This window comes from Polyodon spathula, chromosome 14 (genome assembly GCF_017654505.1).
Source record: "Polyodon spathula isolate WHYD16114869_AA chromosome 14, ASM1765450v1, whole genome shotgun sequence".
NCBI classification, from domain to species: domain Eukaryota; kingdom Metazoa; phylum Chordata; class Actinopteri; order Acipenseriformes; family Polyodontidae; genus Polyodon; species Polyodon spathula.
This window is the reverse complement of record NC_054547.1, coordinates 27094120-27379845: the sequence shown is the minus strand read 5'-3', so window position 1 is coordinate 27379845 and position 285726 is coordinate 27094120. Positions and strand designations below refer to the sequence as shown.

At 37.7% G+C, this 285726-nt stretch overlaps 6 protein-coding genes and 2 long non-coding RNA genes across 19 annotated transcripts in view; 2 read left to right on the top strand and 6 right to left on the bottom strand.

Annotated features, from left to right (window-relative positions):
• Window positions 1–8573: 8573 nt before the first annotated feature.
• LOC121326832 lies at window positions 8574–11518 on the bottom strand. 2 transcript variants are annotated; one of them, XR_005951506.1, is made up of 3 exons: window positions 11496–11518; window positions 9235–9306; window positions 8574–8609 (listed from the first exon to the last, which is right to left on the bottom strand). It is a non-coding gene; the product is annotated as an uncharacterized LOC121326832 (long non-coding RNA). The 2 variants fall into 2 exon arrangements; XR_005951507.1 differs by lacking the exon at window positions 11496–11518 and adding an exon at window positions 9407–9444.
• A 30632-nt stretch (window positions 11519–42150) lies between these two features.
• On the bottom strand, window positions 42151–151447 carry LOC121326797 (activated CDC42 kinase 1-like). 10 transcript variants are annotated; one of them, XM_041270310.1, is made up of 17 exons: window positions 151244–151447; window positions 121752–121966; window positions 72136–72313; window positions 65381–65451; window positions 61483–61710; window positions 60769–60921; window positions 59767–60044; window positions 59203–59338; window positions 58400–58546; window positions 56585–56679; window positions 55953–56147; window positions 52294–52385; window positions 51470–51589; window positions 47726–49173; window positions 46668–46763; window positions 43162–43289; window positions 42151–42449 (listed from the first exon to the last, which is right to left on the bottom strand). In XM_041270310.1, the coding sequence occupies exons 3-17, from the start codon at window positions 72296–72298 to the stop codon at window positions 42443–42445; spliced, it is 3357 nt and encodes a 1118-aa protein (XP_041126244.1). In that variant the 5' UTR covers window positions 72299–72313; window positions 121752–121966; window positions 151244–151447; the 3' UTR covers window positions 42151–42442. The 10 variants fall into 10 exon arrangements, with proteins under 10 accessions (XP_041126244.1, XP_041126240.1, XP_041126246.1 ...); XM_041270306.1 differs by lacking the exons at window positions 121752–121966; window positions 151244–151447 and adding an exon at window positions 98921–100452; XM_041270312.1 differs by lacking the exons at window positions 121752–121966; window positions 151244–151447 and adding an exon at window positions 98921–100452 and having other exon boundaries at window positions 51545–51589.
• Window positions 151448–159442: 7995 nt separating this feature from the next.
• LOC121326661 (transferrin receptor protein 1-like) lies at window positions 159443–182536 on the bottom strand. 2 transcript variants are annotated; one of them, XM_041270009.1, is made up of 20 exons: window positions 182440–182528; window positions 179080–179218; window positions 178585–178653; window positions 177332–177548; window positions 176603–176816; window positions 175621–175758; window positions 175219–175315; window positions 174390–174512; window positions 173928–174026; window positions 172749–172888; window positions 169744–169910; window positions 168188–168307; window positions 168011–168096; window positions 167613–167676; window positions 167381–167448; window positions 164428–164498; window positions 163805–163886; window positions 163481–163708; window positions 162914–163054; window positions 159443–162424 (listed from the first exon to the last, which is right to left on the bottom strand). In XM_041270009.1, the coding sequence occupies exons 3-20, from the start codon at window positions 178615–178617 to the stop codon at window positions 162182–162184; spliced, it is 2331 nt and encodes a 776-aa protein (XP_041125943.1). In that variant the 5' UTR covers window positions 178618–178653; window positions 179080–179218; window positions 182440–182528; the 3' UTR covers window positions 159443–162181. The 2 variants fall into 2 exon arrangements, with proteins under 2 accessions (XP_041125943.1, XP_041125942.1); XM_041270008.1 differs by lacking the exon at window positions 179080–179218 and having other exon boundaries at window positions 182440–182536.
• Window positions 182537–210140: 27604 nt separating this feature from the next.
• LOC121327256 (C-C motif chemokine 20-like) lies at window positions 210141–211896 on the bottom strand. Its single transcript, XM_041271177.1, has 4 exons — window positions 211655–211896; window positions 211172–211271; window positions 210900–210977; window positions 210141–210678 (listed from the first exon to the last, which is right to left on the bottom strand). The coding sequence occupies exons 1-4, from the start codon at window positions 211731–211733 to the stop codon at window positions 210639–210641; spliced, it is 297 nt and encodes a 98-aa protein (XP_041127111.1). The 5' UTR covers window positions 211734–211896; the 3' UTR covers window positions 210141–210638.
• Window positions 211897–222175: 10279 nt separating this feature from the next.
• LOC121327354 (C-C motif chemokine 20-like) lies at window positions 222176–224189 on the bottom strand. The gene is made up of 4 exons (XM_041271327.1): window positions 224063–224189; window positions 223747–223855; window positions 223246–223323; window positions 222176–223036 (listed from the first exon to the last, which is right to left on the bottom strand). The coding sequence occupies exons 1-4, from the start codon at window positions 224139–224141 to the stop codon at window positions 223012–223014; spliced, it is 291 nt and encodes a 96-aa protein (XP_041127261.1). The 5' UTR covers window positions 224142–224189; the 3' UTR covers window positions 222176–223011.
• A 6699-nt stretch (window positions 224190–230888) lies between these two features.
• Window positions 230889–233000, top strand: LOC121326409 (C-C motif chemokine 20-like). The gene is made up of 4 exons (XM_041269660.1): window positions 230889–231254; window positions 231956–232064; window positions 232165–232242; window positions 232764–233000. The coding sequence occupies exons 1-4, from the start codon at window positions 231182–231184 to the stop codon at window positions 232792–232794; spliced, it is 291 nt and encodes a 96-aa protein (XP_041125594.1). The 5' UTR covers window positions 230889–231181; the 3' UTR covers window positions 232795–233000.
• An 8356-nt stretch (window positions 233001–241356) lies between these two features.
• On the top strand, window positions 241357–245468 carry LOC121327037 (C-C motif chemokine 20-like). Its single transcript, XM_041270811.1, has 4 exons — window positions 241357–241461; window positions 242306–242423; window positions 244424–244501; window positions 244915–245468. The coding sequence occupies exons 1-4, from the start codon at window positions 241383–241385 to the stop codon at window positions 245012–245014; spliced, it is 375 nt and encodes a 124-aa protein (XP_041126745.1). The 5' UTR covers window positions 241357–241382; the 3' UTR covers window positions 245015–245468.
• Window positions 245469–284556: 39088 nt separating this feature from the next.
• Window positions 284557–285726, bottom strand: part of LOC121327401 — a 3028-nt gene continuing 1858 nt past the window's right edge. Inside the window, exon 4 of the long non-coding RNA XR_005951552.1 lies at window positions 284557–285045. This is a non-coding gene — a long non-coding RNA (uncharacterized LOC121327401). The remainder of the gene's footprint in view (window positions 285046–285726) is intronic.

Here is a 285726-nt window from a genome sequence, read left to right as displayed (position 1 = left end):
TTGAACTTTACCTGTTGTTGATTCTGCTGTTGATGGCTCTGTGGCGAGTGTTGATTTATCTTCTGGAGTGTTTGTCTCAGCTGCAATAAAACAGAAAGACTAAATATGAATCCAAATTCAGATTTATGAATTCACGTTTTCAACTTTCCATCGTTTCACCTCTTTTTGTCATGTCATGACTAATACCTGTTGTGGAAGCTGCTGTTGTTGATTCTATGACGATAGCTTGCGTTGTTCCTTCTGTAGTGGTTGTCTCAGCTGCAAGAAAAAAGACCAAATATTAGTTTAAAATGTAATTTGCAAACTTCATCACAGAGTTGTGTCTATAGCTGAAATATATTCCTCATGTCAGGTATTTTACCTGTTGTGAATGCCAATGTTGGGGGTTCTGTTGTTTGTGGTGTTGTTAATTTTTCAGTGGTGGTTTTCTCCTCTGTAGCAAAAAACATCAGATATCAATTCACAGTTAGACTGACAAGATTCTATGAAGTCATTTCTTGTTGGTCTTGTGTATCTCATGCCTTGAACTTTACCTGTTGTAGATGCTGCTGTTGATGGCTCTGTGGCGAGTGTTGTTGTATCTTCTGGAGTGGTTGTCTCAGCTGCAATAAAACAGAAAGACCAAATATGAATCCAAATACAGATTTATGAATTCACGTTTTCATCTTTCCATCGTTTCACCTCTTTATGTCATATCATGACTAATACCTGTTGTGGAAGCTGCTGTTGTTGATTCTATGACGATAGCTTGCGTTGTTCCTTCTGTAGTGGTTGTCTCAGCTGCAAGAAAAAAGACCAAATATTAGTTTAAAATGTAATTTGCAAACTTCACCACAGAGTTGTGTCTTTAGCTGAAATATATTCCTTATGTCAGGTATTTTACCTGTTGTGAATGCCACTGTTGGGTGTTCTGTGGTTTGTGGTGTTGTTAATTTTTCAGTGGTGGTTTTCTCCTCTGTAGCAAAAAACATCAGATATCAATTCACAGTTAGACTGACAAGATTCTATGAAGTCATTTCGTGTTGGTCTTTTGTATCTCATGCCTTGAACTTTACCTGTTGTTGATGCTGCTGTTGATGGCTCTGTGGCGAGTGTTGTTGTATCTTCCGGAGTGGTTGTCTCAGCTGCAATAAAACAGAAAGACTAAATATGAATCCAAATTCAGATTAATGAATTCACATTTTCAACTTTCCATCATTTCACCTCTTTATGTCATGTCATGACTAATACCTGTTGTGGAAGCTGCTGTTGTTGATTCTATGACGATAGCTTGCGTTGTTCCTTCTGTAGTGGTTGTCTCAGCTGCAAGAAAAAAGACCAAATATTAGTTTAAAATGTAATTTGCAAACTTCACCACAGAGTTGTGTCTTTAGCTGAAATATATTCCTCATGTAAGGTATTTTACCTGTTGTGAATGCCACTGTTGGGGTTTCTGTGGTTTGTGGTGTTGTTAATTTTTCAGTGGTGGTTTTCTCCTCTGTAGCAAAAAACATCAGATATCAATTCACAGTTAGACTGACAAGATTCTATGAAGTCATTTCTTGTTGGTCTTGTGTATCTCATGCCTTGAACTTTACCTGTTGTAGATGCTGCTGTTGATGGCTCTGTGGCGAGTGTTGTTGTATCTTCCGGAGTGGTTGTCTCAGCTGCAATAAAACAGAAAGACCAAATATGAATCCAAATACAGATTTATGAATTCACGTTTTCATCTTTCCATCGTTTCACCTCTTTATGTCATGTCATGACTAATACCTGTTGTGGAAGCTGCTGTTGTTGATTCTATGACGATAGCTTGCGTTGTTCCTTCTGTAGTGGTTGTCTCAGCTGCAAGAAAAAAGACCAAATATTAGTTTAAAATGTAATTTGCAAACTTCATCACAGAGTTGTGTCTATAGCTGAAAAATATTCCTCATATCAGGTATTTTACCTGTTGTGAATGCCACTGTTGGGGGTTCTGTGGTTTGTGGTGTTGTTAATTTTTCAGTGGTGGTTTTCTCCTCTGTAGGAAGAAACATCAGATATCAATTCACAGTTAGACTGACAAGATTCTATGAAGTCATTTCTTGTTGGTCTTTTGTATCTCATGCCTTGAACTTTACCTGTTGTAGATGCTGCTGTTGATGGCTCTGTGGCGAGTGTTGTTGTATCTTCTGGAGTGGTTGTCTCAGCTGCAATAAAACAGAAAGACCAAATATGAATCCAAATTCAGATTTATGAATTCACATTTTCAACTTTCCATCGTTTCACCTCTTTATGTCATATCATGACTAATACCTGTTGTGGAAGCTGCTGTTGTTGATTCTATGACGATAGCTTGCGTTGTTCCTTCTGTATTGGTTGTCTCAGCTGCAAGAAAAAAGACCAAATATTAGTTTAAAATGTAATTTGCAAACTTCATCACAGATTTGTGTCTATAGCTGAAATATATTCCTCATGTCAGGTATTTTACCTGTTGTGAATGCCACTGTTGGGGGTTCTGTGGTTTGTGGTGTTGTTAATTTTTCAGTGGTGGTTTTCTCCTCTGTAGCAAAAAACATCAGATATCAATTCACAGTTAGACTGACAAGATTCTATGAAGTCATTTCTTGTTGGTCTTGTGTATCTCATGCCTTGAACTTTACCTGTTGTAGATGCTGCTGTTGATGGCTCTGTGGCGAGTGTTGTTGTATCTTCCGGAGTGGTTGTCTCAGCTGCAATAAAACAGAAAGACCAAAAATGAATCCAAATACAGATTTATGAATTCACATTTTCAACTTTCCATCGTTTCACCTCTTTATGTCATATCATGACTAATACCTGTTGTGGAAGCTGCAGTTGTTGATTCTATGACGATAGCTTGCGTTGTTCCTTCTGTAGTGGTTGTCTCAGCTGCAAGAAAAAAGACCAAATATTAGTTTAAAATGTAATTTGCAAACTTCATCACAGAGTTGTGTCTATAGCTGAAATATATTCCTCATGTCAGGTATTTTACCTGTTGTGAATGCCACTGTTGGGGGTTCTGTGGTTTGTGGTGTTGTTAATTTTTCAGTGGTGGTTTTCTCCTCTGTAGCAAAAAACATCAGATATCAATTCACAGTTATACTGACAAGATTCTATGAAGTCATTTCTTGTTGGTCTTGTGTATCTCATGCCTTGAACTTTACCTGTTGTTGATGCTGCTGTTGATGGCTCTGTGGCTAGTGTTCTTGTATCTTCTGGAGTGGTTGTCTCAGCTGCAATAAAACAGAAAGACCAAAAATGAATCCAAATACAGATTTATGAATTCACATTTTCAACTTTCCATCGTTTCACCTCTTTATGTCATATCATGACTAATACCTGTTGTGGAAGCTGCTGTTGTTGATTCTATGACGATAGCTTGCGTTGTTCCTTCTGTATTGGTTGTCTCAGCTGCAAGATAAAAGACCAAATATTAGTTTAAAATGTAATGTGCAAACTTCATCACAGAGTTGTGTCTTTAGCTGAAATATATTCCTCATGTAAGGTATTTTACCTGTTGTGAATGCCACTGTTGGGGGTTCTGTGGTTTGTGGTGTTGTTAATTTTTCAGTGGTGGTTTTCTCCTCTGTAGCAAAAAACATCAGATATCAATTCACAGTTATACTGACAAGATTCTATGAAGTCATTTCTTGTTGGTCTTGTGTATCTCATGCCTTGAACTTTACCTGTTGTAGATGCTGCTGTTGATGGCTCTGTGGCGAGTGTTGTTGTATCTTCTGGAGTGGTTGTCTCAGCTAAAATAAAACAGAAAGACCAAATATGAATCCAAATTCAGATTTATGAATTCACATTTTCATCTTTCCATCGTTTCACCTCTTTATGTCATGTCATGAGTAATACCTGTTGTGGAAGCTGCTGTTGTGGATTCTATGACGATAGCTTGCGTTGTTCCTTCTGTAGTGGTTGTCTCAGCTGCAAGAAAAAAGACCAAATATTAGTTTAAAATGTAATTTGCAAACTTCATCACAGAGTTGTGTCTATAGCTGAAAAATATTCCTCATATCAGGTATTTTACCTGTTGTGAATGCCACTGTTGGGGGTTCTGTGGTTTGTGGTGTTGTTAATTTTTCAGTGGTGATTTTCTCCTCTGTAGCAAAAAACATCAGATATCAATTCACAGTTAGACTGACAAGATTCTATGAAGTCATTTCTTGTTGGTCTTGTGTATCTCATGCCTTGAACTTTACCTGTTGTTGATGCTGCTGTTGATGGCTCTGTGGCGAGTGTTGTTGTATCTTCTGGAGTGGTTGTCTCAGCTGCAATAAAACAGAAAGACCAAATATGAATCCAAATTCAGATTTATGAATTCACATTTTCAACTTTCCATCATTTCACCTCTTTTTGTCATGTCATGACTAATACCTGTTGTGGAAGCTGCAGTTGTTGATTCTATGACGATAGCTTGCGTTGTTCCTTCTGTATTGGTTGTCTCAGCTGCAAGAAAAAAGACCAAATATTAGTTTAAAATGTAATTTGCAAACTTCATCACAGAGTTGTGTCTTTAGCTGAAATATATTCCTCATGTAAGGTATTTTACCTGTTGTGAATGCCACTGTTGGGGTTTCTGTGGTTTCTGGTGTTGTTAATTTTTCAGTGGTGGTTTTCTCCTCTGTAGCAAAAAACATCAGATATCAATTCACAGTTATACTGACAAGATTCTATGAAGTCATTTCTTGTTGGTCTTGTGTATCTCATGCCTTGAACTTTACCTGTTGTAGATGCTGCTGTTGATGGCTCTGTGGCGAGTGTTGTTGTATCTTCTGGAGTGTTTGTCTCAGCTGCAATAAAACAGAAAGACCAAAAATGAATCCAAATACAGATTTATGAATTCACATTTTCAACTTTCCATCGTTTCACCTCTTTATGTCATATCATGACTAATACCTGTTGTGGAAGCTGCTGTTGTTGATTCTATGACGATAGCTTGCGTTGTTCCTTCTGTAGTGGTTGTCTCAGCTGCAAGAAAAAAGACCAAATATTAGTTTAAAATGTAATTTGCAAACTTCACCACAGAGTTGTGTCTATAGCTGAAATATATTCCTTTTGTCAGGTATTTTACCTGTTGTGAATGCCACTGTTGGGGGTTCTGTGGTTTGTGGTGTTGTTAATTTTTCAGTGGTGGTTTTCTCCTCTGTAGCAAAAAACATCAGATATCAATTCACAGTTAGACTGACAAGATTCTATGAAGTCATTTCTTGTTGGTCTTGTGTATCTCATGCCTTGAACTTTACCTGTTGTAGATGCTGCTGTTGATGGCTCTGTGGCGAGTGTTGTTGTATCTTCTGGAGTGGTTGTCTCAGCTAAAATAAAACAGAAAGACCAAATATGAATCCAAATACAGATTTATGAATTCACGTTTTCATCTTTCCATCGTTTCACCTCTTTATGTCATGCCATGACTAATACCTGTTGTGGAAGCTGCTGTTGTTGATTCTATGACGATAGCTTGCGTTGTTCCTTCTGTTGTGGTTGTCTCAGCTGCAAGAAATAAGACCAAATATTAGTTTTAAAAGTAATTTGCAAACTTCATCACAGAGTTGTGTCTACAGCTGAAATATATTCCTTATGTCAGGTATTTTACCTGTTGTGAATGCCACTGTTGGGGGTTCTGTGGTTTGTGGTGTTGTTAATTTTTCAGTGGTGGTTTTCTCCTCTGTAGCAAAAAACATCAGATATAAATTCACAGTTAGACTGACAAGATTCTATGAAGTCATTTCTTGTTGGTCTTGTGTATCTCATGCCTTGAACTTTACCTGTTGTTGATGCTGCTGTTGATGGCTCTGTGGCTAGTGTTCTTGTTTCTTCTGGAGTGTTTGTCTCAGCTGCAATAAAACAGAAAGACCAAATATGAATCCAAATACAGATTTATGAATTCACATTTTCAACTTTCCATCGTTTCACCTCTTTTTGTCATGTCATGACTAATACCTGTTGTGGAAGCTGCTGTTGTTGATTCTATGACGATAGCTTGCGTTGTTCCTTCTGTATTGGTTGTCTCAGCTGCAAGAAAAAAGACCAAATATTAGTTTAAAATGTAATGTGCAAACTTCATCACAGAGTTGTGTCTTTAGCTGAAATATATTCCTCATGTAAGGTATTTTACCTGTTGTGAATGCCACTGTTGGGGGTTCTGTGGTTTGTGGTGTTGTTAATTTTTCAGTGGTGGTTTTCTCCTCTGTAGCAAAAAACATCAGATATCAATTCACAGTTAGACTGACAAGATTCTATGAAGTCATTTCTTGTTGGTCTTGTGTATCTCATGCCTTGAACTTTACCTGTTGTAGATGCTGCTGTTGATGGCTCTGTGGCGAGTGTTGTTGTATCTTCTGGAGTGGTTGTCTCAGCTGCAATAAAACAGAAAGACCAAATATGAATCCAAATTCAGATTTATGAATTCACATTTTCAACTTTCCATCGTTTCACCTCTTTATGTCATGTCATGACTAATACCTGTTGTGGAAGCTGCTGTTGTTGATTCTATGACGATAGCTTGCGTTGTTCCTTCTGTAGTGGTTGTCTCAGCTGCAAGAAAAAAGACCAAATATTAGTTTAAAATGTAATTTGCAAACTTCATCACAGAGTTGTGTCTATAGCTGAAAAATATTCCTCATATCAGGTATTTTACCTGTTGTGAATGCCACTGTTGGGGGTTCTGTGGTTTGTGGTGTTGTTAATTTTTCAGTGGTGGTTTTCTCCTCTGTAGCAAAAAACATCAGATATCAATTCACAGTTAGACTGACAAGATTCTATGAAGTCATTTCTTGTTGGTCTTGTGTATCTCATGCCTTGAACTTTACCTGTTGTTGATGCTGCTGTTGATGGCTCTGTGGCGAGTGTTGTTGTATCTTCTGGAGTGGTTGTCTCAGCTGCAATAAAACAGAAAGACCAAATATGAATCCAAATTCAGATTTATGAATTCACATTTTCAACTTTCCATCGTTTCACCTCTTTTTGTCATGTCATGACTAATACCTGTTGTGGAAGCTGCAGTTGTTGATTCTATGACGATAGCTTGCGTTGTTCCTTCTGTATTGGTTGTCTCAGCTGCAAGAAAAAAGACCAAATATTAGTTTAAAATGTAATTTGCAAACTTCATCACAGAGTTGTGTCTATAGCTGAAATATATTCCTCATGTCAGGTATTTTACCTGTTGTGAATGCCCTGTTGGGGGTTCTGTGGTTTGTGGTGTTGTTAATTTTTCAGTGGTGGTTTTCTCCTCTGTAGCAAAAAACATCAGATATCAATTCACAGTTAGACTGACAAGATTCTATGAAGTCATTTCTTGTTGGTCTTGTGTATCTCATGCCTTGAACTTTACCTGTTGTAGATGCTGCTGTTGATGGCTCTGTGGCGAGTGTTGTTGTATCTTCCGGAGTGGTTGTCTCAGCTGCAATAAAACAGAAAGACCAAATATGAATCCAAATACAGATTTATGAATTCACATTTTCAACTTTCCATCGTTTCACCTCTTTATGTCATGTCATGACTAATACCTGTTGTGGAAGCTGCTGTTGTTGATTCTATGACGATAGCTTGCGTTGTTCCTTCTGTAGTGGTTGTCTCAGCTGCAAGAAAAAAGACCAAATATTAGTTTAAAATGTAATTTGCAAACTTCATCACAGAGTTGTGTCTATAGCTGAAATATATTCCTCATGTCAGGTATTTTACCTGTTGTGAATGCCACTGTTGGGGGTTCTGTGGTTTGTGGTGTTGTTAATTTTTCAGTGGTGGTTTTCTCCTCTGTAGCAAAAAACATCAGATATCAATTCACAGTTAGACTGACAAGATTCTATGAAGTCATTTCTTGTTGGTCTTGTGTATCTCATGCCTTGAACTTTACCTGTTGTTGATGCTGCTGTTGATGGCTCTGTGGCGAGTGTTGATTTATCTTCTGGAGTGTTTGTCTCAGCTGCAATAAAACAGAAAGACCAAATATGAATCCAAATTCAGATTTATGAATTCACATTTTCAACTTTCCATCGTTTCACCTCTTTATGTCATATCATGACTAATACCTGTTGTGGAAGCTGCTGTTGTTGATTCTATGACGATAGCTTGCGTTGTTCCTTCTGTAGTGGTTGTCTCAGCTGCAAGAAAAAAGACCAAATATTAGTTTAAAATGTAATTTGCAAACTTCACCACAGAGTTGTGTCTTTAGCTGAAATATATTCCTTTTGTCAGGTATTTTACCTGTTGTGAATGCCACTGTTGGGGGTTCTGTGGTTTGTGGTGTTGTTAATTTTTCAGTGGTGGTTTTCTCCTCTGTAGCAAAAAACATCAGATATCAATTCACAGTTAGACTGACAAGATTCTATGAAGTCATTTCTTGTTGGTCTTGTGTATCTCATGCCTTGAACTTTACCTGTTGTAGATGCTGCTGTTGTTGGCTCTGTGGCGAGTGTTGTTGTATCTTCTGGAGTGGTTGTCTCAGCTAAAATAAAACAGAAAGACCAAATATGAATCCAAATTCAGATTTATGAATTCACATTTTCATCTTTCCATCGTTTCACCTCTTTATGTCATGTCATGACTAATACCTGTTGTGGAAGCTGCTGTTGTTGATTCTATGACGATAGCTTGCGTTGTTCCTTCTGTAGTGGTTGTCTCAGCTGCAAGAAAAAAGACCAAATATTAGTTTAAAATGTAATTTGCAAACTTCACCACAGAGTTGTGTCTATAGCTGAAAAATATTCCTTATGTCAGGTATTTTACCTGTTGTGAATGCCAATGTTGGGGGTTCTGTTGTTTGTGGTGTTGTTAATTTTTCAGTGGTGGTTTTCTCCTCTGTAGCAAAAAACATCAGATATCAATTCACAGTTAGACTGACAAGATTCTATGAAGTCATTTCTTGTTGGTCTTGTGTATCTCATGCCTTGAACTTTACCTGTTGTTGATGCTGCTGTTGATGGCTCTGTGGCGAGTGTTGTTGTATCTTCTGGAGTGGTTGTCTCAGCTGCAATAAAACAGAAATACTAAATATGAATCCAAATTCAGATTAATGAATTCACATTTTCAACTTTCCATCATTTCACCTCTTTTTGTCATGTCATGACTAATACCTGTTGTGGAAGCTGCAGTTGTTGATTCTATGACGATAGCTTGCGTTGTTCCTTCTGTATTGGTTGTCTCAGCTGCAAGAAAAAAGACCAAATATTAGTTTAAAATGTAATTTGCAAACTTCACCACAGAGTTGTGTCTTTAGCTGAAATATATTCCTTTTGTCAGGTATTTTACCTGTTGTAAAGGCCACTGTTGGGGGTTCTGTATTTTGTGGTGTTGTGAATTCTTCAGTGGTGGTTTTCTCCTCTGAAGCAAAAAACATCAGATATCAATTCACAGTTAGACTGACAAGATTCTATGAAGTCATTTCTTGTTGGTCTTGTGTATCTCATGCCTTGAACTTTACCTGTTGTTGATGCTGCTGTTGATGGCTCTGTGGCGAGTGTTGTTGTATCTTCTGGAGTGGTTGTCTCAGCTGCAATAAAACAGAAAGACCAAATATGAATCCAAATTCAGATTTATGAATTCACATTTTCATCTTTCCATCGTTTCACCTCTTTATGTCATGTCATGACTAATACCTGTTGTGGAAGCTGCTGTTGTTGATTCTATGACGATAGCTTGCGTTGTTCCTTCTGTATTGGTTGTCTCAGCTGCAAGAAAAAAGACCAAATATTAGTTTAAAATGTAATGTGCAAACTTCATCACAGAGTTGTGTCTTTAGCTGAAATATATTCCTCATGTAAGGTATTTTACCTGTTGTGAATGCCACTGTTGTGGTTTCTGTGGTTTCTGGTGTTGTTAATTTTTCAGTGGTGGTTTTCTCCTCTGTAGCAAAAAACATCAGATATCAATTCACAGTTATACTGACAAGATTCTATGAAGTCATTTCTTGTTGGTCTTGTGTATCTCATGCCTTGAACTTTACCTGTTGTAGATGCTGCTGTTGATGGCTCTGTGGCGAGTGTTGTTGTATCTTCCGGAGTGGTTGTCTCAGCTGCAATAAAACAGAAAGACCAAATATGAATCCAAATACAGATTTATGAATTCACGTTTTCATCTTTCCATCGTTTCACCTCTTTATGTCATGTCATGACGTAATACCTGTTGTGGAAGCAGCTGTTGTTGATTCTATGACGATAGCTTGCGTTGTTCCCTCTGTAGTGGTTGTCTCAGCTGCAAGAAAAAAGACCAAATATTAGTTTAAAATGTAATTTGCAAACTTCATCACAGAGTTGTGTCTATAGCTGAAATATATTCCTCATGTCAGGTATTTTACCTGTTGTGAATGCCACTGTTGGGGGTTCTGTGGTTTGTGGTGTTGTTAATTTTTCAGTGGTGGTTTTCTCCTCTGTAGCAAAAAACATCAGATATCAATTCACAGTTAGACTGACAAGATTCTATGAAGTCATTTCTTGTTGGTCTTGTGTATCTCATGCCTTGAACTTTACCTGTTGTAGATGCTGCTGTTGATGGCTCTGTGGCGAGTGTTGTTGTATCTTCTGGAGTGGTTGTCTCAGCTGCAATAAAACAGAAAGACCAAATATGAATCCAAATTCAGATTTATGAATTCACATTTTCAACTTTCCATCGTTTCACCTCTTTATGTCATGTCATGACTAATACCTGTTGTGGAAGCTGCTGTTGTTGATTCTATGACGATAGCTTGCGTTGTTCCTTCTGTAGTGGTTGTCTCAGCTGCAAGAAAAAAGACCAAATATTAGTTTAAAATGTAATTTGCAAACTTCACCACAGAGTTGTGTCTTTAGCTGAAATATATTCCTCTTGTCAGGTATTTTACCTGTTGTGAATGCCACTGTTGGGGGTTCTGTTGTTTGTGGTGTTGTTAATTTTTCAGTGGTGGTTTTCTCCTCTGTAGCAAAAAACATCAGATATCAATTCACAGTTAGACTGACAAGATTCTATGAAGTCATTTCTTGTTGGTCTTGTGTATCTCATGCCTTGAACTTTACCTGTTGTAGATGCTGCTGTTGATGGCTCTGTGGCGAGTGTTGTTGTATCTTCTGGAGTGTTTGTCTCAGCTGCAATAAAACAGAAAGACCAAATATGAATCCAAATACAGATTTATGAATTCACATTTTCAACTTTCCATCGTTTCACCTCTTTATGTCATATCATGACTAATACCTGTTGTGGAAGCTGCTGTTGTTGATTCTATGACGATAGCTTGCGTTGTTCCTTCTGTATTGGTTGTCTCAGCTGCAAGATAAAAGACCAAATATTAGTTTAAAATGTAATTTGCAAACTTCATCACAGAGTTGTGTCTATAGCTGAAATATATTCCTTTTGTCAGGTATTTTACCTGTTGTGAATGCCACTGTTGGGGGTTCTGTGGTTTGTGGTGTTGTTAATTTTTCAGTGGTGGTTTTCTCCTCTGTAGCAAAAAACATCAGATATCAATTCACAGTTAGACTGACAAGATTCTATGAAGTCATTTCTTGTTGGTCTTGTGTATCTCATGCCTTGAACTTTACCTGTTGTAGATGCTGCTGTTGATGGCTCTGTGGCGAGTGTTGTTGTATCTTCCGGAGTGGTTGTCTCAGCTGCAATAAAACAGAAAGACCAAATATGAATCCAAATTCAGATTTATGAATTCACATTTTCAACTTTCCATCGTTTCACCTCTTTATGTCATGTCATGACTAATACCTGTTGTGGAAGCTGCTGTTGTTGATTCTATGACGATAGCTTGCGTTGTTCCTTCTGTAGTGGTTGTCTCAGCTGCAAGAAAAAAGACCAAATATTAGTTTAAAATGTAATTTGCAAACTTCATCACAGAGTTGTGTCTTTAGCTGAAATATATTCCTTTTGTCAGGTATTTTACCTGTTGTGAATGCCACTGTTGGGGGTTCTGTGGTTTGTGGTGTTGTTAATTTTTCAGTGGTGGTTTTCTCCTCTGTAGCAAAAAACATCAGATATCAATTCACAGTTAGACTGACAAGATTCTATGAAGTCATTTCTTGTTGGTCTTGTGTATCTCATGCCTTGAACTTTACCTGTTGTAGATGCTGCTGTTGATGGCTCTGTGGCGAGTGTTGTTGTATCTTCTGGAGTGGTTGTCTCAGCTGCAATAAAACAGAAAGACCAAATATGAATCCAAATTCAGATTTATGAATTCACATTTTCATCTTTCCATCGTTTCACCTCTTTATGTCATGTCATGACTAATACCTGTTGTGGAAGCTGCTGTTGTTGATTCTATGACGATAGCTTGCGTTGTTCCTTCTGTAGTGGTTGTCTCAGCTGCAAGAAAAAAGACCAAATATTAGTTTAAAATGTAATTTGCAAACTTCATCACAGAGTTGTGTCTATAGCTGAAATATATTCCTCATGTCAGGTATTTTACCTGTTGTGAATGCCACTGTTGGGGGTTCTGTGGTTTGTGGTGTTGTTAATTTTTCAGTGGTGGTTTTCTCCTCTGTAGCAAAAAACATCAGATATCAATTCACAGTTAGACTGACAAGATTCTATGAAGTCATTTCTTGTTGGTCTTGTGTATCTCATGCCTTGAACTTTACCTGTTGTAGATGCTGCTGTTGATGGCTCTGTGGCGAGTGTTGTTGTATCTTCTGGAGTGGTTGTCTCAGCTGCAATAAAACAGAAAGACCAAATATGAATCCAAATTCAGATTTATGAATTCACATTTTCAACTTTCCATCGTTTCACCTCTTTATGTCATGTCATGACTAATACCTGTTGTGGAAGCTGCTGTTGTTGATTCTATGACGATAGCTTGCGTTGTTCCTTCTGTAGTGGTTGTCTCAGCTGCAAGAAAAAAGACCAAATATTAGTTTAAAATGTAATTTGCAAACTTCATCACAGAGTTGTGTCTATAGCTGAAATATATTCCTCATGTCAGGTATTTTACCTGTTGTGAATGCCACTGTTGGGGGTTCTGTGGTTTGTGGTGTTGTTAATTTTTCAGTGGTGGTTTTCTCCTCTGTAGCAAAAAACATCAGATATCAATTCACAGTTAGACTGACAAGATTCTATGAAGTCATTTCTTGTTGGTCTTGTGTATCTCATGCCTTGAACTTTACCTGTTGTTGATGCTGCTGTTGATGGCTCTGTGGCGAGTGTTGTTGTATCTTCTGGAGTGGTTGTCTCAGCTGCAATAAAACAGAAAGACCAAATATGAATCCAAATTCAGATTTATGAATTCACATTTTCAACTTTCCATCGTTTCACCTCTTTATGTCATGTCATGACTAATACCTGTTGTGGAAGCTGCTGTTGTTGATTCTATGACGATAGCTTGCGTTGTTCCTTCTGTAGTGGTTGTCTCAGCTGCAAGAAAAAAGACCAAATATTAGTTTAAAATGTAATTTGCAAACTTCATCTCAGATTTGTGTCTATAGCTGAAAAATATTCCTCATATCAGGTATTTTACCTGTTGTGAATGCCACTGTTGGGGGTTCTGTGGTTTGTGGTGTTGTTAATTTTTCAGTGGTGGTTTTCTCCTCTGTAGCAAAAAACATCAGATATCAATTCACAGTTAGACTGACAAGATTCTATGAAGTCATTTCTTGTTGGTCTTGTGTATCTCATGCCTTGAACTTTACCTGTTGTTGATGCTGCTGTTGATGGCTCTGTGGCGAGTGTTGTTGTATCTTCTGGAGTGGTTGTCTCAGCTAAAATAAAACAGAAAGACCAAATATGAATCCAAATTCAGATTTATGAATTCACATTTTCATCTTTCCATCGTTTCACCTCTTTATGTCATGTCATGACTAATACCTGTTGTGGAAGCTGCTGTTGTTGATTCTATGACGATAGCTTGCGTTGTTCCTTCTGTATTGGTTGTCTCAGCTGCAAGAAAAAAGACCAAATATTAGCTTAAAATGTAATTCGCAAACTTCATCACAGAGTTGTGTCTATAGCTGAAATATATTCCTTATGTCACGTATTTTACCTGTTGTGAATGCCACTGTTGGGTGTTCTGTGGTTTGTGGTGTTGTTAATTTTTCAGTGGTGGTTTTCTCCTCTGTAGCAAAAAACATCAGATATCAATTCACAGTTATACTGACAAGATTCTATGAAGTCATTTCTTGTTGGTCTTGTGTATCTCATTCCTTGAACTTTACCTGTTGTAGATGCTGCTGTTGATGGCTCTTTGGCGAGTGTTGTTGTATCTTCTGGAGTGTTCGTCTCAGCTGCAATAAAACAGAAAGACCAAATATGAATCCAAATACAGATTTATGAATTCACATTTTCATCTTTCCATCGTTTCACCTCTTTATGTCATGTCATGACTAATACCTGTTGTGGAAGCTGCTGTTGTTGATTCTATGACGATAGCTTGCGTTGTTCCTTCTGTAGTGGTTGTCTCAGCTGTAAGAAAAAAGACCAAATATTAGTTTAAAATGGAATTTGCAAACTTCTTCACAGAGTTTTGTCTATAGCTGAAATATATATCTTATGTCAGGTGTTTTACCTGTTGTGAATGCCACTGTTGGGGGTTCTGTGGTTTGTGGTGTTGTTAATTTTTCAGTGGTGCTTTTCTCCTCTGTAGGAAAAAACATCAGATTTCAATTCACAGTTAGACTGAAAAGATTCTGTGAAGTAATTTCTTGTTGGTCTTGTGTATCCCATGCCTTGAACTTTACCTGTTGTAGATGCTGATGATGATGGCTCTGTGTCGAGTGTTTTTGTATCTTCTGGAGTGGTTGTCTCATCTGAAATAAAACAGAAGGACCAAATATATATCCAAATTCAGATCTATGAATTCACAGTATAATCTTTTCAGCTATTTCTGTCATTCCAATACCTGTTGTGGAAGCTGCCGTTGTTGATTCTGTGACAATAGCTTGTGTTTTTCCTTCTGTAGAGGTTGTCTCAGCTGCAAGAAAAAAGACCAAATATTAGTTAAAAATTCAATTTACTAACATCATCACAGAGTTGTGTCTATAGCTGAAATTATATTCCTCATGTCAGGTATTTTACCTGTTGTACATGCAACTGTTGGGATTTTTGTGGTTTGTGGTGATGTTATTCTTTCAGTGGTGGTTTTCTCCGCTGCAGCAATAAAGATGAGATATTTATTCATACAAAATTCTACGAAGACATCTTCTTGTGTCTAATGTCTTGAACTTTACCTGTTGTAGATGCAGCTGTTGATGGCTCTGTGGCAAGTGTTTTTGTATCTTCTGGAGTGGTTGTCTCAGCTGAAATAAAACAGAAGGACCAAATATATATCCAAATTCAGATCTATGAATTCACAATATAATCTTTTCAGCTATTTCTGTTATGCCAATACCTGTTGTGGAAGCTGCCGTTGTTGATTCTGTGACAATAGCTTGTGTTTTTCCTTCTGTAGAGGTTGTCTCAGCTGCAAGAAAAAAGACCAAATATTAGTTAAAAATTCAATTTACTAACATCTTCAGAAAGTTGTTTTTATAGCCAAATTATTTTCCTCATGTCAATCATTTTACCTGTTGTACATGCAACTGTTGGGATTTTTGTGGTTTGTGGTGATGTTATTCTTTCAGTGGTGGTTTTCTCCGCTGCAGCAATAAAGATCAGATATTTATTCATACAAAATTCTACGAAGACATCTTCTTGTGTCTAATGTCTTGAACTTTACCTGTTGTAGATGCTGCTGTTGATGGCTCTGTGACGAGTGTTGCTGTATAGTCTGGAGTGGTTGTCTCAGCTGCATTAAAACAGAAAGACCAAATATAAATCCAAATTCAGATTTATGAATTCACATTTTCATTGTTTCACTTCTTTTGGCCAAAATCTAATTTAGAAACATCTTCAGTGAGGTCTGTCTATATACACACCGAGCATCAGAATAAACTTGTCACTATTTTAAAAATATTTATTTTTCTATATAAAAAATAAGGTATATAAATAATGGACATTGATGAAATGTTTTTGGTTTCTTTTTATTCTCTTGACCATGACACACATGTGTGACTATGACTGAAGCACATGCACTTAATCACCTAATTAGTGAGTCAGTTGATTGGAGATGGAGTGATTTCAGATTTTTAATTACAGCTTGAAGAAATAAAGAAAATCACAGAAAAACACCAATTTGTCACGTCTGTAAAGAGAGCAGCACCTTTGTGCAGTTGGCATGTTGGAAGCTGGACTAGGACAGAATATTGTGACTCGCAGTCTTGAGTGCTTATAGCCAGCAATTGCAAACCTCGCATGACGGTATAACCAGACACACTCTGTCAATGACAGGTCATGAACTGTGACACCCAAAGTCACAACACCTGCCCAAGATTGACAGATCATTTTACAGCATCTTCGTGATGCCAATTGTTAATCAGTACAATAAAAATTCACTGCACCTACTCTTTAAACAGAGTTTGTCCTTTTTCGACCACATCTAGTGAATTATATCCAAATGTAAGTGGTAGGTTTCTTTTGATAATCAAATATAAGCTGCCTGGAAAAAGCATTACTCCAACATCACCCCCTCTACTTCTCCCATGGAGGGTGAAGGGACTGGAGGGAAGGGGTAGCCAGGTCTATGGACAGAGTGTGGTGGTGGGAGCTCCCAGCTCGAGATCCAGGGCAGGGTGGGGTCACCCACGGGCTGCTGCGGTGTTGGACCAGGGTCTCACTTGGCTACTCTACCGTCGAGCCCCTTTGACGTTTCCTGTGTTTCAACCTCCTGCTGAAGAAACCAGTTCACCCATGCGTGGAACAAGCGGAGAGGTGAGCCACATAGACCTCATCCAACCAGGTAAGACTGTTCCATTCCATCAGTCACTCCAGCAAACGAGTTTTGTTATTCCTGTGTCAATGGATGATACACAACTCTCACGGTGTGGTCAATCCCTAATATAATAGAGCTTAATCTCACCGGGGCATAAGCAAATAACGGGACAGGTTAAATGTATTCATGGGGATGTGCACACTTATCCCATGATGTTTGTGAATTAAAAAATTGGCCAGCAGGTGACGCGAGCGCAACTGGGTTGCAGTAGCTGTCGTTCTGGGGTGGGACTGTAAACAGTTCAAAGATTGGTTGGCTGCTGTGATGGCCCCTTCCTCCCTTTTGGCTAAGAAGGAAGAAGTAAATGGAGAGATCTAGCCCTTTAGCAACCCCTGAAAAACTAAACGGAAATGCCGGGCCGCTAAGAATGAGGGCTGGCAGTGGAGGGGAATCCGAGTAGTTTCAGGTGTGGACAATTGGTGAAGAGTCTGACCTAATCCTTAGCTCGTTCCCGTGACTTCCGACTCGAACAAGGGCGTGACGACGTGCTGGACAGGCTCTTTGACCAAGCAGCTGTGGTTAATTGTTAGGTGGTCGAGCCCAGTTGCACCGTCGAGTACCCTCACTTTGAAATTAATCGAGACCTCTTGTACCGTGTTGAGAAATTACCACAGTCCGGAGAAGTGTGTCACCAGTTGTTCATTTCTCAGCCCTTTAAGGATGATTTGCTGCAGCTGGCTCACACTGTTCCCCTGTCTGATCATTTGGGAAGGGACAAGACCAAAGCTAGGCTTGTGACACGATTTTATTGGCTGGAGCTGGATGGTGACGTCAGGAATTTACGCGAACGCTGTGGGGAGTAGTCAAAGGCTAGCCCTAGAGTCGTCCCACGAGCTACATTGGTGCCATTGTCCCTAGTGGAAGCTCAGTTTGAACGTACTGGAATGGATTTAGTTGCACCGCTGGAGCAGAGTGCTGCAGGATACAGACACCTATTGGTCATATTGGATTACGCTAAGCTTTATCCAGAGACCACTCCCCTTTGCTCTGCGTCTGCTAAATCAGTTGCCAATGAGCTACTGAAGGTTTTGAAACGTGTTCTGGCGGAGGCGAGGGAGTAACTCATCCTCTGCCAGGATTGATTAACCTCATGCATGGTCATCTGTATAAATACCTGCAGCTCTCTCCTCTCAAGGTGGTGTGTTCAGAAGTGGAGAACGGGAGAGCGAGAGGAGAAAGAAATTTAAAAAAAAATAATTAAATAATTACTTGATTTTTTTGTTATTGAAAATAAACGGTGCCCAGCACATCTTTTTGAACAGCAGTACCTGCCTGTTTGTGTTTTCAGTTCATCCTTCTGGTCTGACATCGCCACTCAGCCATTTCCTACCACATGTGGTGTAGGGGTGAGATTATCAGCACCTCCTGGACTCAGCCCAGAAGAGATACTTCAGATAATGGTTTTTTCGTTTTTTTTATTTTTTTATTATTATGTGTGGAGTAAGAGAGGATGGGAGGAAAGAGGAGGATGGGAAGGAGACAGCAGCAGCTGCAAACAACAGGCACAGGAGGAGATAAGCTGGGAAGCCCTCCTCCACAACACAGGCAAGACCTACTGTTGCTGCATCTGTGGGGAGTAGGGGCATTTCCCAGTTAATTGCCCCCTCCCTGAAGAAGAGTGGTCTTACAGCTGCTGGAGAGGGGACACAGACCTGGAGTGGGAAAAGTCTGTGTGTCCACAGCCCAAGAGGGAGAAGCCCGAATGTCCTGCGTCTGAGTGGGAGAAGCCCGAACGTCCACAGCCCAAGAGGGGAGTTGGTGTGTCAACAGCCCAGGAACCCAATAGCAGAGGGATGTGTCTGCTGGTTCAGCCTCCACCGCTGTGGGAGGACTGTGTGCAGATCCTACCTCCACCAGCAGAGGGACAATACCTGCTGGTTTCCCCACTGCAGCCAGAGGGGGAGGAGCCCCTGCCGCCTTCACCGTAAGAAGGGGAGGAGACCCTGTCGCCTTCACCGCAAGAAGGGGAGGAGCAGCAGGAGTTGCCTCTGTCTCCACCACCATCACCACCTGGAGAAGAGGAGCAGGAGCTGCCTCTGTCTCCACCACCACCAGGAGCAGAGCAGCAGGAGCTGCCTCTGTCTCCTCCCCACTAGAGGGAGAGAAGCAGGAGCTGCCTCTCCCTTCATCATTGGCCTGCCTCGCACCGCCCAGGGATGCCACGTCTGCATTGCCTGGGGCTGCTTGTTGCTCCCCATCGCCTAGGGCTGCCTGTTGCTGAGCATCACCTGGGGCTGCCTGTTGCTGAGCATCGCCTGGGGCTGCCTGTTGCTCCGCATCGCCTGGGGCTGGCTGTTCCTGTTATGAGTCAGAGTATTTGGGGTATCGACCGCTGATTGCTAAGGTGAAAGCCATGGCTGACTGGTCAGTCCCTACGACCAAAACCCAGGTGCGCTCTTTCTTGGGACTAGCGGGCTATTATCGGCAGTTCATCCCGAGCTTTGCCACACTCGCTACTCCCTTGACAGACCTCACCTGGAATGCTGCCCCAAATATGGTTCAGTGGACGGAGCCATGCCAGAGAGCCTGTCTTGCTCTGAAGCGAAGGCTGTGTAGCAAACCAGTGCTATGCAGTCTTGATTTCAGTAGGAGGTTCACCCTACAGACGGATGCATCAGAGACAGGTCTCGGCAGTATTGTCTCAGGAGGTGCGGGGAAGCGAGCACCAGGTCCTGTATATCAGCAGAAAGCTCCTTCCATGTGAGAAAAAATATAGTACTATCGAGAAAGAGTGTCTCACAGTAAAATGGGCAGTCAAGTCACTCCGGTACTACCTCCTGGGGCAACACTTCACCCTGGTTAAAGATCATGCCCCCTTAGCATGGCTTCACCAGATGAAGGATAACAATGCATGGGGGTGTAGGATTTTCAAATGGACCAGTGGTGCCATTCTGAGGGGGAGGGTATGTAACAGGGGGGAGATCTGTGCTGACTCTTCTGGTGCATTCATATTGCTGCAGGAAGAGAGCAGCAGCCTTATAATATCCGCCTGTCGGTCAAGGCAGTGACACATAGAGGTGGGAAAGAGGGTGTGTTGGCTTTCATAAGAACATAAGAACGTAAGAAAGTTTACAAATGAGAGGAGGCCATTCGGCCCATCTTGCTCGTTTGGTTGTTAGTAGCTTATTGATCCCAAAATCTCATCAAGCAGCTTCTTGAAGGATCCCAGGGTGTCAGCTTCAACAACATTACTGGAGAATTGATTCCAGACCCTCACAATTCTCTATGTAAAAAAGTGCCTCCTATTTTCTGTTCTGAATGCCCCTTTGTCTAATCTTCATTTGTAACCCCTGGTCCTTGTTTCTTTTTTCAGGCTGAAAAAGTCCCTTGGGTCAACACTGTCGATACCTTTTAGAATTTTGAATGCTTGAATTAGGTCGCCACGTAGTCTTCTTTGTTCAAGACTGAACAGATTCAATTCTTTTAGCCTGTCTGCATATGACATGCCTTTTAAGCCTGGAATAATTCTGGTCGCTCTTCTTTGCACTCTTTCTAGAGCAGCAATATCTTTTTTATAGCGAGGTGACCAGAACTACACACAATATTCAAGATGAGGTCTTACAAGTGCATTGTACAGTTTTAACATTACTTCCCTTGATTTAAATTCAACACTTTTCACAATGTATCCGAGCATCCTGTTAGCCTTTTTTATAGCTTCCCCACATTGTCTAGATGAAGACATTTCTGAGTCAACAAAAACTCCTAGGTCTTTTTCATAGATTCCTTCTCCAATTTCAGTATCTCCCATATGATATTTATAATGTACATTTTTATTTCCTCTGTGCAGTACCTTACACTTTTCTGTATTAAATGTCATTTGCCATGTGTCTGCCCAGTTCTGAATCTTGTCTAGATCATTTTGAATGACCTTTGCTGCTGCAACAGTGTTTGCCACTCCTCCTACTTTTGTGTCATCTGCAAATTTAACAAGTTTGCTTACTATACCAGAATCTAAATCATTAATGTAGATTAGGAATGGCAGAGGACCTAATACTGATCCCTGTGGTACACCACTGGTTACCACACTCCATTCTGAGGTTTTTCCTCTAATCAGTACTTTCTGTTTTCTACATGTTAACCACTCCCTAATCCATGTACATGTGTTTCCTTGAATCCCAACTGCGTTCAGTTTGAGAATTAATCTTTTGTGCGGGACTTTGTCAAAAGCTTTCTGGAAATCTAAATAAACCATGTCATATGCTTTGCAATTATCCATTATCGATGTTGCATCCTCAAAAAAATCAAGCAAGTTAGTTAGACACGATCTCCCTTTCCTAAAACCATGTTGACTGTCTCCCAGGACCCTGTTACCATATAGGTAATTTTCCATTTTGGATCTTATTATAGTTTCCATAAGTTTGCATATAATAGAAGTCAGGCTTACTGGTCTGTAGTTACCTGGTTCAGTTTTGTTTCCCTTTTTGTGGATCGGTATTACGTTTGCAATTTTCCAGTCTGTCGGTACCACCCCTGTGTCAAGAGACTGCTGTATGATCTTGGTTAGCGGTTTGTAAATTACTTCTTTCATTTCTTTGAGTACTACTGGGAGGATCTCATCCGGCCCAGGGGATTTGTTTATTTTAAGAGCTCCTAGTCCCTTTAACACTTCTGCCTCAGTTATGCTAAAGTTATTTAAAACTGGATAGGAACTGGATGACATGTGGGGCATGTTGTCAGTATCTTCCTTTGTAAAAACTTGTGAAAAGTAATCATTTAATATATTTGCTATTTTTTTTTCTTCATCTACGATTTTGCCATTTGTATCTCTTAAACATTTAATCTCCTCTTTGAATGTTCTCTTGCTGTTGTAATATTGGAAAAACATTTTGGAATTGGTTTTAGCTTCCTTAGCAATGTTCATTTCTATTTCTCTCTTGGCCTTTCTAACTTCCTTTTTGACTTGCGTTTGCAGTTCTGTGTACTCTTTCTGTGTACTTCCTTTTTGGTCCTTTTTTGATGCTCTGTAAAGTGCCTTTTTTCGCTGAATATTTTTTTAATTGATCTATTAAACCATTTTGGCAATTTAGTTTTACATTTAGATTTGTCTACTTTAGGGATGTAATTGTTTTGCGCCTCTAGTACTACATTTTTGAAGAACCACCATCCTTCTTCTGTGGGTGTTTTCTCTATTTTACTCCAATCTACTTCTGTTAGTTTCTGTTTCATACCTTCATAGTTTGCTTTTCTAAAATTGTAAACCTTAGCTTTAGTCATTACTTTTGGGGTTTTAAAAAACACTTCAAATGAGACCATGTTGTGGTCTGAGTTTGCCAGTGGTTCTCTGACCTCTGTTTTAGTTATTCTATCTCGTTATTTGAAAAGACTAAATCAAGACATGCCTCCCCTCTAGTCGGTGCCTTGACAAATTGTGTTAGGAAGCAGTCATTTGTCATTTCCACCATTTCTATTTCATCCTTCGTGCTACCGACCGGGTTTTCCCATTTTTATTTGGGGGAAGTTGAAATCCCCCATTAGTATGGCTTCTCCTTTGCTACACGCATTTCTAATGTCATTGTATAACAGACTTCCCTCTCTCTGAGTAGCTGAGAGGCAGGGATATTGCTGACCCAATAAAATAACACTCTGGTGTTCCCTCAGCCTGCCCCTCTGAGACGAAACAAGCCAGCTGGCAGAAGCTCGGCTGCAGGACCAAGCACGGCTGGAGAAGAACGAGCTAAATAAATGAATAAATAAATAAAAAAAGAAAAAAAAGAATTTTTAGGAGCAGGGAACAATTTGGACAGAACCCCGAATAGTACGTGCAGATTGAGGGAACGGTGAGTGTAGGACGAGACCCGGGCTGTGTGGATAACGACGGTCGGGGTAACGCTGCCGAGTGCAGCACCTATTCTTTTGAGCACCTGTGAGTGCGTCCGCATCTGAACTGTTACCGAAAGTCATATTCCTGTGGCCCTGTCTATCAGCACTGGCAGTCAAGCCATGGACAACAGCTCCCTCTGCGGGCTAAAAGAAAAGAAATTAAATACAACTGGGGACCTGTGCAGTGTTTTCCAAATACACTTTCCTGTGTCCTGTGTTATTGAATAACCACACTCTTGCACAGTGTGTTTGCAAACAAAGTGTATAAACACGTGTCATTCGGGACTGTTTGTCACATTTTATGTATTTATTTATTTATTTATTTTGTAATCTATTAAATAGTTTGCTGCGTATCGATCTTGTAAAATTAATGGTAAAACAATACTTAAATGTGTGATACTATGTATATTGCAGTAGCAAAAATCAACAAATTAGCTGACTGCACTTGCCTGCAGGACTCACCCTGCACACTACAACCCTTACCAGCTGGACCACTTGGGAACCCAAAGAACTTTATTTTATTTCTCAATTGCAATGTAACTTTTTGTAAGACTCAGGAACAGGAACAAACATTCTTTTTTATACAGTTTACTATAGGTTAGCACTATTGCGCAATTTAAATTTACATCTCCAATTCCTGTTTTAATAATATGAACATGCAACAAAAGGGGGTAAACTGGACACAAATGCATTAATTAATTTGGTTCAGGTGCACAAACAAAATGTCATAGGGGTGCTTATGCAAAAAAATGTTTAGGATTAATAAATACTGAAGACAGGGGCGCTGGACCTAGGGGTGCTGTGGGTGGTTTGAATGGCTTCCATCAGACACAGGGGTTACAGTTTTGTTCAATGGCTTTCAGCACCCACATTTTAAAATGGTTCCAGTGCCGCTGACTGAAGAACACACCCTGCTAGTTTGAGCAACAACAGAGAACACTCATAATTTGCAGCTACCAGTTTCAGATAACTGTAATGTTCACAATAGGGAATTAACTGTAGTGATGTGTAACCTAAATAGCCACTCAAGCAGCAGAACCAGTTTTGAAACCAGGCAAGCACGCACAACCAGCTCTGCTTTTTTTTTTTTTTTTTTTTTTTTGGAATTAATATATTTCTAACATATTCACCAAGTTCACAAAACATTACTATTCTTTCTAAGTGTGCACTATTTAAAAAAAGAAAAGAAAAACTATGTTACATATTTAACAGGAAATCACTATGGTACACAAAGTAGCTCCTATAATACATTCCTGGGGTATTTATTTGAAGCTTTGTAACAGCAACAGGCATTCATTTAGATGGACATATATACTATATTTATATTTAGGTACTCAGGCAATCACAACTTGCTTTTTAAATGCATATAGTTAAGGACATTAAGCTGTTTTTTTTTTTTGTTTTGTTTTTTTTTTGGAAGGTAATGTTGTTGTTTCAACAAACATAATTGTCTTGTATTACACAAATATGCTATTACAACCAGAAACGATAAAAGGTTGGTTTTAATAATAATAATAATAATAATAATAATAATAATAATAATAATAATAATAATAATAAAAAAAAAAATAGCTTTCAGTATGAAAAACAAAGCCCTAGTAATATACATATTATAAAAAGCATAGAAAATTTGATTTTAAAATTTATTTATAGAGCATAACATCAATATACTGTAACTCAAGCAGATGGCAGGCTTTGCATTGTAATGTCAAACTGAGAAACTGAGTCCACTAAATAGATCACTAGCTGACTTTTTTTTAGACTTACACTGTAGTTTTAAACTAAGTCTGATTGAGCGCTATGTATTATAATGCCTTTGATCATTAATAATACTGCATTTAGAAATATTAAAAGAATCAAATTCAAGTTTTGACTAGAATTCTTTTTCAATGTTTTCCATGTTCACCTACTCTACATTGAAAAAGGCTAGTCAAAACAGTTATCAATACATGTATCTAATTTATTAAGTTTAATATAATGAACATTAAGTTGTTTTTAGTGTTTCTAGAATAATGTTGATATCTGATGCAGACATAATAATACAAAAAAGCTATCAGATTTTTTCCTTCAGTGCCAAATCAGAATTACAGTGTAAAGTAATTCCTGCCATTTGTTATATATTTTATTCTTATGTAATAAAAAAAAAAAAAAACTATTGATTAAGCTATATAATGGAGACAGTACAGTTTATATAGTGGTAATGCTTCGGTACATAATTATGAGACAGGTAGCAAAACTTTAAACAGAACAATTTGAAAATAAGATCATTCTTACCTTGCATGGCTAATAACATGTAGATCCATAAAATAATTTTCTGTTTATTCATTTTCCAATGGTTTTATTTAACACATTTGTTCAATGACTTTCAAACTTAATAATGAGAGAGTTTTCTGCTTTGTGCTTTCATCTGAGAGACAGGTGCATCTGATTCTTCTGCAGTTTTTTATAAGAGTTAAATGAGAAGGCGGGGTCTTGATCCCTAAAACAAGACTGTCCAGTTTAGTGTGCGGCTCTTTTACCTTTTTCATTCCTAAAAGATACCTGTAATAGAATGCATTCTCATCATAGATTATGGGTTTCAAAAAGGGAGTCAAGCCTTGTTATGAACCACACATATTTAAAGTTTATTATAGTTTTATGTATAGTTAATAGACACAAGGCTTTACTACTGAGCAAAATAAGCAAACTGATTTAGTAAATACAGTGAATATACAGCATAGTATAACTTAAAATAAAAGTGCAATACAGTGCAGTCTGTTCATAAGAATCACTGATATGAATCAACCACATACAGTGATCAAAACCACTAGGACCAAATCATTCCTATACCAACCAAAGTAAAATAATCCACTTGTAAGAATCAAGCAATCTGATTATTAGAATAATTTTGGGGCAAATTGACTACATGTAATACGTTCCCTGACCAAGTGCAATGACGTGTACAGCCAATAAAAGCTTTTTTTGAATTTGATCACATCTTGCATGATTAGGCATGTACGCAGCGTGTATAGTGCAATGATGCTAGAAACACTGCACGGTTTGTGAAAAACGGTGACTGCGCCACTGCATTGTGCAGGTATGTTTTTTGTGTTCTCTGTTGGTGAAAATGTGTTTCAATAAAGTGAATACACGTTAATTGACTTTATACTGAGTACAGCAGTGTTATTGTGTGAGGTGCGCGGTGCAGGGAGGAGGAGGGGAGGGGATTGCAGCGCTTTGCATCTCTGTTTAATGAAAAACTGAGATTTGCCTCACAACAGAAAATAAGTAAGCCATAGATGTTTAAATGCAGTGGTAGTTCTGACAGTAAAATATTGTACTATGATGTCATTTTAATTCAAACGCCATTACACCTAACACTACATTGCAGTTAAACTAGGCACCCTCACGAGATGATCACTTCTCAAGTATACTGTAGTAAAACAGGATTCTGCAGCCTTGAGTAAACATAATAGTGATCATATAACAAGCTGATTACCCACGAGGACTTGTTTTGACGTATTGTCCTCAGTTATTGAACACCATTGTATACTGTATTTAAACTGCTGATGGCACGCTTTTGCTAACTGTAATGTGACAGAGTGGTGGAGGACAGTGTAAATAATCAGGCTGAAATCTTGATTTACAGTTTTACACCGGTGTTGGTTTTATTTTTTACACACTGTGGTGCTGAAACAACCGCTAATAAAACCAAAAAAAATAAACCTAGCTCTCAGCTGGCGCACTAACTAACAATACTTTGTGTGGAACACATACTAGATCTCTTACTCGAATTCTGGTTTCTTTTTGTTACTTCTGCTTCCTTACGCCTCTATATCCTCATCACAAAGCTATCGGCTAAGTCATTTCTATCGAGGTGTCATTAACTTTAACAAGCGGTTAATCAATTGACTATTATCCATAATTCATTAAATAAAGCAGCTGTGGATATTTCATGGGCGTGCATACATACGGGAACTTGTGACATCTTGTGGTCAACCCATTATACTGCAGCCAGTGAACAAGCTCTTATCATTCTCATATTAAGTTTGATTTTGCATCACAGTGACATTCTCATGATTCATGACAGTCCGCTTTTAAGAATCATCCGCTTATAAGAATCAAAACACCCGGGATGGATGTTGTTGGAAAACATGGATCGAGAATTGATTAGGAGTTTGCTACGCATGTGGACTGGCAGAGCTATACTGGTGTTCTTTTCTGAAAAGAGACTAATATTGCAGATAGCAGACTGTGTGTTTGGTTCAAATTGCATGTACTGCTAACCACTGATAGAGATGTTGCATCTACAAGCTCTTGCCCAACATTGACTGCAAGCTAACGAGATAACAGTGCTGTGGACTAGAAGGGGACAGGCTCTAAAGGCTTCAGAGAGATCGAAAGAAATAATGCCACTAGGATCAAAGGGGGTCGCAAGAAGATAACAAAAGGCAGATGTATGGACCTTTTGTCTCCAGGAGTGTGAAGAATGCACTGAGTTCAGAGGTTGTCACACTAGACTACACAGACACACACACACACACTCACACAATAAATTAAATTACCTTGACCATTGGTTAAGTGTCAGAGAAAGAGAAGGTGGACCATCTATACAGAAGGGTATTTAATGTCATGCAAACATTGTAATGATGAGTATTCTGTTTGTCCTGTACCTGGGACCAGACTCCCTGCATATTTCAATAAACCTGGCAACTGATTGAAGAAAAGGACTCTGTGCATTTTCTTGAATCTACTTAATCACTATCATTTTTTGTAAGTTACTTCAGATGTGATTCTTATAAACAGACTGCACTGTACAACTTTTTTGTAGCACAAGCCACGGTGTAAATAATATCCATTATATACAGTACTGTGCAAAAGTTTTAGGCAGGTGTGAAAAAATGCTGTTAAGTAAGAATGCTTTCAAAAACAGACATGTTAATAGATTATATTTATCAATTAACAAAATGCAAAGTGAGTGAACAGAAGAAAAATCTACATCAAATCAATATTTGGTGTGACCACCCTTTGCCTTCAAAACAGCATCAATTCTTCTAGGTACACTTGCACAAAGCCAGGGATTCTGTAGGCACATAGTCAGGTGTAGGATTAAACAATTATACCAAACAGGTGCTAATGATCATCAATTCAATATGTAGGTTGAAACACAATTATTAACTGAAACAGAAACAGCTGTGTAAAGGAATAAAATTGGGTGAGGAACAGCCAAACTCAGTTTACTGTCAAAAGTCATACACCATGACAAGACTGAGCACAGCAACAAGACACAAGGTAGTTATACTGCATCAGCAAGGTCTCTCCCAGGCAGAAATTTCAAGGCAGACAGTGGTTTCCAGATGTGCTGTCCAAGCTCTTTTGAAGAAGCACAAAGAAACGAGCAACGTTGAGGACCGTAGACGCAGTGGTCGGCCAAGGAAACTTACTGTAGCAGATGAAAAACACATCATGCTTACTTCCCTTTGCAATCGGAAGATGTCCAGCAGTGCCATCAGCTCAGAAGTGTCAGAAAACAGTTGGATCCTGGTACAACCATCTACTGTCTGGAGAAGTCCGGTCAGAAGTGGCCTTCATGGAAGACTTGAGGCCAAAAAGCCATACCTCCGATGTGGAAACAAGGCCAAGCGACTCAACTATGCACGAAAACACAGGAACCAGGGTGCCGAAAAATGGCAGCAGGTGCTATGGACTGATAAGTCAAAATTTGAAATATTTGGCTGTAGCAGAAGGCAGTTTGTTCGCCAAAGGGCTGGAGAGCGGTACACGAATGAGTGTCTGCAGGCAACAGTGAAGCATGGTGGAGGCTCCTTGCAAGTTTAGGGCTGCATTTCTGCAAATGGAGTTGGGGATTTGGTCAGAATTAATGGTCTCCTCAATGCTGAGAAGTACAGGCAGATACTTATCCATCATGTAATACCATCAGTGAGGCATCTAATTGGCCCCAAATTTATTCTGCAGCATGACAACGACCCCAAACATACAGCAAAAGTGATTAAGAACTATCTTCAGCGTAAAGAAGAACAAGGAGTCCTGGAAGTGATGGTATGGCCCCCACAGAGCCCTTATCTCAACATCATCGAGTCTGCCTAGGATTACATGAAGATATAGAAGCAACTGAGGCTGCCTAAATCCACAGAAGAGCTGTGGTTAGTTCTTCAAGATGTTTGGGTCAACCTACCTGCCGAGTTCCTTCAAAAATTGTGTGCAAGTGTACCTAGAAGAATTGATGCTGTTTTGAAGGCAAAGGGTGGTCACACCAAATATTGATTTGATGTAGGTTTTTCTTCTTTTCACTCACTTTGCAAACTATTAACATGTCTATTTTTGAAAGCATTCTTACTTTTCAACATTTTTTCACACCTGCCTAAAACTTTTGCACAGTACTGTATGTATGTGTATATATATATATATATATATATATATATATATATATATATATATATATATATATATATATATATATATATATAGTAAGCAATGGATGGATATCATGTAAATGTATTAAAGCCCGGGCAGGCAAGGGAGGCCTTATTTATAGATCCAAGCAACATATAGGATGATTTAGGCCCCTGTCCAGAGACCCCCAGCACTAAAATCATTTTGATGGGGGAACAATTGGATCCAGATCAGCAGAGGGAGCTGTGTACGCTTATTGAGGAGTTCAGCAATGTTTTTTTTTCTGACTTGCCCAGCAGAACTAACTTGGTTGAATATGACATTATCTCTCCACCAGGGGTCACGTATGAAAGAGACCTTACTGGATCCCAGAAAGTCGACGAAGTGACGTTCAGAAAGAGGTATGGGACGTGCTCAAGCTTGGGGTGATTGAACCTTCCAGGAGCGAGTGATGCAGTCTAATTTTCATAGTGGCCAAGAAAGACGGCACCAATCGCTTCTGTATAGACTTCCGAAAGGTAAACGCTATTGCCAAGTTCGATGCGTACCCTATGCCTCGGGTCAACAAACTTTTAGACCGACTGGGAACCCCTTAACCCACAGTTCTAGACAGAAAGCTCCATTTTCAAAACCATGCCATTTGGGCTACATGGTGCGTCCGCTGCTTTTCAGAGTCTGATTGACCAGGTTTTACGCCCACATCATGAATATGATGCAGCATATATTGATCATGTGGTGATTTACAGCGCCACCTGGCGAGAGCATTTGGCTAGGATTACAGCTGTCCTTCAGTTTCTAAGGGCAGTCCGGCTAACAGCCAACTTAAAAAAATGTGCGTCTGCCAAAACAGAGACTCGATATTTTGGATTTTTTATTTTAGTCGAACTCACCAAAACGAGTGCCCAAATTTGATTGAATGGTCAGCTGAGTGTGAGGGGGCATTTGATACTATTAAGCGTAAACTTTACCTGGCCCCTACTCTTATCACACCGGATTTCTCTAAGAGATTCATCCTCCACACCGATGCACTGGACGTGGATTTGGGTGCAGTCTTGTCCCAAAAGATAGATGGAGTAGAACACCCGATACTGTATCTCAGCAAAAAGATGCTACCTCGGGAGTGCAACTACTCCTTAATCGAAAAGGAGTGTTTGGCCATCAAATGGGCTACTCGCTCTTTATGATACTACCTGCTGGGGCATTCATTTGATCTTGTCACAGACCACGTCCCACTCAAGTGGTTAAACACAATGGACAGCAATGCCCGGATAACTTGATGGTATCTGGCATTGCAACCCTTCATGTACCACATGGTACATCGTGTTGGGAAAGACCACCAAAATAAAATTATTTTTCCTGGGAGGGGGAAGTAAAGGGAAAGATAGATTCAGCTGAGTGTTCCTTCAGCTCCACTCTGAGTGGTGGGATATGTGACAGAAATACAATTAACCTTGGTTGTAAATCTCCCTCCCGACCTGTGAGGGTACTAAGCGAGGACAGAGTTGTTTTGACCGTCTGGCCTGACAGTTCTTTCCCCGGGTTGGGGAGTCAGTCAGTCTGGAAAGAAGCGAGACTTTGTTGCAAGAACGTATCGACCTGGAAGGGAAACAATGTAGCAGCTTCAGATTGTAAAGGCAGCTGCATTCGTTTACCAGGGGGTCATGTGTGACAGCATATAAGGGGGGGCGGAGAGTTTCAAGTTCATTTGGTTTGTGAACTTGAACCTGAAGGACCATAAGAGACGCTGTAAGCACTGTGTTTTAAGAATATTCATGAGTGTTTTATTTGTTTATGTCTGTTAGAAATTGTCTGTGTTTATAACTCACCAGACGGCTAACACATATCCGGAGCTGTCGTCTTGGGCCAACACAAAGCCGGATCAGCACTTTCACTTGTATCACTGTAAACTATATTGTACCGCAATCACTAATTCACGCACTAAACTGACTTGTGTATGTGTTTTGTGTTTAATGTGGGGATACAATAACAGGACTATTATTTCAGGACCAGCCCTAGGGTTATAAATATAAATAATAAACGCTGCTGTATTTCTTACCAACATCATTATTTACTGTTTGTTTCGCTGTCAGGAACTGGACATAAGGAATAAAATAAAACAAAACCTTTGCACCTGGATTACATTTGTCTGGCTGTTCTTTGATCACCTGCACTCTATTAACCACTTTGCCACACATGCATAAAATAAAAGATAACATGCAAAAAACTAATTTCATACTTTGACAAAATAAACATATTTCGTATGAAACCCATTTTTTGCCAATTATTTTCAATTATCATGTTTGAAAATCAACACCTGATGATAATTATAGAATAAATAAATGCGAGAAACTAGTAGACAAATAGCAGTTGACGGGACAAACCTGAAAAGGAACAGGTACTGTGTACTACTTGTATGTTGTCGGTAAACGAATTATGTGTCCTATATTTAGCTAGAACTTGATAAAGTTTAATTAAGGGTTCGAAAGTGAAACTTCATTTTGTTTTGCTTATTTTCTTTTGTAAATAAATAAATATACAGCACTAGCCTGCTTTACACCCTCTGTTTTGATTGCTGTACCCTTTACAAGAAGACAGTGTGAAAGGTCCTGAAGGGGTAAAGAACACCCCACTTTCCCACAATATATATTCAGGGGGTAAAGATTATGATGATGTCATAATCTTCAGCAATGAATCATCAATGTTGTTAAAGCTATTCACGTGTTCAAACCACTATACTGCAGGCATCTGACTAGTTGTGCCACTGGTCTCTCATCACACACACAAAATGCTATTGAGGAGCAGGAGAAATCAGGAAAGCTGCATAGGAAAGCCTATGCCTATGCCTGTCTACACAATCCCTGCATTTAACCAATGTTTTATAAATGTGTGCAGCTTGTAAAAGAGCAAGCAGCTTCAAATGTAATTTTACTTGTTTTAACACTTAACCATAATTATTTTGTGATGCTTGCATTCTGAGTGGTTCTAGTTCCATTGCTCTAATATTGTACATCTGCCTTTACATGTCATTGATTCTCCAGACAACCAAGACAAATTACATTGTAATCTACTTATTATAAATCACACTGTTTTAAAAGTCAGCAGGATGTTAAATAAAACCTAATCTATTTACAGTATAATCGTAAATCTTGAAAAACTACTCACTTCTAAATCTTTTGTAGTCATTTTTGTATTACTTTAGTATAAGTACATGTTAATTTGGATACATATGTTGTTTTTTTCTGACTTTATGTGAACAAAAAGACACACATTTGCCCGTTTTCCCATTGGAAATAGTGATATTTTGAAATATCACTGTCCTGGTCACAAAGGCAAAGTTTGTGGGGAATAATAGCCATTTTCTATACTTTCGAGGCATAAGCAATTAAGAAATAACACTTACTACCCAGGAACAAAAAATAAATAAATAAAATAAAATAAATAAAATTGTTACACGGTATAATCTACCACCCCTGAATACAAAGGAATTTCAGCTTCACCTTCATTTCCTTAATTTGTCTCACCTGGCTGCCCCAACACAAAGGAAGGCTCTACCACATTCAACATACACAATACAAAAGTACACTTCAACATATTTGTATCATTTCCTTGTGCCACAGCATAATGGAAAAAAATAATAATGTCAATGTTGAAAAAAAAAAAGTCAACGCAGTAGTTTAAAAAGAAGGTCCACTGTGGTGAACCAGTTGCTCCAGAGACAATATCGCATTGCCTCGAATTTCCTGATGGTACAAATTTTCTACAAGGTCCTGGCCCCAAAAGCGATGGGGGCCGTGCCTGAATTGCAGAGAACAGACCGTCTGAACAGGAGTAAGCACCTAGAGGTGTGTGGGGAAATGACGCGAATACACCTGGTGACTCATGAAAAGGGGCCATGGGCCTGTGGCAGCAAGCTCCTAGGGCTGGCGGCGTAACTAGTTAAAGATCCAGCGGCACGCAGCTGTGGGCTGGTTATGAAAACCACCTCTGGCCGTAGTTGCAGCCATCTCTCCTGGTCTATGAGGCTGCTGGGGCCTCGGGCACCAGTTTGCTGCTGGTTTGTGCACTGGGGTGGTCGCTTAGGAAGCAGACACATATGGCAAGCCAAATGATCATTTAGAGATATCTCAAATTAATTTATAGATATCTCAAAATATTTGAAGATATCTCGAAATCATTTTAGGATATCTCGAATACATTTAGATATCTCAAAATGATTTCCAGACATCTTTAAATGGAGCTTGACATGATATATCTAAAATGCATTTTCAGGTACCTTTAAATCATTTTAAGATATCTCAAAATGTTTTTCAGATATCTTTAAGTACTTTTCAGATATCTCTAAATAACTTCTTGTTCGTTTAAAGATATATCTAAATCATTTAAAAATATCTCAACATAACTTCCTGTTCATTTAAAGATATCGCTAAACCATAAATGATTTAGAGATATCTCTAAATGAACAGGAAGTTATTTCAAGATATCTTCAAATGATTTAGATATATCTTAAATTTTAAGATTTTAAGATTACATTTTAAGATTTTAATCTCTAAATTACAGTTTGGTGTACCATGCAAGTAAAATCCACATGGTTTCCATAGTATTTAAAGATATCTGTAAATCAATTTGAGATGTATTTATTTAATTTTTAGGTATCTCCAATTAATTTACAGATTTCTTAAAATAAATTTGAGATATCTTAAAAACTGCACAATTAAAGATACCTGGAATTCAACTTGAGAACAGAGCGGGTTGATGACCTTGGTTCACGTTATCTCGGGAAGCAGTTTACAGGGCTACCCACCTGTATAAGCTTCTGGCAAAATCACACAGTCAGTAAGAGTACGAGACTGAGGGAAGTCTGCTTGTTACAGCCCTAACAGCAAGCAATCAACAAGACGGCAATGAGATACTGTGGGAGAGACTGCAAGCAATCTGAGATGAATTGTGTATCTCGGTCAATACAGAACTGTTGAGACCAGCAGCTGTGCTCATGTTTGTGTAAAAATAAAAAAAAATAAAACGACAGAAAAGCACATGAGAAATACATTTTCTCACAGAAAACAGTAATTAAAAAAATTACAGTTCAGATAATAATAATAATAAATTAATAATAATAATAATAATAATAATAATAATAATAATAATAATAATAATAATAATAATGTTTTACAATATTTCTTCTAACAATGTTAGGTATTGTAAACACACATTTGTGTTGGTACAACATGTTTGTATACACACATTATATATATCATTATATATTGATATATATATATATATATATAATATATATATATATATATATCCATAATAGTTGTTGTAGTTTGTGTACAGTTTGGACGAACCGTTTGGATGGAATAATTTTCATGCAAGTTTAATGGTAATAACCTACAATAGATTAAAGGTCTACTATTTCTTGGATTACGATTATATAGCACCCCTTGATAGCCTTTGAAGTTTATTGTTCGAAAAACTTCTAAGGGGGCTGAATAACTTGACCCAAAGTCAATATGGGTTACAGGTCAAAAGGGCCATTATATTTCCATAACACTGAAAATATGAAAATGCAAACACTAATGGTTTATGCATGAGACAGTTGTAATAGATGTGGTGGTGGATTTGAAAAGTTATACAAGTTATACAAGCTCCTAAGTTTACTTACTATGCGTTGACAAAACCCCTATCTATGTCATAGCCCTGCACTCATTTCAGACACAAAATCCATTTCACAGATTGAATTACAACAAAGCCGATGACAAACAACATTGCGGTGACAAGCCAACACCAGGAACAACCTACAGTTTATGTTTACTTTGTCTTAATTGCAACCTACAATACCAGTTTTGAAATAACTTGTAATATTTATTCACCCTCATTTTTTTTTCCTGGAACACAGATTTCTCCAGAATGTGAAACCATTTGCTTGTGATGGTAGACTCTTAGACAGGAAGGTTGCTAATATGTACAGTTTTCGCAAGAGGGAAATAATCAAATATAAAATGCAAAAAGTACAATTTTTGAGAATTTAAATTGTTTAAATATTATAAAACTAATTTTAAATTGCTACATTCATTTGCCTTTCAAAATTAACCATACAGTTCAAGAAATAGTTAAGGCATTATCTGTTACTCTCGGTTTATGATTTTTATTGAAAAATTCTAGAGATTTACAAAAGCTATATTTTAGGTCGTTTTTTTTTAAACTTCTGTTATGTATGTGAATCCATTTTAGTTCAATATGAACATTTTAACATACAGCAAAGCTGATGCAGGTTAACTTCACCATCTTTACACAACCACTCAGATATTTTTCAGCAGTCACAGCTGGTGATCTGCTTTCCCATCCTTCCCCTTAATAAAACATTCAATATTTACCAGGAAAACGAATTATATGCATCAATTTTCACCCTGATAAATTCACATCAAATCAGTAACAAATTAAGATATAAGAGGTTTCCTTACAATACAGAGCCTCGTAGCCTTTCGTAACCTTTCTACTGTGTTTGTAAACTGTGGGGTTTGCATGTGGGAATCACGTTAGATCAAGTTAAAATACAAAAGTAAAGCAGATACTTTTGAAAATAATAATGAATAAAAATTCACTAACCAAGTTTTAATTTTACTTTCAGTACAAACAATAGTAGTGTTCAGGTATAACCTGTAATTCTTGGTTTGTCTAACCTTTAATCTACTTTCTCCATTACGTAAGCAAGGGTTTTACTGTAGACATATCATACCTGGTTATGGATTGAGAGGGTACCACATCAATTTTAACAGTGATTCACTATATATATATATATTATATATATATATATATATATATATATATATATATATTATATATAATAATGTGTGTGTGTGTGTGTGTGTGTGAATTTTCATTGAAACAAACTCTAATTAGACGAATTTCCTGAAGGTACGAATTTTCTACAAGGTCCTGAGAAATTTTTGCAGTCGCTTATTGTAAATTACTTCTAAAAACACGAATTCACTTCACACAGATTTCCTGTTGTTGCAAATTCTTTTGTAGCTTTAATAAATAACAAGATAATGTGCAGATTGTTTTGCCCAGTGTAGGGCTAAAATACAGTCTTGTGAGAACACTGTTAAGCTAATGAGGGGTAACAAAATGTTTTCGTCTGTTTTTATGCTACACCCCAATACATTCTGCTGTAAAACTAATTTTCTACTGTACATAACACACAACCAATATGGAAAGAAAATATATTTTTTATGAATGAGAAACATGTTAAATTCATGAGTAATACATTTACAAACTTACCATATATTTTCAACATATTAAATAAATATATGGCTCACAGATTAAATTATACTTAAAATATATTCCAAATGCACCAGTTACATATTTTATACATTACTAATTAATTTTATTTAACTGACAACAAATATATAAACTTCTGATACATTTAAAATATATTATGTTTTCACCTTACATTTGTCATACATTTTAAAAACATTATTTATGGATGCTGTTATGTGCAACAGATTGGTGTAAATATTTTGTAACTGAATTAAAATGACATTAAGAAAATATACATAAGTTTCCCTGAAATGTATAATGATGCTAATATGTGATGTTGACTTAGACATTAGACATTGATTAAACATTAACTATATATATATATATATATATATATATATATATATATATACCATACAGTACATAAATTATATATTTAATTGTACTGAAACATGTATTTACCTTTTGAAATTGAATATTAATCAATATATTTATTATACAAAGCATTAGAACATAAGAACATAAGGTTACAAACGAGAGGCAGCCATTTAGCCCATCTTGCTCATTTTATATATGTATTTGTCAAAATGGATATTGCCGGAGCAGACTCATGTAAATTAGTTACTCGGAAAGGATGCTGGGGATTGGGATTTTTGTGTGAAAACTGATTATGTTTATATGGTTAATTTGGGAGTATTTCTGTGATTTGTTATTAATCGGCCAATGGGGAGATATGTGTTTGCGTTAGTGAGCCATGAGTCACTGCTGTTGACAATCTGCCAAATAACTTTGTCTACAACATTGTTTGTTTTTGTTTATATGCCATACACAATTACATACTGTATACTGAATGTCAAATTTGAAATGTATGCATAACGCATTTTTCTCATATGAATTTTATATTTCTCAATATATTTACTTTATATTTTAAAATTAACGATATATTTAACAATTATACACATTTATATATTTTAAATACATAAAATATACAGGTAGTGGACAACAAAATGGAAACACCTGGGTATATGAGGGACACCAAGTATATTGAAAGCAAGGGCTTCCACACAGGTGTGGCTCGTGTTAATTAAGTAAATAACATCCCAGTATGCTTAGGGTCATGTATAACAATGCTGGCCAGGCCTGGTTGCCTATAATTATGGCTAGTATGGTTGCAAGAGGAGACCTCAGTGACCTTGAAAGAGGGGTGATTGTTGGGGCACGTTTGGCAGGAGCTTTAATGACCAAGACAGCTCAACTTGCTGATGTTTCACGAGCAACAGTGTCTAAGGCATGGAACACCGAGGGAGAGACATCATCAGCCAGGGCAACAGTGGGCAGAAGCACATACTCCAAGATTGTGAAATTCATGCATTAATTCAAAGTGCAAGGCAAAACAAACGAGCAGCTGCAGATCAATTGACTGCAAATTTCAACCTGGGGCGCGAGCAGCCAGTTTCATCACAAATGGTCTGCCAGGAACTCCACAGAGAGGGATACGCATAGTCGCATAAACCGCTCATCACACTGGCAATGCACATTTGCGAGTCCGGTGGTGCAAAGAGCACAGGCAATGGACTACCGAGCAGTGGAGAAATGTAATATGGTCAGATGAACCATCCTTCACCGTGTTCTCAACAAATGGACGACTGCATGTGTGGCGTCAACCTAAAGAACTCTACAGGCCAGAGTGCTTGGTTTCAACAGGGTAGGGCTCTGGTGGTTCCGTAATGTTGTGGGGTGCACTTTCCTGGCAAGGTTTGGGTGCACTCATTGCCTTAGAAGGCAAGGTCAATGTTAATCACTACTTAATCATCTTCACCCCATGTTGCATTTCTTTCCTGCCGGGAGGGGATGTGTCTTCCAGGATGACAATGCCCCCATCCATAGAGCATGTGTCATCGCCCAGTGGTTTGATGAGCATGACACTGATGTTATCCATATGTCATGGCCTTCTCAGTCACCAGATCTGAATCAAATCGAGCATTCTTATTCATGGATGATGACTGAGACAGTGTTTTCCACCTCCATCAACCAGGTATGAATTGATTGACTTTCCCGTGGAAGAATGGTGCCACATCCCTTCTGCAGAATTCCAGAGGCTGGTAGACTCTATGTCGTGGCGGATACATACAATTAAGTGACTTTACATTGGTGTTTCCATTTTTTTCCCCCACTACCTGTACATTTACCATATATATCATATATTTTTCAAATCTAGTAAATGGGCCAATTTTGGTGTATTCAAAATATGTAAGTAGCATACATCTGTTATTATATATTAAAAATATATTTGTGTTCCGTATGGGTATGAAACTGTGGTTTAAATCTGAAATGGTTGCAGCTGACAAAACATTTTCGTAAATTGTACCTGTCATGTAGTTTCACTCAGTATGTAGGTAACGGCTATGCAGTTTTGAAAGATGCACATATTATAACAAACCTGTTTTATTTTTTTTATTTTAAAACACAATATCTGTATCTAGTACTACACTAGGTTAAATAAATGTTTGCTATCCTTATGTTTAAGTATGTTTGCACTGCTGTGGTGGAATAACCAAGTGAAACAATAACAGGCTTAGCAAACTGAGAACATCTGTAACACAAATTCCCCCTTGAAGCTTGCAGTGACCAAGCACGAGTTAGCTCTGATCATTTGATCAAAACTTGGCCAAGCCAAGCAATGCGGACATAACAGACATGCATTTACAAAACAGATACAGAACAGTTCAAATTTAATTACAAAATGCATTATATATTTTCAGGTCTGCAGCATTCTCTGTTTTGTACATTTCCTATACAACATAATGAACCCTTTTACACCTTATACATATGATACAACAATGCTCTTAACAAATAAATCACAAATATTTCCTTGAATAAATAAAACGGGTCAGTTCAGGTACCTGTACAGCGCTGAAATAACTACCTGGGTTAACAAATAAAAAATGAACTAATTATAAAACAACAGCAGCAAGAAAATAGAAGAAAATACATGTAATGTACAACCCACAGCCAATATGGGTAGGTCTTCATTGAAAGAGCCCACCTTATAGACACCCTTTAAGCAATTTGCACAAATGTACAATATGAAATCTCAAAGTATACAAGAAATATTGCTGCATTTGAATGAAATCAGCTACAAGCTACGTTGTTCCTTTTGAAAATTGGCATTGGATTCAGGCCAAATAGTTACAGGTCAACGAAAATTTACACTGCATAAAATAACCTTTTCTGCTATGTGCCTTCCTTTGGCTGTCGTACAGATTTAAAACAAGTTTGAAAACATGTCAAGTAATGATTTTAACCCTCTGAGGCATACCTATTCATAGAATGTGCGAATGTGCGAATCCATCAAATAGGGTTTGGTATTTCTGAGGCTTTTTTAGATTTGTGCTACAGAAGCCAAACGAAAACATAAACAAATATTAATCCAAACTTTAAATAAGTAACTCACAAGTCAAAACTTGTGTATGTTTAATATTATCTTTCTATAATAAAAGACAGAGAATATGAGATACTGTATTTAGAGATGAATTACACACTTGACTTTTTTCCTTGCCTAGGTGACTTACTAACGAGTGCCTTTCACAGATATCCTTTAAACATTGCTTGGGCATGGAGACATCACTCTGTGATATTCTTTAAATGTAATTTGATTCCGCATCTGACTGTATTGTAAATATCCATTACCGGGAATAATATATATATATATATATATATATATATATATATATATATATATATATATATATATATATATATATATATATATATAAAAGACAGAATGCAGTTCTGATTCTTAATAAAGCCAGATTTCTACCCCTCAAAAGGATGTTCAATTCCATGTCTCCTTGGGTCTAGTCTGAAAATAATACAATAATACTTTAATTTGTAGTCATGGATGCCATAAAGGGTTACAAATAAATCAGGGCTAAATTACATATGCAGTGCCCTTGCAATTGAAACTTTTCAAAAACCTGCAAATATCACAAATCTTCAATGTGAAGCAATCCCACTTTAACTGTACTGGTGATATACTGAAAGCATACAGAGTTGTTGGAATTTTTAATAAGTTGCAGCTACAGTACTAAAATGTCACACTGTCCACCTCAACCATGTGATTAATAAGAGGAATAACAATGCAAACAGTCAAAGTAAACACACGCACCACCTCAGGTGATGTTGGAGCATTGTGAGCTATTACCTGGAGACTGAACATGTCATGACAGGTGGGAAAACAATCCCATTGTTGGGGAAGGTGGTGATCAATTTGAGGATTAGGACAGCAGTTCTGCTCCACAGGGTGGGGAGTTTGATCACTTTGGGACTGCCATTTATCCAAGATTTGTCTGGGGCCTAGGGGTACTCTGATTGCTGCATAAGTAGGTTACAAAATACTTTTTAAAAACCCAATAGGTCACACACTCACTTGGGGTAGAGGGGGGTATTTTCAAAACAGGATTTACTTAAATGTAAGTTCTGGTTTGCTCACAATGTTGTTTAATCACCAAAATGTGATTTGATTTTTTTTAGTTCCAGGACTGTCATAGCAGAGATTTAGTCAATATACATTTCCAGTCTTTGGAAACACCCACCTGTATGTGTATATTAAAATTGGTCAGTAGTCTAACAAGTGGCCCACTGTCAGTTGTCTTAATCATTTAGAGACTTTTCTACCCTGCTGCTTGCTGTACAGCATGTGTATTTGTCAATGAGAATTAAACAGGTCTACAGGCTACAGATTCAAACTCCATGCCCCCTCCTTGCAGCCAGCATACAATTAACCATGGAGAACACTGAAACATGTATATAAAAAAATAAAGAAATAGTATATATTTATAGCAATATTAAATGTAAGTATTGTCTTAAATAACTCAGATTATTAAAATAATGTATTCTGGTAGATAGTACATAGATACTGAATTATGTGCTTTAAACAAGAGGCTCCTGTAATAAGACAGGGAATGGTGTTTGAAGTCTTAACTCTAGGTCAGAGTAAAAGGTGTAATTTGTCAGACTACCATTAATACTGCTTAAAGGGGCAAGAAACTTCAGTTATAAGTCTGTCTTTTTGCAAGACGAGATACTTGCACGGGTGGCATTAATTATAAAGGATTTGATGCCTGTGTTAAACTTGCTTTCTCTAGCAAGTTATTGATTTGGTCGGTTAAAAGTCAATAACTGAATTTGTAAAGTAAGTTTACACCAAACTGACCGGAACACTCCCTGCACAGTCTTTAAGCAGAGATGGACATTGTGCTATATGATGCCAAATTGTTAGGTGGTTTTGTGATGTGGACTCATGTCCACTGGGGGACTGATTTGAATCTGGATGTCAAAGCCAAAGTAATATCTTCCTATAGCAGAATTCATGGCTAAAAATAAGACTCCCATGCATAACCAGTCAGCTGCTTCCCCTATTGATTGACATGCTTTTAGCCAGTAATATGCTTTGACCCAAGAGACTAGGGTAAAATAAAGACGGAAGTAAAGCAGTAAGGCAAGGCAATCCAACTTGGAACTGTTGTTAACCTAGTGTAGTACCAGATGTCTGTTTTAAAATTAAAATATATGTTTGCTGTAGTCTTTTAAAAACTGTGAGACCTCTGTAGCTAATGGAGGTGAAAAATGGGTCAGGTTTATGGAATTATTTTGTTAGCTACAATTAATGATTATTCTGTGAGGTTGCCTAGTGCATTATTAGGTATCATTACCAGCTAAATTTGAAAGCAGTTGATAGAGTTGCAAGCAAACCTGTCAAAAAACAATTAATTAAAACACGAACACAACATCTAAACAACAGCAGCCAAATTAAATTATGCAAATATATATATATATATATATATATATATATATATATATATATATATATATATATATATATATATAATATATATATATATATATATATATTATATATATAAACTCTGTATAAAACAATAATGAGCCTCCCAGATAAAGCACACTGTTTAGAAGCAAACACACACACACACACACACACAAGCTGAACTTTTTTCAGAAGAAATACTGGATTGGTTGGCAATGACCTTTAGCCTGAATATACAGCATTACAATGGGAACAGCAGTATGTAGGTAGGAACTGTATTCAATAATCCTGTTGAGATTTTGTTCCTAGTCAAGCAGCAGTTTCTCTGTTCACACATTCCATGGACAAAACCAGTGGCGCCAAAATAACTGAAGGATTTCAGTTCTTCATCGCCTATAAATAAAAACAAAAGACAATATATATGATTTAATTTGGTATTGGTGCTAAAAGAGGAAGTTCACGGAAATAAAAAGGAAAAACAAACACCGACAACGTAGTTATGTTAAAAGGTGTTGGTAACGTAGAAGATTTTTGCACAGAGCTTTGCTGCTTCAGGCTTGTGAGTATCAGGATGGACAAAACCCTGCTTAGTCATGAGAAAACTAGTTCTGTATTTAACTTCCTGTAGTTGATGTGTGTAATTATTCCTTCAGGACAGGTTATTTATGACTTGATGTACTTGAATAAAAAAATCTAAACAATCAACTAAATTTTCTAATAAACAATACTGAAACAATGTGTTCTGTAAAACTTTAAGCTACCAGATAACAGATAAGCATTAAAAGGACAACAATTACACCAGCAGCCAAGACAGGTGGTTAAACCTTTGAGTTCCTTCTCCTGTATCTATGACTACCATTGCTAGCGAGTCCACTAGTTTTGTCAGTGCTTTACAACAATGAACTGAAAACAGATTATTAATTCTAACTTCCTCCTCATTGTTTGTTCATTTCAGCATGAAACTAAACTTCTTTGTTTGAGAAGTGTTCAGATACTTCCCAGATTTATAGAATGTAGCATATTGTATTCACATCATTTAGGTTGCATATTTTAAATGTGCATGCGAAAGGGCAGATTTAAAATGCCCTCTAATGAGACCCCCTACCTTTGCCTCAGTGTGCTATAGGAGTCCAGTAGTTGTGAGCTAGCCAGTTCCAGATTCCAGTCATATGTTTCTAAGATTTTAAGACATTCCGTTCTTGTCTTCAGCCCCAGACAGAACAACTGCTCAACCTGGATGAGGGTATTGGGAAATATTTAATTTTATTTTTGCAGTTTCTGAATTAAATGTTGATGGGAGGGGATATATTAAATTGGGGTGTGCTAGTTTACAGAAATGTGACACTAAGCTACTACCTGTTGCACAATTTCTGTTTCTCACGTTGTATTCCCACACAGTACCAGCGTTTTTGTGTTTTAAACTCTTGGTAATTGGGATCTCTTCACTCGGTGTCACAACAAAACGATCTCGAATTGGCCACGGACTAGGTGACAAAATCTGGTTTTAGACCAGGCCATCTTTGTGATGGGAGGTGGGGGACTCTCTTGTGTTGACATCAGACATTCAATTGTACATTCCACTACAGGGGACTTGTATATCAAAACATGGGGCCCGATATTCGAAAGGTTTGTGCACCGTGCAGTGCACAAATGGTCATTGTGCCGAAATTGTGCCAAGTTGCCAATTTCGAAACGGCTGTGTCACAATCCATTCTGCGCTGTGCAACAATAAAATGTATGGATCGCACAATATGGGGGGAGTGGCCGACAATATGCGTGATCCTGGTATATTCGAAGGTATGCGCCAAGCACAAAACCAGGTTTGTGACGCGCAGAATAAGGATTGTAAAAGGACTGCGTTAACTCCGCGCACACTACCATTTCAGCACAGACTACAAACAGGCAACAATGGGAAATGTGGGTAGCATGCAGCGTGTTCGTCGATGTGTGGATATAAATGATGCAAGGCACACCCAGCAACAGCAACCCCGACATAGGCGAAGATATGCTGAATTGGTACACCGGCCTCGGCACACATATAAGGAGCTCAGCAAGGTATCGTCTCGACTCATCTATACCACATGCTGCATGAAGACCTGACCAGAACAAACGTGCGCAGTCATGCCTTTTCTGAGCAAATGGTAGTGTCTGTCTGTATGTGTACCCTGGCTACCGGGACCTTCCAGAAGGTAGCACGTGATACGGTGGGGATCACCCAGTCAGCAGTGTCCCGCAACCTCAACCGGTTCATAACTGCGTTGCTGTGACGTGTTGAGGAACATATTAAATTCCCCAGTACCAGAGCAAACGGAGGAGATAATGCAGGGTTTTTATGAGGTATACTATCTGGGTACCTGTTCCAGTTGTATTCGGAATAGTGAGAAATTTGAATAGCTATTTGAAATGTAAACAGGGTATTCCGAATGAATCCATCCGCATTCTGGATACCAGTATTCCAAAAACGTGATATCGAATACTCACTTAGGATACTATCAGAATACTAGCCCTTCTAGACATCTTATTCAGAAAACCAGTTTTTTTTTTTTCTAGACACATGAGTCGTCATTTTATAATCTTTAATATATAAGACGATGGCTTGTGTGCCCAACAAAGCCTTTGCAAAAACTGAGCACAAATATAATATCTTCCTTTTTTTAAACGTTTTTTAGTAGATCAACAGGCAATACCTATATATATATATATATATATATATATATATATATATATATATATATATATATTTATTTATTATCTTTGTAGTCACATTGAGATTAAAACTTCTTTCACGAGTGAGACCTAGCTAAGCAGGTAGCAGCAAGTCAGTCAGACAACAAGAACAAGTACACAATAAAATACTATTAAGACACAGGCAAATCACATTTAAAACAATAATCAAAATACACAGAAGTAGTCAACTATTTAAAACAATTACAACTCTCACTCACAAAATCATGCAGTTTACTCTTAAATTGCAATAAAGATATCTGGGTCTGCAGCTTTAGTTTAGACTGGAACTCATTCCAGGACCATGGGGCATAATAAGCAAAGGATCCTTTACCAGCCTCAGTACGCACATTTGGGATTTTTCAATGCAAAAAAGAATGAGATCTGAGGCTACGGTTACTATGGGAAGTCATAAGGTATTCATTTAAATAAGTATATTCATATAATTTACATTGAATAGCCTTATATACCAGAATATACCAGTGCTTTAGCCTGCATAAAGCCAAAGAAGTCCAGCCTACCAAATTGTATAATATACAATGATGAGTACTAAATCTTGTATTTGTAATGTACCTCAATGCTGCATGATATAGCGAGTCCAGTTTACCTAAAGTTGATGGTGATGCAAACCTATATAATGCATTACCAGTCAATTTGTGGCAAAAACATACAAGCAGTAAGCCTCTTTTTGACGTCATAGTGACGTTTATAGAGGGGGGTCCTGCCTGTTATCTTTGCTGTGTGTTGCCACACATCTGTAAATTAATTGTATAAATATGTCATACACCCATCTTGTGACCCATTGCTTTATCTGGACATTCCATAGGTTGCTGTGCATTACGGGTGAGGGGTGGGCAGCTGCAGTTAACGTTTTCCTCAAGTCAGACCGGTGATATGATCAACCAATCAAAGACCTGTATTTTCTCTGCAGCAGTCCAATCATAAGTTAGCTGAAGCGGGACAAACAGTTCTGTTAACTTTAATTTCTGGCTGTTTTTATGCAGCTGACCAGGCTGCTGAATGTCGGTGTTGCTAAATGTACAGAGACTGTTCATTTATTGAGAAATCATAGTAGGCTACAATTAACATTTTAGGAGCATATTTAGAATTAATTATTATTCTTACAAAAAAATGGCATAATGAAAAAAAATCTATTCCGGCGACACTCAAAACCTTACAAACTGGGCTTAATCATGATGTTCAAATGGGTGAGTAGAATGAATAACATAATGCATTTCTGTGCATTGTGTATATAAAAATGCTTGACTGATGTTTACTTTGCAGGTGAATGACCTTGTTACATTTACAAATCAGAGAGTGTGCTACCACAGTTAGACTTTGTTAGTCACAGCACGACTTAAATTTAGAAAAAAAAAATCATTCAGAAAAAAAAGAGAGTATCCAAAGCCTTTTTATAAATTTTACTTCAAAAATGATGTAAATGAATGTAAGCTGATTTCAGGAGCTTTGTCTAATCAGTTGATCTTTCTCAACGTATACCTTGCATTTGACTTGTTTTAGAGCATTTAACAGTAACAGGAAATCCATATGGATTGCATCAACCATTTATTGTAAGGGTATGGCACTTTAAAATACTCTGACAAAATCCAGCACTGGCTTATCCTGGCAGAGTACAGATTGATCAAATCAGGCGCTAAGCATTTGATCACCCCTCCCCATCCACCTCCCCACATTAAAAATAAATAATTAAGTTAAATATTAAATGGTTTAATGGCTGTACTGAAGTGTAACAAGAGATACAGGATTTATCAAGTGCCAACAGCTTTAATTGTTTTATCCTTGTTGCAAAATATTTCCTGCAAACAACTGGATATAGTGCTACATATGTCATTCAGTTTTTTATCTATTTTCATCATAGGAAGGCACCTTGAGGTACTGCACAGCTTTCTGGACATTCCAGCAGTGGTTCTGCAGCGCTGTCTGGCACTCTGCCATTGTCACCCCATGAACAGCTTCCTGCACCTGAACACAAAACAAGAAGGTACGAGAGGAAAAGGTTTGACCTGGGACTAAAAGCAATAGCCACTGCTCAGAAGAGGTACTGTAGGTGAAATTAACACATATGCACCCGTGGCAGTGTCTTAGGAAAATGAGTTGCAATAATTAGCCTCCTTGGGCTTCGCCTCCTTGATATAGTTACTGTTTACGAATAGTTTTAATTTCCACATCTTAAAAAAAGCTTTCATTATTTGGTCAGCCAGCTGGTCTGCAGGAATTTTGAAATTATACGGATTGTAGCTTAAGGATTTTATAAGAAGATAATGAGGTACATATGGGAAAGGTAGCCCCTAAATGTATTACATTTCTCAAGCAGGGAAGCTAGAAATTTATTTTAAACACCCCTTTTATTGTGAACCACATTAGAAAACAGTTATGATAACCAAGCATCAATGTACATTCTCCTCCACTCTAAACTCTGCCTAGGGGCACATACTGTATGTTAAACAAAGAATTTAAAATCAATTTCCAAGCACTAGTTCCTTTTTTCTTGTAATTAAAATCATTTGGTCTTTTCTTATTTTTCTACTTTAAATTAGGGATATTCAGATATTTAAAACACAACTATAGAATTCCATGTTGCTGTTGCTTTCTGTTACCTAATGAAATCCTGTTCAATTATTAAATTTTATCCCAATGTTATACACTGCTTTGTGTTCACAGTCTCCCTATTATTGCCTCAAAGTGTGTGGTAGCTTCAGTCAAATCAGGCTCAGCAATGTACTGCGATCTCAGTCTTGGTTGTTACCACCGGACTCCCATCGTATTTTGTTTTGTTCTTTTGTACATAGTTTGTTTAAGATATGTACAGCACTAATATTTCTGACAGCCATATATATTTAACAGTATTCCTGAAAGAGCCTTTCAGATGCTTTATTATAAATCCCAGATTCACAAGCACTCTTATCACAGCTCTTAATACTTACCAATCTGATTTTGTCAGTAGGCCTGGCTCCCTCTGCCTTCCCGACAGACCCGTCAAAGATGAGCTTTTGCAGGCTGTATGTTGTCTTCATTGTGGTTTTGGCCCCCAAGTTGCTGTTGTTGGAGGAGAAGTTAGCTTTGAAGTCAGACACCTGGACCATTGGTCGTACTGTTGCTGTGGTAGCGCTGTGTTTGGTGGAACCGTCTTCCGGGTTTTCAGTCTCCTTAAAAAACTTCTCGTACTTGTCCAGGTAGGACGGCCTTTCTGGGAGGAGGTAGTAGTGCGTGTTGCTGACTTTTTTCCCATCTTTGACAATTGGCAGAATGCATGGGCCCTTAGTGCAGTCCTTGCCCTGTGCTTGAATGACTTTGGGCGAGGCATATTTGGGGTCCGATGCAAAGCTCTGGGTGGTTGGCATTAGCTTGCCTGGGGAGGTGGAAAGGTATGAGCCAAAGGATACTGTCGAGCAAAGGCTTGACCTTTGCTGGGGGGAGCCCACGTGGAGGCTCATGGGGCTTGGAGTTCTGGAATTGGGCTGCGATAAAGGGTCTCGAGGTGGGATCTGAGGGGGTTTAACCTCCTCGCCTCCCGAAGCCGGAGACAGATCCCCGGACCAGCGGCCGTAATCGTTCCGTTTGATGGGCCGAGGTGGGATGGGTATCCGTGGCGGGATCTGTGGCTTCCCTTCAGAGAAAGACAAGACGATTTGCTTGTGGAGCTCCAGGTTTGTGGGGCTGGGGGAGGAGGGTTGAGGTGAGACCACAGGAACGTTCAGTCTCTTCATGCACTCATGCTGGAGCTCCTCGAAGATCTCTGCAGACACTGAGAAGTTGGTCTGTTGGCTCTGCTTGCAGGGCAGAAAGAGGTTGTCCTCCAGTTTGGGCTTTCCCCCTGAATCAGTCTCTTGGACATAGCCAAAGCTGGTCTCTCCCTTCTCCTTAAGTTTTTGGAGATTCACTGTTGCATATTTGGACTTCCTGTCCAACAGCTCAGAACTGTTTATGGAAGAGACCTCTATGTCCTCCTCATCCTGGGCTACATCGTCATAAGCGGGAGGGGGAGGCAGGGGTTTGGAGTCCCAGTCAACCAGAGGTGTAGGGTGCAGGGGTCGAGGAAGGACCCCAGTAGGACTCTGGGGTGGGGTTTTGTCAAGTATTGAGTCTGCCTTCAAAGCTAATTTAGCCAGCATCGGAATCTGTATTTCCCCCACTGGTGAGGGGTCGGTTGGAGGAATCTCCTCTCCAAAGTCAATCAGAGACACCTCGTTGGTTTGGGGCCCTGCTGGCTTGCCCCCAAAACACTGCTGGTCAATTATCTTTGTGCCAGTGACCCACGCAGCTGGTTTCACCACTTTGAGACCCTTGGCTGGTCCTTGTTTTTTCAGGGAGAGTTTCTTTAAGCCTGTGGGTGTGAAATCCTCCTCCTCAGTAACAGGGTCATAGCAGGGCTCTGTTTTGTCAGACATATGAAAAGGTAGAAGTTAGTCCTTTTAGGTGAAAGCCATTTGGAAGAGACATATGCAACTTGATAAGGTTTGTGCATTTAATCCGTTTAGAGAACAGGCCAGGTGTTAACCTACGGATTACACAGAACAAGGTTTACACCTCAATCTTCTTGAATGAAAAAAAAACAGTGGTAACAAGAACCTTTTGCAAGTACTACAGAGCTAACTAAATAACTCCAGTGAATCTTACCTCAACTGTGTAGCCATAATTTGTAAGATCTCACACATTCCTATATTCAAACATCTGATAAAGTTTATTTTGATTTTTAATTTCTCTGCTGTACTTCCTGTTCATTTAAAGAAATAGTAAAAAAATAAAGTAGATAATTTACTGTTAACATGTGCTTTACACATCTAGTATATTAAAACACTGGGTAACTGAATAACATTGGTGCCACTGTACTATGCGTAGAAAAGCTTGGGTTTTGCTCTCTGATGCAGCCTCTAAATGATTAATTATTGATCTTTAACACTTTGAAAAGATAGATTAAGTACCTGCCTTAATAACATCTTAATAACAGTCATCACCATAGAAACACTGGCACAGGTTGTATTCAAATTCAAGATTAAAAAAAAGACGGAGTGAAAAGATGAGATTACTGACTTAAAATTCCCCTCAAAAAAAGTAATCTATTGAAACTGTGGAACAGAGGAGTGTAAGGTGGGTTCAATTTGTTCTTAAAAATAATTAATTAGTCTTCTTAAAATCAATCAAGAGTTTATTTAAAAATCACATTAAAAACAGGAACAAGAACAAAGAACACATGCAGCTGGTGTAATTTCTGAGCTCTGAAGACCTGTCAAAATCAGCGTTATTCAAGTCATAGCTATCATTTATCATCTGGGCAGAAAATTAAACTGCAGGTTATGAAAATAATCATCTCAAAAGTAGAACTCATGATGTATCAATAGCCAACCAATGGCTTTTAACATAACGTACGTCATTTACAGCTAGGCAATAAAATAACTGTGAGGTTTCAGAAGAGTAGAGTTGAATATAAGATAAATCAAATGCAGTTTGACATTTAATCAAACAATTTGGCTGATTTGAGGTTAAATACAATGCTTCCTCCTTCTCTGTGGTTTGCAAGCTCTTGCAAAAGGAATTCCTATTTTTGGGGACTAGCAAACACAAAAGCCAGTTTTTATCCAAATTAATAATAATAATAATAATAATAATAATAATAATAATAATAATAATAATAACACATTTTATTTATAAGTGCTTTTCAAGAATCTCAAAGTGCTGTACAAGGATATACACAAAAACACATGACAATACATAAAAACCACACAACTACAAAAATGATACTTTAAAAGCCATAATAATAATAAAAAAGTCTTTAAAACAATATTTTAAAAAGTCCACTGTCAGAGAGTCATTCTGGGCAAAGAATTCTACAGTCATGGTGCTGCACAACAAAAGGCTCTATTACCCATAGTGTGTAGCCTGGTTTTAGGTAAGATGAGTCCTGCATCAATAGATCTTAAATTGTATGTCAGAGTAAATTGAACAAAGTGCTCCTTGCAACACAACAGAACAAAGTTATAGAAAGGCAGTTTTCATTCTATGGAACTGCGAGAAGGTTTTGTATCTGCAAAACTACATGACTAAAAGGTCAGACTGTGTGATAACCAGTAAGGCCTTTAAAACCTTACAGGTGGTGGCAGTTGCTTGTATTGTTCAAATACACTGGTTCTCAAAACTGAGTCACAATTAATAGAATGAGTGAGAGCTATTTCTTTTTTACACAGTGATCCACTTGCTGTACCTAGGTATCGACAAGTATTTTTTAGTGCCAATCTGATACTTTCATGCAAATCAAATTGTGTTGTTCTAAACACCTTTTTTTAAAATGAGTTTAATAACAAACAATTCATACAGTGAAATGAGAACTAAACTCTCATCAGCTATTGAAGCCCACAAAAAAGATTTTCATTACAAGCAAATGATATAGGCACCTTACAGAAGTAACAACTATCTTAACTAGCCACTCACTATTTGTAACTGAGCACACACACTATGTTCCTCTGACAGATAAAATACTGGGAATGTTGTACAAGTGTGGTTATTTAATTAGAAAGTCAATGTTTCAATACCCCCAAAATAAAAATTTTTGTGAAATGCTGGCAGTCTGGCTTTGGGGTCAGGAGATATGTTAACAAAGATAAGGTTTGTGTTCACAGCAAACCAGGCATATCACACAGCAAGGCAATCAGGAAAGAAGGTGCACGATATACCTTTGAAGAGTGGGGCTAGAATAGAACAGAGAGGGCAGGAACAGTGCCTAAACCAGAGAGAATGGCCAGACTTACTCTTGACTAGGATCGCTGGCTGAGGGGGGCGTGGAGGGGGCTCCTCTGAAGCATGGCAGTAAGCAAAGAGACAAAATAGAAAGAACAAAGAATGAATGTGAAGAGAAGATGATGACAGTTAAACAGGTTATTGTTTTGTGCACTCCAATGGCCTAGAACAGAACATCAGTAGATAATATTTAACAGAAGAAAAAGGACCGCTGACAATGTGACTAATGGTCATTGGCGGTGAGAAAATAAAACTTTGGTAGCACTTTTTTTTAAACAATAAATACTAAATCTAGCATTAAAGGAACAATGCTAGTGTTAGACATTGAGTAGACGTTTCACTTTAGTTAGGATGGAAGGATTCAGAACTTTCATAATTACACAATTATATTCCGAATGTTAGTCACACAGCTGAAATGCTACATAACAATCATGGCCAATGTCGGTAAAGCTAGAAACAAGTAGTGTTGGTATTGTGACATAATTGCACAGGTTAGAAGACTCATTAGCCAATGAGATTGATCCCTCTTTCTTTGCCATTTTATAACTATAGTTTTGTTTCTATAGCACATCAACATAAGTAAAACTATATAATGCAGATTTTTTTATCTTCACATCAAAGCACACATCCTTTGTATAATAAGAATTAAACATGCTTATTTTAATATAGAATTTTTGCGTGTTTTGGGCAGTTCAAGATGTCACATTTTAAACTAAACTACACATAAAAAGCCATAACAAGTTGACCAGCTGTTGCTTACTTTTTGACCTTCCTGGAAGTTGAGTTGGTCTGGCAGCATTCACACCCATTCCCAGCACATCAGGTGGGTCCATAGGATTACCCAAGTACAGGCTAAAAGCAAAATGAAATAGCAATTTAAATGATTTCAATGAAATTAGTGGCCATGATATCTGCAGGCTTGCTCATCAAACTTGCGGCCTGGAGGTGAGGCCCACACTGACTAATCTCTGGCTGGCCTTGTTGAGCACCTGACCAGTACGGGGTTGCTGGAGTTGGATGAAGTGAATTATCCACAGTCAAAGATCCTCTCTAACCCAAGGGAATGCAAAGGTCAATGAAACACTCCATGTGGGTCACAAACCAGCATCAGCTACCTGGCGCAAACCAGCTTGCATTACTCACCCTGCACTTCATGTTGCAGTGCTTTTCAAAAGGGAGGCCACTGGGAAACCTACCTTCATTGATTTCACAGATACCGCATTTTTATATAGATGATCCTTTTTTTCTAAACTTGTGTCAGATTTCAAATCTTTTTTGAGGTTTTAGTCAGATTATTTAGAGCTAGAGCGATTACGGACAGGCAGGAAAGGTGTTATGCAGATGAGAGGTAAGTTAATTGTTTTACTCTAGTGACTAATGACTCTAGTGCTTGGACAGCCTTTAAATCACAGTTTTGGGGTCAGGTAGTTCAACAGAAGGGCTGCTTTGTGCAATATTTCTGTACTGTAAATGGACACCTGAGATTGTTTTCACAGAGGGAATTGTTTTATTTGTGTGCGTAACCCTCATCCCCTTTCTTTAACAATGTGAAAGCAGTCGAAAATATATATATTATATATATATATATATATATATATATCATCTGTTTTACTTTTTCCATTGACTGTCTTTCAATTACCAGGAGATCTACTAGAATAGGAAATTGTGGCTTTACAATTACTTTATGTCCAGGTAAGAATCTTCTCCCAAGTCCAGGAAAGTTCCCACACTGTCAACACACATACACTCATTTGTAACCCATAAATTGGAACCCATAAGGAACCCATGAACTCCTCCTCTAAACATACACTTCACTCCAACAAGTATTGAAACAGATAAATAAATGTATTGAACAGATAAATAAATTTATGCTATAAAAGTCTGTGTGATACACTTTTACATGCTGCGTTTTCAATGGTTTATTTGATACAATTTTTTAATTTGTGTAGGATCTTTATCTTTACAAGGTATAGCTCTGCTACCAAACGTTATTTCAATTGGAATGTTGATAACCATGGTTTTGTTCAGTGTTAAATATAATAAAGTGGTTTCGCTAAATGAGATGTTTTTCAACGGAATAACATTTGTTTATGTATTTTTTAAAGCATAAAGGTCGATTTCACCAATTCTCTGCTTGAAATGAAAAATAAAGATAAAAAAAACGGTAAACTCTTTCGAAAATAAACGTTGATAATAATCGATTTGGCAAAAAATTTAAATTGAATAGTTGCCAGCCTATATATAATGTATTGCCTCCTTCTAGTGGTGCTGGTAAATGTCATTTGTATTACAGGACAGCTTGCAACTGGATTTGGGACGGAGTCTACTTGAACATCTGTAGTAATGCAGTAGATTCTAATGCAGGACTTTAAATGAGAAAGTAGCTTCAAATTAAAATTTTCAATTACAGTCTTTTGGTTTTTACTGTAAACATTCAAGAGCTGCTCTTCAGTTCTAGTTGACCATTATAGACATATGTACAGTGGCTAGCCAAAGTATTCTTCCCCCCTTGGACTTTTCCACATTTTATTGTGTTACAACATGGAATCAAAATGCATTTAATTAGGAGTCTTTGCCACTGATTGACACAATAAAAGTCCACAATGTCAAAGTGAAAAATAAAATCTACAAATTGTTCTAAATTAATTACAAATATAAAACAGAAAATAACTGATTGCATAAGTATTCACCCCCTTTGCTATGACACACCTAAATAAGCTCTGGTACAACCAGTTGTCTTTAGAAGTCACATAATTAGTTGAATGGAGTCCACCTGTGTGCAATTAAGGTGTTTCACATGATTTCAGGTTAAATACACCTGTCTCTGGGAGGTCCCACAGTTGGTTAGTACATTTCCTAACAAAAACTACATCATGAAGACGAAGGAACATTCAAAGCAAATCCGGAATAAGGTTTTTCAAAAGCACCAATCAGGGGTAGGATATAAGAACATTTCCAAGGCATTGAATATCCCTGGAGCACAGTAAAGTCCATTATTAAGAAATGGAGAGAATATGGCACAACTGTGAATATGTCTAAAACAGGCTGTCCTCAAAAACTGAGTATCCGGGCAAGAAGGGCACTAGTCATGGAGGCCACCAATAGGCCTATGGCAACTCTAAAGGAGTTATAGTTTTCTACGGCTGAGCTGGGAGACACTGTGCATACGGCAACAATAGCCCGGGTGCTTCACAAAACTGGCCTTCATGGGAGAGTGGCAAAAAGAAAGCCATTGTTGAAAAAGACTTGCATCAAATTTTGTATAGAGGTTGCCAGAAGGCATGTGGGAGACTCTGAGACCAAGTGGAAAAAAATGTTATGGTCTGAGACCAAAATAGAGCTTTTTGTCCATAGCTAAGCGCTCTTTGGCGCAAGCCTAACACCGCACATCATTCTGAGAACACCACCCCTACCGTGAAGCATGGTGGTGGCAGCATCATGCTATGGGGGTGCTTCTCTGCTTCAGGGCCTGGAAAGCTTGTGAAGATAGAGGGCAAAATGGATGCAGCAAAGTACAGAGAAATCCTGGAGGAAAACCTGCTGAAGTCTGCAAGATACCTGGGACTTGGGAGAAGAGTCATCTTACAGCAGGACAATGACCCTAAACATACAGCCAAAGCCACACTGGAATGGCTTAAAAACAAAAAGGTCAATGTCCTGGAGTGGCCCAGTCAAAGCCTGGACCTCAGTCCAATTGAGAATATGTGGAAAGAGTTGAAAATTGCCGTTCACCAAAGGTCCCCATCGAACTTGACAGAGCTCGAGCAATTTTGCAAAGAATGGGGAAAAGTTGCAGTGTTCACATGTGCAAAGCTGGTAGAGACTTATCCAAATAGACTCATGGCTGTAATTGCTGCCAAAGGTGCCTCTACCAAATATTGACTCAAGGGGGTGAATACTTATACAATCAATTATTTTCTATTTTCTATTTAATTAATTTAGAACAATTTGTAGATTTTATTTTTCACTTTGACATTATGGACTTTTTTTGGGTTGATCAGTGGCAAAAACTCCTAATTAAATCTATTTTGATTCCATGTTGTAACACAATAAAATGTGGAAGTCCAAGGGGGTGAATACTTTTGAGAGCCACTGTAATGTATGCTAGACCATCAAGTGTCTTTATATTAATAAGTAGCAACACTGCCAGCAAAACACAATGAAACTTGATCCAAAGTGGTTAATCTAGAGGGCATGGGCTCTTACTTTCTTTAAAGACACTTTAAAGATTTCTGTTAAATATGTCTACGATGGGCAACTGGAACTGAAGAGCAGCTCCTGAGCTCAGGTGAAATAATTTTAACATAGACTTTTAACACCATTTGCGAAATTGCAATACAAATGAAATGTGAATGCAATTACTCTTAAAGCAGCCCTACACATTCAAACGTGTACAGTATATACAGAGCAGTTTCATACTCATCGATCTTGTCTGGAAACCCCCAGCAGCGCTGAGGGTTCGTGTCACCATGCCCTGTGTGGATGAAGCTGTTTTTAAGGGGTCGGCTGATGTCTTGGGCTGACAGTCCTGCCACGGAAGTCACAGTGTTTCGGGGGAACTGGCCCACCTTCAGGGTGCGCTTATTCTGACCCCTCCACCAGTAATTTTCAGCCCTGGTTACAACGGTAAAAAAAAGTAGCTTTGGCCACCGCGATCACAAATGACAGAACATGTCATCTACATAGAAAATGAATGTCAACGTCAAATATGCAACTCTCATTATGGAAATTAACCACCACTTCATTTACCGTAACTCACTTATACATGTTTAGTAAAGATGGCTGCATTGGTTAGGAATTTACTGTATAGCACATTCCCACCTGCATAATAAAACCAGTCAGTACATCTCAGCTCGTTTCAATAATTCACAATAGGTCTGTCTACCTCTGGTTCCATCTGCAGTCTACAACCCAATCAAGTGGCTTTTATGAAACGATAAGGACCAATATTGTACTGGGAGTGGCAGAAGGGGACACATTTCAAAATGGCTTTGTCTCAGATGTATTGCTGTAACTTACTGGAAAGGTTGGTTTCAAACCCCTTGACCTACCTGCCTTCAATGATTGTAATGACATCGTTCATCTGAATAACCAGTTTGTCCGGTTCCTCAAAATCCTGCAGCGCCCGCACGTCTGTTGGCATAGTCTGTAGAGAATAAACAAACAGGCTTTGGTAGGAATTGAAACAAATTCCTTCACCTCAGCTGTAGCAAGAAGTCATTTTAAAAGCAGACAAAACATACAAAAAGGATAAATGTGGTGAGCCTGGGGGGGTATTTAAAGATTGCAAACTTTCTAGAAACATTTTCAATGTAAACTGAGTCAAGTAAGGCTATTTTTTACATACTGTAAAACTGCACTACCAGGTACATGTGTGTGGCGTGTGCATATACACAAGGACATGTGCATGTGCTTGTATGTGGGAGAAAATAGTTGAAGAGAAATAAATACAAGCAACAACATACTGAAATTCAATTTACAAGGGTTCATTATTGTTATCACCACAAGAGACCATGCTGTTGTATTAAAAGCTCATTTATAAGTGACAGTCCCTATGTCTTTAATTTTCACATACTGGATCTTTAGCTAGGGGGTGTTTAAACACAGGCACAAGAGGCAATATAAAACCAAAAGAAGTAACTGCATTATCACAGAGTATAGAATATACCCAAGCCTCAGAAAATCAGAGATTATTCAATGATGGCAATACATATTAAGTGAGATTGACTAGACATATTTAGTTTGGTCAATGTCCTTAAAGGAGAAATTGCAGGATTTAGAAATCTACCACCTGCTTACAATGTGTCCTGACTTGTTGCTTTTGGTGCTTTACCAATGGTGGTTTAATGTTTTGATCTGAAAAGGTCAGAATTACAATGGTTATTTGTTACAAAGATGGTGGTAGTGGGTCACTTCAGACCAGAACCAGTAGCCAACACAGAATAAACAGAGAAGTGAAGTTTGGTGAAGCTAAGCACTTGGTTGCGCTCAGCATTTAATAAGTAAACAGACAGCGAATAAAAAGGTAACAAAACACTGACACCAAAACAGGAAACTGCACTTGCGGCCAAAATAAACAGACAAACAAAACGAGCAGACACTAACAAAACAGGGTGGACTAACGCTACACAAAACAAGTACGGTGCTGGTCCTTCCAGCACTCGTAGCAACTGATATCGGTTACTTTACGTTTCTCCTCTCTTTCCACTCCCGAACACACAACTCTGAGTGAGTGAAAACATGCTGCTTTTATGCAGCTGTACCAAGACCAGATTGCTAATCAATGATTCAATTGGAGGCTCGGTACAACTGCATGTGAATTAATAAAGTGCAATTCCCTGTGCTCGCACATTATTACATTTTACCTGCATGTGAAGTGCTGGGCAATCCTCATGCCTAAATACAAATATACATTTTAAGCCACTCGTGTTACACAGACCCATTTATATCCTGTGTACCAGTGTCTATACACCAACATTAACACACTACATGTAACACACATAAACAAATAAATAGTCCAGGGGCAGGGCACTTTGCCACAGTATTACACATACTTATTTTGTAATAATGAAACAGTGCCAAGTATAGATGTACTCCTCTAATAAATTGTTCCAAACAGTAGTGTAATGTTATCATTGTTTCTTAATCCAGTAATTTGACCTGATTCCATAACGGCTATAGTTTGAATTAACAGTGTTGCTAAACCCACTGCACTGGGCCTTTGGTGTCATATTTGCTAATCTCCACAGGTTACCTGTTATCTACAAGCTGCTGGAAACCCAGACAATTATTATAAGAACTACTGTATATTTTTTAAATAAATAAAATACCTATTCCCTCTATTCTTTTTGACCCTTGACCCTCACCTCCACTAAAAACTCTCGGAGTGCTACAAAGGTAGGCCGGTCATCAGGTTTCTGTGCCCAACATTGCAGCATCACGTTGTAGATATCCTGGGGGCAGTCCTCGGGTTTGGAGAGCCTCTCTCCCTCCTTGTCAATCTTATGGAGAATCTGTAAAGGGTCAAAACAGTGTCAGTGCTTTATTTCATTTATGATATCAGGATCACAGAAGAAGGTTGCCTGTAGTTTTAACACCACCTGGCTTGACTATTTCTAGTTTGGTTTGTAACATGCATATCCCTTGTCAAGGATATTATCACATTACTGTTGTCATTAATGTAAAAAAGTAGATGACCTCCAGTCAAAACATGTGCAATAACTATCCTTCATAAACTTGACCCATGAGAGGCCAAAACTCAAAAACAGGTGCTCTTATTCTAGACACATACCAACAACAACTTGGAAACACCCACATCATAATTAATCACAAGCTACAGCTATAACAATGTGGCATGTTCACCACATGAAATAGGGAAAAGCTTGGCAGTTTCAAACATCAGCTTGCTACAGCCAGCTGACATTTCTTTCTACCACATAGTTTGTATCAGATGGAAATTGTCACATTAAGATTAGTGTAACTGTTCATTTGTTCTTAGGTAGCTATAATTATTAAACAAATATATGATGGTGTATGGCAATAAACGGACTTCAAAGCATGCATTGTACTGAGACATAAAGGTTAGTGCTATTGAGCAGGTTGACAGTAAGTTTAATAATGTACTGAGGATGTGTAGAACTTGTATATACTGTATATTTATTTATTATACACTGGTAACCTGGCTGCCATTGAGTCCTAGCCAGGGCTCCTGTCCATATGTACACATCTCCCAGAGTGTCACACCAAACATCCAGGTGTCACTCGCATGTGAAAAAGTGCGGGTCTTTAGGCTCTCCGGGGCACACCTGCAAAACAAACCATGAAAGATGTGCTAACTAGGCTTTACATTGAACTATTTTTATTAGCTTTAGCATTATTACAGTCCACATATAAATGTTGGTAAATTCCACACACTCAACCATTGTACAAGATGAGCCTATTTTTCATTTGAACTCTCTCTCATATAATATATCAAATAGAAAAATCCAAGGAAGCGTGGAAAAAAAATCAATATCAAGCCTCTCACCTAAAAGAATTGGGAGTGGTTTATCTGATTGCTTCAGCTGACATGAACTGTTAAACATAAATCTGATATGGTGGGTTACACTGACTCTTTTGTATCCGGTGCTGCCATCTTCTTCTGGTTGTTCCTAATATATATTATTTGTATTTAAAAGTAGACATAAACAGGCTGTATTCACTCTGGGTTCAGCAGGTTTACCACGGAGCTTACCATGCAAAGGGGACCTTGCGGTGTTCCTGCATGACGTAGTGATCATCATTCTTGGGCAGTGCCCTCATAAGTCCGAAGTCACCTATCTTTACCAGTTCATTAGAGGCTAGTAGGATATTCCTGGCAGCCAAGTCTCGGTGGATGAATCTCTTTGACTCCAGGTAGGCCATGCCATTGGCGATCTGGATGGCATACTGGCACAGGGTTGATATTAAGAAATGTCCCTGGTTCTTTCTCAAACGGTCCAGCATTGAGCCCAAAGGTGCCAGTTCAGTTACCTGGTAAACAAGCACGATACAGTAAAATACGATGTTAGTAACAGCCAGCTGTTAATACAAAATTTAAACTAACAGAATCAGGAAATCGTAGATCTCCATAACCAGCATCCCCGTATGTCCAATTACAAAATCTGATTCCTCATTTTATCCCCAGATTCTGGTAAGTGTAACATATATAAGCAGGAGATAATAACTACATATTGCACAAGAAAATACCTAAAAGCATGTCATTAAAACCGACAGCACTACTGTATTTCTTCATGTATTTCTCTTGACCACTAGAATAACACACAACTAATTCTTTCAATACTAAATAAATCTACAGAAGACTGACTGTCGACTACCTGTAGATGTGCAGCAATCAAACTTGTACAAGACATTCCAAGCATACAAAATTCCAAGTGGTTTAAAAATATAGTGCACAAACAGCAAATAATTATTAGCAAGTATGTTCACAAATCAGCAACAGGCATTAACTTATTAATTTTTTTCAAGTGGCAACTAGACTTTCTGTTTGCATTCTGTTCTGTGGGAATTGTATTAGGACAGTGTTGTGAAAAGGTGAACAGGGTTAATAAAGTCTGGAAAGCTAAACTATTGTGATAATATAAAAGGTAAGACAATATTTGTTTGTTTTTTATTTAATTTGGTTGTTACCCTGGCCTCACATATGAGTATAACAGTGCAGTTAGCATGTGTATTGTTTTAATATGTTTCCTCTTACCATTTTCATGGGGTGTGTGAGAACCACACCATACAGGCGGATCAGGTTCTGGTGGTCAAGGGAGTGCATGGCATTCACTTCCCGGATGAAGTCATCCAAGGTGTCTGGCTGGTTGAGGACATCAGTTTTCAAGCATTTCACAGCAACATTCATCTAATAATACAGCAGTGAACAACACAGCCAAATAACATCAAGGGAAATGGGAACTGGTTTTAACTTTGAAATATTTACATGTATTTAAACAATGCACTTTGTACAGTTTATTTATGCATTTCTGCTAATATGGAACAATCTTTTGCAAAAGAAAAGTAATATATTAATTCTAGTAAAAGCCTATTAAAAAATATTAAGGACACTACATGATCTTTTCTCCTTGTCATCTCTTATAAATTTTTGCCACAATTTTGAACTTCTCCCATGATTTCTACCATAGTTTGTCTCATTTTCTAATAAGCTTTACAGTACCTCTCTGGGCTTCACAGTGATTATCTATGCTTTACCATGCCTAGTTACAATTTGCTATGGTGTTACTATGATTAACTTTTGTAAGGCATACTACAGTAAAACGATGGATTTTGTGAAAAACAATATTAAGTAAAAGTCTTTTTGATGCTTTCTAAACCAAATGGAAATCCTGAACTACTGCTTTTAAAGGAGATGGTTGCCACTGTTTCAGTATTCTGTTTTCTCTTGGTTAAAGGCAGAGCCACTTACCACGTTCCCCGTGGGCGCGAACCACTCTCCGCGCTTGACAACCCCGAAAGAGCCATCTCCCAGCTTCTCGAAGAGCGCCAAGTCCTTCTCGCTGATCAGGCAGGTGAGAGCCTGCTGACTCTCCTGGGGGGGTGGGGTGCACACCTTGCGGAAGGTGGAGGCTGGCTGAGGCTGGAACTCTGAGTCAGGCCGCTTCCCGCTGAACACCTGAGGAGTGCGAGACAGAGGCTGCAGCTGAGAGTAATTCCATGTGCCTCGCCAAAACCAGGTGCTTGCCATAGCTGTGGTTGGGGAGCCTACTATCTTTACTTGTTTTGCTTTGTAATCAAATATGCTTTCTTACACCCCCCAATGACACTGTCTTAAGTGTGATAAACAAGGGATTGACTAAAGATTGTGGTGTGACCGCTGGTAGTCCACAATATATTCTGCATGTGGGTTGAGCACTGTGACAGAACAGGCATATTAATTAAACCAATCAACACTCTAGTTGCCTTCCACTGCAGCAACGTTCTCTAATAGCTGGAATGAAGGGAACCAGGGATTGAGGAAATGCTCCCATGCGACCGAGCACACCTCACCTCATTGATATTGTGAACATTTAGTGTTATTTAATGGGCTACACCAACCTTTTGTATGTAAAATGATTAATTTAAGAATGTCATGGTTTACTAAATTGTAATTGGTGAGGCCACTCCCTGAAGTGGTTTGCTGCATTGATAAGTTGTCAATATCAATGAAAGCCCAAATTGTGATGATATACCATAACTTAAAATACACACACCTGACCATCAATAATTCTTGGGTGATGTGACTAGTGTAATGTAATTTTTCATGGAACGGCCCTTGTGTATTTTTTTTTTTTCTATAAACAGGTCCGTTATTCCTTTTGCAATATATTTTATCAATGTAGTTTCTCTGAAAATAAAACAATATTACAAAGACAGGCAGAATGCACAATATTCTGTATCAATGTAAGTGCTTTGCTTGAACAACACGAAAGGCTCTGAACTCTAAAACCTAATAAATCAGATCTCAGAGAGCTGGCCTTCATGTTAAAACAAGTACTGATAAGATGAATCACTGTTACAAAGTGAATAGTATCTGTATTTCAAATGTTTCTTTGTAACGGGTACCCTGTCTGTAAGAAAGCGTAAGGATCCATGTACTGAACAGTCTGCAGGGTGAGCCGATGCAGTCCCAACAGATGGAAGTGTTGAGGTGCCGGCTGACTGAAAACAGAAGCAAATACACAAACCACTAGGTGACACTGCCATTGACCCACTTGGCTTGCTTAAAAAGGGGGTCCCCCCTCTAAGCATTATCTGAACAGCACTTAACGTGTTGCTATTTCAAATTATGTCTAATGGCTTGTGACAAAGTGCCCCGCCCCTGGGCTATTTATTTGTGTTGTATGTTACGTGTAGTGAGTTAATGTTGGTGTACAGTCATTGGTACATGGGATATAAACGGGTCTGTGTAACACAAGTGTTTAAAATGCATGTTTGTATTTAGGCACGAGGATTGCACAGCACTTCACGTGCAAGTAAAATGTAATAATATGTGAGCATGGGGATTTTCACTTTATTCATTCACGAGCAGTTGTGCCGAGACTCCAACTGAATGACTGATTAGCAATCTAGTCTTGATACAGCTGCAAAAAAGCAGCATATTTTCACTCACCCGGGGTTGTGTGTTTGGGAGTGGAGAGCGGGTGTGGACAGCAGAAAGTAAAAACGAAAGTAAATAATTGTTTTGACCGTGTTTGTTTGTCTGTTAGTCCACTGTTTGTTTAAGTGTTAGTCTGTTTTGTTTCATCTCTTTATTTTGGCTAAAGTGCTGTGTCCTGTGTTTTGTATGTCTTGCAACCTTTTATTTTGTGCTTGTTTAATTATTAAATGCTGAGCGGTAACGATCGCTCAGCTTCACAAAACTCCACCTGTTTATTTTGTGTTGGTTCCTGTTTCTGGTATTGCATCACCCACTGCAGCCATCTTTGTGACATGGCTATACTAGTCTTTTGTGTGACAGTCTGTCTTCAGATACTACTGCTTCAGTAGAGAGAGTTCTTCAATTTAAGACTAAAAACATTCCAGAAATATTCGAAACTGGTTATATATTGATAAGATCATTTTGAAAGAAGCTTGTTGTCCCAGCAGCTAAAACAGCTTATGTGGAATGTCCTGTAAACATACTGGATTGTGAGTATTGTGCAGCACTTTCCAAGAAAAGGTCACTGTGGCAGGAAGCAAGCAGTCCCTGAACTATTCAGTAGGTCCCACAGTATAGAGCACTGAAAGCACATCTATTTTTAAAGCAGAGGCACTGAAGGATGCAGTGGTGATAACATAAGGCCGGCTTCTTGCTAGGTGTGAGAAACAAAATACGTGCAGTGCATTTTGATAAAGGTGCAGTGTGGCTCCCCCAGCTGCAGGCTGCAGTCTGCTGGTTCAGTTTGAAGCTGTCCTAGACCCTTGCCAGCAACTTAAACAAACATGTGTAATTTTAGAAACCTATCAAATCGCCTCACTTCCTGATTGTCTGTACCGCTGCCAGTCATGGGGGACGCTGCAATTAGAAGCCTTTCACACAGTTCATCTTCGGCCAAAAATAATAAAGCCTGAGAGTGCAAAGGGTTATATTACTACAAACCAGAGGAGTGAAAAAGAGCGTACAGGGAGCAGAACAAAATGTTAAGCCAAAAGGCAGATTCTTTGGTAGTTCTCTTGCCTTCTATTTTTTTATTCTACCCAAATCATCTTTAGAGATTCCAGAGAAGCAGATTTAACCAAAATTGTTTAATGACTGCTGCTGGTGAAACATTCCTAAGCTAAAGAAAGGCTGCCATTCATCAGAGATATCCCTCTAAAATTACACCCTTTACTGCATATAGCTGCTGCTATTCTAGACATGTACTCTATGTCAGTAATATGCATCCTCCACCCCGGCTGTAAATTTAAAATTATAGCTATCAATTTGATGACCGTGACATATAGGAACAGTATAACAGAACATTATAGAATAAGAATATTTTTCTCTTTCAACGCAGTGATTCTCCACACAGCTCAGGGACCCAAGGCTCAATCAGCATCTTTTTTAAAATAGAGAACCTGAGAGAAGATGTCTGCAGGATACTGGCCTCTGGAGGACAAAGCCAGCCCTGCAAATCTCCACCCCCAAGCTCACTTGGCGTCTGGCCTGTAGGGGACGCTGCAGTGCGGTGAGGAGAAATTTCACAAGTTTCATGACAAGTCAATAAGCAGTTCTCCAAATATAAGCAATAATGTACATACAGCATGTACTGTAGCATGTTTCACAGAGGATTCCACCTCTGGAGGGGCATAATAACAACCCACACAGTACACTTGCTACACTGTTCAGATTTGTGATTTGAATACTGATTGCAATCTGCCTTGTCAAATGCCTTTATTTTATGTTTTATAAAATGACAGACCATTGTAAATGATTTATACACATCATAAAATGGTGATATTGAAATGTATGCATAACTTTAAAGCTAGTGGGTAAACTGCTCCTCTCTTGTAAAATGCTGTGAATTCATGAATGGTACCTCAACAATGGAGCCATTCTTTGAGACAAATGGAGAACATTTTAAGCAATAATACAATGACATTTACAGCGTTCTGCCATTTGGTAATGTGCAGCACCTCTGGTGCCTTCACCCAAGTTGCACTGCTCTGAGGCAAATGGTTAAAATGAGGTGAAAAAACAGTTTTTTGGTATATGTGTGTTCTCTAATGATGTATATATTTCCAGGTTAGGAATTAGACAGTGTGGTGACTCCAGAGTCCAAAACTGTTGGTAACTAAAGTTACATGGGTGTTAAGGTTAGGGTATGTTATGTTTTTTTCCAGAAAGATTATAAACTAGTAAGTACCTTGCTCATCCAGGACTTGCGTTTGCACAGAGCTCTCCTTCTTTTGACTGCCTCCCACAGCCGCCTCTGCCCTAAAGTTAGATACATAAACACATGTATAAATAAATCCTGTACATACATAAATACATACACACAAGCATACTTTCAAATCTGTCAACTTCTGCATGCACTAACCTCATTAAAACTGGGAATTTTTTTAGAAATCATGAAGTTGGACAAGTTTGTAAGTAAAGAATACTAAAAATATACTAAATATTGCCAACCTTTAACTCTTTCTATTAAAGCTTCTGCAGTAGAATGAGTTTACAGCCGTTTTAAGTGATTTCAAGGTTCTCTCTTCAGTTCTCCCTAGCTGTGCTGTAAAGCTGAAAAGGTTAACCCCTCCCTAAGGTACAATGGTTCTTTAACAAGAGATAATGGTAGCACAGGGCAGCTTCTGTACAATGGTGTTTTGCTTCCCTGCACTTTATAATACTTTCCATATGTTTTATTTTACTGTTATATGTGTTTCCATTTTAAACACCTCCCAACTCCAAAGACCAATGATGTTGAGATACTGAAATAAAGTTAAGTTAATTAAGTAAGAAGATAGGTGACCTTCTGGCAGAAGAAACCAAAAAGGTCCATGTGACGGAGAGCGAATGAATCCGAATCAAAAATCTCCCTCTCGACCAGTGAGGGCACTGTACAAAAGGAGCTGCGGGCTTCCTACTGAATGGTTGGGCAGTTCATCCTGGGGACAGTCGGGAGCCGGCCATTCAGGAAGAGGGCGGCGTTACGGTACCTGGAGTCATCGCCCTAGTACGGTGAGCGAAGTTTCAGTCATGAATTGGAGGAGACGTGATTGAACTAGCTATCGGAGGGGGCGGGGCTTAGGGTACTTTAGGGGGACGTGACGCCGTAATCGGCTCCTTTGTTGTGGTTAATGGGAGGAGACAAGGACGGAATCTTGAATGAAGTGTGGGTTCATTGAGGAGTATTGTGTTTGTTTTGCCAGACGGCTGATACGAAGCTGGAGCTGCAGCAAGAAGCCCGGATCTGAACGCGCACGAGCACCAGCACTCAGAGCACCGCACCTGCACCAGAGCACCCAGTTTGGAGACGTGTTTTTGTGTTTATTATTTCGGGACTTCAACCCCTTTGTTTTGTAGCTGGTAATATCCATTGCTGGGTAGAACCAGCTTTATTATTTTGGGTCCAGTTTTCACTGGCAATACCCATTGCTGGGTAGAGCCAGCTTTATTATTTGAAACCCGGTTTAAAAAGGGCATTAAAAGAAACCTGACCGGTAGACTTTGTGTTTGTCCTTTGTTGGAGCACCTCAACTCACCTATACACCGGAGCACTACAAACCACTTTGCCACAATTGGTGTCAGAAACGGGAGCCATGGACATGGCTGCGCTAACCACGCTGCTACAGGCACTGGAGCACAGACGGGAGATGGAGGATAGACAGAGGGAGGAGAGAAACACGGCGATGATCGAGAGGGTCGGTCCTGGAAATGCACCCCGAACTCCAGCAGTACCCGTGATGGCGCCTCTCAATACACGGGCGCAAAAGATGACTGCGGAGGATGACCTGGAGGTGTACTTGGTTGCCTTCGAGCGGTTGGCCACCACTGCGTCATGGCCGAAGGAGTACTGGGCCAGCCAACTGGGTCCCTGTCTGATCAGGGAGGCTCAGGCAGCATATCAGGCCATGACCAACGAGGAAGCTAGTCAGTAAGACCTGGTCAAACAGGCCATCCTCCGACGCCTCAATATCACGGGGGAGACACATCGGCTGCGGTTACGGGAGTATCGGAGGCCTCGGGAGACCAGCCCCAGGGTGGTCGCACAAAAACTTTGTGACCACATGGTGCACTGGCTCAACCCGGCAGAAAAAATGGGTCAGCAAATGGGGGAAGCCATCGTCCTGGAGCAGTTCTGCCATGTGGTCGGCGCCGAGACCCAGGGATGGATACGGCGCCACAATCCGACCACCTTGGAGGCCGCCGTCAGACTTGCGGAGGATTATGAGGACTCCCTGGTCTCCGTAAAGACCGGACTACTGACCCCTCTCGTCGCGCCCATCACCCGCGGATCAGTGCCCTCGTCTCTCCAGTTGGGAACCAGACCTCCCAGATCACCAGCCTCAATGGGCCGGCCCACCTCCCTACCATGGAGACAGCGGTTGGCCCCCAGCTGGGGTAGATTTACTGCCCCCGACCCGCTGCAGTATCAGCAGCGGGACAGACAGCTAACCCCAGTGCCTTCTGCCCCGATCGTCTGTTTCAGGTGCCATGAGCCTGGACACATCGCCCGCTTGTGCCCCGCGGCAATGGAGTGCAACGTGGCGACCTGTTATCTGGCATCTGAGGCAGATAAGGTACGGGGAAAGGGTCGGGAGGGGTATTATTGATGTAGTGGTTGGTAATGTGAGTACCCATGCTTTAGTGGACTCAGGGTGTGCACAAACCTTAATTCAAACGTCTCTCTTAGGCGGTATGTCGTGGCAGCCACAAGGCAAGGTGGCGAGCTCCTGTATCCATGGAGACACGGCGACATATCCCACCCTAAAAGCATACGTGTCGATAGGTTTGACACAACGCCACCTCATAGTGGGGGTGGTGGAAAGGCTGCTGCACCCCGTAATCCTGGGTCGACCACACACGTAACCGTGGCAGACAGAGCAGGGGAAACGATTGGTGATATTTTTCCCCTGCAAGCCGACCTGTTTAATTCTCTTTTTCGTCCTAGGAAAACAAAGAAAGAGAGACGGATCGAAAAATGGGAAGGTGCATCTCTCAAACGAGGCTGGGGACTGGTGGGAGAGAGCGCAGATGGTATCAAACGCCACTGAAAGGGAGTCGGTACGCAGTGTGACCGAGGGGGCAAGGTTACTGGGCCATCCAGGGCAGATGCTACTCCAGCCCCTCTCAATGTACCGGACATGTGGGGCTCAAGCGCGGACCTAGTGTGGGACCAGAAAAACGACCCCACACTAGTGCACGCTAGGGAACAGGTCCGGTCTATTGAAGGTAAGGACGTTGAAGGCGCTGGGGCGCTGGTATATCCGCACTTCATTATCAAGGGGCAATTACTGTATAGGGTAAACCCTGCCACGGGCACAGGACAGCCTGTAACGCAATTGATGGTTCCCCCGTCATGTCGGAGGTCATGAGGCTGGCGCATGACATCCCCTTTGCAGGACACTTGGGAGCCGACAAGACGAGGGAACGCATATTGGCTCGATTTTATTGGGTAGGACTTCATAATGAAGTGTCGAAATATGTAGCCACATGCCCAGACTGCCAGCGAATAGCACCAGGTCAAGTGCGCCCCGCTCCTTTGGTCCCACTGCCAATTATTTCCACTCCCTTTGAGCGCATTGCAATGGACATAGTTGGCCCTTTGCTACCTTCTGACTCTGGGTAAACACATATATTAGTAGTGGTGGATTATGCAATGCGATACCCAGAGGCAGTTCCATTGAGGTCCACTAGTGCCGCTGCAATAGCCAAAGAACTAGTACAGATTATGTCGAGAGTAGGGATCCCCAAAGAAATACTGACTGACCATGGGACTAACTTTCTGTCTCAAATGCTACAGCAGGTGTATAAAATATTAAAAATACGTCCCATCAGGACGTCCGTTTATCATCCACAATCGGACGGTTTGGTGGAACATTTTAATCAAACATTAAAACAGATGCTGAGATGATTTGTGAATCAAGAGCAAAAACATTGGGCATCGCTTCTCCCCTACCTCCTTTTTGCAGTGAGAGAGGTGCCGCAGAGTTCAACAGGGTTCTCCCCCTTTGAGCTCCTGTACGTCCGACAATCTCGCGGTATCCTTGATCTGTTGAGAGAGGGGTGGGAGGAGCACAAAGGCGTGTCCAAAAACGTAGTGCAGCATGTGCTCCTACTCCATGATCGCCTGGATTTGGTCGGTCGTTTGGCCCAGGACAATCTAAAATCGGCACAGCACCGACAACAGCAGCATTACAACAAAAATGCACGGATTCTGACCTTTCGGCCAGGAGACAAGGTAATGCTGCTTCTTCCCTCGTCAGAATCGAAGCTATATGCTAAATGGCAGGGGCCATATGAGGTGATTCGGGCTATAGGGAAAGTTAATTATGAAATTCGGCAGCCCAATCGCCGTAATGAACGGGAAATTTACCATGGCAATTTATTAAAGCCCTGGCAGGCAAGGGATGCCTTATTTATAGCCCCAGGTGAGGTAGAGGATGATTTTGGACCCTGTATAGAGACTCCTAGCATACAGAACATTCTGACGGGGGAACAGTTACTCCCAGATCAGCAGAGAGATCTGCGTAGGTTAATTGAGGAGTTCAGGGATGTTTTTTCTGATGTGCCCGGCAGAACTAATCTCGTTGAATATGACATTATCTCTCCCCCAGGTGTCACAGTTCGAGAGAGACCTTACCGGATCCCAGAAAGTCGACGAAGTGGCGTTCGCAAAGAGATGCGGGCGATGCTCGAGCTTGGGGTGAGTGAGCCTTCCAGGAGCGAGTGGTGCAGTCCGATTGTGATAGTCGCCAAAAAGGACAGCACCAACCGTTTCTGCGTTGATTTCCGCAAGGTGAACGCTATTGCCAAGTTCGATGCATATCCCATGCCTCGGGTCGACGAGCTTCTAGACAGACTAGGAGCGGCGAGGTTCATCTCGACTTTGGACCTGACGAAGGAATACTGGCAGATCCCATTAACCCGCAGATCACGTGAGAAAACGGCATTTTCTACCCCTGATGGTTTGTTTTATTTCACAACCATGCCGTTTGGGCTACATGGTGCGCCTGCTGCCTTTCAGAGACTAATGGACCAGGTTTTACGCCCACATCATGAATATGCAGCAGCGTATATTGATGATGTGGTGATTTACAGCTCCACCTGGCGGGAGCATTTGGCTAGGGTCGCAGCCGTCTTGCAGTCTCTGAGGTAGCCCGGCTGACAGCTAACTTGGGTAAATGTGCCTTTGCCAAAGAAGAAACACAATATTTGGGATTTATTATGGGACATGGGCAGGTGAAACCCGTCGCCACCAAAGTCCAGGCTTTGATGGACGCGGTAATCCCGAAAACCAAGTCCCAGGTGAGGTCTCTCTTGGGGTTGGCCGGTTATTACCGTCGATTCATTCCCGAGTACGCCACAGTGGTAAACCCTCTAGTGAACCTCACTAAAAAGAGCGCACCAAATTTAATTAAATGGACAGGGGAATGTCAGGGGGCCTTCGATACCATTAAGCAACGACTCTGCCGAGCCCCCGCCCTGATCACACCAGATTTTGATAAGGAATTCCTCCTCCACACCGACGCTTCTGATGTTGGTCTGGGGGCGGTCTTGTCCCAGCAGGTCGACGGAGTAGAACACCCCATCCTCTACATAAGCAAGAAAATGCTCCCTCGGGAGCGCAACTACTCCGTCATAGAAAAGGAATGTCTGGCCATTAAATGGGCCACTCAGACCTTACGCTATTACCTCTTGGGTCATTCATTCAATCTCGTCACTGACCACGCCCCACTCAGATGGTTAAGCACGATGAAGGATAGCAACGCCCGGATAACTCGGTGGTATCTGGCGCTGCAACCCTTCATGTATTTCATGACACATCGTGCAGGGAAAGATCATCAAAATGCGGATTACTTTTCCCAGGAGGGTGGTGTAATGGGTAAGGTAGATTCAGCAGAGTGTTCCTTCGGCTCAACTCTGAGCGGTGGGATATGTGACGGAGAGCGAATGAATCCGAATCAAAAATCTCCCTCTCGACCAGTGAGGGCACTGTACAACAGGAGCTGCGGGCTTCCTACTGAATGGTTGGGCAGTTCATCCTGGGGACAGTCGGGAGCCGGCCATTCAGGAAGAGGGCGGCGTTACGGTACCTGGAGTCATCGCCCTAGTACGGTGAGCGAAGTTTCAGTCATGAATTGGAGGAGACGTGACTGAACTAGCTATCGGAGGGGGCGGGGCTTAGGGTACTTTAGGGGGACGTGACGCCATAATCGGCTCCTTTGTTGTGGTTAATGGGAGGAGACAAGGACGGAATCTTGAATGAAGTGTGGGTTCATTGAGGAGTATTGTGTTTGTTTTGCCAGACGGCTGATACGAAGCTGGAGCTGCAGCAAGAAGCCCGGACCTGAACGCAAACGAGCACCAGCACTCAGAGCACCGCACCTGCACCAGAGCACCCAGTTTGGAGACGTGTTTTTGTGTTTATTATTTCGGGACTGCAACCCCTTTGTTTTGTAGCTGGTAATATCCATTGCTGGGTAGAACCAGCTTTATTATTTTGGGTCCAGTTTTCACTGGCAATACCCATTGCTGGGTAGAGCCACCTTTATTATTTGAAACCCAGTTTAAAAAGGGCATTAAAAGAAACCTGACCGGTAGACTTTGTGTTTGTCCTTTGTTGGAGCACCTCAACTCACCTATACACCGGAGCACTACAAACCACTTTGCCACAGTCCATCAAACTTAAAAAAAACAAATTAAGAATTAAACAACTTGCTGCTAGAAGCTTGTAAGTGATAATATTCTAGACGATTCTTTACTAGGTTTATAATGTTTAAATGGCCTTATTCATTTCTGAAAATCTGCCTTTACACTACAAAAACAATAAGGGCTGCTGATACAGTAACATGCACACATTAGTAGATTAGACTGCAAATAAATCCATGCCAGGGCTCTTACTGTACTGTAGCTGTTATAGTGTCAATCCAGGACCATGACAGACAAGTCCTTTACAATACTTACCAGGTCTGCCCATGCCGATTTTTTCCATGTCCTCATTCTTGACGTAGTCGAAGTGAGAGAGGCGGGTGACGTTGAGGTCGTCGCGGATACGAAGGAAGTACTGCTGAAGCTGCACCTCTGCCAGGAGTTCCAGGAGCCAGTCTGTACCCTCATCTGACTGCATGCTACTGCCCAGCTTCTGCAGAGACATGCACAACAACGAGAAAACTTTAAATAATTACTATTGTATGTAAAGGTTAGCAGCAGAAATCCCTCCTTTCTATAACTGCTGTATTAGGGGTGTGGTGACACTCATATTTTCCGTCTTAAACATGTACTTGTCGACAGAAATTAAATAAATCAAAATACGCCTATTTATTAATGCGTTGATTTCAAAACAAGAAAATCCGCCCTTCCTTTGGTTTACAACTGAGTATCAACAATGGCAATTAACTTCTGAATTTAGAGTTTTGAAAGCCGATTGGAAGCGAATTTTCTTCTCATCCGGGGGCCTGACATTTTTATTACCATACTGCTAAACCGAGGCCGCAAACTGACAATGAAAATATGTAAACAAAATTAGCAAATGCAACTGATTTGTCACATAAACGTGACCTTTCCTTTCCTGAAACTCGAGCTACCTCTGTGGAGACTGGGATCTGCATGTCTTTGTCGAGTTCAGAGATAACACCAGGACTACAATCACACAATTCATTGCAGTGATGACGCATTTCTAAGGAAACTAAGGAAAGTGAAAAAAAAAAAAAACTATTTGCATATCAAAAAGATACAAGAGAGGCAAGACAAATAATCACTTAAAATATAAATTACTTTTAGTTTGTTTCAATACAACAGGTTCTACTGTAAATTAAATAACACTGATTGTTATAGATTGTTTTTCATTGAATGGTTTAAATTGTTTTTGTGTGTGTGAAGCACTTTGGGACCCTTGGGATATAAAGGTGCAATAGAAATTCAACTTTTGTTTAAAAGGTGTACAGATGTGTTTAAATAACACGTTTTTACAGATTGTATATGTTTTATTAGGTCTTTTGAGAGAAACAAAGGTTATTTTAGGGTGTTTCCTGATCTATAAAATATATTTAAGTAGTAAACTGCTACTAATGCCAGTAGTAATGTAACAGAATGACTTTCAGATATGACTGAAGAGAGGTGAAAACTATCTAAGAATCACTACTTTTTTTGTAATTACGTTTTTAACTTCAAATCAAATTTAAGTTTTCTACTTTTGTCAGCCAAGTGACAAAATGTGTGACAAGAAGCAACACCTACTGTAGTAATGAATTTAAATGAACAACAAGAAGATAAAACAAAACAGAAATCACAATAGAAGCATGAAAGCAACGAGAATAGAAACAGAAATAGAAATCAAAGACGACATTAAAAAAAAAAATGCAGCTGTAAAAAAAAAAAAAAAAAAAAAAAAAAAAAAAAATCAGACTTACATGTACCAGCAACACTTCAAATCTTAAGGATTATTTTAACGTCCAGTAACTCGTTGAAAAACTTTCTGGTTTGGGTTACTCTGCTTGTATCCTGGAGTTGCTGGGAAAATGTATTCTATTTTTTTTTGTTTGTTTCAATTAGCACTACGTGTAGGACATCAGCTGCTTCTGATTACTACTTCCTCACTGGATGCTCCAGGATTTATAAAGCTGCAAAGGCTGCACAGATTTGTGCCATTTATTAAACACAGCGCTACACAGCTGCATCCCCTATGGAAACTGCAGACACTGTAACAAAGCCTAATGCTTTTTAATGGGGTGAAGCTAAAGTCAAGTAGGCAGGGGTTGTTTTTGTGTGTTAATGTTTTTAAATCAGTTGTATAAACTACAAATCAGTTCTGTGTTGAGCTGCCTTATTGGCTACACCAAAATCTGTTGAATCTACATTAAAGCTGGATGACATATCAGTTTTGAATTAGCGATTACCTGCTAAGACTATCATGATGATTTTAAATCAAGTTGAACTCCCATTAAGTGTGACCTTCTCACAGTTTTTGCTTCCTCTTTCTCAATCTGCTTTTTGCTTGCTGGCTTTTCTAAATAATGCCATACAGAGGGTGGACTGAATTCTAGCAATTTTCTGAAACCCAGCTAAGGAAGGCAGGAAGAAAACATCTCTGTAGCAGTGGTCCATGTTATACCATGTGACTGACCATAAAACAACCATACCTTACCAAATGTCAGTTATGGTTAACAAGTCAGTCCTTGCTTCAGATACTGCAGGGAGGGTCACTGAAAAACATCCCTCCCATCCCCAGCTGTTTCAGCACCATGAGACCATGAATAGAGGCTATAAAAACAGACCAGATTTTTTTTACTAAAAAAGACAGACCTTACACCTATGGGATATTATATAGCCAGATGGTCATTTGAAAATGTTTTTTGACAATGCTCAAGTGCAACAGATGTGAAAACCCTAATATCCTTGCAAAAAAGGCCCACCCCCCTACAGACTAAGGAAGGACCGAGTAATTTTGAGAAAGGCCTTAAAACTGTTTGGTGCTCCCTGAGGCAAAATTAGGTTGTTTAATATCCAACTCAAATGTTCTATTCATTTGCTACACCACTGGGAATATGGTACTGTACTCCCTTATGGAAAAAAAAAAAAAAAAAAAACATTTTTAATATATGGCAGAAAAGTATGATCCTTATAAATATATCTGTGTGTAATCCATATATATATATATATTATATATATATATATATATATATATATATATATATATATATATTTTATATATTAGTCTGTAATCATATAAAATAAATATATGGATTACAGACTAAAATATATTTTAAATATATCCCATATATTTTAAATATATAAAAAGGGGCCAATTTCTATAGATGAAAAGTATAAGGATCATACTTTTCTACCATATATTAAAAATATATGTTTGTTCCATATGGGCTGTTATTTAGAAATGCTTACATACTGCTCAGTCTTGTCCTGCAGTTGATGTTGCATTTCCATGTACCACGGAAGCAATGGACAAACCATAGAGAAGACAATATAAAACATACTTAAACAAAAATACACAGTTGTACATGGAAATGCAAGACTAAACAAGGGACTAAATCAGGTGTAAACATGTCTGATATACTTAATTAGAAATGCATATTTTAAAAGTGAGTTTCTTATCCTTTTTCTCTTAAAGTCAGCACTGGAGAGCACTGTACAACTCTACAGAATCCTCATTCCCTCCACCTGGTGGTTACCTATACTGAAAACTACCCAAAAACAACTGGTGCAACTTTTATTGAGGTATGGATGCTTGACATGGTATTGTCCTATAGCAAGGACTAAGAGCCAAGCTACAGTAGGGTCAAGGGCCACCTTAGTCTCTGTGTAACCAAGTTCACGTGACCTTGTGACTCTGTCCCATCCAATTGTATTGTACAGTTAGCATACAGTAACAGGTAAGCAATTTTCCCAGGCCTACAGTTGCTGTTACCATGCACCTTGTGTGTTGTTCTTTCCATAGAAACACTGTTAAATGGTACAAGGCATCAACCATTGTCAAATTGTGTCTCTGTCCTATTTTATATTTGTTTATTATTATTATGATTTATGTATTTTATTATATGACGGCGAAAAGCCCTTATTATTGTTTAAATGTAGGATGGGCGGAAATTCCATCCGTCATTATGTTACTGTTTTGTATGAATAAAAACCTCTTGTGAGAATGCGTGACTGTCGGCTAGTAATTATTGAATTAGCTGACAGTCACGCATACTTAGAAACTCGTACAAAGTATGGCCGTAGTCAGTGTCAGTTAATCCCTCGGCCATAGTATAAAGGACCTGCAGCTACGGTGGCACAAGAAGAGTGTGTACAGGCGGAACGAAACGTGAGTTGTGAAAACTATTTTTTGCAAACTGCATACTACCTGTTACTATTTGTGTTCCGTGTTTATTTATTTTGGCCCATGTGCCGTTTATTTTGCTTAAAAGTCTTCATTATTTTGTTAAGTAAAAGCTGAGCGCCATTGCGTCTCAGTTTCGCCCTGCAATTGCTTGTGTTGTGGTTTCATTTCCTGGTCTGACGTCACCCCTACAGCCATCCTTGTCTCACACACACCACACACACACACACACACACACACACACACACACACCCCTCAAAACCTCACACATGGAGACTGTATTACCCACTTTTATTCTACTTTCTAAATTAATGAAGCTCAGCCATTCATACATCTCTACGACCAAGAATATACCAGTATGGTACTGAAAAGACCTGTGCCCAATAGTTGTCCCCAACAATGCTGCTAATTTAATAGAAGCTTTACTTTCTTCATATGTCATTTCCTCAAGGAGAAGGTTTACATACACACACAAAGCCACAGACATCTCAAATACTGAGATGTATTTATTGTACAGTAGTTAAAACATGTTACTGTACCGGCAAAACAATGGTTTCATTTCCTGTGAGGACTCTGGCCAGCAAAAGTAAATAAACCAATATTTTAATGAACAGAAAATGTAGCCTAAAGTACATCCCTGGGCATGGATTTAAATACACAATTAGAGCTTTCAGTACAGCTACCACTAAAAACCACGAGCTACAGGAAAAAGTTAAAACCTCGAAAAAGACAAGTATGAACAGCCAAAAGTTTTGGCAAAACCCAGGGGTCACACAAAATCAAATCAATAAAGTGTAGGTGCAAGGGCCACTTGACAGCCACAACATACAAGAATTGGAGAAATAGTTCTCTAGATACAAGTACAACTCTGAAGAACATATAGAACACCTCCACTATGTTCCATTGTGTGGGATATAATAAAGATGAAATATCATCATTATCCTCATCATTCTACACAGCTGAACTTACCAATGTGTTAAAGCCAACAAAAAAGCCAAGTACAACCTTCTGTAAGAAAATTGTTTCTTTTACCAGCTGGGTAAATTATCAATGTTCTAGCACTCTTGTAGTGACAACCAGACACTGTAGCGATACTAAAAGAAACTTAATACAATTCTTTGGCAAACAATGCAACCTCAGTCTCTTCAATAGCAAAATTATTACCACAGGTTTCAGTGTAGAGGACAGGCAGATTCTGTTGAAGATAGACAGTCCATATTTTATTTAGTTTTTCATACTGCCCTCATTCAACAGATCATTCAGTCAGATAAATCATTATTTTCTTCTTATCCTGTGATGCTCCAAAGAGGTTAGTATTTCTACCACAGTTGTTGCATGCTGATGTCTGCCTAAGTGAAATATCACTAGTTCTGGATTTTTTTTTTCCCCCCAACCTGAAGCCACCGTTCTCTCCAAAAAGGAAAACAACTTACAAACAGTGACGAATTCCATCAAAATAGACAAAACTGACCTGGACTTTAGTATTCCGGAATCATCTCTGTAAAACGTTTCTGAGTTAACTCTTATTGCTTTTTACTTTGTGGCAGACCAACCCTTTCCACCAAGGAAAAGGCAACTCCCAAGCCAGTGTTCCAGGAAGCATGCCGCAATCTTGTAATGAATATCAGAACTCATGGTAGGAAAGGAAGGAAGGTCAATAAACTAAGACAGGGGGTTTTGAAGAATTGAGACACTGTGTCAGCATGCCAGACCCTTACTCAGTGTTAATTAATTTCACTCAAAAGGACATAACTAAACACTTTTTCCAAGTTCTGGTGATACAACCCCACTCTGTGGCGCACCACCTTCTTTCCCCACTGGAATACAAAGAGCACACTGTGGCCGTTCCCCCGTCTAATGGTTCCTGTGGGCAACAAGTGGGTCGGCAAGGTCAAAATGAATTTGACCCCCCCCCCCCCCCCCAGTGTAGGCTGACCTCATGAATCGCAACTGTTGCTGAGTGTACAGCAGTCATGTGCGACACAGTAATCTTGTCTCAAGGAGAGTTTTCAGGTTTTTTTTTTTTTCATTGTCATTGTTTACATTACCTGCACTACAGTAATGGACTGTCTAGTGCTAGTGAAAACAGATGGTTTCCATGGTACACACTGAATAAATAAAATATAATTGGGAAGCAGTTGAAAAAATGTCACGTCTTTCATTGTGTCAACCTGTAGGAATCTTGAGACAACTGTGTGAAGACGTCACTTAAATGCCTAGCCTGAGTTAAAAGGTTGAAAATTGTGATTTATAGGTGCTTCATGGACACGAAAACACTTTACTGTGGAATTAATTTAGTTAACTGTATGCAATAGCTTTATTTAAATCAAGAGCTGCCGCAAAACAGAAATCCAGGGTCAAATTGTTATGATTCTGTCCCTTGTTGACTGACATGCACTGTACCAGAGTAGAGCAACACAGTAAGGCAGCAATCACATAACATTAAATGAAAAAAAGCAAAATGGACAGTTCAGCTGCTGTCTATTTAATTTAATTTATATCACAATACAGTAAATGTCATGGCCTTTTTTCTCTGGGAAAAAATAAAAAATTGGTATCAAAAACACATTCACCAAATACTCTTCACTTTTAATCTAGATGTATATTATTTTTTTCTTTTTCAAATGGAGCTCTACAAGTCATGTCACTGGGGAAATAATGTCAGTTTGGCTGCCTCTGATACTGGACATAAGAAGAGGTAATAATTCACCTTTGCAGCTGTCAAACACATTCTGTGAATGTCGTATGATGCATGGCACTAATTGTACTGCGTATTGCATGCATTTGTATTCAGAATACAACAGGCTTATGAAAATTATGATATCAGAAGAATTCATATTTCAGGTGTTTCCAACAAGTTTATCTAGTTTTTTTTTTTATCCTAATAAAATTATTTAGAACTACTGTACATATCCAAGAAATGTTCTTCAATTGTACATGGACATTTATAGAGTAAGTATTACAGCATTTCTTTAAAACCCTTTACCTAGCTTTTGACTGAACAGCCTTCCTCATTCCATTACAATTGTTTGACCATATGACCTTACAACTCTTGTTGCTCTACATTATTTGAATGAAGTGATGAAGGCTTTTCAATCCCGACATTCAAACCAAGCCATGAACAGGCAGATTTCAAGAATTTTTAATAACTGGAGCAACAGAACCATTCAGAGTGATTGCATACATCATAAAACAGCACTTGAAGCTATTAAACACCAGACAAAATGAGGTTGTCGTAGCCATTTGTAAATATTTAATCAGGAATACAATCTTTTAGGTTTGTGGTCACTTCTTTATGGTGTAGGAAAGACAGCATTTGCCTGGCAGTACCACAGCAAACTCATTTACAGTTTCTTCACAGACAGCGGATTAGTTTATAGGGCACTTCCTTGCTGTAGATGATTAGTTTAGTAGGGCACTTCCTCATTATAGCTGTTCCTAACCAAAGTGCCTCCCAGCTTTGCATTGCTGTGCTTCTTTTATCTTGGGAAAAACAGTTGGAACAATGAGACAAATGTATCAAGTACTAAACACAAACATGCCATTTGAAATCTGCTTAGCCGCCTTAAATTAACCTGCTGAGTTGTTTGTTACTAGTCTTGTATCAAAAGTTTGATTTTTGTGTTATAAAATGACAACTTGGCATAAAGACGAGTCAATTCTAAAGAACACGTGCTGTCAATCTGAAAAGATGTTCTGCACATAGTCATTTGCTTTATTCAAAAGAAATGTTGGCAGTGTTTATTGTGAACTGTCATTTAAGAAAAAAAAGACTTTGTACAATGTGTGCCTTTGAAACTGTACACATTATTTAGCTTGTGTTACTTTTAACACTGACTTGGGGAATGCAAGGTTGGCAGCGCCTGACTCTGATGCACCAACTTACTGGGGATCTCTGTCCATTTGGGAGGCAATGAAGAGACACAAGCATCTGGGGTATGTCTGACACCTGAGGTCATTTTTTTTCTATCCAGTAATGAACAAGCCCACGCATAGGGAAAATCATTTCATCACTATGGATTGTAACTTGTCAACTGATTTCTACTTGGCCTTCACTGTCATTTCAATCACAAGACAGAAATAAAGCCTACTATTTATTATGTTCGTCTGATTCCAATGAACAATTCTAGAGAGCTAAAAAGGAAGTATGATAAATGTACAGACAGTAAGCTTTAATAGGTAAAGAAACCACAAGCCCAAACCACCGCACAGTACTGTCAGTCACCATTTCCAGACATAATCGTGCAAGTTCCAACAAGCCTAGTTCTCGAGACATGTAAAAAAAAAATGCAAGTGTGACAAGCTCTTCAGTATCTCATCATGGGGGGGGTTAACAATTATCTCAAAGTCTTTCAAATTAACAGAAACAGCAGATCTATTGAAAATGCCATTGAAACACTACTGGTAATTTGAGGCTGTAACTTAACACACTCATTACAGTAGCTGGAACAATTATAGAATGTGTCTATTGCGCAAGTGTAGATGCAATTTTCTTGTAAAAGCTTTTATTGTAATTACGTGGGCCAAGTACATATGAACTGCAATTAACTACAGTTAAAATGTCTGCATTCTTTAGATGGTACAGCCTCACTGACCTAAGTACTGCACTGCTCAATGTATAAAACATATATCCCAGCTTTTCATAAACACAATGAACAAATATTAACTTCTATTTCATTTACGTGTAATTAGAAGTACTGTGAATCCAGTACTTTGCAATAAAATTATTTTACAGTTGCCAGTAACTAGATTAAGTTAATATTTATTAGAAGTGCAAAATGAATACTTTTTTTAAGTCAATCAAATTTTACCAGCCTAAAATACTGCTATAAACAATAATGTATACAACATAAGCTAGATTTCTGTTAAAGCTTGGATTACTGTTTATGATTAATGTTTTAAAAAGTACATGGGAACATGTGGAGTGTCCAAACGGTTAGAATTTTTCTTAAATGCTTAACCATTATCAAAAACATGCCGGTCTAATATAGATGTCAGCTTCAGCGATTATACAGTAGGATGTGTGCAGTGTAATTCCATTACCTGTTTAATAATTATTCAAAATCTTGTCTGTTTGCAATTAAATGTGGTGTGCATGCAGTCTCACACATTAATAGTGCAGTGTACTAGAAAAAATCCCATTGTGTTAGGAAATTAAACAGAATAAAACTGCTTATTATTCCATTTTACACCCTTGTTTAGAGCAGCATATGATGTAAGTGTGACATGCAGTCAAGCCAGTCAGATGGAGAGTCTTCATACACACCGAGATTACTACATGATGTACTCAGTAAGTTATGGTCCTTAGCAAATTTTAGTAACCGGGTCACACGATATATACACACCCCCTGCGGTGAATAACAATCTTTGACCATTAGGGTAGCAGCCACACACGTCATGCACTATAGTATCAGCAGCAAATGAAAGTGTACATGCAGGCTGTGGAAATGAAACTCTCAGTCAAGTAGACAGTTATGACACTCTTGACATTGAAAGGGACACCTCTGTCTGTCTAAAACAAAAGAAATGAATTCTAGTACTCAGATTTCATGATTACGTCCCTTAATTTTTATACACCAAATGTTTATTTACTTAGATAGTAGAAAGAATGAATACATAGTTGAAATAACGTGAAAGGCAAAAATACACTGCTGTGATGAACAAGTGCAATCCCTTGGAGAATTAAGAGATGTAGCCCTCAATATACCAGACCTTAATGGTGAGTATTTGGAAGTAATCATGTTCTAGTCCTGTTTATTAATATTATAATTTATTTTAAATGTGTACTTTCCTTATACAGTTTCAAAAACACAGTTAAGGCTTTATTATAGGCTCCCTAAAATAGAACATAATCTGTCATGTATAACCTCCTACAACAGCAAGTACTGCAGCACAGTGGCATACACTTAGATTAAATTGTAATTATGGCATCACTTTCCTTATAGCTTTTAAAAGATCCCAAATAACAAAAATCATGATACAAACTGTTACCCAAAAAACGTTTTCTTCACCATACTTGTTCGTATATTGTAAAGGCTGCTATAAGGATAGTGACCAAGCCTATTTCAAGAGGGAAGAAGCCTGTGATCTGATCACGACAACTCCTTGTAAATAAACTTAAGTTACTCAAGTTCTTTTTTCTAATGACGACCTTCTATTTTATTGCATGTCAAAATAAATATGAATTCTGGACCCCATAACCTTAAAGACTAATGCATTTTCTGTGCAATATATTGCAATATGGAGACTGTATTCTCTTAAAAGATATATACCATGCATCGGAGAACTTACTCTGTACACATGGAAGTGTGCTAAAAAAGGAATTGATTTCTTGAGTTTATCGAAGCGACGCATCCTTGCTGGGCAGTGTAGTCTTGCGAGTAGTTTAAAAAAAATAAAAAATAAAAATAAATTATATATATATATATTTATTTATTTATTTGATGTTTCAGCTCTTGCTATGCGAACTGAAAGAGCTCCAGCCTGAGAATCCCTACTGATGATAGTGAACTCTCTGATGGTTCAAACGAAAAAGTCGGCTCCGGACACATGAAGCGTACTTCCATAAAATTGATCCTTCCTTCCACAAACGTTGGTAAAATTCCTCTGTCAACCATTGCATTTACGCTTCTAGAATTAAAATCCTGTCCGCTTTGAAAGTTGCATTCCCATGCAGCAGAAAAGAGCCAAAGACGACCTATTTTCTGTTAAACAAATCCAGACTCCTTACATATTCTTCTAGTTCTCAGTCTGCAGTCGCAACACCCACTTTAAACAGTCACAGACCTCTGTCTGGCTCTCAATGTAGTTTTTTTCCTCAAGTTTAAAAGGGAGCCTGGAGAGTTTGTTGTTCCTACAATTCAACTATCCAGTCCACAATGCACTATAAATAGAACCACAGCCGATTCCTTTTCCCTTTTGAGATGAGATCTAGCTTTTGATCTAGAGGGGGAAAAAAAAGATATCATGCCCGTTACGGAGGAGCTTAAGTGTTACTTCTTTTATAGATCATCTGTCTGGTGCTGGGTGGTTTTGTATTCTCTGCATCCAGCAGTCTGCAAATTTACTGTAAGTGTCCCGTCCTGCAGCCAGCCCAGCTTTGCTTGCTGGTTAAACAGAGACGCTATGGTATTCAGATGGAATAGTATTTGATCAGGAGCCAAGAGGTCAGATTTAACTGCAGAATGAGGAGTTCGTTTCCTGTGGGGCCCCTGATGCTGGGATCCTTACAAGTTGTCTCCCCCCCCCACACCCCCAACCCAACCCAACCCAACCCAACCCAACCCTACACAACACTTTGTTATTTCTTGTTTTGTGTTCTTCATGCATTTTCAAATGTGGTCTTTATACCAAATAATGTAGCCTTGGTTTTATTAAAACAAGGGTACTGGTCTTGAAACAGCTATTTGTAGAGTTCATTTGTTGTTTTTTTTTTTTTTTTTTTTTTTTTGGGGGGGGGGGGGGGGGGGGGGGGCTTTTCTTTATCTTCTGTTCAATTAGTTTGTAATCTGGATTACTGAATAAACAGTTAATGTAAATTCCTACAATATGCTACTCAACTACAATAGGGTCGTAAAAAAAAAAAAAAAAAAAAAAGTGGAGGTTATTGTATGACTGTGGCATAGCTACTGTACAGTCTTTCTTCAAAGTGCAAGTCAGCCCTTACACTAAAACTGGATTTTGAGTAAATCCATGTGTTCTTCAAACACGTTAATTTACTTTGCTTTTGTATTTTAAATGTATTCAATTTGGCTACACTGCCTGACCACTTTATTAAGACCTGTACCCAATTTCAGGTTGGGTCTAGGGATGAGAATTTTAAACGTTTAAAACATATACACTCTAAAGAAGTCGTTAAACGTTTAATAATATGCTAGACGTATAATCGGTCACTTGACAAATTTCACCAAATGCATATTTTGTTATGTATTAATTTTAGTAATTTATCATTATACATAGTCAGTCAGTCACGTATCCATCTGCTCTGTTGCCACAGTAAGGGTGGATATTATAAAAAGGAAGGAGTTTGGCAATTGCCTCCAAGTAGTTTTTCTAACTGGTGCAACAGAAAGATTGACACTGGGGCGGGTTTTATTCTCTGTTGATCTGGCGCTTCATTGGTGCACTCTAATTTTCATGCTGTAGTAGGCGTGGTATTAATGACAAGTGTTTCTGACATTTGTTATAAATTATTATTTATTTATTTTTAATTTAGTCATCTCCAATTTTTTTCCCCAGTTTTCTCCCCAGTTTAGTGTGCCCAATTATTATCTGTATCCTTGGCTCACCGCTCGCAACCCCACCGCCGTCTTGGGGAACAGAGGCTGGAGCATGTGACCAGATCCACAGTGCCAGAGGACAACACAGATCTGGCGGCTCCACTGCAAAACCACAGGCGCCCTATTGGCCACAGGGGTTGCTGATGCGCGGCGAGCCGTGGATTCCCCTGCCGACCTAGGCCCTCCCTACCCAGGCAGCGTTTGGCCAATTGTGTGCCGCCCCCTGGGAACTCCCGGTCATGGTCGGCTGTTGCCTGGACTCGAACCTGCAATCCCCAGGCTATAGGGCACATTCATGTGGAGCGCTTTTTGCTGGATGTGCCACTCAAGAGCCCCTTTGTTACATATTTTTAATAAAATTGCATCTCTAAAAAGGAACGAGGTGAAATCAGGTTTGGAAGTATGTTGAAGAATATTTATGGTGTGTAAATAACTATGCCAAACAAAATTGCCGTACCACAAAAAAACATTCAACGTTCACCATTTATTATGAAAACATTCAGAAATTACTGTGGATGGAGTTAATGATAGCAGTAAAAAGCAAACATCCATATCAGAATGCCCCAGATGGTGACTGACGTTTATTTAGCCCCTATATCCCTGTGAAGATGTATAACACGGTTTTAAAAAGGTCTTTTTTTTCAATATTAACTCAAAGAACGTGCAAGTGTAAATAAATTATGCATAGGCTTTAAATTTACCAGTACACTTTTACACAAATTGTTTAAAAAAAAAAAAAAAAAAAAAAATCCTTCATATCTATGTAGTTTGTCAACAGAAGGGGATATTTAAAAAAAAAAAAAAAAAAAAAAAGAAATATTTCTGGCACTGAACAGTAGCATTAATATAACAATGTACTGATAGACATGTAAGCTGTGTGGTTTTTATTATTATTATTACTATTATTGGTTTTGTTTTGTTCTTTGAATATAATAGAATGTAAAACAAAAACAACAAAATACAAAGAGAGACATTTACTAAAATAATAACATAAATTCTTTTAAAAAAGACCAAATTTCCATTGGTCTTTTTAAAAAAAAAATTTGTCACAAAGATGGTCGGAATGGGGGACGTCAGACCAGAAACAGGAACCAGGAAATAAACAGAGAGAGAGGTGGAGTTTGGTGGAGCTGAGCGAATGGTCTCGCTCAGCATTTAATAAATGAATGGACAGTAAGACAAACAAAAACACAGGACACGGCACTGGTAGCCAAAATAAACACACAGACAAAACGGACTAACTCTAAATAAAACACGGTAAGCTTCTATTTAACTTAATTACGATTACAATTACCTCCGTCTCCAATCCCGTTCTCCACTCACCGAACACACAACCCTGAGTATGTGAAAACATGCTGCTTTTATGCAGCTGTACCGAGACTCGATTGCTACTCCATCATTCAATTTTAGTCGCGGTACAACTGCACGTGAATTAATAAAGTGCAACTCCCCGTGCACACATATTATTACTTTTTACTTGCACGTGAAGTGCTGTGCAATCCTCGTGCCTAAATACAAATATACATTTTAAACACTCGTGTTACACAGACCCGTTTACATCCCGTGTACCAATGACTATACACCAACATTAACACCCAACATATAACACAAAATACACACAGGGGCAGGCACTTTGCCACAGATTCTATTGATTTTTTTGTATTACATGCAGGACAGCCGCAATAAGATCGTTACCTTTATTAAAAATGTGAATCTACTGATGAATCTACCGGTTAATCAACTAATGCCCATAAATTAGACTAAATCAATCAAAAAATTTGAATCGAGTGAAATCCCTAATTTCAATATATACTTTGGTGTGTACGTGATTTTCTTTCTTTTTTTTTCCCTTGTACTCAGGGGATTGTGGTGTCCAGTGAAGATGCTGAAGTCTACGTCATGCTTCTCAAACCATTTGTGCACAATTCTCACACAGTGAATGTACAGGTACATAAATATGCAATACTATTAGAACGTAAGAAAATGTACAAACTAGAGGAGGCCATTCAGCCCTTCTGTGCTTGTTTGGTAAATCTCAAAGCTTTAATATCACAGATTTTACACTGAACATCGGGCCCTAAGTATGAATACAGGGATAATATGTACAGTACTACATACTGTAACAAACACTTCATATGTTTTCCATTGGTTTACTGCTTATTGTGCCAGCAATCATAAACTTGGAGTACTAAACTAAAACTTTTTTTGAGACATTCATGACAAGTAGGTTCTTGATTCATACATTATTACTCAGAGGGAAGGATGGCGTTGTCAGCACTAAATAACATGATGTTTTGTTTTTACTTTATTTAGACACAGATGTCGATGGTTCCACTCAGCTCAAACTCAAACTTGCTCATGAAAAACAATCTGCAACCAACTGTAACTTCCTGCGATAGTAATTAAAATGGAAATTCCATTTACTCTAGATGAATAGTTGTTTAAAATACATATTTATAAGTCACTGTGACAGGGTAGCTTTGTGGGCCCAGGCAGGCACGGAGACTCAGAGACAAGGAAGCTGCCTTTTAAGCCCGGCTGCCCAGTTTAATAAACAAAAACAAATCAAAAAGTTGAAAAAAACACTGCTCACAGAGCAAAATAAAACAAAAATAAGTCACCAACACAAAAACAGAAACAAAAATATCCAGCTCAAGGGCCAAAAACAAAAGGTTTAAACAAACTGTACAGGCTGGGTTGAGCCTTCACTGAACACAAACCCCCCCCATGACTATTGTTACTGACGTAGCTATAATGCCCGAAGCCTATTTTTTTTTTAAAGGCTTAACAATCTTTAAACAAGCTTTGTTAAGCTTGTTAAGCTTTGTGAATGGCTCTCAGCCATATTCTCAATGTACCTTGGCACATTTAAGTGAGCAAGTCTACTCAAGTATTGTTTATGAATATGGCAGTCTGTTTCTTATTATGAAAAGAAAAACAAAAAAAAAAAAAACAGTTGTTTGATTCCCCTTGTCCACAAGAGAGCCATGAGTGATGCTGCTATATTTTCAGAGTTAAAAGAAGTTTATGTCCCATCTTCGAGCAGACTGAGAAAGAAAAAAAAAAAACACCACTTGAGCATAACACTAACAGCTATCAATGGTCTGGGCTAGATTATTAGAAAAAGGCAAAAATAGGGTTTTGACACAAAATACAAACAGAGAAACACTGAATTTTGTGTAGGTATGACTTTTTAAAGTCTTTTGCAGAACAAATTCAAGATGAGGAGACAGTCAATCTAAAAAAGTGTATCGACAATTTGGTTCCATTATTATTTTACAACCCTGTTTTTCTGCATTAGATTTCACTGTTGCTCCATACAGAACATTCAAAGAGTGCTGTGGCAAAGTGCCCTGTCCTTGGTATTTATTTTTGTATGTCTTCATTATTATTATTATTATTATTATTATTATTATTATTATTATTATTATTGTATTCTATTTTTATGCAGGTGGATGAAGCCGTCTGTCTTATTTGCTGTTTGAGACCGGTCTTATAATGTGTAGTCGGTGGGGATGGGATTAAAACCCCTTCCCTAGTACCCTTGTGGGAATGTGGCTGGAGCCTTGAAGTAATTACTGTATTAAATTAGGTAATTAAGGCTCCAGCCACAGACTATAAAAAGACACACTCCAGGCTTATTAGGAGGAGAGTGTCAGAGGCGAGATATGAGTCTAAGTCTGGGAACCAGAAATAACAATTGCTAGACATAATGGTGTATTAACCAGCACGACGCTTGTTATGATTTATTTGTTTAGCCAACGTGCCCTTTTGTTTATGTTTTGTTTTCTTTAAATCCTTTGTTTTATTGATTAATAAATGTGCTGAGCGCTGTTTGCGCTTCAGTTTTGCCCAGCCCTTCTTTGTTTTTGTGTTGCTTCTTCCTGGTCTGTGATGTCACTGCAACCACTCTGCCACAAGTCCCTAAACAGAACCTGCTTGTTCTCTTGATTTTTGTTAATGAGTTACATCTGCTGGTTGAGGCTCTTTGTGAAGATTCTTGCTCCAGAAGCACTTTGGTGCAAACATCTTTCCATAGCTCATGCACTTACAGGCAAAAACTTGGCTTCCTCATTTGTCTCACAAATACCTTCTACCACGATTAAGAAACTTAACAATATTTCCGTTTGAAACAGGAAATATTGCAGTAATCTAGTTTGACTGCTACCCATTTAAAAATCAATGGCCCAATATGTATTTATTTAATTGTTTTCACAGGCAAATTCAGAAATCATTAATTAACAAACAGGGTTTATAACCCTAAGTCAACAGGCATCTTTCTGTAGAATTAAATATGTACTGTAATTGGTGTTTAAAACATGTTTCAGATGCATGTACTGTAGTTCATACAAACATACATACATACATACTTTCTAATGGAGACCTTCATTAAAGCCTGCAACTGTGAACTGTGGCTCCTTCGAATGTGGTGTTTGTTGCCAAGTGGGGGGGAGCAGGAAGCACTCTCTCCCCAAGGCCACACCTAACCAATGACATCCAAGCCTGAGGTTATACTACTACTGTAGTTCCTCTCTACTGTATCAAATTACATTGTGTGACCTCATGTAATCTGTCAATTCCAAACTGTAGCTCAACAAGCTACCACTGACCTGAACACTCTACTATTGAGTCTAATTCACTATGTACCTCAAAAGTCACATAAATCAGGGATTCTCAAACTTTCTTTGCTGTGCCCCTGTGGCAGGGTGACCCACCATTGTGTGTAGTTTGTGTTATATGTTGTATATAGTGTGTTATTGTTGGTGTAAATATATATATATATATATATTGGTGCACGGGATATAATGGGGCTGTGGAGCACAAGTGATTTTAAATATATAGTTGTATTTAGTCACGAGGATTGCACAATCACTTCACATGCAGATAAAATGTGTATTAATATGTGAGCACGGGGAGTGCACAAATTAGTACACGTGCTGGGATTCAAGTGAATAATTAATCAGTAATTGAATCCCGGAACAGCTGTATATACAGTGCCGAGAAAAAGTCTGTGAACCCCTTAGGATTTTACCATATTTCACATATTTCAAACATAAAATGTTACTAGATCGTAATAGAAGTCCTAATAATAGATAACCTGATTAAACACAACACAAAAACATGAAACTTTTTTAACATTTATTTATCCACAAATGATTCAACATTCAATACCCATGTGTGAAAAAGTATGTGAACCTTTTGATTCCGTAACTGGTGGCACCCCCTTAAGCACCAATAACTTCAACTAAGTGTTTCCTGTAACTGTTGGTCAGTCTCTCTCATCGGTTTTGAGGAATTTTGGCCCATTCCTCCTTACAGATCTGCTTCAACTCTGTGATATTTGAGGGCTTCCTTGCACAGACTGCTCGCTTCAGGTCCTGTCACAACATTTCGATGGGGTTTAGGTCCGTTCTTTGACTAGGCCATTCTAAAACATGGACTTTCTTCTTCTGCAGCCATTGTTTTGTAGATCTGCTTGTATGTTTAGGATCATTATCTTGCTGCATGACCCACTTTCGGTTCAGCTTCAGCTCACGGACAGATGGCCTAACATTCTCCTCTAGAATCTTCTGATACAATGCAGAATTCATGGTTTTGGCAATGATGGCAAGCCGTCCAGGAACTGGCAGCAAAGCTGCCCCAAACTATCACACTCCCACCACTATGCTTTTCGGGTGGGATGAGGTAATTCTGTTCGAACGCAGGGTTTGGTTTTCTCCAAACATAACGTTTTCATTGAGGCCAAAAAGTTCTACCTTTTACTAGTCTGTCCAGAGAACATTGTTCCAGAAGTCTTGTGGATCATCTATGTGCTCTTTGGCGAACTTCAGATGGGCAGCAATGTTCTTTTATGAGAGTCATTCTTGTTTCGTCTTTTTCTGATAGTTGAGTCATGAACACTTACATTAGCCAAGGCGAGAGTGGCCTGCAGATCCTTGGATGTTACTCTGGGGTTCTTTGTGACTTCCTTAATGATTTTCCAGTTTGTTCTTGGAGAGGTTTTGGTAGGACGACTGCTCCTGGGTACAGTGACTGTGGTCTTGAACCTTCTCCCTTTTGTCTGACAAAGGATTCGTGGAGCCTCAAGTCCTTAGACATTGTTTTATAACCCTTTGTAGACTGATGAGCATCACTAACTGTTTTTCTGAGGTCCTCAGAGATTTCTTTTGATCTTGGCATGATGTGTTTCCACACACCTGTATAGTGAAGACCAAACTCACAAAGTTTCTGATCTTTAATTGGGGTGGGGCCTCCCAAACTCACCTCTGAAGATCTACCTAATTATTTAAACACCTAATTCTAATTATCCCCTTAGGTGAGTTGTTAAAACCAGGGGTTCATTTACTTTTTCACATACCGTGAATCTTAATTACTCATTGTTTGTCTAATTCATACATCATTTTGTTTCAAAAGACATGGAATTGGTTAATATAAAGCCTTTTAGATATTTAATTATTTGATTCAAGTAGGCTATCATGGTAAAACTATGTAAATTCCATAATTATCAGTGGGGTTCACAAACTTTTTCTCGGCACAGTATAGATGCATGAAGCACTCACTCGTGCTGTTTTTACACCAGCGCTATACTTGATTTATTTAGTGTATCTCCAGTGTTACAAACTGCAAACTGCTACTACTTCTTGGTCTGGTGTCACCACAACAGTCATCTGATCACACTAATATAGCTTTAAATTCTATGAACAAGCCTTCTCCTGTAATTGCAATCTCATTTTAAATCTTGCAAGCAGAGTCTCCAACAGAAATGGAGAAGTTGCTGCCACTTAATGGTTGGGTGAGTTTAAAGTATTCAGAGCAAGTCATGAAGGAGACACACTGCCCAGTTGCACTGGGAAAGGTGGTTTTACAGAAGAACATAACAAAGTTTACAAACGAGGGGAGGCCATTCAGCCCACCTTGCTCGTTTGGTTGTTAGTAGCTTATTGATCCCAGAATCTCATTAAGCAGCTTCTTGAATGATCCCAGGGTGTCAGCTTGTACCACTAGCTCCATGAATGCAGCATAAGTAATTTGCTGCCTGCTGCTCTTAATTGAGTATCAAAATACCTGGCCAGGTTAATTTAATTATCTGTTCAATTGCTAAATAAGTAAATTTGTTCTCATTTTTTAAAGTGGGTCTTTCAGATTCCATAAGGTAAAATTAGGTGAAGCTATTTCAATTTACTGTTAACTTTTGGTAGGGGTTTATCTCTGCACTGGACTTTCTCTCTTGTTTTAACTGAGGATCTTTTTTTTAATTGCCTCATAGACACTCTATTTAGATTCAGGTGTTTTCCTTAATTGCCTTTGCAAAGGTCTTATTGGGCTTGATGTATCATTAAGTCTAAGTATCTTAATTGGTAGCTCCTTAAATAGGACTATTACTGCCTGGTGGAGAGGTTGGTTCTTTTTTTTTTGCTGAGGTAAGTCTTTTTTTTTTTGGGTGTGGGGTGAGTCTTTTTTTTTTGGGTGTGGGGTGAGTCTTTTTTTTTGGGGGTGTGGGGTTTTTGTGGATGCAGAGTGTTTGAAGAAGGAGTTTGCTGGTCTGTAAAGGAGTAATCAGGAAGGAATAATCTTTTGGTTGTTAGAAACAGTATTTTCTCTAATCTGCCATTTTTCCAGTTTAAATTAACCAGTTATCTAGTCTCCTGCCAAACTGAAACTATCCACATCATTCAAATTGTTTATATGGATCCTAAGAGCAACAACAGTCACTAATCCAGTTATCATAATCACGTTTTGTCTTCTTACCTGGTTGGAAAATCCAAGCTCTACAGAACCAAGGAAGTACTGGGTGAGACCCCCTAATGGGGAGGAATCTTGTTTTCTTTTCTATGGATTATCTGGGATGTTCCGACTGTTTTATTATTAGTATTAAGTATTATTATTTTTATTTATTGGGGATTAATGAGCACCCAGCACAGAAGTTTCATTTGTTTTGTGTTTAAACTTTTCTGTTTCAACTACATTCGCAATACGGATTGAATAATATTTTGGGACTTTTAAAGTATTGGTGGTTGTTTCATGGACTTTTTTTTTTACTTCTTTTTATAAGGACTGCCTGATGGACTGTGGTAAACATTTTGAAGTGTTCAAATGCTGTCTATTTAAAACTCATGTACACCAAATGTTTGTTCTATCTGTCTCAAGTATAATCCATGCATATCCAATAACATTTGCTATCTGAATCCTGTTGTCTTCTGGTTTAATTGTCTTCCTATGTTCTATTTGTTGTAAACAATCCTGACTTACCCTGCAATTTTTCTTGGTTCTGTCACGCAATCCTACTGCTTTGGCGATTTATATTGTTCAGGGTTGTTTATTTTTATTTCCATCAAAAAATACTAGTTATTGGACATTGCTTAAGGATTGGGTTTGTTACAAGCTTCAACATCTCCCAAGATACTGTTTACTATATAGGTTATTTTCCATTTGGGATATTATTATAGTTTCCATACAATAGAAGTCAGGCTTATTGGTCTGTAGTTACCCGGTTCAGAGTTGTCTCCTGTTTTGTGGATCTGTATTAAGTTTGCAATTTTCCAGTCTGTCTGTACAACCCCTGTGTCAAGACTGTTGCATGATCATGGTTAGCTGTTTGTAAATAGATTTTCATTTCTTTGAGTACTCCCCTGGCCCAGGGGATTTTGTTTATTTTAAGGGCTCCTAGTCCCTTTAACACTTCTGTCTCTTATGCTAAAGGTATTTAAAACCGGACAGGAACAGGTTGGCGTGTGGGGCATGTTGCCTGTATCCTCCTTTGTAAAAACTTATGAAAAGTAATTTTATTTGCTATTTTTTTCTTTGTCTGACTTTGCCATTTGTATTTCTAGACATATGACCCCCTCCTTGAATGTTCTCTTGCTGTTATTGGAAAAACTTTTTGGAATTGGTTTTAGCCCCCTTAGCAATGCTCATTTCTATCTCCCTCTTGGCCTTTCTAACTTCCTTTTTGACTTGTGCATTCAGTTCCAAGTACTCTTTCTGTGTACTTTTGTTCTTGGTCCCTTCTAAATGCTCTGTAAAGTGCCTTTTTTTCTCAGAATATGTTTTCTAAATTTGATCTATTAAACCATTTTGGCAATTGTTTTAGATTTGTCTACTTTTGGGATGTAATTGTTTTGCGCCTCTAGTACTAAATTTTTGAAGAACAGCCATCCTTTTTCTGTGGATGCTTTCTCTATTTTACTCTAATTTATTTCTGTTAGTCTGTTTCATACCTTCATAATTTGCCTTTCTAAAATTGTAAACCTTAGCTTTTAAATCATTTACTTTTTGGGTTTTAAAATGCACTTCAAATCAGACCATGTGGTCTGAGTTTGCCAATGGCGCTCTGACGTCTGTTTTAGTTATTCTGCCTTCGTTACTTAGACTAAATCAAGGCATGTCTCCCCTCGAATCTGTTTGACGTTTTGATTGCTGGTGGCCGTGTTTTTAAGTTTCTCTTTTCCCCTTGTCTCTGCCTACCTGAACCCATCCGTTTTGACCCTCTTCTAGCTCCCTGGTAGCTTTCAGTCTGTTTGGGGTGTAAACTTCCATGAATTGTGGGTGTGCCAGCTCCTCAAGATCCTGTTGCTGTCTCACTTCCTGCAGCTCCATTTCTAGCATACTTACTCATTTAAGCAAGTCCTGGATCATGCGGCACTTTGCACACACTGGGTTCAGCTCTGCTGGGTTTTCTCAGATTTCCCACATCATGCAGGTGTCACAGACTTGAAGGCCATGTTATTGTTGATGATATTATTATTATTTATTATTGTAGTTAAGTTTAGTTTCTGCCTTCAAACTGCTTCTAACTGCTCTTCACTTTTAAACTATGCACTTCTCAAACAATGTCGCTCACACGCTGTTACTGTAAGAAGTACTGTAGTAGTTCATTTTTTTTACGGGAAAAGGGTGAAATTCTTGTGAATTGATTAACCATTTTCAGTGTTTGTATTTGAGGTAACTAAACCCTTAATTGAACTAATAATTTACTTAATTTGACCTTTTTAATTATCAGTGCCTAAAAAGTTGCAGAGTTTAAGCTACATACAAAATGTTACAGGTAACTTGCTTAATAGCTGAAAACAATTAAAAGGGTCTAGTTAAGTAATTGAACTCTGCTGGAATAAAACGCATAAGACACATGGGGTCCCCAGGACCAGGGTTGGGAAGCCTTGGTCTATGGTCTTACTGTTTTTTTTTTGTTTTTTGTTTTTTTTTTTTTTTTTTTTTTTTTTTTTTTTTTTTTAAAAGAGTACTTACCCAGTCCTGCCCCTAGATGGAAGCAAACCTCTTCATAAAACCAGAAAACAATGACCAAATAATACTGGAATCCAGCCAAAAGAATAACCTGCTAAAATCAAAATCTCTTGTTTTAAGACCATCTAGCCACCATATGACAAAGCACAATATACCATATACCAAACAGAATTCTAGACATTTACTGTAGTACCTGGCAAACATCAAAACCTAAACACTCCACATCATAAAAAAATAATAATCATTTAAAAACAAATTTATTAAAAAAAATGGACTATTTGCTGCTTAAACTTACAATTTTATACAGTGTCGCTTATAAAATATAAGTTGATAAAATATACAACAGTTCATATATATTCCCTAATGGGGACAAAATGACATTAAAATGACCAAGGCATCATACAGCTGCAGCACACTGTATAGCACGAGTACATAGAGAACAGGTTACAGTACCTTGGTCAAATTGATGAAAATGAATATCTATGTTTCATTCCCACTTGCCTGTCTGTGTGTTTGTTACTGATATTTAAGGAGGGTGCTAAACTCCCCTTTCGTTGCTGCTTTTACAATCCTCTTTAAATCCACCACGCTCCCCACTGTGGAGGGAGCCAGGCAGGCGGCTGTACTGGTTCCATGCAGAGAAGCTGCTCACTGCAGTGCTGTACGAGCAGGGAGGGCCATACAAAAACAAACAGATCTCCGCAGTGCCGCAGTGAGGGCCGGAGCGAACCCCCTCCACACAAACAACACTGAGCACAAGACACCGTCAGGACAGCAGCTAACCCGTTCAGCATGCATGCGGATGAGGTACTAAATCAAAAGCCACCTACCTGCATACAGCTGCCTTTAAAACATACCCTGAAGAGAACCTCTGGATTAACTGGTATAAATGCCAACAGATATTATCACAAAAACAATTGCATTGTGTACTTTTACATAAAATAAAGCATAAGCCTACATAAATAAACATAGGATTTCTACAGCATTTCATTAACATTCTACCGTGATTGCTTTCCAAATAGCTGTACAATTGTAAATGTTTCAATAAATACCCAGCAGGCTACACAGAACATAAACCTGGCAGTATTTTGTTGTTTCCAGTCCAGAAGTACAGTTTGGTTTATGCTAAAACAGAACAGTTATTGTACAAATGATGTGGGTAGTAATAATAGAACCTGTACTGTATTTGGTAAACTAGGCTAATACATCCTGAATAATAAACCTTTGTCTCCCTCACAACAAAACTGAAAAGCAATATTACAACAATATGCCAGGCATCAGTGCTGTAAAAAAAATCCAGCAATATTTTGGGTGCTACACTAGACAGAAGTTTGTTTTCTAAGCCATGGAAATGTTTAAAAGAGAAATTGGTATTGGACTGCAGGACAATATTTATAGTGCTTTTTTACACGCATTAGCATCAAAATGTACTACACGTGTGACAATCACTTTTGTAAAGGCAGTGGAAATGTACTCTGGCTTCTGTGCTGCACCAGACCAGCCCGGCCTGTTTGTGGAAACCAGCTATTATTTTTCTGGGTTGACCCATCGTAGCTGTTATGGGAGCTATGGTTGCTTGGGTAAACCTGTGATGCTAAGCCAGTCGATGCAAAACCGTATTGGAGCAGAGATTGATACAGTAAAGAATGTTTACTCCCTACCACATTTAATCACAGCAGAGACGAGTTTTCATAAACAGACCAGCTCACCCCCAGCAAAGTGGTACTGTAATACTCTTTTTAATAGCCGGATTAAACCGTTTTAACAGCAAGTCCACAAAGGATAGCTTAAGACCAGCTGCAGAGCAGTACAACTGCACATAACACTAGTTGGTTTTTACATGAAATTCAACAGCAGGGGGTTTTATGAAGCAATACTCCGCTTTTATTATTACCACCAATAAAATTAAAATAAACCGAGTCCACTCCTGAGATGCAAGTGCTGAAATAAAACCACAATGCACAAAGGGGTTTTATTAGTTCACCGCTGAACAGAGCCAGGTGGTCTGAGTCACGGTTGAGTCTGCTGTCTGGAGAATGCTGTCAATGTTCTTCAGCTAATGTGATGTGTAGCCTCTGCACTTTACAGTATAGGCTTTGGTTGAATGCGGTATGCTTTAGAAACGTGCTGATGGAACGAGAACAACCCCTCTTGGCACCCTTAAACACATAAATCTGGTCTGGTGCGACTTCCTTTATAGTAAGTTTCAGTTAAGACTACCAAAAAAAACACAGCCACCCAGGTTCTGGAGGGGCGAGAGAAACTGTGGTTTAATGCTGGAATGCAGGGCCCAGCCCTGGCTCAGGCAAAGAACAGCATCCTGCACCCACCCAACACAGCACTGGTTCTGACTCTGTAGGAACCTAGAAAAACTATCTTAAAATCTTCCTAGTTGTATTTAATTTTACTATTCCTTAACCTTTTTCTGATATTTGTAATTGTTATGAGTCAATTTCACAAATCTTGTGGCCTTGTTTTAGTCTGTTAGGTGCTTTTGACTAGGAGTTCAGGAGCTTCTATTCAGTTCTAGTCTGCCTTAGCAATGTAGGTAAAGGGACAGTAACAAAAAAAGACAATTACACACTCACAGCAAACCTCCCACATTAAACCAAAAAAAACATAACTATTTTAAAGCCTGTACCGTGCACTAAATAAGATTTGGTATTTATGAAGGCTTGGAGTTTACTTGTGTCATGTGTTGAAGGCTTCAAGGCAAAAAGCTTGTCTTCTTGACAAAAAGCCTTACTTTGAATAAAACTGTATAGTATAAAGTACAGTAGCAAAAAAAACCCCAGCTTACTTAAGTAATGTTTCTTTTTTTTTCCTACCTCAGAAAAAGGGACAAGTGTTTTAATATTATAAAATTTTTGCATGTCAGCACTGGAGTGCTCAAAATTCATAACAATTGGAATGCTTGAATGAAAAAGTATCCATGCACAAGGAAATGCTTTAAATTCATTTGATCCCAGGGGGGTGCCTGTGGTCACATGACGGTTGGAGGACTGTGTCTTATTATACAGCTGTCCCTTATACAGCATTCACATTGTAAATTTATTCCCAGGCGAAGTCATCCATGATGTTTCACTTGCTTACAGTATACCCATATTGCAAAACAGTCTGAACTGTATACTGTAAATACTATTAATAAAATCAATTTGCTTCAACTGTATTTAAAGCCTTTATTGGTCAATACTGCAGATGTGGCTTTGTACACAAGTTTAATTGTTCACTAATTAAGGATAAGGGTTTTAAAGTCACAGAAAGGTTCATATAACAATATTTCTCTCAAGTATAGGATAATCTACAGTAAACTAAACTACAGTACCTCTAACTTGTATTCTTATTATTCAATAATGCACTATTGTGGTCTCCCGCATTATTTTGCAGACATGTTAACCAATAATGTCTATTTTTCCTGCTTTACCTAATGCAGCACCCAAACCATACTGATACCTAACAGCACCCTGCCATCAGTGCCCAAATTTAAAACAAAGGAAGAGTCATAGCGAATGATTTAAGCACAAAAATACAGCATTATCAATAACTACAGAACCACGACTATGAACTTAAAGTAAAGCCACTACTGTAGCAAACACATTTAAAGCAATTAAGCTTGGGGTTTTCTCCATTGTAGAAGAGTATTTCACAAACTAAGTATGTATGTTTTGGCTACGAACCACCATTTCAAAACACAGGATACCAGTCTCACCACAGAATGTTTGGCACCTTGCATGAACAGCAACCTGCTCCACCTGTTTTAAAATACTGTACCGGTTCAAAATCCATTGGAATAGAAAAAAAATTACACAAATTAAGTCTGCAGTGCTAATCAGATTTCCAGTAACGAGAGAACTGCAATTGTCTATCTAAAACTACCTCAGATTAAGTAAACAATCCCATAAGCAAACAGTGCCTTGGTTATATGGAGTGCAAAGAAGGCCAAAACTAAAAATGTACCACCAACCAGATTTTACTGTCATTTTAACAATACTGTGGGAAAATGAAGCTTTAACAAATCAAAGCGAATCAATAGATAGGCAGAATTAAACACAAATGCATTTAAGAGTGATTTTTAAAAACATGAACCTATACCCAATTTATCTACATTAGCATGTCCAAATATATTAAATGGTTTGAAAAAAATTCAAGACTGTGGTAAGGACTTTCAAAAGCTAGGAGCATAATAAGAAAATGCACAATTGCAGAACACATTTTAAACACTGGGGAGCTGCTTCCCCACACATACAGTAAGAGTACAGATAGACCCTTCATCCTTGTACGAAATCGTTCTTTCAGAGCCTTGCTTAGTTAAAGCAAGACCTTAAAATCAACTCTAAAACCTACTGGGAACTGAGAACAGAAATGTTTAGGATAATTGAGATAATAATATTTGTACCTCCTCTTCTTCATTTGGTAGCCGCTGGTACTCTGAACAGTCCCCCATGTCTGCTGCAAAACCTTTTCACATTGACAATGTTTGAACAATGCTCAATTCACAAAACAATACAACACAATCATTCTTGTTGCAAAGTGTAGGCTGTCCTCTCTCTGTCACCCTTGGCGGATTTGTTTTCTTTCAAGTTTTTTCTGCTTCCTTGATAATTTCCTGAAGATACTGAAGGATTTATTTCACCACTTTGGCTATGATGCTCTGCTCCCTCTTCCTCAAGTACACTTGACTTTGACTGCTCAGTTTTTAATCTTCAATGTCTCGTTGTACCATCATAACGGTCAAGACTAGAAAATGTTCATGCCCAATTCCAGCAGCAGCTTTTTTTTTTTTTTTAATTGTTTTGGCTAACAGCTCCTGGGGCTTTTTTTTTTTTTTTTTTTTACATGTTCTAATACAATGTACCCATAATCTTCTGCCGCCTCATGCAAATTCCAAAATATCCACCTTAGTCACTTTCAGCCATAAAAAGATGAGTGTTGGGAAAGTGGCTATTCAGTTAAATTGCATTAGTCTGAAGAGAAAAAAACACCTCTGTATTCAGACAGCAATTCATCTGTGAATATATGCTGCAGACATCTGAACCAAGTAGAGTTTTTATCTACATGATTTCTGCTCTGCTTTCATGTCTCCTCTCAATGTTGACTGTTTTGACAGCAACTTGCCTGCTTAACCGTGAAGCTGGCTTCAATTGTTGCTAGAAAATACATACAAAGGCCTAAAACTATCGTTGCGCATTACCGTAATTAAAAGAACCTGACGCTGTAATAAAAGCTTCTCTTTGACAGACGGCCACACATTTAGCTTCAGAGTCATGTCCAAAATAGTTTTTTTGTACATTCATGCACAGCCACGTAATTTCAAGCCGAGCTGTTGTTTTATCTTCCTGCACAATGTTTTATTTGAAGCTTCAGAAACATAAGAGTCCACTCTTTATCAGCATGCAGTTTCCTGGAAAAATTACCTTAATTGTCATCAGAAAACGTGGAGTAAACTTAATTCCCCGACATCAATAAAAGCTCGGTAAGCACTTGGCCTATTCGGATTGTGCAAATCAGTTGTTTGTTTGTGCTCTTCCAGCTTACATCACCAACAACAGAGTCCGTCCCTGAAAACACAGCTGCAGTAAACACCAGTTCAAGCTTCACATCAGTACTACACTAAATCTATTGTTGAAATGCTATTGTTTCCCTTCCACATCCTCATTCTCTCCTCACTACAAGCAGTTCAAATCACAGAGAGAAGCAGAGAGAGAGAGCGTATCAATGCAGTATTGCCTGGAGATGGCTACCGCAGTACCACTCACTTTATCTGCATAATTTGTATCCTCTTACATGGAATTGCTTTCAGCAATAGCATCCCTGCTGATTCCCAGCCTCCTGTAGTCTCCTGTGTTTTTCCAGTTCATGACGACAGCATCACTCCTAATTTTGTCTGTTCTACTAAACATGCCTTTGTATAGGATTTTTATTTCTTTATGACTCTTGTGCTACCATTACCCACCCACCCCCTCCCCCGACATGGTTATCCAGATGGCTGTGGAGTGTATCGCAATGTCATTATACTGGTTTCTCCCCTGATATGAGATTCCCTGCCAAGGATGGAAACAAGCTCACAGACCGGCACAGAACAAATCACACACACACACAAAAGAACATGGAGGTAATGTTTGTGCTACCCACTGTTTGCTTGATTAAATTAGCATGCTCCATTAGCCAGGACATTGGGGGTGGACACTCTGCTCCACAAAAACCTTCCAGCTAAAAAAAATAATCTGTTTGCTTAACCGTTTCAAGGCTGGCAATAGTGGAGCTTTTGAGCAGACACCAACACGACTAGCCTACCAGCATTGTATTTACTATTGGAATTATAAACCAAAAAACGAAAGAAGCTAAAATGTTTAAAACAAGTTTTAATTTTTGTACCCAAACCCAATCGGGGAGAAACTGTGCAACGCCGTATACTCTTCACAGTATACTTTATATTTTAATATCTGGCTTCAATTATTTTAAAACATACCTGTATGCAAAAAAAAATGACTTAACCTTTATTTTTTTAAAGTAATATTGGTGAATAAAATATCCTTGATTTCTAATAACTACACTATTAATAAAAGGATAGATCAGTACTGGTCTAATGGTTAAGCGTATTGTGGGAGGGGGGTCAGGCTCGTTGCAGCTGTCGGATAACATTTAGAACACAGTCTTTCAGTTCCCTGTGGAGCTGTCACCACTGGCAGCACACTTCCCAATTAACACTGTTTACATTTAAAACAGCAAGATTAAGGACTAAATGATTTTTGCATCCACTGACAATAATTGAAGCTAAACTGGGACATGTAAAGGATTAAAGCAGAAAATCTAAGTGGGGAAAAGGAAAAATATGTAGGTGTAATATGTTATACTACAATATGTCGGTTTACTTGACTTTCCAGTTTGTTCACATTCTCAATGTAAACTTCCCCGTTCCATCCTCACTGAAGCCGCCTTATTACTCTGTCACTGCCCTGTCACAGTCTACAGCAGGAAGATTCCAAATAGACCTTTTACACAGCTGCCCATAATATGCCATTTGTGACAGAAATCATCTCTTGGGAGGCTGCAATCTAAATGAAGTGGAGATTATGGTCATGCCCCCTAAATGACCTATCCATCCCTCCCCAGTTTGTTTTATTAGAGCAATAGTATTCGGCTATTTTCCAGTCAGATAACTTCCCTACAATGCAGTTGCTGTAACTGTTTATTCACACCAGAACCCTGCTGCATGCAAGGGATTATGAACAACGGCAAAATACAAGCTCTGAAATAAAATACATGATCTCCCACAAACAGTATTGCTTATACTGATGTAATTTTACAGGAAACAGAATGGCAACTAAGTAAACTGACACAAAATATAACATGTATCCTTAAAAAAAAAAAAAAAAAAAAAAACTTGGTTCAATCAAAGGTGTTTTTAGAAGCGTACAATACCATCTTTTTCAACGGCTAAAAACTGTACTGACTAAAGGCAAAATGTTGAACAAATGGTTTGACTTACTTGACCACAAAATGAAACAGCCATAATATACTGCAGTAAGTGTTTGTAAACCAATACAGTAAGAGTTTGACCCAAATAGATAATGTACACCACGACAGCCTGGTGTACATTTTGTCAATTCGGGTCAAACTGTTAATAGGAGTTTCATATTGTTGACACAGACGAAAGCAGCTAAAATGAAATTGATTTTTCAGCAGTCTGTGAGACCCTGTACACATGACCCCCCTCCTACTACCAGAGCGAACGATAATGTTTCAATAACATTTCACTGTCTGATCAATACTCGGTACTACCATATTAATGGGGATCTACAGTATTCATAAATCGCATATCTAGTTTACTGTTCTGCTTATTTTATTTGGTTGGCTAAAGATGCTACATGGTTACCAACACAGACAATAAATAGGTAAGAAATTAAAGTGTCAGAAAAGCTGATAGTATAAATGCATGTATTCAAGCGACAAATGTTTGATTTCTTGGGATAAAGAAACAAAAAGCAACAAAAACATGTAAATGATTCTTTAAGGTTTGAGATATACAGGGTACAGTACATGTGGACCACAACAACTTCAGTTACATGCTACAGTACAGGGAAAAAAGGTATCTAGCCAGTACAGTAGTGAGCCTTGTAATATTTATGGTTTTATTTCCCAAAGGTTCACAAAATATGGAACATAGATTTCAGAGCCTGGAAGTCAATAGATTTCCAATCTGGAAGTGTGTTTCAGAGTTTGCTTTTTTTATGGAGCGCTCAAAGCTTGGTAGGGTTTATATACAGGGAAGAAATTTTGTGCAAAAGATTCAAAGAAAGTGTAATTCAAACAACCTTCAAAAAATATAGATAAAATCAATAACACTGCTTGGAAAAATAACAACCTATGAGTGGTTAAACAGTATCACATGACTGTGTATATGTGTAGCACGGCTTGCATACTAATGAGCCCCGCTTCACACTGAATAAATCGCTACGCACCACTACATTCTAAATTCCATGACAAACTGCCATTTTATTTGTTATTAGTTACAAAACTACTGCCAAAAATGAGTGGCATTTGACCAATTTCCTTTATTTGGGGATGAAACATAACTGGTACACACCAACTTTGAGTGAAGACAGCTGTCTATCTGGGGGGAAAAAAGAAAAAAAGGGCACCAGCAAGAGTAGACACAACAGTAGATAAGGAACACCTAAAAGAAATAGTAGAAAAAGATTTAAAAAAAAAAAAAAACACAATCCGCATGGCATGTACTTAAAAGGAAAAAAATATGGACATTCATTCCAGTATTCAGTCTCCAGGTTTATAACGCTGAGCTGGACTAAATTTATTAACAGTAGAAGTTAACATATCTGCTGACAGTGAGTTCAAAACCACCAATAATGTATTACTGTCAGTCAGGAAAACTCTTAGAAAAGCAGGTAAAGACAAGGCCAGACACCACCCCCCCGAATTACCAACCTGGATTTGAAGTGTCTGCGGGAAGCTGAGGCACTCTACCCTGACACCGCGTGCGGATCGGTGCGTAAAGTTTGTCAACTCAATCTGGCATGACATGGACGTGAGGGTGTCCGACAACTAACAAACATATTTGGAGATCCAAAAGGATGAAAACCTATTAGAACACGTGTGCCTCGCAGACAACGAGTTCACAAACTTGCCTCAAGATCCGGCTTCAGATTAGAGTGACCGGCAAAGCTGCAAGTTCCTGAGTTTATGTTTTCACCATCCCGGCTGAGGATTGGTAAACAGATTGCTCATATTTTATCCCCTGCTGTGTTGGCTGACATTAAGGACTGCTGTGCTGTAAGTAGTTAATCAGGGTTGTCTGTCGGGACTGTACTATAAAATAACATTAGCTTACTAAGGTGTGTGTCCATTAGTTTGTATTACATGCAGGATTGAGACTGTAGTCTCTTTGGGGGTGTCGCATGTACATAGCCAGAGTTGTGCCTTTCTTTGTTTTATTTTTTGAGCAGTGGTAGAAAACACATTTACGTTTCTTTATTGACAGCGGTATTTATTCGAGGGTGGCGTCTATTTAGGCAGGTGTGAAAAAATGCTGTAAAGTAAGAATGTTTTCAAAAATAGTGAACAGCGAAAGTCATTAAGAACTATCTTCAGCGTAAAGAAGAACAAGGAGTCCTGGAAGTGATGGTATGGCCCCCACAGAGCCTTGATCGCAATATAGTCTGTCTGGAATTACATGGAGAGAGAAGCATGAGGCTGCCTAAATCCACAGAAGAACTGCGGTTAGTTCTCAAATACGTTTGGGTCAACCTACATGCCGAGTTCCTTCAAAAACTGTGTCCAAGTGTACCTAGAAGAATTGATACTGTTTTGAAGGCAAGGGGTGGTCACACCAAATATGGATGTAGATTTTTCTTCTGTTCACTCACTTTGCATTTAGTTAACGGATAAATCTAATCTATTAACATGTCTATTTTTGAAAGCATTCTTACTTTACAGCATTTTTCACACTTGCCTAAAACTTTTGCACAGTACTGTGTATGTGTGTGTGTGTGTATATATATATATATATATATATATATATATATATATATATATATATACATACACACACACACACAGTGCCTATAGAAAGTCTGCACCACCTTTCAAAATTTGCACCTTTTGTTGCCTTAGTCTGGAATTAAAATGCATTGTTTTTTTATTTATCTATACATACCTACCCCACAACTTCCAAGTGAAAAAAATATTCTAGAAATTTGTAGAAAATTAATTAAATAAACTGAAATAGCTTGGTTGGATAAGTGTCCACTCCCCTTGTAATAGCAATCCTAAATTAGCTCAAGTGTAACCTACCAATAGACTTCAAAATCACACAGTTAAGTGGCCTCCACCAGTGTTAAATTGTAGTGTTTCACATGATTTCAGGATAAATTCAGCAGTTCCTGTATGTTCCTTCTGCTGGGTAGTGCATTTCAAAGCAAAGACTCAACCACGAGCACCAAGGCGCTTTCAAAAGAACTCCGGGACAAAGTTGTTGAAAGACACAGATCAGGGGATTGGTATAAAAAAAAAATATCAAATGCCTTGAATATCCCTTGGAGCACGGACATGATGATTATGAAGACGTGGAAAGTGTATGGCACCACCAAGACCCTGCCTAGATCAGGCCGTCCTTCCAAACTGGATGACCGAGCAAGAATGTGACTGATCAGAGAGGCTACCAAGAGGCCAATGGCAACTTTGCAAGAGCTACAGGCTATTATGGCCAAGACTGGTTGAAATGTGCATGTGACAACAACATCCCAAGCACTCTACAAATCTGGCCTGTATGGTAGGGTGGCAAGAAGGATGCCATTACAAGAAAGCCCACCTTGAATCCTGTTTGAAGAATGCAAAGCAAAAAAACAACTCTGGAGATTCTGCAGGCATATGGCAAAAAGGTTTGTGGTCTGATGAAACTAAAGTGGAACTTTTTGGCCTAAATGCAAAGCGTCATGTTTGGCGCAAACCCTGCTGCCCTTTGCATGAAAGCTGAAACTGGGACGGAAGTTCACCTTTCAGCATGACAACGACCCAAAGCACACAGCCAAAGCTACACTTGAGTGGCTAAGGAATGAAAAGATAAATGTCCTTGAGTGGCCCAGTCAGACTCCTGACCTAAATCCAATTGAAAATTTGTGGCATGACTTAAATTGCTCTCCATCAACGCTCCCCGAGGAAATTGACAGAGCCTGAACAGTTTTGTAAAGAATGGTCAAATACTGCCAAATCTAGGTGTGCAAAGTTGGTAGAGACCTATTCCAACAGACTCACAGATGTAATTGCTGCCAAAGGTGCTTCCACCAAGTATTAACTCAGGGGGGTGGAGACTTATCCAATTATGATCTTTCAGTTTTGTATTTTTACTATATAATTTTTTTCCCTTCCAAGTTTGGAGTACAATGTGTGGGGGGGGAAAAAACACATAAATCATTTTATGTTTTATCATTTAAATGCATAAAACAAATATATTACACTTGCAGTCAAATGTTATACCCCAATGAAAATGTATAATTTCTAGAAATTTCTCAAACAAATACTTTTAGGAAAAATCTTTTGTTACAAAAGTTTTGCTTTTGTGGATGAGGAAAATTACAAGAAATAGAAAACCTGTTTCTATTTTTTTTTCATCACGCAACTGGAATGAAATCAATCAGAAGCAAGGTTAAGACCCCTGCTGCACGTCACGCCTGAATAAAAGTTAATCATTTTATGTAGTAGCAGTAGTCGTGGCTTGCAGGTGGTGCACTTAGCAGCAGAGACATTTTCCTTCGATTTATGCAAGTTGCATAAAAATAAGTATTAAGCAAAAATAAACTGGACCATACATGCAGTCTACATACCCCGCATTTAAACGAAAAATGTGCACTTTTGCTGGCTTTGAAAAATCACACAAAGGACCCACATTCACATACTTGAACATGCGACCTACCTTTAAGCTATGTCTTTTTTTTTTTTTTTTTTGGTTTATTTGTTTTTATGATCAATAATGTTTTGTTCACTAAATTGTTTTGTGCCACAAATCTGTGACAGGAAGAATGAATGTCTTTACATACACAAAGTAAAGTTTTGTGGAGATTCACCAAACAAATATTAGAGGTCCTGCTATTCTATACGTTGTAAAACAAAGCCAGCAACACATTTGTATTCTATGTGACACATCCCAGCATTACCAAGCTCATAGTTTAATTATAAGCCATATCTGTTCACCTGATTTTTTTTAAAATGAAAAACTAAATAAGTCTTGCATCTTGCTATAGCACCCAACTTTGTTCTGTGTATAATTATTCATAAGTGAATTAAGTCAGACAGCTCAAACACTCACCCATGATCTGATGCATCAGTCTTCAATACTGTTTACAATAAAGTAGAAACATAGATTTGCAGGATGGCATCAGCAGTAATACAAGGTAAGTGGTGACTTGCACATTAATAACATGGACAATCAGACGACTACTACTACTGCTGCCACAAAAAAATACAAGTACAACTGTAAAATTACTACTCATATATGATAACAATAAAACTGTTGGGTATATAGGGATGTTTTATAACTCTGATCTAAAATTTTTGTATTTATTTCCAGTCTTTTGGATTGTTTCCAAGTCGTGTCTGGTGTGGACTGACATTCAGCAACTTTGCTTGTGTCGCTCATGTCCAGTGTGGATGTAGCTTGAGTGGCTTTTTCCTTGGTTTCCGACCACGGAGACCTTCACCATGCAATACTCTACCTATTTGAATGGAAACTCCAGTTCCACTTGCAGACAATTCACTTTGAATATCTCTGGCAGTCAATCTCTGATTGTTATTAACCTTCCTCACAATTATTCTACTTCCTTGGAGAAAGAACCTTCTTTCTTCCAGACAGAGGGAGCATTGTGACAGTACCATAAGTCTTGTACTTCATGGTATAGTTGAAATTGGGATACTCAAATGCTTGAAAATCTTCTTGTATCCTTCTCTAGTTTTATAACAATAAATCATTTTCTGCCTAAGGTCTTCTGATAGCTCTTTACTTTTTCCCATATTATTGGTAATGACAGCAATCCTCCTATGCCTAACCTTTTATACTCTCTAAGAATGTTATTCCTAAAACAAGATAACAGGGCTCTACAGTGCAACTAATTTGTTTGCATGTGTGACTAAAAATGTGCTTGTGCAAACATACATTAAGAAATTCCTAAAGGTTGACTATAAAATAAAATTAAATATGATTAATTTTTTGTTTTTAGCTGATGGCAAAAAACATTAAATTTTAAAGTAAAAAAAATCTAAAATCTCATAGCTCAGTTGTAATGCACTCTGGGAACGTAGTTTATTGGTGTGCACTTACCCAGGTATTTTTCTTGGCTGGTAGCTGGTTCCGGATTTTCTACCCGTGCAGACCTCTAATTTGTATTCAGTACAAAATACAGTACCAAATTATCTCTACTACAGTACCTGTGGATTTGCCAGCTTGAATGATAAAAGCATACAATTAACTACATTATACTGTCAATGGGTTCATAGCCTTTAATCTCGCAGGAGCTCTGTGTACAGGAAATGGGCTCTCTTTTTATAATCTAAATAGGCCAACTAACTATATAAACCCCATTTATGATTTCCACTAGCCTCTTGGTTAAAATTCTTAAATAAAAAACTTAAGTGACTAAGGATGGTGGTATTTCAACTGGCCACTGCTTACGTCATTAAAATACAGGCCATAAAAGTCAGTATTACAGGTTGTTTTCCATATTAAATAACGTTTATTATCTTGCTACCTCTAAAGCTTACAAACCAAATAGGCTACGATTAGCAGACACAATGTAGTCTGACTTAATTATGGTCAATACTAGCATTCAATGTTGTTTTTCATAAAAAATACATTAAATCACACAAAGCTTACATTTTTTCAAACACATTTAAAAGTTACATTTGAAAATAATAAAATAACCAATGCTACACGTTTATTCCATCACTGTGCACAGACATCCAACAGAAATAACAAATAAAAAATAAAACATTTACTCATTTCCCCTTAAATTGATTCTAATGCCAAAAAGAAGAAATGCATAAAGATGCCTAAGAAAAAGCCTACAGTACTGTACAACCAACATTTGATCTCTTACTTCAATTGCATTCCAACTGTAAAACTGCACTAATTTTAGATTTTTTTTTAAATGTTTTTATCCTAATTACAATTATAACATTGAGCTGGCTGGCACACCCTGTTTCTTTCTATGTGCCTACAATATCCAATGTAATCTCCTTTCATTTTCTAATCCCCTCCACATGCTAAGAAGAAAGGGGTCTCACAGCCATGTTCCTCTCCTCAAGAGGCACACTTTCTTGGAATTCCAATCAAAACTGCAGTGGTTTCAGTTTCTATACAGTAGCTGCTTTATGACCTTGCCTTACTGCAGCTCTCGAGCCTCATTTTCCAGAGGGGTGGGATGTGTTAAGGATTACTGAATGCTTCTTAGTTGAGCATTTTCACCAAAACAGATTTGTTTGGGTTTGTTTTTTTTGAAGCGTTAAGTAATCTCAAAACACACTGAACTCTGTTACTATAGTAAAATAATGTAATTTGTTTTTCTCAATTCAGATATTATTAAAGCAGAGATTTGTTTCCAAGAACAGAAGGAAATATTAACTGAATGTACAGACATTAACTAATACATGCTAACAGTACTTACTCCAGTATGCAATGCCCCCTTTGTGCTCTAGTGCACTTGTCATTCAGACTATGTCTACAACACATATCCAGAGTACAAAAAAAATAAGAAACATCCCATTTTATCCTTTTCCATGGAAGGCTTTTCTGTTTTCTTTTTACTAGAAAGTTTATCTGCTAGACAACACTGTTGGTAACAAAATCTCCACACCTTAATCTTTACACAGCTCACCTTCTAGGAAAAGACTGGATTATAAATAGAAATACAATATGATATCCCTGTGCTCTGTGACTATGATTATGTAACTGTGATTATGAGCAAATTACCCTTTCCTGGCTGGGTTGTAGATTGAGAATTGATTAATAGTACTTGAAACACATCTCATTATGGAGTGATATTGAGGATGATGTTAAGACTGCTTCTGTACAGACAGCCAGGTAGGTCTTTGACGGAAAGATGAGTTCTGGTGACGAATCTTCCTCCCGACCTGTGAGGGCGCTCAAGAACGAGAGGAGAAGTATCTGGAAGGGCTGGCCTGACAGTTTGTTTCCGGGTCAGGAAAGTGGGTCAGCCTGGAAAGAAGAGAGACTCTGTTGTAAGACCGTATTGATTTGAAAGGTAAACGAGAGGCAGCTGCAAGCAATAAGGCAGCTGCAACAGTTTACCTAGATATGATGTGGTATTACATATAGGGGCCAGGGTAACGCTGATCTTTTCCTTTATTTGGGTAGAACGTTTGGAGGAAGAAGGAGCGAGAGTGGAACTCGCAGTGTTTTTGTAATAATACGTGTTGTTTGTTTATTAACTGTCTGTGTTTGTTTCACTGTAGACAGTTAGAGCACTACTCCGGAGCTGTCTCAAAGGGTCAGCACTGTCCGGAGCACCCCTGCACACCACCGTATCTGTGTATTCACCACACACCCTCATGTCTGCACTCACCCCAGGACTGGTGACCGTGGGCTCATTTTTGTTCCGGACTGTGCCCTGTTTTGTTATCTCCGCGCTTTACACATTGTTGTGTATCGCCAGGGGTTTATTATTTTACGGTCATCAGACCAGGATTATAAATAAAGGCACCTTTTCACTGGAAACTGTTGTCTGCCTGTCACTCCTGCATCGCATCACCACTACATCTGTTCCCTTCCACTAGACACTTTGCCACACGTGGTGTCAGAACACGGGACTATGGACCGCAACGCACTGGCGGAGCTGCTGCAGGTGCTGGAGAGCAGATGCAAAGCAGAGGAGAGGAGGGAGGAGCGCTACACGGCGCTCATTTAACTGGTAGGGCTGGCCGTTGCTGCAGCGACAACCCCGACCACAACACCGGTGATGTCGCCCCCGAAGGCCCGGGCGATGAAGATGTCGGCGGAGGATGACCCGGAGGCGTATTTGGTGGCGTTCGAGCGGTTGGCTACCGTGGCGGCATGGCCGCGGGAGTTCTGGGCCAGCCAGTTGGGACCCTGCCTGATCGGGGAGGCTCAGGCAGCCTACCAAGCCCTGATTTGACCATCACGCCACCGATTCCGACCTGGTCAAGCAGGCTATCCTCCGCCGCCTAAACATCACTACTGAGACCCACCAGGCGCGGTTTAAGGAGTACCAGACAGCCCCGGAGACACGCCCCAGGGTGGTTGCAGAGCGGTTGTGCGACCACATGGTGCATTGGCTGACCCCCGGGAAGAAGACCGCCCAGCAGATGGGGGAAGCCATTGTGATAGAGCAGTTCTGCCATGTGGATACGGCACCACAACCCCAACACCCTGGAGGAGGCTGTCAAACTGGTGGAAGACTTTGAAGACTCCCTGACTTCTGCCCGGGTCGGAATCCTGTCCGCCCCTGCACTTTGGAGCAGCCGACCTCTCCCTCCCTCTCCTCCAACACCACCACCCCCCTCGTTCCTGGGACCCAGACCTCCTAGAGCACTGACCCCATTGGGCCCCCTTGCCTCCCCCCCATGGAGACCAAGGTTGGCCCCCAGCTGGGGTAGAGGTGCTGCCCCTGCCCCGTTGCCATACCAGCAGCGGGACAGATTTCTGACCTATGCCCCCTCTGTCCCTCCTATCTGTTTCAGGTGCAACTAGCCGGGACATCAGGCCAGGTCATGCCCCTCTGCCATGGGGTGTGATGTGGTTACGTGCAATTGGGCACCTGAAGCAGGTAAGCGTGGGGAAAATGGTCGGGAGGGGCCTTGTCTGATTGACGACGTTTTGGGAAATGTGAAAACCCACACGTTAGTGGACACAAAGTGCGAGCAAACCTTGATTAGGACAGCTCTCCTGGGCGGTGTGTCGTGGCGGCCACAAGGTCAGGTGGCCCTCTCCTGTATCCATGGAGACACGGCGGCATACCCCACACAAAGTATATTTATCGGTAGGACCGATAAAACGTCACCTTGTAGTCGGGGTGGCGGAAAGGTTGCCACACCCAGTTATTCTGGGCAGAGACTGGCCAAAATTCAAAGAATTAGTGCAAACAATGGCAGTCTCAGCCACACACGTAAACGTGGCAGAAAAAAAAGGAATGGATTGGTGATGTTTCCTTTTCACCCTGAAATGTTTTCCCCTCTTCCGTCCTAGAAAAACAAATAAGGAGAGACAGACCGCGAAATGTGAGAGAGCGTCTTTGAGACAAGGCTGGGGTCTGGTGGGAGAGTGCTGTAATGGTAACAAACGCCAGTCGAAGGGAGTAGGAACGCAGTGCGACCGAGAGAGCGAGGTTACTGGACCGACTAGGGCAGAAGTTATTCCAGCCCCTCTCAATGTACCGGACCCGTGGTACTCAAGCGTGGACCTAGTGTGGGGCCAACAGAACGACCCGTCACTTGTGCACGCTTGGGGGCAGGTCCGGTCCATTGAAGGTAAGGATGTTGATGGTGCTGGGGCGCTAGTATATCCACATTTCAGTATAAAGGGGCAATTACTGTATAGAGTAAACCTAGCCGCGGGCACAGGACAGCCTGTAACAATTGTTGGTTCCCCCGTCTTGTCGGACATGAGGCTGGTGCATGATATCCCTTTTGTGGGGCACCTCGGAGCCGAGAAGACGAGGGAACGAATATTGGCTAGATTTCTATTGACTCTGTCTTCATACTGATGTGTCAATATGTAGCCACATGCCCAGACTGCCAGCGAGTAGCGCCGGGTCGAGTGTGCCCCGCCCCTTTGGTCCCACTGCCCATTATTTCCACTCCTTTCGAGCGCATTGCAATGGACATAATGGGCCCTTTGCTACCTTCTGACTTTGGGTATACGCATATATTAGTAGTGGTGGATTATGCAATGCGATACCATCAGGACGTCAGTTTATCATCCACAATCGGATGGTTTGGTTGAACGCTTTAATCAGACCTTAAAGTCGATGTTGAGGCGATTCATAACACAGGAGCAGAAACATTGGGCATCGCTTCTTCCCTACCTCCTTTTTGCGGCGAGAGAAGTGCCGCAGAGTTCAACAGGGTTCTCCCCCTTTGAGCTCCTGTACGGCCGGCAGCCTCGCGGCATCCTCGACCTGCTGAGGGAGGGGTGGGAGGAGCACAAAGGCTCGTCTAAAAATGTAGTGAAGTATGTGCTCCTACTACGAGATCGCCTGGATTTGGTCTGTCGTTTGGCCCAAGACAACCTCAGATCGGCTCAGCACCGACAACAGCAGCATTACAACAAAAATGTACGAATTTGAACCTTTCCACCAGGGGACAAGGTAATGCTGCTACTTCCCTCATCTGAATCGAAGCTGTGTGCTAAATGGCAGGGGCCATATGAGGTGATTCAGGCTATAGGGAAAGTAAATTATGAAATTAGACAGCCCGATCGCCGAAATGAAAGTGAAATTTATCATGTCAATTTGTTAAAGCCCTGGCAGGCAAGGGAGGTCTTATTTATAGCCCCAGGCAATATGGAGGATGATTTAGGTCCCTGTCCAGAGACCCCAGAGCACAAGAGCGATTTCTATGGGGGAATAATTGGTTCCGGATCAGCAAAGAGAGCTGCGTAAGCTTATTGAGGCGTTCAGAGATGTTTTTTCTGACGTGCCCGGCAGAACAAACTTAGTTGAATATGACACTATCTCTCCACCAGGTGTCACAGTGCGAGAGAGACCGTACCGGATTCCGGAAAGTCGACGAAGTGGCGTTCGCAAAGAGGTATGGGATATGCTCGAGCTTGGGGTGATTGAACCTTCCAGGAGCGAGTGGTGCAGTCCGATCGTCATAGTGGCTAAGAAAGACAGCACCAACCGCTTCTGTGTGGATTTCAGAAAGGTGAATGCTATTGCTAAGTTCGATGCATATTCCATGCCTCGGGTCGACTAACTTTTAGACAGACTGGGAAAAGTGAGGTTTATTTCCACTCTGGACCTGACGAAGGGATACTGGCAAATCCCTTTAACCCGCAGCTCCAGAGAGAAAACCGCATTTTCATCACCAGAAGGGCTATTCCACTTTAAAACCATGCCGTTTGGGCTACATGGTGAGCCCGCTGCCTTTCAGAGACTGATGGACCAGGTTTTAAGCCCACATCATGAATATACAGCAGTGTATATTGATGACGTGGTGATTTACAGCTCCACCTGGCGAGAGCATTTGGCTAGGGTTACAGCCGTTCTTCAGTCTCTAAGGGCAGCCCGGCTGACAGCTAACTTGAGGAAATGTGCGTTTGCCAAAACAGAGACTCAATATTTGGGATTTTTAATGGGGAATGGAAGGGTGAGACCTGTAGTCGCCAAAATCCAGGCTTTGGTTGATGCAGCGATCCCCAAAACCTCGACTCAGGTGAGGTCACTACTGGGCTTAGCCGGTTATTACCGCTGCTTCATCCCCGAGTACGCCACAGTGGTTAACCCGTTAGTCGACCTCACCAAAAAGAGTGCTCCAAATTTAATTAAATGGTCAGCTGAGTGTCAGGGAGCGTTTGATACTATTAAGCGTACACTTTGCCAGGCCCCCACTCTTATCACACCGGATTTCACCAAGAGATTCATCCTCCACACAGACACATCGGATGTAGGTTTGGGTGCAGTCTTGTCCCAAAAAGTAGCTGGAGTAGAGCACCCGATATTGTACCTGAGTAAAAAACCGTTACCTCTGGAACGCAACTACTCCGTAGTTGAAAAAGAGTGTTTAGCCATTAAATGGGCTACTCACTCTTTATGATACTACGTTCTGGGACACTCATTTGATCTGATCACAGGCCACGCCCCACTCAAGTGGTTAAGCACAATGGACAGCAATGCCCAGATAATTCTGTGGTATCTGGCATTGCAGCCCTTCATGTACACCGTGCGGGGAAAGACCACCAAAATGCGGATCATTTTTCCCGGGAGGGGGGAGTAATGGGGAACGTAGATTTAGCAGAGTGTTCCTTCGGCTCGACTCTGAGCGGTGGGATATGTGATGGAAAGTGTCCTGTTTTGTTATCTCCGCGCTTTACATATTGTTGTGTATCGCCGGGGATTTATTATTTTACGGTCACCAGACCAGGATTATAAATAAAGGCACCTTTTCACTGGAAACTGTTGTCTGCCTGTCACTCCTGCATCGCATCACCGCTACACCTGTTCCCTTTCACTAGCCACTTTGCCACAGTCTTCTGTAGAATTCATGCAAAATAAGTACCACCTCTTTAGTACTGTCCAATTCCTCCTGAGTGATTTTTAAGTGCATGATCCTTCTAAAGTATTAGAGATATCACTTTCAAATTGCTTAGGTGTGCTCAGAATTAAACTGACTTTCTGTATGCAGATCTTCCACTATACAATATAAGCAAAATCTAAATCTTGGGATGGGAAGCTCTGTTTGAGTTGACAAGGAATAACCCTGTGGATTTTCATTCTATACAACAGATTTACTCTGTCATTTTATGTCTGTGACAAGGGAACAACTTTACAAAGAAACATTAACTATTTAAAAAGTGGCCTGAAAAGTTTTTTTTTTACTTTATTATGATGATGAAAGTCCATATGAAAAGCTGCACCAAGATTGTGTAGTAAAGCCCCCTCTTCTGTTAATTTGTTACAATACAGTACAGAGAAATCACAGCAAAATCCTTTCTGCTATGACATACCTAAAGCCACCAGGTGGCAGCCCATAATTACAATTTTCAACAGATTAATATAGTTTAAACTCTATACAAATCACACCACCAAACATTATGTTAACAGTATGGCATTCATTTAAGAACAGGCTAATAACATAGATATGTTTATTTTTGTATTTGTTTCTATACAGTACACCATAACACTGCAAACTTGCAACTGGCTTGAACTGTATAATAATGATTGACCAAATTACCACAACACAGAAGAAATTGGAACGATTTCCACCTCTGCAAATGACTTCATGGAATTCTGATCACAGGATGCAGATAATCAGGATTACTGCTGCCTGTCCTAATCTGACCGCTACAGTAGTACTTGATCAACACGGAGGAGCCTTGTCTTGTTAGATCTAGACCTGCTGTTTAAGTAATAGCAGTGGGAATACATTAGAAATACCTGCATGTATGTAGGAAACCCTCTCACAATTTTCACACAGCATTGTTCCAGTGTTAAATGTGAATCGATATGTCCTTACTTTATCTGCCTCTGGCACTGACGTCCCTGGCAAGCTGTTTCTACCAGGAAGGAGACTCAGACACAAGGAAGCTGCAGGTTTAAACATGCGTTTGTGCACCTTAATTATAAATAATAAAACAAACAAACAAAACACAGGAACAAACAGTAAAACAGTGACCAAAACACTAATATGTATGTTTTTATCTCTGTGGTTGTAGTCCAAGCCGCCGCTTTCAAAACATAAATACAGCTACATAAACTCTGTCCTCTTCCTCCCCACTACCACCCGTGAACACAGTATCCCCGTGCCTGGAGCTTTAATTAATCATTTTAACATGCATTCAACAGACTGCTCCAGTCACATTCCCATGGAGAATTTTAACACAAATAAACATAGGGGCGGGGCACACCCCGTCACACTGCCATTTTGGAGAACACTGGAGATTCGCCCAACTTGGGGAAATTATTAAAGAATGCTTCAGTGGATTACACTCACATTGTCCATGGTGCCCATGCATCCTATTGACAGTGGTATGGCAGGTGCTTATATTTTCCTACACCCCACTTATACACCATGCAACAAATGAGGCTTCAGTATAACAACGTGGATTTTCCGTACACTCAAGCCAGGTCAGCTAACAGTACTAAGAGCCACAGGCATTGTAAAACCTGTAGGAACAGGGTGGAACCACAGTGATTATTTAACGATTCAGTGTACACAGCAGTCCACCCTTCCTCCTCTATGCCACTTTGAGAATAACACTGACCTTTTTCCTTTCCAGTTTCATTCTTTCCTCCACCCATGATTTTTTAACACAATTTTTTTTTGCACTGTAACTGATATGATTGCTACTACGGTGTACTGCCACTGTTGTAAAAGGGTGCAATCACAGAGGATGGTTCCTACTCTGTTCTGTATCCTATTCAACTCATCAGATTTACTAGGGATTCTTTATTTGTGTGTGAAAGTCCACAAGCGCTCAACTGTATATTATAACTTACGTGTGCACTTATCGATTATTTCTATATGGCCATTTATAAAGAAATAGTTATAAACTTTGCACTCTGGCAATGGCTTGCTAAACCTGATCCATATGTATTTGTATTCTGTTACCATGCATCTAGTCCCGCCAAAAAACAGTGAACAAGAAAGTGAAAGAGTACTACCTCAAGACAAGGGATTCCCAGTTAAAGCATCCTTTCTGAGCTCATTTTGGCAGGGGACCAATAGCGAGCTTTTCATTCCGGCAGGCTAGGAGGGAAAGTCAACTAGAGTGGAATGGATCAGTCAGGCTGTTTTCAAAGGCAAGTTAAAGTAACCACACCTGTACATGACAACTGACCCTGGGCAGCTAAAGAAAGCCACAGGAGAGTTTCACAAGTTCACATATTCAGACTATACCAACATCCAGTGTTATTATAATCAAACAGGCCAGAGTTTTGCTGCAACCAGAAACTGAAAATCGTTCAGTGCAATCAACAGAACTCACAGAGACTGAGGCATTTTTAATGCCAGACTGAATGTAACACAGGGTACCCAAACTTAAAATGAACTTCAGTTTACTGCATCTTACTGCACTAACTGCATCATTTTAGAGAGACCAGTGGTAAATGGTATTTACACAGATCAGGAGATTTCAGTCTTAATGTAATGCATGATTTTTCTGAATATCAGTGACTGTGAGACCAAAGTGGTCTTTCTATAGTAGAATATGACTTAAAGTCATTACAATCTACTACACTGTGCTCATAATCTCGGCTTCTGATAAATATATATATTAAAGTAATTTTTGTTTTACATTTTGAAAAAAAAAAAAAAAATTAACAGCAAAACATTTAGAAAAATACACACAATATAATACAGGATTATAGAACAATGAACAATGTGGAATATTGAAGCTGAAACATGCACTCTGATTGGCTGAAAGACCCAGAGAAGTCTATAATATATTAGCAGACCTTGATATTGATGTGATGCATCCATCTGAAATGTCTTTGTACCAGATGGAAGTGACCTTAAGGTCAGAGTGGCCATCATACAGCACCCACTATAGTCTACATAATCATGTAGTACTATTCCTCTATAAGTCTATATCACCCAAAGCCATCAAACTGGAACCAGCACTCATGTGTAGACACCTTTGCCCTTCTATATGTCTCCTATACAGTTTGTTATGTGCATCTGGGTGTTGGCAAAGATCAGATAATACTCTCTTGGATTAAGATGTCAGCAAAGGCTTTTTAACAAACCGGACAGTCATAAAAACCACCAGAATCGAGGGCACAAAGCAATGGACTTTTCAGCTCCTATACAATAGTAGTTGGTAGTGTTCAACATACAGTGCATTATTCCTCAGCACAATCAACCTTTCATTGCACTCCTAACACTGATCTTACTTTTCATTTCCCTCATACTCTCCCTCTATACTGGTGATTACTCATTTCAAACAGGGGATGTTGCTAGCTGTGTCAAAAGATATTTTTAAATTTGCAGCCAGACTCGTCATAGTTTATTAGTCTCCTTAATTCTTTGTTTTTGTTTTGTGTGAACCGACAATTGTTAACAAATGATGCAAAGGATGCTGGAAAACTTGGTGTCGAGACCATGTTTCACAGTAAATTACTTGCACTGCCTTTATCAACTTCCAGCACATTTCTATGTAAACCCTGGCTGAGTTGCAAAGCTGAGGGATACAGAACTCAGTTATGCAGTTTATCTGGTACATGGAAGCACTCTTAGGTAAAACCGCTAACTTGGGCAAAAATTAATTAAAACTACTATGCGCTGTATAGGCATCGGTAATGTCCTGAATGTCAATGGAGTGCCGATCAAGTACAACTTCTGCTTTGAGTGCTTTATAAGCGGACTGGAAGATAATTTCCTTCTCAGCCAGGGCACTAACATTTGTAGTGCAGTATTGCTGTACTGAGGCTGTAACTGAAATTAACACTTCAATGAATGGATGTATTTAATACCTGCCGATAAACACTTCTTAAAGGAAATTACGAATATACCCATGTGTGGATGAAAAATGCCACATACAGTTGTAGTCAAAGATTTACATACCCCAATGGAAATGTATAATTTCTAGAAATTTCTCGAAAACAAAGAATTTTAGGAAGGATCTTTTGTAGCAAAAGTTTTGCTTTTGTGGATGAGGGGGAAAAAAAAAAGTTTTTTTGGAAAACTCCAAAAATGCTAATTCAAAAGTATTCATACCCTTTGATGCTATGATAGTACTGTCTACAGCATGCTAGAAATTTCAATATGATAATGCAGAACCTAATTCTAGAAAAGTCTAGAAAATGGGTGGTACGTGAACATTCTTAGAGAGTATAAAAGGGTTAGACATAGGATGATTGCTGTCATTACCAATAAGTCAATATGGGGAAAAAGTAAAGAGCTATCTGAAGACCTTAGGCAGGAAATTGTTTATTGTCATAAAGCTGGAGAAGGATACAAGAAGATTTCCAAGCATTTGAGTATCCCAATTATAACTATTATTTCTATTAAATACAGTCTGGAAGAAAAAAGGTTCTTTCACCAAGAAAAAGTAGAAGAATTGTGAGGAAGGTTAATAACAATCTGCGCTTGACTGCCAAAGATATTCAAAGTGAATTGGCTCCAAGTCAGACTGGGGTTTCCTTTCAAATAGGTCGAGTATCGCATGGTCAAGGTTTCAATGGTCGCAGGCCAAGGAAAAAGCCACTCTTAGGAAAAAGTCACAAGGACAATCACTTGAAGTTTGCAAAACAGCATTTGAATGATGGATATGAGTTCTGGTCAAAGGTTTTGTGGAGTGATGAAACAAAAATCAAGCTATTTGGCAAAGCTGACAGTCGTTACATTTAGATAGTCTGGTGAGGCGTACAAAGAAAAGAACCCCATACCTACTGTCAAGCATGGAGGTGGTAATATCCTTATTTTTTCTCTAATGGCACAGGAAATGTAGTTCCAATACATGGTCAAATGAATTCCATAGCATACCAAAAGATACATCAAAATCTACTTCAGATTGAGAATCTTTGGTATGAGTTAAAGAATGTTGTGCACAAGAAAAGTCTTCTGAATTTGAATGAACTGGCACAATTTTGCATCGAAGAATGGTCAAAAATCACTAAAGAATCATGTGAAAAGCTCACTGACAAATATCCTAATCATTTAAAAGAGGTTATTATTGCTAAAGCTACCTCAACTAGTTATTAATTTCATTTTCCTTGTCATAAATAATTTAATCTATTTCTTGTAACTAGTTTTCCTCATCCACAAAAGCAAAACTTTTGACTACAACTGTAAAGTTCAGGTTTCAAAATCAAACGTGGAACAGTTGGGTCATGAAGATGACTTGCAGAACAAAATAGATCTGAATTCCGCTACTGTGTGCATATTTTGATTGTTGCCGTAAGTCACAGATAGCTTATTGCGCTCGAGTTTATTTTTTGATTTATGCCAATCATTGATTACCAGCTTATTTCACTCAGTTTAAGCCTTTAAAAGTCTGCCAAATGTCTAGTGATATATACACTACAACCGAAAGCATTTTATTTGCAAGAGAAATTTTAAAATCCAAAATATTTAGATTGTCTAAGATAAACAAACATAACAGCCTTGCAACAATGTATTAAAACTTTAAACATGCGGAATGGATATTTGTTGCTTCAGAACAATCTGAACAACTTGCTAAGCTTTGTGTCTCTCCATGGTGTCCCAACACCCTACTGACAGTGTGTGGTCAACCCCTCATAACCAAATCAAATCTAAAATTGCAAAGCAAAACTAAAAAATTCAGAACCCGCACTTTGGTGGCCAACAGGCAGGAATTTGCTATGTAAAACAAGTACACAAACCAATACGTACTCTGCATGCAAAAGAAACAGGAACTCTGACATCACATTGTTGTCTGCTAGTATTCCCATTTTCCATACACTGTCAGGGTCATGCCACGATATCAATAGCGTCAAGTGAAGGGGTATAAAAGGTTACCCCCCCCCCCCCAATGTTTCTTCCTCTTGGCTCATTACCTTGTGCCCTCTGAGGCTGCCAGTCGTAGTTAAAAGAACTCCAGGCACTTGGAACAGCACTCCAGTCCAAGCAGACGGCTGCTATTTTGGGCGACTCACTCCGCACTCCTGAATTTATAAATAGTTACACTTCCTCTGATGGCCCTATTCGATCACCCCAGCGGCCGAACAGCCAGACTGTATTGCATTTTTCACTAAGTGCAATGTACAGTACTATAGACCATATCTAGTTGCCTGCCATAGACATATGCAATGTAGGGCTAGAGCAGCGACAGTGTCTTTATATTAGTATGTGCCAGCACCATCTAGTGCACAACAGTCTACAAAAGGAAACATGGGCTGTATATTTGAAGTTACCTAATGGTAACTGGAGAAAGCTGAAGCACCTCTCAAAGCAAAAAAGTAAATACATCAAGAAAGATAACCACGTAATAGGCCTAATATTTATTTAGTTATAAAATGAATGCTCACTAAGACATGGTATAATTAAATAATCACCCAAGATACAGTCCCACACAGTCAGTGCAAAAAAAGACTGGAAAGCCAACAAACACAATGTGGTGTCTAATAAAAGTAGAACTGTACACCATTATGGACATTTGCTATGGTTTACCATGGAAAAAACACACCTTCAATGGCTCAAACAAATTGTATTAAAGTGTTGTTTTTAAAAATCACCATCTACTGCACATTTCTCCTATGGCTCTTGAAGGGAATTTACTCTTCTGACCAAATCAATGGTACCATAAATGCGTACAAGCACAGCATCCATACAGCACAAATCAATAGCAGCTCTGTTTGCAGCCCCATTCAACGACATTCATGCTTTCATCAGTCTCTGACTCACATGTGGCTGTCAATGACTCTTGCATCACTGTAGGGCTTGAGCGTATTTATTGTATTATATAGAGCATAATTGAGAATATCTACTTGTGTTTGCTTATCCTTCACAACCAAAGCTGTTGTGTTCCACAATCAAATTGCTAATAATGGCAGATCACTTACCAGCCTCCAAGCTCTTTGGCAGTCTCAGAATCAAACCAGATGCAAAACCTGTCTTTGCAGTATTTCTCTGTCAATCTGAAGTTCATCTACAGGCCAGGATCCGAGTCCACCAATCCATTGTGGTCTATTGCAACTCCATTGCCTCTAGTTTCAGTCTGTCAGGGTGATATGGATATCCCAGTCCATGAAGAATTCTTCACTGTTATAGAGGATGTCTGTATAGAAAAAATTATATGTTTATTACAATACTGAAATCAAACCAGAATGTATACATTGGTATAAAGTGTACAAATCAGCAGGTGATGTGTATTCTTCATATCATTATGTACACAGTAGTCATCCTAATGACAATAGAGGCAGCTCACAGGATCAAGCAGTATTCAGACAGCCTCTCCCAGTCAGTAATGCCTGAAGTGGAGTGTGACTCACAGGGACAGGAACTGCATTACAGTAGTAATGTGATTTTACACTGAAAAGTGCAGGTTAAGTTTCTGCAATTATGGTCAAATTTTCTGAGTGTACTGGAGCACCCAAGAGCATGGAGACGGAGCAGCTCCACTATAACCTGCTTTTCACATTTAAAAAAATATTCCTAAATTCAGTTCAAACATTTGAATGAACAAATTAAATAAGTATATAAAATAACTAAATGTAAATACAGAAGTACTTTAATGTACATAATATGTATAAGGAGTCGTCCAAAACTAGAGTATCTGCAGCGGTTACCTTTTATGAAAACCATTGCAAACATATAGAGAGGGTCCTTACAATTAAAAAGTGGACAGTGAGGGAAAGATTGTAGTTAAATGCAATCCAAAACATACGTGGGAGGCTAGGATTGAATAATAAAATAAAAGCTTGGTCAAGGCTGGTATAAAATCAAGGCAATTATCATATTTACAATGTAGTGTGTGACAGACAGACCGTTAAATGAAATGTATAATGTATGTTACAGTAATTTGTATCACATGACTGGATACTGCACTTTATATTATACAGATTTTTTCCATGTAACATATGTATTATACTGCTGGAACAAACATGGAATTTTCAAATGTTATCAAAGTCATTATATGTAAGAATATTAAAGTTGAATATATCCCAGAAGTAAGAAAGTCCTGACTTTACCCTGAGGAATTAATTGCAAAACAAAGGATGTCATACAGTAGTTATGTTATAAAAAAAAAAAAAATTAAAAAAAAATTATAAAAAAAGTGTGCACTTCAGGTAAAACAAAGTAGACAACGCATATTTTTTTTAATAATTCCTGTCACTGTGTGTAGAGATCACTATTTGGCAGCTAGTGTGCAGCCTAATCAGGACATGTTTTATTGACAGCCAGAAGTAAATATGGGACCAACAGTGGCTGTGTTGATCTTTTTTTACATATATAGAAATCCCACACAGTACTATTTTTCCTATTTAGAAACTGTTGCCAACTTCTGGCAAGGTGGTAAATCGGTGCGTGGCAAAACAGGTTGCGACACGTATTTCTCATTTCTGTCAACTGTATCATTTCTGACTGACAAAACATTTTTTCCCCTTTGAATTATTAAATGTAATGTAAACATGTAATAATGTATTTTTTTTTTGGTTTGGATATTAATCCCAGCACTCAATTATTCCACATATTTTTTCTTTATTCAAATGTAATCTGCTGTACTAGTTAATTGTGTTGCATATTATTACACATTATTACAAGACTGAGAAATGTACCATAAAAAAATTAATAATAATAATAACAACAACAACAGGTCTCAAAATGTTACTACCCTCTTAGAATTATTTGCCATATTATGTAACCATACGTAAGCAATCAATGACATTTTTTTATGGCCTCTTTTGACCATCCCAGCGCCTGCTTTGTAGGTCCCTAATATCCAAGGTGAATACAGTTTAGATTCATAGAACTTTGTCTTAAAACAAGATTTCACATTTTTGTTTTCTAGAGACAAGTTTAAACTGATTGAACAATTAAATAAAAATAACTTAATTAGGATGCTACCATGATATTCAAAAAAATACATTACTGATTAGAGGTTTTAGTGGCTCTGGAACCGAAGCAGGAGTCAGAATCAGCTAAAAGCAGCTGGAGTAGCAGTGTGGAGCTGCACTAGAGCGGCTCCGGAGCTGCTGGAAAAGGGGCTGCTGGAGCCAGCCTGGAGCTGGAGCAGGGTATCCCCATCAGCTCTGGAGCCAGCCTGGAGCTGGAGCAGGGTATCCCCATCAGCTCTGGAGCCAGCCTGGGGCTGGAGCTGAGCTACCAGAGCCACTCCGGAGCCAAAGCCAGCAAAGTCGGAACCCTCCTCCAAAGTCCACCTCTTTCCTTGTCAGATAAAAGCTAAACCTTGGAGGGCTTTGGTGGGTGCATATTTCAGCTGCTTGCCTGTAGGGCTACTACAGCATTCATAATTTCCTAAAGATTAACATTCTGAACAGTAAAAAAATGTCCAAATAAAACACTGCAATTTGGGCAGCGACACCAAAAAAAGTGAAAATCCCAACAAGGAAATAAATCAAAATTGTAACACAAAACCCTATGCATTTTATACATGAAGAACATATCAAGAATTATTTGAGGAAACTATATCAGCCAAAGCATATTAAATAAATTGCAATGGCAGAAAACCTTGGAAGTACTGAAGTAGCTAATATATATATATATAGATGGAGGGAAGGGTCAAGCATTAATACAAGGATCAAATCAATTATTTTTGTTAGTTAAGAAACTTTAAATCCAAAACATCTTCCTACCCTCAATGTATGGACGGAAGCCTACCAAAAAGAGAATCACGCATAATAAAACATTAGTTACCATATATAGGCTACAGTAGGTAGTTTGAACTCCTTGGAGATATTCAGGGTCAGCGCAAACTTTGAGCTAAAGCATTTATTTCACTGGATCTCAGCATGTATAAATCTAATTTCCTTTTAAGAATACTCAAATAATGCATCATTTATTTCTGATTGCCCATCCAGTGTTCTCTGTACTCAACTGAGCTTTCCTTCATAACTCTGCTCTTTTATTGCGCCTACACAGTTGAAATGTTTTGCAGTCCAACATTAAACCACGTTCCAGCTTCTTACTGTGGTTTGTAAATGCAATGATGCATTCCCTGTCTGCCCAATCTGCAATCAAATACCACTAGCATTCAACAACCTCTGACTGGAATGGCTTCTGGTGTTTGTTCAAGGAAAAGATGTTTGAAGATTCCCCCCAACATGATGAGCGTCTCTCTCCCACTGTTTGTATATGAAATCAGGTCTCTGTATTTGACATTAAAGCATCCAGAAACTTCGCACAGCCATTGAAGAGGAGTGGGACAACATTCCACAGCCACAATCAACAGCCTGATCAACTCTATGCGAAGGAGATGTGTTGCGCTGCATGAGGCAAATGGTGGTCACACCAGATACTGACTGTTTTTCTGATCCATGTCCCTACCCTTTTTTTTTTTTTTTTTTTTTTTTTTAAGGTATCTGTGACCAACAGGTGCATATCTGTATTCCAAGGTCAAGTGAAATCCATAGATTAGGGCCTAATGAATTTATTTCAATTGACTGATTTCCTTATATGAACTGTAACTCAGTAAAATCTTTGAAATTGTTGCATGTTGCATTTATATTTTTGTTCAGTGTATATATATTTTTAAAAAATGGGAAAGCTCTAGTTTAGTGCGAAATTGAACATGATTGTAGGGCACTGCTGCTTAAATATCTGGCAACAGGTACTCCACTTGTATTGTAGCATCATTTATAGGGTTATAACTCTGTGAAACAGTCTTTCATTAGAGGGTAATCATAATTAAACATCCCCTAAGGAGTAAACTAAGACCCGAAACAGCTTATTGAATAGTGTTGCTTTAAGTCTATTTTAAACAGAATGTGTATTTGTCTATGTAAAAGCCCACCCAGGCAGCTATTATATTAATACTGAATAATGTCACAACCCTTACTGCTTCATACTCTGCTATGTGTATCTATGGTTATTTTAACACACTTTCTACTTATTCTGCTTACAAAACATGTATTAAAAAAGGCAGTCAAAATTACTGCTTTGGTGGTTCTAGGTGGGCGGGATTACAACTTCCTTATTTTCATGATCCTGCCTTTCAAACACTGTCAGGGTATTTAATACATGTATTTAGGAAAAGTCATAAACGGACAACCGCATAACTTTCAGACACGTAGAGTAATTTAAATTTGAAAACCTCAAACTATTAAAATAACTGCTGTGGTGGTTCTAGTGTTAAAACCCAGTTCACTACTGCAGTTTTCCAGTGAGAAAAATCAGGATCCTGGGTTTATACTTGTTTTTCAAAGAAATCGATGACATCAGTCTTTCCATATGTGTCATTAACTTGGTAAACTAGCCAGAGCCACCTACTTACAAATCCCCTTGAAAAGTATTACTTCCTGGCGCTTGGGACTCCAGTGTCTCATAGGAATGTCCTAGCTGTGCTGCTGAAATGGGGCGATTCAATCCACACACCCACCTCAAGCACAGACAGACACTCGAAACTGGATACAGCTCCTTTATAAAACAATGCCTCTTTTGTCAGGGCAGTACACAATTTCTTAGACTTGCCTCAGTGCAATCTCTGTAGACTTCCTGCTGTAGAGTTTGTGTTCCAAACCCAAATACAAACATTATGTCAGAACAGTGAAAGGCTGGCCTTGCTCCTTCAGAGAAGAAAAAACGCCTGATTTATGCGGTGACCGCCTGCAAGTTGCTCACCACATAAATCATTCTTATATGTCTGAAGGAAGGACATGCATATTCACTGAATCAAAGTTCCTGTTTTAAGTACATAAGCTAAACACTTAACTGTACTGTCAAACGTATAAGACGCTAGATGAATGCCACTGGCAATAATAGTAGCATGAGCAGCAACAAATTTGAACACTTCAAACTGAAATAATATGAGATACCAAATGGGTCATTCCTAACAGTACTGTTTTCAACATCTATTGATGTATGGAATAAAGTACAATTATGCATACTGGTAATAAGACTGCATTTCCAACAGGGGGTTGTGGTAATATGATGAACCACTAGAGTAAAGTTATATATATATATATAATTTGTGCCATACACGTCTAATTAGTTCATTCATCTTACAGTAGGTGCCGTTATACAATCCATTTTACACAGTCTACTCTTTCTATTCCACTGCAGCATTTAAATAATGAGCAAAAACATAAGCAGGATATCAATCTGTTTGATGCTGTTTTAAAGCCTGTTCAAAAGGGAGAGACTGAACAACACCCACACTTTGCTATATCACTCATCAGCTGTGAAGCTAGTTCAATGTATCTGCATAACAGTAAAAATAATGCAATGCTGGACAATGAGTGCCATGGTTTTACTTTGGCACAGGTCACTTCCCCAGTCAGCACACAGGGATTGAACCTCTCCAGTCACTCACACACAAACAATAGAGTAGCCTGATCATTGCCCCTCTGTAATAACATAAACAAGAGTATAAATTTCAGTGGGAGACATTTATTTTACACACTGAATAGTGTTTGTTTACATCTGTCATTTCCTGATTGCTTCTCTGTGAAAACAGTTTACAAAAACATAACACTCATCATGCAATGCATGTCAACACTTACTATTTGTTAGCGGCAGTTAAGATTACACTTTTTTTAAATAAAACGAATACACCATGTCCAATTATAATTGTACTATAACAGAGGTCACGTTAACGCAATATTTTGTGTACTGGACGCAAAAAAAATCAACTGGACGAAAAAATGCTGGGTCTTGCGTTCACTGGACGCACAGAATGGAAAGGGACGCAGGCATGCATACTCGTGGTAATCTATTTCACTGCAGCAATGGCCATAAAATACATGCTTGTTTAAAAAGGCAAAAGAAACTGTTCTGCAATATAACAGCATTGATTGAGGTACACTCCAGCCCTGTAGGTGGCAGCAATAAACCTCATATTTTGCTTTACCAGCAATATTAAGGATATTTACTTTTAGGCCCTGTCCACAGTACATAAAGGATCTAGAGAACTGTACTCAAAACGTTTTAATTAATCCAGCTCAAACTTTAGAGTCCACACTGAAGTACTGTTTCATGTTTAGTCAGGCGTAATAAGTACACACACTAATGTTATTAGAATAGTTCGGGTTACAGTTCCAAGCAACGCGATGAACACTGAAAATTAATATGATAGTATCCCACCATGCTCTGTATTTTATTTTAAAATAATGTGTTATGCCCCATATTAACAGAGGTCCATACTGCTAAGAAATAAAACAAGTATTTTGGAAAAAGTAAATGCAAACACACACACACACACACACACACACACAAGTAGGGCTTGAAGTTTTTGGGGTTTATTTTTAATCAGGTGACACTTTTTTGTTTCATAATTAAACTCAGAAAAAGCTGTTAATTGCAAAACAATCTTTGCTTTTACCTTCATATCTTGCCTGAGCCTAATTCTGGTCCCTTTAAATTTTATTTAAAACAGAGCTGACAAATGTGAATTGTTCATCCCCGATCCTACTTTTAACTCCTTTTTGCAGTCGCCTAATTTAACGTTCTGTTTTTGTTATTTTGTGCACTGGTTTAACAGGGATGCCCTTAAAGTTTGTTTTTTAAGCATAACAATTAATACCTAGTGCAGAGTGTACACTGACAGCAAGTCAGTCGTCAATCGGAAGTTTTTTTGCTAAGCAGTCAGCATCTTCAGGGGATTCTCATGAAGAAGATTGCTCGCTGCAGTGATCGAAGCTGTTGCAAGCAGTAGTAATGCACAAAAACGCAAACGGAAAATACATTCTTATAATTTCGAATGGGAGATGAAGTATTGATTTTGTGGTTCCATGCTTGTGTGGTGGTGTATGTTTGAAAGCCCTTAACACTAACATTTACCACGGGATCATATACTGTATAGCCTCTTAATTGACACCCCTATGTATATAACAACAAGTGATTCAAATACAAACCAAAAAAACTACATTGCTCTCATAAAATTACAGTAATCTGTAACAAGGAGATCACATTGTCACACATCTTTGTGGAAATGGCAAACACCCTTTAGAAAAAAACATCAAGTAATCGGCTTAGTACAGGATACACTGTACTACACAAACGTTACAGACAGACAGATTTTGGTTATGTAGTGTTTTCATTAAAATAGTTTGTTCTAGAGGTCGTTGTAAACATTAGCTGTGGACTGTATAGTAGGTCCCTACAGAATTAACACAAATAAAATAATAAAAAAAACTTTAATGCAGCGAAATGTCAACTCCTTTTCAGCATGATACAATTAAAATCCATTGGAGATGTACAGAATATTTCAGAAACTGTGCAAAACTCAGGCAACTAATCATTGCAGAAACTGTATCAACACATTTTAATGTGTTTTCCAGGTTCTGCATAGCAAGCTTTTTTAAGATAACCAAAAAAAAAAATGTTCAGTTAATTTCAGTTATAAAGTTTTTGGAAAACAAAGAGCGATAGTGGGGGAGAGGGGGGGGGGGGGAGAGGGGGGGGGGTGGTGTCTTTAAGAGGTCGGCCTTTCATTACATGTACGTGCAAGATAATTATAACCCTGATGAAGTTTCCAACATTCAAAGGTTGTTTCAAATCTCAAAGTGGTTATGTGGACACCGAAGAAAACTGAGCCAGTTTTTTTTTTTTTCATGAAATATTCATACCAGTGCGTTATCCAAGTATTTGAGCGTTATAAGATTTGACATTTCTGTTTCCACATTACGAGTCAACATACAGTAACAATTTGTGACACAGCAGCCAATAATAACAACCTGCAGTCCCTGCTATGTTATTTTTAGTCTAGCAATACGGTAAGTCTTTTTTTGTATGTGGCCGCTCATAATGGAATTTCCTCCATCAGAGCAACTGGGAGGCATCGATTTCGCTCAGCCTCTATTCCAAACTCAACCTAATTCAAACTGCGAGGATATCGTGCTGCTGCAGATGTAAAAAAAAAAAAACAACCAGGACAGATTTCAGCTTTATAGTAATGGAGCCAGGGCATAAGTTGGGCATAAGGTACCCGATTACAAACCCCTTTTTCAGGAGCATGATGTTTACAAATAAAGCAAGCCAATAAATAATCCCAGCACACAACGGAAATAGTAAAACACAAACACAGAGTGACCCCTGCACTGGATATTCAATAAAGCAACATGAATCAAAAACTCCAGATCTGAATGTAAACTCAGCAGTCTGCCCTGGCTTTCCATCAGAGAAAGAAGTATTTGTTCAGCGGTTAAATGAACAGAAGCTGTCTGCTGCACACACTGCACTGCCTCCCTCCCATAATAATTAGACACATTTGCATTCGCCATCACTGCTACACAGAAGCAGTTTATCTGAAAGGGACTCAAAACGAATCCTCACGGTGCAGGAAATAAAGTAGCTTTCTTAAAAGACAAGGCGATTGCCCACGAAGAGAAAAAAGGCTGGTTCCTACATCATTTACACAGTCTCAACTTGTCAGCATGCAACAGAATTCTTCTTTCCTGGTACCGGGAGCCAGGGACGACGACTTTGACAAACTGATCTAACTTATATTTAAACACATCTATCCCTTATTTCCATTCAGTGCACTGAATACTGTGTCTATGTGATTATTAAGCTTAATTGCCTTATTATGGTAGTTTTAAACAGCTAAGAGAGTAATGAAGCACCGATCTGCTTCAGCAGCACAGAGAGGTTTGCAGTCTGTAGGAGGCCATTCATCCGTTTCCCAATAGCTGACCTCTCCCAGAACGCCCAGAAAGCCAGCCTGATACTGTATCTCTGCACAGTGAGTCAGCATGCTATTTAGGTGGAATCATATTTATCATAGCCTGCTTTAAAGCCATGCGAGAACAGGAAGTAGGCTAATCACAGCCTACAAAATAGACTGTGATGGGTCTAAATACCATTTACATTTAAATTATTAAAACATGAACTTTGTTTTTCTTCTTCATATATACAGACAGAAAAGAGACTAAAATACTGTTGGATGTTTGGTTTTATTAACCTTTCATTAGCAGAGGCTGCATTTAGATGCAATTAAATATTGCCTAACCTCTTTGTTTTTAACCGATAAAAAAACAATAAAACACCCGACACAAATAAAATGAAATTGATGTATAGCCAATAAACACTGGAAAAACACCAGAAATGGTTACTCAATTCACATTGACTTCACCCCTTTCCCATTTAAAAAACTACAAAAAAAACTGCAGTGTCTCTCCTTCCTGACATGTATCTGTCATTGACTCGTTGTGAATACTTTAAACCCACCCCAACTATTGAGTTGCAGAAAATTCCTACATTTCTATTGGAGACTCCATTTGCAAGATTTAAAATGAGATTACAATTAGGAGGCTTGTTTGCGGGATTTAAAGCGATATTACAGTTAGACAAGGAGAATTTAAAACAGAAATGGAAATTGCGTCGAAATGTAAAAAATGCCTAGATGCACAAAAAACTCCAGAAGACTGTGCCCATGACCATCAGGATTTCGTTGTGGAAGACAGCAAAGGAAAGAAGGTACAATTTAAGTCTGAAAGTACTGTCGAGTTGCTATACATATTGTGGCAGAACAAAATCACAAAGCATTTTAGAAACTAACCGAAAACAAGAATTCCATGCAGTATATACAAAGCGAAAGCCCTGAAAAAAAAAAAATAATAATAATAATAATTTACATAAAACTCAAAAATAGCAAGGAAAAATGTAATTAATAAAAATTAATAACATACACCCTGTGTACTGAGCACTGCAATGCTTACATTTATATAAGGGTGTGGGTTATAAAAAACATTATGGTACATTTCACGTTGAGTTAATAAAGTATATTGAAACCAAACCTTACCCCAGCAGTATCCATTTCACATTTGCAGTTGTATGTGAAGATATTGCACAACAAAAAGAGCACACTGATATAAGGGAAAATGTAAAGCAAAGCATTTTTACCAACCTGAGAACCCACAGTCAAAAAAACATTTGTCATTATAGGGTTGAATTACCGGTTACCGTGGTTGTGTAATTCTGGATGATAAATCTTTCATTGCCAACAAAAAAAGAAACCCACCAGAAACTTATATTATTGTTATTACATTATATTATATTTATACAGTAGTCTCTGGCTAAGAGAACAACCCCTGGGAAACAAGCAAAGTGTTCTTATAGCTGAAGTGTTCTCTAAGACAGAGTTAGCCATCAGACACAATATGAATGAATGAATCAATCAATAAATAAATAAACATTACTTGTCATGACGCACGTGCATCAACATATGAAATAAACTGAAAAAGTAAAAGACAAGCAATAGGCAAGTGTATGTTAACAAACTAGAATAATAAAATAACAGACAAACTAACTTTAATAAACTGTCAAATTAAATTAACACAGCACCCTTACACGTTAAAAAATGCAGCAGCAATATACAAGACATGCACATTATTTAACAGGATGGCGAAGCAACTCACCAGAACAAGAAACATCAAATTGCTTGGTGACTTATGTCTGATTCAGGTTTTTTTCAAGAGATGGAACAATTTCCAACATTTTGTAACAAGAGGAACAGCTGCGCATTTAGCTGTTTGTTTGCATGCCATTTTGTAGCAATGAGGTGCACTCGTGGAAGTCAGAATGCTATGACGGCGGTACTGGAAAGATTTAATAAACCAATCAGTGCTTCAACACAATCTCGCGATGACAAGTCGCTTTTGAATACACCATTTTAATTTATGTTTGATGATGACGAGTTTACATGTTACAAAACAGTACTGTATTCCTTAGGCAAAGTGTTCTCTTCGGATATGTTCATATACGCAGAGACTACTGTATTCTGTAAATCAGCCAGATGCAATCATTCCTAATCCTAACTATAAAACCTACTGTATGCTGGAGTATTTTTCAGTTTGAAGACTGCATGGATACATTCTGCTCAGTAGTCCATTGCCTGTGCTGTTTGCACCACCTGATGAGCAAACGTGCATTGCCAGGTGTGATGAGCAGTTTGTGCAATGCAACCCGACTATGCGTATCCCACTCTGTGGAGTTCTCGGTGGACCATTTTTGATGAAACTGGCTGCTCGCGCCCCAGGTTGAAATTTTCAGTCAATTGATCTGCAGCTGCTCGTCTCTTTTGCCTTGCACTTCGAAATAATGCACGGATATCACGAGCCTGGAGTATGCACACTCCACCCCACTGTTGCCCTTTGATGATGATGTCTGTCCCTCCGAGTTCCATGCCGACATCACCTTAGACACCGTTGCTCGTGAAACATCAGCAGGTTGAGCTGTCTTGTTCACTGACACCCCTACCAAACGCGCCCCAACAATCACCCCCCTTTCAAGGTCACCGAGACCTCCTCTTGCAGCGATGCTAGGCAACCAGGCCTGTCCAGCATCTCTATACATGACCGTAAGGACACTGGAAAGTTATTTGCTTAATTAACGCATGACCCACACCTGTGTGGAAGCCCTTGCTTTCAATATACTTGATTTATCTCATTTACCCAGGTGTTTCAATTTTTTTGACCACTACCTGTATATTGTTAAGTTAGTTTAAGAAAGTTTTTATGTAAGATTGGAATATGTGCTTAACTCCTACTGTAAGTGACAGATAAAGCTTTATATCCCATGGTTAAGTAAAGGAAGCAAGTCTACAGCAACCATGTAGTATTGTATTGTAAAGCACTATTATATTTTAACAGTTTAAAAGAAACAAGTACTGATCAGTGTATAAACATTGTTAATTAATTTGTATCTCTACAGCCTGTCTGTGTTCTGTGTCACTGAGATGAACGCATCTCTGTGAATGACAGGCACCACCGAACGCACTGTGGGGGGGGGGGGGGTGGGGAAACTCACTGTATTTTAGAGAGATTTAAATGTCAGTACAGTCAACCCTCTTTATACCGCCAGGTAAGGGCCATGGGCAAAAACGGGCAAAAAAGCCAGGAAGGCATTATAGTAAGGGTGCAAAAAAAAATAAACCCCTACATACAACCTTCTATGTTTGCAATAAATTCAAAAAGTTTACATTTTTTGTTAAATTACAGTATATCCAAGCCATTTTAATTGCTAAAATTATTGCATCAAGTGAATCTTTTTTTTTTTTTTTTTTTTGGAAAACTACAGTACTAGTTCTTAACACAACAGTAGGTATACTAGTGACGTTTTATCATCTTTTCCCCATCTGTATGAAACATACATGGTTACTTCTGAGGAACAGTTTACTTAAAAATTTATTTTCAAATCACCCAAACAACAATAAAAACAAAAAAGATTTCTTTTTCCAAACTTTTAAGTCATTTGAACTTTAGTTTTTGTGAAATGACTGTAAGTCTGCTGAATACTATCCCCCATTGAACAATGTCATCTATTTATTTCACAAAGCAATTTAATATCAACAGCATTCTGTTTTAAGCAGTTAAAAAAAAAGAATTGACAAAAAAAAAAAAAATATTCTGCTGTTTACAAAACTTATGCTTTAATTTAAGTCAGCCTTCATTTGTGCAAAACTTGCACATAAACAAACAAACCTGTTACCATTTTTTTTTTTTAAATAACATTTACTGTGGTTTATAAAAGTCACTTATTTTACACTGTGTCAAGCCTTTTTCAGGTTAAACAAATCAACCTGTTCTATCAAGGTTAGCCATTTGTTTTTATCCATTACAATGTCTCCAATTGTCCTTCGATTAACAGTATATGCCTGTGACGAAGTGCCCGCCCCTGTGTGTATTTTCTGTTATATTTTGCATGTGGTGTGTTAAATGTTGGTGTATAGTCATTGGTACACGGGATATAAACGGGTCTGTGTAACACGAGTGTTTAAAAGGCATATTTGTATTTAGGCACGAGGATTGCACAGCACTTCACGTGCAAGTAAATGTAATGTAATATGTGAGCACGGGGATTGCACTTTATTAATTCATGTGCACTTGTACTGAGACTCCAATTGAATGATTGATTAAGTCGAGTTTCGGTACAGCTGCATAAAAGCATGAAAGCATTCACTCAGCTTCACCAAACTCCACATCTCTCTCTGTTTATTTTCCTGTTTCTGGTCTGACGCCACCCACTCCGGCCGTCTTTGTGACAATGCCTCACTTAGGCGAGAAAACATCTGCAATGTCTTGCTGACTTGCTTACTTATTTTCAGATGCATACATGCAGATTTATTTTTTTTGCAGTGGGGTTAAATGTAGTTTGACGCACTATTTTTGTACATTCTGTTTTGCTTTGGGAGTGTTGATGACACTGGTATGAACATTCAGTTAACAACGAATTTGGAAAGCGAGGCAAAGTTTAACTGCATAATTTTGTTGTTTTAACTGACCGTGATTATTTCACTGGTGCTATAATGAGGGAAACTACAATGCTTATATTTACGTTTGCTTGGCTTGGGAAGTTGGCAGGTAGCGGACAGCGGGGTTGAGATATAACGGGTACAAACAGCACTGTTTTTAAATTGGTGACATTTGTTCAGATAGAATAGCTGGCGGAATGCGAGGGTGGCGTTATAAAGGGGGCGGTATGAATGCAAAACTCGTTGAGAGCATGAAAAAGGAAAATTATTATTATTATTATTATGACAGTGCACTCTGTTTATAAGAATCACTGATATAAGAATCAACCACATACAGTGATCAAAACCAAAATAATTCCTATACTATGTCTGCTTGTAAGAGTCAAGCAATCAGCTTATAAGAATCATTTCAGGGCAAACTGACTACAAGTAATACGGTACTTGATCAAATGCAATAACGTGTACTGTCAAAGCTGTTTTTGAATTTGAATTTGATCACATCTTGTGTGATTAGGCACGTACACAGCGTGGATCATGGAATGATACTGGAAACACTGCATTGTTTGTAATCAAACGTGACAGTGCCACTGCATTGTGCAGATATGTTTTTTGTGTTCTATGTTAGTGAAAACTTGTTTCAATAAAGTGAATAAACATTAATTTAATACATACCGAGTACAGCAGCGTTATTGTGTGATATGCATGTAGAGGGAGAGGGATTGCGGCGCGTCACGGTGAGGAGGGGGGACGGGGGGGATTGTGGAGCTTTGTATCTCTGCTTAGTGAAAAACTGTAAGGTTTGTATCATAACAGAAAATAAATAAGCCACAGATACTTAAATGCAGTGGTAGTCCTGACAGTAAAATACTGTACTGTAATGTCATTTTAATTCAAATGCCATTACACGTAACAACGCAGGGCAGTTAAACTAGGCATCCTCATGAGACAACTGCTTCTCCAATATACTGTAGTAAACCAGGATTCTGCAGCCTTGAGTGACCATAATCATGATCATATAACCAACACAAGGACTTACCCACAAGGACTTGTTTTGATGTATTGTCCTCAGTGACTGAAATTAACAAAATAAACCTTGCTTTCAGTTGGATAATTAGCTAAACAATACTTTGTGTGGTCCCTGTGCATACATGCGGGTACTCATGACATCTAGTGGTCAACCCATTACACTGCAGGGAACAAAGCTTTCATTCTCAACCACCGTAATCATATCGGCCCGCTTTTAAGATTCAACTGCTTATAAGAATCAAATCATCTGGGACGGATGTGTTTCTTATAAATTGAGTGCACTGTATTATACAGTTACATATTTGCTTAACTGTTTGTTTCTTCTAGTTTGATATGAGTACAACTGTTTGTGTCGAAGAAAATATCCCTTTGCACTCGCCTGAAAATGTGTCAATATCTAATTAGGAAAGCGACTTGAGCTAATTTAAATAGAAACTGTATTCATCAGAACAGTCTGTGAAATAATTAAGCAGGCACGGTCATATCTGCAGCAGGACAGGGTTTGTTAGTCCTGGAAGTGAAATAATAAAGCAAGCATTTACAGAACACTATTTTTGCCTTTACAGGGAACCAAAATTCAAAATAAGTGTATAACTGTTCATTTTTTTTTAATGATTTTAAGCATCAAGATTTAAAGAGCAAGTAAAAGTTATGAAAAGTAATTACAAAATAATTTATTTGTATTAGAATTTTAAAACCATAAACTTGTCTTATCACACAGTACATTTCAAAGTAAAGTCCACATATTTAAGCAAACTCTGTTAGGTTTTGAAATAATTACACACAGAAAAAGTGGAGAAAGAAAGACAGAACCAGCCACCAATGAAACAGAGAAATTGTATTTCAGGCACAAACAATGTCACATTATATAGATAACATAATACCAAGTGAGAAAGAAGAGAAAAATGTGAAGCAATTTCTAAATTAAAGATGATAAGAAGCAGCACTAATTGGTAGAAAATGTGAATACAGAAAAGGTCAGCCATAATAAGCTGTATTTTGTTTTCCATTTTTTCCTTTGCATATTATACAAAAAAAAAAAAAGAACACTAAGTTTCAAAAAATATTCATGCATATTTACGTTAATTTTAGTCTTCCAAGATTCTGAGCATACATACTTTGCCATGGTGCCGTTTCTCATGAACTAATAAATAAAATAAATAAATATATATATATATATATATATATATATTATTTATATATATATATATATATATATATATATATATATATATTTTTTTTTTAAATGCGCTTGCAAGAACTGCTATTTTGAACACTGTTGATTTTACAGTTTTCAAAAATTTGTTTGCTGCATTTTGTGTAAACATAAACCAATTTCTACAGTATAGTATCATTTTTTTGTTTCGTTTTTTATATGGCATATTTTTAAAATTATGTTAACTGTTGCTTGATTAAAATAAATACAAATACAGTAAATAATGCATTGGCATTTACTTGAACAACATATCTTGAAAGTAAAAGTCCAGTACATAAATACCAAGTTACAGGTATATGAAATGGAAAAACACGGAAACTAAATGGAAAATAGTAATGTTGAAAAAGAAAATCACTTTGGTGTACAAATTACATATACATGATTTTGCATATTTCTTACTCATTTTATTAGTACAGATTAGCACAAATAGACATACCACTTCTTTAAGAGATTAGCATGAGCTACTACAGAAAATCTGGAGCAGCTTTCCTTTTTGGCTGGTGTTTGCAGTCTGCCACAGAACACTGCAGTAGGCAGGTAACTAGCTTTAATTTGTATTAAATTAAAGTAAGAATACTTACTGTAGAAATCACATTGATGTTTATGTAGTACATTGGACAAGTGTAAAAGGTATTTAATGTAGACTGTATACACTCTAAGACTGATGTAGCTTAATTTTCCCAGAACATGTCGCCACCTCATAAGAATGCGCCAACTACACAACTGGTGAGTGGGTAGGAGTAAATCGTTTAAAGTGAAAGCTAACGCAAAGTTAACCCATTCATTTATGCCTACATTTTTATACTGTGCACCTGTGCTGCACCATGCCATTTAGCACCCTAAAGGGCCTGGACACACCAGGGGTTCGCGTTACGTTGCTTTATTTTATTGTATGTATTTATTTAATTATTTATTTTGATGGGCCAAAGACAGATCACATAGGGGTATCACGGTATACCGGTTTTATTGTAAACCGCGATATAAACTGCCACGGTTTCGAAACCACAACCATTTTTCTATACCATAATTACGGAGTTCACAGTGTTTAGGGTGAAATGGGCATGTTTTTTTATTCACCGTTTGTCCATCGGTGAGCCACTGTGTTCATTAGATTCTGAAAACTACAATGAACGAGATTAGGAAATTAATTAAATGATGTATCTATCAACACTTATCTGCTCTTGAACTGCCCCAATACCAAATCGTACTGTGTTTTGTATTTGTTTTTATTAGGACTGAAGTCACTGTACTTTGTATCTTGCTCTTCATTGTACTGTATGTATTTTTTGTGTAAGTCGTCCTGGATAAGGGCGTTTGCTAATAAATTTGGCTAATAATAATAATATAATAATAATAATAATAATAATAATAATAATAATAATTATTATTATAATATTATTATATTATTATAATTATTAAAAACATATACTACTAAACAATCATCGCTAGCAAACGTGATTGCCAGTAAATTAAACACAAATACTCAAATATCAGCAAGAACAAGGCACTGTAACTTGTCATCAATGCCTTCCTATTAATTTACCAAACCAAAGTAGTCGCAGTAGCTATTAGCTATCGTATCAGTCAAGAGAAACGCAGTAAGCACACTTCAATGCAGAGAATCATAAAGTCTATATTTACTACTATATTGTAAAGATGTTGGCGTCTCCTCGAGTTGATAGTGTTGTAAGCACTTTGGTTTTATGTATTCAAACATTTATACCATTTTATTCCCATTAAAAAAAATCCCCTAGATGTTGCTTAACTTTGCAACGGTGTCACACCCACCTTAACTTTTCTTCTTTCCTTTGTGGTTGTTGCTGTTAACATGCAGTCCAAAACAAAGAAAGAAAAAATGTATATTTGCAGGCGTCGTCTTCTCATCATTAAGTTTTGCCCTCTGCTGAGAGATTAGTGGGCGGGCACTGCATGTCTTAAACGATTGGCTATTGCTAGGTAACACGTTGCTTCTCTTAACTAATAGGCGGCCGTCCAAACTGATAAAGATGGAGAGGGTATTCAGTTGCAGTGGTCACATTCTAACCTCCTGTCATTCCAGACTGAGCCCAGAAAACGTTAATATTTTGGTGTTTTTCCACAGTAATTTGTAATAAAAAAGCAGCATTACTTTGCTGAGCCTGTGTGAGCTGAAGTGAACATTACTTCCAGTTAGGTAGTGTAGTACCAGTGTGTTGTATCTGTTTTAAAACTTTAGATTCAAAGTTATTTTTCTTGTTAAAAAATGACTTGACTTGAGAGTATTTCTTTAAATAGCCATTTAAAAACGGATTACAAAAAATGACATTGTACCGCGGTACGATGACCGTGGTATATTTTTCTAAAATAAAAACATTTGTCTTTAATCATCTTTAGTACTGTGCCTACTTAAACACAGATAGCTAATCACAGTATGTGTTTATGCATATTTGTACGTGATCGTTTGTGTTTGTACGTTTTATCGGGATGTGTGTAAATGTCAATATTACTTGACCACAGTTTTACAGCAACTGATTGCAGCAAAAGATCTGACCGGTACATCTTGTAACTGATATAGTGATATTTTTCGTTTAATAAAAGACTGAATCAGCATAACAAAGCACATTAAAAAATAAATAAATCATATTAATTGTGCAATGCGAATATCGTTTCCTGAACCAATTGTAATTACTTGATTTCAGTTCGATCTTCTAAGTCAATGCATAAAACGTTTTACAATACTATACATACACTTCGAGTGAAAAATACATTCTTACACAGAACACGAATTTTGTCACAGAAGAAGGTGTTATGTGTGCTATAGATATATATATATATAGATATATATATATATATATCATATATATATACACACACACACACACACACAACACACACACACACACACATGTTATAACTCTGCTGTACGGTTACTGACTCTGGTAAATGATTGTACAGTTCAGCTTTCGTCGCTTGTAAGCTCGAAACTAATTGTCCATTCATGGTGTCCATGGAAACATAAGCCCGGAAACTAAATGCCCTTACACAAGGAATGTTTTACTCGACTTACATACGTAATGAATTGTGGACATTGCCGCTATTTTACTGGAACAAAATTAATATTTTGAATACTATTCACTGGAACATACGAGCACTGTAAACTTTTTTTTTTTTTTTTTTTTTTTTTTTTTTTTTAAATAACTGGTTTTAGACGGCTCATCTAAAGTAGACAGCAATTTAGCCGGCCGACGGCTGGAAATGAGAATGATCCTAACCACCAAAAAACAACGTTGCACCAACATTGGCCCAACCTACTGCACATTTAAATAACATTAGTGCAACGCAGGCCCACCTGGGGATAATGACTAAACGCCAACGTGCCAACGTTGGCCTTGATGAGCAAAATAAAGTTGGCCCGCCGACATATGCCCAACGTTTTCCAACTAAAAATGCTGCCTGGGTAATGTCTTCTTTAAACAGTACTTTGGTAAAATGAGAGTAAACTAATAAACCCTCTTTAAAAGGAGGTTCCCAGCCTTCTGATTTCCATCCATTGGCCAGCTAAATTGCTGTCTACTTTTCCAAAAAACAAAAAATAAAATAAAATAAAAAATAAAAATTATAGAGCTCGTATGTTCCAGTGAATAGTATTCAGAATGTTTATTTTCTTCCAGTAAAACAGCAGCAATTTCCATAATTCATAACGTATGGAAGTTGAGTAAAACAGTTGGGCAGGGGGAGAGGAGCTCAATCTCATGCAGAGTCAGTGAGTCAGACCTGAAGGGAGCAGAGAAGCTCTTTGCTTAATGCAAAAAATAATAGATTCCAAATTTAATAAAAAATAAAAGCTTTCCTTTACACAAAAATAATGCAAAGACTTGATTACCGATAGTTGTTAAACGATACGATGCATCGATGTATTGCCTCAGCCTTAATCCTTTTTATTGCAAACTTTCAGTAGCTGCAAGCTTACTTTACATGTTGACTCTTCTTTTTGAGTGCATGGTCTCTCATTGCCACCAAAACTAGGGTTACCAGATATCCACAGCATAAAAACAGTTTTTCATTTAATAAAATGCTGTTTTGTTATAATATATCAGTACATACCAGTCATTTTCTGTGGCTTCAGTTGAATCCCATTGTCAACAGCTTAAATTCCTCCTTTTAGCTGTATAAAATGTTTGTTACACAATCTACATTAATAACGTTGACCCTTTTCCAGTGTCACATTAATGTGATTTCTACAGTAAGTGGTCGTACTATAACTGAATACAAATTAAAGCTAGTAAGCCGTGTATTTCAGTGTTTACTGCAACCACCATCCAAGAAAAGAAGCTTCTCCAGATTTCCTATAGTTTATGCTAATCTCCTACAGAAAAGGAAAGGTTTATGTTGGTTTGTGGTAATCTGTATTGCTAAAATGAATAAGAAATATCCGAAACCAAGTGTGCATTTGATAAGACATGTCCATGTTTTTCAATTTCATATACCTATTACTTGATATTTATGTACTGTACTTTTACTTTCAAGCTACATTGTTCAAGTAAATGCCAATACATAATTTATTGTTATCTATATTTATTTTAAATCAAGCAACAGTTAACAGAATTTAAAAAATATTTAAAAATGCAGAAATTACAACAGAAACAAGCTTCTGAAACCTGTATAATAAACTGTTTGAAATCGCAGTTCTTGCAAGTGCATTTCTAAAAAAAACAATATTATTAACTTGTAGTTAATGAGAAAGGGCACCATGGGAAGGTATGTATACTCAGAATCTTGGAAGACTAAAAATAAACACAAGGACTGATTGGTTCCTTAACATTTTTAGAAACTTAAAATTGGTTTTGTTTTTTTTTAATGTTTTTTGTGAAACCTATGGTAATTAACTGAGATCTCACATCATCATAAATCTCAGAGCTGTGATAACTGGATTGAAACACACCATAACTAGATCGCTACACTGTAAGACTGGTTTCACAGCCGCACAAGTAACTTTTACTTGCTCCTTAAATCTGGACACCTAAAATCATAAAAAACTAACTAAGTTATACACTTTTTTTGAATTTTGGGGCCCTATTAAGGCACACATTTAGGCCCAGGATAAGCAGTTTTAGACCCTTGCAAAACCATGAAATTCGTTTTCAACCCTGCTGGAGGTGGACCCCTATACTCCACTGCCTTCTATTTATGATTTCTATCTTCCTACTTTAAATGAAAATGAAGACTTGGGCCCCTAGAGTTTTCTTATGGTGGGCAAAATATCTGAGATATACCTCAGAAGCAGTCTTCTACACAGCTGGTCCAGTAAACTGGAAATCTGTGTACAGTACTTTGAAAGATTTTTTCAGACTGCACAAGACTGAATTTAAGCAATGCATCGGAAGTAAAAGAAAACTACTAGTAGCAAAAACTGAAAGATGTTTTGTTAAACGTTCGGACCTACATCAATAAAGTAGGCCTATTCAATAAGAACATTGTCTAACTCTCACGGATACAGTATGTGTGTGTGTGTGTGTGTACATATATATATATATATATATATATATATATATATGTGTACACACACACACACACACACCCTGCAGGCCTTACTGTCTGTTTGCTTACAACTACTCCCTTGGTATCAAACTCTGTCTACCTCTAACACAACCGATGACTACAATATAACCTCCAGGCAACCACGTACCGTCTGCCTAACAATCTTCCATGTTCTGCCAAAGGTACAAACCCAGCACTGCCTCCCACTCCAGTTACATTACCTTTGCATCTTACCTTTTTCAAGCAACTACCTGAAATGGTTTACAGCTACTGTAATAAATAATGTCATAAATCTTACTTGTGGTGGACTTCCATTCACTGTACACATCTCACGTGTCTAAAGTAGCAAGCTGTGCATATCTCTCTAGACCCATTGCAACATCTCAACTACAGTACCAAGAATCAAACTAGCCAATTTTATCACACAGAAGCATGCAGTACTTAAAGAGTAAATGAAGGATGGTCCAAAACTGGTTTCAAATTCTAAATTCCCGCTGTAGCCCTTTGTGATCTCAAAGACCTAGTTAAGGGAAGAATATATATTTTTTATATCCTGATACCTTGTCTGAGGCACAAGGTCTACCAGTTTTTTCATCCAACACTCATTACCTTATTATGCTACTATTGTACAGCTGTGGCTAAAAGTTTTGAATCACCCACTATTTTAGGGCACTTTCACAGCTAGTTCGTTTGACCCTGTGATGTGGATTGAAGTGCTGTTTGGTTCGCTTGCAGTGATATGTCAAACCTCCGAGAACCATGTAATAACAGCACGATGTGCATCAAACCAAGTGAAACGAGATCAGGCTTCCCTCCAAACTGGATGACTGGGCAAGAAGAAGACATCAGAGAGGCCAATGGAAACTTTGCAGAGCTACAGCCTTTTATGAACAAGACTGGTCAAGGTGTGCATGTGACAACAATATCCCAAGCACTCCACAAATCTGGCCTGTATGGTAGGGTGGCAAGAAGGAAGCTATTACTCAAGAAAGCCCACCTTGAATCCCGTTTGAAGTATGCAAAAAAAAAAAAAAACACTTGGGAGATACTGCAGCCATGTGGCAAAAAGTTTTGTGGTCTGACAAAACTAAAATTGAACTTTTTGGCCTAAATGGAAAGCGTTATGTTTAGTGCAAACCCAAGACAGCGCATCACCCAAAGAACACCATCCCTACTGTGAAGCATGGTGGTGGCAGCATCATATTATGGGGATGTTTCTCATCGGCAGGGACTGGGGCACTTGTCAGGATAAAAGGAAAAATGAATGGAGCAAAGTACAGAAAAGTCCTTGAGGAAAACCTGCTGCCCTCTGCAAGAAAGCTGAAATTGGGACGGAAGTTCCCCTTTCAGCATGACAACAACCCCAAGCACACAGCCAAAGCTATGCTTGGTGCTTACACCAAGTATTAAATCGGGGGGGGGGGGGGGGGGGGGGGGGACGTACTTATCCAATTGATCTTTCAGTTCTGTATTTTTTATATATAATTTTTTTTCTCAATAAAAACTTTTTCCCTTTAACAGTGTGGGGTATGGTGTGTAGATAAAGTGGGGGAAAAATCATCATTTAAATGCATGAAACTCTAAGGCACTGACACAACAAAATGTGAAAAAAGTTCAAGGGGGTGTAGACTTTCTATAGGCACTGTATCTCACCACACTGTCATGTGTACAACATGCTTTTATTATTATTATTATTATTATTTATTATTATTATTATTATTATTATTATTATTATTATTTGGTTATATAATATTATATATTAGTTGGTTGAATGAACAAGTAAAAAAGAAAATTGACAAACTGGCACTCTTTCTGCAATGATTTGACATTGTAAGCACCAAATAAACCAAAATAACACTGACAACAGCACAACCACATCACGTGAATTATTCTCCATGTTGGAAACAATGGAAAATCTTTTCCAGAGAAAACTTCCACTCTAGTTATCGGCATGATAGCCGAGTGTATTGGTGTCTCTCCCGAGTCAGCACTGAGCCGGTATGAAATAAAAAATTATTGGGCTTTCCAAAGTGGGGAGAAAATGAGAAAAAATAATTGCTGATTCCAAATTAAAAAACAAAAACAAAAAAAAAACAAAAAGGAGAGACACGAATGTGTTAGTGGAATGTGAAACCAATAGAACTGTGGTCTGGATGAAGCTGCAAGTAAGCCAAACAAGCGCATCTGAATGCAGTTTAAAAGAAGCTCAAGTTTGCTTGAATTTTTCTGGTGTGAAACAAACCGAAGCAAGCTTGCAACATATGTGTTTGTTTGCAAGTGAACCATGAATCAAATCACTTGTAAGTGAACTAGGTGCGAAAGTGCCCTTAGGATTGAGACATAATAATAAAAAAAAAAAAAAAAAAAAAAAAAAAAAAAACTATATTAATTTAGGTCTTTTATTTAACATCATGTAAGCAAAGAAACAACAAAAGGATATCGCAAAAATTTACCAGAAGCCATCACAGTAGTATTTCATGTTAGATTTTGAAATGTCACATTTTTTAATTGTCAGTTTTTTTGTTACGTATATGGAAAACTACAAAGCATTATGTAATTCAATATGTTATCGTAACATTATTCAGCAAGTTTCATTTGACTTTATGAAGCAAAATTAATTAATTCTGTACAGTGATGCAAAACATTTGACCATAGCTGTATGTTGTTTTTTTGTTTTGTTTTGTTTTTTTTTTTTTTTTTTTTTTTGTAATTTGCTTTAAATAAAAACTTTATACTAAATACAGCAAAAAAAAAATAAATAAATAAATAATTCCAGTATCTCCTGTACTGAAGGGTCTACCATTTTCATAAAAAGCAAATCACCCTAAACAGGAAATGGGTTTCTAACAGTATCTCTTTGAAGAAATCATATTAGTTGAAGAAAATGTGCCAATCTCTTTGCTCACCAACAGTGGCAAACAACTGAATTTAATGAACAATGTGTGCATCTCTCACCAGAAAATGTGAGACATACCATATAAAATGTCCATGTGTGTATTATGTTGCTGGCTCTATGTGCTTCATGTTCACTTTTTTTAATTGAGGGCTGAGGCGTCACTCAACTATAATCATGACTAGGTTTACCTCTTCCCGGTGTCAGTAAAGATAGTTTGTTACTGTAGTTGAACAGAATCACAAAAGGAATATTCTTCCAATCCTCCAAAGACACGTCCACGATCATCTTCTTATAAGCCGATAAATTCATAAACTACAACAACATCATATTCAAGTCTAAATGTACTGATCTTTGGGTTTATAGGCTACAGAGTAAAAACAAAACTGCAACAAAGGTCCCCAGAACACAGCCTGCCTTTACACGCAGGATTATCAAACCTTCCCCCATATACAAAGCTGGAGGCAGCAGTTATTGCACATTTCACACCCACGCAACAACCAGAGACACAGATACAGGGCCGGGGCGCAGTTCAACCGCAAACAGAAACAAAAGTGACTGCTGACTAACATGCTGATAACTGAACGACTCCCCTGCCTTCGACTCCCCTGCGTTCACCTTTACACCACAAGAAATGTGCTTGAAAGTAAAATGAGACACCGTCTGAGACCAAAATACAGAGAATTTACTGTAATACTTTGAAATGAAATGTATTGTTACTTCCTTTTTCTAAACAACTGTGTTTAATGAGCCAATATATTTATGTTTGCACTACTTCTATTAACAGTTTGCTTGTGCTGTAAGTCACATGGTAAGTTACATATGCGCAAAACAAAATCTAAATTCTTTAAGAATTTATTTATTTATTTGTTTTATTCTGTGCTTGATAGTAAAAAATCTGGCAAATTCTGCTTAAGTTGAAGTCAACTTCAGTTATCTGGTTACTCCATCCAACGACATTAAAAGAGACCACACACACTGTTCAAGATGTTGGCCTTCTTTCAGTGATTTAAACAATGCCTGGGTTTACATGCACCTGAAAATCCACTGTGCAGTCATCACTGTGTGACGTTGTCACGCCAATAGACCGTGAACCAGCAAAATTTTCTAACTTGCCACATATAAAGCATTACTTAAAAAAAATTAAAAATCTATAATAAACATTTCAAAAGAAACTAGTGTGTAAACAGTTTTATATATATATATATATATATATATATATATATATATATATATATATATATATATATATATATATATATATATAAGTTATGTTCAAAATAAAAGCAGGTATTGTAAAAGGTGGTTCTAGTGTTAATGAAATTTAACTTTTAGATGTTCCACATATACACACACACACACACACACACTCAAATATAAATTCTAAGTAGAAAAACTTAGAACTCAGTACTCAGTAGAAATTATATTTATATAATTGTGTGCGTGTGCGTGTGTGTGTTGGAAAGGTAACCAGACAAACAAGTAGCTAGTGCACGGAGTAATTCAGAATGTGCGCCACAACACGTGAATCAATTTCTCTTGTTAAATGTTTTTATCTTCATGGCAACGCATGAAGCGCTCCTACTCTCATTTAAATATCTCCGCCACTAAATGACTATGAATTGAGTAATTCTACAGTTCAGCAGAGTTCAGGGTTTCTTAAAGAGGCGACACCAACAATAAAATCAGTAATTCATGACTAATGAACAGTATGGTGGAGTGGACCAACAGTCTTAGTGATGTACAGGCTGGTTCCCACTTCAATTCTGCGACCGTCGATAGGGACGATTTCTAGACTTCATGCATGCAACTGTCTGGTGATGCAAGGGTGACTAGCTGCCAAAGCCTAATTTTTTCTACTACAGTAAGTACAGTAAAAACATCTATAGAGACGTCTCAGTAAACAGTTGATGTATAGGATGTAAATAGGTTTAGCCAAAAATAATTATTTCTTGTCCTCAAGGCTCAATTGAGATATTACACTGCTGTGCTGTACAGTATGTAAGAAAAGGAGCAGACCAGATGGAAGCTGAGCTGTGGGTGAAAATGTTTTAAAGCAGTTTGAAATAACGAAATCTGTGTTAATGACTACATATGCCTCTTGTAATCAATACACATGTCTTCGAAAACATCTTCCGCTGTGAAAACCAAGAGGCGAAATCATCATATCAAAATGATATGCAGGTTTCAAACTGGTTTCAAAATGTATTCAACGACAAGAAATTGCTGCAATAATTTAGAAGAAACTTGAGCAATATAAAATGTACCGAGAATTTAATGTAACTAAGAAACTGCAGAAATGCCATGTATCATTTATAATTAATTATAATGTAAAAAATAAAACACAGCACTTTGTAATTCATCTTTTCCTCTTGTGGTGCCTGAATCGGGAAGATGTCATTAACATTACAGGGTGCTGGGTCAAGCTGAAAGTGATCAAAAAAATCATTCCCACCTGTTTGTATCTGCAGCCCACCAAATCCAAACCACTCCGACGTGTAACTCTGCGCCGGTTTCGATTTTAAGGTGGTTTATGCTGGAATAGTAAAACAATATAACCAAACCATGTTTTTCTCCATGGATACCTCCTGGGTGTTATTCAATTGTGTGCACTGTTTAGAAGAAGCAAACCTATCGATAGTCCAGTTATAGTCCTACTTTTTGTAGTGACATATGCATGCTTCCTACCGCAAACCTGTTTCCCACCCTGTAGATCAATCAGGCCTGAGACAGCTACAACAGAAATCACACTTGATTTACCTTCTACAGCAAAATATGTTAAGTATCTAACACTAGTGAAGGGCCCTTACACAATGAAATGCATGTAAATGATCAAAACAAGAAAGAACAAGGGGGACCTGCCCTTCCTGCTACATGACAGCTCCCAAGATTAATAGCCTACACTGTCAGGATCAGACACTACAAATTAAGCGTACCGTCAAACTCCTCAGTTAGTTTCAGCCAGGTGTGTCCTCCCCTTAACGTGAAAATGATAATACTACATAGTATCAAAATTACCTGGCTTGGCTATACAGCAGTTATAATGAGTGTAGATTCATACTTATGTCAAAAGAGAAGTTTATTTTAAATGTTTGTCAAATGTTGTCAACTCTCCCAACTTAAAGCCTATTAAAACAAAAACAAAAAAAATCAGTTTGTGTAGTAAACCTCACCGCTATATACCAAATAAAACAACCAAAAGACCTGCACAATAGGAGGTGCATTTTTCCACCAGCTGCATCTGTGTGAACAGGTGTTATTACACCATTAAAAATGTATTTCACACGCATACACATTTAAAGTGACTGCCATCATTATACCAGTTACTGCCACTAGATGCCAGGTTAGAACCTGTATGACAAGGTGGTTGGGACACAATAAATGGGTTCTATTGCAGTACAAAACATTTGTACAGAATCATTGTTCACTTACTAGTAACTTCCTATGCTCTTAAACCACCACCCTGTTGCTTTGTATCAAATGAACACTGCTGATTGACTTGCCAGTCGGTTCTGTATTATCTTATAATAGCCTGTAACTTCACTGGTGCAGCCTAGTGTTGCTCGCAAGCCATTGCTTTAAGAGAAACTACAATATTCTGATCACTCAAGGGGTGGCGGGAGCCTGGCAACCACACACTGAAAAGGATTTAGCATTTTGTCTGTGTCTTAACCAACTGGTGGGAAAAGGTTTTCTTTAAAAATAGCATTTAAAAGTGCTTTTACCGTCTATGTGTCGTGCCGATATTGCAATAATTAACCAGTGAGCATCTTTACAGGCTTCGTAAGACGTTATATATTGAATTGGCTGTTTCAAGTTTGACACAAATAAAATTGTTATCTGAATGAGAAATTATTACGCAAACATACTGGTGTCTTTAAAAAGCACTTAACCCCACCCTGGCATTTTACATATTTTTACACACATGAACTAAACAGACTCACATGCACTGTTAGATGTTTGGTTTTTATAACCTAGGTACATATATTTGAATTATCTCACTGTCAATATTTTTTTGTGTTTATATCAGGATACAGACCCAACTGTATGTAATACAAATAAACTGAAAACATTTATTTAGATTGTATTATTATTATTATTATTATTATTATTATTATTATTATTATTATTATTATTATTATTATTATTAGTATTTCAGTGCAAACTTGATTATACAACTTTGAATACCAGACATAAACTTTATAGTTGCTCACAATGGAAATTATTATTATAATTTACACACCAGGAAAAACTTAAGTTGACCCAAACAAACCACATCGAAGCAATTTTAAGCACTTGTTGCAATGCTTTACAATTATGGGTAGAGTGAATGAAAGATACTGTGCAAGCAAGAAAGAAATACACTCACTGTGGTTAAACAACAGATATGAGACACATTGCCAAACAACTGTCAATATGGTGCAGTTATAGATCCTGCTCATACAGCTCTGGTGTGCCTTATTGAACTCATACTGTAGTAACACCAAGAATGAATCCCGGGGAGGAGCTGCCAACTGAACACCTGCTGTACTGTCAGCCCTCTAGAAATTCATATTTTGTATTTATCCATTACTGAAAATAAATTGACTTGCAACACGGGCACGCAGATTTCCATGTCAGGAATGCTATTTCTACAAGTTAATTTGTTACGTGAAGGAGCACACATTAAAACAAAAGTGTTTTTTGTTTTGTTTTGTTTTTTTGTTTGTATTTTGTTTTGTTTTAACAAATAGAACGTGTTTCGAATAACTTGACCAATACCTTTATCTACAGCAATCACTAATAAGTTTGCACCACCGGCGATAAATTTAATTGCGTCACCCTGTTACCACCAAAACAACAATCCCTACACTGTAAACCGTTGGAAAAACTCTGCTACCTCTGTTAACTTTCAACTTTCAAATGTAGTTTATAATCAAATGTGGGAAAAGATGACAGAAAAAAAAAAAAAAGTTTTCGTTTGAAAGGCAGTTTGGACTCTGTCAGGCGCATAAGAATCTGCATACAATTGAAACATGGTTGGCACTGCAGAAGAACCAGCATTGAACAGGATGTATTGCTGCTGACGATGTAGTATGCATGCTTTGCACCAATTTTTCAGCAAACTGTACAATACATGTCCTGGTAATTGTCAAACACTATCTTAATACCAATGCAATCTCTTGGCCATTATAAATGAACACACATCCGATATCAATCCTTATATTAATACTATCATAGCATATAGCAAGCACGTGTATTTGAGCATGAAAATACATTACACACAAACATGCAATGCACTGTGATGTTACTGTTGCTAATCAGTCCTGACTCCCCTGTCGATACACTAACAAATCGATGCCCACATCAGCAAATGTCCTGGCCCGTAACATGAGCTTAATGTAAACTGATCAGCCCTAACAGTAAATACCACGCAAATCGTGACATTTCTTCTAGTGTCTATCGTGAAGTCATGGGAACTAAATAAACTGAAAACTTAAGTGAAAAAATAAATATGAACCTACATGGCTGTCACATTTCAGCTCCTACATACCTGTCAGTTGTGTTTCGTAGTGGATGTCTGTTTTCTCTGTAGCGTCTGAAATCCTTTTGTGCTGCTCGTTTGGTTCTGCTATGAGAGCCCCTGTCAAAATATTCTTATTTTGTCTCAAATAACTGGTTTATTTTCACTTGTCATATCACAGTTTCCCCCTCTCTCCCTGCTTTACTCTCTTCCCGTGTTAGGGAGGATTACAAGCGTCACTCAGCACAGCAGTCTGTCTGCACATGCTCCATGTTAAAACCATAAGCCCACTCTTAAAGGGACAGTGCCAACCACACGACAAGTCCCATTCTCAAGGAGCAATCTGGAGCAAGTGTCTTGCATTCACATTTTCGCAGTTAAAGGGGCAGCAGAACAAATGCCATTAATTGCCATGATCACTGTCCAACATAATAGGAGAGATGTGCCTGTAAAACGATATATATATATATATATATAATATATATATATATATATATATATATAATATATATATATATATATATATATATATATGGAAAAACCAATATAATTTATTTGTGCGTTTATTTGTCCTACACTCGTTTTATTGTGTACTAAAATATAATTCCTTTAGTGACTGTTTAATACTTTTCTTTTCACTATTTTAAGACACAAGAGTTTTATCTTTTTATTTTTTGGCATCCCAGTTTGTTTACATTGATTGGAGTGTCCTCCTGCCACTACCTGAGAATATACAAGCTTCATCATATCTCAGGGAAGCAAAAAATGAATAATTATACTGATTAAATTTCATGTCTTTTTTACCATGAGTGTTCGGTTTCAGAAACAGTTGAGTATTGTATAACTGAACAGTGCACTGTATCTTTAAGAGCTTTTCAACATGTGTAACGGTTGTGATGTAAAGAAATCAAATAATCCATTCATGAATCCTGTATATAAGAAAGAAAAAAAACAATACAAAATAATCTAATTATGCATTAATACAGAATCGTGTATTCTGCTATCTGTATCAATGAACCTAAACAGTGGTCTGCCACACTGTGACGTGTTATTGATGGACAGACACATAGGTAGACAGAGACTAATATAACAGATCGGTGTAAGAATTTATATTCTGGTGGCCCTAATGGAAAACCCCTCCTAAATTTGAAATTCGTAGCACTAACCCAAACCTTAACCTCCCTCTCCCTCTCCCTCCTATAGTAAAGGTTACACCCATTTTTATGAAGGGATGAACTCCCAGGAGTAATTTTAGTGGGGATGTTGTAATTATGCAGTGGTAACGTTGAGAAATATAGACGCTTTTCTAAATCATGTAAAATTGTCATAACAAATTTCTTGAAAAACTCAAAATAATGACTCTCCTTTAACATGTATATAATTATACATTGTTTTTATCTTATATTGCTGTTCTCTGCTTGTTATTTTGTGCATGTGTGTCATTTCAGTGTTATAGTCCATAAGCCAAAAAAGCAGAAAGCCCTTTGTTTTTGAGTTGGTTGCACCCCCAGCAGACAAAAGTTTTTTTGGTAGAATTTTTTCCCTAACATGGATATATTTAATTTCTGCCTGTTGCCAAGCAAAATAATTGGCAGTTAAGATTCGTGTTAAAGACAGTAGAATGTTATCATTGCAGATAATCAAAGTAAACCAATCTTCTACTGTTAACTTGTCACACTGCTTAAATATAAATATATTCCAGGACTCCCTACAAAAAGTTGTAAATATTTTAATTATTTCTTAATATTTACCTTTTTAAAATAAATATTACTTTTTTAAAATAAAAACACCTGTCTTTTATCAGCATCTTGTTTGTCTGATAAATATATAGCAAAGGATCAGCATGAAAAAGCTACCATGGACAACATCATAATTCCAACAAACTTACATCATGGTGAGTTTGGTCAGTTTGCTGTAGAAAACAACCACATAAATGAGGAAACGGTATGTGGAAATTAGACAACCCATGTGTAATAAGGTGACGTGTTACATTTGTTGGTCGTCACTGAATACTGAATCAGACACAGAGCATTGGTGTTGATATGCCACACAGGCGCACAAGTGCTGCCACTAGCGTACCAGGAACGGTAACCTAATGTCAGATTTAATAAAGAAAACAAAACAAAACAGCTAAAAATAAAAGTTTGCAACACAAATGGCGAGTGCTAATCCGACAAAAAGGAACGTCCCACTCCAGGAACCTACGACACTACTAACCCTCACTGTACTTAGTTTGGGATTAAATCCCCTAAAAACTAACCTACTTCTGGGCTCCCGGAGTCCCAGCATCCTCACATCAACTCCAGCCTCTTCAAACGGCCTCAGCTGGGCAATGCTTTCACGAGCACCATCTTGGAGTGGAAGGGTTTTGTGTAGCAGTGCTCTCTATGGAGCGGACGCTCTCCTCCTCGAAGTCAACAAGCACAAGCTTTCGTAAAACATCTGTCTGTGTAGCAATGGCCGTGCAGTAGCCTTGAGCTCCTCGCAGACTCATCAGACGTGCCCCCAAGCCAATCCGGACCTCTCGATCAGCTCAGTGTCGGGCAAGCCTAACTCAATTGGTTGCCCAGCAACACGTCTCCTGTTCAAGGTCCCTGCTGCACACATTTGTGCAGGAACCTGCGACAGGGCTCTGCCTGTCACACCATGCCACAACTAGTGTAGTATATTAGCGTCAGACTCCCACAGTTCCACACGGTAGCTTTTGCACAGTGGCATCTCAAGCTCAAACAAAGAAAATAGCACTACGAAGACGATCACTCAAAACTCTTACAATGTGCCAAGCCATTCTGAAGTACAATCATTAAGCTCTTGGCAGACACCCTACACCAAATCTTATGGGAAAAGTAAAAAGTTAGTTTTATACTGATGATGAGGCTTGCCGACAAACTGCAAACCTTGATCTGCAATGGTTAATTATAAGATGCTGCTAACCAAGCAAGCTATTTGAGGTTGATTTTAAAAAGGTGAATGCTAAGCAAACACCAGGATGGACAGCTTTTAATCTGATGATTTCATCTGCTATACCAACGTTAATGTCTATTGGGTACTGTCCAGTGCTGCCAGCTTCAAATACTGAATGGAGTACAGTTTTCACTGTAATGAAGAACGACTGCAAGATGTCTAGGGTACTTGGCCAAGATTACTATGTCTTGACATTTGATGAGGCTATATATTGTAAGGCAAAAGAGATTCAGTGGAGATGCCCGGAAGAATTTCAGAAAATAATCTTGAGAAATAATCTGTGCTATGTGGTTTTTCCACATAGCACAGACATTTCTGGCTGTAATTGGAAAGAAGTATGAAAAGAGTCTTCGACAGTGGTCTGGAAGACATCCTCATTGAATCGCAGGTGTATGGTAGCAACACAGCAAGCAATCTACATAAAGGAAAATCGTACAACTGTGGAGTCAGGGCCCACAAGCTTGCAATGGAGGTGAAGTCCAGACTGAGGTGGCAGGCATTTTGTAACTTGGTACAAGGCAATGAGATTGATTGTGATGTAGACCTCATCAACAGCAAGCTCCAGGAATGTCAAAATGTGCTATCAAACAATGTTGCAACAAGCCGAACAGCAACAGCATTGTCACCAAGCTTGTTACTGTGAATGATACAGGAACCAAATCATTAAACAGTTTGTGGAAGACAAACTAAATTCAAATACCACTGGATTATTTAAACAATTACACAAAGTCAACATCAAGACATTTTCATCTTTAACTAAGAAGATCAAATCAAACGCTAATAGTGATAAGACAGTGACTATCAGTGCAGATAGGGAGTTGTTTAGCCATTTTGTAGTAGTTGCACAAAGAAGAGAGATTGATCTGATGGAGGTTTTCACACATGAGCTTTCTACAGTTCCATATTCTCTAGTACACTTTGATGGTACCCTGAACAAACAGCAAAGATATCAACTGTCAGCATCTAACATGCCCACAGCTTGGATAGTGGATGGCATGGCTTTATACAAATCGTCGGGCAAGAAGGTGCAACTAGCTTTGGAGAACTTGCTTAGTTGTTCTTCAGAAAAGTACACCAACCCTACAGTTATCCCAGCTGCAAAAGAGTAGATGTTGTCTTTGATCAATATAATTTTGTGACAGAGAATGATTCTTGGTGACAAATCTCCCTCCCAAGAAGATCTATTCTCATCGCACGAAGAGGCAGATACTCGGATTTTACTTAATGTTACACATGCTTCACAAGAATACCCTCATGTAGTGGTGTGGTCTCTAGACACTGACGTTCCAGTTCATTGTGTACAATTTATTCACAAGTTGCAAGCAAGTCAAGAGCTTTGTTTTCGTACTGGTGTGAAGGATAAAGCCAGGTTTATACCAACCCATACCATAGCAGGTGAACTTGGCCAACAACTATTAGAATGTTACCAGCAGTACACACACTGACTGGATCTGATTCAACCAGCAGTCTTGCAAGGGTTAGGGTTAGGCAAACTAAATGGCAGCTTGTCAGGAAGAATCCAGACACATTTAGAAGCCTTACCAAGTTTGGCTCTACGGTGGATATACCTCCTGCACAGTTGAAGTAGAACTTCTGATAACAGTTCTCTACGACCCAACGGCTGGCTGACCGGATGTAAATGGTGCGCTATAAACTTTTCTGTTGCAAACAGGCCCGGAATGAATACCTCCCCCCAACTTATGATGGTCTTCTGTAACATAACAAGTACACAAATTACCAGACCCCTCCGCAACCTGAGACCCCGTCCCCAATTAGAAATGGCTGGCATTGTGACAAAGATGGACACATTTCTCCAACACTAATGACACAGATACCTGAAGCACTCCCGGAACTCATTACATGTGGGTGTTAAAAAGCCAAACGTGAGCGCAACTGAGTTGTTCCAGACAGAGCATGGCATGCACACAGGCTTGCTTGTGTACTGGTGGTGAGGACTGTTATAATCTTCATAAAGTTGCCAGTATGGATACAGAGGATCATTTCACTTGCGCAAAATGTTGTTTTGACATGGGTACAAAAATCCTGCATTGGCAAACCTTGCTACCACTTTACAACACTACATTCACCCTAGATAAGCACCTAAGAGATACTTCTATCAAAAAAAACATAGTTGTTGCTTTCTGTATGGGGGGTAGAGGGGTGGGATGCTACGTCGCGAAAAATTTCTGTCCTGGGCCCCCAGACTAATATGGATGGAAAGCATCATTTCAGCTGCGCTATGTTTTGCTAGGGTGCAGATGATAAACTGAACTAATTGAGACTGTTAAGTTTCTCTCTTACATAAGCACTAATGCATCTGGTAGAGGCATAAACAGAGAAAATGTCGTAAATGGAAAAATTACAATCGCAAATGAACAATAACATGGTATAAAGGTAAACACTGAAGAACACTAAAATACCACTCTTCTAACAATGGGTACACTGAAGAAGGCACAAGTCAAAATGCCTACTTCATATTCTTATACTGTTGTTTTACCTTGAGCTTTCTGAAGTTATGGATACAACGACATTACAAGTTACAGTGTATACTCCTGCTCCATATAAGCCCATTGTAGTATTTTTTGGTAAAAGTAGTTCATGAGCATCACATTAAACCACAGTAGTATTTGGTAATATTTAGAAAGAAAGCTTTGCATCTACAGTACTGGTAATGTGGCTCCACCATGTGGCCATATTTCAATATTATTGTTTAGTGCATTCTGCAAAGTGCACTATATTCACTGACAAAAATCATGTAATTATTTGTGATAACACTTATGTATTCTTTCACAAAAGAATGGATATTATCATGAGAATCTGCAGTGTTTATTCAATTGCAATAAAACTTGGATAAGATATTCTTCATCAAAACTTACTGAGAATATATGGAGTATAGGGAGCACGTTTCCATATGTTAACTTACGTTTTTACATTTGCAAATGGTGGACAGCGAAAACAAGAGATATTTATCCCTTCTTAAGGATTAATTAAACTTGAATTCAGCATTTCAGTTTGGGGGTGAAAATTAATAAAAACAAATGATGTAAATCGCCTTCAAACCTAGCTTTTAGCCTTGCTCTGGTGATGGAAGCATTCCAACGAGCAATCGTACAAAATACACGAGGGTAGGCATCAGGACCATGTCATTAACAGTAATCTTTTTTTTTTTTTTTCTCTCCAATATACAGATTATGACCAAATCTCTCAAATGCAGCCACTGAATGGTGTTGGCAATGATAACTTTCACTAATGTTGCCATGTTAAAGGCAGATTACTGCACATGCTTATCCCTCCTACTGCTACTGCAAGAGAACTGAACAAGGGCACAACCAGTAACTGTACATCAATTGCTTGGTGTCCCCCTGGGGACATTTCTTGAATCCCTTATACAGTGGCTCTCAAAAGTAATCACCCCCTCTGACTTTTCCACATTTTATTGTTACGATATGGAATCAAAATAGATTTAATTAGGTGTTTTTGCCACTGATCAACACAAAAAAGTCCACAATGTCAAAGTGAAAAATAAAATCTACAAATTGTTCTAAATTAATTACAAATATAAAACAGAAAATAATTGCGTAAGTATTCACCACCTTTGCTATGACACACCTAAATAAGCTCTGGTGCAACCAATTGTCTTTAGAAGTTACATAATTAGTTGAATGAAGTCTACCTGTGTGCAATTAAGGTGTTTCACATGATTTCAGGTTAAATACACCTGTCTCTGGGAGGTCCCACAGTTTGTTAGTACATTTCCTAACAAAAACTACAACACGAAGATGAAGGAACATTCAAAACAAATCCGGAATATGGCTCTTCAAAAGCACCAATCAGGGGTAGGATATAAGAACATTTGCATATGGCAATAGCCCAGGAGCTTCACAAAATTAGCCTTTATATGAGAGTGGCAAAAAGAAAGCTATTGTTGAAAAATACTCATATCAAATCTCGGCTAGAGTTTGCAAGAAGGAATGTGGGAGACTCTGAGACCAAGTGGAAGAAGATTCTATGGTTTTATGAGACCAAAATAGAGCTTTTTGGCCTCAATGCTAAGCGCTATGTTTGGCGCAAACCTAACACCACACATCATCCTGAGAACACCATCCCTACCATGAAGCATGGTGGTGGCAGCATCATTCCATGGGGATTCTTCTCTGTGTCAGGGCCTGTAAAGCTTGTGAAGATAGAGGGCAAAATGGATGCAGCAAAGTACAGAGAAATCCTGCTAAGTCTGCAAGAGACCTGGGTCTTGGGAGAAGATTCATCTTCCAGCAGGACAATGACCCCAAACATACAGCCCAAGCCACACTGGAATGGCTTCAAAACAAAAAGGTCAATGTCCTGGAATGGCCCAGTCAAAGCCCAGACCTCAGTCCAATTGAGAATATGTGGAAAGAGTTGAATATTGCCGTTCACCAAAGGTCCCCATCGAACTTGACAGAGCTCGAGCAGTTTTGCAAAGAATGGGGAAAACTTGCAGTGTCCAGATGTGCAAAGCTGGTAGAGACTTATCCAAATAGACTCATGGCTGTAATTGCTGCCAAAGGTGCCTCTACCAAATATTGACTCAAGGGGGTGAATACTTATGCAATTAATTGTTTTCTATTTTGTATTTAATTAATTTAGAACAATTTGTAGATTTTATTTTTCACTTCGACATTATGGACTTTTTTGTGTCGATCAGTGGCAAAAACTCCTAACTAAATCCATTTTAATTCCATGGTGTAACACAATGTGGAAAAGTCCAGGGGGGGGGGGGAGCCACTGTATAGCATCTCTAAACACTTAAATTACAGTGAAAATAAGTCCTTGAATATATGTAGTTTTACAAGTTTAAATGGGGGGGGGGGGGGTAGGCTGCATAAAATAGGTGCCATTTCACTATTCAGTTTCATAGTATATATGGCGTTATACCCATAGTGTGTAAATGGAATTTCCTGGTTTCCTATGCAGACACTGGAGAGGTTAAGCAGGTAGACTGGGCTCGAAAGCAGTACCTAATGCTCTAAAGCCCCAGCTTTAAACCACTTTAAGAACTGTTGCAGACCCTATATAATTTATTTTGCTTGCATTACCTCACTAATGAAGCTAGCATGGGCCACTCTTGTACCCTCTTAACCTGCACCACAGTTGGATTTAGTAAATGCAATCACTATGCCTGCAGCTTACCATGTTAACTATACATTCCCATCGTCTCACCATGGCTTTTAATTACTAAATCCCAACCCTGAATAGAATAACACACACACACACACACACACACAGTTGATTGTTATATATTGCATTTATTGCAGACAACAAAAAGCCTTGCCCATCTTTTCACAATCCCAACCACCACGTTATAAAGAGAAAAAAAAAAAAAAACAATTTCCCATCATAACTTTTAATTTAAACACTTATCTAACGGATAAATTTAACTGAAGCAATAGCAGAACCTATAGATATAATAAGCAGCTTGTCATAAAATAGATCAAACACTCCAAGAGCAAAACCGTTGGACAATTTCAAAGAACATAAGCTTAATCCAAGAAGCAAAACAATTACAGAACAGATATTACAGTTCATGTTTGCAACAGTAGTCTATCCATTTCCGTTGTAAAAACATTACAAGTCAACAGAACCTTTTGTAAGAAATTACTAAATGCAAGTCGTGCAGATTTATCATTTGTTTTTCCCTTCCCCGCTCTCCAATACAAACCCAGTTTTCGATCAGATTTGCAAACAGAAACTGTTTCTTTCGACTTGTGACAGACATTATAATTCTTTGTCAAGATACAGGTGATTAAATACCATATCATTTAACAAATTTTTCATTAAGAAAAAAAAAATTGTACGTATTTATGCATCCGCATACTTTAAACCTCAATCAAGATATTCAATTACCACAGTTAAGCCTACGTCTAAAGGAAGATTAAAACTGTCCAACATGCATTCAAAACATCACATGAATATGAGTAGATGAATAGGGTTACTTAAAAAGGAGTCGCAGTACAGTGAAGCAAAAGTTGCGCTTCAAGGATTCTTGACAATGGTTTGTAGAATACGAGTCTACAAGGCACAGGTAAGCCATACAAATCTAGAAAGAAAAAAAACTTGACTTTATTGGAATTAGTCCTAAAGAAATAGAGGAAAATCTAACCCATTTAGGTTAATGTTGATGAGACAAACAACTTCAAGCCTTGCAATAGTTTGTAAATGCAAACAATATACAAAAATTATGGGAAACACTGTTCCCGATAATTACATACACCTTCAGTGTGAAATATGAAGGTCACTGCCCCCGATATATACACAGTGGTAGAAAAAACTACCTTCGTTTTTTTACATTATGGAAGACACTGCTCCCGATAATGTTTTTAGGTTTAGAAATATAAATGCACCAAAATTGCTTGACCAGAAACCGCAAGCTCTTTTAAAAACTGTCTTGTTTTGTGTTCAAGGTATTAAAAGGCGGAACCAGCAACACGATGTATAATCAAGTATCATCTTCAAAGTGTATATGAAGACCTAACCCACCCCCAATTAAAAAATGCATACTTGCTTAACTTTGTATGCCGTTCAAAGACTAGCAAAATGAGGGAGATTTTGTAGTGCAAATCAGTTTAAAAAATGAAGATGTAAGTTTACATTTAAGTCATAGACAAACCTAGACTCAATTAAATGTGGTTACTTATAAATGTTTCATACAACTGCAGTTTCTGGTCAACTAATTTTGGTAACAAGTGTGTTTCCGTAGCAGATGCTGCTTTTATTAAACCGACAGTATAACTGTCATAATTATGGAAGACACTGCTTCCGATAATTATCTTATATAAGAAAGAAATAGTTTTAAAAAAATACTATTTATAGTGAACCCTGTCACTGATAAATAAATAACACAAATAAATAGCTCAGTGCCAAATGGTGAAGACATGTTTTTCCTGATTTTTTTTTTTTTTTTTTTTTCCCCCTCTCATTTCTAGTCAAACGACATTGGCTGACAGGAAATAAAAGCTCATATTCTGTATCAGTAAATTTGAACAGAAATTGCTTTTCACTTTTCATACAAAGATATTAGCCTTAAACAAAATGTCAGTTTGTCTGGAAAAAGCAAAAGGATTACTCAAACATCAACGGGGATTCTGTAACAAAGTACCATAAACACATATTGCCTTGGTAGGTGTATTTTACACTTTTCTTACATTTCAATCTTATTACCAGATAGCTGCCACCTGGCATGTTTTAGCTATTCACGAAACATGTAGATAGAGGCTTTCAAGAAACAAAGGCAAACCTTTGCAGTGCTCCCATTGGCAAAAACAAAGCCAACTGAGTGCACTGCTCAGCTACATGAATATCAATGACACATTTAACGTTTAAAAAACAAAACAAAAACAAGACGTGCAAATGTTTCGGTGGCCAATGAGGCATTGATCGTTCATACAATATAAAATGCACCAAGGACATTACAACACTGACCTGCATATTCTAGATCTTAAATGCAAATTTAATTGAACAATTCACAAGCAAGTTTAGATTATGTACCTTAGCTACCGATTATTCCTCTATCTAGTTCTGGCTAAAATCTTTGAAAACTCTTCAGTGTATAGTTCAAACAATACAAAACCATAAAGGGGCGGGGGGGGGGGGGGGGGGTGGCGACAAACAAAACAAAACAAAAAGAAACACACACAGAGCACTGAATGTTTGCTATATCTAGGTCCCAGTGTACTCTCAAAGGCCCAGTTGGATTAAGTACCTCTTGTACGTGTTGCTTTGTGACAGTAATTGGACATTTTCTCCAAAGGGAGATGAAGCTTTAGCTTATTAAAAATCGGACAAAAAAAAAAAAAATCCACTTTATGTCATAAACGATAAGCATGTTTTACTGTCTGTAGGCTAAATTTAAAAAAAAATTGTTTTGCTTGTTTGTAAAATGTCAAGCAGATTTTATTTTATTTTTTTTAAATGTGGGTTCAATCCTGGCTTGCCTTTAGAGAAAACACTGGATACCAATTGAAGCATTTAAAATTCGTTGTCTATGTCCCAGATATCGCCTGACAGAGCATTGGCAGCCCCCTGTATGGTCCAGGTGGCCAAGGCAAGCTGATTTTGTAAGACAACAATGTCGACATCCGAGGTGTTACTGTTCATGCGGTTAAGGTTTTCAAGTAGAGACATTAAAGTGTGGGGACCAGAACCATAGAAAATGTGGCGGAAGGGAGTATCCTTTGGAGAGACATAGGGAGACAGGAAATGGTACTCCACCTATTCAAAAGAAAAAAAAATGATTAAATTAATGTACAAATTAATTAATTTCCAGCATCAGTTTTCAGAATATAACTCGCACCCTTTTGCAAATTCTAGTTTTTGTATGTTATATACAAGGTGCACAGAAGGGGTTTCACAGCACACCAGTAATGCATGCTGCCACTGCCCTTAGTTACAGTAGCGGTCCTCATGAAAAAAAAAAAAAAAACACTAGTTCAAAATTAAAGGACTAAAGTTATAAAGAACTGAACTTGGAGTGGCGTTACAAATTAATCAAACGAAGAAACAGCACAGTCACATCAAAACTTATAAATACACAATAATGCCAAGGATAGAATTTGTTACTTAAAATAAGCAAACACGTCTACTTAACTAAACATACTACCTCATTAACACTACTTAAATAACTAACATTTGGACATTTGGGATTTTTTTTGTGTTTTTTGTTCAGAATTTGGGGGTGGGTGTTGTTGGAACAGAAAGTACCCTCATGATCCGCTCGTTTATGGCTCGACAAATTCTTGGATTGTTCAGGTCGCTGTTGAGAATGTTGTTTTTCAGTGTTTCTGTAGCTCGGTCAAAGTCACCTCGAGCAGAGAAAAGCCACTTTACAGTCAAGCCTGCTTTCTGGAAAAGCAAAGTGAGAACAGACCCATTAAACAAAACCATAAAAGCTTGAATTTACAAATATAGACATTTCAAACAGTTGACAATGGTCTTTAGGGAACAATAACTCCAGATCTGGATGGATTATTATGAAATATTTAAATTTATCATGGAAGCTCATGAAAACTTTTGGTATGCATTTGAAGACCATACACAAGATAGTTGCTTGTAGTGGATTTTTCCGTAAAATGTTTATGCTCCAATATATGCAAAACTGAGCTATGGGCATACCAAGAGTTCAAGCCAACAAGATCATTTAAGGCATTAATGACAATAATAAATTATACTAAAACAGTATTGAATGTATTAAAAAAAAAACACACATAAAATTGTTCTCCAATACAATTGAAATACATAAATACATCTTTGCTACTGTTCATTTCTTACCTTCAACTGTTTAGCAAATCGATTGATTTTAAAGACAAACGAGTACAGCTCCCCGTTATATCTGTCGAAGTCCAGGGAGAGCTCATGATCGTGGGTCAGCCTTAGCACCATCTGCCCAGCCACATTTGCAGCAGCTCTGGCTATGATGTCTACTCTGTTTCCTGTGCGAGTGTTCAGATTGTTCAAATTGTCTTCCATTGTTCCAAAGTATGGATAATCTCTATCATTCTGAAAATATTGAATACTCTTGTAAGTTTTATGAAAACTACTTGGAGAAACAAATGGTGGGATTTTTTAAATTAGGAGAATCATTTCAAAATGTACCGTAAAGCTGAATGAAACAGATGGGATTCCAGAAAATGCTTGGAAGGCATATGACGCATCATCCATGGCCATTGGGACAATTCTATGAAAACAACATTTATCTGGTTTAACATTACACAGATTTTCTTTTCTTTTTTTTTTTTTTTTTAAAAAGAATAAACCAAAAATAACTTTACATTATTTGTTGGCTCATTTGTCTATCTCAAAACCTATTTATCTTAAAGGATGTAAAATCTGATGCATTTCAATTTAGGATATTAGTCATACACATATCTGATTTAGGAGACAGATGCCTCCACATAGCCCATACACTCTAATACTATCATGAACTTTCATACAGAAGTTTCATCACAATTGAACACTCTCTTCTCTAAAATAAATAATGTAAAAAAGAAAATGGTTGTGTTCCAAAAGTATTTCATATGGCCAGACATGAAAGTTTCCTCTGCATCTACCATCTAAATAAACCAGGAGCACAATTAGCCAAGTGGTTCTCTGTATATATGCAAAACCCCACAGGCTGCCTTTACTATATCCCTGTCTCATACAGCACCTCATACATACAATAAATAATAACAAAAAATCCCATTTGTTAACCAAAATAAAAACTTTAAATATCTTACGTTTGCTTCTCCCAGCTTTGGCTACCAATGTTTTGGTACAATGTCTTATTGCTGTCCAGTGGAGAGCTGACCTAAACAGACAGCAAACTTCCATTAAGGCACAAAAAGCAAAAAATAATGAAAGAAAAAAGAAGATAAAAGGCTGCATAAATAAGATGCATAATAAAAAGTATAAAAAAAGACTGCGTGCAAGAATAAAACTTGCATTCTGTGTGTAAAAGTCAAATGGTTTTTATTATTTGTTCTGCCAACAAAATGATTGTTTATTTATTTATTTTTTTAAATTAAGAGCTGTCTTTCTTGTTCTTTAACACTCTGGCCATCTTCCATGAAAACAGTGTTTAGCCTACAACTTATTGCGCCAAAGATGCATACGACTTCCCTTGCCAATGCAAAGGAAGTCTCTATAGTCTATATAAATCTTGCGAGACATCATTGAAAATGGAAGCAGGCTGAAATGTGCAAGGTATCTGCAGTTATTTTCTCATGCCCTACTTAATCAGAAATTACCTTTAACAGTATAGATTGTTAGACTGACAATGTGCAAGAAATAACATAGAACTATGAATTCTGTATCACGTGTTTGGCCTTGAACAGGATTTACCACCTTGCCATGACATGTGGAAAAGAGAGCGCCACCTATATTGGATTTCGAAGTATAAAAAAATAAAAAAAATAAAAAACAAACCAGCAGCTTTTGACCCCATAACTAAAATTCTACAGTTCTCGACAGCAGGATTAGGATGCAAATGCAACCCAGGCTGCCAAAGAGTGACCTCTACCTAGTGTTGCACGCTTCAGATTTGGGAAGCAGGTTAGAATTGGGGTTCTGCCTCTGTCTGCGATACAGATGCAAGACGCTCAAAGAGCCTCATGCTTTCCAACAATGGTCCAACTTCCAATGGAAATGTTAAATGATTTTCTTCTGTTTTATGTTTTTCTGTTGTGGAATGCAAGAAGACAAAAACAATGAGTAACATTCTCATTGTACAGCACCTCCTTTTTTAAATTAATTATATCCAACGTGTTTAATCAAGTTAAATGTGACAGTTTTTGCTTGCTTGTATGTTAGCTCCAACAGGTAAACAAGGCATTAGTAAAGTACAGATTTGTACACACTTGTTTCTTATAGTACTGTATGGTATCCTTTTGAGTTATTTCCACTGGGATAAATGAAGGCCTTCACAACCTATTGCCATTGATATGGTTCTGCTTTGGTACATATAATTGGTTTTGACCGTTTTGCAAATTAAAGACTACTCGAATACTTGTATGAATTAAATAAAAAATACAACTAGTCTCTGCACTTGAGATGGGTCGGTATACCGGTTTTTCGGTTTACCATGGCTTAGGTACATTATGGTATTAATACCATTGCTTTTATTCTACAGCACAATTATCGTAATTCGGTTATACAATGGTTAACACATTTTTCAACTGCAAACACGCTTCTTCTAAATCAAGCGATGGTACTTGCAGCCTTAACAAAGTGTCGAGGGAGATCTTTTTGTGAACTGATACTGTATTTAGATAATGGTTTTGAACAACACAGAATACATGTTTCAATTGCTGCTTTCTGTTACCCAGAGCTTGCTGCGCCAGCTGCTGTCTTTCTGACGTCACACGCAGCTTTTAGAGAAACGCCTTCTCCAAACCTTGCAGCATAGCACTCATTTTCAATGGGCTATATTTATATTTGTCTGGATTATCAGTCAGTTTAATGTAATAGATTAACATTATTGTAAAATGATACATAAATTATCATGGATTTAGTACATTATCTTTGTTTAAATTATTTATTTATTGAACATACCGTTGACAAGGCTGTTCACGGCTTATATATTGTATAATGATAGTGTCATTCACTCCACTAACAAGGTGGCAGCAGTAGTTTTAGTGGTTATTTGCATTACGATTAGCAGGTCACTCGTGATGTTTGCATCGTCCCTTTGGTTTACAGCCACAGCCAGCCTCCCGCAGTAACATTTCAAAGCTGCACTGGGCTATGCAGAATCTGCACAGATTTCTGTGGGTGTTGAGTGATGTCTACAGTGCATCTCAGAGATTCTGTGCAGCATGGTGCAGAAATCTGCGCTGTAAGAACATGACCAATGTCTCAAATAAAACTAGCACAGACCCACAACTGCAGCAGGACAGCCTACTTATTATCAACGTAGTTTTCTTTATATTAGTTGTAACAGTATTCAAATTTTCTTAGGTAAGTGAAGAAATTTATTTATTTTATTTTTTTACAAACTCCACATGTGTAATAATCATTGGAAGCTTACTTGTGCAATGTTGTAAATGTAAATCCAATAACACCTTTTAGTATTAAAATAGTTTTTTTTTGCTATACATATTTTATTTATTTGGTTGAAAAAATACAACTCAGCTCTTAAATAATACCTGTGGTACATGTTTGATTTAAGATCATTTCCCTATTTGCCATCAGCTAAACAAAGTATTTATTTAATTTTATATATTAAAATGTACAGCACCATGTCATTGAGCAAATAGATCTTAATACTGTTGTAGTATAACACTGAGTGCACAGCTTTAGTTTTTATTTTATTATTATTATTATTATTATTATTATTATTCATCTTTATTAAAAAGGAAACGTACCAAGTTACGTGGCATAGTAAAATACTAAATACCAAATGTTTAAATCATTCCATAAAAGGAAGTTTGTTTTGTTGGTTTTATTTTTGTGAATTATGGTAATTTAAATGATTTACATTAGTCTTTCTTCTTTTGAGCCTGTACTTGATAATTTGCATGGCATACTGTATACAGTGATATTAAGGTTACCACAGTATTTATTTATTTTTTTTTTTTACGGTTATCATACCATGCAAATTGTATATGGTCCCATCCCTACTATGCGCTGCCCAGGTTAAGAAACCATTAAAGATCATTTAAGAAAACGAAGTATTGGCATGAAATGATATACCTCTTTTAGGGTGTTTCCAAGAAGTGTGTACAGCATAGGACTGGCAGACGCTTTAAAATGTTTAGATCCTAAAAAAGAATGAATACACCATATTAAAAAAAAATGTAACAATGTAGTCAATGTAATACATAAATATACTTCCTTATACAATCATTTGATATTTCAGTTGCAAACCGTCTATCCCTAAACTAATTTTAAAATGATCTTTCTAATTTTATTAGTCTAAACTTACCCAGCACTGCAGCATCAAGGTTTATGTAAGCGAAAGCTTTCAGGTGCAACACAGACAGGTAACCCTAAAAAAAACCAACCAAAAAAAAAAAAAAAAAATTTTACACATGAAGTTACTGATCTATATGAAGAATATATAAAAAAAATAACTTAACCTAATAGTTAAGATCACAGAATCTTTAGCCAGTACCATGAGACCAGGAATGCCCCTATAGAACGTACATATTTGAACAGTGTTTTTGAAAGTAAAAATTGACATTTTTTCTCTAAATGAATAACAAATAAGAGTTACTGCACAGCTTGTAACTGGACTTGCAGGAAAGATCCATTATGAAGACATTAAAAAAAGTGGATTGGTTTTTAAAAACCAAGACTGATAAATGATCTAGGCATGTTCACCTCCAACCATTCAGTTGCTCCAACACTTCCAAAATCGCCACCACTCCAGCTGGCAAAAATAATGCTTCTTCTGGGTTTGTATCCATCTGCAAAATTGTTCATGGTTACCTTCTTCACAACAACAAAACACATCAAAAGGCAAGATAAGACTAAACCCAAGAGCTAGTTTCTACAGACCTTTTACGACCAAGGCTGAAAGTGCTTTAGCCATCTCCAACAGCAAAGAAGTTCCCACAGCTGATTTGGCAACACCTGGACCCCAAGAATCACGCTGAGCTCCAATCACAACATACTGGTCTAGAAAAAAAAAATGCTTGTATTAAAGTTTAAAGTAGGGTTTTAACTCTGCCAATAGTAATATTGTGCCCAAGTCTCCATTAAAATAAAATAAAAAAGCCTAGTCATTTCCTTCAATTCAGAATCTGCACAATAGACATACCCAGTAACAAGCGCTTGAGCCATATACTTACAGTGCTTCCCCTTTTTAATGGTGTTATTAGAAACCATAGTAAAGAGACTCTCTCATGAGGGTGAACAGAAATAATAATACAATGCAATTGATAATGGAATGCCATTAAAAATCAGGAAAATTAGAATCTTATAACTGCTTCCATGATATAAAGGCCACCTAATAATGAGGAAACACTGAGAAACAGCTGAGAAACACTTAAGTTCTGAATGTGGTTTCAACATTTTTCTAGTTCATAATAAAAGGACACAAGGAAACTTTGCAATAAACTGTTGCAGGTTGCCAATAGCTAGTCAAAACAGATCCTGGCACACACAAGTGGGTGACCTTGGAAGGCAACTTCCAATACGATTACAGCAAAAGGACACATGACTATCCCAAATGGCAGGCAGGGCAGTAGTCTGTATGCTTTGCAGTCTGTAGCCCATTTTTGGGCAGGAAAAAAAACAAAAAATTTCATTGGCCACACATAACTGCACCATGGTCACAGTAGGTTTCCCAATTACCAAATGTATTGCTTTAAGAAATGCTAGTGAATCTAGGCCTATAAAAACTTTTAACCCTCTGCAGTCCATTTATTCTGCACGTGTCAGACTCGTCAGGTCCAACTTATTTAATATAAAAAACATTATTCAATTTAAACCGCACATGTTTAAAGTAATTGTATTCACAGTAAAACAGGTTTAAAAAGGTACAGCATAACAACGACACAGCACTGCATTTCCAGCCCTGCCCCACCCCTTGTTCGCTGCATTTATCACACATCTCTTTGAAGTCGTACATACTGATAAATCCATCTGTTGATCACTTGATTATTCACCAAAATCCTCAATAATGATCCCCAGGTAATTATTTTATTCCTATAACATCTCTAAAAGCTTGGCAAATGTCCTTGATTTTCTTTGAGTGCTGGATGCGGGAGCAGCAGTCTTGATTTATGTCTGTGGTGGCGGTACTATGCGTATTGCTCAGAACCACCTCCAGGTTTTGTTTCCAGCTTTTCCTGGTTTTTCAGTGAAAAACCGATAGCGACCTGTGAATGATGCATTTTTGATGATGTCGGACCTGGCAAAGAGCTAAACTCATTTTGTATAAATTCACGGTATACATGGAACGATCAAACAGCACTGTCTTTTTACCAGGGAAGTTTTACACGCAGACAGCAGTAGTAAACACTGGTCAAAGGTGCTGACCAGGTGTAATTACTCCCGAGGTAACATGTTGCTACTTGAAACAACCGACAGCTTTATAAAATGCTTTTTACCTGGATCAGCAAGTCCCTTAATCACTCCAAACACATTGTGGATCATCTTCTCAGCAACTACATTGTTCACCTCCACTTTCACCTGGACATTATCATCATTTCCCAAATTGTAGGCTACAGATAATGTCCCTTTCCATTCTGAAGGGGCAGACTGCCCTGTCATTTTACTGTTGAGAAAGAAAATAAAAAAAAAATAAAGTAGCCATAAAACAAAAACAGAAGATTGAAGGAGCAAGAACCAGGTTGATAACAGCATCTCTCTTTTCAGTTATTAAAAATGACAAGTGATAAAGAGACAGGTAGTGCAGCAAGCCAATATTCTTTTGTCCCTGCAGGCTTGGTTAAAAAATAAGCATAATAAACAAACATTGCCGGTAGATAATACTCTGCCAAACAATTTGGCTGGAAACTGAGTGCTTAGTAGAACAATAAAAGAAAATATTTTATACTAGGGTAATGTCAGGGAGGGCCTTAACATGATTCAATCATGTACCTACTTCTGTGACAAGTGAAAGTAAAATAACAGGCAACATAGTGTTTAGAATGGGGATGCAGATACTTGAAAGGGAATTACTCTGAAAATACAAGTATTTGTTGGCAGGTATTTAATAAAACAAGACACACCCATATGAAAGGTCGCCCCCCACCCCCCAGCTTTACAAGTGAATACTAATCAGTGGCAATTAACTTCCGGACTGAGGAGTCGACGTATGAAGACTGGCCAGTCGCAGCGCAAACATACCACAATTTGCATAAAGTATACATTTTGTTGTATGCACTAAAATATGTTAATGAAGAGAGCCGCAATACACCTAGTTAAATATTTGTTTTGCATCATCTTATTGAGATCTCTAGTATTGTGAGAGTCGTGCAACATTTTTTTCAAATAATGAATTTTACATTATTCCATTGTAGCCCGGAGTTTTTCCAAAGAGTGTTTGGAATTCTAGCATAACGCTCTTCACTCCTGCACAGATCCAACCCCAACGGTAAACACTCACAGGGGGCGGGGCAGCGAGTGAGACCCGAGGGAATCAGAGAAGCTCTGTGTTTAAAGCAAAAAATAATGGCAGATTCCAAACTGAATAAAAGATAAAAGCTTTTCTTTGCTTAAACCCTTTACACAAAATATGATGCACAGGTTTGACTATCAAACGAAAAAAAATCACCTCAGCCTTACAAATTGATGCAGTTGTAAGTGTCGATGCAGTTGTAAGTGACCTTCAACCTAACTCAAGCTACTGCTGTGGAAACTAGGATATGTATTTCTTTGTCGAGTTTAACACCAGAACCGCCATGTGGGTCAGTTTTACCTATTTTGCATTTAAAACGTTAATTATTCTTCTGCTGTGTATATCTGTTTTTGACTTTTCCTAAATACATTAAATATCCCGACGGCATTTGATAGCCAGAATCACAAAAATAACGATATAAACAGTTCTACCTAGAACCACCACGTGGGTCAGTGTGACCCATGCATTACAATACATGTCTTTTTTTTTTTTAATACAATGCAAGATTATATTTTTTTGTAACTGCGGCAAACAAGACACGCCCGTCCTCCTGCTAGCACAAGCGTTTTTTTTTTTTTTTTTTTTTTTATTTCAAGGCTTTGTTTGTAGACTGACGAGACAGCGACTGCTATGATTGTGGATTTGTCAAGATGCCAACTCAGTGAAAGCCCAGTTGCTTATTTTTCAATGTACCTGGGAGACAATAATCCTTCATTTTGTTCCACAAATGCAACTGGGAACATATCAGAAGAAAATATTTACTCTTGAAAGTAGTCATTTTGATTGGAATACGGCAAGCTGCACTCAGATGCATACAGCAAACTGAAATAACAGGTAGGATAACTTGTGCCCAACATGAAACGTATGTTATATATACTTTTTATATTACTTTTAGAAAAAAAAAAAAACACATTTTGGTTTTACAGGTTTGTATGTACCATTTTACACAATAGTGTTCAAAGGGACTGGGTCTGTGTTTACAGCACAGCTCCTAGGTGCAAACACAGTCAGCTGGCAGGCGCGTACGCGCCTCCATACCGGAAGTAGTGTTATATTTTCTTTTTATGTAGTATTACAATGATTTGGGTTTTATAAATTGTGCATACGGTATAAATAGGGGTCAAAGCAAAGTTATCTGTTTCTTTGTTTTGGTTTATGAAAAGTGACCCAGAAGGACCTGTGTTTTGTGTATCCATATTGTGAGCGTTTGTTATATCTGTTGCTTGCTATCACTAGACAGCGAACACGTTCCACAGCTGTCGCCAGGGGACAGCACAAACCTGGAACAGCACTGCACTTGTATCACAAATAACAGTATTTGTACTACTAGCACCAATTCACGCACTAACATAGTGGTGCATGTGTTTTGTGTGGGTGTAGAATAAAAACAGGATTATTATTTCAGGGCAAACCGGAAGATTACAAATTAAGTAATACACGCTGTTGTATTACTTATTGTTTACTGTTTGTTTTGCCGTCAGGCACTGGACATAAAAATATCATAAAAAAAAAAAAAAAAAACTTGATCACCTGCACACTATCAACCACTTTGCCACAGGGTCAAAGTGACCCATGTGGTGGTTCTAGGTAGTTTGAAATCCCAGCGGTTCTATTGTTAAATCAGAGAGAACACCTTGCCCAAGACAATTCACTACAAATATGCTGCATTTCTAAGGATATGGAGGAAGGAAGTGATAAAAGAAGGAAGTGACAAAAGGGAAGAAATAAATCACTTATAAAATATAAATGCGTTTTAGTTTGTTTGATCAAAACACTGTCAGATTGTTACTGACCAATACTCAATAACTGTGTAAACAAAAGGACACTGAGGGACCACATTATTTTACGTTCCAAATAATTAATACCTACTTCAAATTTTTTAAAGATAATACTGTTGGCACATCTCTATTTATAGGAGGTGGAGTTTTGTAGAAAAGGGGCACAGTACCACTTTAAACACTACAAAGAAAATGTGAAGAAATGCAGCATTACCTCATCAGCCGACGAGCTGAATTTGTTGTGATGGTCTGAGCTGGGATACTGGGAAGCCCTGAGGATCGTGCAGGAGGGAACTGAGTGTGGTTAAATGAAGGAAATCCTGGGGTATATGGGTCACCAGTGCCCAAATGAACCTGTCAAAGAAATTAAAGAGCTCCTTGATCGTTTGCTCACCAACACTCTCGCTACAGAAGGCAGAGTATAGCAAGAAAAAATAATACATTCTAAATAAAGATGAGAACAAGGTTCAGTCCAATAACATAAGACTAAGGAAATGCAATTTCATTTTCTTGCTCTTTTAAAAACAAGGGTTTGATGTAAACCTCATTGCCTTCGTTGCGTTCAGTGGGAGAAACAAGGCAACACCAGATGATACCTGAATAAGACTTGGGCAAATGCCTTTTAACCATTAGCTGTCCATTTATTCAGCGCTGGTCAGGCGCGTCAGGTCCAGTTTATTTTCACACACACTGTTTATTTTACATGCGCCGTTTCAATTTCAAAAGCCCCACCCCTTGTTCGCTGTATTTTTCACATACCTCTTCAGTCATGCATACTGATAAATCCTCTCCTAATCACTCATTTTATCAACAAACTCCTCAATAATGCAATCAATATTTTATTACTATAACATCTCAAAAAGCTCTGCAAAAGTCTGTGATATTCTTTGAGCGCTGAATGCGAAAGCAGCCATCTTCTTTGTTTGTGTCCGTGTTATCTCTGTGGTGCAGGGGTTACGTGTATTGCTCGTATCGGTCTCACTCTGACATTGAATGGTTCTCAGCTTTTTCCAGAGAAAAAACAACTAGAGACCTGTGCTTGACATCTTTTTGATCAAAAAGACGTCAAATTGGAAGGGGAAAATTGTAATGTCGGACCTGGTCTGACATAGGATCACAAAGGGTTAAATTTCATCTTAAAAATTGGGTTAGACTGAACAATGTTTTTATTTTGAATTATTTTCTTCTCCGTTGTACTTTGCTTGTAGCAAGAGTAACGGTGACAATTTGTTTGTAAATGTTATTAACTTTTGTACAGTTTAAGAAACATAGAATATATAAAATATCAAACAGGTCAGAAAATATTACTTCACACAATAATATGTCTCATTAGTTGAGATATATGATAACATATTCTGACCTATATATTTCTCTATAATGAACATGCACTCACATGACCAAACACTTCTGTATTCTCAGGCATGTTGTCATAGTCAGCAGGGTCTAGGTAGATCAAAACTGCAGCTGCTTTCACTTTCTGGGCATTGGCAACCTAAGATAGGAATAAATAACAGTTATGGGTCAGTTCAAGTCCCAATACCAACTACATTTGTGAAAAATGCTTTCTCCCCCTCCCCCAAGAGCATAATGTTAGGGGAAATGCATCTTTACTTTTAGCTCAAATGGGTGTTGTCAGTATCACTGAAATTAGGAGAGGTTTAAACTTTGCAGAGAATTTTACTTTTTACTGGACAACACCACTCATGGAACTTAACTAAGAAATCATAGAACAGTCATCTACAAAATCCTTTTGGTAGTAACACAATTTCATGAACACCAACATGATGTGTACATCGACCACATTTTACAGTACATCAGTTATTACATGAATTGCACATATTACAAGTAAACTCACCTTAGCGGCAAAGCATATTTTTCCACCCCGAACAATGACAACACTGCCATTCACACCAATATTCATAGATGCTAAGTTTTTAAAATCTTCTTCCCTTCCATAATTAGCATAAACCAATTTACCCTGCAAAAGGGATAAATAAACATTAATTGACATTTCAGCATAGAATGTATTAAAGGTAAAATAAAGACAGTGGTCAAGCAACTTGGGTCAATCAAGTTACAAACAAATATGGAACAAAGTAGAAATCTGAAATACAATGAATTTCTTAGTCATGTTATATAATAATTTGCCTTAAACTCACTTGTGTGAGGGGCCAACTAGAAGAGGTAAAATAATATGTTGGTTCAAGGGGTATCTACAAGGGTGGAAATGGGAGAGGCAGAGGGGTGGAAATGCATCAAACAAAAGAAGGGTGAAGTTACTGATTTAATGTGTGTAGGGGCAAAACATCATGGCATAACTTTTTTTTCTGAGGCAGTGGGAATAATTGTGATGAAGCAGCCAAGATTCATAAAGCCAGGGGTAGTTAGAGTGCGAATTTGTCAACTGATATTTTTGTTCACAACTTAATGGAATCAAGCAATAGGCTAATAAACTAGCCATGTTGGACTTTAAAAACATTCCTACAGAAAGCAAATGCATGTATAGCAGCTTATATTTGCAAGTTGTGAATGTACAAACATTCTCAAAACAATTTCAAGACGAAAAAAAACAAACAGTTTTTTGTTTGTGTTTTTGTTTTAGTTTTTTTACTTAAGGTTTTTTTAAATACTCAAAAACATTGTACAGTTGTCAAGACAAGCACTTAATAACTATGTGTGTTTACCGTAGCTTGGCCTGCAGCACTGTAAGCCAGGTAACCCTTTTGACTTTCAAAAACTTCAGTTGTTCCGGAACCCAAAAGTGTTACTCTGTTTGGAGTACTGAAAAAATGAAAAAATAAATAGTTATGTCACTGTAGGGTTTTATCATGTCAAAACAAACAAAATGAACTTGGTGAACATGCAACGATGTATTTAACATATGCACATCAGTAAAAGGCATAGTTCATGTGATTATTTGCTTTTTTGAAAGCGTTCTTAAGTATACCTCACCCCTGATTTTTTATTTTATATATATATATATATATATATATATATATAATATATATATGTACAGTAATATTAGCTTCACCACTGGAATTATACCTTGTATATGCAAAGTAACTGAAAACACCATTCATACTGACCTGCCAAGGGACTGAAGCTTCACATAGTGTTCATCATTCCAGACACTATGCAGCCCAAAGCTTTTGAATTCGTTATACACAGTCAAAGCAAGAGTTTGATCACCTTCAGAACCAGCCTCACGGTTTACAGAAAAGTCCCTTGAATGAGAGAGAAATAAATCAGAACAGAATGCTAACAAAATGCATTGCTTTCTTTTTCAAACCAAAACACGAGACAACAAGAAAATGTTACAGTACTTAAATGCAAAGAAAGCAATAAAAGAGAAGCAAAATAATGTGCAGTGCACATTCTGGGTTAAGCTGTTAATGAAGTGCCACTTGTCAGTTCTAAAACTACAAGTAAATTGATAAAATAGCAGAAGTAGTAGTCTATACAAATGTCTGACCAGGTCAAACATTACAATTTCCCTTTCCTGTCCGACATCATCAAAAAGACGTAAAGCACAGGTCTCTAGTCATTTTTTATCCGGAAAAAAATGAGACAACCTTTCAATGGCCGAGTGAGACCGACAGGAGCCGAATGAAGCCGGAAAAAAAGGGGCGTATCTGAGCAATAGAGCTAGCAGCTGCGCCAGAGATAAGACGGACACAAACAAAGGAGATTGCGGCTTCCGCATCCAGCCCTCAAAGAATATCAGATATTTGCAGAGCTTTTTTGAGAGGTTATAGTTACAAAATAATGACTTGGATCGCATTATTGAGGAGTTTGGTGCTAAAACGAGTGACCAGGAGAGGATTTATCAATATGCACTTCTATAAAGAGGTATGTGAAAAATACAAGGGATGGGGCTTGGCTGGAGATGCAGTATTGAGTGTCTTTTTGCGGTTCAGTGCCTTTTAAAACCTGTTACTCTGAAAAATAAATTTAAAACAGCGTGTGTAAAATAAACAGCGCATGTGAAAATAAATTGGACTGACGCGCCTGACAAGCGCTGAATAAATGGACCGGGTTAAAGATAACAATGGAATTACAGCAACTCACTTGATGCGGGATTCAAAACTTGACAGTAAAAACTTCTCTCTGAGTAGTTCTTTCAGCTGTTTCCACTCCAGGAAAGGAGTGGCTTCCACAGTAGTATCACTATCATCCTCACTTAGTTCCTCAGCGGTGCCACAAGGAACGCTGTCCGCATTGGAACAGCTCTGCTCTTTTGTTGGCATTCGCCCGCGATACGACAAATAACCAATAAGAAAGCCTGGCATGAAAGAAGAAAATGAAAAAAATGTGTCATTAAGATGTATTGCCATCATTTTTTAAAATGTATTTTTAAAGAAAAGACTCTCTCCTTATTTATTAATTTTGTACCAAATTCCATTTCTGGGTTTTTCAGTGCATCTGTGGTGCCAAATCATGAATCAAACTGAATTTTGTGGTGACTTTCAAATGCAGGGTCACTGCATTGTAGATGTCTGCCCACAGTATGCATAGGGCTACCATTTTATTGAAAATTATAAATGTACTATACACTTTTCACCATAACTTTAGTAAGCCTAGTACAACTTTTATTTTTATAGTGCTGTGGAACAACACATACTGTTCAGAGGAATGAACCCCTAAAGTTGAAAGACATTGTGCAATGGCCAAAGAGAAAGAAAACCTTGGGTTAAATCCTACTCCTATAGTATGGTGAAAGTACAGTACCCATATAAAATAAATATTGATTTAAATTAATATTTTACAATTATTTAATTGATTGGCTAACCCAGTTACCTATTAAGAAAATGAGCAGAGTACAAACAATCACAAAGCAGATGTTTTTGGGGCTGTGCTTTGGCTTCATAATGCGAGGGTCCCTGTGATCTCCCATAGAGTTTCCAACCTCATCGTCCATCTCAGAATTTGACAGTTTCATCTCCACTTGGCTATTGTCACCTTCCATATGCTCGGCTAGGCTGAAGCGGGTATATGTGCTTGGTTCCCCGCGGAACTAGAACGAGAAAAGACAAAAGAACACAATGTTGTGAGCCAATAAAAAAAAATGGAAAAAAAAAAAAAAAAAAAAAAAAAAAAAAAAAAAGCATGAAATAGTAAGTAGCAGGGTTCCGAAAAATATAGCGTACACGTCCCCACGTGTTACTCCAACTATTTAAATAACATACTTGTAATTTTTCTTTTTGTTTTTAACATCCTACCAAGTTTTGACACTTCTACATTTAAAAGTCTCTCTCAAAAAGGCTTTTCAAGATGTCTCAGAACCTACCTGTATTCCCAAAGACAGATGCCATTACCGTATACTCCTTCTAATATCAACAAACAGACAAGCTATTACACTGGTCTATTTACATAAGCCTATAACATAAAAGTAGGGTTACTGCAATTATCGTTTACTAAAACATTTACAATATTGTATTGCTGCGATTCTACTTCTCGTATTAAATTTTTAAATACTGTAGAATACAATGACAATTTTACAATTTGATAATCGCGATAAAGGGAAATGATCTAGTCATAATCCACATCAGGAAATATTAAACAGTAGGTTCGTAAGTTTCTAAATAAATAATTACTTGATTTAAAATGCTTCAAAACAGTGAATTCTTCTATCTGGTAACTTTAAATTTATAGTAAATTATCTTCAGCCTTACCAAAATAAACATGCGTTATATTAATTAAAATAACTTTTTATTGCCATTTGTAATACAAAAAGTTGAACTAATTTAAATACTGTAAATTTCTATAAAATAACAGAAATAAAATGATTCAATAATCAAAAAATGTAATTTTGATATCGTGGCAACCCTACATAAGTTCTGGAAAGACCTATTATCAGAAAAAGTATACAAATTGGTACCATAATAGCAAAACACAGCCGATACACAATATTTCTTGATATTAGCAAGACCGATACTCAGAAACACCCAACTCACAACAATGACAATAAAATTATTATTCTTCACCAAGGCTTATTTACATGACACAGTGTGCATTTACTGTACATAAAATAACATATTAAAAGAACTTACCAAATTGGATATGGTTGATCGTGCTGTATCCATTATAAAACTTCTGGGAAGATAACAAAATTACAGGGTCTAAAAGAAAAGAAAGATGCTATAGTTTGAGTAAATTAAAAAAAAGAAAACACAGACACACACACACACACAAAAAAAAAAAAAAAAAAAACAGCAGTAATATTACAGCTGTATTCACATGGGTCCATTTAGACTTTGAACCGCACTCAGTACGGTACGTTTGATGTTAAGTGTGAAACACCATACCGAGTCCACCTAAACAGGCGGTCTAGATCCATTTAGCAAAATAACAGAGTTTGGTTTGCTTGCTAAACCTCCATGCGAACAACTGCTGGACTCCTTTTGCACACAAAAAAATAAACTACACAAAGCAACCTGACTCGAAGTAAACATTTTGTCTATAATTTAGTTCAATAGTGAGCTTCTATTTTATGTAATTCACAACCTAAAATAAAAATAAAAGGTTTTTAGCATAACAAGATCAACCTGTATGAACGACCTCTCCAGCTACAGCTTCTATTAGACCAAGTCACAAGCAGGGTTGCATTAAATCCGTAGGTCAGATTGGTAGCAGGTAGGAACACAGGTCATAATGTTCTGCAACTCTTGTAGCAGCATCAGAATTCTTAAGTAATGACAAAACCATTGATAAAACAGGATTGTACAATTTAAAAAAAGTAAAGACATTTGTGAGCAGCTAGATGACACGCCCAAAGAGTCCACCTGCCAAGTATTAAAACTAGGACACTATCAATATATTTTATAATTTACTTTACTTGAGCCCATTCATACAACTACTGTAAGATGTAACTCTGCACTGAAGAGGAAGCCTGATTTTGGCAAGAGAGAGAAATGATTACAAAGAACTATTAGAACTGCTGCTTTATCACCAGGAAGATCATACTACTGGTAAATTTCAGCAGAAAAAAAAAAGTGTGTGGCAGTTTAACAGGAAGTTATTTACATAAAAATTTCAAACAAGGAAATAACCTGACACCTTACTGTCTCACCCAAACCTGTTCTAAACACATAACAAGATGAAAGGTAATTTGCAAGTCCAGCTGAAAGCAGAATAAACTGAACTACATTTATATTAAACTTCATTCCTATAACGATGAATACTGAACAAGTATAGAATAAATGTGGTGTACACACAAAAGACAGGCTTCTGTTCCTTTAAGGAGAATAAAGGCCCTGGCAGCAAATTTGTGACCACATGGCACAGCACTGTGCATCTGGACACTGCACTAACAAGCTACTGAAAAGAAAGACAAAAACTGGATTCAAAGAGCCAAGTTATCTTTAGATAATAATGCCTGTTCAATAAAATGAATGGCAGGCCTGATGTCTGCGTTGAAACTCGACAGACCACATGTCTGTTTCAGATAGAAGGAAGCCATATTGTAGCACTGCATCATACATTCTTTCTTAACAGAAGTGCCACTATCAATGATGCAACGGCCTTTGTAGATCAGACCACACCTGCCTTGCATTGGCACGATACACTGATTCCATCTTAACACAATATGACAGTGCGCATTTCAGACCAAATAAAAATCTAGCAACTGCTCAACACACAAAAGGGTATTTTTCCCCCCAATGGGTTATACTCATGCAAATAAAGCATCACTACACAGTCAAAGGGTCATTACATTGGTACTTCCTCATATGTTTGTCATTTGTAATATTGCTTCAGTTTCAGCTACTCCCAGACTCCCATGTAACTTAATTAGATATTGTAAATGTATCTGGGGCAGCTCAACAGATACAATATTTGTTTAACAAAACATAATTATTTTTTGTTCACCTTACAGGCTGCCCCTTTGACTATGCAGTTTGAAGGTTGCTGTGCTATAGGGGGAAAAAAAAAAAAAAAGACAACAAAAAAAACAAACACCTGCCATGTCCATGCAGAGTTTAATCAATCAGAGCTATATAATACATAATAGGAAATTTCCAGAATCTTTTTATCATATGAATGGACTCTTCTTACATATGATTTCAGTCAAGTGGTCCAGTTCACATTGGAAAGGACATTTGCAGTACTGTTAAAGACACAATGACAGAAACAGGTGCACACACTGATCTACTGAATCTGGCAGTGTGCCTGAATGGGGGTTGAGGACAGGGGCAAAGAGGCTGCCGAGAAAAGGATTTTAGTTATTTGTAAAATTATATGAAAAAAATATGCAATTACATGTTCCTCAAGGAGCCAGATATTTTGGAAAACAAATGCAACTATAATTATAAATAAACCAATGTTATATATACACACATTACCCACTGCATTTTTACACCACTGTCAACTTGCCACCAGAATCACATGTATTCTCCTGCCTTACCTATTCGGAAAAATATGTTACTACCATTCAAAAAAAAAAAAAAAAAAACACTTAATCATTTAGAAGATGTTTTGCTTTAAAATTAAATATTATTTTATGCTTCACTACAGGCAGAGTTTTGATCCTCACCACAAAGCTCTAGATCTTTCTCCCAAGATTGTTACAAATCATGTGAGAGTCACATTAGATGCCTCTAGAACCAATTCAGGTATTTTATTTTTAGCTCAATTAAAGCACAATTATTTAAATAAATCAGTAATCCAATTAAACTTACAATAAGTTTACTTATTACACTGTAAATATGTGTTCCCTTAAGGTAGGGTACATTTATAGACAAGGACTTGTCACTGTTCAAGGGCTTGGCCCAGTATCGTTTTTCAAACATCTAAATGACGCAGTCTACTAGTAAAAACCCTATCTTCAATAAAAAATAAGCCTAAATAACAGCTAATTAAATGTGCTACCAACATAATGCACAGGTGCTACATGAAACATATTTTTACAATATCATTAAAGATGCACGTACTAATTGAAATTAATATTGTCTAATTGTTTGATGCGTTATATTTAAAATAATAATAAACAAAAAGTACACCATGTTCCCTAACTGCACCGAAGATTTTTGCAAAAGTAATAATGTCAAGATCATGAAGAACTGCTGCGCTGAAACAACTTAATCATTACATGAGGCGGCCATATCATAAGGTCAAGGATGTCAGAAATCAAGGGCAAAGGAACACGTGTTAAATAACAGTATACAACCATAGCAAACGTCCTTTACAAAACTACTTTCTATCTGTTCTGAAAAATACACAAACGGTATCACTGTACATGTTTTAAAGAACAAAACATACAGCTTGAAGATCAGATTGTGCAGTCTGCAAACTGCCGCCTGTAGTTTTATTGTCAAGGTCAATGACAGCGCCTCCCCATGCGATGTACTTCCTGCTCACAGGCCAAATCTAGCAGCAGCCATGTGCCTAAGTAACCGGCGTTTTGTTACGGCTTTAATGAATAAAAAGCACATGTTGATTATTAAGATACAGCTAATTTAACTACAATAACGAAATAACGTATCACGTTATTGTATTATTATTTTAGTTAAGCCTATTTTCCTTGGTGTTCAAACTCCGTATTTCTTATTTCTACATTGACTGCAGTACCGTAGCTACCTTTGTATGGTGCACCAAAATTGTATGCGATGACGGTATTTTGTACAGCATACAGATAAATACACACCACAGTGAATTTCCTAAACACACAAAAAAATAAACTAAGTGGGCTTGTCAACTCATACGTGCTCATAATTACTGCATGCACCGAATTAAATACATCCCACCATGCCGATTATAACGCTGCTGCATGTCCTATTTTACAACTATTAAGACACAGATGCAACCAGCATGGTGATGCAGTACTGTAAATGAAAATGCTCTTTTTTCTAGAAAAAAAAAAAAAATCCAAAATCCAATCTAGGCAACCCGAATGTAGTTTTGTTTATTACCTAAGTCGTCTTCTTTGGCTTTCAATCCCCACCAAGCCAATATGAACCGCTCAACTTCCAACAGCAAGACTACCTTCTCACACTCCGTGCAGTCCTTTTACTGCAAAGGAGACTTACGACAAAAACGTCATTTCCTCCCTGCACGTACAACAGGGAAGAGTATATCGCTGCAGGATGAAGGCTTCCACAGGGCAGCTCCCACAAGGTAATGCTGCGTGTGCTACTTGTAATTTACTTAGTGCTTCATTGACCCTCAACAACCCTACCACGTGACATTAATACCCCACGAACCTTTGCTTTAGGGTTAGAAAATATTTTTTATGAAATACACTTCGTTTTAGTACCTACATTTTTCAACATTATCATGTGATCGGCTATAATAATGACGTCTTTTACGAGTTGCGCCCGCGGCACTACCCTGTGTGAGCTCACACAACATGCCAGTTTGGCACTGAATGCATCGAATGAAATATCCCATCTACACACAGAAATTGAAGCATACAAATGTCTAGATGCAGTCACGTTACAAATAGTAAGCGTTGACCAACATACTGATGCAAAAAACAGTAAGGATTTTCTGCGTGTGTGTCCTTGGGTATCTCAAAGCCAACCTTCTCACTCATCATCCACCCGACATACACACTTGTAAGTTGAATCATTTTAATATTATATGTACTGTACATGCAAGGAAAATGTTATTAAAAAAATGCAAAAGCCGTCTGAATCTGTATAATTCATCAGATTCTACAAGGATTGCATCTTTAAAATAATAATAATAATAATAATAATAATAATAATAATAATAATAATAATAATAATAATAATAATATTTTTTTTAAAGATATGGCCAAGTTTTGTACAGAAATAGTAACAAAAGGAGGTCGTTTTTTAATTACTGTTAGTTTTGAACATCTCTCAATATTGTTTATTATTTATTTTACATTAGCGCATGGCAGTAATGACAAGTCATTTATTGAACATAAAACTAGAGCTCTGTTGACTTCCTTTTTAAGGTCAAATGTTTCAGCCTGAAAGGTCTGCCCCTCACACCATATGTTGACCTTGGTATTTAAACTACAGTTTATACAATCTGATTGTCATAGATCCAGACAGTGTATGTTGGTAAACTAAAATAAAGAATAATTGTACACATGTAATCAGGATGTTGCCCAATAGAAGATTTAACCATATCGACATTGAAGTGCTCCAGCCAAAAAAAAAAAAATCTAATGTGCAGACAGCAGCTGTGAAAATAGCCCCTGAATGGAGATATTGTTTTATACAGGAGCTGGTTGTAAATCATAAGTGTACTGTTCGTGACTTTGTACCACAAATAAATTTTCAGTTTAAACTAATCAGAAGAAGTATATATAGATATATGTATATATATATATATATATATATATATATTATATATTATATACTCTCAGTAAGAACCTTACCTGTTGAAAAAACAAACAAAAACAAAACCATAGCAACACTGTTAAAAGTGGTCCCCCAAATGTGGACGACCACAAAAATAAAAACAGAAAAAGAGGTTGATACAAAATCAGCTTGATTACCAACGCATCTACAATTACACCTTTTCTCTCACTTTCCTTGAACAAAAGTTAATTTAGGCTTAAACAATTCCTTCAGCTGTTATATAGTTCAAATCCCTCAGATTTGTAGACTGTGTCCCTGGCATTTGCAAACTAGACATAACAGCAAGTGTACAGCTAACTGAATGCTTTCTATTCTGAATGAAAACTATTGTGTAGTTCCAGTTTTGTACTGTTACTGCTATGCCATTTCTCTCATAAAATAGGCTCCACAGTTTCTGTAGCCATTTCATGCAGGCATACTGGAACAGATTTGGCTCAATTTGAAAATAGCAGCTCAATGTATTCCTTTGGAAATGTTATAAGTACTGAAAAAATCTAGATGTACAGTGTATAGGTGACAAAAAGGGAACCTCCATACACTCGCAGATTATGATAGACTCAAGCAAAGGATATATTTAGTCTCAGTGTGCTCAGCTGCCTCCTGCCTGTCTGTGGATTGGAAGCAGTTTATTTGCAGGCTGAGTTGGTATTAATACTCTAGATTTTCAAAGATGAATGGCAGTGTGTGATGTAGTGCCGAATACGAATTCTGACCCCAGCAAGTTTTCATGATGTTAAAAGCTCTATAATGCTGTTCTCTTGTACAGTGCTTGTGGAGTGTGTGGTTGCTGCTTAGTGCCTTGCAGTAGGAAAAGGGACCTTATGAGCACACTTTCACAAGAAGTCCTCCATAGGATTCAATACACATTGAAAAGGAACGTGACAAGTTACAATTGCAAACATAACCTATGATAGCTCCATTAAAGGTGAAACAATTCACATAATACATATTTAACTTGTGGCTGTTGCTCATAAAGTAGGCTATCTATTGTTGTTTTATACTGTTATGGATAAATAGTCCAGTGGCTGATAAAACAATTGTTGTGAACCTATGTGTGGAAACGGTGTATAAAAGGATCTCATTCCATTTACATTCCAAATCTATAATAACTAGTCACGATTATTGGCACAATTTTATTTTCAGACAAATTAGACGAGTTGGAAGGGCTTGAAGACTGAACTATACCTTTAGCTTCCAATGGGTGGTTCTTCACTATCTCTAGGGCAGGGTTGAGACATAACTTTTGGGTCAGTTTGGGGAATAATCTTGCACTGCAGCATTGTGGCTAGATAAAAGGACTTCCGTCTCCAGTTCAGTTTGTCTAGCCTTTTCCATATCACAAAAAGTGGGTTTGTAGAAGTTTGTAATCCTATGTCACAATGATGCAAGAAAACATTGGTCAGAATTAGTCAAAATCTATCCTGTCCCACCAGATTTTTTCCCATCACGTACTGTTCTGTTCATATATATATAATATATATCTATATATATATATATATATATATATATATATATTATATATATATAACGTCTTTGATATGCGCAGCGAAAACAATTAATGCATTAACCGTGAGAAACACAGTGGATACTAGATCCACTGCTGACAACACTGCAGCGTTTTCGGTTAACGCATGCAGGTGCATCACACAGCGAGGCAATCCACACCCAGGCGGTGGGCGGCTGCGAACGCGGGACTGTCGGGACCTCTAGCACTAATGCATAGTGCCGATGCCGGTGTACAAATGAGCCTTTTTATCAAATAAAACAGCCATAGACTAAGATATTGTCAGCTGTCTAATTTGGTATCCCCTGTGCTGCTCACTCTATACATCCGATAGCAATCAAACCCTTTGTGTGTGACAATGGGGCACAGGTAGACATAATGTACAAGTTTGACAGTTCTAGGAGCCCCACTGTCTGAAATGCACAGGGGGTACGAAATAATACAGCCATAGACAAAGATATTGTCAGCTGTCTAATTTAGTATCCCCTGTATTTCTCACTGTCACTATTAATCTTGTGTATGTGTAATGTATATAAAACAAATATATAAACAAATATCTGTAAACAATAACGTTATGTTAATACATTATGTACTTTTAATATCATTTACACAAGTTACGATGCGTAGTTTATTCCAGACATAACATATGCTACTTTGAAATCGGCACAATCGTTTACAAACAGGTAGGTCGCATAGTTAATACATTATGCATTCGTTATTTAAAGATTGTTTTAGCTGCACATGTCAAAGACGTTTTAATAAAAACAAACTATAACTGATTATACCCATCACAAAGAAATCGTGCAGTCTTATCGAAAAAGTTAGTAAATGTTGGCAAAATGGAGCCGACAACTACTGCGCCTGCACATCACTCGGATTTTACCTCAGACACGAGCAAAAGAAAAATCAGACGTGCCTAATGGACGATCTCATTTTACGCATGCGCAATGTGCCAGGGGATACAGCTTTCTTAGGGGGTACAGAATTGGTTACACCTGTCCCACCCGTTAGTCCCAGTTTCATTTTCGTTTTCATCCATTCCCGCAAACATACAGATAAATGTATTCCCCTACCATAGACCTGTCCTAATGTCACACTCTAATCTGCACTTTACCAAACATGCTCAACTAGTCCTCTACCAGCATATAAACTGTAAGGAATAATGAGCAGGCAGATGGGTGGAGAACGATTCTGTACTCACTTTTGGTCACGTAGCCAATGTGAACCATTGCCAAAATGAAGTCTTGGCAATGCTGCAAACTTTAAAATGTATAGGGTTACAAGCTAACTAACAAGCGGGTTAACTATTGTTTTGTGTTAAGGACATTACTCATTTCTGGTTATGTTACACATTTCAGAATGTTATTTTAGTCATCCCTGAGACACCAATTCATTACCAGTTAATGACAGCTTTCTCAGTTCATATCACAAGAAGTCAAGGTCGGGTTTCTGCTTTTAATATTGAGTTACTAGAACAATGGACAAATAACTGAAAAAAAACTGTTTACATGTGTGTGGCTCCCTTTTTCATAAGGATATGACAACGGAGAATCCACTTAAATGAATGGCAGTGAATGAATGATGGTGATAGTGATTGCAACTGCAGATGATTTATGACTGTGAAGGACACTCAGCAGCTGAGACACGGCCCGTCCCCCAGAGCATGACTGCACCGAGGGAGAGAGCCAAGCCTCTCAAACCCGAGCACACACTAAATACGAACCGCTCAGCACTCAGGTAAGGAAAAAAACCCTACATATATTACATTTTTTAGGGGGAAACCTCAGGAAATCCATCGCTGAGGGCAGCTCTTCCTCCAGGCTCTAAGCAGTCAACTCCCGTTTTGGCCTCCCAGCGCGACTGAGCAGCCAAAACAAAAAGAAGCAACAAGAATGAATAGTACACAGGGCAGTATACATTAGCAATGCTGTGTTTTAGAATGCATCTCTAAACACCAATGCAGAGCATATATAGCCTAGACTAAAATAATTAACCACCAGTATGCAATATATCACAAATGATAATCCTCCATATTTTTACTGTACGAACACACGGATTACGGTAGAACTGCTCTTGATAGAAACTTAAACTGGTCTGTTCCTGGCAGTTAAAGGGGAAGTCTTGATTTAGCTTTTTAAGATTAATTATAAGTGGTCATGTTGAATTCACAAACTGAATAACAAAAATGCAGAAAGACTGCACAGGAAAGCCAGGGTGGATGCTGAAATGTGACCGAAACAACTTGTTTTCACTGCGCCTACTGTATGTGGCGATCCAGTGTTTTTCAGTAGGCAGTGGGGCAGGCCTTTGGACATCTCACAGCTGCAAGAGTGCTTGAATTCAAACTGACTTGTTTCATCTAGTTTAGCAACCAGTGAATGTATTAAGATGTGAACTCTCATGGTCATCTTCCAGTATGATTATGATAGGAAAAAGCAGCAAGGTGTTCTAATGCACCTTTTCCACTGTACTGTGTGTACATGATTAGGGTTTGTGCCACTTTGCAGATTGATGCAAGTGCTTTAGACCCCAGACTCGATAACTTTATGACTGTACACCTAAAGAGTTAGAGCTCATCTTTGGAAAATAGTGTAGGCAAAGAAGTATATTCTAGGAATATAGACTGCACTAACTTTACATTAAAGTGCTCTCTAATCCCACCTCACTGGATGTATTTTCACAGCTGTATAGAGTGGGGATTTGGTAGACTGCCCAAAGACTTGAATTGTGCTGTACTGTAAAAGCCTACAAAATGTGCAAACAATGATATGGAGGCTTTTACAAGTGCAACATTTGCATTAATCTCTTCTGTCATGTTTTAGGGTTTTAGTCAAGTTCTTCTCTGGTAAATTATAACATAGAATTTGTTGCAAAAAGCATCAGCATAATTGGGTTGGCATTTCAAGCATAGGTGCAACTGGGAAGCCTGCCATGGGCTCTCCCAATCTTAATTTACTAAGGAAGATTCAAGGATCTTATTTCAATCTCTATTGAAAGGATAAGCCCACATGTCTTCTTGGTTTACAACTTACTCCCTTAATGAAAATGCCAAGTTGTAAACTCTACTTAGGTGTAAAATGGTCTCTGGCAAATAATTTAACAACACAAATTGGAGCCTGAAGCATAGGCAGACATTATCAATCATTGTTGGATGTCATTGTATTTACAGGTACTTACATATGGCATGCATATCCATGTTGCCAGCTAAGCATGCCAAGCCATTCTGAGTCATTGACAGTTGATCTGTGATAAATAAAAGAAAATACTAACACTGAGTTAATATGATATGGACATTTGATCCACAAAGAAAAACAAAACAGCTGTATTTCACAATATTTCAATTATTATGTTCTAAAATATATTTCCTGGCTAACATATATTCTTTCCTATTTAGTCTTGTGCTCTAAAGGTAGTTTCAGATACACAGGAACCAAGGCTACCTTCCTCTTAGAAACCACTCTGTTACCTTCTGAACAAAATAAGCATGCCCCTGTTTCTACCAAATGAAATACGAGGCTATCAATTATATTAGCGCCACAGAGCTCAAAGGAAGAACACAACTAAATTTACTGCCTTTTTGTACCCTTAAACCCCTGATTGCATTTTAGACATATAGAGCTGATATTTTCAAAGTAAAGAAACTTTTTCAATATGTAAAAAAGCACTACACCAGCAACTTATAAAGAAGTACATTGCTGTGTTTTGATTGGCACTTGTATGCAGGCTTTCCTCACAGGTGCAGATATTGGTATTGGGGAATGAGGAAGTAAAACACTGCAACACCCAGATTTAGTAAGTGCATGCATTGTGCTATAGAATATACATTTAAAAAAAGCATAAAATAATAGACGGAAATGGAACATCTAATTATATCTGTGGAAAATCTGTTCAAATCAAGTTTTGACTAAGATGCCAGCCTAGATCAGCTGGGCAATAACCGTTTTAGTCAGTTGTATATTTTTAGCTAACAGTGCTTGGTGGACAGACTGTTCCAGTCAAAGCAAGTTACTGAACCTAGAAAAGAGAATGAGAACTGCAGTGCAAACCAAATGTCAGTCTCTGCTTGAGAGAAGCCCGGTGCCTAGAGGTCAGGACTTTGGTGCTCTTGCAGAGCTGTGAGAGCCCCCACAAACACCATGTCTGGCTGTAAGAAGAACCTATCTTGATTTGCCAGAAATTAAGTTGTCAGACTATGTTCACACTGGGGGGAAATGGTTACTAATTAAAGTGGCTCAACCAGTAAGAAAAGCTGTCTGAAAACTTTTGTTTTGTTTTTCTCATTCAGACTCTGGTTTTGTGTTTCACATTTTTATCAGTACTAAAGTTTGGTATGTGTCAGATCCAGTACTATACAGTGCTACTAATTTTTAGATAGTGTAGTCAGAATACCGTCTCAACTGGATTCATGCAGTGTAGTTTCTTTAAATTGAGCACAACTGTTAAAGCAAATTTACAGTCCGCTCAGTTTTACGTCTTCGACTACACTATGTAACACAATTTTTGTTCCTGGGTAGTAAGTGTTATTTCCTAATGGCTTGTGCCTCAAAAGTATAGAAAATGGCTATTATTCCCCACTAACTTTGCTTTTGTGACCAGGACAGTGATATTTCCAAACATCACTATTTCCAATGGGAAAACGGGCAAATGTGTATCTTTTCGTTCACATAAAGTCAGAAAAAAACAACATATGAATCCAAATTAACATGTATTTATACTAAAGTAATACAAAAATGACTACAAAAGATTTAGAAGTGAGTAGTTTTTCGAGATTTACAATTATTGCCCATTTTCCCATTGGAAATAGTGATATTTTGAAATATCACTGTCCTGGTCACAAAAGCAAAGTTTGTGGGGAATAATAGCCATTTTCTATACTTCTGAGGCATAAGCAATTAGGAAATAACACTTACTACCCAGGAACAAAAAAAAAAAAAAAAAAAATTGTTACACGGTGCTATATGTGATCAAAATGCAGTTTTACTGCAGAATAGGGCTGTGAATAGGATGGCTGTAGGTGTGATGTCAGATCAGGAAACAAATGCAACACAGGCAAGTTCGGGGTGAAACTGAGATGCAATGGTGCTCAGATTTTTATTAAACAAAATAAAGAGTTTTAATAAAATTAAACTCTCCAAAACAAATCGGCACATTGGCTAGGATTAATGGATGGATGGATGGATGGATGGACAGACAGAAATTAAACAAGCTATTTACTATTACCTTCTCTCTATTCCCATTCTCCACTCATGAACACTCCACCCTGTGCAGCCAAAGCTGCAGTTCTCTATAGTGGTGACCGAGGGATTAACTAGCTATTAATTATCTTATTATCCCTCTGTTACATTTTGCACAGCTTTATTAATTCTGTAGCTGACAGTCATGCTTTCTCACGAAGTATTTCTAAAACAAAACAAATAATGGCTGAGGGCACCTCGCTCATCTTGTCAAACAATAATACATAATACACTGGCTTTTCGCTGTCATATAAAATACATAAATCATAATAATACACTAAATCATAATAAATAGCGTACACATATACATAGGGGCGGGGCTCCCCGACACAAGGGCTCAACTTTATTTTTACAGCTGCAGTAAATCCCTGCACAGCATTTTTCATCCATACAGTGCATCCAAAGAGAACATTGGTTTTCAGAAAATATTTCCTCTTCACATTTTCCATTTATTTGAATTTCTGAATAAAAATGCAATATTATCCCTGTTCTGAATTTAGGATCCAATACTCCAGTTGGCTATTTCTAAATGTATAACTTATTTTTTTTTATATGTCATCACATCATGTTAACTTTAAAAGCCTCTATAGAGCAGATCAGATTACACCAGAGTGTAACTATTCAGCCATCCCCATGCAACACTCTGCCCCTTGTGGAATAAGAGAATTAACTTTTTCAATTTGTGGTGGTATTTATGAGCTTTCACAGCAAATGTGGTATTTCTGAAGGTCATTAATAACAGAATATTGTATAGGGACAGTCTCATGGTTATGTTGATGTAAGAACATAAGAACATAAAAAACTTACAAACGAGAGGAGGCCATTCGGCCCATCTTGCTCGTTTCGTTGTTAGTGGCTTATTGATCCCAAAATCTCAGTGTCAGCTTCAACAACGTTACTGGGGAGTTGGTTCCTGATTCCCACAATTCTCTGTGTAAAAAAGTGCCTCCTATTTTCTGTTCTAAATGCCCCTTTATCTAGTCTCCACTTGTGAACCCTGGTCTTTGTTTTTTTTTCTGTTGGGTCGACATTGTCAATACCTTTTAGAATTTTGAATGCTTGAGTCAGATTGCATAGTCTTCTTTGTTCAAGACTGAATAGATTTAGTGCATATGATATGCCTTTTAAACCCAGAATAATTCTGGTCGCTCTTATTTGCACTCTTTCTAGAGCAGCAGTATCCTTTTTATAGCAAGGTGACCAGAACTGAACACATCATTCTAGATGAGGTCTTACTTATGCATTGTAAAGTCTTAACATGACTTCCCTTGATTTAAATTCAACACTTTTCATTATATATCCAAGCATCTTGTTGGCCTTTTTTTTAATAGCTTCCCCACATTGTCTATTGTAGATGAAGACATTTTTGAGTCAACATAAACTCCTAGGTGTTTGTTTTCAAAAATTCAATTTACAAAACAAGCCCTGTTGTGATTTCCAGTACAACAAAACAAACAAAAAAATCATTTTCTAAAATGCTTAAATTTGTATGTTAATGTGTTCTGTGTTGTAAAGTTACACCCCCTGAATATTATTGTGCTACAGGGATAGGTATTCACTAGCAGGATAGTCATTAATTTGTGTATTAAATGTTTGACACATTTACTGCAACAGAATCAGTGTATCAGTGTGTGTGTGTGTGTGTGTGTGTGTGTGTGTGTGTGTGTGAGACCCAGGCCTGGTTTGAAAGGACATCTGTGTTTTGGGAGGACTGATTGCTTACTTACTTATCAAATTCTAGATGCTTATTTCATTAGTTATTGAATACTAGATGCTTTATGTGTATCGAGCATTGGGAAGTCTTATCCATGATTTAATCATCTCCTTGCAGCAGAATGAAGTTTTTCCCAATGTAAAATAATGCATTTTTTAAATATGTGTGGTATTTTAAATAAATTTATATTTTTATTAGTGTCTCAATCACGACATAAGAGATGATGTCTTTGGTTTGGGAAAAATGCATGGAGTGCAACGGACTGTTCGTAGCTTTTAGGTGGTCTGGAGTGAGATGTAAAGGTGAGCGTTAAGGTTTGATGGATTTACATATAAGTAGTTAGCATAAATCTTATGTTGAAATTTGTACCCCTTGATCCTCTACTGTGTGTTCTTCAGTGTATTGCTAACACACAAGATCTTGTCAGGGTTTCCACTTCCAAAACTCAATAATTTAACCCACCATTTAAAACTCAACAAACAAATTGGTCCAGAGGGCACATAACATTGTTTAAATACAATACTTGTCTTGGCATAATAAGGCATTCTGGCATGGAAAACATTCAGAATTAACATATAATAGAGCTGACTGAGGGAGTATGCTTCTCTCATTTAAAATTATCTGCAAAAAGTATCTTAGAAAACAGTAAGTTCCAAATCTAATTCTGTGATGTGACAGATGAACTGGACTTGACTGAAATGAAGAAGATGACAGTGAAGATGGCAACAGAACTGAGGCTGATGAAACGGTGGATAGTGTCCCTCAAGTAAATGGTAATGTGAAGTTTATACTGTACAGCTAAAATGAAGGCTTTATATAGAAACTTACTGGCACAACAGACACCATTAGCACCACAGAGACTATTAGAACTGGTATACCATATTGGTGTATCTGATAGACTATATATTATATATATATATATATATTATATAGATTATATATGACACACGGATATTATATATATATATATATATATATATATGCCTTATAGAAAGTCTACACCCACTTTCAAAATGTTCAGCTTTTGTTGCCTTATAGACTGCAATTAAAATGCATTAAAATACTAGATTTTTTTTCATTTATCTACACATCCTACCCCACAACTTCCAAGTGAAAAAAAATTCTAGAAATTTGTAGAAAATTAATTACAAATAAAAAACTGAAATAGCTTGGTTGGATAAGTGTCCACCCCCCTTATAATAGGAATCCTAAATTAGCTCAGGTGTAACCAATCGCCTTCAAAATCACACACATAGTTAAGTGGCCTCCACCTGTGTTAAATTGTAGTGATTCACATGATTTCAGGATAAATTCAGCAGTTCCTATAGGTTCCCTCTGCTGAGTAGTGCATTTCAAAGCAAAGACTCAACCATAAGCACCAAGGCACTTTCAAAAAAACTCTGGGGCAAAATTGTTGAAAGGCACAGATCAGGGGATGAGTATAAAAAAATATCAAAGGCCTTGAATATCCCTTGGAGCAAGGTCAAGACAATTATGAAGATGTGGAATGTGTATGGCACCACCAAGACTCTGTCTAGATCAGGCCGTCCCTCCAAACTGGATGACCAAGCAACAAGGAGTCTGATCAGAGAGGCTACTAAGAGGCCAATGGCAACTTTACAAGAGCTTCAGGCTTTAATGGCCAATACTATTCAAAGTGTGCATGTGACAACAATATCCCAAGCACTCCTCAAATCTGGCCTGTATGGTAGGGTGGCAAGAAGGAAGCCATTACTCAAGAAAGCCCACCTTTGAAGAATGCAAAAAAAAACACTCAGGAGATTCTGTAGCTCTGTGGCAAAAAGTTTTGTGGTCTGACGAATCTAAAATGGAACTTTTTGGCCTAAATGCAAAGCGTTATGTTTGGCGTAAACCCAACACAGCGCATCACCCAAAGAATACCATCCCTACTGTGAGGCATGGTGGTGGCAGCATCATGTTATGGGGATGTTTCTCATCTGCAGGGACTGGGGCCCTTGTCAGGATAGAAGGGAAAATGAACGGAGCCAAATATAGAGAAGTCCTTGAGGGAAACCTGCTGCCCTCTGCAAGAAAGCTGAAATTGGGATGGAGGTTCACCTTTCAGCATGACAATATGACCCAAAGCACACAACCAAAGCTACACTGGAGTGGCTAAGGAACAAAAAGGTAAATGTCCTTGCGCGGACCAGTCAGAGCCCCAATCTAAATCCAATTGAAAATTTGTGGCGTGACTTGAAGATTGCTGTCCATCAAACAGAAGTGTACAAATAGAAGAGATGTATGTATTCGTGCTCTCTATTAAACTCACACACACACACACACCTACATACAGATGTAATAGGCATCTTGGTTGTCATTTAGTTCTTTTTTTATTTTCACACAATGTTTTTATATGTATTAAATTAGGATTTACATTATAGTTTTTATTTATATAAACATTTGTTTGAATTATTATTGGTTTAACTTTTCTCTGATTTGATTGCACTCGCTGATGCCTGTCTTTCCTTTTTTTTTGTTGACATGTCAGTTTATAATAATAATAATAATAATAATAATAATAATAATAATAATAATATAATAATATTTATTTTGTATAGCGCCTAAATGAAAGCATCTCAAAGCACTGTACAGTTTAGAACAATAACACTAAAATCAACAAAACAATGTACAAACAAGAAATACACAGCATATAGTTAAAGGTAAAACAGATTAGAAAATAAAACATTGAATAGCGACATAAGTCTAACCATGCCTGTACATAGAGATGCATTTTTTATTGTTTTTTAAAAGCATCAACAATATTAGCGTCCTTGATCACCTGTGAAAGATTACTTCAAAGCCTATGCGCATAACAGCAAAAAGCCCTGTCACACATAGAACATAGCTTAGCCTTTAGAATCCTTAACAGACCGGAAAGTATCTCGTTACCAATTCAGAAATGTAATTTGAAGCCAAACCATTTAGAGCCTTATAAGTTAATAGTCAACTTTTAAAATCAATTCTTCAATTGTGTATTATGAGCACCCAATTTAGAACCAGTTAAAATGTGAGCGGCAGAGTTCTGAATGTATTGCAGCCTGCCTTGGAGGCACCGGCAAGCAGAGCATTACAAAAATCAAGATGGAAAGAAACAAAGGCATGCACCAACCTCTGCATCAGGCATTGACAAGATAGGGTGCAGACGGGCTATATTCTGGAGATGAAAAAAGGACACGTTTGTGAGATTGCGGATATGAGACTCGAAGGACTAGGGTCGAAAAGCACACCCAGATTCCTAACTTTAACTTCAAACCCGTCACACCATACTTAAAAAAATAATGTTTCTCAGTTGTCGGGGAGAGCCCAGCAGCATTACTTATGTTTTGTTCCCATTTAGCTGCAAACTTAAGCCGCATCCATACTTTAATCTTGGAGAAACAGTTATTAAAAACCAAGACAGCCACGTTTGTATCCGGTGTAGTCTGAATATGTAATTGTGTGCTGATTGCGTATGAGTGAGAACGCACACCATATAATCTGTCCAAGTGGCAGCATATAGATGTTAAAAAGTAAGGGTCCTAAAATGGAGCCCTGTGACACACCTGTAGATACTGAACTAGGGTCGGATGTATAACCAGCATTAGAAATGCACCATTTTACAATCTGACAAGTGTGATCTAAACCACTGTAAAACACTGCCGCAATACCCACATTACAGTTCAAATGCTTGATTAGAATTGAATGGTTTATGATGTCAAAAGCAGCACTGAGGTCTAGCAAGACCAAAATGGCCAGTGCACCTGAATCAGTGGCCATAAACAGATCGTTAACAACCTTTACAAGAGCTGTTTCAGTGCTATGTCGTGATCTAAAACCTGACTGCAAGGGTTCATAGATGTCACATTTCAAGAGATGACTCTGTAACTGATGAGCCACCACACATTCCAAAATTTTGGACAGAAATGGCAGGTTGGAAATAGGCCTATAATTACAGAGAACATTTGGCTTGAGCTTGTCCAAAGCTACAGTCCCAATTAAGAAAGTGGTGGCTGGTTAGAGCCCTCAGTATCACCAGGGTGGGTCTAACTATGTCCCTACAGGTCCTGGAACACAGCAGAAATGATGTCCTTGGGGCTTAGATAGTGCCCCGGATGTCAGCAATTGAAGGTCTGGTGATTGTGATGCACAGGGGAGGGTCATGTGCTGGCAGTGCCAGGAGACTGGACATCTACAAAGTTACTGTCCACAGAGAAGGAGACCGCAGGAAGCCTCACCTTAGCTGCCTTTAAACTAGTAAGCCTAACTGCCTGGGAACAGATGGTGGGGGGTGTGGATGGAGATAGCCAGCGAGGGAATACAACCATGATTGGTGAGAGTCCTATCTTGTCCATCCAGCTGGAAGGAGTGCCTGTACCATGTTTGCTGGACACTGGCTCCCAGGTGACCATGCTGTTTGAAAGTCAGCTTTCAAATCAGCTTTTCGGTTACAGTTGAATGCGGCTGCAAGACCCTTCTGTCTGTTATAAGATAGTCGTTTTATTACCCAAACCCTAGTATACAACTTTTTAACCTTTTACAGAGCATTATGTGCATGTTGGCAGCATAATACCTAAAACAAAAACAGCTATCACAAGATCTGTGAGGCAAGATTTTCAAAAAAAGGTGTTATTGTAATCAAACTCATGGTATAGTAACGAGGGCTTCAGTAGCAAGTGATTTTCAAACAAAATGTGTTAATTAAATATATAGTGCTGTCAGAAATTATATCTGATCTTTACAAGTTGACAGAGTGGGGCAAGGGTCATCTAGCCCCACTGTCCCCTCACATTTTTTGATTTTTATAAGGTCAACATTGTGTCTTTAAATACTGTATTCAATTGATCAGATAGCACCATCAGACTGAATTAAAATATATTTGTTTAACGTATTAAGCGTTACCAGGGTGTTAGAGATAAACAAATGGCAGGAAGACAGTCACAGTCCTATTTTAAGGCCCATTTTAATGGGACTACACCAGCTGTCCAAAGACAGCTGGAAAGAAATTCAAATTAGCACCATTAGGGGTGCTAAAAAGGATGGGCCTTAAACTAATTAAACGAAAACCGGTCAAAAAGACTGTAAATTAAATATTCAAAACAAAAGGGGAGGTGGTACAGAGCACGCCCCCTAGAGTCCCCCGTTCGACAAACGATGGCATGTCGCCAGCAGACTCCGCGTGGGCATGCTCTAAATTAACCCTAGACCGGAGGAGGGCCCTGAACATGGCTCCGCAGTCAAAGAGACCTTCCCCGCTCATCTTACGCTTCCTGGTCTTGTAAATGGCCAGTTTAGCAAGAGCCAGGAGCAGATTCACGAGGATAGACAGTCACAGTAACACTTTTCTAGACACTCGGTCCTATAGAAGTCAAGGCAACAACCTGCTGCCACCAGCCACCTGTTGTCACCTGTAAATGCTACACAGAATGATTATTGATCATTCGGATTGAGCTTGCCACTGAAAGCAGGTGTTGACAATCAGGTGAGGATCATTGTTGTTAATTGAGCTAATTTACCATTCAAAATGAAACCAGTGAAAAAACAACTGCGTGGATGTGTGATGATTGCTGCTTTTCTTAGACTCTGTGGAGAACAGCAATTACCACAACTCCAAGCAGCTGTCTCTATTTGTTACACTTAGAATGGTAAATTAGCCCAATCATAACCAATGAGCCTCACCTGTTATGAGCTTTACAAAATATATTGTATATGCAGCTGTACAGCCAATTTACCAATATGTAATTTCATATCACCTCAACTCCCCCCTTCTTATTATTTACTACTTTACACACCCCTTGACTAACCATTGTCTACAGAGTATTACCAGCAGCCAGGCTTTTGTAAAGCAAAGCAAAGAGTTATAAAAGTACAGACATTGACGGAAAGGTAGTTACTAGGATGCAATACAATAAATGTTCTGTAACAGTGTGTGTCCTACATGAAATCTGACAATAGGGACCAAATGCTTTAAAACTTACTGGATTTTTTACCATTAGTTACGCCCCTCCAGGAAAGGGTATGGAGTCCTAAATAGATCCACAGTCCACATCTTTTTCTATCTAGGCCCACTATTAAGTTGGAATTGATTTTCCAGATGGTTACATAAATTATGTTTGTCAAACAGTACCCTCCAGCAAGTTTTGGTAAAGCACCCATACATTCAGAACAACTAGATATAGGGCATCTGTTGCCCTTTTCATCCCATTCAGATCTCATGGTTACCAAATATCAGTATATCTTAATGGATAATCATACAATCTTCAAAATATTTCAAATGAGCAAGTGCAGCAATATCACATATTATATATATATATATATATATATATATATATATATATATATATATATATATATATATATATATATATATATATATATATATATATATATATATAAAATAGGTAAAATACTCGCGAGTTATATAGGAAGTTTTTGGGGCCATGTGTATAATACCTTTTATATTTATAATGTTCACAACTGATATACACCTGTTTTAAAATGGCAGAAAAAAAAACATGCTGACTGTGAGATATCTGCAGGGTTAGTTTTAAAACACAGCTATCTTCAATACAGTACACAGTTCCAGACTGGCTCCAGACAGAGCGCTTTCCTATTATTTGTGATAATTCCTTTTTCTGACATACACGGTATACACTAAATATCTTTTTGTGAATGTTTGGTCATGTTAACCCCTTTGATGTGGTATAAACACTCACATGCCTTTGAGCGAAGCCCACCTCACTGAGCAATATTTCTATACTGGCTTTATAGGGGCTTACTTAAGAAGTTTAAAAAAAATCTTATAGGTTAAGAGCAAAAGCTATTCTTTGTAAAAGAAACTGCAAAACAAAACCACACATGAAGTGTAATTCTTCCTGGTGGTACTACATTTCTGCAATGGCATTTGGAGATTTAGGATCTCTACATTAAACCCAATTTGGCATCAGAGGAAGAGATACTGAATGTAATACATTCATTTCTAGTTCCTTTAACCTCTGCCTTACATGCCTGGGGATATTTTGCTTAAAAAACTTTATGAAAACAAAACATTGTTGTTCTTTCCTAGAACAATGCTAATAAGCAAAAAAGAAATTGCTGCTGTCTGATTCTGGAGGCCAGATTTGAATGGCTTGATTATGGTTTGCATACATGTGCGTGGGTTGGTTCAGATATTAATTCTTGTTCAGAAAGGACAGTATTCCTTTTGCAAGGTAAGACCATGGGAAAAGGTTAGCACTCCTTTCAGTAACAAAAGAAAAACACCAACACATACATTTACATTAATTTTGGGTACAATTAAGCTTTATATTTAAGCATTCTTAGTCTAGTATGAAAAACCAATCACTTTACATTAGGCACATTTTTTTGCATGACAGCATTAGGGGCAAGACTTTCCATTTCGAGCAATAATAACTAAGGCTTTTTAAAATGCATTTCCCAAACTCTATAGCATTAGCAACATTAGCAAAAAACCACCAGACAAGGTGGAGGCAGGACACAAACCGCACAGGGCAAAGAAGTGTCTTAACTGCTAGTTCTTTAACCTCTTCCCAGGGGTAATGAAAGTGCATCAGGCTGCTGATTCAAAATATAAAAACAATAGGGTTCAAAAAGAAATGTGCAGTGGTGACTCACAACAGCTCTTTCTGTCAACTGACACACACATAATCTAAAGAAATGCAAACTCAAATATCCATCAACTTTCATCGACGCCCTTTCATTTGTTTAAATCCCATTTATAGTTGTGCCTATTGAGAGTATAAGCAGCATTTTTTTTTGATGGATAAACCTCACAACCATGTTCACACTAGCTACATGTCCTAGACCTGGGTAAACAGTTTACTCCTTCACGATTTCCAGCTGAACAGTATCTATGTAGTCAGATGTCCTCAGCTTATCAGAAACCCAGTGTTTCTCAGAACTGTGCATGGTTATCAGCACCCCTCCCTTCACTCAGCTATCTCCCAGTTCATGGTGGACTGCAGGATATGTTGTCGAGGATGGTGAACTCTGACCATTTCTAACTATTCAACCATGCTGGCTGAAATATATCAAAACTGTAGGTGGCTGCATCTTTAAACAGTTTAATATTGTGTGCTTATGTTGGCTTGAGATGAATAGTACAAACCTTGAATATTTATGGAGACTTTCAAGGTGAAATTCTGTCAGTTGCAACGCTGGTATTCTAAATAGCAAGTTAAACACTTCACAGCTGCAATTACATAAAATGTGAAACCTGGCATTTGACATGCTTTTAAAGAGAACCTATGCACACACATACAGAGAGTCCTCATAATATTATAATTGTTTTGTTTTTTTTTCTTTTTTTTTAAACAACAACCAAAATATTCAGTACAATAAAAGGGACAGCAATAACAATGTTGGTAAAAACATTAAGAGGTAACGAAATGGATTAGTACTCTTTTAAAGGTTACTCCTATAAGGTGCCTAAGCTACAAAGAAAATAGAGCCACATTTAGAGTCACCTTATCTCACTTATAGCTTGCAATCACACCCACTCCCCGCCCTGTCAGAAATAAACTAACATTAAAAACATCATACAATTGAATAAAATATAAAATAAATCCTAAATTATATCTAAACTGTTCTAGATACTGAATATTTATATGTTAGGATGAGAAGAAAAAGTATGCCCTAGAATTTGTTAAAGTGATTCTGTGTATACAAATGTACCGGAATTGACTAACATTACACTATACTTAAATAGGGAAAAACATTATTACTGACATTACTGCTGAAAAACAAAAAAGTCATTATCAGTTATAATGAGAAACACTAACATTACTGCAAATGTTATTTTCATGAAGTGCAACAAAATATGTTTATTCCAAAATATCCTGAATAAGTTAGCAAGGAAACCCATAGGTGCCGTTGCACCCTAAATGTTATTTGTTTACTGTACAACCAATGCAGAACTACTGTACTACAGTGGGTGGCGTATTTATTCTTCATCTTACCCTGGGATAGTATACAGTCCAAAGTGATATACTTCACTGGTTATGACAAGTCAGAATAGCTTTTCAGGATTTTCTATGGCCTTGGAAATTGTTTAAAAAAACATATTTTCAAATATCCATGATTAAAATTGGATCTGAAAATAATTTACAATCTGTTTATGTTTATATACAGTATTGGATGACTGTATGCGTGTGTGGTCTATGACAGTCTTTAGCTGCTGACAATCATAAATATATTTAATAGTCTCTTATGACTATGTGTTCAATGGTTTAATTATATAACATGCATTTTAAGGGCTTATTGCACTGTGTTTGATTATGCTGTCTGTTATCCTGTTATATTTTATGGTGGGAAAAAGTTTCTAGGAGTCAAATAAAAAGGATGGACAGTATTAAGCAAATTCATTTCTCCAAGGATGCAGTAAGGACATATGAAGTCAGGACTACATATGTGTAGTAAAGTTCAAATTTATGGCTTTCTTTCTTGGAGCATTTCTTTAAGATATATTAAAGCACTCCTACAGAGAGGAATAGACGTGGTTAGGTACCTCTGTTGGTGAAAGGGAGTATTGTATGTTATTGACCCTTTAGTATCTAGTGCCCTGGTTTTATTGTGATTCTGTTCTATTAATGATCCCTACAACCATAAAATTGATACTAGCTGTACACAAAGAAGACACATGTACTTCCCTAGGCTTGCACTAGATAGCAGCATTACCCATCAAAAGTAGTAAAGAGGAAAAGCATGAGAATTGAACAGGTTTGAGTGTCAACCTGTTCACAAATGTGCTAATAATACTTCCCTCGGCTCTCAAAAGATGGCAGTATTGTCTGTTTGTGCACCTCATTCCCTTTCAGATAAGCTTACCATTGGTATATTTCTCAATCAGTTCTCATGACAGCTATCGTCATGCTGGCAAGGATGATAACAGACCAACATATTCTGACATTTGAATTGGCTACATTGTTCTGAAGTGTAACCACAGAATTATATGAAGGAATATACATCCTCTAATGCTCTGTAATCTTCCTCTGCTTCATTCACTAAAAATAATATATTTGTATGATAATCTAATTATGATTGTATGATTGTATTTTGGATTCAACAAAAGCCAGGTGTGGTTGCTTGACCTTTAAGTAGCCTGATGAAGAGATCTGTGTTTTGCTACAGGTTTCTATGAGTTGCAAAATTGATTAATAATTGCAATGTCTTCCAGAAAGCCGACTCATTTTTATTTTAAGAATCAACTGTCATCAAGGCCCTTGGTAACAAACAAACATTTCCTACCCTCAATGTAACATAGCCCACTGTTTAAGTCATTTGTCCATTATTGGTCCCGAGACTACAGTTTAAAACTCTTGCATAGTGGTGCCATCAGTTTTCACTATGATTTTCCCATGGTTATGCTATGTGCTTACTGTAGTTTACCATACCTCACCATTCTTTACAATGCTAGCCCATGCTTTCACTATACTTTATTACAGTTTGCTGTGCTTTTACTGGAAAACTTGTATAAGGGATAGACATGCAATATGTGTTTGGAAAAAACAATTATTTTAGTTAAAAAATAAAATTTAAATAAATAAATCAGCAGAAACAGGTTACTGACATGTTCTGCCTTCAGTCGAGATTACGATTTCACTGAACACCTGGTGCCTAAAATGTTTCAATGTGTGGAGTTTAATAAGACTATGTCATAATTACCAGCAAAAAAACTCAAAGAACAATGGGGGTTTGCTTTCTGTGTGTTTTGATCCAGGTAAATAATAGTAATTCAATTCAGGTAAAATCATGTTTTAAAAGGAAAACTATTTGGGAATTATCTTTATCTTGTGTGGTGCTATCAAATGTCTTAAAGAATAAGAGTAGACTCAAACTATAATTTAACTAAAGCCTTGACTGGCATGACACTTCTTAAGAATTCCCCCTACCCTTGAAGATAGTGGGTGGCAATGATAGAACCAGCTCTAAATGGTATGTGTGGGGTATAATAAATACATTCATTTCCATTGTGTAAAATAATTATAACCCTCCGATTTACAGTACCAAGAATCGTCTTTTCATCTGGAATCAGAATAAACTAAATAGTCATTCAGGTGGATTATACCATCCTAAAACTTACTGTTGATTATATTTCCCAGGCTTTTGAGGTCACACAGCTCCATTCACAGTGTAAAAATAGTTTAGCTCGTGCAGTGCTAAATGTAAATCATAAAAAGCTGGTTATAAAATTATCCAGTACTAAATGTAGGCTGAAGTTGTGTTTTCTTAGAAAAAGTTTCTCACTGGTTCATTAACTGACAAACTGTACAGTGCAGATACTTAAATATTGGTCTCTTCTGTAAAAAAAACAAGACGTCTATGTGTTAGAATATTCAGGAATCAGACATTGACTGGCAGAGAAGAGATTAATGATTTATAACGTTGAAGTTTAAGGATTGGAGGATTTATCAAACAAGAACCAAAATGATTTAGCATAGGTTATTGATATCAGATTTCTACCTGTTCTTCCATCGATATGTATGTAACACTTACATTTAGCATTCATGTGGAGAACCGCTTATCCAGTCACCATGAAACCTCATAATAACATTATTTAGCTCTGTTTTTTGAGCATGTCAGACTTTGGTATACATGAGGTTTGTCTTTCTGTCCATACATACAATGCTGTGAAAAAGTATTTGCCCCCTGTTTGATTTTCTGCATTTTTCCACATTTTTCACATTGAATTTGGTCAGATCTTTTTGTGGGTTGTAGTAGTATATAGAGGGAGTCTGAGAGAAAAAATGACACCAAAGTTTGGTGCTTCTTTCATTTGTTTGGTGTGCAAGGTAATCAAACATGCAATCTTCAGGTGTGAAAAAGTTATTGCTCCCCTAGTTAACTCAATCCAATTAAAGGAATAGTTAGGGTCAGCTGTTTAAATACTTTGGTTAACAATCAAGCCTGATTTGGGCCAGCCCTGCCAGGCCCCTGCAGGCCTCTCTCGCCTCGGCTAAGGTAAGTGTTCATGACTCCATCATCAGAAAGACACCGGGCGAAAATGGGATTCATGGCAGAGAAGCAAGGCAGAAACAACTGCTCACTAAGAAGAACATGAATACTTGTCTGTAGTTTGCCAAAAAACACCTGGATGATCCTCAAGAGTTCTGGAACAATGTTCTATGGACAGATGAGTCAAAAGTGAAACTTTTTGGCCAACATGGGCCCTGTTATGTCTGGCGAAAAACAAACACTGCATTCCACAGTAAGAATCTCATACCAACGGTCAAGCATGGTGGTGTTAGTGTCATGATTTTGGGATGCTTTGCTGCATCAGGACCTGGACATTGAAGGAACCATGAATTTTGCTCTGTATCAGAGAATTCTACAGGAAAATGTCAGGCCATCCGTCCGTGAGCTGAAGGTGAAGCGCACCTGGGTCATGCAGCAAAATACACAAGCAAGTCTACACTAGAATTGTTGAAGAACAAGTAATTTAAAGTTTTGGAATGGCCTAGTCAAAGTCCAGACCTAAACCCCATTGAGATGTTGTGGCAGGACCTGAAACGAGCAGTTTCTGCTAGAAAACCCACAAATGTCACTGAGCTGAAGCAGTCTGATTCAGACTGATCAATAACTACAGGAAGTGTTTGGTTGCAGTTTTGCTGCTAAAGATGGCGTAACCAGTTATTGAGTCTAAGGGGGCGATTACTTTTTCACACAAGGGCATTGGGTGTTGCATAACTTTTTTTAATAAATAAATTAAATAAGTATCAACATTTTGTGTTATTTGTTCACTCAGGGTCCCTTTTATCTAATATTAGATTTTGGTTGAAGATCTGATAACATTCAGTGTCAAAAATATGCAAATATACAAATCAGACAGGGGGCAAATACTTTTTCATGGCACTGTACTTAAATCTGTATGTCTGTGACGGAGAGCGAATGAATCCGAATCAAAAATCTCCCTCTCGACCAGTGAGGGCACTGTACAACAGGAGCTGCGGGCTTCCTACTGAATGGTTGGGCAGTTCATCCTGGGGACAGTCGGGAGCCGGCCATTCAGGAAGAGGGCGGTGTTACGGTACCTGGAGTCATTGCCCTAGTACGGTGAGCGAAGTTTCAGTCATGAATTGGAGGAGATGTGATTGAACTAGCTATCGGAGGGGGCGGGGCTTAGGGTACTTTAGGGGGACGTGACGCCGTAATCGGCTCCTTTGTTGTGGTTAATGGGAGGAGACAAGGACGGAATCTTGAATGAAGTGTGGGTTCATTGAGGAGTATTGTGTTTGTTTTGCCAGATGGCTGATACGAAGCTGGAGCTGCAGCAAGAAGCCCGGACCTGAACGCGCACGAGCACCAGCACTCAGAGCACCGCACCTGCACCAGAGCACCCAGTTTGGAGACGTGTTTTTGTGTTTATTATTTCGGGACTGCAACCCCTTTGTTTTGTAGCTGGTAATATCCATTGCTGGGTAGAACCAGCTTTATTATTTTGGGTCCAGTTTTCACTGGCAATACCCATTGCTGGGTAGAGCCAGCTTTATTATTTGAAACCCGGTTTAAAAAGGGCATTAAAAGAAACCTGACCGGTAGACTTTGTGTTTTTCCTTTGTTGGAGCACCTCAACTCACCTATACACCAGAGCACTACAAACCACTTTGCCACAATGTCACACTAACATTTTTGCACATCTGGAGAAACACTTATCTGGTTTCCAAGCTTGGTATTACATTTCTGCCATAAGTTATTGACAGTATCTGATTCTGGGGATATATGGAGGCGTCTGTCTGTCCTTACAGCCATCTGTCCATATCAACTTTTTCATCATGATACTGTACTGCAGCTCTAATTCTGAAGTTATAGCAGTAGGGATGTATATTACTGACATACTTGATTACATTCAGTAAGGTCAAAAATGGTCCTTTTACTCATAAATTATTATTTATTTTAATATTGCAACCTCAATGACAAGGTATTTTCAATACAATGAGGGGAAAGATTAGTAGCATTAGTCTTGACTTTTGTTTAGATTTAGCCAAATAACAGAAAAAAAACACAATAATCAAGCCAAATAATACAACTAAACTAATATTCATTTCAGCAGGTTGTTGAACTTGTTTGATTTCTTTCTAAAAACAACAATATTATTTAATTCTGTGTTTAAATTCAGTTCAAAACACACATGCTGTAATGATATAATTGTACAATTGATTACTTAAAGAACTCCACGTTGTTATGCAATGGTTTATCTTCCCTCTAGTGTGTCATAACAGCTTCACATCTTAAGCATGTTCGGAGTTAACATGGGTTCTTACTAGTTCCACAAAATATTGCCAACAAAAGTGTCAGTGGACATGCACATTAATAAAAGAGTCTGGTAGACTTACTTGGAGGTTGTTTGATAAAATGGGGTACATTTATGATAAAATGGGGTACAGCGATGGGGTACAGTGATGTACAGTGTACATGAGGTGCCCAAGTGCTCAGTAAAACTAAACACGTCAGTTGTTAATGCAGCCTTCCTCAGATAAACCTATACCACATGAGGACCAGAGTTGCCCATCCATGAACTACATGATCAGGAGTTAGGGATGTCATATACTCTGTGGCTGGTTTCACAGAACTGTAACTCAGTAAAATCTTTGAAATTGTTGTTCAGTATATATATATATATATATATATATATATATATATATATATATATATATATATAAATGAACTGTATTCTCAAAGATGCTGCTGTTTCTTTGTCATATTTTCTTCTTCTCACTTTTTCTCAGGTATGTCAGTTTGCCATTAATACTTTAAGTTCACCTCCTGTGTTTTATGCAAAAGGATCCACAGTATTAATCCTTCATTTCAGGGAACAGATCAACATGGCCCACAGCTTTTATTTACCTGTCAAACAGCCCTGCTGATTGCTAAGGGTTAAAATAACTATTTATTTTTATATAAACACTAGAGCAGTACTGTACTCACTTCAGATGCTGGATTCTGTTCAACACCCATTTATCTCTTGGGTTTGCACATACGTGTTTGTTTTTGATTGTATGGAAACTGTAAAAGTATATGTTCGATTGTTAGCTTTCACGTTACAAAGAACATAACAATACACCATTCCCCATCAATAAACACTATTTACATATAGAGCTATTGAACATTTATTAGAAAATATACATCTAACTGATCACTAGATGGCACTGCTTCTGCTTTGCAACTAGAACTAAAGAGCATCTCACGAAGTTTGATAAAAGCAAAGACTTATTTATATAAAACAAACTAAATAAACAGCATTTAAGTAATTGCAATACGAACCACTATGAATGATTACAAACCTCATAATTCATGTTCACGTCATTAAGATAGAGAATTTCCCAATGTTTACACTACTTCCGTAACCTAGATATTCGATCAAAATGAGTAAATAAACGTGCATTACTGCTTCAATGTGGCATGAATGCTTGTTGGTCTGTATTGTGTAGCCTTTTATCCGACTACCTGGCAATGGCTTTTTGGAATAGGCAAGGCAACAGTTGTGATCCCCTATACAATCAGAAAAAAAAAAAAAATTTTTTTTTTTTATAAAAGGTCAACCCCCTACCACTAATAGAAAAAATGCATTACAGAAAAAATATACATTCCACATAAATTAAACCTCTAAAAAACAGTTAAATAAGGGTGCCATCTGTGCTAGAAATTAATGTAAATTCAAAGGTACAGTACTTACTTGCAGCTACATGCTCAATATAGAAAGCCAACAGCAACATTAGATAAACAGGGAAAAGATTGCAACGTTCCATCTTATGAATAAATGACCAAAGTTGTAAAATCTTTTGTCTAACTACATCTGCATATGTCTTGTTTTATATAGACTAGAATATTGAAAGGTTTTCTCAGATCACTAAAATTAGCAGCACTTTGTGATGGGTTTTTCTGCTAACACAAAAGGTAATCAGGTCGGCCCCAAGCAACTTCCTTTTTGAGTTTTACTTCACGTATTGACCTAAAAATAATTAATTTGAATACCAGTACAGTCTAAAATGCATCTTTAAACTGGTAGTGCAATTACAATACAGTAGCACTTTTAATGCAAATAAATAAATAAATATAATCAATAAAGTTTAATTTTTTTTGTTTAGTAGTGTTACATTTATATATCCATACATTGTGGCAAGTAACACTCTGCTGACAGTTTATTAATTTGTCTAGCTAGTGAGTTTTAGGGGTTTTAATTATCAGCAACACTTAATGTAGAAGGCTAGCGATTATTCCGTTTATAAGTACAAATCTTCATCAGCCCTATTACACAAATACATGTTAATATATATATATATATATATATATATATATATATATATATATATATATATATATATATATATATCATATACTAATGTGATCCATTTTAAACATCTAAATATAAAGTATAGCCTAATATAAATAAACAAATTAATAAATACATACAAACATGCATGAATAAATAAATAAATAACTACTACTACTAATATTAACACCATTCACAAAACTTCTATTTATTTTAAAGAATGTTTGAAGCTTTAGTATTTCAATATTGTTTTACGTTGTACTTTAGATGTCAAACAGACACAGAAACATTTAAAGTATATATACAAATACACTGAAATATGCATACAGTTTATGTTAAACGTAAACCTTTTTTTTTTACAGTGAACCCCTTGTTAATAAGCAGTTAGGAGAGTTTCATACAGTACTTCCCAAATCTCTCTTAATTCTAAGAAGCAGTATACAAGGTCCTGTATAGCCTTCACATCTTTCATACATGGCAGGAACAGAAATCCATTCATTGTTTCTCTTAAAGTTTACCACAGCAATGTTATAGTTTCCCCATGCTTTTCCTATGTTTATACTATGCATTTACTCTAGTTGACCATGGTTTGGCATGGTTTTAAATTTGCTTTACCGTACCGCTCTGTCCTTTACCATGCTTTTACTACACTTTATTACACCTTTATTGCTATGCTTTTACTATGGTAAACTTTTTATAAGAGTTACTGCTGTGCTTTATTTCAGATAAGATTTTGGAATTGGTACAAGCATAACACTTCAGTAAAATCTTAAATACAGTCCTGTATGTGGTTTGGTGACCCACATAAAACATGTAATGTACTAACTAATATACATATTGGTTTTAAGATGCATTTACAGCTGCTTAAGTAAAATTGCCCTTTTAAGCCTTTTTTTTTTGCTGAGTTGACTACTAAATCCCACTTACTCTGTGTCAAATGCTATCAGTATTTGAATTGTTATAATTGTATTTGAATTGTTATGCCAGCTCTGAAAGATTCACTTTGTAGTGTTTTTTTTTTCTCCATAAGATGGAGCAAGACATAAACATATTCCATTGAATTTTATGTTATGGCCAAACCTATATACATTTGAAGATACATTTAAATGTTTACACACAAATTACATGGACATTGTTTTATTGTTATACTATAGTAAGTAGAGTTATCATTTATTTACTTAATTTTTTCTCAATGTGAGCTTTCTTTTTGTGTAGCTTGGGGATGGTGGGGTCTCGATGGTACAAGTGACTGGGAAAATGAATCGTTAAGTGCAATACCTGAAACTGTATTTTGAATGAAAAAGACTTGAAATAAAACAATGTATTAACCAGCTATAAACTAAAAGATGTCATAGTGTTTGTTTATTTGTTTGTTCCTTTCCACAGTGGCCTAGCCTTCTGTGGTGGAAAATTATTGAAACAAAAAAAGAGCTTTTAACTCAAAGAAAAGTACGCCTTTTCTTGCAATTATTTAATGGTAAATATCATCTTTATTTTTCATCGAAAGCAGATAGCTGCCATTTGCCCCAGTGTATTAATATATCTTTGAGTAACAGAAACATACATAATTGCATCAATATTGCAGATATCTTTATTTATATGTTATGTGAATCTGACACACATTACAAGACATTCATCCAATACAGCTTAGAAATATGATTAAAATGAAAGAAAATATTGAACAGGCTTATGATTTACAGTTGTATTTTTTATTCATAAAAATCTACAATAAAACTCGTTTTTAAATATAACATTATTCCATAGGAGTTAAGTACTGGACAACAGAAACCTATTTACCAATAAATACCACATATACAAAAATGCACTGTGATACAGTAGGCTTTAAAACTTTAAATGTTTTTTTTTTTGTTTCTTACAAAAGAATATTCGAGGTTCCTCAGTCTTGAAACATTTCTCTTTACAACAGACATTCTATCATAATAAAACTGTGAAAGAACATATAGCTGTCTCCAATGTGTAATGCGTACACATTTTATGAAATAAAGAGGCAACCGTTTTTCAGTAACATCTTTTCTCTCATTTTCTTGTGCTGCCAGTTATCCTGTCCACTCTGCGGCTATAACACAAAGAAAATACATTTTAAATACATTTTCAAGACAGGGGTAGTGAACACACATTTGATGTACAACATGATAAAAAGGCATCTACGTTAAATGTATTAAAATATAAATAACCATCTATATATTCTCTATAGTCGTCTCTTATATTTACATACATTATATCACTACCAGTATGTATATTATAGTCTTATTTAAAACACAAGAGAGCTGTTCTTACTTTAGACACTCAATTCTGTCCATCACCCACTTATCCACAGGGTTAGCGCAAATGTTATGCCTGCCAACTGAATGGAACCTACAATAAAAAGGATATTTTATTCAGAGAAAAAAAATATTGTTTGCATAACAGTTTAGTATATGCAAGAATGAATCTATTCAAATATCATGATATATCAATTGCTATGATTTTAATCTCAGTTGCCCTTAATGCAGATTTGACTTTACTCCATACAATATTTGTGATTAAGATGAGTAATACAAAAGACTTACACAATTGCGTCAATGTTGCAGGCATCTTTGGTGGTCTGTATAGTGTAGCCTCTTATCTTACCGCAGGGCAGTGGCTTTATAGAATAGGAATAACAGCAGCCTTGAGAGAAAAGAAAGAGGAGCAAAAAAAAAAAAAAAAAAAATAACACTTTCATTTTATTGAATTTGTTTTCTGGTGTAAGTATATTCAGTTTGTATTATGTATCTAATTGCAGTGTAATCAGAATGTAATTGCACACGTGGATCATTGTAAATACAAACAGAACAGTGTGACACCAGATGACGATGGAAACTGCCTCCATTTTTCATTTTGTAATGTAGTTGCACTGTAATTACACAACACATGTGTAACTACTGTGTTATTGCAAAGTAATAGACACTTAATTGACAACTACTATTGAAATTACTTATTTGCAAATGTTTTACCCATTTAGCTACAACTTGAATCACTATTTAATGACTTTTAATTGACGATGTACTTACCAGAAGCTGCTGTTTGTTCACAAAATAAATTCATTGCCAGAAACAGGACTGCAACCACACATAGATTACAACGAGACATCTTGTCAAAGTCTTCAGTGACAAGAATAAACCAGCAAGTAATGACTCGGCTTTGTCACTGCAGTGTTTTTTCTGATTTACCTTGGAGAATGTGTTACTTTTATAGAGGCTGAGACAACAAGGACTTTCCACAAGTAAGTGGTTCAACCTGTCATGTTTTTTTTTTTTTTGTTCTGTGACTGCATAGAAGCGCTAGGGAAACCTCCCTAAACACTTCCTTTTAGTTTTCCCCCGGCACAACCTTTGTGGCACGCTAATGGAGAATGCAAGAAAAGTTTACAAACAATAATCATTATTGTAAAACATGCATTTTTTAAATTTAGATAAAATGGTGTAATAAATATAATATATTCTGTATTAATGTGTTCATTTCCAGGGCTTGGCAATGAAGTGTTCTATTACATTTTTTTTACATACATTGTGACCCAGTTATCACTTCTGATTTTGCCTGGATATATTCGCTCATATAAATAAGTAGTATATGATACACAGTGAACCATGAATTCTATAAATATTCCATATCGAAAATTCTAACTATTGAAAGGAAAATACTTTTTTTTTTTTTTGTGTGTATTCTGAACCCAACAGAGTAGTATATTAGAAATGATATATACACTGAAGCAGATTTTACTGGCACTAAGGCAAAAAAAAAAAAAACACATTATTTTTTTCCCCTAAACTTAAAGCCATTAAAATACAAGTGTTCTCTTTCTTCATTACTGATGATAAATTACTGGCAGCAGTGTTTATGGTGGTTCGTATTGGCAAAAACATTTGTACTGGTAAAAAGAAATGCCAAAAAGGCTGCTGCCAGTATATTTCCTATTGGTTCAGTCACCCAAATACTGTGCCTTGCAAAAGTATTCAGACTCCTGACCAATTCTCTCATATTACTGAATTACAAATGGTACATTGAAATTTCGTTCTGTTTGATATTTTATTTTTAAACACTGAAACTCAGAATCAATCATTGTAAGGTGACATTGGTTTTATGTTGGGAAATATTTTTAAGAAAAATAAAAAACTGAAATATATTGCTTGCATAAGTATTCAACCCCCACGCATTAATATTTGGTAGAGCCACATTTCACTGCAATAATAGCTTTAAGTCTTTTGGAGTAACTATGTACCAGCTTTGCACACAGTGTCAGAGTGATTTTGGCCCATTCTTCTTGGCAGATTTGCTCCAGCTTGTTCAGATTGGTTGGACAACACTTGTGGACTGCAATTTTCAAATAGTGCCACTGATTCTCAATAGGATTGAGATCAAGACTTTGACTGGGCCATTATAGGACATTCACCTTTTTGTTCTTGAGCCACTCCAATGTTGCTTTGGCCTTGTGCGTGGGATCATTGTCCTGCTGAAAGGTGAACTTCCTCCCAAGCTTCAGTTTTTTAGCGGACTAAGGCAGATTCTGTTGCAGTATTTTCCTGTATTTTGCTCCATCCATTCTTCCTTCAATTGTAACAAGATGCCCAGTCCCTGCTGATGAGAAGCATCCCCACAGCATGATGCTGCCACACCCATACTTCACTGTAGGGATGGTGTGTCTTGAGGCATGGGCAGTGTTAGGTTTGCGCCACACATAGCACTTTGAGTTTTGTCCAAAAAGCTCTGTCTTGGTCTCATCTGACCACAAAACCTTTTCCCACATCGCAGCTGGGTCACTCTCATGCTTTCTGGCAAACTCCAGACGTGCTTTCAGATGGTACTTTTTGAGTAACAGCTTCTTTCTTGCCACCCTCCCATACAGGCCAGTGTTATGCAGAACTCTTGATATGGTTGACTGGTGCACCATTACTCCACTCCCAGCCATTGAACTCTGTAGCTCTTTCAAAGTGATTGTTGGCCTCTGTGGCTTCTCTCACAAGTCTCCTTCTTGTTTGAGCGCTGAGTTTTGAGGGACGGCCTTTTCTTGGCAGTGCCTGGGTGGTGTGATGCAGCTTCCACTTCCTGATTATTGATCCAACTGTGCTCACTGGGATATCCAAACACCTGAATATTATTTTGTACCCTTTCCCTAATCTATGCATTTGTATTACTTTATCTCTAACTTCTGATTCAGATTCACAGCCTTACCAATGATTCTTCAACAGTGTGGTTTTTATCCAGAAAATGTGATAGCAACTTTAATGGTTTGCAGGTGGAGGCCAATGATAAGGTCATTTTGTCCTCGTTAGGGCAATTTCTTTCATCGGTGCAAACTGGGAGCTTCCACAGCACAGGGGTTGAACACTTTCTTAAAAATATTTCCCAACATAAAACCAATGTCACCTCACAATAATTGATTCTGAATTTTAGTGTTTAAAAATAAAATATCAAACAGAACGAAATTTCAATGCACCATTTGTAATTCGGTAATATGAGAGAATTGGTCAGGGGTCTGAATACTTTTGCAAGGCATTGTATATATATATAAACCCTGTTTGAACACTACCTGGAGACAAGTGGTAAACCAATACATCAGAGAATGTTGACTTTCCACAAGAGGGAGTCTTTCCAAGATAAAGCTCTGTGTGTTTGAACATTGATGTACTGTGAGCTGTTTACATATATTGTATTATTCTAGACACAAATCTTATTTTTCATTGGAGGCAAAGAAAGCACTTGTATGTCACACCTTTCTTTCAGTGATTGATTCCAGAGATATTCTTTACATGCATGCAGCTGCATCTGGAATGAGGATACGACTCTCTTTATCATGGAGCTCTTAGCTTTGTAACCAATTCTAGATCTTTAACTCATCATTGTGAGCTGTACAGGCAAACTGGGTGGGCCTCTCTTTCTTCACACAAACTGAAGTACTGGTAAACTTCCATCTTATCTTAGTGCTTTGGTAACCACCAGTACTAGTATTTACCAGCTTAGATCCCAGTCAATATTACATTTTTCAAGTCCAAACATATGTACTGTGTTTGGGAAAAAGGCTTTCAGTTATTCTACTGCTTTGGTCATAGAACAACCTTCAAAAATACTTAAAACTGTCTGATTGTATATCATTAGAGATTTTAAAAATACGGTTGGAAATTGTATTTCGGATGAATGTACTTGTTTTAATTAATTTTAAAGTTGCAAATAATCCAGTGAAATGTATTGATTAATTACTTTTTTAATGGCATTATTATTTTTGAAATGTTCATATTAATCTATGTAGTTCCATGTGTGTGATTGTTTTTGTATTGCTGCCTTCTTGGCCAGGTCTCTCTTTTGAATCTCAATGTGACTTCCTTGTTAAATAAAGGATAAATAAAAAACATAAACATTTTTTCAAAAAAATCACCAAGCCAGTTTTGTTTTATTGCTTCACTACATAGTTAAAAGGCCTTCAAGCCAAACATTTCATCTCGACTGATACAGCTTCACAGTTGTAGGCACTACCACTGCTTATTGCTGTTGTGCTAGTTTGCTAGATAGTCAACAAACACTTTACACAGTGCTCTCCAGATTACTAGAAAGCAGCATTATACAGTTAGTTTCCTGCTAACCATCACATTCACGTCTTTGTATCTCAACTGCATGTGTTCAAGCCTGACTAAATGATTACCACTAATAAATAATATCAACTTGGCACCAGTGTGAGCTACAACTGAATACAAGCCAAATAGATTACAATAAGACAACATTAGGTAGTGCAAAAGACTTGCTAATCAAAGTGAAACTAGCTGCTAAACCTACAGTAAAATGTGTATTATTAGAATTATTGGTTAATTCAATCAAACATTATAGTAATCAAAAATTGCATTCCTGTTGCCATTTACCCAATGCAACTCCTAGTGTATTATTGAATCATCTTCTTTGTGTGATTAAAAAGAAGGGGTATCACATTAAGAGACATTCAGGGCCCTATTTAACAATGTTTGCAAACTCCTACGGCAATCACAAAACACTTATGCGGACAGTTAGCGCACCAGAATCAGACGCACTTGTGGGCAAATAGACTTCCCACCTATGCGATTTAGCAAACGTGTTTAAGAGCCCACTCGGCATGTCAGCGTTAGTGCTGGACATGGGCTGAACTTTAGGGGAGTGTCCTCATTTACATACAAATGTAACAATTTAGCAAACCATTAACAGTGTTAGCGTTTGCATTTCAACTGACATGTGAAAACCAGGTGTAAACTGTGCGCAGATTACATATTCGATGATAAATATCAGGGAAGCAGGCAAAGAAAAGAGAGAGAAAAAAGAAATACAAGAAATACAGTGAACGGAGTTAACACTGGATTAATGTGATATTTTATAATGTAATACTTTGTAATGTGATATTTTATAATGTAATACTTGTTATGTGATAGTTTGCACTGTGATATTTTGTAACAATTGTAAGTCGCCCTGGAGAAGGGCATCTGCTAAAAAATTAATAATAATGATGATAATTTCTACATGGCCAGACAGAGAGAGGAGGAGGAGACTTCCCCAAATATTTAGAAGTCATCTGTCTTTTCTGAGCCTGTCTGACACACAATGTATGCACCTGGAAGGAGACATGTGGAGAGCAAACTGTTTGCTTGTAGCACGAAGGTATGCGCACCAACATAGAATAGGCACCTCTACGTAAATCGTAAGGGGATCTATTCTGTCAATGTGCAAGTAGTGTGTGATCTGTGATGCAACCACAAATCACACATGTGTATGCAAACGTTCGTTGCTCCGCTCATGACTCATTTGTCCTCCTAATTTGCAGATGGCAGCTGCGTTTCAGTAGGATGACAGTCTGATAGACTGGTTGGTCAGGGACAATGGGTATCCAATGAAGCGGTGGCCACTGACACCGCTGCTCAACTACACAACCACTGCCAAAGATATAATCGTACCTAAATGTGCTGATACTGTAATTGAGTGAACATTTGGAATCCTCAAATTGTGATTCCGATGTTTGGATGTCTCTGGGGAAACACTACAGTACACTCCTCAGATTGTTAGCAGTATCATCTTGACTTGTTGTGTTTTACATAACATAACTCTCCGTAATGGATGTTGAACTTACAGAGGAAAGAGTACACGGTTTTTCACTAACTCTATTGTGCAGAATGATTTTTTTCCATGGGTAAATATCGGGACTTTCTTCTATATTTTATACATAGGCTCAATTATGCTTACTAAACAGTAACAAATTATCCAAAAAAAAAGCGTTATCATCACAGCTGCAATCTGAGTTATGAAAAGCCAGCCACTCCCTGGCATGGGTGTCTTTCGGGCCACATGCCAAGTTACAGAGCTACAAGGTCAGGGAAATACATATGCAGGAGTATGCTTACAGTATAAATTAACAAAAGAAAGGTGTCAAAGCTATGTTACAGCCATTCTTTAATTATAATAATATCGCCCAAGAAGTCAATGTATTCATATCATTGGACACCTAGAATTCCTAATGCTTTCAATCTCCAAAACATTCTGTATAGAGTATATATACATTTGTATTTAGTTTTTGTGTTAAAACAATAATACAAAGTGGCTTTCACCCAGGCCAGAAAAAGAAGCCGCTCCTGTCCAAGCTCCAGCCTCAGAGGAAGCCTGTTTACGGATTTTATCTACTTGCTTTCCAGGTGGATTGTCTCAATTAGCTAACTGGCCAAAATGCAGACTTAGTTATTGTTGTATAAGATGCAAATGCGTACATATTTACCAAATATGGCCCTGTGAGGCGTGTGAGTAAAAATGGATTTTCCAGACAGTGATTTACGTGTAAAAATTTAAACTTTATTTAATATTACACGGAAAAAAGAAAAATAATAAAGAAGGATGTGAGGGAGGGAGTGCTGGAGTAATCAGAAATAAAGGAATGGAAGCCTCTTAATCCTCTTCGCGTTCTGCTTAAATCCAAAAATAAAATAAAAAGGAATAAAAACAGAAAGGAGCCAAGTTAGTAAAGCCTCCGTTCGTGACACAGTCCAAACTCCCACCTACTTCCCTCCAGCCTTTTTTCCCCCGCCTCTATTCCTTAGGACCAACCCCGAACACAGTAGCACGTTGCCTTTAGTATGCAAACCCCGCCCCGGTAGTCAGTGGATCACCAATCCCAAACTGACAGGTATCCTTAATTTCACTTGACTCCCCTGGCTGGAATTTACATACTCGTACTTCCGCCCCTCACCAAGGTGCCGCCCCTCAAAAAGATGACTTTTGTCATGGTCACAAGACCTTGGTAAGGGAAGTCCCGAGTTGGTTTGATGCCTTCCACTGTTGGGAGGCTGAATTGCAGACCGAAACCCCTTTGACTCATCACAGGCCCTCATGCAGTTTTCAAATGAATAAAAACCATTAATGCAAAGGTAGCTAATGTTAAGATGTCTGAAGGTGGGTTGGTGAAATTGGGGATTATTTTATGAACAAATACAATAGCTTTCCATTTAATATACTTTCAATTGACATGCCTTAGAAATGCTGCTATTTGTTATACAAAAAAGAAAGTGTCCTTGATTTATAATAATTATACTATTAATGAAGGTATCTGTCAGGTTAACTATCTATTTTTTTAAAACTCCAATTCCTTATGAAATTGGGTTTAAACTTTATTGAAAAACTTGGGGGGTAGAAATCTAGCTTTATCAGGTTTTAGGCTGCAGCGCAGAAACTATTTCAATATCCAAATATTGCTGCACATGAATTTGAACACAAAAATCCACGTCTTGTTTTGTTGTGATCCTAGTATTTTCTGTTATGAGGTCAGCAATAAAACAAACACTAAAACGGTGATTTTTTTTTTTTTTTTTTTTTGTACAATGCCCCCTTTTCTAAAACATTTTGAAGAATTTTAGTTAAATCGAAGTTTTCACTTGCGTGTACATCTAAAAAAAAAAAGGCAGATGTAAACCACAATAATGATATTACTTTATAAAAATGCCTCTTTTGCCACTTTGTTTTTTGTGAAGAAACCACAACACAAGGTATAAAAAAAAGTATACCGTTTCTGCCTTTTTCTGGAATAGAGAAGCACACAGAACATATTATTGTAAGATAAGTAATAAGTAAAAAAAATTAATAAAAGAAACACTCATATATGTTCTAATCCAAGGCTATTATTGTTGCATGGCGAGGTCCTGTTGTAGGTGAGTACCTAGGGACTGGAAAGTATGGAGATGATTTCAGAGAATACTATGGAGATTAAAATGGCCAAGTCAAGTACATCATTATTAGTAGTAGTGCCTGTTACATAAAACAATTGATTGTTTGACTTATACCTTTTTGTATCCATTTTTCATAGCACAGTTGTTTTGTTTATACATTTTTTTATAACATCATCCTTTTTTTAAGGATATCTTGAAACAAAACTCCCTCTCTACAGCAGTTACTATATAGTGTAATATTTCTTAATGCTTGTCATTTAAGGTTTAATTTAAGTGTTATATTACAGTACATGACTGAGTGAAACAAGCAGAGGGTACAAAGCTTTCAGTATTTTCAGCTGTGCTGTTCATGGAGAATTGGTTATAATTGATCAGTTATTTTTTTAAGACTTATTTTGTATTTATAAATGTATCATTTGGCAATATGTGTACATTTTAAAAGTATTTATTAATTGGCACTCAAATTGTCTCAATTTCTAAATGTTTACACCGGGCTGTGCATGTGACTACCTGCACTTTTAATAGGACAGTATATGCTTATATCCACTCGTTTCTTGATATTATAGAAGTAAGGATGAACCAATTTGAGTTATTTTAGGTCAACATTTTGATGAGATTACAACGGCATGTGCACATGAAATGACTATACCTGTTCCACAACCTGCAAGAACTCTGTTTGCTTAAGAACTGATTACAGCAAAGCCTCATTCAAGCAGGTGGGGATCTTGTTAAATATGCATACATTCTTGAACTGTGAAATGCCAACAAAAAAGCAGAATCCAATTTGTATTGCAATACACCCTCATAAACCATAGGTGCACAGGGGAATTGCACAACAAATGTATTAATAACAATGTTAGACACTAAGCAGATGCCTTATACATAAATGGAGGCTACATTTAAGCAGCTCTTATTAACTATATTCACTTGGGAATGGGAACAAGTATACAGTTCAATATTGTTGAAAGACAACATTTGAAAAACTTTTAATCTATTAGAAATGGCCAGTGCATTAAAACATTCACAGTCAGTGTATACTGAATTTATAAAAAAATGGATATAAGTTGACAATTCTTACTGAATGATCCCTCAGCCCAAAAATCAGTTATCTCAAACACAAAAAAGCACAACCAATTTTTTTTTTTATTCTTTTCCATTACTGAATGCAAAGTAATTGTTTTTCTTGAAATTCTTCATTCGTTGGATGACTGGGTAGCTTCAGACAGTGTATGCATGTATTTGCCACTGGAAGTAACCCTGGTTGTGGGTTCTCATCAATGGAAACTATATGGTGGGCTGAGGAGAGAAACCACATGTGGAAAATAGTGCCATTACAGCTATTACTAATCTAGGAAATATAAATATAGTTAACAATTCAAAAATGATTTTCAGTAATTAATTAATTCAACTGTGCCAGGCAATGTGCAGTTAACTAATTAAATGGCTGGGTGCACCCTTTTGCAGATTGTCCAGTAGGTGGCATAGTTTGTGGAGTAGTGCTGCTTGTTTAATGCTCTATGTGCTGCTGTGCTACAATGTATGCATTTCAGAATAAAGTGTATGCGTCTCAGTGTACAGTGCATTTCAGTGTATAGTGTATGGGAATATCAGTGGGTGAATTATGTCCATAACGGCGCCTCATACTAGAAGCCCACTTCAGTATGATCATGTTAACACCATCCCGGTCCTTCAAGGGTTAAGTGTTCTGCTTGCTTAATCCGATTAAGAAAACTACCAGTATTTGTCTTCCTGTGTATCTCTGTGTAAACAGGAAGTCACAATGTGTGCGCTTGTCCTGCAAACTACTAGAAATTGAGTAGTGTTGGTCTCAGTGATTTAACACAGAGTCAATATTTTTGGTTTTGTTTGTTTTTGAGCTTTACGCTTCCCCTTCATTGTGTCGAACACCTTTAAAACCATACTCTTCAAAGCTGAAATCCCCCTATTTCGGTATATAGAGTTTGGCATTTGGCTAAAATACTTAATTCAACCGTAAGTTTATTTATGCTGATGAAAGGGAGCCTTCAGTCATTGAAGCTTCTCATTTCAGTTTTTTTCATTCTTTTTTTACTTTAAACCATCCTTGCTTAAACCAGCTTTTTAGATTTAACTTAAAGGTTATTAACTGACTGCTTGATTATTGGAGGCTGTGGGTGTTGAATGTTGCTATATAAAATGTGAGGTTTTACTTTTTTGTTTTTTTTTATTTAAATACAGTATATATGTTTGTTTTTTGCAGATTTGAATCCTTTGAGAAAGAGAATGCCTGCCAGATTAAAAAATCTAAACCTTTACACTGTTTTCTATGATAAGGATTATATTGAACTTTGCTGCTGTCTGTGTACAATTAATAAAAGCACCGAAGTTCTGTAATTGCTTCTCCATTTACCCTGATTTGGAATTGTCTTATGTAGGGTTTAGCTTGTTAATGTTGCTGAGTTGCACCTACACCTTTTTTATTTTTTATTTTTTGGTAATTCTAATATTGTCTACCTGGCACCCCACTGATAGCAACCATTAGAGTGTTGTTAGGTGTTCCGTGACACTTTACCTAAATTTATAGCATGTCACTTTTAACAAAAGTAAGTGGTTTGCGCATACTTGCCAACATTTGTAAACTGTTCATCGGGACGCTGGTTTCAGGGTGGGGGGTGTGTGGGGTAGGGTCGTTCGCATCATACACATGGGAGGAGTCATATGCAAAAAACCTCATTCTCATTACTCATTATCATATTAGATGTACCCCCCAACTCAACACGACACGACCATCATGACAGTAAGAATAGACATAATGAAGTGTTTCTACCTTTGTATTCGTTAGTGATCAGCAGATGTGTCACCCGCACGAACAGCATAGCGTGTGGTTTTCACTAACTCTACTGTGCAGAATGATTTTTTTCCATGGGTAAATACCAGGACTTTCTTTTATATTTTATACATAGGCTCAATTATGCTTACTAAACAGAAACAAATTATACGAAAATAAAAGCGCTATCATCACAGCTGCAATCTGAGTTATGAAAAGCCAGCCACTCCCTGGCACGGGTGTCTTTCGGGCCACATGCCAAGTTACAGAGCTACAAGGTCAGGGAAATACATATGCAGGAGTATGCTTACAGTATAAATTAACAAAAGAAAGGTGTAAAAGCTATGTTACAGCCATTCTTTAATTATAATAATATCGCCCAAGAAGTAAATGTATTCATATCATTGGACACCTAGGATTCCTAATGCTTTCAATCTCCAAAACATTCTGTATAGAGTATATATACATTTGTATTTAGTTTTTGCGTTAAAACAATAATACAAAGTGGCTTTCACCCAGGCCAGAAAAAGAAGCCGCTCCTGTCCAAGCTCCAGTCTGCAGCTCTCTCTCAGAGGAGGCCTGTTTATAAACTTTATCCACCTGCTTTCCAGGTGGATTGTCTCAATTCGCTAACTGGACAATTGGCCATCCGTTCAGCTTAGGAAACTTATTAAACTGGGGATCAAGCAATCCTACGATGAAAGATCTTCACAATATACAATACAACACAATGTTTACAGTTATATTTGGAGGCTGGCTTCTAAGTAAAGATTGGGATCATCCACCCAGTCACAACATCATAACAGTGATCAGACATAGAGAAAAAAAATTGAATTATGGATTTTACCAATCTTTTGAAAGAATCATCTTGTTTTGTTTTTGGAAAGTAAAGAAATATTTACACATTTTAGAATTTATTAGCAGAAAATGAGGGATGACAATGAATTCAACAGGAATTCAATACTGCACAGCAGATATCCTTTCCACAATAGTGAGTGGATACAAACCACTCAGTACACACGTTTTAAATTTTCAAAACTTCACATTTTTTGTTAAACAAAGCAATATGCTTTGAGACAATAATAGATAAATATTTGTTCTAGCACAGCGCTGAAAAAAAAACATACAATTTAGTAATATAAATATAAATATAAATACAAATAATTCAGAGCTTTAACATGAAGTTTCCTTTTCACATTTATACAGCACAATTCTGATTTTCAATTTGAATATCCAGAGACATACACATCTCAAGATCATCTGACTAATTCAAGGCATAAATATATGTATAAATATAGCACATATTACTTTCAATATATTAAACCTTAGCAATGTAAGGCATTGTTACACATTTTTTTATAACTCTTTTTTTAACATTGTAAAGTTTGAGTCTTGAGTCTTCTGTTTAGGCCATTCCCTTCACCCTGTTCCTACAAAAAGAAAAAGCACAGGCTATTAAACACTGCTGTTTACTTTTCCTAAGTGGATATGATGTATGATATTTTTTTTAATTAAAGTAAAAAAATAATGCAGACTTTCTTAATTCATACATTTTAATAAATACTCAATGTGGGTGAGACACCTCAAGATTGTAGAGCATAATATTTTGTATATATCAATACATGAAAGATGTACTTACTTAAGGCATGTGATTCGGTCCATCACCCATTTCTGAGCAGGATCGGCACATATATTCTTGCCTCTAATGGTGTGAAACCTGTAAAAGGACAGAAGTGGAGATGTAATTATTGAATATGATCTTCAGACTAATGAGATCCTGTAATGCATTTCTATACATATCTTGAATGATAAAATTAATATTACTTATTCCCCTTCCACCTTATTTTATTGATTTTACTCAATATGTATTTGTTGGCTCACCTTCCCTAGAGCCAAGGGGAAGCTGTTATACAGTGGCATTCAAAGACATGCACACAAACTAGAATGTAGAAATTAACTTGATTTCAGTCCATGCTTCTTTGTCAATCTCAGTAAGGCTAAGAGTTGAGATTTAATATCTCAATGCTAACTATTGCACTAACTATAACAATTCCTTTACAATAGAATCTGACAGCCAATAGTTATAGAAAGTAAAACTTAACTAAGACATGACCAAGACAAAAAAATGTAAAAGACTTACACTACTGCTTCAATGTTGCACAGATCCTTGACAGACTGTATTGAGTATCCTCGAATCCCTCGGCATGGCAATGCCTTTTTGGAATGGGACATGCAACAGTCTTGATATTCTAAAAAAAGGACAAAATACATATTTATCAACAGGTTCATATTTCAACCACTTACATACAGGAAACGTAAACACCATACAATACAATCTTCCTATGGGCTTACTGTTTAGCTACCAAAGGCAAAGTCCTGACGTTTAAATTAAAGCTTAACAATCAATCACTCAGCTTTGTACATTTAACAAATACATGGCAGTTGCCTGTACTTACGTGCTGATACTTGTTCACTGAACATGTTCAAAGTTAGAAGCAATGCCATAGCAACAACAAGCAGTTTACAATGAGCCATCTTTGAACTAAATGCTTCAGTTAAACTCCACCAAGTTACTCTGTTAGTCTGAAGGCTGTTTCTGAATTCCCTTACCTGAGAAGTATTCTTTTTATACAAATTGGAAGGACTTTCCCGAGTTCCTAACAATAGTTACTGCAGATTTGTAATGGGTTTTTCTATTGAACATCAATTACTTCCTGCATGTCTTTTCCACTCCCAAAACTTGTCATACACAATGGGTGGGACTATAGATAACTATACTATTATGGGACAATAAAGAAATAAATAAACAGGTGTAATGCATTACTACTCTCAAATCACAAACCACGCTACTTATATACAAAAAGAAAAAAAAAAAAAATGCCCAGAAAATAAATGGTGATTTATGCAGTACATCTTTTTGTATTTCATTCAACAGCAATATACATATTTTATGTGAGGTACAAATGTAGATCAATTTCCACACTGAATTCACACAATTTGAATGTCACAGTCAAAACAAAACAAAAAATCCCCAAAAAAACACTGTCAAACCACCTCACACAGCAATGCAGACATCACAGGTTTTCTTCTAAAGCACATACAGGCAATGCAAGTGATTTAAACAGTACACAGCTAGCAAGACTACTCAGGACAACATACTGCTTGTAATGACGTCCATAACTATTGAAACACCCAATAGTGCTGAATATAGAAATACTAAAACGACACATGTTTCAGAGGTGTGAGTGACTAGTGTGAGTGATTAAGAGATAAGAGGTATGGAAGGGGATAGTAGACAGTGTGAGCTCTAAGTGAGTTAAGAGGTATGGAAGGGGATCATAGACAGTGTGAGCTCTATGTGAGATAAGAGATAGAGGAGAGGATCGTAGGCAGTGTGAGCTCTAAGTGAGATAAGAGGTACGGAAGGGGATCGTAGACAGTGTGAGCTCTAAGTGAGATAAGAGGTAGGGGAGGGGATCATAGACAGTGTGAGCTCTAGGTGATATATTCCTGGAAGAATGGTATTGCTTTGTTCATTCAAAATGGGCTATCAGTTATTAACTGTACTATTGCTTGTTGCTCTTTATTCTTTAATTTGAGAGTTTTGGTGGCATATAAATTGTTATTGAAATTGTTGTTGAAATTATGGTTGTGTTGATTGAAATGCAATGATACTCATTTCCAATTAATTTTTTTCAATAAAGAAATTAAACACAGTTGGTGGTTTGACAGTCAAATTTAATGAAGTCTGTGGTTGTGCTTTTGATAGCTGTGGTATACTGACCTGTGGGCACGTGCTCAATCCAGGTTTCTAACTTGGTTTTGGACTGTTGACCAGCGGTTGTGTGGCAATATTTGCTTCCTGTGGTCTCCAGTGTTTTCTGATAGTGGTTGGTTTATTGTTCTTTGGCGGGTCCTTTACTTCTTTGTTTTTTTAATGTAAACATGTACATTGTGTGCTTCAGGTTTGAGGCCAGATCAAACTGTTGCTTGTTTCTCCTTTTTTGTGCCGTTCTGTTGGTTTTCAGTTGATTGTCTTAGATCGAGTTGTGCTCTGACCAGATGATGTCGGAGACAGATGGTGTTTCTTGTTGTATACCATTTTAACAGTTGGTTATTCTTTTCTTGTTTTATGCAGTTTCTTCAGCATACTCAAATTAATTTATTTTTCAAATCTGTAGGCTAAAATCTCAAAGTTCTTTACTCCAAAATGTTAATTGTTATCTTAACTAATGCCAGTTTTGTTTAGAATCACTTTGTACAGTTTTCCATTTCAGTCATCACCATCAATTGACTGTTTAGAACCTTGTGGCTTGTATGCACCCAGATGTGATGACTGAAATAGGAAATTATTCATCAAAGTGAATCTAAAGAGCCAGAACAGTACATAAGTTAATATCACTGCTATGTTATAACCACAGTCACTGAAGGATCATGAATCATGGGAAGGTGTTTCAAAGGGGACCAATCTGAAGAATAGAATTTGCTGCTGACATTCCACCTCCCAAGTGCAGTTATCAGTGAGGTGTATGACACACAGGATATCCAGAGCAACCTGAATATTTATTAGACAGCACCTGGCTGGTCTGTTTTAATCCTGTGTTAACATGGTGATGCTAAGAAGTTAGCAATGCCTTTGCCACGTGGTATGTGACCCACTTTGAAATAGCCTTCAGGTGGAAACATGTATGGAATTGTAATGCCAAGGGAGACAAGTGCTTGTGAAAAATGTAAGGCAGCAGCAGATGGGGTTAGATGAGCAATTCTTTGTAGGTTAGGTGGTAATTGTATTCGTATATAAACATTGAAATGGGGACAAGAGTGGGTAAGTCCCTTGAAAATGTGAGTGCCATTAGTATGGGGCTTCCCCTGCAGTTTGTAAGTCACAGACAATGTGTTTGAACTAATACTGGTTGGCCTATTTATTGACAATGGGAAATCTAGGCTTTAATGTCATGGTTAAACAAAGAAGCCAAGTACAGTATTGTAAGGTGTTGAAAGCTATGTTTGGGTTTATGAATGGACAAGGAGGTTTGGTGATCCAGTGGTTAAAAAAGGGTCTTGTTACTGGGAGATTCCCAGTTCAATCTCAGCTCAGCCACTGACTCACTGTGTGTGACCCTGAGCAAATCACTTAAGTTCCTTGTGCTCCGTCCTTTGGATGAGGCGTAAAACTGAGGTCCTATTGTAAGTGACTCCTCAGCAGCAGTTGTGATACATATTTCACCCCCTAGTCTCTGTAAGTCACGTTGGATAAAAGTGTCTGCTAAATGACCCATGAATAATGATAACGTGAGGGAGCCATTTGCCTGAACGTTGTTTTTCTCCTAGATCAAGGGTTCTTTTCTCACCGCCCCCTAGTGCATGGACGTCCTAACAGAATACCCTCACCCAATAAATTCATACATTTGCAACAAGAATTGCAAAACTTGTTAGACACTTAGAAGTTAAATATTTGGCTCACCTGGTAAAAAGTTGACTGCATGTTGTACAAGGTTTGTTATTTGAACAGGGGAGGTACAGGTTTGCTTCTCCATTGTGCTAAGTTGGAAATTTGCCATGGGAATTTCACATTTAATGTTGATTTGGCCCTGGGACTCCCCCAGGTTAAGGAGACAAAACCATCCCGGACCATTACCTCAGCACACTACAGCTGCCCCTACTGGCCAGGCGCCAGGGGAAATCAAGCGGACACCTGCAGGGTTGGCCTTTGTGCTCCAGGGGCTGGTAATGGTGAATTTTTGAACATTGCCAACATTTTTGTCTCATTGCAAATATTATAGGTATTTAAAGGTTGTACAATCATAGAAAACGTGTTGGGTAATGTTTGACTAATGAACTTGCTGACTTTAAATGCAAGATTAAGGTACAGCAAGCACCCAACACTTAAAGCGTGGATTATTTTTCAAATCAATGAGGAATGAAGAATTTTAATTATAGCATTTACATTAGTTTCAAACTGCAATATTATTAGTGTGATCACAAGTTCAAGAAATCAAAGTTTCATTAAAATAAAAATAAAATATTAGTCTTCTAAGCGGGAATGGTAGGTGATACTGCTCAAGTTTTGAAAGAAGTGCCACTGGAGGTGTTTAAGTGAAAGTAAAAGATAAACTCTTCAGCTACAGTGCTTATGAGTCTGTATAGGTGTCTATCAGGGGAAACATCTCTCCTTTAAAATACCTGTTTTGAATTGTTTTGCATTAGCAAACAATAAATGTTGTGGTTCCTGTCTGCCTGTCATCCTAGCTGTGTCATCAAGTTTTTTATTTAATAGAATCATACGTGTAATGCAATCAAAACAGAGTCTTTCACTGTACAATTTTATAGACAGATAGTGGACAAAAAAATGGAAACACCAATGTAAAGTCACTTAATAGGGCTTTGGGCAACTATGATATCCCACTCTGTTTTTGATGAAACTGGCTGCTCGCACCCCAGGTTGAAATTTGCAGTCAATTGATCTGCAGTTGCTCGCCTGTTTTGCCTTGCACTTCAAATTAATGCACGGATATGACAATCCTGGAGTATGCGCATTCCACCCACTGTTGCCCTTTGCTGATGATGTCTTTCCCTCAGAGCTCCATGCCGACATCACCTTGGACACAGTTGCTCGTGAAACATTGACAAGTTGAGCTATCTTCATCATTGAAGCTCCTGCCAAACGCACCCCAACAATCACCCCTCTTTCAAGGTCACTGAGGTCTCCTCTTGCAGTGATGCTAGCCATAATTATAGGCAACCAGGCCTGGCCAGCATTGTTATACATGACCCTAAGCATACTGGGATGTTAATTACTTAATTAACGCATGGAAGCCCTTGCTTTCAATATACTTGGTGTCCCTCATTAACCCAGATGTTTCCATTCTTTTGTCCACTACCTGTACTAACTAACACCTGCCATAACACTGTTATTACCCTAAGCAGCCAAGTCAGTACTGATTATATTGGCAAGTCTTCAAGCTGTTTAAGTGGTTCTGAAGGGATAAGATCAACAATTACTAACCCTAGTTTTCCAGAGAAGTCGAGGGTAGAAATCTGCAGAAAAGTCCATGATGGCCGACAGAATCAGCTTTTTTGTAATGCTGTGAAACATTAGTCATTTATTCAGTTTTAGATAAGCATTGCCAACCAAGTGTCTATTATGAACCTCAAATTAGTGTCCTACCTCTTATAACTTCAGGGAAATACAGCTTTATATATTTAGGAGATATTTGAGAATAGTTAAGTGTTGAGGCCTCAACCGAGTGGATAAATGCCTGTAACATACCTAAAGAGGTTTAAAAGGACAGCCTTTATGATGGTGGCTCATCACAGTATATACTGATTCTCTAATGAGTCAGTATATTGTAATAGATACAAAAATTGAGAAATGTCATATTCCACAGTATAATACCGAGTACACAGTATGCCAGGGATAAATCACGCTTTTTTTTTTTCAAAATCATCAGCTGATTATAACAGATACATTAAAATGTGAAATGCAATACTCTGGATTTTGAATTATTGAGTGATATGAAGCTGCTATTCAAATGAAACCAGGCAAAAATAGAATATTAAATATTCATTTTAGATAGTTACCAGAGGAAGATATATGGAACTATACAGAAGCCCATTTATATGCGATGGTGAATTTGTTTGCTGCGGAAAACCTTTCCTATGCACTTCAGTACTGTAAGTAGGTCAGAATTAACTTTTTGGTAAGCGTAGGTTTCTGATTGTGTGGTAAATATAGCCATACACCCCCCACCCCCATCCAATTTTGATATTTCACACACACACACACACACACACACACACGCACACACGCACACACACACACATATATATATATATAAAATATAACCCCCGCTGAAAAAACCCTTCCTGTTTTAAGGTTGTTTTTTCCGGGGTTATTACTGGGAACCAATCAAAATGGTTTTAATGTTGTACCATAAAATATTTTACGGAACACTTGTATATCAGGTTTTCCAGGTACAAAAAACGAGTATTTCCTAATATATTTTGAAAGAAATCCACACGCACATGTCAGTTGTATATGATCATTTTACTGAGCCCCAAACGACAAAACAAGGACTCTTTTGACAGCAGGACTTGAACTCATTCAAAGTGGTAAGCTGTAGCTATTCAAGCTAGGAGTGCTACCAAAAGGAACAATTTTAACGGCACAGTCTAATCATCTTGGATTTGCACCAATTCTAGTAGGATCTTCACAGTATGCTTCAGGAATCATACCCACGTAGCTGAATAATTCTACTCGTACCCTATTTATGACCATGTCCCTTACAAACAGTCAGTATGTAACCAGTTAGGCAATATGATGCCTACCTCTTATATAATTTGCAATCTAAATTACACAGTATTTATAAAAAGCCCTGGCCAAACATTATAGATAATAGTCAAAAAGTCATGTTGCTACAAAAAGAATAAAAGGAAAAAAGACAATATGTTAAATATCTATGGCTTGACTTTTCCAGATACAGGCTACCCTGGCTGTTCTTGAGTTGCTGGAAAAATAACCAAGATAAATTACTTTTTTTTTGCTGATAAAAGTTAGGTATTTTCATTTACTTGCTGGCATTATGTTACCAGTTTGGTAAATAATTATATGGTTATTTACACTGAGATTTCTAAGTGTAGTTCCTATTAATGGGGCGATGACTCCAATGTGATTGTTTGGTTTTCCATTATACGTCTAATATAGTTATGAAATGTTCTTGAAGACAGTTCAGAATTTGAAAAACTGGATAGGACTTAAAACAGACTTTAAAACATTTGTGACTACAGCTTTACAGTTCTTACAGCAAGTCCCCATGCTTCTCACAAGTTTTATATCTGAGCAGTTTTGGGGTTTTTTTGCCTTCAAAATAAGGCTTTTGATGTTGCTTACCACATTGTTAATCTGCTAAACCTGTTTTAAAATGTTCCCATAGGATTGGAGTCCATTTGGTTTAATTCGTTATATATAAAAAAAACAAGGAGCTGGGAGTAGAGGGTACCTGTTCTAATACCTAGCTCACTGTGAAGACAGGTTTATTCAAAAAAGTAATAATGAGTAAATGAAGCCTTTTTTATTTTGTTTATTTTAATCAGTTATGTTCTTTACAACAAAATTAAAATTGTATGTCAATGGACCTATTGTCTAATATAAAAAGGCTCTCTAAGTATGTATGTACAAGTGTGCAAAACCTTGTCTTACCTGTAGAACATGTAATTTGTGATGTATTTCATAGTGTTACATTTTTGAAGTTCAAGCTAAAAATAAGTTTGTAGAATTTTTTTTGGTTTAATTACATACATGGGAAATTAATCACAACGTATCAGTTGTTAAAAGGAACTATGATTTCCCAATAGTGGTTCTCATGTGACCTACATATCTTTAAGATACAGTCCTACGTACTTATTTCCCATCGGGTTATCGAGTTCTTTGCCCTATGGGATTTTTTTCTTTGGGTTTTAATGTTAAAATTTTCCCCCCAAACTGTATAAAATGGGCACCCTGATATCTGTTAATCAGAGAAAAACTGAAGCATTACAATACTTCTCTACTGCAAAGGCAAACCAGTGAAAAGGCAATGGCACAGATCAGCTTAACTGTCACAGCTGTCCTGTTAGTGCTGGCACTGAGTTCCTTCAGCGAATCACAATGTGAGTATTATCAACTTTCATTTTTAATATTGGCTGATCGGTATATTCAATGGGTAGTTTAATCTTTTTACCAGCATGTCAATCTGTGTAACAAGCCAGCAGAGTTTAGAACAGGGAGTATTAAAGGCTGTATAGTTGTCTATGTGAAAACAAACTGAGAAAGTCTAGTAATATAAAAAAATAGCACATATGGAAAGTGTATGTTTGCTGAAAACTGTTCTACTTAAAAATCTAGAACTAGAATTACCAATTGTACAGAGAATTTGCATAGTATGTGTCATTTTGAATGATCAAAAGTCTTTCAAGTGCCTCGACAGAGCAAGAACTTGTTATAACTGTTGTTTTCAAAAAGTAAGATTAGTTCATGCACCAGCTTCAAACAGATGAGGAAAAATAAATGTAGCAGTAAAGCACACATTGAACCAACATTAACCTAACAACTCAAAGACCTGGAAGATAAGAGACAAAAGGGAAAGAGAATACAGGGAGCACAATAGAATGTTCAGGAGGTGCAGAGACAATGGCAGCTATATGGATCTTTCCAGGATACATGTATACTGAGTGAGCAATTGTTTCCCCTGTGGCCAGTGTTACTTTTTAGTGGCTGCAGTGTAAAACGATACCAGCCTACGATGGCAGAAGAGCACATTCCACAATACATTCACATGTGCTAACACTGTAACGTGTTCTTTTGGTTTTAGCTACTGGACCATGCTGCCTTTCTTATTCCCAAAAGCAACTGCCATGCAGGTTCATTAAAGACTACACAGACCAGCATGCCAATGGTGTCTGCAACATTGAAGCAACAGTGTAAGTGAAATGTATATTAAACTCTATTCCAAGGCATTTTGAAATTCCTAGTCTACAAGAAAAGGTTGTTTAATTAAAATATATCCATTTCACCCCTCAGTCTCCTAACAGCGAGAGGACGGAAAGTGTGTGCAGATCCAAAGGAGCAGTGGGTTGTCGAAGCAATCCAGTGTGTAAAGTAAGATCATATATTTTCTTTACAGGATATACAGTAGAATATGTATTCTTGATACAGATGTGTTCCCGATTTTTCCTTTGCAAACCGATCGACTGCACAAATCAAAAACAGTTCTACAACAGACATGAAACCAACATAATGTAACTGAACCACAATGGCCACAAATTCATATGAGGTGCACAGGATTGCACAAGCGTATAATCCAATTAACAAATGTGTTGCTGTTATTATGTTGTTTTTCTGTTAGTTGACGTTTATAATCATTGAGAACTGCAATTTGTAATATTTAAGAACTGCAATGTGCAATATTAAAAATAACCTCAATATGTTGTGAATTTCACTTGAAAACCAGAACACACCTTTATTGATATTTTTTACCAAGCTGTATAATTGAACCATCATAACAATCTCTGGAATCAGCATTTCCGTGGAATCCATTCATGCAATTCTAACGCAAAGCTTGATAACGCAAACTGCTCATTACTGTTTTTTTTTTTGTTTGTTTGTTTTGGTTTTTTTAGTAACAGAAAAATCGGGGCTGCAAAGCATTGATGAGCTGTTCCTTTGCAAGAAAATACGGAAGAAAGAACTTGTGAAAAAAAGCGTTTGATTAAAATGTATAAGTCTTAAAACTGATTAACTGTTAACATTACTGTGCATTGGTAATGCAGTTATAATTTGGTCTTGTTTTTAGGTAGGTGTATTTTATAAAATGTACTAAGTTAATAATGCATGTTATTTTATGATTTAAAATGTTAACACGCTGAAATTTACAATGTAATATATATATAAAAAAAACAAAAAAACTAAACTAAAGAGATTTCTATATATTTTATACTGATTTATAAAAATAAACATTGATAATGAATTAACTATTGTTGTGTTGCTTAAAGTACAGTCTTTACTGATAGAGTTGACAATCAATAATTGGTTTTGGGTGGGGCAGCTCCGTTTAAACTTGCTGTTGCTTCCTAATCTAATTAGAATATGAATTAAGAATATTAGCAAATGCTGTAACAAGTTAGACCACTGTGGTGATACTGTCCTTTGATGTACAACACTATAATTACTCTGCAATGTTTATAACTGGCCATAAACTGACTTTATAAACAACCTATAGCATTCCTCCAAACCAGAATACTTCTATATCACCTGCAACAAAGTGTTATATATTGTTTTTGCATGTACACAATATTACATCGGATTCTAGTTGTCATGCTGGACCAGCTCCTAGGATTCTCAGTATTTGGATGCTATCTTGGAACTGGGTTCATGGATTCCTTGCTTTCCACTAAATATACTAGCCTGTGGCCAGTGATCTTCTGAAGAAACTAAACTTTAATAAATCATTTAGATTTTAAATTAAATCATGCATCAGACTGTGCTTATAACAAAGGAAGACGACCATTCAAGCCTCATTCTTACAACATTGATTTCCTGAGCAATATGTTGTCTGCCAGATTCAGCACACAGAGCAACTTCAATGGTGTTGCAGGTGAACCATATCACATGTCCCTACAGGTGGTAATTAAAAACTATCTTGGAGAGCCCTTTTAGAATCTCTCCCATTGAGACATATCATTTGAAATATTTACATAATAATCAAAAATTTGCCAATCACAAATAAATGTGCAACGTTTTACATACTACACAAAGGAGGGCATAAGGCTAATCTCAGCAGTGTGCATTCCTAATAAAAGTAATGAAGAAATGATTATCTGAATGAAGAAAAAATGCAGACTGTTATTGTGGTATAGTGTACATGTAGGAAACAAAAGTACTCCGTTCCTATGGTATTGTCATGGTATTGCCATGAAGTTATACATTACATATCAAGCAACTTGTTAACAGCACAGTCACCAATCACTAGTAAGAGTAAAGTGTGTCAATCAGTGATATGTAGGTGGACATAAAAGTTGTATGGCCAAAAGTGTTTTAGCATGCAGTCTACCTGTTGGCTCGTGCAAAGCTTAATATGTACCATTTTGTTTTAGAGATTTCATATCTACAATTGAACTGTGTAGGTGGCAATGAGATTGTAGTTGATTAAACCGTGTGACCCTGAGCAAGTCACTTAACTTCCTTGTTCCTGCGGATGAGATGTTAATCAATGTCCTATTGTAAGGGACTCTGCATATAACGCACAGATCACAGCCTACCTCTGTACAGCACTTTGTGATGGTGGTCCACTATGAAGGGCGCTATATAAAAATAAATTATTATTATTATTATTACACTATTTCAGATACAAAAGAAAAGTCATTAAGACACTTGTGGTAGAGTTTAAAGAATCTTGAAGTTCACAGATGGTTTGTAGTTTAAATGTAGGCCTTAGAAAATGGCAACCGTTGACAACAATGCAAAGAAAGAAAATTGTACATTAAAATGGCTGATTATACAAAATATTTACAAAGTGTTGACATTTAGACTGAGTGTTCAGCTCTGTGACAATATTTTAGCCTCAGAACCTGAACATTTTTTATTTTTTCCGTGATGACGCTGTCAGTCACACATGGATCAAACTGCTGCTTGAGCAAATATCGAATGAACTAAATAATCCTCTCGTCCATCATTGGCTTAGCTTCCCTTTTCGTGTTCCCATGATGACCAGTTATACCGTGGGACATCAAGTAGCTCTCATCGAAAACCTTCAGAAGCAATGCTTTACATGCCCCAGATAAGGAAGTTTCATGCCCAAGGACAGACTCTAGACTTTTTTTTCACATGGCCATTGTATAACTCCTCTGTGGTTTCCTTTGCACTTTCACCTGAATCTCCTTCCAGAATTTGAATCTTCTTCTGAAGCCTTCTCACTTGGTTCTGTGGCTCTTTGATTTCCATTTCCAGTTTCGGTATCCTAGTACACTTCTGCGCTACTATCTCCAGCCTCTCCAAGATGCTGAAAATGAAAGTAATATTTTTGGTTCACACAGTGTGAAAAGGTTAAAGGTCAAAGTAAAAAAAAAAAAAAAACATCTTGACATGTTTAAGATGAGATATTCCTGCTATTCGGCTAACATTTTGTACAATTAAAGGGTTAACATTATAGTAGGCTGTGTGGTCCAGTGGTTAAAGAAACAGGCTTGTAACCAGGAGGTACATCCTCCTGCTCCATCTTTCAGGTGAGACGTTCTTGTAAGTAACTCTGCAGCTGAAGCATAGTTCATACACCCTAGTCTCTTGTAAAGCGCTTTGTGATGGTGGTCCACTATGAAAGGCGGTATATAAAGATTATTATTATACACTGTTGTTCACTGTCTACAAACCTACACATAAAACATGCTGCCTATTGTTTAAAAAATACCTATTTCTTACTCACAGTACAGCGCAGCAATTACTATTTGTTAAACAATAACAGAAAAACGTACACTTTATTAAGAACAGACAATGCCTGTGGTAATACTTGTATCTGAATTACTGAACAACATTAAGCTAGTGTATCCTTCAAAAAGAAAATCGATAGCATTAAACAAACCTTGCTGGCCTCCTATCAGAAACACATAGTGAAACTGCAGCTGTTGTAAAGCTTTTTCATAGAGATGGCTGGTGATCTGGACAAAGCAATTGAAGCTGCAAATACACTTCTTGTAATAGTAGACCTTTCAGGATACAGCCTCTTGCATCCAGAATAAGCAGCTGAAGATTTGTTTTCTTACATTACATTGTTTCTGCAGTAAAACCAAGGGTGGACGTTTGTTCCAAACTGAGGCTGTGTAATGCAAGCCTGAAACCTAGGGCTCAGCTTTGTCTTAAAAGCAAAACCTGCATGCATTTACGAGCATGAATAAACCATGCACATACATGATTCATGCATTCACACATTCATGAATCTAGTTCAGGGATTTCATGCATAATGTGTCATAAACCCATGAATATTTATGAAAAAGCATGAACTTCATTGATATTCAGTCCTGTTTCCACTTCCACGCATTCATGAATCTAGTTCAGGGATTTCATGCATAACTTGTCATGAAACCCATGAATATTTATGAAAAAGCATGAACTTCATTGATATTCAGTCCTGTTTCCACTTATATCCACTTTCTGTTTCATGAATACCCCATGAATGTGTGTCTCATGACCGCTCGAGGGAAAGTATTAAGCTGCCACTATTAAGATCGTTTGTGATTCTACTTCTGGTCATTCACGTGCACAGATGCAGTAATACAGAACAGCAACATAGTACAGAAAACATTTTATTATTTAGAATGATAAGCCCGACAGAATGCTGGAATCTAACACATGGTTGCTGATGCACACGCCACTTGCCCCTTGCATTTTCACTATTACAGCCATTAATATGTCTAATAAGTTGTCGAAGTGGGATAAAAGGGGGTTCAAAATACCCACCATAGTTGTTTCATCCCAAGTCTGCTGTCCCAGTCATTTTGCCAGGGCTCTACATGTACTATACAATCACCATCATTTGTCTGTTAGTAAAATAATAGTTTTTTCCTTTATACAAGAGTCATAAGTTGAAGAGTCAAATGTTCCCGTCATGTGAGGTAAAAACACTAGGAATTTCCTGAACTGTTTCCTGAACTTTATTAACTGGATTGATAACAAGCCAAGTAAAACCCTTTGAAAGCTCCTCTCGAAATTCCAGTGCACTGAAGATATGGTTTAAAATGTATTTGATACTAATATGATTAGTTATAATAGCAATGCAAAGTTACAGGCAGGTAACTCTAAACAATACACTTGCAGATGACAGACACCCAATGACCAGAAAGTTATCCCTACATTAATTTAAAATGATCAAATTGACTGGTAGCCAGTGACAATCAAGCCAGATCAATCTAAGCCCAATGTTGTCTGTGCTGTGCAGTGGATTTACCTCCACTTTGACTGCTGACTCACCCCTCCCCTTGGAGAGGTCCAAACTGCCCCCCAGCCTGTATGTCATGCAAGCTTTCGAGGCAGCTCGGAGTGCCTTAAAAGGCGAGGATAAATTGCTAAACAAGCAAGTGAATGATGCGTAATGAAAATGTCAAATGCCTAATCTATTAATAAAATGCTTTTAAAATCGCAAGAGTTGTCCTACTGAATATATTTCTACAAACCACATAACGTTATATTAGTGCAGGTCACATAAAGTCATGCTATTACAAGCAATAAACCCAAGCGATCCAGGACATGGGAAAGCACCCAGTAGAAAATAGTCTAACAGAAAAGCACAACGCAATAGATAGGAATGTTTTTGAAAAGCTTTGAGGGTAAGCCCATATAGTGCCTTCCAGCACTGTGCTTGATTGTATACAGAACATCTCACTTTTCAAGAGAAAGTATTAAGCCAGTCTAAGTGAGCATCAGTGTAACAAAAACAAGCCCTACTATATCCCAGAGGAATCTTTTTATATATATTAAGAAATTGTTCACATGTTAAAATGTTAATCAAAAACACATTATGTAGTACATTTACTTTCATTCAAAGGACAGAAATGTCTGTTCTATTTTTTTTTTTTTTTTTTTAAGGAATTAGAGACCACGATGCAATGCATAACAATAGTTTAACTGCTTCTGTCTGTAACTGCATTTGCTGTTTTTTGCTAGTTATATTAATGTTAAAATAGTTACATTCCTATAAAAGGGAGAGAAAACAGTGCCTTGTTGATAATGAGCCCAAAATCTCACACCACTTTGCTGTCACTTTTGTGTAACTTAATTTCTGCTCTGGGAAATTCACAAGGCTAAAACAGCAGGTGCTTTGAACACTTGCCAATACCAGGTGACAGACTTCATAGCCCAAAAGCAAAATACTTTTTTTGTTCCTGGAAACTTTTGTTGTTGGCGTAACTCGATGACCTCAGAAGGTACAGGTGCAATCCACTTACAGTGCCTATAGTAAGTATTCACCCCCCTTGGACATTTTCACAGTTTGCTGTGTTACAACCTGAAATCTTGATGCATATATATAGGATATATATATATATATATATATATATATATATATATATATATATATATATATACACACACACACACACACACACACACACACACACACACACACACACACACACACACACACATACATATATATATATATATATATATATATATATATATATATATATATATATATATATATATATATATATATAGTAACTGAGCTTGCAACTCTCTACAGTTCGTTGCCCCTTTAAAACAGACCCAGGACACAGAAACTGATTTTGCCAGCACTGATGCGCTATTTTTAATAATACCCAAAAAACAAAAAACAAATAAACACCTAGCTTCCACTGGAGCAAAACTAAACAGTCAGGATCGCCTTAACTAAAACATTGGACAGCTAAGCTGTTTACTGGTACACAAAACATAATTTAACACAGAGTACTAACTGCTGTGGCTGTCCAGAAACAGGGCACACACCTTCCTGCTTTTTTCTCCACAGCAGCCCTGAATAGACTGGCTGCCTTTCTTAAATACCCTGCACCTGACTCTAATTTACAATGCTCACCAGGTGCAGGGAATAATTAATCAACACCACAATTAACCCAAACCAATGCATGTTTTATGCAAGTTACAATATATTTATATATAGAATACGATTCTGGTAGAACTTTTTTGTTTTCAACAGTAGTAGGCTACCAACATTCGCATAATTTGACTTGTATTTACAAAAATAATCAGCAACAACTTTACAACAACGTGCTAAATGTGTTTTTATTAGCAGTCGAGTAGTCCAACATTAAACATTGGCTATATTTTACCATAGAAAACAATTCAAACATAATATACATTTAATAAACATCTTTATCAATACATAATTAAATCAATAATTTAAATAAAATCATAATGTACCATGTTTGTAGTCAGCCACGAAATGATGTGCGCATGCGTGACCAGTAACTAGGCAAGCGCAGTAGTTTGTATACCAGTTTCGGTGATATAACAGAAAATGACGTGACATTGTATCTAAATTAACTTGGGCAATACATCATACCTACCAGAATATGTCATGATGCATAACTATGCTTAACTTTGCTATGCAATTTCTTGCTGATTTCTCACCATCATAATGTAATGTTTGGCAAATAATAAACCTGCCAGTAGTATCAATATTATGGGAGGGAACGGATGTATTCAATTACATAAGTGCACAGTTGGAATTTTATTTCTGGTGTGGCATTGGTGGGTGAGTTATACATATGAGGCATTTGTCCACTTCTTACAAAGTATACATTAAAGCACTCTAAAGGGTTGGCCGGCCATTTGGAAGTGACATAATACCTAGCCAAGGTATTTTTAACTTTTCGAAAGCTTCCTCTTGGCAAGGTTTACTGTTTGCTAATGTAAATTTGTTTGTCAATATAGGCGAGCAAAGTTACTGTCCCTCATACAGTTATGACTCGCTGTATTGTTTTATGTTTACTTCATTGTTTTTGTGGCTTTGTTTTCATGTGCATGTACTGTATGATACTTCCTGTGGACCAATTGGTTGGTTGTAAAGAACTGGTTTAAGCTTCATTCTAAGGGCCACTTTATTCGTTTATTAACTGATTACTATTAATAAACTGAATAAATGTTGTTACCGTATTAGTAAGCTGGCTGTTAATATAAAACAAAACTTCATCTAATTTGCTAAACATTACCAGAGTAACATCTTTAATGCACCTTTATTCAAATGTGACCCCATTTAACTGTTATGGTCGACTTGCATTTGATAATGTAGCGAACAGTTTCATCTGACCATTTTTGTATTTGTTAAGTATGTCACAGTACATTAACCATTAACAAAATAGGCCATAGAGCAACATTTCTAACATGTTAGTGAACACAATTTTACCTGTTAACAGGTTAATTGTTTAATATCCTGTTATGCGCGGTTCCCTCTAATCTAATATTGTTTCCAGCTAAAGCTTTATTTACCATGCTTACTAATCATTCTATCAAAGAAACTCCCTTTTCATCCACTTCTTAAGGGTGATTTTTTTTAATGAGGTGAGGGGTGTGTATCCCCCCTGCATCTACAACCAAGTTAGAAACAAAGGACAAAAAACTGCAGCTACATACTAAACAACTCAATCTCACTTCAGAAGTTCAGTTTTAAGCAGTGGCTAAAAAAAAAATACAAAATCTCTGCCTGGACTTTTGGGGTGCCTGACCAGTCGTGGTCACTGAAGCATGCCCGGATGATATTTCTCTGTAATTCACAGGAGCACAAAGGCCAGTGAAACGCTTCTCGTGGGCCCCCACCCAAGATCAACTACTCGGCACAGATTCATAAGCTATCGGTCACATTCTCAAGCATGGTAAAAATAATATGAAAATTACACTTCCAGTCTGGATTTGTGATAGAAAGTGTAAAAGAATTACATAAAACGGTGCCTCACAAATGGTACACTGGCTGATTTGCTGTTGATTTGAGAAGTGGCTATGGGGCATATACATTGAGAACTCTGAATCCAAAACAAGGTCCTGACTAATATTATTTATATGAAATAGTTAATTCAGTTAATGCTTCTCAGTGGAAAATATAGGCTCCTGCAATACAATGTAGATCTCGTTATATTATATATATATATATATCTATATATATATATATATATATATATCTATCTATATATATAATATTATATATAATATGTCGTTGTGATGTTGATGTTGACTATGTTTAATGTACAATGTGTGATCAACGACTGATTCTTATTGATATTTCTTTTGGTTTTTGTTGTTACACCAACTATAGTTGTAGGTAAGATTTTCCTTATTAGGATACTCAAAATTGTATACACAAGCTGATAGCTTGTTGTTTTTTTTAACTAAGTCTTCTTAACAATTAAGTTATCAATAAAAGTATCTTGCTCTCATTGACTCCAGACACCACGCTTATTGAAACTAATGATACTGTAGATTTTTTTACTATTTAGAAAACCAAGATCATATTAGGTGTGTGTGCATAGTAAATTATGTTGTCTTTTTTTTGTATATGTTGCATAGACAAAAGCCATAAAGCATATAAAGTACAATTGATGAACTTAACCACTCTCAAAAAATTAGGACAGGATGTTATTGTCATGTATTGCTTTGTACACTCGAACGTCTGATGTTGCTGAAGAAATGCAGAAAACATCCTAAGACCTCCACCAAAAAGTATATAAGCATTGACCTCAATTCTCAACCAGTCTTGCAGCAAGATGTCTAACAGAAGCCTGCTCAAATACGTCCTGATATTGAGCTTCATTCTTAGCATTCTCATTGACCAGGCATCTGCATGTAAGTTATTTTTTTTATTTTGAAAATTAATCATAATTTAGTATAAATCTGACAAATGTGCTGAAATACATGTTTACTTCAACATATATTTATAATCTAAGATACTATTAATTTGTATTATTGATATAATTCAATGTGTTATTGTAATAATTTAACAAATATGAATATATTTGAGAAAAACAGCAACTATTAAAAGAGGAATGATGATAGCAATTTGATTTGCGCAGGCAATAGGAAATTGCGTTCTCTTTTAATACCGTTAGGTATATTAGGCAGGACTAAAAACGCTGCAACATTTGTCTGAAAATTCATACTATTATTGATGTAACAATCGCTGTGAAATCATGGTTCCTGACAGCTCCTGTAAAGACCACTTTATCAGTTACAATCTTGTGAAATGATGAAATCTAATTGTGGTAACTATAAGAGTAACTCAGTGAGATTCTAACTGAATTCCTGGTAATGAATGGCTGATTATCAACAAGGCTTTTGTTCTATAAGGTTTACAAATTGAATAGCAACATTTTAACGGCACTGCCCAGAATTTCCCTTTTCAAAACCAAGGAGAATGATGCTTTACCTGGCCGACACCAATGTTTTAAGCAGACACAAAAACATTGTTCCATAATGTGAATAAAATCTCTTACAATAAATACACCTGAACTATACAAATTGTACACACTAGAATTGTAAGATGGAATTACCATGTACAGTTGGGGTTACATTTATTATTGTTTGTAACTATGATTACTACTACGATTACTAAGACTACTGTCAATATTGTCCTAAAGTCTGATACTGGCTCCACATGTTACTGACATTCTGTTCATGCTGTTTTTTGTAGTTGGACCACAGAAATATGACTGTTGTATAAACTACACTCGGAAGCCTGTACCCATCGGATTTATAAAAGGGTACATGGAACAAAGCTCCCTTAAAGTCTGCAGAATTGACGCAATTGTGTAAGTAAATAAATACATAAACACATCTCTGCAGCCAGAATTTTTTCTCTGTCCCAGTCAAGAGATCACATTACTCCTGTCTTAGAGGCCTTGCATTAGCTGCCTATCAGGTTTAGAATTGATTTTAAAATTTTAATGCTGACATATAAGCCTCTTCATGGGTTAGCTCTGACTTATCTGTCAGATCTGTTATCTTTTTATACTCCCACTCGCAACCTCCACTCTGCTGATCTCAGACTGCTGGGTGTCCCACCTGCTCGCCTGTGCTCTATAGGCGACAGGGCCTTCTGTTGCTATGACCCCAAATTATGGAACTCTATTCCACTGGGGATCAGGGACTCAGCTTCTTTGAGTGTTTTTAAAGTTAATTTAAAGAATTACTTATTTAGAAAGGCATTTTTATTATTTTTTATGATTGTTTTATTTCCTTATGCTTTTTTATGCATAATCTGTTTATTTATTGCTGTACTATTAATTGTGAAGCGCTCTGAGATGTCTGCTTTTTAAGGGGGCTATACAATTCTTCTTCTTCTTCTCTTCTTCTTCTTCTTCTTTCTTCTTCTTCTTCTTCTTATTATTATTATTATTATTATTATTATATTATTATTATTATTATTATTAATATCTATTTAATCAGATGCAAAGCAGGCACCCTTCTGCTTTGTGTAAATCAAATAACAAGGTTTTGAACAGTGTTCACAGTTCTTCATAAGCTGATGCACTGTTTTTTTCAGTGGGTCCCAAATGATAGATAAAATACAATATATGGATTAGGGGGGTACTAGAAATCAGATTATCTATTGAAACAAAAGTAATACAAATAATTGCAGGAAAAATGTGAGTGATTGATAGATTAAGTTTTTTTTTTTTTTTAATTAAAAATGTAGTAATCGATTATTATTTTATTATTTTCACCCAATTTGGCATATCCAATTATTTTTAGGCTCAGCTCACCGCTACCACCCCCGTGCTGACTCGGAGCGACCAAGACGAACACAGGCTGTCCTCTGAGGCGTGTGCCGTCAGCCTACTGCTTTTTTTCACACTGCAGACTCACCATGCAGCCAACCCAGAGCTACAGTGTCGGAGGATGATGCAGCTCTGGGCAGCATACAGGCAAGCCTGCAGGCGCCTGGCCAGACTACAGGAATCGCTGGTGCGTGGTGAGCCGAGGACACCCTGGCAGAGCTAAGCCTTCCCCCACCCCTGGGTGGTGCTTGGCCAATTGTGCACTGTCCCCTGGGAGCTCCTGTCTACGGTCGGCAATAGAATAGCCTGGACTCGAAATGGTGACCTCCAGGCTATGGGAAGCTGCTCTCAGAGTACCTTTACCAAATGCGCCACTCGGAAGCCCCGATAGATTAACTTCTAACAAGCTATTCAATACTTATTTTATTAAGATGTGAAAAGTATAATTTTTGTGTTTTTCTATTAACAGTTCTTTCTGTTTTAAATGATAACTGCTGAGTTAAAAAAAAAACTTTAAAATAAATTACTTGAAACATCCAAGTATCTGCACAGAAGTACGTGGAATAAATGTCATACAAAAAAATGGCAATACTGCATTTGAACTGAAGAATTAATATCTCTTGAAGCATTATGTGCATAAAATGTGCTAGGACTGGCGTAGAACTGTTAATAAACCATAGAACAAGTTCAAATTGTGCATCAGATAAGCACTACTGAAGCATGACAGCAGACAGTACTCTATCATTTGTCCCCAGGGTGATCTTACTTCTCTTTATAAATATACTGGCTGTGTTTACTTGTCTTGCTTTCAAGGCAAGGTGTAGTTAAACCACATTTTAAATTGCTAGAATTAGCCACAGACGTGCTTTTTATTGATGTCTCCCTCATACAGTTGGTCTCCAGTGGCTTAAGCCCCATTATATCCGTGTCTAGGCTGCTCACAAGAAGCTGTGTTTTGAAAATGTAGAAACTCTACAGTAGACTCTACACTATAAGTGCACCTGTTTTTTTTTTGTTTTTTTTTGTAAAAGATTTGTTACTGTTCAGGACAAAAAGGTGTGCGCCAGCTCCAAAGATGACTGGGTTAAATCTGCTATGAGACGTCTCAGGTAACAAACATATATATAGGAAATTATTCCCCAGCGGTTCCAAATTGTTTCCGTGTTCCACAGGCTTCAGTGCACAATGCAATTCTCAAACGCTTCCCCACCTCACTTCCCTATAACCAGCTTTGACTGTTCCATATTGTACCAAACACTCAAGTTTTTAAGCTTGGCAAATAATGATCTAAGGAGAATCATACGGAACACATTTGATGTTGTTGTTCAAAAAGTCTGATAGTTCAAATATTATTTCTCTATGCACCCATCTCAGTGTCTGTCCATTAATCTGTCAGTTAAAATTAACTTCTGCAATGATAGCATATTGATTTGTACATCCTTGCTTAATACCGCAATTCTTTGTGTTTGAAAATGTAAAACATTTGATTGTGTAAATAACATGATTTATGTTTCATTTGCAGCTATAGACTGAAGCAGCTGTCTAAAAAGAGTCCTGACGGAAACACGAAGACAGCTATTCCTGGCAATTTGACAGCAATCGTGAGACCAGCAGCTCCATGAAGAGCAAAACAAACATGTCTGGCTTTTACAGCCATTTGGTGATTACCAAACCTTTCACAAAAATAGATTAGAGCTTTTACAGTTTTTTTTTTTTTAATGATTTGTTTTATTTACAATCTGGGACTATTCAGTTTGTTTAAAGTCACACAGCAATACACTCTGGTACTTGTAAGTCTTGCATCTCTGTAAGAAAAAGAGATAACACACACATAAAAGAATATTGCAAAGATAAAGTAAGGATAAACTTCAAAATACAGTTACTTTGTGTACTATAGGTGTCATTTACTAATATAACATGAGTTCAATATACTGGGTAAATAAATAAATATATCTGTCTTGTTGAACCTGGAGTGAGATTGTTAACCTACTCCACTGTCTCAGTACAACTTTAACTAGTAAATCAGAAATCATCTCTTTATAAGCTATTAACACACATTAAGCTTGAATTTGTCATTTTTGCATTTAATTTTTTTAAAATTTCTTTCTGATAATTTTAAAATAATAAAACAAATTGCTTTGAATACATTGAGCTACAGTTTGTGTGGAATTTCTCTATGTTGAATAAATGAAACATGAATTTGCAGCCATGAAAAAAAAAAAAACAGCATACCACGTATTTGTTTAATGTTAGGACGTCCACTACAGTGCTCTCACACTGCTCACATGCTTCTTTCTGTTGCTATCAACAAAGGATTTCCCCTGCAATTAAATAATTGATAGCATTGCATGGGAAAAGTGCATACAACCCGTGTAGAGGTCAAGTTAGTCAATGTAGGAACAAAGTAGATAACTGTTGAAGTGTTCGGCCCATCTTGCAACGATTTGGTTTTTCTCTGTGATCAGTGTAGTTCCATTCGCACTCAGAAGAGATGAAGTTCCTGAGGCTTGTGGACCATAGACTGACTTGAGTGCATCGTAGAATTTCTTTGTGTTGTTGCTGTCAGCACATGACTGAATCTTCTTTGCTTTTTGACTTAGCCATGCATCTTATATGGCTCTGAGCTTGAAGCAAAGAAAAAAAGTCTGTAATTACTTTAACAAATGAAGGTCAATCTTTAAGACAAATTGCAAGAAATTTGCAAGTGTCTGTTACTGCTGTGGCAATGACCATCAAACGATTTGAAGAAACTGGCACCCATGAGGACTGAACAAGGTCAGGCAGGCCAAGGGTGACCTCAGAATCAGAAAACAAGTTCATACGAGTCACAAGTCTGCGAAACCGGTGATTAACTGCCCCTGAAATACAAGCTTACCTAAATGCTACTAGAAGTACAGATGTTTCAACATCAACTGTTCAGAGGAGATTGTGTGAAGCTGGCCTAACTGGAAGAATTGCTGCAAAGAAACCATTTTTAAGAGTTCAGAATAAGAGGAAGAGACTTGCCTGGGCCAAAAAACACAGAAACTGGACATTTGAGGAGTGGAAGTCGGTCTTATGGACCGATGAATCAAAATTTGAAATATTTGGGTCCAACCGCCGAGTATTTGTAAGATGCAGAGAGGGTGAGCGCATGAGTTCTGCATGTGTGGTTACCACTGTCAAGAATGGACAGGTCCATGGCAAGCTCAACCAGCATGGCTATCATAGCATACTTCAGAGGCATGCCATTCCATCAGGATTATGGCTAGTTGGGAAGTCCTTCATTCTTCAGCAAGATAATGACCTGAAACACACCTTAAAGTTGTGCAAGAACTATCTGGCGAAGAAGGAAAGTGAAGGACAACTCAGTCTAATGACCTGGCCTGCCCAGTCTCCAGACCTCAATCACATAGAACTTGTATGGGACAAACCGGACAGTAGAGTCAAAGCAAAGCTACCCACAAGTGCCCTACATCTCTGGAAATTGCTGCAGAAGAGCTGGGAAGACCTGTCGGGTGATTTCCTGCTGAAACTTGTTAACCGATTGACTCGTGTTTGTGAGGCTGTTATTAAGGCAAAGGGTGGCTATTTTCAGGAATCTAAGATTTAGAGACAATTTTAAATTTTCTTGAACATTGCTTTGAGACTTGTTTTGAATATTGTAACATGTGTTTTCATTTTCAAGTATTTACAGAAACGTATACGACGTAAAACATTGTAAATTATGAAAAAAAAACTAGTTTCTAGCAAGTGTACTCAAACTTTTGACTGGTACTATATATATATATATATATATATATATATATATATATATATATATATATATATATATACAGCTAGTATAACATTGGTAAACAAAAGCTTTTGATATAAAGTAAGCTTTTTCAATATTACAATGTATGTCAGTTAAACAAAATGAATATGTGTATTGCTTTCTTAACCATTATTATTTCCTTCAAGGGATGTGAGGTTGGGTGACCTGATTCTAGCACAAGAATGTTAAACCCACTCCCCCAGTTTATAACCCACATAGGAAACACTTTAAAGTGGCCTAAATAAACATGACGATGACAAATACTTCTTTTATGAATTCAAACGCCTAAATATTGATTTAAAAAATGTAATTTGATTACAGTTACACCTGTTTAATATCACATTCTGCTTATCACCTCTTTGAAATGTCTTGGCCAGAATGTTCAGTAATGGTCAATGGGCACAAGCTCCTGGTACCACACTACAATTAACATCACATATATCAGAAGAGATTTACGGTACATTCCACCTCGCTTTGGGAAATATAATGCTGTAACATTTAACATCTTACAGAGTACAAAACAATACACTGTGTGTTTACAGCTTTCTGGTTATTGTAATGTGTTGTACATGTGTAGAATAACACACACTGACATATTGGTTACATCACATATTTGTCACATCACACTTCTGTGTTTTCAAGCTTATTTTACTAGGTAAAAAATCAGTATTGCTTTTTGTCACAATTGTTTTTATCATTTGCTCCCCAATTTGGAATAGGAAATAATTTTTAGACACAGCTCACCGCTAGCACTCCCATGCTGATTCGGGAGTGGCAAAGATGAACACAGGCTGCCCTCTGAAGTGTGCGCCGTCAGCTGACCGCTTCTTTTACACACCCTGGACTGGGAGCTCATGTCCAAGGTTGGCAGTGGAATAGCCTGGACTCAAACTGGTGATGTCAAGGCTGTAGAGCGCATCCTGCACTCCACACGGAGTGCCTTTACTGGATGCACCACTTGGGAGCCCCTTTGTCACCATTTTTGCTAATTTCCTTCGGCATAATATTAAAAGGGTTTGACTAAGTGCATTGAAAATACATTTTATTTAAAATAAATAAAAATACAGACAAGCTTTTTTTTTTTTTTTTGGTATAATCAAAGAATAAAACACGAATAAGTCAAGAAACTGAGCATAGTTTTCAATGCATTTAAATGTTACTCATGCTTCAATAACACAGGACATCTTCACGCTTGTTTCTTTGACTTGCTAATAAAAAATACATTAAAAAAAAAAGAAACCAAAATAAGACATAGGTCGCTGGCATAGGGCTTGAGCGACTTTGTCCACTTAAGTGGAATGACCCTGTTGGTGCTTACTGTAGAACACCTGCTTACTGTAGAACTGCAATAAAATATCGCACTGTCTCAGCCAGTCTTTTTCATTTATTATGTGGGTTATGCTTAATTGAATATTATGCCTGTAAACTGTAAGTTTTCTGTACTAGTTGTCAGAACCACAATAGGAGCTGGAAATTGATTATGCTGCTGATCTGACCAGATCTGATAAAGCTACAGTGTTTAAATCCTGTACTTAACTTCAGACACATAGCAATACATCAGTAAATTATAACATTAAAAATATAGTTCCAATGGGCCTACATCATTTGTTTAGTTAAATGAGTCTTATTGTTGCTTGCTTTTTGTGATCAGTTCATTGGCCTTGTCACAATTTTAAATGAGAACGTGATTGTAATAGTTTGCAAAGGAATTCCATTCTGCAAAGTATATTGAACATCCAAAGACATAATGTTAATTTAATCCCAAACATTTTCAAGGGCTTTAAAAAAAAAAAGGAATTGGTCATTGACATGAGAGGTTTTTTTTTTTTTTTAACACAGGGCTATAAGTTAATAGTCTCTTCTGCATCACATGAGATGTATCGCAGCAACTATAAGTGGAAGAAACTTGACCACAGAATTTGGTCTCTTTGCACTGGAATGACCCGTATGTAAATAGTTCTTAATACAAAATACAGGCTACTATCCCCAATACAATGCTTCAATTGTCAAATATTTCCAACTTCCATGAAAACACATCACGTCAAATATCAACTATTTCCCTTTAGTGAGAGGGAAGCTGTCACACCATGGTCCATTAATGGTTTTCAAGTCACTTTTTAATCAGGTAGACTTTGTTCCTCATTTTTTCAAAATGTATTCAAAAGATACAATGATTTCAATGTGCTTTTGGAATGAAAGAAATTCCATTTGGTATAAAAGGAATTTCCCCCCACAGCTCACATTCAAATATACACATGGTGTAAATGCCTTAAGAATATTTACATAAAGTTAGTGCACTCTGTTATTAATTTAGGGCAGATTAGCATCTGTCATTGGAAAAGCCCATAATAATGTACCTAGAATACACTTCTGACCTGCATTTGACTTATAAGTCTTGGATTAGTAAACACAATATTAAGTATATTTTGTGTGTATATATATATATATATATATATATATATATATATATATATATATATATATATATATATATATATATATATATATATAGTATTATATATATCTCAGGAGTTAATAGTTAATTTCCTCCCTGCTAGAAATAAATAAATAAATAAATAAAATCTGAGCATGTAGATTAGTATGTGTTAATTGTTTAATTATTAGCTATCTCCTGCACCTGGTGTTTATTGTAAATTAGAGCCAGGTGCAGGGTATTTAAGGAAAACAACCAGTGTGCTCAGGGTTGCTGCTGTGTGGAGGGCCCAGTTGATGGTGCTTTCAACGATAAGAAAAAAGTTACTGTGTAAAAGCCTTTTTGTGTGTTATAGTTTTGTATGTTCACAGGTAAACAGCTTAGCTGTCCTGTTGTATAATTTCGGTGTGTGTGTGTGTGTGTGTGTGTCTATAGATATATACATATATAATATATAATTCATATCATTGCTGCCTTCAATTACCATTACTTTTTCACTTCACCCTGGTAAGTTCAATCATAAAATACTGTCTTAAATTAAACTCAATGTAATGTATCAAATAATGATGTTAATTTGTCATTTAGCAGATGCTTTTAGCCGAAGTGTTTTAGGGCCACCGCACACTAGATCGACCTAATAAGACACCGACATGATATCAATGGATTTTGCTTGTCGGAACTCATCGACTACTACTGCTACTGCAGAATCACTTACAGTAGAACCTCGGAGCCCAAGGGGGTTAAATGATTTGCTCAGGATCACACACAGCAAGTCAGTGGCTGAGCTGGGATTGAATTGGGAACCTCCTGATAAAAGTCTCTTATTTAACCACTGCACCACCAAGCCTCCCTAATTAAAAACTTAATTAAAAACCCTATGCTAGTGCTTTTATAATCAAGAGATAAATTACTGGCAAAACATCACAAGGTGACATTAATATAGCTGAGAGATGCATTTCACCTAGATGTGTAAAACACATGTTTCTTTCAAAACTGTACACTTAAGAACTGTGCACAACAGGTAAGGTTTATGGAAATATTATGTTAGCTACAATTACTTTGACAGCAACTGGAGTCAACAGGGTGAACATAGGGATACAGATTCATACCCACCTCCACACATTAAAATGAAAGAGACCTGTTAGTAAGGGGTCAGAGATTTATACAGTCAAATTAAATCAGGTTTGGATTGTGAACTCTTACATCTATAGTTATGAAAAGACATATTAAAGGAAAAGGGAAGAAAGGAAATTAAAAACCTCAGTCTGCTGAAGACACAAGTGAAAGGTAGCCAACTTTGGAAATCCCTGATGGCAGATAGACAGAACTTGGTACTTTTCACATACTTCAGTTGTCAATGGATCGCCTCTCTCCAGACCTAAATCACCCCCCCCCCCCCCCCCCCCCCCCAATCATACCCCCCCCCCCCCCCCCCCCAAACACAATCATACTGCATGTAGGGGAAAGTACATTTAAAAAAAAAAAAAAAAAAAATGTAAAAAATTATTTTCAAAAGTATTCTGTCAAAATAACATTCCTTAATGCATATTTACTGCGCCGTTGTGCATAACAGCATACACACACTCTAGATCAAAGCGTGTGATCCATCCATAATGTAAAAAAAAAAAATGTTTGTTTAAAAAAACACAAAAAACTAATACACTTAACAGACATAATCCTCTTTTAAACTGTGCTATGGCACATTGACCACAAAACCATGGTGTACAATGTAGGCGATACCAACAAATTTAAACAGATGAATTTCGTTTGTGGCAGGCGGGTCTGTGGCAGGTGTGGTGAAAGGTGTTAACCTCCGAGTAACACTGTAGATGATATTGCTTTATTTTCACCCCTGATGAGGTGTTCTCTGTTGCAGTTTCTATGTAAATAACTATAAAGTATTTCTTCCTTCTTTGTAAACAGCATTTTATATACTCAGGCTTTTGGCAATGTAAATGGGATACATTCTCTGTGCATCACTGAAACTAAATTAGTGTCCCAAGACTACTTTTCCTGTTCTTTTTATGCACTAAAAGAGTGCACAAGATAATTGCAATAGCTCACCTGAGCATTACTTTCAACTGTATGTTTACAAGACTTTTATACGTGTTTAAAACACACGTTTGATATATATTGTACTGTAATTTGTTTTATACATATTTGGTAAATTTTGTTGGCGTTGGTAAAAGTTAATATAGGAAAGGTGCTCCTTTCTTATTCCACTGCCCGTACAACCCATTTTATTAAGCAGAATTAATTGCCCCCCAGGTATGTCAGAAACTATCTATTATATATATATATATATATATATATATATATATATATATATATATATATATATATATATATATATATATATATGTACAGCTCTGGAAAAAATTAAGAGACCACTGCAAAATTATCAGTTTCTCTGGTTTTACTATTTATAGGTATGTGTTTGGGTAAAATGAACATTTTTGTTTTATTCTATAAACTACTGACAACATTTCTCCCAAATTCCAAATAAAAATATTGTCATTTAGAGCATTTATTTGCAGAAAATGACAACTGGTCAAAATAACAAAAAAGATGCAGTGTTGTCAGACCTCGAATAATGCAAAGAAAATAAGTTCATATTCATTTTTAAACAACACAATACTAATGTTTTAACTTAGGAAGAGTTCAGAAATCAATATTTGGTGGAATAACCCTGATTTTCAAGCACAGCTTTCATGCGTCTTGGCATGCTGTCCACCAGTCTTTCACATTGATGTTGGGTGACTTTATGCCACTCCTGGCGCAAAAATTCAAGCAGCTTGGCTTTGTTTGATGGCTTGTGACTTTCCATCTTCCTCTTGATCACATTCCAGAGGTTTTCAATAGGGTTCAGGTCTGGAGATTGTGCTGGCCATGACAGGGTCTTGATCTGGTGGTCCTCCATACACATCTTGATTGACCTGGCTGTGTGGCATGGAGCATTGTCCTGCTGGAAAAACCAATCCTCAGAGTTGGGGAGCTTTGTCGGAGCAGAAGGAAGCAAATTTTCTTCCAGGACAACCTTGTACTTGGCTTAATTCATGCCAAAGCTGCCCGATTCCAGCCTTGCTGAAGCACCCCCAGATCATCACCTCATTTCACAATGGGTGCGAGACACTGTGGCTTGTAGGCCTCTCCAGGTCTCCGTATAACCATTAGACGACCAGGTGTTGGGCAAAGCTGAAAATTGGACTCATCTGGGGGTGCTTCAGCAAGGCTGGAATCGGGCAGATTTGTCTTTGTGAAGGGCGCATGAATCAAGCCAAGTACAAGGTTGTCCTGGAAGAAAACTTGCTTCCTTCTGCTCTGACAATGTTCCCCAACTCTGAGGATTAGTTTTTCCAGCAGGACAATGCTCCATGCCACACAGCCAGATCAATCAAGGTGTGTATGGAGGACCACCAGATCAAGACCCTGTCATGGCCAGCACAATCTCCAGACCTGAACCCTATTGAAAACCTCTGGAATGTGATCAAGAGGAAGATGGAAAGTCACAAGCCATCAAACAAAGCCAAGCTGCTTGAATTTTTGCGCCAGGAGTGGCATAAAGTCACCCAACATCAATGTGAAAGACTGGTGGAGAGCATGCCAAGACGCATGAAAGCTGTGCTTGAAAATCAGGGTTATTCCACCAAATATTGATTTCTGAACTCTTCCTAAGTTAAAACATTAGTATTGTGTTGTTTAAAAATGAATATGAACTTATTTTCTTTGCATTATTCGAGTTCTGACAACACTGCATCTTTTTTGTTATTTTGACCAGTTGTCATTTTCTGCAAATAAATGCTCTAAATGACAATATTTTTATTTGGAATTTGGGAGAAATGTCGTCAGTAGTTTATAGAATAAAACAAAAATGTTCATTTTACCCAAACACATACCTATAAATAGTAAAACCAGAGAAACTGATAATTTTGCAGTGGTCTCCTAATTTTTTCCAGAGCTGTATATATATCCACTGAGTGTACAAAACATTAGGAACACCTTCCTAATATTGAGTTGCACCCCCCTCTTGCCCTCAGAACAGCCTCAATTCATCGGGGCATGGACTCTACAAGGTGTTGAAAGCGTTCCACAGGGATGCTGGCCCATGTTGACACAACTGTGGGAAGCATTGGAGTCAAGTCGGCTGGTAGTAGATCTCTACTCCGAATAGCTCGTTCCATCTCATCCCACAGATGCTCAATTGGATTGAGATCTGGTGACTGGGCAGGCCACTGCAGTAAGCTGAATTCACTGTCATGTTCGTGGAACCATTCCTGGACAATCCTAGCCTTGTGGATACACTGTTGCCATAAAGGGATGCACCTGATTGGCAATGATGTTCAGATATCCTGCGGCATTCAAACGTTGCTCCGCTTTTATCAAGGGGCCCAATGTGTGCCATGAAAACACATCCCACACCATCACACCACCACCACCAGCCTACAATATTGACACACGGTATGATGGATGCATGTACTCATGTGGTTTTCTCCATACCCTAGTCCCCCCATTAGTGTGAAACAGCAGGAACTGGGATTCATCAGATGAGGAAATGTTTTTCCAATCCTCCAGTGTCCAGTGTTTTCATTCCTTAGCCCACTGCAGCCGCATTTTCTTGTGTTTTGCTGAAAGAAATGGAATTCTGTTAGGTTGTCGGCTGCCATACCCCATTCGTGATAAGTTAAGATGAGTTGTGCATTCTTTTATAGGTTTTTCAGCACCAATGTTTTACTGGACTGTCAGTTCACTATCTGTAGGCCGTCTGTTGCTCTGTACAATTCGTGTCAGCCTCCTTTTGCCTCTTTCATCAATTTTCGACCACTGGCCTGCCGTTGGCTGGATGTCCTTCGGGTAGTGGACCATCCTTGATACACATGGGAAACTGTTGAGCATGAAAAATCCAGCAGGTTTGCAGTTCTTGACACACTCAAACCGGCGTGCCTGGCATCTACTATCATACCCCGTTCAAAGGCACTTAAATCTTTTGTTTTGCCCATTTACCATCTGAATGGCACACATACAAAATCCATGTCTCAATTGTGTCAAGGCTTAAAAATCCTTCTTTAACCTGTCTCCCCTTCATCTACACTGATTGAAGTGGATTTAACAGGTTACATCAATAAGTTTCACCTGGATTCACCTCGTCAGTCTATTTCATGGAAAGAGCAGGTGTTCCTAATATTTTGTACACTCAGTGTATAAGCAGGATGATTTGACAGTGCTGTTTCTAAAACATTCTAATCTGTATCAATCTATATGTAATCACTGCACCGGAGTGTAGATTATAATACGAATCTGATGCTGTGTGTAAGGATCAAATGAAAACAATGCAGTGTCCACCCTCATTGTTTTTTCAAAAAGGAAAAACACATCAATGACCTAAAACTAGCAATAAACAACTTTAATTCTTGTTTTGAACAATTGTTATGTTAGTTTTATATTATAGTTGTGGAACAAATTATGGTCAGTTGCTTCAAAATAGAGAGGGTGGGGATTGAAATAATTTAAATAACAACCACGGTTTATAATTTAATAGCAAAACAATGTATACAGTAGTACAGAGGCAACTATCATTAGTGCTAATGGTATTGAAGTCAGGGGGTGTTCGCTAACACTTTCCTACATAAATATTGTGCACCATTGATGTACCTCTCACGTAAACACCAAAAATAACGCAATGATGAATTTGACCCCAATCTAGAAACTACACCTTTTAAATGTTATTTCCAAAGCTATGTATGTAAATGTCTCCAAAGAAATAAAACCGCCTATTGCTTTTTCATTTCATGTGGGTTTTACCCTCAGGTTTTACAGATTTCTTTCCTGTGTGCTACAGTATGTGGCTCGTAGTTATTTTTGATACATTTGGTCGAATACGTCTACAGATCAAATGTAATACTAAGCTAAAAGACTGACCTCTAAAAGCCAGCATTACTAAAGCAGTAAAAGCCTTAACAAACCAGGCTTGGGGTCTAGTTGGAGCAGTAGATTCATTCACTTGCTAATCCTGCCTTTAAACTGTACGGTCCAGATATTCAAAGCAATGTGCAATCCCCTCGTAAAATTTGTTCCTTGCATAAATTTGTGCTTGTACAAAAAAAATTATATTTTCCAACACGGCACAAAGCAGTTGCGCGAAGTTGGAAAATAGCAGTTTTTTGTCTCAATTTGCAACTGTGTTTGTGCCTCGCAAACCCACCTGCGCATTCAATACCAATATAGTAGAAATGCACAAGAGAGACGCATGAATGCGCAGAATTGCAACACTACACGACAAAGGACTGTTAACAATACCCTGTCAAGCAGCTATCATAGGTGTACAGTACATACCAATATTCCTCGGACAAGTCTACACTCAAATGTAACCTGCACATGGAATGCTAACATTGCGGGCTGGTGGTGGTGGTGTGTTTTCATGGCACACATTGGGCCCCTTGATAAAAGTGGAGCAATGTTTGAATGCCACAGGATATCTGAACCTCATTGCCAATCAGGTGCCTCCCTTCATGGCAGCAGTGTATCCATCTGCTAATGGATTTTTTCAGCAGGATAATGCCCCATGCCACAAGGTTGGGATTGTCCAGGAATAGTTTCACGAACATGGTAGTGAATTCAGCTTACTGCTGTTGCCTGTCCAGTCACCAGATCTCAATCCAACTGAACATTGTGGGATGAGATGGAACGAGCTATTCGGAGTAGAAATCCACTACAAGCCAGCTTGACACAACTGTGGGAAGCATTGGAGTCAATATGGGCCATCATCCCTGTGGAACGCTTTCGACACCTTGTTGAGTCCATTCCCCGACGAATTGAGGCTGTTCTGAGGGTAAAAGGGGGTGCAACTTAATATTAGGAAGGTGTTCCTAATGGTTTGTACACTCATTGTGTGTGTGTGTGTGTGTGTGTGTGTGTATATATATACCTTCCTAATATTAAGTTGCACCCCCTTTTACCCTTAGAACAGCCTCAATTCATTGGGGAATGGACTCTACAACTTTCCCTGCTGCTATCACAATCGTTCTTTTGAATAGAATCATGATGTAGATGTGGACGGAACTTTGTATGATTGCTGGGTGTTTTCCATTGTGGTAGTACCTCTGAAAGCACCTGCATTTCACTTCACTAATTGAATGAGTGAGTGCTGGAGTGATGTGCACGGAGTTCAGACTTGCTTTTTAAAAGCATTATTTTGTGCCTCACAACACTGGTTTGTGCTTGCCACATAATTTTGACCATGGCAGGATCTCACAAATTGTTGGCCACCCCCGACAAATTGTGCTATGCATACATTATATTTGTGCACAGCGAATATCTGGGCCTACATCTCTTCGTTCGAATCCAGTTCACAAGTATTACTAAAAGAAATGCAAACAATTCAGTAACCAATGGGTTATGTCTTTAAGCCATTAGTCAGTGTCATAAAAACAACAGAGAACTCTGCTGAAATCCGTACAAATGGCAGTATATCGGCACATAAGAACATTTTTTGCAAATGAGAGGAGGCCATTCATCCCATCTATGCTCATCCAGTTCTCAGTAGCTGATTTGATCTCAAAACATTATCATGCGGGTATCTCCAATCATTCAACTTCAACAACATGGCTAGACAACCCATTCCATACCCTCAACATGTGTCTTCTATCTACACCTAATTCTGGTCTTGGTCCTGGTTTCTGTGCTACACCCAATGTATTGGTTAGGGTTCATTGTGTCTCTGTTTAAGATGGTAAAGACTCCTATCAAGTTTCCCTTAATTATGTTTTGGTTCTAGTCTAAATAATTTCAGTTCTTCAGCCTATTTTTGTAGTTCATTCCTTTAAGCCCTGGGATTAGTGTGGTTTGCTGTTTGTCCTTTTGCCGTTTGGATTCTTGGGTGATTGAAAGTGCAACAGCAACTCCCAAAATGCTTTGTGTCATATGCTTATTTTACAAGCTAATTATTCCACAATCTAAGTTACTGATGCAGATAAGAAATGGGTCCAAGCACAAACCCTGCACCACCCCATTGAGTACATGGTCCCTGCTAGAGGTTTCTCGTCCTACAAATACTCCTATGTGTTCATTTTATATCTAGCCTTGCAGTAGCTTCTTCAAATAACTCTATTACTTATATTACTACTGTACATTCCCCTGCATTAAGGAAACTGAGGCTGAAACTAAAAGGACCTATATTTGTTCACAGAGGTTCAGTTATGTGGTATTTTCACAATGCAGCAGCCTTGCCTCACTGAATGCAAACTTTCTGACAATCGTGTTTACCTCCTGACATGATTCTCGTGTCCTAATTCTCAACACATTCACATGCTTGCACTCCAACGCAGCTCTATTATTGGACATGAACAAGTGTTTTAATGTCAAATAATAGAAAAGGCTTACAGGAGACAGACAGCTCTCCTGCTGTAAGTGTGAGAAAAAGGGTAAATGTCTTACACTGACTTTTGATGAAGGTTGAAAAAAGGTCAAAACAATGGCTAAACAGGCAGACAGAGCAATGGCAGACTCTATATACCCCCAGATTCTCATACTTTCAGAAACTTTGAACGTCTAAACAATTTTCATTATATGCATATGTAAAAATGTTAGCTTGACAGAGAGGGCACCTAGGCCTCAGATTACAATGCTGTTATAGCCTTGAGCTTAAAAAATGCCCTCTGCAAGTTTAATCACAACTATGTAATATATCTTTATATAGTGCCTGTCATAATGGACCACAATCACAAAGTGCTTTTACAGAGGTAGGCTGTGAACTGTGCATTATATGTGAGAACTGTGAGTCACTTACAATGTGACATTGATTTAACATCTCATCTGCAGGATGGAGCACAAGCAGGTTAAGTGACTTGCTCAGGGTCACACACAATGAGTTGGTTAGTAGCACAGGTGGGATTTGAACTGGTGACTTTCTAATTATAAGCCCTGGACTTTAACCACTGGACCACACTGTCTTGAGCCCTTTTCTATAAAAAATAAGTCAAAGCAAGGGGAGGGATTCACTTTGTCGTCCGCACAGGTGGTTTTTAAAATGATCCAGAAGCTTTGTTGCTGGGGCTGGTTACCCACGTTCCGACCAGGAGACCCTTGTGTATTAACACACAAATAAGTCTTTATTGCTTTTAAGCTATGGGAAAGCCACATTCAATAGTAATTGGCTCTTTAAAATCAAATGCAGATCTTGTACATTCCAATAATACCACTCAACTGCCAAAAGAACAGAAAGGTCAGCATTTGCAATTGTTTTTTTTTTCTTTTTTTTTTTTTCTTGCTCTTCCTGTGGTGATTTAAAGCAATGGTTCTTAACCCCAGTTCTGAGGGATGCATGTGTCTTCTGGTTTTCATTCTAACTGAGCTCTCAAATACTTAACTAAATCCTCAATTGAACTAACAATTAGCTTAGTTAGGCCTTCTTTATTGTTTTCAGCTCTTAAACAGCTGGAGATTTCAAGTTAACTGTGAAATCATACAATTATCATTACTTGAAATCTGTAACTTGATATTCTGGTATCATTATTAACTAAAATTCACAAAAAACTGTGTTTTGATTATATTGGACTTTCACTATATTAAAAATGCTTTTGTGGGGTCTTTGTACCTCTTAACCCCAAACCAAAGACACCCAAACTTTCTTTTACCCTTCTACCCCAAGTAGAACAGAAGGCATTTGCTGAAGTTTGCACCTGTGAGGAGGAGGTACAGTACATCATCATTTGACCTAATTAGCCCAAGGCTTTTTGGTGTGGTAAACACTTCAGACTTTTACAATAGAATTGCATAAGACTGCATTCATCTGAAGTTCATTATTTAACATCATGTAACAATGCCCTGCTAAAGTTCCTCCTCCTCCACCTCACTGAGAGACAATCCCGAGGAGGTGGGCCTCTGGGGAGGGGGAGCTAGAGTCCCCCCCCCCCCCCCGATAGAGAATGAAGACTGTAAGGGGAAGAAACCCTGACTCATGCCCCCGGATGCTTGGTTATATTACTGTCTTGTTGTTTTTTAGTTCAAGCCCCTACATTTAACCCAAAAAGCAAGTACAACTGGGAATAAGCATTGTCTCGAAACAGATGCAGTCTTTTTGTTTTGTGATTTGTTTGGAATTCCAGGAATTAGGCTTCATGTAGAGCAGCCATATTGTCTCCCCCACAGAAAACAAACAAACAAACCTCAGTTACTGTTGGAAGCTCCATTTGTCTTAATAGAAGTTCCAGTTTTTGATTGGTAAGAAAGTATTTGCAAAATAATGGTGTGTGATTGACACCTAGTGGTGCTTTTGCAGAAAAGGGGAAATAAAAAGCAGACTGCCTTAAAAAAAAAAAAAAATAAATAAATAAAAAAAAAATCCTGAACGCCAGTTCCATCTGGTGGTTACTTGCTATAAAGCAAAAAAATGGTTAGCATGTAGTGCATATTTATACATATGGGCTATCAATTACACAATATTGATTTGCAAATTGCATCCCATACTTCTACTCTTTTAAAGCTGCATCTCCCCGATTCATGTTAAAAATGTCGATGTAAATTTTCAAGCAATCTTCCCCATGAACTTGTTGCTTTAAGAATTTGCAATGTTTTTACACTTAACACACGTCATTTGAATTTCTGTATTTATCATGGTTATTATAATAATAAAAATAATAATAATAATAATAATAATAATAATAATAATAATAATAATAATAATAATATAATAATAATAATAATTTATCAGTGGTATACCACCATAAACTTTTAGAAATGATTAAAGATCATGTGCTTGTACTGGTAATAAAGTCCAACTAAACCATACTGTGATAATGGGAGCAGAAAAATTGTACTCAAGGTTTGATCTGTAGTTAATAAAGAAACTAAGTTACAGTGTGCATTCTTGGTAATTGTCACAAGAGGGAGCTAGTATTTATATATTTTATTGATGTTGGCTTTGGGGTTAAGCAGTAAAACATTTAAATGTCTGTTTTATGTATATAGCAAGAAAGTGCAAATATCTATTTGATAATTCAAGACATCGCTGAAGGAATACCTACTAACCCTGGTGAAATAGCACAGTATTTCATTTGAATGCATGGGCAAGCGTGGTAAAGACAGTAAAAGTATGGTGAAACTAAAACTATGGTTAATACGTACTGTAATTTTTTAGTTTACTTTGCTATGCATGTACCATGGTGTACCACAGTTATCTTTAATATAGAAAGATAAGTGGTTTAATAAAAAGGTCCCATGGAAGTCTGTTATTGCTGCAGCACAGCCCATCAGATGGCTAATGATTGTGTATGCGTGTCTGCTTTAGTGCTGGTTACAGCCAAGGACAGGATGTGGTAAAGAGATGATATGAGATGCCTCTGCTGGTAAAAACAAAAGTACCACCATAAAATACAGCAACAAATGCTTTTGAAAACGAGATGATTACCAATACAGGGATACCAAGATATTTAGTACACAGCAGTGCGAGTGGAATTAAATGGGCAATAACTTGTTTGTCATTTTTATAGTACAGATACATTGAGGTGTCACACTTTGGAGATGGCAGGCTCATCGAAAGCATTAGCATATGTTGGAAGAGCAGACCTTTTTTTTATTTTATGTGTACAAAGATATTTAGAAATCCCCCAGCACACTAACCCAGCACAGGTTTTTAATAATTTTGGTGGATGAGGGTGTATTAATGCATTGGAGATTTCAATGAATTGTATGATAACACTTTTACCCAGAATAAAATGTTTACTTATTCTATTAGAATCAATAGGACATACTCTTTAATGTATATTACCTAATTGAACCAAACTATATACTACACATATTTAAACTTATACTGTTTAATTTTTCTTTGTTCTCTATTCAGCACATGTAAAGCTATAAAGCAAAATAAAAATGCATCAGTTTATGAACTTAAGACCATAACATAAAATTGCAGCTGTTCTTTTACAGTTGGATGTTTTGCTTTAAATATGTGCAAAACAGTGTGTGATGCTAATTTACTGTACAAGAAAACTCATATCTATATCTAACTATTTGTATTGCTTGTCCAAGCTTTTAAAATGAAAGTAACACGTTACAGAAAAAAAAAAAAAAAATTTCCAGCAGATGTCACTGGTTCTCTGTTTATGTATCGTACATGTACAAACTCTGAATTTCTATCAGCCTAACCCAATCCTGTTCCTCATCTTTTAGCCACATCTGTGGTGCACTGTGCAATACACCATGCAATGTAATTGCATGTTAGTTACAGTGGGTAGTAGAAAACATTTATCACAGGAGCATGAAAGCAATTGCCACCCTACTCCGTGCACCTGCAAACCATCCCAAACTTCAAACCGATCAATCTGAAACTCCAAATAGCCCTGTGGCAGGAAATAGCTTTGCGGGGACCCAGAGCAGAAGAAAGCACAACCAGAACAGAAGGTACGATGCAGTGGCGCATGCGCAGTTTTATTAAAGAACAAAAATAAACAAAATATTTGAACAAAAATAAAACACTTGCTCACAGAGCATAAATAAAACAATTAAACAAAATAAATCACGAACAAGTTTACCTCTTGACATGATTCTCGTGTCCTACAATTAAACAAAATAAATCTGCTCGCCCTGCCACATATCCACCCCCCCCCCCCCCCCCCCCCCCCGTGTAAAGCACACATGGCCCCAACGGCCACCTCCCCCCTCAGTCTCAATGTCCTGGAAGAGGGGTCTGGAGTAATCCATGGGGGTGGCCATGGTGGGATGTCCTCCTCCCCCCATGTCTTCCTAGCTGGTAGCTCCCTCTTCCGGGGCTTCAGCCACTGTTCCTCCTGCCGCGAAACTGCGGCTGGGGAAGCAAGTCTCCTGACCCCCCCCCCTTCTTTGTCGGCAGCTGCCCTGGGTGGGGTTCCAGCCACAGTACTTCCTGCTGCGATGCGGAGGCAACAGGCAGCCCCAGGCGATGCCGAGTGGCAGACAACCCCAGGCGATGCGAAGCGTGGCAGGGTCAGGACAAGCTGATGTGCTGGCCCTCTTCGTAGCTGCTGCGGCCCGGCCATTTTTCCCCGTGGTCCCCTCAGCAGACTATGCAGTGACTGCTGAGGAATGCCAGCATCAAGTCCTGGTACTCTTTCTTGTACAGGAAGAGGCAGCTCCTGCTCCTCTCCCCCTGATGGTGATGGAGGCAGAGGCAGCTCCAGCTCCTTTCCTCTTGAGGGGCAAGTGGTACCAGCAGGCATTCACCCTCTGCTGGCGGGGGAAGTGGTACCAGCAGGCATTCACCCTCTGCTGGCGGGGGAAGTGGTACCAGCAGGCATTCACCCTCTGCTGGTGGACAGGGACCCAGCAGGCACTCACCCTCTGTTGGTGGAGGAGGCAGAGGCAGCTCCTGCTGCTCTGCGCCTGCCGGTGGAGGTGGCGGAGGCAGAGGCAGCTCCTGCTGCTCTGCGCCTGCCGGTGGAGGTGGCGGAGGCAGAGGCAGCTCCTGCTGCTCTGCGCCTGCCGGTGGAGGTGGCGGAGGCAGAGACAGAGGCAGCTCCTGCTGATCTCCTCTTGATGGCAAAGGTGGCAGAGGCTCCTCCCCTTCTGATTGCAGTGGGGGAACCAGCAGCCATGATCCTTCTGCTGGTGGAGATGGCCACAGCAGGTCCTCTTTCTTCTGCTGGTGGGAATGGGCACAGCAGACATTCCTCTGGAGGAAGGGGGCAGTTGAGTGTACCGTGCCCCCACTCCCCGCAGAGGTTGAACTCTGTGGTCACCCCCAAAGTGTGGAGGAAGGCTTCCAAGCTGCTCTCCTCTGGTGGGGCCAGCAGACACTTCTCATGCGGGTGCTGTGGCTGTTCGGACTCCTCCCTCTTGGGTGTTGGCTGGGTTTGGTCCCTCGCCCAGAACCACTCTGCCGCATCCCCAACCAGGCCCTGGTTCCAGGCTTCCTCATACTGGGGGTCACCGTAAGAGCAGTCCTCCCGGACATGCCCAAACTCGCCACAGGTGCCGCACATAGGAGCCCCTTCCATTCTCCACTGCTCCTGTTCAGCTGCCCAGTCCAGGGGTCCAAATCGAGTTGGAGCCCGGGTCCACCACCTCTTCTGCTGAGGTGGGGAGTGGTGGTAGTCAGGCGACACGTGCCCAAACTTGCCAACTTCAAAACACCACTCCTCCCCCCTGAAGCAGGTCAGGCAGACGTCCACCTTGCCGAATGCATGGTGGGGCTTGTGACCAGCCCTGCGCTGCTGCTTCCTTCCCATCCTTCCTCTTCACGACAAAAAAAAAATTACGATTAAATTAAAAAAACAAACAAACTGCAGTACCCCTCTGCAGTATCTCTTCTGGCCTGAGTTCAGTTCAGTTCACTTCTGAACACCCACCCTAACATGGAGAGAGCTGCAGGTATTTATACAGGTGACCATCTCCCGATTAGCAATAAATTAATCACTTAATTAATTCAGGAGATGGCCACCTTCTGCACGGGTTTTAATAAGGTGGATGGGGCTTCCCATCCACGCTGCAAAACAACGGCGGTTCGTCATCATTTATAAAAAAATACATTTTTAAAACAATAACACAAAAATGCACGGCTGCGCTGTGTACAAAATAATAAACAAATACAAAATAACACAGGGGCGGAGGGGAAGACCCCGTTCTAAATAAACACTGTACAGGGCTGCTCGCCCTGCTACAAGCCCATAAAACAGCAACAGATCGTCTACTTACAATGGTAAAAAAATAAAAATAATAAAAAATGACTGGTCAAGGCTATAAACACTGAGATCTGTAAGCATTGATCAATATCCATATCTAACGCATACAACTCAGATGTTCAGCTTTCTGGAAATAGGAAATCACAGATAACTGCCACTGAGCATTAATGAGTTTAAGAGCAATTATTTTTTAAATGTCCCTGAAGATAAAAATAATAATATAAAAGGTGTACTTGAGTTTTGCCTTTTCCTTTGGTCTGGGTTTGAACTGACTGCTTTGGACTATGTGACTGTGAGAGGATCCTGTGCTGTGCAGTGGTCAGCCAGGAATCTGGAATTTAGCATCAGGAGGCTTGTCATGGTAGGGACAAACCCTTTAAAAGAAGGATCAGAGAACAAAAATAATAAATCATAAAATAGCCAATCTAGTACTACAAAAGCGAAACAGAAAATAGCTTGTGATTGTAAATGCTATATGAAATATCAAATTGTGAGGAAATCTTTTTCTCAGGACAGTCCTCATTTTATTTAACAAACATATGGAAAAAACAACATTAGAGATTAATTGTAGTTAATAAATCACTGTAATCAATTAAACAAATTAATATACAATGGTTTGCAGAAGTATTCACCCTCCTGCAAAGTTTTCAAATTTTGTTGGCACCTGACTGTACTTCACAACACTTTCAAATTGGACTTTGCATGTAGAGTCTACACAAACTACTCCACATTGATAAGTAAAAAAAAATGCATATAGAATATAAATAAGTAAGATTTACAGAGAAAAACAGATTAATTACTCTGAATTAGTGTTCTTGAGAGGCCCAGTCAAAGTCCTGATTTGAATCCAATCAAAAATATATGGCAAGAGTTGAAGATTGCAGTCCATCGACGATCAACAACAAACTTATCAGAACTAGAGCATTTTCCTGTGAAGAATTTTACTGTGAAGAATGGGCAAAATGTCACCATCCTGCTGTGCAAAGCTAGTAGAGACCTATCCAAAAAGACTCATAGCAGTAATTGCTGCAAAAGGTGTTTCTACCAAGTACTGACATATGGGGCTAAATACTTATGCAACCAGTAAATTTCTTCTTGTACATTTTCTTTGCAAGTTTTGCTGACATTTAACCTCCTCCTCATTTAACAGTGTTCAATTTAACCACTACAGCTTCAAATAAAAAAAAATGTTTAAAAAAACTGCATACATTATTTGTAATTCAACAAAATGTGACATTATTGATAGGGGGTGAATACTTCTGCAAACCACTGTATATGGTCATAACTGTAATTGCTTAAGGTCAACTTTGACCAGTATTCCTCAAGTAGTCACAAATGGAGAGCTGACATGCTTGCAATTTAATCAGTAAGTGCTAAACCATGTTCTTTAACTGAATGTCTTCTAATGCTTTTAGTCACAACACTACTGTACATTTATCTTCATCTGAATGTTGAAAGAAATAAGCAGCAACTGGGCTAGGCAATCGCTCAAGTGTCAGTGCTTGTTTACTGAGCTGTCCTTAATCCAGAGGCCCAAGTACATGAACTCACAGCAGGCAATTGAATTCAGTTATCTGCCATTTGTGCACACATCCTGATTTTAACCAATTGTAACTTTAAAGCAGGGGTTCTCAACACGCAGCCCATGTGACATCCTGTTAAAAAAAAACAAAAGGAACGTAAAGAGTGTATTGATTGTACTAATGTGCACTAATGTAAGTGTAAAACAGATATATTTTATTTTAGTTTGCTAATCTAAAAAGGCTTTGATTGACATTTGCCAAACTGTTGAAATGAAACGTATTATATACTATACTATATTGATTTGTATGGCATTGCTGTTAGATAACAGATACAAAACATGTAGCATTTTTTGTAGATGTACAGGCAGTATATTGTGTGTGTGCGGCCCACTAACACATGGAGAGCTGCGTATGCATCTCATAGTGGTAACATAGGCTGAGAAACACTTCTTCAAAGGGTTAATGAGCCATGATTCATTGTCACATGACCAACACTACCTCCGGCTGACTTAATTAGGTTTTATAGAAGCCTGCTTTGAAAGGACCTGCTGGTAAAAAGTACACATCTGAAAGATGAATAATTGTAATTATTACGCATTCTTATTTGGACCATCTACCACCAATAATAAATGTAGGCTACAGTACATTTGGTTTTACAGCAAACATCATTCAGCTGCATAGCTCTGGTGCATTGACAAACTTGTAATACGTTATTTTGAACTGTTAAATGTCAGACAGCTTTTCAATTTATACCAGAAAGTTATTATATTTCATTGATTTTGGTTTAATGATCAATCAATATATCTAATTTTTTAATGTGGCTCCATGAATTCTACTAACTAACAATTATTTTAAGCAACAAAAATATTTCCTAATTTATATGGAACATTTTCAGGCTGTGGTGGAACATATTTTTTTAAAGGGTTTATTGACATTATTTTTTATTAAAATAAACTGGGCGTCTGGCCAGCAGAATTCGCTGTAAAGCGATGAGGAGAAACAGTCCTGCTGGTTTTACCTCCCTAACCCTAACCCTAAATGCATTAATTATACATTTTGTGCATTTTCATTCTGACACTCTAGTGATAAGTAGTAACATTAGTCGAGAACTTTATCCACCAAGAAGCAAGGCCCACAATGAAACTGCCATCAGTTCCAAAAGGCTGCAGCATTCTCTGTGCTTCAATTTTAAATGACTTGCTTTTTCTGGATTCATATAGCAGTGTTGGAGCCATTGTCCTCCCTCCTCCACTCAAATAGCAGGACTGCATTGAAGGACAGGGGGTTTATGGAGGCAGTGTCCCTGTATAAAGAAGCCTCTCCCTGATGCAGTCTCACCTCCCTTAAAGAACAGAGTTCTGAGGCTCACTTACTTGAACCATTTTAAGACAACCAGACCAGAATTCTTTTATTTATTTATTTTTTTTAACAATTGGGCCCTTAAGTTAATTTATTTTGCCACGATGAAACAAGTGTATAGACAATTAGAGTGCAAAGCCACATCGGTGTATGGAGAGAGAACAGTATAACTACAGTTTAGTGGGTGTAATGCTAAAGACAAATGTGTCTTTTATATTTCCATCAAATTTGAGCTGAAACAACCAAACTTACTGTCAGAAGTCGTAACAGAAAGTCTAATCTCAAATATAGTGAAACGACAAAACGGGTTCACACTTCTAAGTATACCTTTCATATTTATTTTTATGTGGTTGGAAATTCAAAGTAAAGCATTTATTAAAAACGTGATGTGCAAGCACTTTTTTAAAAAACGTGAGAAAAAGCCATGTTGCCTGTGGTTTCTATGATTGCCAAATGAGAAACCATATATAATAACACAGGAAGTATGTAAGACAATGCTTCAATTCTGCAAAGCTCTGTTGTATGTTTAGGACACTGACCTGAAAAACACCAGCCCTCAAGTGTGTCTCGTAGTCTCTGCCAGTCTGAAAATCTTACTGTGATATTTTAGTGTAATGGAATGTGGAGTTTGCACTGCAAAAAACATCAATTTTACACATTTTGACATGCATTCCTAAGGAGCTAAACATCCACCTGTCTAATGATTTTTGAGATTTGCCAACACTTATAGCGACATGTATAAAATTCAAATTCTGAGCTTCTGGGAATGTTTAATGTGCATCTGCTTGTCTTCAAGCTGGAAGAAAAACTTTCAGTTAAACCGCATTAATATCACAAACAGTCTTCATCAATTTACCAACAACCGGTCAAAATAAGCACTAAAACAGACATTTTGAAATGCCTTCTTTGAGGAGGAATTTGAAATATAGTACTGATTATAACATTTTTCATTAATAATGTTGTTTTTATTTATTTATTTTTATTTTTGTTCAGTCATTATGGTATACTAAATTATGGTATTGCACATATACAATTAATATAATACGATAGTTATATTCCGTATTTGCAAACACCAACTCATTCAAATAGTTGAAATAATTAAATTTCACCACGCAATGTAACAAACAATTGGAAATAATTAAATATAATTTGCGGAAAGTAAATATTATTTGAAAACGGACAGCTATGACATTCCCAGCATCATTGGACTGAGGACCTTCCTGAGCAACTTTAATGCAATGTACAATGTCCAGCTGGTGACTGCCCTCAAGGCATCCCTGGAGACTTGCCTCTCCACTTATGAACAGATGCCTCTCTACACACTGGCAGCTCTACTAGACCCCCACTGTAAGGCTTCTCCAGGAGGAGTGTGCCAGGTTTGCTCCACAACCTTCCCAAGAACCTTGCCACTGCCCAGGATCCACCTCCAAATAGAAGCAAATGGTTCTCTTTGTATAATCTTACAGTATAATCGTAAATCTCGAAACACTACTCACTTCTAAATCTTTTGTAGTCAGTTTTGTATTACTTTAGTATAAATACATGTTAATTTGGATTCGTATGTTGTTTTATTCTGACTTTATGTGAACGAAAAGACACACATTTGCCCGTTTTCCCAATCGGAAATAGTGATATTTTGAAATATCACTGTCCTGGTCACAAAAGCAAAGTTAGTGGGGAATAATAGCCATTTTCTATACTTTTGAGGCATAAGCAATTAGGAAATAACACTTACTACCCAGGAACAAAAAAATAAAAATAAAATTGTTACATGGTGTAATGTGTCTTATGGTGTTTTGTGAATTATATAACTGTCATCTACCTGTATATACACGTCTATAAATAAATGTTAAACTACAGTACAGTATGTGTTGCATTATTTGACAATATTTATAAATATACCTTATTACTTAAAATTAACGCCACCCTCGAATTAACGCCTCTCAGATATTAGCTTTTTAATAGACGCCACCCTCGAAATGAACGCAGCTTTCAATAAAGAAATGTAAATGTATTTTTCATCTTCCCCTGCTCAAAAAATAAATTAAGAAACGCGTAACTCTGGCTATGTACATGTGACGCTCCCTAAGAGACTGTAGCCTCAATCCACCATGTAATACAAACTAACGGACACACACCTTAGTAAGCAAATTGCGTTTTATATTACAGTCCTGACAGACAACCCAAGATGAACTACTTACAGCACAGCAGTCCTTAAGGTCAACCAGCACAACAGGGAATAAAATAATGGCTGTCTGTTTTACCTCATCCTCAGCTTGGAAAGCTGGCCGAAGATATCTTCGAATAGGGGGTTTAGTTGTTTGTTTTTTTTTCATTTAATTGGAATTTTACTCAGTCCTGTACAATTATATATATATATATATATATATATATATATATATATATATATATATATATATATATATATTATATATATATATATATATATATATATAATAATGTGCTTATTATCTGTAAAGATTTAGTTTGGGTTTCTCTTACAGATAAATTACAAACAAGCAGGTAAATTACTGTGAGAAAAAATAAATAAATAACTGGGTAAGATGTATTTTAATTTTAAGAAATCAAACCGATATTCAGAGGGGTAATATTTTTGTTAAGAAAAACAACTGCATCACACTCAACTACCGTTCTCTCTCCACTTCTTGTCCCGCTCCATAGCAACCTCCAAGCTCCCACCAAATAGACTCTCGTTAACTGTCAGTAAATGTATTGTATACAAGCCCCAAAACACACAGGAGTATAGTGCTGCAGATTGGAGCCTCCCACAGCGTCACGTCTAAAATGCCTTAAATCATGTAATAAAATATTGCAGCGTTTGTAAAGCATAGTATTATTAATAAAAGCCGCCCTTGTATAATCGCCACCCTCATTTAAGGGCTGCAGTCATTTTGATTAATTTAAAATAAACGCAGCAGCGCCAAATTGAAGTAATACAGTACAGTATTTGTACATTAATATTTAAATATTGAAATGGACAATGGTTGAAATATTTTAATATGTACAACCAATTCAAATATATTTTTAAAAACATTTTCAAAGCCACATGTACATTTAAAAAAAAAAAAAAAATAAAATAAATGTAACTACTCATTATAATAGTTATTCCCAAGTCTGATGTACACCTTATATTAATAAATAAATATGTTAAAATAAGAAAGCTGCAAATACATTACATTGTATATTTTCTGCTGTGATCTTATAGTGATATTGAGAGGTTGAAAATACATGTGAGTGATATTAACCAGAGTATGATACTAACCAAAGTAATATTATCAGGAGCTTGTTCTCATTGATAAAAAGCTGGTGATTTTAACAGATGTGATATTAAGCCGGTTTGACTGTACTGTGTAAAAAAGCATGTCCTTGTATCAGATATTTCATGTGAAAAGTCTAACGGAAATGATTATGTTCCATATCATTTACCTTACTAGCAATATACTCTAGGTACCACTTCTGAAAGATAACAAACACGAAAATGTGTTTGTGATTACAGAACGCTCCTTGTGAAGTGCTACTTCCACAAGTAAATTCAAATGATAACTTCAAAGAGTTTTACAGTGATGCTATCTAAATTATTCCAACACAAAGCGAAAGTGTTGCAGAACTGTTGTAGAAACTGGAATATGTTTGTCCTGCCTGATAATCTGAACAGATTCATTTGCCCTGTCTTAAAACAGCTACCCTTCTACTCCCACCCCTCACCATTTACCCAGTTTAGTTTTTAGACACCCAACTCAATTATCTTGGCTCAAACCTCCAACAATGTTTCATAACACCCAATCTCCCAACCCCCACAAGACAAAGCAGCATTTTCTTGATGAACCCACATGTGTTTCCATCTCCCAGTTTTGCTGTGACATGTTCTGGGTAAGCACTTAGTCAGTGAGCTCACTAGTAGAACTGTTTCATCACCAAGTAACTTTGCAAGAAGTACTTGTTCTAATTAAATAGTTTCAGTGTCTTATGCAGGAAACCAGGTCAGTATAGCGGGTCTCACGTGTTGAGTGTTTTTGTTCCTGCTCTAGTTGTTGGACTGGTGTAAGATTGTTTGTCTTGGACACCTTTAGAGATCTGCAGCGTTGAAAGAGTTAAGGTCATCCCTGACCCTCTGACCATCCAAATGATCACAGAACTTGTTTACTGCCCACGTTCAGCTAGCAGGTTATCGATGGGTCATTCATTATTGTCCAAGAAATCTTCATGAACATTCATGATGAATAACATCAGCATGCATCAATGCTGTACAGTATAGGTACCATAGACTCCTATAGAAACCAATAGACTGGGCAGAATGCCTTAGTCTGTCAAGCTGGTAAGAAAAATTCACTGAATATTTAGTCTATGATTTTTTTGTTGTTGTTAGTTTTCAATTGGTTTGTGTGTGCTGAAAAAAAAGTACTTAAAAACTCATGCCATGATGAACTGGGTATAGTGTTACACTGTTTTAAGTAGATGTTATTTCTCCTCCCACATATGTTGTTAAAACTAACTATTTTATACCTACAAGACCACTAGTCACATCCACAAGCTGCCAACACATTTTTAATGCAAGTATGTTTTCTTTCATTAATCTTGCATAGCTTTAATTATTTTTGTGTATAGCACTGTGTGACAAAGGGCCTTTATAAAACCAATACTGGGATGTTGTTGTATTTTTTCTAACTGATCCATAACTATCAGCAACCGTTTTTGCGGTATGCAAATACATTTATCAATCTAGTCCCACTGTGTATACTAAAGGAGGGATAACCAAGGTTTTAAAATCAGTAGTCATACATCTTACTAACATTTAACATATCTCTAAACTGGAGCTTATTCTTTCCTGGGTCACTGGTTGGGACAAAGACATTGAAAAAAATTGAAGACACATGGTTTTAGTTTTTGTGGCTAAGAGTCCAGCCAAAAATATGATTTTTTTTTTTTTAAATCTAAAATTAGATTAGAACCTGCAACATTTTGATAATCCATTCATTAATGAAAACATGCATTCCATCTCATCTGTGTAGGTTTTGTGTAAGACTGAGTCATGTGCCTAATATATTCCCAAATAAAGTAGTCCCCCAAGTAAACTACATTTTGACAGGTAAAGCAGTGGTGTCCCTAGGAGACCAGGAGCTAATGTGAACCAACCATGTACTGTACAAAGAGGAAAAAACAGAACATTAAACAAAGATCCTCCCTTGTATTTAAGTTATAGTATGCTCACAGGCTTGTAGATGTATCACTGAATCAAGGCTGACAACCTAGTCCCTAGTTCAGAACTAGCTATAGGCACACTGGCCTTATGCATAACTGTAAGCACTATGCTTTGACATGCTACCAGTACAACAGAAAAAAGGTAATTCCTGGAAGGCAATGCTCAATTCTAAGAAATGGTTCAATGTGGTTGATGAAATAACTAAGGACATCATCCTCAAATTGAAAGCATTAGTGGTTCAGAAAACTGTCTGCTGTAGTTTCATAGACTTGTAATATTGTTTTATGAGGTAAACCATTCCACATCTGTCAAACGATATGTCTTCCTGTGTAAAGCTGTATCACTTATTATGAAGTATTTCAGCACTAAGTAACTTTACAGAAAGAGCACCCTATGATAACTGTAGTAATAAGGCATTTTAATGTCTAATACTGAAATATAAATAGATATATTCATACAATATTTGTGTATTTTTCTATATATATATATATATATATATATATATATATATATATATATATTTATATAGAGATTTGACCAAGTCCCATGTATAATGTCAAGTTGACAAAACATAGACACTGTGGCAAGAGCATACAAAACAGTAAAATAACATCTGGAATTACATTATGTCAATGGACAACTATTGCCTTTGCATATTGAAAACAGCCTTACAACTGGCATAAAGGTAAAGCACATACATGATTGTGACACAGACAGATTGATTCTTGGTGATAAATCTCCCTCCCGATATGTGAGGACGCTGCGTAAAGGGAACAGAGTGGCCTGGACTGTATAGCTTGGCAATTCCCAGGGTTAGGCGGAAGTCGGACATACAGAAAGGAGGCAGAGCTATGGGACACTAAATCATCGACCACGAAGGGAAACGATGTGGCAGGCGTGGATTGGAGAAGCGGTTGCAATCGTTAACCAGGAGGGTGTGATTGACGGTATACAAGGGGACATAGCGAAGTGATCTGTTCCTTTGTTATGGTTAATGCTAACCCGGAGGGAGAACTGTGTTAAAATATTTCGTGAGTGTTTGTTTGTTTTTGTTGTGTCTAATACTGTGCTTGTTTGTGATTTATTAGACGGCTAAACATGATCCAGGAGCTGTCGCGTAAGGCCAGAACAAACCTGGACAACACAGCACCTTTGTTCATGTACTGAATTGTATTTCACCACTTGCACTGAAACCACTTACTAGGGACTTGTGATCGTATGTGTATTTGTGGGTGATAAAGTAACTGTGTTATTTGGGACTGCAACCCATGCTTTAGAACAGTACTGTGTATTGCCTGGGATTATTATTTGTGGTCACCAGACCAGGATTAAAAATAAACACCATTTTACCTATTATCATTGTCTGTCTTTTCATTGCTCACTGCATCACTCCCGGACTCGTGGACCTGCACCCTGCAAACCATTTTGCCACAATGATATAGCTTGTGTAGGTATGGTGAGCTATGTGTATGTAGAGTAGCCATTGAGGCTTTGAAAGAAAAAACTTACACTTTGTAGATATATACATGTATTAAGAACTTAAGAAAGGTTACAAACGAGAGGAGGCCATTGCCAGGAGGAGGAGGCCATGCCTTTTAAACCTGGAATAATTCTGGTCGCTCTTGTTTGCACTCTTTCTGGAGCAGCAATATGTTTTTATAAAAAGGTGACCAGAACTGAACACAATATTCTAGATGAGGTCTTACTAATGCATTGTGAAGTTTTAACATTAATTGCCTTGATTTAAATTCAACACTTTTCACTATATATATCCAAGCATTTTGTTGGCCTTTTTTATAGTTTCTCCGCATTGTCTAAATGAAGACATTTCTGAGTCAACATAAACTCCTAGGTCTTTTTCATAGATTCCTTCTTCAATTTCATTATCTCCCATATGGTATTTATAATGGACAGTTTTTTTTTTTGCCTGCGTGCAGTACCTTACACTTTTCAATATTAAATTTAATTTGCCATGTGTCTGTCCAGTTATAAATACTGTCTAGATCATTTTGAATGACCTTTGCTGCTGAAACAGTGTTTGACGCTCCTATTTTTGTCATCTGCAAATTTAACAAGTTTGCTTACTATACCAGAATCTAAATCATTAATGTTGATTAGGAATAGCAGATTACCTATTACTCCACTGGTTACCTCACTCCATTTTGAGGTTTCTCTTGTATTTAGTACTTTCTGTTTTCTACATGTTAGCCACTCCCTAATCCATGTGCATGCATTTCGTTGAATCCCTACTGCATACAGTTTGAGAATTAATCTTTTATGCAGGACTTTGTCAAAAGCTTTCTGTTAATCTAGATAAACTATGCCATATGCTTTGCAATTATCCACTATCAATGTTGCATCCTCAAAAAAATTAAGCAGGTTAGTTAGACTTGATCTCCCTTTCTTAAAACCATGCTGATTGTCTCCCAGGATACTGTTACCATATAGGAAATTTTCCATTTGGGATCTTATTATAGTTTCCATAAGTTAAACATAATAGAAGTCAGGCTTATTGGTCTGTGGTTATCTGGTTTGGTTTTCTTTCACTTTTTGTGGATCGGTATTAAGTTTCAATTCTCCAGTCTGTTGGTACAATCCCTGTCTCAATAGACTTGCATGATCTTAGTTAACGGTTTGTAAATAACTTCTTTTATTTCTTTGAATACTATTGGGAGGATCTCATCTGACCCAGAGGATTTGTTTATTTTGTTATGCTGAAGTTATTTAAAATTGGATAGGGACAGGTCGACATGTGGGGCACGTTGTCCGTATCCTCCTTTGGAAAAACTTGTGTGTACACAGTAAACGGATCACATGGAGCGGGTCTCCGCTTCCACTCTGACTATATGATGAAATTACAATAATAAACAATATTAGATTTTCACCCCACCTTTTGTTTATTAACATGTGCCACAGTGAGAAGGGAGGGGGCTGCTTCTTGACAATCATTTTAATGGAAAACAAACAAAACAAAACCTTGGTATTTTATTAGAATTGTTCATACAATTGAAAACACAGGAAACCCGTACAGCCCTACAAAGGTCTAAAATAGCATGCGAAATGAGTGCAAAGTGTTGTAACCAGGTCTGACCAGCATTCGTCATGATTAAGGATGTGATTTTGTCATGGTAAAAATAACAGCACAGTCACAGCTAAGACAATTTCATGGAATGGTCATGGATACAAAGATTTGAACCGTAATATATTTATTCATGTAACATACTGTAGTATTTCAGCAAACACATGTTTATTGTGTTTGACATGTATGTAAAGTGTTTTCTTTTAACACACACTTTTAGTCAAAAGTAAACATTTGTTTTTAACAGTACTGTTTAAAAAAAAAAAAAAAAAAAACTGCAGCAGGAAGAGGCCTACCTTTAATTAACATTCATACGTTGTTTGATGGAAATAAAAATCTTAATGAAATCAAGTTTTTTTTTTTAAATAAATGTTCTGGTTGTAAATTGAGAAGTGTATAACATCCTTTTCGTTACTGTCTATTTAAACACTTGTGGTTTTGGTATTACAAGATGTACATTAAAAGGACCGTTCTGCATTTACACTGTTGACAGGACTGTTAAGCACCACAGGGGAACAACTGCAAGAGCTTTGCATTATCAAGTGTATACAGAGGTAGATTTTCTGCACAAAAGGCTCCAGTTTATTTGAAGTTTGTTTCTCATTAAAGCTGCTCCCTTTGCTTTTATGAAATTGTTTGGGAAATTGCTCTGCTAGTTGCTTAGAACTTTATTTCTCCACTGAAGTTTGCTAACCACTTTAATTGCACTGAAACCAATTCAAAAGTAAAGATGTCAAGTGATAATTCACGAGTTCCGTGACCACCACCCTGACAAAATCCCTTCCCCAGTCATGGTTACCCTTAACACCCTTGCTGTATAAGTCTTTGTACATCATTTATCATATGGACATTACAAAATATCTTAGATGGATATCTTTCAGTCCTTTATCATTTTATAATTATACCTCAGACCTTCAGAAAGATCATGATATTGGGACAACATTGGGCATCTAAGATCAGCACTTAATATTCTGGTTATTAATGTTTGTGGTAAAGTTTGACAAGTAAATAATGGATAAACAGTGGGGTTAGACCAATACATTTATTTGCATACCAGTAAGAAAAAAAAAGTTACTTAGTAATGGACCAGTTAAACAAAATACAACAAAGTCACAGTATTGCTTTTATAAAGGGCCTTTGTCACGCAGTGCTATACACCAAAATATTAAAAGCAAAACAAATCTGCATTAATAATGCGTTGGCAGCATGACCCAAACAGTTAACATTGTAGTTTAGGTTTACGGTAAAATATCTCAATGACTGAAAATCAAATGTGGATATGACTAGTAGTCTGCAGGTAGAAGTCAGTTTTAACTTTACATATGTGGGAGGGGAGATAACAGCAACTTAAAACAGGGTGACATTATAAAATCATCATTTAGTTTGAGCCCACTTTAATGTTATTTGTTTTGAAGAAAAGATAAGTGATGGCCAAGGCTTTAAAATCAATTTCTCTTGCCTCTTACCAATATCCGATACATTCCTAAATTTTCCTGTTACTGCTTGGGATACATTGAAAAATCTTTGCAGACCGCAAGAAACTCCAAATTGAACTGGAACCCAAATCTTGACCTAATGTTTATGGATGAAGAATGGAAGACATACTGTATATCTTTTACAAATGATATAATCAGTCAATAATGTTGTAAGGTGTATGTTTGTGGGTAAATATATTTGGCATCACTTTTATAGACAGCAGTGTCCACACAATGTTTTTACCATGGTAGCAGAGGTGTGCGAGGACCCAAGGTCATTTTTTAGAAGTATAGTCCATGAGCACGTGAAGTTCAACATGATTACATCTACATTTAATGTAAATTAATTGAAAAACTCAGGACATTGATTTAGGACGTGGCTGTGTGCAGTAGGAGTACAGACTATTGTTGCTTTGGTAAATTCTTCCATTGATTCTCCTAGTGGGTTAGTTACGGTATATAGTATGTCAACTCACTGATACTTGCATACACAGAATACAACTGAAATGCGAGCAACACTTCCGGTGTAAATAACAAGGTTATACAGCATGTTAATCACAGTACAAAGTGACATTGTCTTCCCGGCTGGAAGAGTTAATTGACCATTGGTACAACTGAAAAAAAACAAAAAAACACACAATTATTCAAGTCAGTAAAGGAGACTTTAAAAACAAAGAATAAGAAAAGATTACTTTTTTTTTTTACCTTTCATTTTATTCTTTACCCAGCGGGCAATAGGACTGGTACACACTGGCCCAACTTCTTTAGTATAAAATCTATATCAGAAAAAAGGGAGTATTATGAAAACCTTCAAAACCACATTTGAATATGTCACCTTCATTTTGATCTGAAGGGGTTTGTGACGTGCTATATAATTAGGGCTTCTGTTTTTCATTTTATGAATTTCGCTTTCCGGTGCTCATTTAACTATGAGTTATGTAAATAGTTTCAGGGATTTCGCTTTTTATGTACTGTATGGAATTGTTTTCTGTTGCTTTTTTTTCTCACTATATGTATGGTAACTAGACAGTACTTACACACTTTAATTGTACCATCTTTCTTTTGCAGTCTTCCACAACGAAATCATTACGGTCACAAGCATATTCTTCTGGAGTTTGTGTGTTTAGGCATTGTTTTACATTTCACCACAATTTGCAATTCTGTTTTAAATTCCACAAGCGTGTAAATACTCCCTATCATGCTGTTGTAATATAGCTTTAAATCTTGCGAGCAAGAACATCTCATTTTAAATCTCGCAAGCGTGTTGCAATCCTCCAATAGAAATGCAGGAATTTGCTGCCACTCAGTTGGGGTGGGTTTAAATTATTCACTAATCAATAAACTATATCAATGCAAGATACAAGTCAGGAAGGAGGGACATTACCCCACTGCATTGGAAATTACCCCCCCCCCCCCTTCACAATGAAAGGGGTCAAGTCAACATGAATTGATTAACCATTTCGTGTCTTACCGAAATGATTGGCTATACACTTTATGGGGGGCGTTTCATCATTTATTGGTTAAATCAGAAGTCCTATTTAATACACATCCAACAATTATCATTGATTAGAGAGTCTTTCCCCAATAATGTCTTATTTTGATCACATGAACTCTAGAGTTGGAGTTAAACCTCGGGTTCTCAAACTGGGTTGGAAAAGTACCAGGGATAGTGAAACAACCATTTCACAAGAGTAATATGTCCTACTGGAAGACCTCAAGCAATCAAATGTCTGTGCAATCAAATCATTTAGAATTTGGTGGGTGCACTTTTTTTTATCCAGAGACAACAATACACAATCCCTACAACAGAGACAGCATATCAGTAAGGTGAACATTTCAGTGTATTTCATGATGCATTAGTAAGACTATTTTGCACAGGATCTCAAGGCAGACTAACATCATTCTAAACATACCACTGATCTAGGGTGATAAATTACTTTGATGCATCTTAATTGATGGTGCTTGTTGCAGTAAATGCAACAGCATTGGACAGTTTGTGTACAACAGCACTTCAGGTACAGAACAGTGTTACTAATGTACTACTGTGTACATTGCTACCTGGATGTTATGCATCAGGCACTATATTGGGCATATTCCTGTAAACTGAAGAAAAGCATACATAACTTAGCATAAGTCCATATGAACTGGCCCTGCATGGGAACTGTGAGTTTTGCAGTTTGGGTTCAGGGCTCAAATGTGGCTTGGGACAGGCTTGCATAGTGCTTTTTGGGCAAGTTCTTTAAAGTCATAATGGCAACTGTCTTTGAATATCTAGCTGAAAAGCCATAACACTGGCAAATATATTGATGTTTATTATTTAAATGTTCTATATCAATACACACAAATGATTCATACTGAACCCAGTCAAAAGGCACCAATTAACCTGTGCATAAAACAAACTGGTAAACAGCAATGCAACCCCCTCAGATTTTATACATTGCACAGCATTTTAAAAGTGATATTCTGTTTTTTGTTTATTCAATTAGAAAATAAGACCCAGACTTCAAAAGGATTTCTTACATGACAGAGGGCACGCAGGGCTTCATGGCATTCTGCTTGCGGTATCCGGTGATGTTGTAGGGAATCCAGGCTCGGGAGACTGACTTGCAGCAGCTGGTTGTCACCCTTGTTGGTCGACGATCTTGATTATCAGAAAATTAATTGGCACTATTTTTACAAATAGTTTATGTAATAAATGAAGTACAGATTTTAGAGGGCTTTCCTAGAACTCTAATATTGTAAAGTGTTTTATTTAGTAGGCGTTTTTATCCAAACATTGAATGGTGCTCACAATTACTTTGCCTGGGACTGTGCTATTAGGTTAATAATCCCCTTGACTGAATCGTGGTATTTTATTTGATGTAAAGCAGGTGCACATGATAAACACTATCTGTATAGTGTATGGTTAATATATTGGGTACATTTAATTAACACAGTAAGCTATAAACTGTAGTAACATTTGCAAATGCTTTACAAGTAGTTTTTTGTAGGAATCAAGACACTGTGGCTGTTTGAACACAATCTATGACCTTGTTTTATAAATGTTAACAGAGATACAATTGCCCTGTTAACATCCCAATATTGCATGCCGTAAATATAACGCACCAAAAGGTTCAAGGTTCTCTGCAAGCTAAACATTTCAAATCTGATGCTGAATTATACTTACAAGGGTTTGCCATGACTGCAGCAACCACCAAGGCCATTAAAACTGGGAATGGAGCGAGCTTCAAGGGACGCTGCATCTTTCAAGATGATCAATTCACTAACTACAATCTGTGTTGCATTACAATGTCAGAAGTTAACAGATAATTGCATCAGCATGTCCTTTTAAAGAGAGGACACCAGATTGGTGTGAAATGTACAGGAAATGTTTTGGGTTTGTTGGGTGTGTTAGTGGTGGTTTATTTGTAATAAGTTAAATTAACAGAAAATCCACCTGCAAAGAGGACCAAAACTTATTTACATGAACTAAAGTAGGCTTTACAAAATTAGTGGAACAGGCAGAAGAATCCTTCGCCAAGTAGCAAAAGAACAGGGATAGTGCAATTAGAAATGCTTAACCTTGCTGTAGTCATGCTACAGCACCCTAATTTTAACCAGTATAGGGACTCAATTGTAAAGGGAGCAGCAACAATAGGACCAACAACATGCACTGGGACAACACCACAATTAAAATACAGTATAAATTATTAAACTTAAACAGATTAGTTTTAGCCAAGTTATAACACCGCCATTGTGCAAATAAGCAATGTTTTAAAAAGCAGCAGATAAATAACAGGGCACACACATTAAGACTATTTAAAATTAGCACAAACCCTATACTGTACATAGGCCTGGTACCCTGCATTCTTGCGTAGCAATTATTCAGCACCTTGTCCCAATTTAGCATTGTCAATGCCCTCCCTGAAGGCACCCACAAGTGGTCACACCCAATACAGCTCTTACCCACATTAAATGAATAAAAACAGAAACAGGTCACCAGTAAACAAATAATTTAAAAATTCAGTTCTTCTATAATAGTCCAGGTCCAGAGAGGTCTTTGCTTAACAGGAGGGATAGCCAGATGCTTGTAGCTGGACCCCTCAACAGAAATTTATTGGCATGCGACCTGTAAAATGAGTAAGCACCAGGCAGTAAACAATACAAACAGACCAAGACTGGGTGCAATAGAGAAACAGTGGAGTAGGATGAAACACTACAACATCTCAGACCACTAAAGGAAACTGCCTATCCTGTAGCAATATATCACACTTCATGTCTGAACTTGCTCTTGCCTCCACGCTCAAGCCCTACTTATCTTTGATTTTTCACTTCCTGGTCCTTTCTCCATCTCTCCTCTGTCTGCCCTGTCTATCATCTCTATCTCCCTGGTCTTTTCAACAGCTGCACACCCATAAACTTTCCATCCCACAGCTGTGGGCAATTGTCAGCAGCCCAAGTCCTTGTGCTCAATTTAATAAAAAGCAAGTATTTAACAATTACTGCAAATCATAAAAAACACAATGAAACAAGTGAACACACACTAATATCTATCTATCTATCTATATATATATCTATCTATATATATACACACACACACATATATATATATTATACACACACATACACATTCATTGCCCCTTTCAAGCAGGACCCAGGACACAAATGGAAATTTTGGCACTGACGCACTATTTTTAATAAACACCAAAAACTAAAAAAAAAATCACCTAGCTCTTACTAGAGCCTATACTATCATACACAGGAACCTAAACTATAAACAGGACAGCTAAGCTGTTTAAAAAAACCATAACACAAAAAAGTTTTCACCCAGTACCTGTTTTTCTCTACCATTGAGCACACCTTCAAGCAGGCTTTTCTACACCACAGCAGGCCTGAGCACACTGGCTGCTTTCTTTAAATACCCTGCACCTGGCTCCTATTTACAATGATAGCCAGGTGCAGGGGATAATTAACAATAAAACAATTAAAACAAATATCGTTAAACTAAACCAATTAAACCCAAATGTGCATTCTTATATGTTTTTAGGCAGGGAAACTATTACCCTTATGGAGTTAAGATTAAAGGATAGTTTGATTTTAAAAAGTGTGAAGATGGATCACATATAAAAACAAACTAAACTATAAGTGAGAGGGTGGATGTAAGACCAAGATTTTGGCTTCATGTAAAGTCACTTTACAGTTTGAAATATCCACCTGCCTTCCAGCTGCAGTCCTTCCAAGTGACCAGGTATAATGGTAAAATAATACACACAGAGAACATATTTTTTTCTTACATACATTTTAAGTACCGTAAGTGAGAAAAATAACACAGTATAACTCACAGGAGGGCACCCCCCCCCCCCACACATTGTTCTTCACTCATCAACCACATTGCCAAGAGGAATTTGACATCAGACACTATCCAGCACAAAAAGCTTTGCCAAGCATTACAGCAGTCTGTAATTTTTTTTTCCCCACACGATTTAAAAAGAAAAATGTTACATGAGTCACCATTTACCAAAAGGCTTATATTTTTTACAAGTTTACTGATAGTACTGAAATAAAAACAAAAATGGATAAGATTAAAGTTTTAACCAACATGAAGTGCAATGTTCCACAACCTTATTTATTTGAGCACTAAATTATATTTATTTTGTGTCTGTTTACAACATTCTTCCATAGTTTTGTATTCTGTTACCTTCCAGTTCCAAAGGTAGATGCACCGTACTGGCACATAACTTTGGGGACACTAGCTACCTCTTCTCCCCAGTCCTGTTTAAACTAAGATGAAGACGACTTGCCATCATTGAAAGAACCATGAATTCTGCTCTGTATCGAAGAATTCTACAGGAGAATGTCAGGTCATCCGTCCGTGAGCTGAAGCTGAAGCGCAGCTGGGTCATGCAGCAAGACAATGATCCGAAACACACAAGCAAGTCTATGGTAGAAGAACAAGAAATTTTAAGTTTTGGAATGTCCTAGTCAAAATCCAGACCTAAACCCCATTGAAATGTTGTGGCAGGACCTGAAACAAGCAGCTTATGCTCGAAAACCCTCAAATGTTACCGAGTGGAAGCAGTTCTGCATGAAGGAGTGGGCCAAAATTCCTCCACAGTGCTGTGAGAGACTGATCAATAACTACAGGAAGCGTTTGGTTGCAGTTATTGCTGCTAAAGGTGGAGTAACCAGTTATTGAGTCTGAGGGGGCGATTACTTTTTCACACAGGGGCATTGGGAGTTGCATAACTTTAATAGATAAATGAAAGTATCAAACTTTTGTGTTATTTGTTCACTCAGGGTCCCTTTTATCTAATATTAGATTTTGGTTGAAGATCTGATAACATTCAGTGTCAAACATATGCAAAAATGCAGAAAATGAGACAGGGGGCAAATACTTTTTCACGGTACTGTAGATGTCACAAAAATATTTTTTCAAAGTAGCCTTTTTTTCTGATACAAAAAACAGAAAACAGAAAATGTATACAGCATAGCGCCAACGTCATTGGGATGCAAGGGATGCAACTGCACCCGGGCCCAGCCTTTGAGGAGGGTCCAACCCTGAGTCCATTTCTTTTTTGTTGTTTGAGCCCACTTTAATGACTAGCTTATAAAATATGTAGGTTCTGTCTACTCTACTGGTTTATTTATTTTCAAAAGGTTTTCTTTATGTTGTGCTATGGCAGTTTTTTTTTTTTTTTTTTTTTTTTTTTTTTTTTGGGGGTGGGGGGGTGGGTGAACAGCGTTTTTTAAAACAATATTGGTCACTACACCTTCAAGGCAAGACGGTAAAACAATAATAGAAGTATAACTGTTATACAATAATAGCAGTAGAAATGCTTCAAAGTTCACACTGTCTGAAACCACAACCATTGCAAAACTTTCACAGACAACATTATGTACTTTCTTAGGAAAAAAAAAAAAGGTTTCCGTTTTCTCTGCGCTTCTGAAAGCAAAAAAAATACAAACACTGCCAGAGCATCCAACCAAATAAACAATGTGCAGCACTGTACATATAGAGAGCACATTTGAATGTTATGCAAAGGTGCATGATATGAACTATAATAGTAAATTTGGTGTGAATTGTTGAGTATTGTAATGAAATAAAAATATTAGGCATAAGCCAAAACTGCCACTAGTTTCTTTTAAATGTGTCCACAGAGTTCAGCTAGTGTAGTCTGTCACCTCTTAACCGCTGTGAGTGAAAATAGTTTGCAACAGGAATGTGCACAGCATTCATTGATGTGAGGACAGCCGATGTTTGCAAATTTGTGTGTGCAATGTATCAGAGATGTTGAGATTTGCCATGCTTACTAACTGTTTCTACACCAATATGTTTCACCACCTCATTTCTCCCACAATCAGTCTTGACTTATCTTTTCGGAAGCATGTTTTGCTGGAATATTCAGTAAGCATGGCACATACTGATCTAAGCAGAAACAACAGATAATAGTACAGAATACACATAATAGAACATTAAACAGGTAAGAAATTAAATATTAGGAAAATGTAAATGACATAAAGTTTCCTTTTAATGTAAAAAAGCAAAGTAGAATATATAATTGATATAGAATTAGAGATAATCTTTAATATATACATTTATAAATATCTTCAATTTATGCAAATATTATATTATGAATGTGTTTAAAAATATTTTATTTACAAAGTTGTATAGATCTCAGGATTGTATAAAACTAAAGCAGATAAGAAACCTATACAGTAAGAATAAAAGTTGTTGCATGTTTACAAATGCAATCCCCTCTCCCCCCAGTCATTTCCCATTAGTAACATTTTATATTTGCATTTCCCATCTCCCCCTCCCCAATGGTGAACAAAATACACTTCATCCAATTAAAACGATGTATTTTTGTTCCTTTTTGCTTTAAAAATATGCCATTATTCCATGTTCAAAACAACATATTCAAATCACATCTTTAATGATCAATTCTTGTAATGTTCAGTTCTTCTTGTTCTTCGTGGACGTTTGAGAAACGTTGCCAGCCATCTTTGTAGTAACATTAGCAAAAACAAGAAACAAGAAACAAGAAACAAACCGATAATCCAGTCAGAATGTTGGCACTTGTAGAATTTGGAATGCAGGGCTTGTCCAGTAATTAGGTTTTTGTAGGCGCAGCTGCTTTCCTACAAATTAACACCAAAAATAATTAATTCCAATTTAAGTCATAATTAAGTTTACGCAGCATTATCTATTGGACAAATATTCATGAAAGGAATACCTTCTTAGTTTGCATAATATAAATAGTGCTTAACCTCTAAAGATGCCTAAAATCACACAGTGGAAAATGTTTTTTTTTTTAAATATATAGATCCATATTAAATATTAAATTAATGAATTATTCAGTATGACTTGAGACAAAAGGTGCTCGGAAAAATGCGTGAGTCCATTCAAACTTAGTGACAGTGTGCCTTAATAACATTGACCCTCTCGCTTTGTTGTGTAACGTCTGTAAATCTTTTGTAGTTTAGTGTAAATCTTTGGTAAAGCCATGCAAAACAAATGGTTTGACTCTAAATAATGGCTTTAAAAGTGATACACTTAGTTATCTTTAAGACTAGAAGCCCCACAGCAGTCATTTTGCCGATTTTTGGTTTTAAAATGTAATTTTCTCCAGTCGTGTCACACATATGGGGCTGCGCGTTCATGTACCTTTCTGTCCGTATGTATTAAATATTCTCACAAAGCATGAAACGCGGGAGTACAGAAATAAAGGCGATATATTACATTATACCTAAAAGCCCCGGGAGCAGTCACACTGACGGCCACACAGAAAACAATTGTATTGTGATTATACAGAACGGTAT

Bases quoted from the DNA above. Each gene is read 5' to 3' on its own strand.
- LOC121326661 (XM_041270008.1), bottom strand. From the start codon at position 178,617: ATGGATACAGCACGATCAACCATATCCAATTTG. The intron at 167,449-167,612 runs GTAAGTTTAGAC...ATTCTTTTTTAG, and splicing joins CCTTGATGCTGCAGTGCTGG to GATCTAAACATTTTAAAGCG. The intron at 163,055-163,480 runs GTAAGAAATGAA...TTGCTTTTCCAG, and splicing joins GATTTGCTAAACAGTTGAAG to AAAGCAGGCTTGACTGTAAA.
- LOC121327256 (XM_041271177.1), bottom strand. From the start codon at position 211,733: ATGTCTCGTTGTAATCTATGTGTGGTTGCAGTCCTGTTTCTGGCAATG. The intron at 211,272-211,654 runs GTAAGTACATCG...TTTTCTCTCAAG, and splicing joins TGAACAAACAGCAGCTTCTG to GCTGCTGTTATTCCTATTCT. The intron at 210,679-210,899 runs GTAAGAACAGCT...TTTGTGTTATAG, and splicing joins GACAGAATTGAGTGTCTAAA to CCGCAGAGTGGACAGGATAA.
- LOC121327037 (XM_041270811.1), top strand. From the start codon at position 241,383: ATGTCTAACAGAAGCCTGCTCAAATACGTCCTGATATTGAGCTTCATT. The intron at 242,424-244,423 runs GTAAGTAAATAA...TTTTTGTAAAAG, and splicing joins TGCAGAATTGACGCAATTGT to ATTTGTTACTGTTCAGGACA. The intron at 244,502-244,914 runs GTAACAAACATA...TTTCATTTGCAG, and splicing joins TCTGCTATGAGACGTCTCAG to CTATAGACTGAAGCAGCTGT.
- LOC121327354 (XM_041271327.1), bottom strand. From the start codon at position 224,141: ATGGCTCATTGTAAACTGCTTGTTGTTGCTATGGCATTGCTTCTAACT. The intron at 223,856-224,062 runs GTAAGTACAGGC...TCCTTTTTTTAG, and splicing joins CAGTGAACAAGTATCAGCAC to AATATCAAGACTGTTGCATG. The intron at 223,324-223,746 runs GTAAGTCTTTTA...GTCCTTTTACAG, and splicing joins TGCAACATTGAAGCAGTAGT to GTTTCACACCATTAGAGGCA.
- LOC121326409 (XM_041269660.1), top strand. From the start codon at position 231,182: ATGGCACAGATCAGCTTAACTGTCACAGCTGTCCTGTTAGTGCTGGCA. The intron at 231,255-231,955 runs GTGAGTATTATC...TTTTGGTTTTAG, and splicing joins TTCCTTCAGCGAATCACAAT to CTACTGGACCATGCTGCCTT. The intron at 232,243-232,763 runs GTAAGATCATAT...TGGTTTTTTTAG, and splicing joins GAAGCAATCCAGTGTGTAAA to TAACAGAAAAATCGGGGCTG.
- LOC121326797 (XM_041270306.1), bottom strand. From the start codon at position 98,968: ATGGGGGACTGTTCAGAGTACCAGCGGCTACCAAATGAAGAAGAGGAG. The intron at 52,386-55,952 runs GTATGAAACTGC...TTTTGCTTTTAG, and splicing joins TTTCCAGACAAGATCGATGA to CCTGTACTTGGGTAATCCTA. The intron at 49,174-51,469 runs GTATATCGTGCA...CTGACAAAACAG, and splicing joins TCTAGCCCCACTCTTCAAAG to AGCCCTGCTATGACCCTGTT.